This window comes from Manis pentadactyla, chromosome 1 (genome assembly GCF_030020395.1).
Source record: "Manis pentadactyla isolate mManPen7 chromosome 1, mManPen7.hap1, whole genome shotgun sequence".
Taxonomy (NCBI): domain Eukaryota; kingdom Metazoa; phylum Chordata; class Mammalia; order Pholidota; family Manidae; genus Manis; species Manis pentadactyla.
In genome coordinates this window covers 66169118-66446683 of record NC_080019.1, presented here as the reverse complement: position 1 = coordinate 66446683, position 277566 = coordinate 66169118, and the positions used below count along the sequence as shown (strand labels likewise).

Below are 277566 nucleotides of genomic sequence, written 5' to 3'. Positions count from 1 at the left end.
GAGGCCTGAATCCTCACCATCTCTCCTCCTCCTGTGACTGCTTTGCAGCCCATGCTCGGCTGAGATTGAGAGCCAGGCTGTGATTATAATCCCACTTTTCTATTTCACTATGGGAAATTAAAGAAATCTTTCTATGAGAACTTAAGGGAAGGGCTTTATTATATACTGGATACTTAAGGGAAAACTTTCTATAATCTTTATTATATATCCATCTATTACCTTTATTTTCAATAAAGTAAAAAAGGGGGACATGTGGATGGCCAGAGATGATGTCACCATGGAAGTGACATCACTGGATCCAGGCACCAGGAAGTTATATCACCAGAAGTGAGATCACTGGAAACAGAAGTGCCAATCCCAGATATTAGATCAGTCTAGAAGTGACATCATTATGAGCTTCTGTATATAATTGGTGCTCAGAAAATAAACTGCATTACTTGTCTGCTATCAGCAGGCAGTGAACCTCCTGATCCCAGCTTTGGTTTCTGTGTCTGTCTTATCTTTCTCTTTATTTTCCTTAAGCTAGTCACTCCCACTCCACTCAAATTCAGCAGGTTTGTGGAGCTGGTCTCTGCAGGAAAACTGAATAAAAAAAGATTCCCAGAGCAGCCAGTCATGTGCAATGTGATTCAGACCAAGTTAAGCCTGTCTGATCCTGAGTGTACCAGCCCAAAATGTCTAATGTCATTGGCTTACCCATGAGCTAGTAAAACGAGAGCCAATTCTGTCCTCTTGATGGCATCAAGGACTGGGCTCACCAGCTCAATTAGCTGTACTCACTGAGGCGGCATAAGGCTCTGGAGACACGAGCTATAGAGTCAGAACAGCCCAACCTCAAAACCACACCTTCTCCCAGCTGCGTTAACTTGAGCAAAGCATTTAACATTTCTGAGTCTTGGTTTAACTATCTATAGATTGATATAATAGGATAATGGAATAATACAAGTAAAGGATGTATTTAAGTGACAAACACCCAGCTTGTACAACGTTAAGACAAAATGGGCATTGGCTTATGTAACTAGGATATCTGAGGCCAGGGGTGGCTTCAGGCACAGCTGGATAAAAGGAATAGGATCAAGATTATCTTTTTCTGCCCATATTTCTGTCCTGCTTCCCTTTCTGTTGGTTTGCATCTCAGGCAGTTTGTCCCCACAGGATAGCAATGATGGCTGCTCATATTTCAAAGTTATGACATTTTTCAGCTCAGGAACCTTGCCAAAAGGAGGTATCTTTCCTGACATCTGGAGGAGAAAAAAATCCTAATAAAACTCTGGACTATCTGAGTCCTGTATCCATCCCTAAACCTCTTCCTATAGCAGAGTGGTGGTATTCAGCTTGGCCAAGTCTGGGTCCCATACACAAAACGTGGAGTTTGGTCATGTGTCACAGATACTGTAGTCTAAGTACCCAGAGTCCTTAGAAATCAGGCAAACTCATCACTTTGCCTCATTTTTTTAACCCTTTGGTTGAACCTAAACTCCAAGAAAAGCTTCAGAGGCACAACGTGTGAATCTATTTGGTCAGTTATCAAGCAGTGTAGTATTCATAGCACAGAGAGGAAGGACCTGAGAGATTACTCTGGTTCTCACAGAAAACTGATGGTTAAAACCTAAAAATGGCAAAAACTTTACATTCAATTTTAGACAAGAGGAATTATAAAACTGTTTAGTAGAAAATTGTCCTCATTACATAATTTTGAGCTATTCAAATTTAGATTTACTAAGATTAGGGGCATCTTGAAGACTCCTGTGGAAAGACAAAAATGGAGCAATCAAGTCATAATGGATGTGATCAAAATAGAGCTCACAGCTGGTACCCACTAGAGCTCCTGGGGAACCCAGGGGAGCTGGCTACTGAGCCTTTTGCTGTCATCCGCCTTGAGATCCGAAAGAAAGGGGTGTAATCGGTGTCTCTATGGGGTGCCCAATGCTTTTACCTTTCGCTTGGGTGACAGCCCCATCCCATCCTGCCATTGCACAGACTCCACCACCGCAATAGCCACAGACTTTGCCAAAGTGCCTGGCATCTCGGAGTTTATCATTCCACTGGAGGCAGCACTGGACCTGGAACCAGAAACCTAAAATTTCTGCTCCCAACTCCGGTGCCAACCAGTTGTGTGACCCTGAGGTATCAGTTGCAATGATTCACCACCACATTTTCATTATTTCATTTCTTTATTGATTCCTTGAGATCATCAGAACTGTGATTGGTGCTTTATACACTTTAATTCTCCAGCATTCCTGATCTCACCCCACTGCCCTCCATCCTGTGACCAGTCTGAGTGGGGTGAAGCTCCCAGGCAATCATCAGGAGCCACACACACACACACACACACACGCACCACACACTCACTGATACACTCAAATACCCAGGGATATTTTTGGGTCCTCAGCTGGGAAAACAATTTCTTTGATTTTTTAAATCTTAAGCACTTGCAGATGCCTCAGACCTGCTTTTAAACCATTCCATTTCTCCAGCTGAAGTCAGGCTGATTTTTCATAACCCCCAATCCACAGTTTTACAGAGAAAGAACTATTCTCTTCATAATAGCTCAAATTAATATGAAGTGAGCATAAAAGGCATTAGGAGTTGAGGATAAAGTTTCCTTTCCATTTATTATTAAATGCAAGATACTGTATTGTGGAGACAAAGTGTCACTAAAGTGCTTCACATATATTCAAATCCAATTCTGGAGCAAAACTATTCAATTTAGATACAAAAAAAGGTGCGCTGTCACAGTGATGGTTTCTAGTATGCACACCGCCACAATACCCGATACTAGAGGCAGCTACGACCTTATCAGCAAACAAGGTGAAATCTCTTAGTTGTCCTTACTACTGAGGGTTGCTAAAAGAAATTAGGGACTTCTTCCTTGGAGAACCTTCCAGGGAGAAATGGGTCCTGCTTGGAGACAAGGAACGTGGAAGTCTCTTCCATAGAAAAACATCATATTTTGTCCCATTTTTAACTGTGATTTTTTTGGGGGTAGAATGTAAAGATAGTGTTATACCTAACATGAAAGAATGCTATAAACATTTGTTCTTTATCCAGCCATTCCCCTTTTTTAAGTTTCCCTAAGGAAATAATAATAAATATTTCTCTCCAAAGATACATATCAATTGTTCTGAAGATGAAATTGGATCAACATAAAAATCCAACTACAGGAAGACTTAAATAAATAATACTTTATATGTAAATAAACTAATATACAGCTGTTATTAAGATTTTTAAAAATATTAATTCTTTTAAATAATTCATTGAAATATGCCCTGAGAAGCTGTATGTTCCAAAATATTTTTTAAAGTGGTTTCTGATTGGGGATATATTTATATGTTTTTCTTTATCTTGTACTTTTCAGTATTTTCCAAATTTTGTTTGATGAGAATATCTTTATTTTATACCCGGAGAGAAAAAATAAAACTAAAAACTCACAGAGAATCAAAAAATAGAAAATAACATCCAGGTATATGGAACAGCATGAATATACATAACACTACTTAGCTGTACAGTTAAACGTGGCTAATATTGTAAATCTTAGTTAATGTGTTCTCTGCCCCAATTAAAAAATAATAATTCATCCATACAGGAAGTTCAGAAGCCCGTTACCTGGAGACTTAACTATCTCAGGCAGCTTGGACGGAGGAAATAGATAAGTCCTGGTTGAGTAGAGAACCCTGTTTGTTCTGAACCAATAAAATAAAATGGTCATGAGTTCAGAAACTGACCTCACACTGTGTTGTTTTAGTTTTTCTTCTCGTCTGGAGACCCTCTGGCATTCACGTCTCCATTTGACCACCTCCATCACCTCTGCTGATGGGTGAGCTGAGGCCGCACACCCACTGTGGACAAGGACCAGGAAGAGCAGGAGCAGGCTCGAGGCCATGCTCAAGCGTGTCAGCCGGTCCAGAACAAGAGCTTGAGTCCACACCAGGCTTAACCGCTTACTTCCTCCCCGGGGCCACACAGACCTCATCTCCACTCCAGTCAGCCTCCCTGGTTCCCAGCTCTTTCTCTGGATGGAAGAGCCAACCTGAAGAGTGAGGATGGGCTTGCTGCAGCAAGCTGATGGCAGGTGGCCTGTGCCTCCATCACCACCCTGCCGTGTGCGGGAAGATCCAGAACAGACCCTCAGTTCCCAGACACTCAGCTCAGTACCTGGAACTCATCAGACCTGCAGCTGGTGAAGAGGGCTTGGTAAGAGCTACATCTTGTATCTAAAGAGGAAGACTTTAGGGGTCTCCATGAGTTTCTCAGGGTTTCTAAAAGATCATTTTAGCCCCAGTTGGTATGTTATCCTTATACTCTACTCAGAGATACTAGGAACCAAGCAACATTCAGTAGCTTCTTTTTTAATCAGACAAATTTGAAAGTCCAGGCTTACAAAAAAAAATCAACATAAACTCCCCCTTCCTGAATAGACATTAAAAATGAAGAAAGTATAGTGACAGAAATGAATGATGGTGAAACATCACTCTGAGCCTGTAGAAAATGCATTTATTAACATTAATATTACTGTCATTATCATCTATTGAAATCTGAGAGATCTCAGACATAGCTTCAGACCCTTTTGGTACACTAGCTCAAATCCTCAAAATAACCCATGAGACAGGTATTATTATCCCTATTTCATAGATAAAGAAACCAAGGATCAGAGAGGTTTGAGTGTCACCCAAGTAAGGTGATCAACTGCCCTGGTTTGTCCGAGATGATCCTGGCTTTAACACTGTAAGTCCTGCATTCCAGGAAACCCTTCTGCTCCCAACAAACTAGAACAGTGGTCACCCTATGCCATGGTACATTGCTAATAGAAAAGCATGTATTCCAAGCAGGTTTTGTCTGGCTCCACACCTCACTCTCAATCCACTAGATAGGCAAAATGCACACACGCATGGAGGGAGGGAGGGAGAAAATCTAAAGAAATAAGTATTTGCCTATGAAGCCAAGAATCATAATACTTAAAAGAACATACTCTAAAGTTTCAAAAAAGGTCAAACTGTCATAAGTGGTAGACAGCCCGATGGTGGGGAGGGAGAGGACGCGGGGCTAGCTGGTCCCTCCTGAGCTGACACCTTCAGCCGCAGCAAAGCGCTCAGTGCTGTGAGATGTGTGTGCACATTCAGGGCATCTGGGCTAAAGAGGACAGTAGTGTGAGGCCACCCAGGAGGGCAGAGAAAGCCCCAAGGACCCCAAAGCTCACTGTGTGCAAGTGAAACCCCCGATCTTCCCAGTAGTGGCAGCCAAAGCCACCCAAAAGTCCCTGAGAACAGGTTTGGGCCAGGGCTCCTGTCATCTCAGCACCAGTCACAGGTGGGAGCTCCCCAGCCTGCCTGGGATCTGAGTCAGCTTCCACCAGCCAGTGGAGCCTCCCATTCCTTCCTTGTCTCAAGTAGATCTGGATATGACCTGCTCACTCTGGTCTCAGGTTTTTGACCAGTCCAGGCTCTCCCTGTTATCAAAGCTGCCACCCTTAGCCCCTTGTTGATGATAAAAACCTTATTTATTTTATTCAATAGGCCAACTTGAATTTCCCCAAAGAATTTTTTGAAATGTAAAATACCAAACATATCAAGCATGTAGGACTTTGCCCCCCATACTTAATGCCGAAAGAGGATGGTTGCCATGGCAATGATTCTGGTAAGTAGATGGAATCTGGCTGGGGTGAATAAAATACCATAATGGGGCACAGGCCACTCAGCCAGCCAGCGACTTATGATGCTGGGAATGTTTGTCCAGGTCTTAGGAGTTAAGTCATAATTAAGAGAGAGTGAGAGAAACAAAAGCGTCCATCTGCAAACAAACATGTTGAAGGGGGGAGAGGGAAGGTCAGAGTATGAGTGGAGGTACTCTGAAAGCCAGCAGTGAGTGTGAATGACTGCATCTTCTCATGAAGCCTGGCAGACCCGCCCACCTGGGCTTTGTGGGAAGACCAGATGCATCTATCTGCACAGGAGCACAGCCAGAGAGAAACCAGTGAAGGATTCACCCAAGAGCTGATTTGGCAACATGCACCAAGACTCTACCTGGTTCATTCTCTGCGACCCAGGAGTCCCATTCCTGGGAATCTGCTCAGAGGAACTCATCCCAACTGTGGTTCTACAGCTAAGGCAACCGTCAGCGGAAGGATGGTGTGCAGAAAATGTGAAAAAATACTTAATGCTGTTACCACTCTAGATAGCTGTCTTTCCAAGTCCAAAGCATACCACAGGAAGTGGTAGAAGAAAGCTGAAAAGAAAAAAAAAAAAAAAGCTTTGACTTCTAAAAAAGTCTTGATCCATATGGAAAGAATAAGACTTGATCCATATGGAAAGAATAATTTCTCCACTTGCAAAATGTGTAAATTTCTGTGCACCAACTGGGTTCCCTTTACCTTCTTAAAGGGCGCCTGTGCAATGTGTGGAAAAAAGGTTTTGGATGCCCCAAATTACCAGCAAAGGTCCATCTAAACGTCTTGATGAAATTTCTGGCTTTCTACATGATTTTAATTTCTGCTTGGACTTTTCAAAATATAGCATAGATGTTCAAGTTACAAAATAACATGTTTTAAAACAAGTAAGTTTTAAACCAGGGAACTTGATGGGTATTTTATCCTTTTGCTGTCAAGGAGTTCTAAATAGCAATAACTTAACTAGTCTTCTGCTTTAAATTGTTATTTTCCTTAAAAGCGTTCTATTGAAGTGAAATGGGTGGTAGATTTAATGGGAAAAATGTTTCACAGTTTTTATGCACTTTTTAAATTTAACATTGTTCATGTAATTCTTATTATCTTCTCCCTCTACTTTATTTACATATATTGCAAAGCTGAGGAGATTATTGACATTTGGCTCTGAACTTGGCATCCAGGCTTCAAATTCTTCCCTTAGTCCCTTGTCAGTTGGCTGGTTCTTAGAATCAACAGTCCCTTAAATAATTGCAATTTCACTGAGTATTTAAATATTTGAGACTATTATTGCTGAATGCTTCCTTAAGTAATTAGCCTAGACCCAAATCAAATACAAGTTGTATTTATGATTTTTTAATTTGTTCTTGAAGCCAAAATGCCAATACTTTTCCTAGGATAACAAGAACTCAAGGATCATCCTGCATCGGTCCAAATGACACACATGTTACACATATTACCTTGAGTTCAACCTGTCGTGAAAGTCAGAAGTGTCCATCCGGCATGATGTAAATAAATTGCCATTCTTTGAGAAAGCTCTTTGAAGCAGAAACCAAATGTTTTTTTAACCTCCTCCCCTCTCTTATCAAAAAAAGAAAATAAATGGAACAAAAGGCTGTGGGCACAAAGAAGCTCAGTGCAGGGTTGTTTTTAATTCTGTAAAACTGGAAAAAGGAAAAAAACTTAATCCATTATAACAGGGATGTAGTTAAACTCTTGTGCAGTAGCATAATGAAATATAAGACAGACAATAAAATGATGTTTGGGAAATCATCATAACAGATGGAGAAATTCTCATACTTTAGTGCTATGAGAAAAGATAAAATTCATCATTGTAAATACAATATGATAAGAATTATGGGGAAAACGGACAGGAATCTGGAAGGAAATGCATCAGACTGCCAACAGTTCTTATTTAAATACTGACACGGGAGTAAATTATGTTTCTTCTATTCTGTTTTTGTAAATTTCTATAATGGGCATGTAATTTGTATGTCTGCAATAACAATAAACTTTCTGGAAGAGCCAATACTTGTTCTCTTACCTCACACCCGCTCCCAATCCTCTTTGCTTTTGCCTGCTTCATAGCAGAGGCAGGAAAACCTCAGAGTCACTTTTACAGCCACCTTTGTCCTAGCAGAAGCCACATGACACAATTCCACCCAGCGAGATGTGAGTGGAAGTCTGAGCCCTGCCCATTCCCCTTCATCCCAGAATGCAGACTGAGTGAGTGGCTGGGGCTGCATGGCAAGCATCTGGGAACCAAGCTGGAAAGGCCAAGAGAATCACAGAGATGCTGTAACACCGTCAGGTACTGAGCCAGTGCCAGCAACTGACAGTTGTTAAGACTGACAAATCAAAACTCCAAGAGACTAAGGGATCTCTAAAATAAAAGGGTTTATTGACTCTTTACAGTTGCTAGCCAAAATAATAACTGAGTTCTGGGACCAGAAGTTCTGCTTCAGCAGCAGCAAGGCCAGTCAGCACAAACAACTTGTCTGCCACACTCAAAAAACGGCACACTTATGTGGAGAAAGTTCTCCACATTTACATTGGTGAAGATAAGGAAGGTGGGCTACCTCGAAGCATTACAGGTAAGGTTTTCTTACATATGAGGGAAGTCTGGGAATAGGTTGTTAGTTCATAGAGAAGGCTTGGGGATTGGTTGTTGATGATGATCAGACACTGGCCATGCACAAGGGGGATGCAATGGTCCTGGGGACCTTTGCAATGATTTTTGAATGACTTCATCCAGGAATGTGTTTTCTGGTTAGCTATGGCCTGTGGCTACTGACTGATTACCATCCCTTGTCTCTCTCCCTCATTCTCTGGCCCTTATGTCACTTAATTTAGGACATTTCAGAATTTTTGCCTTATCCAGACCTCGATGAAGGGTATTTAGTTATTATTCAAAGTATGGTCCATGGACCAGCAGCTTTGGTATTGCCTGGAGCTTCTTAGAAATGCAGAATCGCAGTGCCCATCCCAGACCTACTGAATCAAAATCTGCACATTAACAAGATCCTCAAGTAATTTGTATGGTCTTTAAATTTTGAGAAGTTAATTATGTTTAAAGCAGTGGTTCTCCCTTTAACACAGTGCTCTTTTGGTTTCTCTTTTGCTGTTAAAAAAAAAATTGGGGATGGGGAGGGAGATAGGGCAAGACAGATGAGAGACTGCCACTCGGGCTGTGGTGAACACTGAGTAGGATGCGCCCACCTCTCTTGCCCTCTGTCCTCCCCTGCCGACCCCCCCACAGCCCCGACTTGGGCTAGGAACAGAGCCGCCTCAGCCTCAGCCCTCTCCCCAGTGGCATGCCCACCCCGGGTGAATAGGCCACCCACCAGCCTGAAGGTGGGCAGCAACAAGTGTGCCGATCCTACAGCAAATCCTTTAGGGGAGCAAAATTTCAGACAATTTCAAAGGGAAAAAACTAATCATCAATTTTTGTCTGTAGAGAGAAGACCTGGGACCTGGGGAGAAGTGAAGGGATAGGGATGGGGGAGGGGGAGATGAATGAGGGCTAGGTGGAGGCTACATACCCGCCTCGGGAATCACACACAACAGAACACGGCACCATGAGGGAGATCTGTTTGCAGGAGGCTCTGGGAGAGAGATTAAAGACATCACTGGGGATGACTCTTGAATCCTGACACACAAGTTTAAGGCTTTAGCAACAAGAGAGACTCTATTTCTAATAAGTGAATATGTGTTGGCAGAGATGGGGAGGTCCCCACATCTTCAACAAGCAGTTCTCAGAACACCAGCTGGAAGTGTGAGAATTCAACTTAGTCTGACACTATCTACCCAAAGCTATCATCCGATTCCAAAGGTTGAAGGCTCTGTCTTACAAAACTCTGACTTCAATGCCAGTTGCAAGTTCAGAATGTTACCTGTATTTCTGACCAACTGGCTATAAATCAGAGGTTCCCATGACCCCTCCTTGGGACTGATCAAGTTGCTAGAATGGTTCACAGAACTCAGTGAAACATTTTACTTACTAGATTACCAATTAATTTTAAAAGGACATAACTCAGGAATGGCCAAATGGAAGAGATATATAGGGCAAGATATGGGGAAAGGAAATGGAGCTTCCATGCCCTCCCTGGGCACACCACTCTCCCAGCACCTCCACGGGTTCACCAACTCAGAAGCAGTCTGAACCCTGTCCTTTGGGGTTTATGGTGGTTTCATTACATCAGCATTATTGATTAAATCATTGACCATTGGTGATTGACTCAACCTCTAGCACCTCACCCAACTGTGGAGGTCAGGTTTTGGGGAAGTTTCAATCATCTAGTCACATGGTTAGGCCCAATGGCAAACAGCCCTGATCCTTAGGTGCCTTCCAAAAGTCACCTCATTAACATAAAAAAGAAACTTTTATTACTCTCAACATTTAGAAAATTCCAAGGATTTAGGGAGCTGTGAGTCAGGAACTATGGACAAAGAGCAAACATACATGAGAAATATTTGGTCATCTGATTTCAGATAAATCACAGAATCACACCACTCCTTCCTCCTATGGCCCTATCCCAGTTCAAGGGATATATTCTGTCTGGCATTTATCAATCATAGTGACTCATTCCCTTTCCCAGTGGTTCAGGGATTGGAGTATATGACCCAGTTTTGACTAGTGTAGCTCTGGGTAGAGGGGGTTTCCAGCTCTGAGCAAGCTAACTATGAATTCAGTGAGACCTAATAACAACAACAGAACATCGCGGGTAAAAAGGGAGCTCATACTAAGCTTTATTCTCATGGCAGTCACCCGGCTGTCTACAAGTGGCAAGCCCATTTCCAGCTCTGCCCCCAGATCTCCACTCACGGCTCCATCTCCGCTCCCTCCTGCTACCTTCTCTAGACTCCCTTCTCTCTTCCTAGCATGGGGCTCTGCTGCTTCCCTCTGCTCCTAGCGCCAGGCAGAACTTTCTTAAAGCAGAATCCGCCATAAATACTTTCCTGCCAACGGGTAGGCCAAGAGGGAGTAATTTGCTCCAATGACAGCAAAACCAAGACTTAATTGCAGGTTCAACTTCTCCCAGGAATGTGGCCTTTGGAACAATCAATCTGAAATGTTTTCATTGGCCCTAGTGAGGTAATGTGTGTAGTAAGACCTCTGTGTTTTCTTTCCCCAAAAAGAGGATGACCTGGTCTGAAATAATTCTGTCTTTTCTTTTGCTAATAAGTTCCTTGCCCCACCCTCCTTCTGCCTATAAAATGTTCCACTTCATACAACTTCTCGGAGTGCTTATTTATTAGGAGGGAGGCTGCCTGATTCAGGCTTCACTGAATAAAGCTGATTAGATGTTCAAATTTATTTAGTTCAATTTTTGTCCTTCAAACAGTTTGAATTTATGCTCCTCACCTGCAGACATTCCATCTCTGAACTTTTTGTAATGTATGATAATTTTCTTCTTTATTGCTTAACCCAATTCCAATTGAGATTTACTAGTACTTAAAACCAAGGCATCTTAAGCAAAATAAACATGTGATTAGTGGGGCTGGGATCTGAACCACGTCTGCCTGACTCAAAGCCCACTGTGCTTCAAGGCCCCATGACATGGAAACAAATGAAAAATTCAGGAAAGTAGGAAGAGGATTCCTGGGAAATTTCAAAAGAAATTTCAAGAGTCCTGGGAGTGTTCAAAAGAAACCCAAGCCAGGCTTTCATCAGAGACCATGTGTGGGTGCAGCTCCCACAGAATGTCCATTGTGCCACCCGGGTTTGGTGGACATGCAGAGCGTGAGGACTGAAGAACGTTCTAGGCAATCCCCGCCTAAGGGAAGAGAAGGGAGAAAGAATCAGTTTACTTCAAGGGTGAGGAGGGATGATACTGGATGCCGTGTGAAAGTTGCCATTTTGATTCTTCTTCAATCTATTGTACCCAGACTTGTACCTGATTCTAGGACCAGTGCATTGCAAAAGGAAGTGAGAACTATACAGCTACTTCACTCAAATCTCCATGACGTACTGAGAGGCATTAGCAGCTTTGGTACCATGGCCTGACTGTGTCAGGAGACTAGACCGAAGCTTCCTGGCAGGCAGGAGGGGGCCTCTGAATCTTGGGTATTAAATAGGCACAAAAGCTTCCCTGTTTGGGAAAGAGACAACAAATCATGGGATCTTCAGTGCCAATTCAGACTGCTTCCAAATGCCTGTGGTTAGAACAGGACGGAGGCACGCGACACTGTGGTCAGTGAGCCGTTCCTGCCGTGGACGTGGCTAGGGGAGCAGCAGCACATGAGCGACACACGCCCTCGGCAGTCCCTTCCGAGCTGGACCTCAGCCAACCACTGCCTGCATCGCAGGGGGGTATGTGCCCTTTAACACCCCATATTATACATTCAGAAATATTGCAATTTATTTTATCTACTTTTAAGCAAGGATATGCTTACAAAATTGCACTGTCTCCAACCCATCCAGGCCCTACTGAACAATCAACCAAACCCAAGGGCCGCTCTCATCACATTTACTGTCGCGTATGCTTCAGGGTACTTGACAATCCTCAACGTTGCTATTTCGTGAACAGCAATGGCACTCCACCTAGTGAATTTCACTTCAGATCTTAGAACTATTGTTGTTTTTAGGGTTATTCTTGTCTTCCTGCTTCATCCTAAAGAGTCGGACCAGGAGCAGCTTTGACACGCCTCAGAACTTCTCTTGTTCTCTCAGGGAGCTTTTGGAGAGGGTCCAACTTCACAAATGTCCCTGTGAAACAAGGCCTTGGAGAATCCTTTGAATTTACTTCCACAAGTATTTCTTGAGTACCTACTTTGTACCAGGTGCCATGGCAAGTACAGAGATGAATAAAGAAAAAGAGAAAGTATCATCTGTGGAGATTCTGCTGTGCTATGCCATGCGCCAAGACCAACCTGGGGACTGTGAAGTGTTTCAGCTCATTTCATTCCCCTAACAACCTCCCAGAGCATCCTCATCACAATTACAGCTGAGAAAACTGAGGCTCAGGGAGGTCACATGACCTGCCCAGTCACTTAACCAGCGATTAGTGGGGCTGGGATCTGAATCGCGTCTGCCTGATACAAAGCCCACTGTGCTTCAAGGCTCCGTGACATGGACACAAATGAGAAATTCAGGAGAGTGGGAAGAGGAGTCCTGGGAAATTTCAAAAGAAATTTTAAGAGTCCTGGGAGTGTTGAAAAGAAAACCCACGGGCCCGTAACGGAGTCACTCGGAGTTAGGGCCCCCACATCAGTGAACCAGGACTGAACACGTGACCTGCCCGCCACTGCCATCCCCTCGGCACTTGAACCGCCAAACTGGAGTTTCCTTTGGGTAATTCCCTGGGCAACCCTTCCTCCTTAGCAGGACACCCTTGCCTAATGAATGCATTCTTTGCTAATTAATTCCTTTTTTTAAATGCTCTCTACCTTTTAAAATCTTCCTTTTCTGTAGTTTGAGAATTCCCCTCTACTTGGTAGAAGGGATGCTGCCTGATTCATGAACTATTTAATAAAGCCAATCAGATCTCCAAATTTACTTGGTTGAGCATTGTTTTTCAGCAGGAGTCAGAGCACCTCCTAACCTTAGCCCTCTCTTAGAGGGTAACCGCTCTCAGCCTCAGTAGCCCAGTCAACATGGGCTAACACCTATCTTGCAAGGTTGTTGTGAAGATTCAATATAATATGTATCAAATGCCTAACACATGGCAAGTCGTCTATAAAGAATAGCTGCTTATTCACAGCTGTGATCATTCACAATGCTAAGCAAGAGCCATTTTCCCACACTGAATTCTCAGAACTTGCAATGTGTACAAATTTTATGAAACCTAGGGTCTAAAGTAACAAGATTTTGCTCTATGGCTTTGAGAAGGTATATGGTTGTCACACCAGACAATCTCAGGGTGGTCTGCAGAAGAGAAATTCCCAAGTCAGAAGCAAGTCTAAAGACTTGATTTCTCTCCCAAGCCCTCACTCAGCAGAGCTACTGGCCAGGCATGACAAGAGGACTCACCACTGTTGAGCCCGCTTGTGAATGTGCACTATAGGGGACAAACGACACAACCACCATGGGTCTGCACCCTGGGATAGTCACAGCCTCTTCTGCCAGAGGAAGGCTGTTATCAGCACTGCCTGCAATCCTGCTGCAAATCTTCACAGAAAAGCACAGACTCCACTGGATCAGGAGAATGCCGACTGCATTTGTGAATGCCACGGTGTACGTGTCCCTGAATGAGAGAATTGACAAGCCACCTGTCTCCGCATTGAAACCTGATTAAAAGCAAATCCTGCCCCTTCTATTCTCTCAGGAATCCTCACAGTTTCTAAGCTGTTTAGTCCTTTGTGAGTCAGTAATTTCTCTGGCAGGACAACTCCATCCTGGCTTCTTCTATGATCATCCATCCAGAGTGCAACATGAACAGGGTGCTCAAGGAACAGGCTGCCTTCCAAACAGAGAAAGGGAGCGTGACCTACATAGAAAGGCTTGATAGGAACTAAAAACACATCCCCATGACACACAACCTCCCCTCCCCATGAAACTGGCTCCCTATCTCCTGTCACTAATTCTGGGAAATCCATTCTGGAGGCAGAGTAGCAAAGGCAGGCAGCATTTTCCAAGCTTTTTCATGAAAAATCCCCTTCAAAACAGGGCAATAATACCAATGGTTGCAGAACATTGTGAATATATTAAAAATTACTGGATTATACACTTTAAAGTGCTGAAGCTTATGAATTAAATCTCGATGATAATTTTTCAAACATTTTAAAAAAGAAAACCAACCATACACAAGGGAAACTCAGCCTTCAGAAATCTGTCCTTAGAAGCCTGGAGGGCTCAGATTCAAGTGGATGGCTTTAAGCAGGGACTCATGCTTACTGCAGTCTGCTCCACAACATATCTGTAGTTGTTATAATTTTTTGTGTGTGTGTGAGGGCATCTCTCATATTTATCGATCAAATGGTTGCTAACAACAATAAAACTCTGTATAGGGGAGTCAATGCTCAATGCACAATCACTAATCCACCCCAAGCCTAATTTTCGTCAGTCTCCAATCTTCTGAGGCATAACAAACAAGTTCTTACATGGAGAACAAATTCTTACATAGTGAATAAGTTCTTATATGGTGAACAGTACAAGGGCAGCCATCACAGAAACCTTCGGTTTTGCTCATGCATTATGAACTCTAAACAGTCAGTTCAAATATGAATACTCATTTGATTTTTATACTTGATTTATATGCGGATACCACATTTCTCTCTTTATTATTATTATTTTTAATAAAATGCTGAAGTGGTAGGTAGATACAAGATAAAGGTAGAAAACATAGTTTAGTGTTGTAAGAGAGCAAATGTAGATGATCAGGTGTGTGCCTGTAGACTATGTGTTAATCCAAGCTAGACAAGGGCAATAAAACATCCACGTATGCAGAAGATTTCTCTCAGGACAGGGGGGTGAGGTTCTAAGCCTCACCTCTGTTGATCCCCAATTTCTCACCTGATGACCCCCCTGCAACTGTGCCTGTCTTAGGTTGTTCCTCCCATGAGGAATCTTACCCATCTCTGGCTAACCAGTCATCTTCTGGGGCCATACAGGGAAATGTAAAGTTGGTTAGTGAGAGAGAAGCCTTCTTGTTTGAAATGGTTAGCTTTTTATTTCTTTGCATATTTATGCCCTGTAGCTTCTATGCCCAGCATTGGTCTTGAGGTATCTTTACCACTTGGAAGAATTATGATACTCGGTAAATTTGATATGAGGCACGAATTCTATTTAAGGGTTGTAATTAGGAAGGAAGAAGAAAAGCTATAGAAGTAGCAGGCGGAAGAAAACATGGGAAGATTGATTATTTCTTTGACATATCTTCTTGTAGAGTAACTTCAGCATATATAGGTTTTAAGCTACTACTTAAATTGTGCACACACATTAACATAATAGGAGTATAGTTACATAACCAAAGCATATCTGTAATTACCAGCCATCTCCAGTGAAACCAAGAAAACCAGTTAGGCACCTTAGGCCTTTGTGAAAACTTATCTATGATATGGTGGATATTGTCCAACTGAACTTGAACAGTCTGAGAGAAATCAGACAAATTAAAACAACCCGTTCCTGGGGAATGTTCACATCCCTTATGTTCTTTTAACAGTAAATAGTCTGTAGTTGTAAGATTTTGGAGCGCTACAATTTGCACTTCTCCTAATTCTTGCTTGAGTTCCAACAGTATAGATCCAGTCAAATTTCTTGTTTTACTGTATGCACAGGCCAGCTTAGATATCTCCTTCCTCATTCCCATGGCAAGTCCAGGAACTGGTGGGATGAGTGCATCTACAGCTGTAGCAGTGCGTGGATCTTTGTTGGGGTTTTTTGATGATCATCTTCTGGCATGAGTCTTCCAGAGAGTGCTGATGTTGGAAGTTCTTTTTCATATTGTATCTTAGTTCATTTTCGGGGTAGCCCAATTAGGCTTTGATCCTCTGTATAAACACAAAGAGACCCTTTGCCTACACTTTTATATGCCCTTTATACCCTTGTGTAGAACTCATTGGAGGTTACCACACAGGAACTGCCCTTTTTTTTTTTTGGTATCACTAATCTACACTTACATGATGAACATCATGTTTACTAGGCTCTCCCTCATACCAGGTGACCCCTATAAACACCTTTACAGTCACTGTCCATCAGCATAGCAAAATGTTGTAGAATCACTACTTGCCTTCTCTGTGTTGTACAGCCCTCCCTTTTCTCCTACCCCCCCATGCATGCTAATCTTAACACCCCCCTACTTCTCCCCCCCTTATCCCTCCCTACCCACCCATCCTCCCCAGTCCCTTTCCCTTTGGTACCTGTTAGTCCATTCTTGAGTTCTGTGATTCTGCTGCTGTTTTGTTCCTTCAGTTTTTCCTTTATTCTTATATTCCACAGATAAGTGAAATCATTTGGTATTTCTCTTTCTCCGCTTGGCTTGTTTCACTGAGCATAATACCCTCCAGCTCCATCCATGTTGCTGCAAATGGTTGGATTTGTCCTTTTCTTATGGCTGAGTAGTATTCCATTGTGTATATGTACCACATCTTCTTTATCCATTCATCTATCGATGGACATTTAGGTTGCTTCCAATTCTTGGCTACTGTAAATAGTGCTGCGATAAACATAGTGGTGCACTGATCTTTCTCATACTTGATTGCTGCATTCTTAGGGTAAATTCCTAGGAGTGCAATTCCTGGGTCAAATGGTAGGTCTGTTTGAGCATTTTCATGTACCTCCATACTGCTTTCCACAATGGTTGAACTAACTTACATTCCCACCAGCAGTGTAGGAGGGTTCCCCTTTCTCCACAGCCTCGCCAACATTTGTTGTTGTTTATCTTTTGGATGGCAGCCATCCTTACTGGTGTGAGGTGATACCTCATTGTAGTTTTAATTTGCATTTCTCTGATAATTAGCGATGTGGAGCATCTTTTCATGTGTCTGTTGGCCATCTGTATTTCTTTTTTGGAGAACCGTCTGTTCAGTTCCTTTGCCCATTTTTTAATTGGGTTATTTGTTTTTTGTTTGTTGAGGCGTGTGAGCTCTTTACATATTCTGGACGTCAAGCCTTTATCGGATGTGTCATTTTCAAATATATTCTCCCATACTGTAGGGTTCCTTTTTGTTCTATTGATGGTGTCTTTTGCTGTACAGAAGCTTTTCAGCTTAATATAGTCCCACTTGTTCAGTTTTGCTGTTGTTTTCCTTGCCCGGGGAGATATGTTCAAGAAGAGGTCACTCATGTTTATGTCTAAGAGGTTTTTTCCTATGTTTTCTTCCAAGAGTTTAATGGTTTCGTGACTTACATTCAGGTCTTTGATCCATTTTGAGTTTACTTTTGTATATGGGGTTAGACAATGGTCCAGTTTCATTCTCCTACATGTAGCTGTCCAGTTTTGCCAGCACCACCTTTTGAAGAGACTGTCATTTCGCCATTGTATGTCCATGGCTCCTTTCTCAAATATTAATTGACCATATATGTCTGGGTTAATGTCTGGATTCTCTAGTCTGTTCCATTGGTCTGTGGCTCTGCTCCTGTGCCAGTGCCAAATTGTCTTGATTACTATGGCGTTATAGTAGAGCTTGAAGTTGGGGAGTGAGATCCCCCCTACTTTATTCTTCTTTCTCAGGATTGCTTTGGCTATTCGGGGTCTTTGGTGCTTCCATATGAATTTTTGAATTATTTGTTCCAGTTCATTGAAGAATGTTGCTGGTAGTTTCATAGGGATTTCATCAAATCTGTATATTGCTTTGGGCAGGATGGCCATTTTGACGATATTAATTCTTCCTAGCCAGGAGCATGGGATGAGTTTCCATTTGTTAGTGTCCCCTTTAATTTCTCTTAAGAGTGACTTGTAGTTTGCAGAGTATAAGTCTTTGACTTCCTTGGTTAGGTTTATTCCTAGGTATTTTATTTTTTTTGATGCAATTGTGAATGGAGTTGTTTTCCTGATTTCTCTTTCTGTTGGTTCATTATTAGTGTATAGGAAAGCCACAGATTTCTGTGCGTTGATTTGTATCCTGCAACTTTGCTGTATTCCAATATCAGTTCTAGTAGTTTTGGGGTGGAGTCTTTAGGGTTTTTTATGTGCAATATCATGTCATCTGCAAATAGTGACAGTTTAGCTTCTTCTTTACCAATCTGGATTCCTTGTATTTCTTTATTTTGTCTGATTGCCGTGGCTAGGACCTCCAGTACTATGTTAAATAACAGTGGAGAGAGTGGGCATCCCTGTCTAGTTCCCGATCTCGGAGGAAATGCTTTCAGCTTCTCGCTGTTCAATATAATGTTGGCTGTGCGTTTATCATAGATGGCCTTTATTATGTTGAGGTACTTGCCCTCTATTCCCATTTTGCTGAGAGTTTTTATCATGAATGGATGTTGAACTTTGTCAAATGCTTTTTCAGCATCTATGAAGATGATCATGTGGTTTTTGTCTTTCTTTTTGTTTATGTGGTGGATGATGTTGATGGACTTTCGAATGTTGTACCATCCTTGCATCCCTGGGATGAATCCCACTTGGTCATGGGGTATGATCCTTTTGATGTATTTTTGAATTCGGTTTGCTAGTATTTTGTTGAGTATTTTTGCATCTACGTTCATCAGGGATATTGGTCTGTAGTTTTCTGTTTTGGTGGGGTCTTTGCCTGGTTTTGGTATTAGGGTGATGTTAGCTTCATAGAATGAGTTTGGGAGTATCCCCTCCTCCTCTATTTTTTGGAAAACTCTAAGGAGAAAGGGTATTATGTCTTCCCTGTATGTCTGATAAAATTCCGAGATAAATCCATCTGACCCGGGGGTTTTGTTCTTTGGTAGTTTTTTTATTACCGCTTCTATTTTGTTGCTGGTAATTGGTCTGTTTAGATTTTCTGTTTCTTTCTGGGTCAATCGTGGAAGGTTGTATTTTTCTAGGAAGTTGTCCATTTCTCCTAGGTTTCCCAGCTTGTTAGCATATAGGTTTTCACAGTATTCTCTAATAATTCTTTGTATTTCTGTGGGGTCCATCATGATTTTTCCTTTCTTGTTTCTGATACTGTTGATTTGTGTTGACTCTCTTTTCTTCTTAATAAGTGTGGTTAGAGGCTTATCTATTTTGTTTATTTTCTCGAAGAACCAGCTCTTGGTTTCATTGATTTTTGCTATTGTTTTATTCTTCTCAATTTTATTTATTTCTTCTCTGATCTTTATTATGTCCCTCCTTCTGCTGACCTTAGGCCTCATTTGTTCCTCTTTTTGCAATTTCGATAATTGTGACATTAGACCATTCATTTGGGATTGTTCTTCCTTCTTTAAGTATGCTTGGATTGCTATATACTTTCCTCTTAAGACTGCTTTTGCTGTGTCCCACAGAAGTTGGGGCTTAGTGTTGTTGTTGTCATTTGTTTCCATATATTGCTGGATCTCCATTTTGATTTGGTCATTGATCCATTGATTATTTAGGAGCGTGTTGTTAAGCCTCCATGAGTTTGTGAGCCTCTTTGCTTTCTTTGTACAGTTTATTTCTAGTTTTATGCCTTTGTGGTCTGAAAAGTTGGTTGGTAGGATTTCAATCTTTTGGAATTTTCTGAGGCTCTTTTTGTGGCCTAGTATGTGGTCTATTCTGGAGAATGTTCCATGTGCACTTGAGAAGAATGTATATCGTGTTGCTTTTGGATGTAGAGTTCTATAGATGTCTATTAGGTCCATCTGCTCTACTGTGTTGTTCAGTGCTTCCCTGTCCTTACTTATTTTCTGCCCGGTGGATCTGTCCTTTGGGTTGAGTGGTGTGTTGAAGTCTCCTAGAATGAATGCATTGGAGTCTATTTCCCCCTTTAGTTCTGTTAGTATTTGTTTCACATATGCTGGTGCTCCTGTGTTGGGTGCATATATATTTAGAATGGTTATATCCTCTTGTTGGACTGAGCCCTTTATCATTATGTAGTGTCCTTCTTTATCTCTTGTTACTTTCTTTGTTTTGAATTCTATTTTGTCTGTTATTAGTACTGCAACCCCTGCTTTCTCCTCGCTGTTGTTTGCTTGAAATATGTTTTTCCATCCCTTGACTTTTAGTCTGTACATGTCTTTGGGTTTGAGGTGAGTTTCTTGTAAGCAGCATATAGACGGATCTTGCTTTTTATCCATTCTATTACTCTATGTCTTTTGATTGGTGCATTCAGCCCATTAACATTTAGGGTGACTATTGAAAGATATGTACTTATTGCCATTGCAGGCTTTAAATTCGTGGTTACCAAAGGTTCAAGGTTAGCCTCTTTTGTATCTTACTGCCTAACTTAGCTCGCTTATTGAGCTGTTATATACACTGTCTGGAGATTCTTTTCTTCTCTCCCTTCTTATTCCTCCTCCTCGATTCTTCATATGTTGGGTGTTTTGTGCTGTGCTCTTTCTAGGAGTGCTCCCATCTAGAGCAGTCCCTGTAAGATGTTCTGTAGAGGTGTTTTGTGGGAAGCAAATTCCCTCAGCTTTTGTTTGTCTGGGAATTGTTTAGTCCCACCGTCATATTTGAATGATAGTCGTACTGGATACAGTATCCATGGTTCAAGGCCCTTCTGTTTCATTGTATTAAATATATCATGCCATTCTCTTCTGGCCTGTAGTGTTTCTGTTGAGAAGTCTGACGTTAGCCTGATGGGGTTTCCTTTATAGGTGACCTTTTTCTCTCTAGCTGCCTTTAAAACTCTTTCTTTGTCCTTGATCTTTGCCATTTTAATTATCATGTGTCTTGGTGTTGTCCTCCTTGGATCCTTTCTGTTGGGGGTTCTGTGTATTTCCGTGGTCTGTTTGATTATTTCCTCCCCCAGTTTGGGGAAGTTTTCAGCAATTATTTATTCTAAGATACTTTCTCTCTATTTTCCTCTCTCTTCTTCTTCTGGAACCCCTATAATATGGATATTGTTCCTTTTGGATTGGTCACACAGTTCTCTTAACATTGTTTCATTCCTGGAGATCCTTTTGTCTCTCTCTATGTCAGCTTCTATGCGTTCCTGTTCTCTGGTTTCAATTTCATCAATGGCCTCTTGCATCCTATCCATTCTGCTTATAAACCCTTCCAGAGTTTGTTTCATTACTGCAATCTCCTTTCTGGCATCTGTGATCTCTCTCCGGACTTCATCCCATTTCTCTTGCTTATTTCTCTGCATCTCTGTCAGCATGTTTATGATTCTTATTTTGAATTATTTGTCAGGAAGACTGGTTAGGTCTGTCTCCTTCTCTGGTGTTGTCTCTGTGATCTTTGTCTGCCTGTAGCTTTGCCTTTTCATGGTGATAGAAATAGTTTGCAGAGCTGGGACGAGTGACAGCTGGAAGAACTTCCCTTCTTGTTGGTTTTTGGCCCTCCTCTCCTGGGAGAACAGCGACCTCTAGTGGCTTGTGCTGGGCAGCTGCGTGCAGACAGGGTTTCTGCTTCCTGCCCGGCTGCTATGGAGTTTATCTCTGCTGTTGCTGTGGGCGTGGCCTGGTTCGGGCCTCTGCTCCAAAGTGGTGGTGTGGCGTTGGAGGGGGAGCTGCCGGGAGGCTATTTATCTCCGTAAGGGGCCTCCTTGCTCCCTGCAGCCCAGGGGTTAGGGTGCCCAGAGATCCCCGGATTCCCTACCTCTGGATTAAGTGTCCCGCCCTGTCCCTTTAAGACTTCCAAAAAGCACCTGCCAAAACCAAACAAAACAACGACCACACACACATATACACACACACACAGAAAGGTGGCCACTCGTTTTTCTTTATTCTCCGGCGCCAGCCTCAGGCATCTGCTCACCAGTCTTGCTGCCCTGTTTCCCTAGTATTGGGGGCCCTATCCCTTTAAGACTTCCAAAAAGCGCTCGCCAAAACAAAAAAGAAAAAAAAATGGTCGCTTGCTTTTCTGGTGTCCTCCGGCGCCAGGCCACCGGTGCCCGCTCACTGTTCTTGCTGCCCTGTTTTCCTAGTATCCAGGGCCCTGAACTCTGGCCCGGATGGCTGGGGCTGGGTGTTCGGCAGTCCTGGGCTCCGTCTCCCTCCCGCTCTGCCTATTCTTCTCCCGCCATGAGTTGGGGGGATGGGCGCTCGGCTCCCGCCGGGCGGGGGCTTGTATCTTACCCCCTTCACGAGGCGCTGAGTTCTCTCAGGTGCGGATGTGGTCTGGATATTGTCCTGTGTCCTCTGGTCTTTATTCTAGGAAGGGTTGTCTTTGTTATATTTTCATAGATATATGTGGTTTTCGGAGATTTCTGCTGCTCTACTCATGCCGCCATCTTCCGCCCTCTCTCCAGTTGTTATAATTTTTTAAGGGTGGAAGTACTTGCCAGTTAAAATGCTGAACTTTTATCCTGCCATATTCAAATAAAATGGAAACCCCAGGAAGATGCACTACTTGCTTGTGGGCTTGAGAAGCTTGAGAGAGCCAGATTTAGCAGGCTGTGACCCCAGGGTGGGGTCCCATGTGAGTGCCAGGGGTGTGACCCCTTGCTGTAGGACCCTTGTCTAGTTAGGCCACTAAAAGCATCCATTTCCTCCTCTGCCAAATCAGGAATCCAGCACCTACTGTAACAGGAAACACACCACACAATATAGATGCTTTATGTCACAGGGATTACTGGCAAAAAAAAAAAACACTAACAACCCCAACAGCCCCCAGACCTCCATGGCTCCAGATAGTCCAGAGGTGAAAAAGCTTATCTAGGCAGGAGAACTCCCCGAGGTAAGCAAAGAACAGACATTTACCGGACGGTTTCCAGAGGCAGCAAGCAAGAAAAGCTGCTCCCTCCAGTCATGGGGAGCTGGTAGAGCTAAGGTCAAGACAGATGTCTGCAGAGGGGAGAAATGTCCCTTCCCCATCATGGCTTCAGATAGCATGGTCAAGAACAAAATGAATGTTTGTCTTTAGGACAGTATTTACTTTACAGAGCAAAACAAGAAGTGATTATATCAAATGGGAGACTGAAATTGGAGGGTCCTCGTCCATCCTCGCCCATCAGGCGGGAGCTCCCCAGAGCCTCACGTCACTTCCTGTGCCAGCCTACAGCTCTGTCAGCACTGCAACTGTCCGTATGGTGGCTTTCAAGAAGGGAGGACCAACACACTGCAGAGACCTGGGCAGTAGAGAGCCACGGGGCTCTGCTCTTCTATATGCCTGCCCTGAGAGCTTCCACGTCCCCTGTCCAGGGCCTGAAACTGGCCAGGCCAGGAGTGCCAGCTGAGAGGGCTTCTCAGGTCCAGACAGGAGACAGAGCACTCAGTGCCTGCTTCTCCGCTTCTCAGTGCTCTGATGCAACCCTGAATGTGGGGTCACCCTGATGCCCGCAGGGGCTGTGGGCCTTGTGCTTGTGCACCCCCAGTCCCAGTTCCAGGACAGCAGCCAGGCGAGCACACACGGCTTACCAGCTGGGGCAGTGTTCCTCTGTGCCATCTGTGGGGCCACACAAGATCAAGCCCCTAACACAGTGCTAACATGCTGAGTTAACATGTGATCTGTGTTTCACAGAGTAAGTTCAGGGCTCTGTGTAACCAGAAGTCCATCACCACAGGCGTGGGCCCACACGTCACCTCCCACCCTTCCACCTCCTTTCCTCAGGGCCGCCTCAGGCCCACAGCATTGGATAGCAGCAGGTGCCATTTATGCTGCATGTCCGTCACTGCTGTTCTCTCTGCCTCCAGTAGATGTGGTGAGGACTGTTCTCCTGGGTCAACACTAAGCCATGGTGAAGAATGCATGGACATGCCTTGCATAATGGACATGTCTTGCTCTTCTCACTGCACCCACAGGCCCCTCGCCTATGCTCCCTGTAGGATTTGGGAGAAGCAAGGATGTCGCCAACCTTGAAAGAGATCACATTTGAGGAATGCAGTGGTTAAAGCCAAACACATTCAAAAGCAGACATGGTCAGAAGATGTCATTCTATATTTATGTTATACAATTCCAATGGTAAATTTAACAAGACCTAAAAATTACCATTCTCACCTTTCTGTACACTCTGGATAAGTTTTGTATCTGTGCTAATCAACAATGAAGCTCTGCAACAACACTGGAGAGGGTCCTTGGAAGCCAGTATTCACAGGGGGCATCATGCAAATGCAGCATGTAGGTGATGCCTGACCAGCATTAAACAACAGGTATCAGGGATGGCAGACACAAACATGTGCATTGTTTCAACACAAACTGCCACAGCACTGGGAGTAATAACTGTTGCTCCCTTTTCCTCATGATGAGGGATATGAAATCAGCCAGGATAGGGGCAATTGACAATAAGGAACATGATGAGATGCTTCCCGGATCTGCACAGGAAGAGATGGTGCCAGGACACTACAGAGTCTTCACCTACACTGATTGGGCAGTAAACAAATCCCTAAGTGCCTCTTTCACACCCAGTTCTCTTATGTTGCCATCGATAAATCACTATATCACACGTGAACCCATGGATCTTATAGTTCTTTGTTTTAATCAAATTGTCTATATAGACAGCCCCATGAAAAATATTTGCCTAGGGCTCTGCACACCCTGACCTTCCATGGACAGGTGTGCGTCTTTCTGAGGCGGAGGAGGGGGTTGTGGGGAAGAGCCGGGCAGAAGTGTTCCTGGGAAAGTGCAATAAAACCTGAGGACAGAAAATCCTGGTTATGAGTAGAGGTTCTTGTTCCCTTCAAATAGTCTTCATCAGCTCCCGCTCAAGAGCCTTCCCAAATATGAACATGAAATTGCATTGTAAAAAAAGAAAAATGAGCAGATGATATGTTTGAAAACTTTAATGTCAAAAGAAAGTATAGGAAGGTGGTTAAGAACAGTAGCTGCTAAAGCCAGTTGACCTGGGTTCCAACCCCACCTCCTATGATTTATAGTCATAAGACCTTGAACCTATCTGGAGTTTGAGTATTCCACTCTGTAAAATAGGAGAATTGGACTTTGGTACTATTTGTACAATATGTGTTCATTTGTGGAGGGAGCTAGCTAACCATATGAGAAAAAAGTCTAGATCTGCTTCTATAAAATCTAGTTAATTATCCCATTCATCTTTACATCAAGTATACTTCAATTTTTTTAAAGTATTTTAAAAAGAGATGAACTCTCCAATTTAAAAATCACACTGTATCCCAGTGAGGACAAAAACAAATCAATCCAGACTCAGAAACATGTGGTAAAATTGTAGAATTGCAGAGGTAAGAGAACACCATAAACTTAAATCAAGAAAAAAGACAGACTGACCACCAAGCAACAGCATTTGGAATGATAATAGACTTTTCCAGAACACACTGGAACCATATCTTTCATGTAATGATGAAAGCAATTTTCATCCTAGTATTCTATACCTAAATATTCTATTATTTAAGAATGAGAGCAAAGTCTTCTCAGTTTCTATTTTCACTTACTCTAATGCCATACATTCCAAGTAAACACATAGCGTGTTCCTGAAGCTCATGCAAGTTCAAGACAGGTCCCAGTCAGATTGTCACCCCAGAACCCACTCTACATGGAAACTGGCAACCACCTATGTGACTACAGAATATGTTGAGAATGCTTTGGTCCATGCTCTAAAATGAAAAAAATATACAAATTTATGGGGTATTAAACCCAAGTATATTTGCCACTTAGTCCACAGCAGGTAATGAGTAGAAACTAGGTGATCATTTATACACAGCCACATTCCAAATATGGATGCTCTAAGCCCTTATACCTTTGACTAATAGAAGTCCCATTCTTTGCAGCAATACCCTCCCAAACTCTTCAGATCTCTCAGAATTTACACATGAAACCCCACTGTACCTAGATCTACCCATCTGCGGGTCCTCGGTAAGGTCATGCTCCATCCTGGAGTGCCCAGTGCTCACACAAACAGAAATCCTGCCTGCACCCACTCCCAGCTCTCACCCTCCCTGCCAGTCCCCCAGATGCACCTCATCCCCTCCCCTCTGGAGTCCACACTCTCATTTCCTGGCCTCTTCCAGGCCACCATCAGACACTGGCCTCACCGCTGCAGACCTGCCACGCCCTGAGACCTAGTTCTCTCACACACCTACAGGGGCCCCTAGTGACATGGCTGTGAACCCCATAATTCCTAAAGGGCTTTATAAAACGTCATTTTGTTTCTGCTATACATTAACCACAAAAGAACTAATTCTAAAGGGAAAAAAAAGAAAAGACAATCATGTGAAAACAGCTAAGAACCATGAAATAGATGCTGATTATAGATACAGCCTTTAGGCATTATGAAATGAAGCAGCTCTAAATTTTCAAAGAACAAAGGGAAATCAAGAGGATATTTTAAATATCAAAAGGATTTTCAGGTTATAATTAGTAAATTGACTAACCTTTTTAAAGGTAAAAGTGATTTTCCAAAGCCTAAGGCATTCATGGGATTCCAGAATACTCTAAGTCTAGGAGGTCATCTCTGCCAACATCCCCACTTCACAAGTGAGAAAATAGAATTTTACTTGACTTTCCCAAGGCCATAGAACAGGCTATGGGTTTCAGGATTCAAACTGGGGCTCCTTCAGGTCCTTTCCATTCAGGCTACAATGGACGTGTTTTTGTGCTCACAAGTGGGCAACAATCCCCAGAATTACATGGGTGAATATATGGTGGTGGTGGTGGTGGAGGAGGTGGTGATGGTGTTGATGGTGAGGTGGAGGTGCAGGTGGCGCTTATGTACATGCGCTGGAAAGTGGAGGAGGAGGGGACAGCTCAGCAGTGGCAACAAAAGGGTAACCAGAGAAACAAGACAAGCCCTTGTTCTATACCCTGTCTTTAAAGGTTTGTGCTTTTCGGTTTGTCAATCATAGGGGAGTTGCGTGGCTGAAGAAGACCATTTGCCACATCATGTCTCCTGTCCTGGAGTGGTGGCACAACTGGAGAACCCTGGCTATCTCTTGCAGAAAGCCCCTGTGTCCTTAAAAGGTCTTTGGGGTAGCCATACACTTCGTGGGCCACAGTGCCACTGTGTGGTAGGCACCCTCAGGCTGCTGCTGTGCCAACTAAAACTGCAGCAATAGCAGCCTTTAAGCTGACATATTCACTTCTGGTCAAGGAACCCAAAGTACTTTTTCTGTATGGCCACCACACTGGATCAGTGCAAAGAAAAAGCTCTTGAATCTTAGGATGCAGTGGGCCATTAGTGACCAGCTGTCAGGCCCCAGTTCTCACCCTTCTCCTCTGCAAGAACTCTGACTTTGGTCAGAATTGTGGAATCCATGAGCAGACCACCCACTCGATCCATTGTGCTGATGGGCTTTCTTAAGTATGAAATGCAGCTACACCTTCCACAGGAGCCTAACAATGACCAGTTATTGTCAGTGGCAGAACATTCACCTTCCAGTCACCACCCTCTGTCCTTCATTTTGAGTCCTCTCCATCCTTTGGAAGTATTATTCTTTCTGTTTCCTTGCTTACGTGAACTCTTCTCTCTTGTCTTGTCATCATTGGGTGGGTAGTGTTTGAGACACTCCTGGCACAATAACGGACTTGGAATTGGCCCAGTTTGGCTAATCAGATGGTGAGGGTCTGCTCTGTGCAGACACAAATGATATAAGTGTCAGACGTCTATAGGTCTGCCTCCCTACAGATCTTAGCAAATGTTAGCACCTGGAGGCTCCCTTTCCTGTCAGTCTGAACGTTGAGCCTGCACCACTCCCTCCAGCAGGGAGCCAGGCTTGAAACAGGTGTGAGAACAGAAAATAAAGCAGGCCATGAATGTGGGATGACTGCTGCCACATCTTTTCCTCCTAAGTGTAGAGAGGACTTGACGGATCTCTTTAGATCCCCTAGGACACAGGAGGAGAAAAATGTGCAGGATCACCCTGGAGGTTCTGTTGACTTTCGAGCTTGCTTTTCTTGGATTCCCTATCAAGGTAGAGTTCAATTATGGTATGGAAAACAATTTATTATGTTATTTCACTCTAGATTTTCCAAAGCTGAAAACGGTCTTAATCTTTATCTCAGTTACACACCGCTACCAGGTTCCAGCCATGAGACCAAAACATCTCTCTCCCTAAACTGTGGGTTCAGATTTTTAGGTGGTAAAAAACCTTTTTCAAGTCATAACCATAAAGCTATTACAAATTTTCAATCAATGTCATTTTGTGTATTAAATTAAGATCATTAATTCTGAGTTACATCAAAATATACAACTAAATTTTCTCTTTTCAGATTGAATCATGCCACCATGGAATGTAAGCATTGGTGTGGTCTATAGACACAAATCAGTGCAGTGGTTCTCAAGTGCCAGTCAGTGGACCAGAGCTGGTCTATAACCAAGTTTTCATTTGTCCAAGGTAAACTGAGGAAAAGGAAGGGTGAGCATCATTGTGAGGGGCCAACTGTCTATTCTGGCAAGGTTTTGTTTTTTTAATTTCAGACGAACTTAACCTTGCTCTTCTGAAATTAAGATGTATTTTATAAAATAACAGGGCTAGCAGGTAGTGGCTGTTGCCTACTCTCTTTCTTTTATGTTCTTATTTGACAAAAGTTGGTCACCTTGGATCACCTGCAAAACTTCCTGGTAACTGTGCCGTCTGCACACTGCGAGGGATTTACACTTGCAGTTTACGAAGAACTAGCCTGCTGACAATCCAGAAGAGGAGGAGTTGTGGGGAATGGGACGTTCTACTTAGAAGCATTCAAAACCACTGCAAGTCAGGTCCAAGATAGAGCTTTGCCAAAACCCAGCTTCAAATAAGAGCTCTAATTAGGAATCAGTGAAAGCCCACGTCAGAGCCATCCATGTTTGCTTATTTTCTCATCCAAACAGGGGTATTGGAATGCCTTCATATGAATGAATATGATATGATTTCAACTTTGAAAAATAGCCAATACAAAATTCTGAAAGATGAAAGTGATCAGGACATTTGTGTCTGGCAAGATGATAAAATTTCAATGATTAAAAACACTGAAACCCTAGTGCCAAAACAGTCAGATTAATAGATAAATACAAAGTTCAGAAACAGACCCAGGCTAAGTACATGTAATAATTTATTTTTGATGATGGAGATGATTTAAAAGTGAAGAAAGGATGAATTGTCAAGCAATGATGTTGAGCCAACTGGCTAAGTGTTTGGCAAAAATAAAATAGATCCCTAAGTCACAGCTGACAACCCCAAAAAGGCCTGGATACAGTAAGTCTGAAAATTTTTAACTTTTTATAGAAGTAAAAAAACATACAGATGAACATGTAGGACTATTGGAATGAAGAAAGTCTTCCTAATTTTGACACCAAAGTCACAAATTACAGAGGAGAACATTGATTAGTTAGGCACATACAAACCTAAAAACTCCCTGGAGGAGGAAATCCATGCACAGAATTAAAAGACAACCAACTGAGGAGAGGAAAGGTAGCACATATGACAATGGGTTGATATTTTCAGTATATTTAAATAACTCATAAAAACAATATGAAGCAGAATAAATAATAAAAACAAAATCTCTAAAAATCAAAAGTAAGGTGAAGAAGTAAACCTCATTGTGTATCCAGGTAGCATCATAAGCACAGAGAGAAACTATGTGAAGTGATTTTAAAACACAGTAATTTAACTGAGTATCCCTAGTGGAATATATCCTAAGGACAAAAAATAACTCCAAAACAACAATAATAAATCTTAAACTGTCTTCAATAGTCGCATTGTGGATAATGGTGTGTAAGAACAGGAATAAGTTAGCATAAGAGTAGCCATCTTAAGGGCCTAGAAGCTGTTTTCTGAAGTTGTGACTTAAAAAGAAAAACTGGAGCTGGGTTAAGGCCTAGAAAAACAAGTTAATCAATCATGAACACCGGAATAAGGCAGCGGTGACCCTTGGTCAGCTAACCTTGGCCAGTAAATCCTGCATACCAAGCTTATCGTGAGGAACCGCCCTGATAATTGAGGGATGGTCTTATCCTGCCTAACCCCAGGATGTATATCAGCCCTGACAATTGAAGAATGGTCTTATCCTGCCTAACCCCAGGATGTATGTCTGCCCCGAGGATGTATGTCTTGCAAGAATAATGTATAGCTGTGGGAAATTACTATGAGTTAGGTGCTTTGAAAATGCTATATAAACCCTTAGTTCTAAGTGCTCGGGGTCCTTGTTGAAACCCGCTGTGTCGGGCAGACACTTGGACCCAGCTAGCTGGAATAACAATAAACCTCTTGCTTGTTGTATCGATCTGCCGTGGCCTTCGTCTCCTCACTGGGGGGGAAGCACAGACTGGAATAAGGCCATTGGGTCTTACAATTGGGTCGCTCGTCCGGGATTGCGTGCCCCGCCACCCCCCGGAGGAACAACAAGCCAAGGATCGGAGGTTTGCCCTGGCCAGGTATTACTGTGTTTGTGTCCGTGTGTCTTTTGTCAAACCTGTAAGAACGTCCTGTGTTTAATCAGAAAGTGCTTTGCCGGCTGGTGAGCGCACTCACTGTTTTTGTTCGCGAACAAACCTGAAACCTGTATAAGCCTGTAGGAGCTCCAATCTGTATCTGGGTTGGCATAGACTTAGGCGGACGCGCTGGCAGGTCGCCGACCAGGGGTCTTGGGAGATGTCCCTTGCCCCCATCTGGAGGACGAGGTCCTCATCTGTGATGAAAGTCGGCTGCTGCTACAGTCCAACAGGCCCTCAACCTGTGGGAGCTCCAATCTGTATCTGGGTCGGCATTGACTTAGGTGGACGCGCTGGCAGGTCGCCGACCAGGGGTCTTGGGAGACGTCCCTTGCCCCCATCTGGAGGACGAGGTCCTCATCTGTGAGGAAAGTCAGCTGCCGCTGCAGTCCGACAGGCCCTCAACTTACTTTCAGGTTTGTCTTCGCGGCCCCGGCAGATTCTTCTCTGTAGGCGCCTGTTTGTTGTTTGTTGTGTTTGTCTTAGTCTTATTGACTCAGTCTGTATGTTTGTTTGTCTAAGTGTGTAAATGAGAATATCTTTCTACCTCCGGATGGTATTAATGAAATTGATTTAAAGACAAGCGCTTCTGAAAACTGGGCATTCTAAAACTTCCAGAAAACCTGATAAAAAATGTTAAGCATTAATGCTAATTTGGGTTTGCCTGAGGCGGGCATGTCCTTGTGGTTATCAGCTGCCTAAGTTTACCTAAGGTCATTTTAAGTCATGTTATCTGCTAAATCTTTTAAGAATAAAATGCTTGAAGGCTTGGCTTTGTCTAATATTCAGTAAAGGTCTTGTAAGTAATCTAGCATAGTTGTTACGAATAAGTGAACTAAATGAGTGTGGCAAGTGAACACCTTTTTAATTGTGAGTTACAGTGTGTATACCTACCTACAGCCTGAGAATCTTTGTAGTAACCTAAAACCCTAAAAGTTTTGCTAAGTTAAGAAGATATACTCTGTTTAGTGAGAGATTGTGCTGTAAAGCTCATGGTTACAGAAATTATAAAATGTTCATAAATTTGTCAATCTAAAGAATGTTAGTTTAACAGTTTACAATAGCCTACTTCTCAGTGTTCACTGGAAATTAAAATTTCTAATGGTTTTAAGTTCTAATTAAAACTACTTAAAGTAATAAAAAAAACATTTCTCTATGCTAAAAGATGTATGTTTTAATAAGAGAAAGTATAAAGAATGAAAACTTGTCTGCATGCTAAAGAATGTGTTTTTTTTGATAAAAGAAAGTGGCTTTGTTCTAAAGTGCAGCTGTTTGTTTAGAGAGAGACAGAGAGACAGAGACAGAGACAGAGCAGTGTGGTGCAGCAGCGTGGTGCCTTTTGTTGTGGCGGATCCGCTCAGCCTGTTGCTTTGGGAGAGGGTCAGGATGTTTAAAGATAAGGCGAGATAAACCCAGTGAAGCCCCAGGCAAGCCCAGGCATAATTCTCACCTGCTTATGTGCTTGAGACCATGGGGCAAATGAAGAACAAGTTACTATATTCTTACAGATATAGTCGTGCTATGTGAAATTAAAGCAAGTGAGTCTTGATATCAAGTACACAGCAAAATTAGAATTTTGTTTCCAGTTTAAAAAAAAAGTTTTCTTTAACTGTTAGTCTGCTCTTAATGTGGAAAGATTGCAAAAGGTTCTCTAATTGTTTTATCAAAGCAGTTTCTCATGCTTAAAGTCTCAGAGAGTTGCCGGAATATTTTTAAAAAATGAAATCTTAATATTAAAAAGACTAAAAGCTAAAGTTTGTTAACAACTGTGTAACCTTTATTTGCCTTTGAAATATTTTGTTATTGAAAATGATTACATGGCATGAAAAATTGAATTATTTATTCCTTATATTTTTATAAGTAGAAAAATCTCTCTAAGCAACAAATGATTAAAGTTGTTACTGATTGTTTTCTTAATTTATCCTCCTAAGCAGAATGGTAACAAAGTTTTTTTTAGCTGATTAAATGCACTTAGTTAACAAACCAAAATTTATTCTTAAAAATTAAACTGTGTAGAATCTGGACAAGATTATGTTTCTCCCAGAAAAACAGGTTTCACTGTAAAGGTTTAGATAGACAAACGTGTGACCACTTTTGAGAAAGGTTGTAATAGATTTTTTTGAGAACCACTAGGTCTTCTTGTTTAATTTATATGCTGTGGATATCTTTGTATGTTTTAAAAAAAACATGGAAGACTCTCCGTATTTTTTAATGCAAATGATCTTATAAGCTGCTATGCAAATTCTATTAAAAGCTCTATCTACTATTAAAGAGTAAAACGTTCTTGAAGCTTTCAGAGAAGACCTGTAGACTTAAGCACTTTCTCTGCTTTTTTGTATCTGGTCTTGGACACTTATGCTGAGTTGTGTTCTTATTATTTTCACTGTTTGTAAGCTACTGATTGTATATAATCTTTAAACCATCCAAATATCCAGCATACATTTCCATGTCACCACAACCCACTATTGATGCCATGAATGAAATGGCTGGTTAGAAAGCCAAAGGTCATCATTTCTCAGTCCCTAAATGAAGAGGTAAAATGCCTGATCTCTTTCATCTCAAAGCATATTTCTGGTCAGATCTGAATATCTGTGTGAAAGAAAGAGACATTTAAATTTGAGATCCTGCTTAAACTTTTAAGTTGAATTTGACTATAGCCATATTCATTCTTTGTATGTATCTCTAACAGGTCTTTTGTATGCCTGGTGATATTATACTCTGCCTTGAGTTTGGACAGTTCTTTCAGCTAAATGTGAATTCTTATTGTAGCTTTTTTTCCCTTCCTGAAGATGAAAGCAGAGGAATCTATCATCTGCTACCATTCTCTTAAGAATGCTTGGTAACCTAGAATTATTTTGACTTTCTATATATTGTCTTTAAAAACTGACAGCAGCAGTCTCCCCTGCTGCCCCACCTTTTTAAGATATCTCGTTTACTGTGCTGGGTATATAGACAATAAATGTGTAATGATAGACAGTTCTAAAATAATTAAATGCAAAAAGGTGCTTTTACCTCTAGTTAACTCTGATATTTTCCAGAGGGCCCCTGGAACATGTCAGAGGAATTTTTTCTCATTAGATAAAGTATTTGACTAATTTGGCTTATATATACTTACCTGCTTAATTACCTGAAAAGCACTGTCAAAAAGAATGATGCTAAATTTTGTTACTGAATGTTTTGTATTACAGAAATATCAGAATTTCCTTATGTCAACTGTCTTACAGTAAGCTCTCATCAGATCTTTAACCATTGTCATTTGTAAGTCTTTTGTCATTTGTAGTCACTGTTTTATTATTCCTAAACTAGTAAAGAACTGGATTTCAGCAGAACAGGTATTAGTTACATAAGATTACATAAACTAAAGAGAATGAGACAAAGACCATGGCTTAGAGAGAATAAAGTGAAAGCCTCTGGAAGAGGCAGGGCAGGATATTTGCAATCAGAGCAATGTAACTACATGCTAGAACCCCCCCCTACTAAAACTATTTGAACATTAAGCTCTAGAATCATACTTCAGTGAGATCAGTTAATGTTCCCCAGATAGAGAAGAGAAGCACATGTTTTATTGAAGTGTAGACCCAACTAAAAGCAGTCTACGAGCCCGGCACTTCAGAAGCAGCCCACCCATTCCAAGTTAGAGACTTTGTGTTTGTAAGGCAACACCGAGCGCAGACCCTTGAGCCACGGTAGAAAAGACCCTACTTAGTGTTACCACCCCAACAGCAGTCAAAGTTGACAGGATTGCCGCCTGGATCCACGCATCTCATGTGAAACCCGTTGTCTCAACCGAGACAGCTGACGACCATCTCGCGTAGAAAGCCCAACCTACTGAGAATCCTCTCTGGCTTAAAATCACCAGAATACCCCTAAAGTGACCAGGTTCGCATCCAGAGACACCAACGCCGTTTAGCTGACCCACGCACCGTTCTCAAAAACTCTATTCCAAGATAACCACGTCAGCTGGACAAAGACAACCCTCAAAAGCTACGACTGCGCCGTTCATATTGTGCCTTTCCCCTATTGCACTACCAAACAGATGACCTCTAATTTCATGATTGAAATAGTTACAAGAAGAAGAGGGGAATGTAAGAATAGAAATAAGTTAGCATAAGAGTAGCCATCTTAAGGGCCTAGAAGCCGTTTTCTGAAGTTGTGACTTAAAAAGAAAAACTGGAGCTGGGTAAGGCCTAGAAAAACAAGTTAATCAATCATGAACACCGGAATAAGGCAGCGGTGACCCTTGGTCGGCTAACCTTGGCCAGTAAATCCTGCATACCAAGCTTATTGTGCGGAACCGCCCTGACAATTGAGGGATGGTCTTATCCTGCCTAAAACCAGGATGTATATCCGCCCTGACAATTGAAGAATGGTCTTATCCTGCCTAACCCCAGGATGTATGTCTGCCCTGAGGATGTATGTCTTGCAAGAATAATGTATAGCTGTGGGAAATTACTATGAGTTAAGTGCTTTGAAAATGCTATATAAACCCTTAGTTCTAAGTGCTCGGGGTCCTTGTTGAAACCCGCTGTGTCAGGCAGACACTTGAACCCCAGCTAGCTGGAATAACAATAAACCTCTTGCTTGTTGTATCGATCTGCCATGGCCTTTGTCTCCTCACTGGGGGGGAAGCGCAGACCGGAATAAGGCCATTGGGTCTTACAGGTGTTGGTGGTGTTATTCTGAGACTGTGATTATAACGTTAAGAGCCAGGACTTTGGTGTGGAAGAAAAGAGATACAGACAGATGTTACATCAATGAGGCAAAGTAAAAATCCTGAAGGCCTGAACTTGAATGGGAAATATCAGTAGGAACACATGACATATTTTCATTGTATTTCCTATCTCTGTCCCCTGAAGGGCTGAGAAATAATGACAAAACCAGTAGCAAGGAGCTCCCCTGGCACCCAGATTGTGTCTGTAAATACCAGTTTCCTCTAAAAGAAACCAGGATCCCCCAGAGAAATTACTAATTTCAGGTCTGAGGCAGGAAATGTATGATATGAGCCTGGATCATCTTTCATGCCAGATAACAAGGAAGCTATCAGACAATTCAGGTCATTCAAAAGGACCCAGGAACCAACCTGAAGAGGTACCCATTGGCCAAAGACAGGACAATCTCAGCATCAAAACAGAAAACAACTAGTCAGTTTCAACAAATCAAATATATTTAAATACATGAGTTCATCTGGTACCTATGGAGATACTAGGAAACCAACTCATTATTTTGAAAGGGGAAAGAAGCAAACCCTTAGCTTCCTTACCACATACCTGCACCTCAAGGCAACCAGACAGTTTGATACGAGGACTTTCTCTCGACAGAGGGTTTCCAGCCACTTAATGCTGAAGAAATGATAGACTTAGAGCATCAGGATGTGAATTTAGGTAACGACCCTCAGTGTATCAGCAATGCCATCACCAACACCATGAAAGGAGGGAACCAGATGTTACACGTCCCTGATGGATGTGCCCACCACCACCTGTGAAGTGTCTCGTCAAAAAAGAAACAAAACAGCTGAACCTGAGTGAGTACTTAGCTCTAACTACAAATTTACAGAGAGCTTGGGGGAAAGAAGAACATGCTCAACACCACCACAGGGATGCATCCAGCAAAGACCAAACTGGGGGGAATTTACAAGCAAATAACCCAACTTTGTCAGCAATGATAAGACTAATGAAGATTGTGAAGGAGAAAAGAAGGGAGGGAAAGAAGGAAGGAAGAGAGAGGGAAGAGGAACCTATAGATTAAGAGAGACTTGAACGTGTATAGGAAGATACAGGAAAGTGAACGCTTGAAGAGAACTCGGAGGATGCATAGGAGATACTACTGATTTTTGTGTTGATGAGATGGTGGTGGTGGGATGGCCATTTTGCAAGGAAGTATATTTTAGAGGTACATATGGAAATATTTGTAGATATAACAATATGGTTATTCAGGCAGAGGTTGGCAATAGGTTTCCAGGAAACAAGAGCTGCCCTGGGTTGATAATTGTTAAAGCAGAGTGCTGAGGACCCGGAGGCCATTGTGCATTCTCTCTCTCTTATCATATATGCTTGACATTTCCTATCACAGAAAGAGAAAACAGCAATGAGGAAAAGTTAATTACATCAACTGGAAGTAAAAGAGGACTAAGAATATGATCAGCAATTTGTAAAGAAGAAATAGAAGTAATCGATATGAAGATGAAAAGTAATCCTACAGCAAAAGAAAACTAAAAAATGTAGCTTTTTAAAAAGGTAAGGCTTCATTTTTCACTTATCACATCGTCCAAGCGTTTAAAGATGAACGACACCCCCTGGTGGCAAGGGAATGAAAATGCACACAGTGAGCAGCAAACTAAATCGGTTCCAGTTTTCTGGAGAGCATTTGGCAATATGCGGCCAAAATCCTCAGAAGCACATGGTTAGGAGCCTCGGCTCCAGGGCCTGCTGGCCCAGGTCAGATGGCCAGATCCCAGTTGTACCACTTAGTGGTGACAGGACTCAAAGCAAAGCAAGCTTCTAGTTGTAAAAGGTCTGTAACAGTGGCACCACCTCAAAGGGTTGCTGTAAGGCTCAATTAGTGAATATTCATAAGAAATTGGGCCAGTGCCAGGAATACAGTGCTGCCTTTCATTTCTATGTTGGTCCAGCAGCCTCACTTCTATTTAGCCTAAGGAAAACTTAATTAAGTGCACAAAGATGTATATACACAATTTGTTTATAATTTCATGATTTATCAGAGGCCCAAAGAGGAAATGCCTAAACAAATTTTTGTAGTCTTACCTTGTAATACTACATGGCCATTAAATATAATGATGTGGATATTCATATAATGATGTAAGGACATTTATAATCTATTTTCAAGAAGGAAAGTCAAGCTAGAGAAAAATAAACATAGTTGAACCCTAGGAAAGAGACATACGTATTTTTTAAATCAGTGCATGTATACCTAGATGTTGAATGGTAGCTGACTTTGGATTTGAGGGTTATTCTAATTTATTTTTCTTTGTGATTATCTGCTTTCTAATTTTCTTACACCAATCTTATCATCTGTGTGATTTCTAAATAATTTGTTACATATTGTGATGGTTAATTTTATGTGTCAATTTGACTGGGCTAAGGATGACCAGAAAGCTGATACAACAGTATTTCTATGTGTTTCTCTCAAGGTGTTTCTAGAACAGATTAGCATTTCAATCAGTAGAGTCAGTAAAGAAGATGCATGCTCATCAAAGTGTTAAGGTGTCATCCAATCTGCTAAAGGCCTAAATTGAACAAAAAGCAGAGGAAGAAGGAATTAGCTGTCGCTTCTTGAGCTGGGGTGTCTATCCTCTCCTGCCCATGAACATCAAAGCTCCTGGCTCTTTGACTTTGGACTCTAGGACTGACACCAGCAACTTTCCTTCTCCAGCTTGCACACAGTAAGTCATGTGACTTCTTAGCCTCCATAACCATGTGACCAATTCCCATAATAAATCCCCCCCATATCGAGATAGATAGATGATAGGTACATAGATAGATATAGATACATAGATGATAGATAGATATAGATGATTATAGATTAGATAGATAGATACATACATACATACATACATACATAGATGATAGATAAATCCTATTGCTTTTATTTCTCTGGAGAACTCTAACTAATATACATATACTCCAAAGTTCTTATAAATCTTGCCAAAAATTTTAAAAATGTATTTGGATGTGTGAAGGAGTAAACAGGATAGAAATGCAAAACTAATATGTTAGTCTCTAAAGTAGATAAACACACTTGGAAACATAAAACTTAATAATGAGCATTCAGTAACAGAGTCATTCTCATTGGTAATTATCACCAGTTTATGTGTACATGGCAGACACATGTGTACACACATCTGTTTCAATTGGGTTCCCCTTAAAAGCAGAGCCTGAGGCAAGGACTTGGGTACAGGTTAATTCATTTCAGAGATGCTCCCAAGAAGCAGAAGTGAGAAAGACGAAACAGGAGGGAGAGAGGCCAACAAAGGGCCCATTAGTAAGTAGTGATTGCTGTAGGTAACTGGGATTCACTCCCACTGGGGACTCTGAGAAACTGCCTGATAGACCTCAGAATTGTCCTACCGCAGCATGGTAGGGCCGGACTGGTTACTCACCAACGCGCATCCCACCTTGCATGTGGGCTGCCCTGGTAGTGTTGCTCTCCCACACCTCCGGGCTCCTGCAAGCAGACCGTGCCGCCTCTCAGTGTCAGAAACAAGTCTGAGGCAAACAAGTGACCTCGGGCGTGTGTTTGTGACGTGAGGGCCTGGCATGGGACGTTTGCTGTATGCTGCAGGGAACCGGGATATAGCCAGGGACATCACATCTTTTATGCCTCCCTTGCCCAAACCCAGGTGAAAAGAAAACAGGACTTTGCTGGCAGACTGCTGGGATGGGGGTGAGGACCCACCACCACTCCCTACTTGCGGCCCCTTCTCCTTCCCACACAGCCACTGGAATTGTCTGTCTGCATTCTCAGCTTTCAGAGGTATGGGATACACAAAGGGAATTGACGCCCCAGCCAGCCAGGGCTGGGCTGGCCCCAAGTCCCACACACAGCCCTTGATCTCTGTGCTCTGGCTTAACCGACACGATTGAGTGCAAGTTGTTTCACCCCTGCCTGCCCCTGCTGAGGCCCTAGGAATAATGCAGAAAACCCAAGAGTTAAAAGTCATGCTGTATTTCAATGTTTACACACAATAAGTTAATGCTTTTCACAGTTAAAAAAATACAGTGGTTATACTTATAACCTAACATCAGAAATTAAATGTGTGGTCCTTTGGTGGCTATGAGGCTTCCTTCCCACCTACCCAAGAATGGACACTGCCAGACGTCACCTCTGGGAAGCTCTCCAAGACCACTCCCGGCTGCACTGGGCAGCCCGTAATATGCACCCTAACCTCTGTCACTAGATTGCTCCCCATACTTTCTGCACCACCCACCCATGCCCGCACCCCACCTTGGCCGTGAGAGGTGGAGGACCTGGCACAGGATCAACCACGAATGACACAGGGAGGCACACAGAAGACCCATCCCCACAGCATTCCCGCAGGCTTACTGAACACTGGGGAATAGAGACCAAGTGGCTCCTTTCAGTCTGGAGCAGGTGGAGGAAGGAAACTGCTCATTACCACCCTTGCTCAAGCTGTGGGATCTGAAGACACCCGGCCAGGCACCCCGGCGCTCTGGGGCAGGGCAGGAGGCAGGAGGGGAGAAATCACATCCATCTTCTGCTCTGCGTCTCTCCTTGGGAGAAGACCTCTCCATCACTGAAGACAAGCAGCCCAGCAGCCTGTTCTGCCAGAGTGGGCCCTGAGCTGGCCGCAGCCATGCCTGGGGACAGGATCACTAGTCAAGCACCCTGGGGTGGCCAGGGCCCTGAGGGCTGGTGCCAAACTTCTCCGGGAGCTTTGAGCGAGACAGAGGTCTCGGTTTCCCAATCCGGCCCAGGTCCTGTGGGAGATCCTCCAAGGATGAGATCTCCAAGTCACTCTCATCATCCAAGAGCTGTGCAGAGGAGAGAACTCGGTTCAGCAAGGCAGATAGAAATGCGGGACGGACACGGGGACAAAACGCAGACCTGGGAGGAAAGCATTAGGAGGTGCTGCTCCTCCTGGTCCTTAGGTTGTTGCCCAAGGACCTGCTTCAGAGACTTGGGCTCAGAGAATTTCAGACAGTCCTGAGACTCCAACAAAATGAAGGCAAGCTCTCAAAAAGGCCGATGGCAAATCAGGTTGCCCTTGTTGTAACTCTAAGTTTGTGCAGATTTCTTAATGCTCCACACTGATGGGGCTGGAAGCCCAGACCCTTCACTTTTCCAAATTCCTGAGCTGAATCAGGGGCTCCAGTGCCCACCAGACCCCGTCTCAGACTGCTTCTCTCAGGCCAGGTAAACACTGAGTGAAGGAACACTAGGGTCCTCCGGAGTGCCAGGGAGCCTTCTGCCTGGACAGGGCCTGGGCTGCAGCCAACAGGCTTGCCCAGGCCACAGTCACCTTCCAGAGCTCTCAGCCCCTGCTGGCACAAGGCCCAGGCCATGTGGACCCTCATGTAAGCATCCTATGCATTTTCTCCTCGAATGTAAGGCCACCCGGTCAGAAACCACCCAGGGCCCAGGACAGCAAGCTCTGAGCAGTGCCTCAACCTGCTTCTGGGCTGTTGGTGCCTTTCTACAGTAAGGGCATTTTCATCACTAATTGAGATCTTCTGGCCCCATTACTCACAAACAACACGATAAACCAGACACATCATGTAGTAAAGGGAGAGGGGGGTGTAGGGAGTTAGTTATGCTATGAAGAACCAAAAAGTGATGGCCCTACTTCTGAATTTTATGGAGTTATTAGTGAATTAACTTCTGAATTTTAGGGCAATAGCGTTGGTTGTCCCAGGATACGCCCTTTTGATTGAAGAAGGAGAGAGAGGTATGTGAAGTGATGAGAACAGAAAGTGTTTCTGCCTAAGGAAGTAACAAGGGTGTGACGGGGGCCATCAGCAGGGTCTCCTAAGGTAATATGGTGGACAGGCTGAGCCTCCCAGCTCTAAATCTGATGGTGGCTAGAGGCTGAGAGAGGCAAGGCCATGAATATGTGGACGAAATGTAACAAACATCCCCACTGCATGTGCGCAGCCACATGCACGTGCTGCATGATGTGACTCCATAAACCGTCTTTGGAAATCAATCAGCTGTGCTCCCAGCAGGTCTCGGTGTCCCCGAGGGAGGGAAGGAAGGAGGCAGGCCCTCCGTGGGCTGAGCAGAGCCCAGAGAGAGCAGCTCCTGCAGAAGCCAGACCCAGAGCCAGGTCCGGACTCCGTCAGAGGCGGGAAATGGGAGCCTGAGTGGGCAGGAGAAGCCAGCTACTGAGCAGTTCCTTGTATAATGAACCAAAAGCCTCTTTAATGGTAACAAGGACACAAACAGCCAGCATTTGAAAGCGGCCATCTCTCCAGTAATGTCATCTACACTGTCCCATTACGTCCAAGGCTGACACTGCCTGGACCCTCCTCCTACTCCACCCCAGATGCCCAAAACTCAGAGCTGGCTCTGTGGGGAACGGCAGGGCAACCACCAAGTGTCCTACACCCTACCTGAGGCTTCCTTCCTGGCACGGTATCCCTTGGTGGTCCGGCGTTGGGCATTAAGTGAAGACTGCCCCCTCCATCTGGCTTCTTCGCTGGAGCCTCTAGCTGCTTCTCCAGGTTTCTGACCATCGACTGCACCAGTGTCCCTGGAAAGCAAGCTGAGAGAAAACGCCAGAGAATGAATGCCACGTCCTTGTGGGTTGTGTCCAGGCCCCGGTGTGGATAGAGGGAGTGTGCAGAAGGGTCAGTAGGAAGGAAGAAGGGCAACTGCAGAGGAGGAGCAAGGAGAGAGAGAAGGTCCAGGCCATCATGCATGGTGACCCGGAGGCCTGGGCCACCCTGAAGACATCACTACGCCCTTAACCACACAGCTTGTGACAGAGGCTTCAGAATCTCTTCTTCCCTCTTAATGGGAGGCAGAGGCAGAGCCTCTACTCAGTTGGAACATGAACGGCAAGGCTAACATGCTGACACACCTTCCTCAACGTCTTCACTGAGACAAGAAGTATCCTACGTGAAATTAGCACAGGAGGGCTGAGGGCCAGACAGCCATTCTCGCAACTCTGTGCAGGAGGGGGCTTCACAGGGATTGTAATGGACTCCTGGTGACCGGGTACACCAAGGTGGACGTCCAGATCTCAGGAATGGCCAAGATGCAGGAAACTAACCACAGCCTTCCAGGATTCAAAAGGCTGAGGGCCTGAGTGGACGTCTAGAGCTACAACAGTCCTTGGCTCATTGATTCATTCCAGAAATGTTTGTGAAGGGCCTATAATGTACCTGGCACTGTGTCCCTCACTAACCATCTTGTTCAGATACCTTCTCTCATTTTCAACAAAGGAATTGAAACCTTATTGCCCCACCTGGCAATACTTCATGATCACAGTCGTCATCAATACTTCTCCAAAAATCTGGTTCTTGTGGATAAAGAGCAGGTTCCCGTGGCCAGGGTTCTCACCTGGCCCTGGTCAGCTAGCTCACTACACTTGCAGGCAATATGTGGTTACTGACTCTATATAAAGAGCTCCGCCCAGTGCTCTGGGTGACACGGTGGCACAGCTGCAGGGCTGCAGGACAGCAGAGACTGGGGTGGTGGCAGCGCTGAGGACAGAGACTGAGATGGCTATCTGGGCAGAGAAGTCCCGAGGCAGAGACCGGCTTGCTGCAGGCAGACTCGCTCTGAGTGGACGGGATTCTAGTGAATGACCTGCCACCATGGGAATAAAGTTGGGTATAACCCTTTCACCCCAAGAACATTCCATTGTCATGTCTTTGGTCTCATTGAATCCATAGTGAATTTGCCCAGGGCTGAAACCCATTGGCAAGAGAGGTGGATCTGGATGGACTGGAAGCTTGGAATGTGCTGTGGACAAGATGACATTCCTCTGAACCCAGTACGAGTGTGCAGTGTGCAGACGGCGCAGACCTGGACTTACATCCCGGAACTTCCACTTACTCACTTTGGAAAAACAAAACTGTCACTTCTATATTCTTTACCTAAGCCTGTGCTAGAAAAGGCACTGGAAGCCAGATGCCACACCCATGTCCATTAACAGTTTTATAAGAAAATCTTGAAAGAATGGGAGTTGACTCAGCAGTTTTGAGAAGGAAAATGGCTCAGTCACCGTAACTTGTTAGAAAGTGACCAGTTTAATGGATATTTTCACTCCAGTTAATCACAACATTTCCCTTAAAGTTCTGTGATGCCGTTTACATCAAGTTAAATTTCTGTCTCTTTGCTGAAAAGAGCAAAGACCTTGTGAGATTAAAAAGGCTGCTGTTCCCAAAGGCATTGGGGGAGCCCTGGGCACCTACTCTGAAGGTTCCTTGTTAGGTTCTGAGGCTGTCACCCTCTGTCTCAAAGGTCAGCAGGGAAACCACGCTTTCTGCCATTCTTTTGTTTAAAAAATGATGTCTGTTAGACATGTTTCTGTTACAGAAAAGTCTGTTTGTCAAAATACTCATTGTAACTGAACCCAGTTGTACCCTAGGTTTGCCCTGGAGGCCACTTTTACTGGGATGATGGGGGAATCAGGTGACCCTGATCTGGTGCTAATGAGCTCAAGCACCAGGAAAGACTGCACTGCATATTCCTAACATTAGGAAAACAGCTAAAGGCTGTTCCTTTTGGGACAAAAAAACTTAAAGTAAAAAAAAAAAAAAGGAATCCAACACATTAATTTCAGAAACAATACAGACTTTCAGTTTTCCATGATACTTGTTCTGTGATGTTGAACAAATAATTTATGGTCTCAGAGGTTTAGTTTGGACATCGGTAAGGATGCGTGTGGCAGCCTTACCTCACACGCGGCGTCTGGGCAAACTGCCCTCCCTCCAGGCTGGGCAAGCATGGAGGACACCCTCCCAGAGTCTCCTCACACCTTCTTATTCTCTCTTACCCACAGGAGGGGGCCAAGCCCAGGGACTGGACATCCCCTGGGCCGTGTTTTGGCTGGGCGACAGTTGGCAATGCCCACTTCCGTTTTCCCTCTGCCCCTCTGCCCGCACCTGTGCCAGGGCTTCACGGCCTGCTTCAGCCCACTCAGGGTCCGCTATACGGCCCAGCCCTGTGCTCAGGTGTGGTCAGGGTCTGGGTCTGGGGAGGCTGCAAGGGTCCTCACTTCGGCCTCAGGAGGCAACCCAGCTGTAACAGAAGCCTGTGCCTTAGGCCTGGCTGGGCCTGTCACCAGCAACACAGCAGCACTTGAATCTCACTGGGTCTGCCACCGTGTTCATTCTCTACCATAATAACCTGGAGGAGGAAGGGGTGAGTGGGCTCTCCCCAGCCTCCAAGAGTTAAACAATTCAATGACAAAATAAACCTCTCTCCAATTCTGTTCTCTTCCTGATATCTCCGCTATCCCAGGAAAAGTCGGAGGGGAGTGGGCTCATTCTCTTCAAGTCAACGTGAGTTGCCAAACCATAAAACTCAAAGAAAGTCAAAGGATGTTTCCTAGAGAAATCTGGCTGGAGAAGGGCTACCCCAGTGGTCCCAGACCACTCACCTGAGGACGCCAGCCCACCTGAGCCCTCGCCAGGAGGCTGCACACGCCCCTCAGAGGTCTCAGTGTCAGACCAGTCCCCGTTGTCCTCTGGCTGGGGCCCCATCTTGGAAGGAACTTGTGGGGGTGGAAGAGACGCCTGCCGCCCGGAATCTCCCTCCGTGTCCTCTTCAGAACTGAACGGGGGCGTACTGCCATGGAGGAGAACTGAGGGTGCACGGGCCAGAAAGGAAATTTTAAAAGCCAAACTTCCCCACCTGCAAACGTGTTTGGTTTATCCAGAGCCAGCCCTGCTCCTTCCTTGGGCCCCAATAACAAGCAGCCAGGAATCACCCTGGAGTGTGGTGGCTACACCAGTTTCCCCTTAGAAGGCGAGGACCCAGCACTTTCAGTGTGGCAAGCAGGGCTTGGAGAAGAGTTGCTGAAGAGAGGGCAGGTTTGCTCTGGCCAAGAGCAGAGGACCCCAGTCTCTTCTTGGGGGCTCAGGATCCCACCTGTTCACTTCTGTCTCTGCCCCTCACCTGTCCGCAGAAGCCAGCAGGGAGCCCAGCACAGGTGCTGCCTGAGGTGGGGAGCCACCACCCAGGCCCAGTGAGGGTGCTGAGACCAGCGCTCACCTCATCCCAGGCCCTGGGGAAGCAGAGGTACCGGAAGGTCCGTGAGCTCAGGGGCGTGGAGTAGGGATGGGCACAGGGGCTGGGCCAGGGCCACGGCTGCTGCGACTCTGACCAGCCATCGTCGGTGGCTCTGCCAGCTTGGATGGCGCTGCCACATGCAGGGTCCTGGTCTGTGGCTGGGGTTCTTTGGTAACCATTCGGTTCCGCTGGCTTTTGACTAGAAACACAGGTAGGAATGAGTATCAGGGCATACCCAGCTGGGACCCCAAGTCTAAGAGGATGTAGAAAGAGGCTCCAACACAGTAGAAATGGACAAGTCATTCTGTTACAGTATACCCCCTACAATAAACACAGCAGATTTGGTCGTTGCCCTCATCCCGGGTGCCCCCTGCTGGCCAGACTCAGGGCTGGGACCCACAGTCTTTTCAGAAACCAGGAGAGCAGCTGGTGTCCCAGGAGATGCACAGAAGTCAGCAGGTCTAGACTGGGGCCCAGCAGGTCTTCAGTTCACCCCTCCACCCCCGCCAACCCTCAGCAGCACCCTAGAAGCAGACCTACCCTGTCCACCCACCCGAACGGCAGCCACTGGAGCCAGCAGCCTTGCAGGAAGGTGCCGCTGCCACCAGAGGTTGCCACGCCCTCCTCCCAGCACAGGCCTTTGGGGCAAGAGTGATAAGGCAGAAGGGCAGACACAGGCCTTTCATTTCCCAAACTTCACCAACACCCTTTGAGGGCCAGGGGAGGATCTAGAATCAGCAACTTTTTCATGGAAAGAAAAGAGGAGAGAAGTGCAATCACAGGGAGTCAGAGTAAGGACTGTTCCCTGAAACTCTTACGTGTGTGCAGTGTAAGAATTTCTTACTGCATTTCAAGATCAAAAATATTTGAAACACGCTGCTCTCACACAATGCATTTACACAGAAGAAACCTTCTCTAGAGAAAAGGGTAAACTGAAGAGAAGAGGAAGGCAGACAAACTTGCTGCAGGAAAATTACAACACTAGCTACAGTTATGTGCGCAGACACCAACTATGCACTTTGGTGCAACTTCCAGTTAGCCCCCCACTATCGTTTTCTACTTCACAGAGGCTGCAAGAGATTCAGGGACTTGCTTCAAGGTTCACGGTTCCATGGAAGTGAGCAGTAGCTACTGACAAGGCTGTGGGCCACCCCAAACACAGGGACCTGTCTCTGCCTTGCTATATCCTACAGCTTTGCCCCAAAGTATAAGAGGTACGGTCTGAGCAGAGATGGGAGGTGGGCATTTGTGTAGCACTCTCGGGACCTAGAAAGGGGATGAGCAGGCCTAGGTCTGGAGAAAGAGGTCTACCCGTGCTGTGAGGACACAGCACTTATCTCACACCTCGATAACATGCCCTGGAAGGCAGGACCACAAGGCCAGTGAAGGGGAGAGGGGCAGGGGGATCTGACTCCAGCCTTCTGACTACCGGACCTAGGGCCAGAGGGGAGGGCAGCACCTGGAAGTGCAGACAGCTCTCCTCTCTTGGAACCCTGGACTCAGAGGGTGCTTCCAGCCCTCTCCCTGGGGCTCCCATGCCCCTGCCCTTGGCTCCAGCACGTTACCTCTGCCCGGCCGGTTTACCAGCTGAGGTGGCAAGCCCTGAAACAGCCAGCCTTAGTAAATTTTTAAATGATTGGTCTGTGTGCCAACTAAAATAAGCTATGTGGCCAGAGCTATGTGGCCTATACTCTGGAAATTCCTTTGCACGAAGAGCTAGGTTGGGTGTGCCCGGACACAGAGTACCTCTGGGTATGTATGCCCATGCGTGAACAGGGCTGGGGCATCACCCTGCATGAGCAGCCCCAGACCCGCAGAAGCCCTCCCCGAAGCTTCCAGTTATAGCAGTCCAGTGGATCTCGGAAGCCTCTAGAAGTGGGGAGCTCTCCAACCCAGGAACACAAATGGTCTTGCCCCGTAAGTTCCTTGAGGACAGAGACTTGAGGATCTTCATCCACGTACTTTAATCCTCCACAAGAGCCACAGGGCTTTTCCTTGTCACAATCCCTGGGACAAAGCAGCACCTGTGCCACAGCCCAAGGAACCAACTCTGAGCTCTGAGCACTTGTTTGCATGCAGAACCCGCGCAGCCTTGCACACCCTCCCACTGCTCCAGAGCAGAGTCTTCATTTGTTTGATATTTGCCCCCTCCCGCAGCCCCAATGCTCTCAGTGGAAAAAGCCCTGGGCCTTCTCCCAGCCGACATACCTGGTGTACAGAGCCAGAAAAGGGATGGGCTGCTCTCTGTTGGAGCCAAGCAGGGAAAGCAGTGTAGAACCCAATTATGGGTGAAGCTACCTATCTGAGCTGGGGACGTTCAGGGGCAGCCACAGCACTGCCTCTGGCTCACCTCCCACTTCCCTGCATGACCTGGTGCCCACCCCACCCCACCCCCAGATTCGGTTCCCAACAGAGTATTTTTAGACTCAACACCAGTGAGGACCCTCCCACGCCACCCTTCAGAGCAATGCCTCAAAGGGGGCAGGGATAATGCCCTCCTCATATGTAAACAACTCTCCTGCATCAGAGTCCCCAAGGAAGCCTCTCCCCAGCTTACCTGGAGTCTTGCCACCTGGCTGGGAAGCCAGGGCCTCATTCCTCACTCTCTCATTCATCCTGCTGGTGACTTCCTTGATGAGTTTTTCTCTCAGACTCCGAAATTTAGGAAACCACCAAGCCTTCTCACGCTGGGCTCTCAGGATGGGCTCCAGTTGTCTGAGAACCTGAGTAGGGATTCCCTTTGTACCCTGGAAGGGACAGAAGTTCCCCTTTGGAGACAGGGCCTCCCTTTCTTCTCCTTCCTATAAGCCTCTCCAACCTGATGCCAGCCTGGAGTCCCTGATCAGGGCCAGGCGCTTTCTGGGAGAGGATGAGATGAGTGTCAGAGCAGAGTGGGCGGTGGCTTCACACACTGCTGCATGTGAGGTGGGTTAGGGGTGGAAGCCGCATCAAAGCATGCATAGCAAGATGACACAACTTTGCATTGACATCGCAGTATATGGGGCTTAGACGGGACACGCTTTTCTACCACCCAACTAAATCTGAGGTTGGGAGACCATGGCTTGCTCCTTTTTATACCTCAGGCACTCTCATTAGGCCAGACACATTGTCCTCCATGGCTAATAAGGTTTGAAAAAATCAACTGCAAAATACAAAAGCCAGGTACTTATCTAAGACCTACTGGAAGTTGCTCCAGCTTTTGACATCCAAGCAGAATCCATGAGGCTTCATTCAAGGTTAGAAAGAAATGTTTTAATTAAGTCTGAATATAGAGCCAAAGTTAGATTGAGCAGGAACTGAAAATAGTCAGATTAGTGAACACACTAAATGAAACCTAGATATCTATTTTTTTTTCTAATTTTACTCTGTACAAAGAGTATTTTCAGGGGGTTCTGGAAAAAGATGGTGGAGTAGGTAGGCAATGCAGAAACCTCCCAAAAACACATAAAAGAAGAAAATACAGCAAATACAACTAAAAAAAAGATCTAAAGACTGTGGAACAGACCACCTACATGTGAGGAAGAAGAGAAGACCACACAGAAAAGAGTAAAGTGGCAGAGCCAAGATCAAGAGCAAGACCCAAGCCCACCCCACAAACCCAGCCTACAGGTGGGATAAAGAGGAACGGAGCAGGAAGGGGGTAGGAGCCCAGGAGCACTGCACACCCAGGCCTGGAGATCTGCCCCGTGATCACGAGCCCACATTACACTTGGTTCTGGTGGTTGGCAGGGCTGGACACCAGGGACAGGGGAACACTTGAAGGCTGAGACTCCAGCCATTGTGGAGGACAGGCACGCTCTGTCAGTCCTGAGACCCAAAGCAGAGGTGGCAGTTTGAAAGACTTGTCAGTGGGAGGGGTACCAGAGGGGAGAGGGTTGGATGGAACTCTCTCCTCAGGAGAAAGGGCAGGCGGGGGATACTCCCCAAGCCCTTTCTCAGCCCAACAAATCGGGGAGTCTTGGGAGCCCCAGATGCTCCATCCCCCTTTGCTGGCAACTCAGCCCCAAGGCTCCTCCCTGCATGTGCTGCCAGGAGCCAACCCACTGAGCAGCAGCAGCAGCAGATTTTGCTGCCTGGCAGGCAGAAGGAGATTTTCCCAGTTTTCTTGGCTCTGTTTCAGCCCAACTGGGAGGTGCCTGCAAGACCCAGCCCCAAGAGCTCCATTGTCCCTGCTGGTGTCCAAACCCAGTGCTGTGCGTCCAACCCAGGCAAACCTGCACATCAGCTCACCCACCCCACTTATCCCTTCAGCCCCATCATTGCTGCAGGCCAGGCAGAGGGTGGCCCCACCCACAGCAAGCTCAACAGAGACTCCTGAGTTGATTACAAAGGTGGCAGCTGAAGGAAACTGCCAGCACAGAAAGACACTCTGCCCACAGCACTCCAGCAGCTGTGGTCCCTGCAAAATAGGACTAGGCACCAGAGAGTAAAAAATATTGGGCTTTGGGGCACCATAAAGCTCTTGCCCTCGTCATAAAGCTATTCTATAGGTCAGGAAGCATAGCAGAGTCATCTAATACAAAGGAAGAAACACAGAAACCCTGACAAAATGAGGAGGCACAGGAATATGGTCCAAATAAAACTACAGAACAGAACCCTAGAAGGAGGCCTAAATGAAATGGAGATCATCAGTCTTCTTCATAATGACTTGAAAATAAAAGTCTTAAACATGCTCAGGGATTTACAGGAAAGTATCCAAGATCTCAGGGAGGACTTCAACAAAGAGATAGAAGACCTGAAAAAGAGCCACTCAGAGCTGAAGGATAGTGTCTGAAATGAAAAATACAATGGAGGGATTTAAGAGTAGATTAGAGCATGTAGAGGAGATGGTAAATGAAATGGAAACTAGAGAACAGGAAAACAAAGAGGCTGAGAAACAGAGAAAAAAGGATGTCTAGGAATGAAAGAGTGATGACAGCTGTGTGACCAATCCAAATGAAACAATATTTGCATAATGGGGGTACCAGGAGAAGAGAAAGACAAAGGGATAGAAAGTCTCTTTAAGGAAATAATTGTTAAAAACTTCCCCAATCTGGGAAAGGAACTAGACACTCAGGTCATGGAAGCACAGAGATCTCCTAACAAAAGGAATAAGGAGACAACACCAAGACACATAATAATTAAAATGGCAAAGATCAATGATAAGGAGAGAGTGTTGAAAGCAGCCAATGAAAGAAAAATGATTACTTTTAAAGGAAATCCCATCAGGCCACCAGCAGACTTCTCAGCAGAAACTGTACAAGCCAGAAGGTGATGATATATTTAATGTAATGAAACAGAAGGGCCTCCAACCAAGAATCCTGTACCTGGAAAAATTATCATTTAAATTTGAAGCAGGTATTAAACAATTTCCAGACAAACAAAAGTAGAAGAAATTCACCACTACTAAGCCAGCCTTGCAAGATAGGTTAAAGGCACTACTATAGATGGAAATGTCCCTAAAGCTAAATAGCCTCCACCAGTGAAAATAAACCCACAGGGAAGGTAGTAGACCAACAAATTATCAAGCAAGTATGAAATTAAAACAAAACAAAAACAAAATCAACTATACACAAAATTAGTGAAGGGATTCACAAAAAGAGCAGATTATGACATCTAATATGAAAAAAGTGGAGGAGGAAGAAGGGGGAAAACGTACATTTATATTGTGCTTCAAATAGAGTGATCAGCCATTTAAAATAGACCATTATACAGTAAGTAAGCTGCCCTTAAACCTTTGGTAACCACAAAACAAAAGTCTACAGTAAACACACACACACACACACACACACATACACAAAATAAATAAATAAACAAATAAATGAGAAATCCAACTACAACACTAAAGAATACCATCAATAACAAGAGAAGAGTATAAGAAAGGAAAAAAGGAAGAAGGAGGAATGATAAAAAAACATCCAGAAAACAATTAATAAAATGGAAATAAGTACATATCTATCAATATCACCTTAAATGTAAATGGGCTGAATGTAGCAATCAGAAGACATAGAGTGGAAGAATGAATAAAGAAGCAAGACCCACCTACATGCTGCTACAAAAGACTCATTTCTGACCCAAAGACATACACAGACTAAAAGTGAAGGGATGGAAAAAGATATTCTATGTAAATAATGGGGAGAAAAAGCAGGATTAGCAGTATCTTATATCAGAAAAAATAGATTTCAAAGAAAAAAGTAACAAAGGACAAAGAAGGACATTAAATAAAGAGAAAGGGATCAGTCCAACAAGATATAACCATTATAAATATCTATACATCCAACATAGAAGCACCTAAATATGTAAAACATAAACTAAAAGAATTAAAGGGGGAAATAGATGGTAACACATTCATTCTAGACTTAACACACCACTCACATCAGTAGACATCAACCAGACAGAAAATAAACAAGGAAGCAGAGGCACTGAACAATACACTAGATCAAACAGACTTGACAGACATCTACAGAACACTCCACCCAAAAGCAGCAGGATACACATTTTTTCAAGTGTAGATGGAACATTCTCTAGAATAGATCACATACCATGCCACAAAATTCAAAAAGATTGAAATTGTATCAAGCAGTTTCTCAAACACAATAGTATACTAGAAATAAATTACATAAAGAAAACAAAAATGCTACAAACACATAGAGCTAAACAACATGCTTCTAAATAATCAATGGATCAATGAACCAATTAAAACAGAGATCAAGCAATACATGGAGACAAATGAAAACAAAAACACAACAATGCAATATCTGTGGAGGGCAGCAAAGGCAGTTATAAGAGGAGAGTACATAGCAATACAGGCCTACTGCAAGAAACAAGAACAATCCCAAATAAACAGTCTAAAATCACAATTAAAGAAACTATGAAAAGAAGAACAAATGAAGCCCAAAGTTAGAAGAAGGAGGGACATAATAAAGATCAGAGCAGAAATAAATAAAATTGAGAAGAAAACAATAGAAAAAAATCAATGAAACCAGAAGATGGTTCTTTGAGAAAATAAAATACATAAAACCCTAACCAGACTTATCAAGAAAAAAAGAGTGTATGCACATAAGAATTATTAAAGAATACTATGAAAAATTATACACCAGCAAATTGGACAACCTAGAAGACATGGACAACTGTCTAGAAAAATACAACCTGGGAAGACTGACCCAGGAAGAAACAGAAAATCTGAACAGACCCATTACCAGCAATGAAATGGAACTGGTAATCAAAACACTACCTAAGAACAAAATCTCTGGACCAGTTGGCTTCACTGCTGAATTTTATCAAACATTTACAGAAGACCTAATACCCATATTTCTTAAAGTTTTCCAAGAAGTAGAAGAGGACAGAATACTTCCAAACTCATTCTGTGAGGCCAGCATCACTCTAATACCAAAACCAGGCAAGAACACCACAAATACAGAATATTACAGATGTATATCCCTGATGAACATAGATGCAAAAACCCTCAACAAAATACTAGCAAATCAAATAAAAAAAAATACATCAAAGAGATCATCCATCATGATCAAGTAGGATTTATTCCAGGAATGCAAGGATGGTACAATATTAAAAAATCAATCAACATCATACACCACATCAACAAAAGGAAGGACAAAAATCACATGATCATCACAATAGATGCTGAAAAAGCATTTGACAAAATTCAACACTCATTAATGATTAAAAACTCTCAGCAAAATGGGTATAGAGGGCAAGTACCTCAAAATAATAAAAGCCATACACGACAAACCCACAGCCAACATCATACTTAATAGCAAAAAGCTGAAAGCTTTTCCTCTAAGATTGGGAACAAGACAAGGATGCCCACTCTTGACTTTTATTCCACATAATACGGGAGGTCCTAACCACAGCAACTGGACAAGACAAAGAGATAAAAGGCATCTCAGTAAAGAAGAAGTTAAACTGTCACTGTTTGCAGATGACATATCATAGAAAACCCTAAATAATCCACCCAAAACAACTAGAACTAATAACTGAATTTAGCAAAGTTGCAGGATACAAAATTCATACACAGAAATTTGGCATTCCTAGATACTAATGATGAACTAGCAGAAAGAGCACTCAGGAAAACAACAACACTTACAATTGCATCAAAGAGGAGAAAATACCTAGGAATAAACCTAACCAAGGAGGTGAAAGACCCATACTCTGAACACTACAAGAAGCTCAGGAGAGAAATTAAAGAAGACACCAATAAACGAAAATCTATCCCATGCTAATGGATAGGAAGAATTAATACTGTCGAAATGGCCACCCTGCCTAAGGCATTCTACAGATTCAATGCAATCCCTGCCAAGATAACAACAGCATTCTTCAATGAACTAGAACTAATAGTTCTAAAATTTGTATGAAACCACAAGACCCCAAATAGCCAAAGCAATCCTGAGAAAGAAGAACAAAGGTGTGGAGATAATGCTCCCTGATTTCAAGCTCTATTACAAAGCCACAGTAATCAAGACAATTTGGTACTGGCACAGGAAAAGACCCATAGATCAATGGAATAGATAGAGAGCACAGATGTAAATACACACATATGTGCCAATTAATGTACAATAAAGGAGCCATGGATATACAATGGGGAAATGACAGCCTTTTGAACAACTGATGTTGGAAAAACTGGACAGCTACATGTAAGAGAATGAAAGTGGATTATTCTCTAACTCCATACACAAAAGTACACTCAAAATGAACCAAAGACCTGAATGTAAGACATGAAAACATAAAACTCTTAGAAGAAAATGTAGGCAAAAATCTCTTGAATATAATCTGATGAATTTTTTCCTGGACCCATCTCCCTGGGAAAGGGAAACAAAAGCAAAAATGAACAAATGGGACTACATCAAACTAAAAAGCTTCTGTACATCAGAGGGCACCATCAGCAGAACAATAAGGCATCCTACTGTGTGGAGAATATATTCATAAATGACTCATCTGATAAAGGGTTAACATCCAAAATATATAAAGAGCTCACATGCCTCAACACCCAAAATGCAAATAACCTGATAAAACTAAAAATAATAAATAATAAATAAATAAATATGAAATGGGCAGAGGATCTGAACAGACACTGCCCCAAAGAAGAAATTCAGATGGCCAACAGGCACATGAAAAAACAATCCACATGACAAATTTATCAAGGAAATGCAAATAAAACCACAACGAGATAGCACGTCACACCAGTAAGGATGGCCAACATTCAGAAGACAAAGAACAACAAATGCTGGAGAGGATGCAGAGAAAGGGAAACACTCCTACACTGTTGGAGGGAATGTATATTAGTTCAACCATTGTGGAAAGTAATATGAAGGTGCCTCAAAAAACTAAAAATAGAATACCGTTTGATTTGACCCAGTAATTCCACTCCTAGGCATCTACCTGAAGAAAACAAGATCCCTGATTCAAGAAGTCATATGCACCCCTATGTTTATCACAGCACTATTTACAATAGCCAAGATATGGGTGCAACCTGAGTGTCCCTCAATAGATGAATGGATAAAGATGTGGTACACATATACAATGGAATGTTATTCAGCCATAAAAAGAAAAGAAATCCTTTCATTTGCAATGACATGGAGGGGCCTAGAGGGTATTATGCTTAGTGAAATAAGCCAGTGGGGAAAGACAAATGCCATATTATTTCACTTATTTGTGGAATATAAAAACAAAGCAAAATGGAATGAACAAGAGAGCAGTAGACTCATAGACAATGAGAAGTGACTAGTTGGGATGGGGTTGGGGTGGGTGCAGGGGGGAGGGGGAGGGGGATAAAGGGCACAATACTTTGCAGTCATAATATAAGATCATCATGGGGAATGTTGAACCACTGTGATGTGTGTCTGAAACCAACAAAAGATTGTATATTAACAACACTTTAATAAAAAAAGTATTTTCAGTGATGTGGTATTTGGCTTCTTTAATAACAAGGTGTATTTTTATTTAATAATAGCTTTCATAGATGCCTTTAATAATCCTGTGCATGCTCTGGTTTACCGTGAGCACGAGGGAACAGTGGCATTCCAATAAGAATTTGTACCAGACATGGCTTTCAGTGCCCACCTGACCCACAGCCACCTGCTGATGGAGCATGGCCACGTGTGCCGTGCCACCAATAACGGACATTTAATCTATCCAGGGGACCACCCATCCGAGGCCCCATCCAGAGGCAGGATTAAGCCAATTAAATTTCCTTTGTCAGAAAAAGAGACACAGAAGAAAGAATCCAATGTGCAGAGAGAATGGAGAGGTCAGGACACAGGGTGACATCTCAAGAGGCCACTGGCAGAAACAGAGAGGACAGGCCACACTGTCACTGTCAGGCAAGGAGAGCAGCTGTGCGGGTTTATATCCCCAGGTACCAGAGGCGCCTCACTTGGAACAAATGAGATGCCTAAGGCCACAATGTAAAGAGCAATCAAACATTTGTTGGTTAAGAACACCCCAGGGCTAAGTGGGAGGAGCGGCCCTTAGAACAGCGGCTCTGAGCTTACTCTCTTTATCCCCAGGCTTTCCAGTTTCTCTTCCAGGGCGTCCTCCAGGACTGGCCTGAACTGCTTCAGCAAGGTGGGGTTCTGCCTCACAGCTGCCAGCACCTTCTGCTGCCCATCTCGGGAGTCCTCCAGCTCTGCAACAGAGGACAGCCACCACAGTCAGCCTGGACGCCCGAAACCTCTGCTCCCAAAGCGCCGCCTGCACCCACCTGGTCCACACTCAGCCTGGGAGCCCAGGATTTGCAGACCCCACCCGAGTGTCCATCCCTGGGTCAAAATATGGGGTGTTTCTGTCCTGGGGTACCACTGTCTCAGGCCCCCCACCCACCTTTGGGATTCTCATCCTGTGCTCAGACACACCCCAGGCTACCTGGGGACTTTCAGGCTTTCTGACTTCACTTCAGTCCTGTTCCTGGATTCTAGGCCCAGCCTACTGCTGGCTCCAGCCTAATCCCGGCCCCACCCGATGTCCGCACCCCACTGCCATGCCAGGTTCCATCCCGTCCAGAGGCTGAAATGGTGGCAGGATAGGACAGGTCCCTGCTCCCCTCCGGTTGACTGTATGGATCAGGATTCTCCCTCAGGTGGTAGTACACCTCGGCAGCTCATGGGTTAAAAACGCATCCTCCCAGCCCCACCCTCCAGAGTCTGATTCCACAGACCTGCAGAAGGGCCAAGGTAATTACATCAGAACCTCTGTGTGGGCCCAGGCCTTAATATTTATTTTTAAAACCCCCCAGACCTTCTAACATTTTAATTTGCTCAGATGTTTCTGATGGAAGTGAGCCACAGACCATACCTTAGGAAATACCAACCCAGAGGGTAACAAAATAAGCAATTACAACAAAACTTGGTAACTGCTGCAAAGGGGGCTGTCCAGGCTCAGGGAAGGCCTCCCAGAAGGGATCTCCAGTCCACTGCAGTTACTGCTGGACCAGCTCTTTGATGCACTTAGAGACATTTTCTGACAATATGAGAGTAAGCAGGCCAGTGCTGGAAACAGAAGAAAACCCTCAAGGAGCTCACATTTAAGGGTGGTAACCTCAACTCTGGCTGCATATTTGAATCACCTGGGCCCCATCCCAAGGTAATTACATCAGAACCTCTGAGTGTGGGCCCAGGCCTTAATATTTATTTTTAAAATCCCCCAGACCTTCTAACAACCAACCAAACCTGAGAACCAATTATTCTGGAGCAGTCATTCTCAATGTGTGAGCCGCAGCATTGCTGCACCTGTTAATGTACTAGGATTGCAGATCCTAAGGTCCCACTCCAATCCTACCCAAAGTTCTGGAGGTAGAGCCCAGCAGCCTGTGTTTTAACAAGCTGCCCCACCAGGTTGATTCTCCACCAAAAAGTCTGCTCTGGGGCATGGGCCCCAACCTTGGCTGCATGTTGGAATCAGCTGGGAGTTTTAAATACTACTGATGCCTGGAATCTACCTCCTACACATTCTGATTTCGGTAGTGGGGGACTAGCATGGTCCTCCAGACAGGTACAAGCAACCTGAGTAATTCTTAACATGCACCTGGTTCTAGAGCCACTGGTCCACAGTGGTTCTCAAACTTGAGCAAGAATCAAATGCGCTGGAGGATGGGAGAAAACACAGCCTGCGAGGCCCTGCTTCCAGAATTTCTGATTCAGTCTGTGTGGGATGAGGTGGAGAATTTGAACATCTGCATTTTGAACAATTTCCCAAGTGATGCTGCTACAACTGGTCTGGGACGAGAAGAGGTGAGCGAGCATGTGAAAAGGCTGAGCACAGTGTGAGTGCGCAAGACCTCCACCCAGCAGGATGGGCTCCAGGGGCTTGCGCACCCACCCTTTTCAGCCTCCTCCTCACTAGAACTCAGCACCCCCTGCTGGAGGATTTGGTTCATCCCCTCTGGACAGCAACAGGTCCAGTAGCAGGATGTGTCATGCAAAGACAACTTCCCCCAAAATTAATGGAACTCTAGTTCTTACTACCATATCCCAAGTTTAAATGCACGGAGGGAGTGGGAGCAGGAGGGGACATTAAATAAATTTTGGTTCATCCATCCAATGGAATATTGCAAAGCCCTGAAAAAACAGCTTTACATAAAGGAATATGAGATGATTTCCCAAATAAGAAAATAAATAACTACATGCAGTACAATATGTATGCTGTGCTTGCATTTGGAGAAAAGGAAAAGAATGCATATGCATATGGGCTTATATCTGCACCAAGTATGTCTGGCAAGATAGATGAGAAACCTGTAACAGTGGGTCTCTGGGAAGAAACTAGATAGCCGGGCAGGAGGGAGACCTAGTTCTCACTGTGTGCCTTTTCCCTTGCTTGCCTTTCTTTGGCAAGACCACATATTACCATCTCAAAAGTAAAGGAAAATATTATCTACTCCATGATGGGCTATTTGGTGACACAAATAAAACCCTGTCCTGGGTGCAGGTGTTGGGTCACTTTGGAATTGTCAGGTCACAGCCTGGCGGGGGCAGGCGGGCCCTGGTCCGCAGGTAGTCTGTGGGCTCCCTCAGAGCTTCCCTGGGAGCTCCTTCTCCCGGACTGTCCTGGGAGGCTCCCATGGTCAGGGAGCATGTCTATTTGTTCACTTCCACGTTGCATCACCTAAAATCAAACGGCTGAGAGCTCTGCAAATCAAAGTCAGTCCCTGCCTGAGTGACTCACCACAGCAGGCACCAAGGGCTCTGCAGGGAGCTCTGGCGGGCCCTGCACAGAGTCAGGCCCCGCATGATTGTCTGCAGCACACTCACCCCACAGAGTACAACAGCAAGGGCTCTCTTAAGCCACGACAGTGTCCTCAACCACTGCTCTGAGCAGTACTGGATGAGAGGCGGCAGCGCAGGCGCAAGGGACTAGCTCTGTATCACACACGGCTCCAAATCCTGGGTCCCCCACCTGCTGGCTCTGTGACTATGGGCAAGGCACTGACCCTCCCTGGGCCTGGGTTTCCCCATCAGTGACCCTGAAGACTGCATGTTAGCACCTGTGGGGGACACCTCTGGCACATACACGGTGCTTAAGAAATATTTATTTCATATCCCTAGTTCCTTTCCCCCAGCTTCAGGGAGCCAGATTCAGTTGAGCAGACATGAACTGAATAATGAATAGAGCAGTAACTCTGTTTTCTGTACTGGATGCCTGGAGAAGAAAATGAGGCCCCACCTTGGTCAGAAGAGTCCTCTTCAGTGGCCACAGCCTTCGGGCCTTCGTGGATCCCTGAGGAGAGCAGGAGCAGTTAGTGGCGCCCATGCCCTGGACGCCATCCCTGACTTAGAGAAAAGTGTGGGTCACCATGGAAGGGCTGGCCAGAAAGAGCGAGCCCTCCGCTGTTTCTTCACCAGAGAGAGGCAGCGGGAGCGGTGGTCACAGGCATAGATGCTGGAGGCAGGAAGATCAGAGCAGCGTGCCGGCTCTGTCCCGCCCCAGCTGTGCCCCACGCAGTGCGTCCCACAGCCTATCTCAGCCTCGGTGCCCTCATCTGGAAAGTGAGGCCAACAACAGGCCCCGCACAGCACAGGGGCCCACGATGTAATGAGACAGCGAATCAGCAGTGCTTGGCGAAGCGCATGGCACACAGCTGCTATTAGAGGCATGCATCCCAGCCCAGCACTCAGGAAGCCTGGGGCCACGGGAACATGCCTCCAGACTGCTTGCAGGGCTGGGAAAGAAATGTCTAGCTTTAAGGCAGGGGACAGAAGAGACGTGTGGCTTTATAGGAAAAGGCAGAAGGGTAGCTAAAGGGACAGGCCAGGGGAGGTGGGATGCAGTGGGAAGCGCCAGGCCTCATAAGCAGCAGGCCAAGGTCTTCCAAGCAGGAGCAGTCCTCTATGGGTACCTGTCTCCCTTCAGATGCCAGCACCTGCTCTCTGCTGGACACACACCCACGCAGGCAACCACACAGACCACAGACAACCCAGAGGAGGACAGTATGCACTCCCACCAGGCCACGTGCTCATAGATGTGTGGTTCCCACATGCCAGGAGCAATGTAAAGGTTCATGGCCTGAACCAGAGGCACAGTGACCTACAAAGAGTTTGTTCATGAATCTGCTCCATCAATCACAGGCCCCAGGGTCCTCACCAACCCCACCCCACGTCTCCACCACCATATGGAGAAGAACAGACCTGGCAGGACACCCTGCCAGCTGTGGAGAATGCCTGCAGCACAGACACCATCTGGAGCCCTGTCCGACCCACAGCAAATGCCTTCTCACCCTCCCCGACCAAGCCAGAGGGCCTGATACCACGTGATCCACCCTCACCCTGTAAATTGACAGGTGTGAGACAGGAGAGAGAAGAAGTCAAACAACAGCCACAATTGTTATAAACCATCACATGCTGGCTTACCCTCCACCTTCCTGAGAGACAGGGTCTGGATCTGCAAAGATGGAACAGAGCAGGTTACAGCCAGCAGGGAACTCTGCTCTGAGCACTGGGTCTGCCCAGCTCCGTGAAGAAGGGACAGCCACTGTTCCCATGCCACCTGCTGGGAACTAGAGGGAGCTCAGAGCATACCACCCCAGCCCCCCAGAGCAACTCTTGCCCCCCATACAGAAGGGGACGGCACCAAAGTTGAATGGCAGCAACCAGCGTGGCTCTGAGAGCGACCCTCCCATGGTGGGCAGGCAAGAGTAGGGCTTCAGAGGGGGACTGTGACTTGAAGGGCAGGAGAGAATGGGTCAGACACACGGTCAGTACCATTGGCACGAGCGGCGGAAAACAGCCAGGGCAAGGTAGGCTGCCCTCCCTCACTGCAGGCATCTGAGCTGCGCCCCCTGGGGAGGAAGGAAGCTGACATGGACAGTCCCTGAACTGGCTGCTCAGCCCCCCTTTTCCAGGGAGTGCCGCTTCCTCCTCCTTCCACGTAGTTGCACCTGGGGCAGCCACCTGTGACCGTGTGACCCCACACACAGCCGTAGCTGACTGTCCAGGTCTGGGCACAGAACTCTAGACAGTAATGTGCAGAGCAAGAGCTACCGTCAGCCAGCTGGTTGTGGTTTTCCCTGTTTATTTACTTGTTTCCTTGTTGGTTTTGCCACATGGGACAGATATGAAGTGGAAGTTGGTCTTCAGAGTAAAAGAAACAGTTGAAGCAGACACAGAGAAAGGAAGAAAGACAGCAGAGGAAAACTTCTGACTATGTTCATGTCTCTGGTTCCAGTTTATTCCAAGAATCAACTGTTCCCCTGCCTTGAGCTCTGTGTAGACCCTGTCTACACTTATGACAATTTCCATCTTCTGCTCAAGTTTGAGTTACTTTTTATTACCTACTGATGAGTGACTCATCCAAAGTCCATTTCCAATCCGTTCCTCCTTTGCCTACTTCTACTCTAGAAACTGTCAAACTAATTATTCACTTTTTAACCTTTCTTGCAGCTATAGTTGCCCACATAACACAGGTTTGACCAATAAAATATAATCAGAAGTCTTGGGAAGGGGCCTTTTCACTAAGTTATTCCATTGAATATGGATATGATGGTTAGGGCTAAGGCAGCCATCTTGCAACCATGACAGTCGAGCATGAGAACAAAAGTCAACATGCTAAAGACAGTAAAAAGGAAAATGGAATCTAAATTTCCAATGGCATGATTTTGGTGCCAAACTAAGGCCTTCAGCTGTCAGCTCCTTTGGTATTACAATGTAAAGGGACACTATTACCCTGTTCCACTATGTTTAGCCAATGGGTTCCTAACTGAAACAGTTGCAAACAAGAGTTCTGGGTAACAGAAGAAGGAAACCTCCAGACTGGACCTGGTGAATGACTCAGAGAACGCCATATGGGACACCACAGCAGTGAAGACCTAAGCATTTGGGGTGGGGGAGAAACAGTGAAAAGAAGAGCAGCCGGGCAGTGGGTGAGATACATTGGCTGGTTGACATGGGGCTGGGAGAACAGAAAAGCACAAACAGCAAGGGGGGCAGAAACAGGAAGACAGAGACAGTGGACAGGAGCAAGTGGACAGTGACAGTGGGTGCTCAACCCACGAAAGCTGCGTGGAGGGTGGTACCAGATCCACGGCAAGGACCTGAGCCACAGGAGGGGCCCCACCAACCCAAGGCTCAGAAGGGGGAGAGCCGAGCAAGGCTGGGCACAGAATTATCAACAGCAGGTGAAGAGTCACAGGGGCTCATAGCAGAGTAGGTGCCTTTTCATCACACTAGTTTATCTGGCAACCTCATCAGGGGCTGTTAATGTTTGAAAAAAATTCTACTGGTTAAGAAGTTGCGTCTGAGAGCATGGTGAGGAGAGCATAAGCTTTGCACCCCACCTGCCCAGCTGGGGTTGAATGTCAGCCCTGTCACCTAGTGAGTGCCCTGTGGGGACTTGAGCCATATGACTTCTCCAGCCTGTTCCATCACCTGTCAGAGGAAGATGGGGAGAAAGTGAGGGCAGTGTGGGGCTTAAATGAGGTAGTAAACAAAGTCTCAACCAGGTGGTGGCACTTTGAGGGTCTCTGGTGTGAGTGTGAACCCACTAAGAGCCTCTGGGGACAGCAGGCCCATCCCACCACGGAGGGTGGCAGGCTGCAACCTCGTCACTTTGCGCCCCTCAAGCCGGAGGACTCTTCTCTGTCCTTAAAGAGCCTGACTAATGAGACTAGAGCCGGTGGGTGCAGAAGAAGCCCAGGAGAGCTTCACAGGGAAGAGGCCTAGGCCTAGCGGCACCAGGATCCGGCTAAAGAAGGGACAGACCTACCATGTCCTCCTGGGAGGCGATGAGTTGGGCTTGTTCCTGCAGCTGGGCATGGAGGGCATTGATCTGCTGCTGAGGCTGGGCAGCAGCTTTCCTCTGCTCCTGGAGCCTCTTGTTCTGCTCCTGGAGCTGGTAGGCACAGAAGGGCCTGTCAGTCAAATGTCTGCAGCAACCTCTGTGTGCCCACTGTCTGCAGCGTCTGCACCTACAGGCAAACCCTGGTCAGGGCTTCACCTGAATCACGGAAAAGGGTTTCCAGACCTGGGCAGGTGGCTTTCTAACAAGACTGACTGCCTTCCAGTGTGGGAACTTTTCCAAGCTGTGCCTGAGGAGTCAGAACTGAATGCCAGTCCCCAAGATCAGGAAAAGGCTCTCTGTCAAGTGTGGCCACCCACTGAAGGACAGTCAGGTAAGCTGAGGCCATTCAAAAGTCATCAGATAGATGTTTTTAGGAGAAAACAAAAGGTTAGGAAAATATGGTTATATATTACCTCTGTTGTAAGACCAGAGAGATAAAAGAAACTATTTATTTATATTTACATAAAGAAACTCTAGAAGAATACACAAGAAAACAATGAAAGTGGTCACCTGCGGGGTGGGTGTTGGGGACAGGTTGATGCAAACTAGGTGGAAATGCAACTTTATCAGTGTGTCTTAATATATTTTGCTTTTGCAACAATATATTTCCCATTTTAAAGTGTTTCAAATAACATAAAACCATCAGATGGGAATTATAGGAATGGGGGGTGTCTATCATGTGCCAGACTCTGACCTCGGCACGTCCATCTCAGCTTCCCGCAGGTGGAACCTGGGGCTCCTGCTAATCAGCTTCCTCCTCCCCTTTCCTCTTCCTCAAGGGCATTTTTATAGGAACTGTTCTCTCTGCCCTGAGGCCTGCAGCTCTCTGTTCACTAGTCTCATCTGAGCCCTTCCCGTTGGGCTCCCCTGAACTATGGCTGAGGTCCACAGCCACCTGGTTCTCTCCTAGGTGGAATTTCAAAGAAGCCCCACATACCAAAATAACCTGGCAATTCACCTGAGGTTTACAGCACAACCCTCCGGGAGGGCCTGGAAGGGTCACTGCAGGAGGGACCACAGAGGGAAGGACGGGTTGGGTTCCAAAGGAAAGATCTGGAGGCCCCTACTCCTGGCCAAGGAAGGTGCTTTCCACACAGTCAACCATTTCTGTGTATTGATGAGGGTCAGCAGCCAGGAACAATATCAGCAACAAAATATCTGCCAACCAGTTCAAGGCTGGGGGGGTGAACTATGGGGGTGAAGGATGAGAGGAGGTCATGGGAAAGGAAGCTCCCCCAGACCACCCAAGGACAGCTACCTTCTGCTCTGAACTGCGTGCTTCCTCTGCAGGTCCTGCATTTTTCTCTTCCATTCCGCTTCCTGGAAAAGATGAGCGGTTTATCAAACGGGCCCCCTCTGGGTATTAAAATACAGTAGAAAGCCACAAGAATGTAAAAGTACTGGCTCATGATTAAGCAGACAGAACAGTGAAAAGAATAGAAAGGCCACACAAAGATGGAGTGAGGCAGGGTGAATGAAATCTTAGGTCTGGGGGAAGATGGATTATTGACAAATGGTGTTCAAACACGTAGCTAATAACTATCTGGGGAAAAAAAATATGAACTTGGATCTTCATTTCATCTCTTAAACCAAAATAAATTCTAGGTGGGTCAAAGATTTAAACTTAAAAAACAGAAGTGGCATCAGCAAGATGGTGGACTAGGAGGTTGTCCACAGAGCTGAATACCCTACGGGAGCCCTGGCATCCGGCTGGGAGTTCCCAGCATCTCGGTGGAGCACATCTGGGAAGAGACTTGTTGAAGGGGGAAGAACAGGTTCACTTTGCCTGCATCCCCCGCCCCGTGGTGGCACAGCTCAGTGCCAAGAGAGACACTCTCAGCCCACAATTTCTCCCACGGGGTCGTGTGGGAAGGTTAGTGGGAGTGAGTGAGCACCCAACTGCTCCAACCTTGAGGGACACTGCCCAGGAGGCCCATTTCCATCTCACCCCACCCAGAACTGAGGGAAGCTGCCCGGCTGAAACCGTCTGAGACACTGGCACAAGGATCTCAACACCCAGATGCAGGTCTACCGGCTGGCCGGGGGACACCAGACAGTGTGAGAGGCGGAGAGGCACAAGTGCAGAGTATCTGTGTGCAGTCGGAGATACGCTGGTGTTAGCTTAAACCAGACTGCTGCAATTGTAAGATGCCTTGTGTAAGTCTAATACTAGCCACAAGGAAGAAAACCTATAGTAGGCATGCAAAAGGTAAAAGAATCAAAGCACACAACACACAAAAAATCATCAAATCACACAGGAAGACAGCAGGAGAATTAGGAACAAATTAGCTACAAAACAGTCTGAAAACAACACAATGGCAACAGTAAGTTCTTACTTTTCAACAAATATTGTAAATTTAAATGGATTAAATTCTCCAGTCAAAAGATGAAGAATGGCTGAATGGATAAAAGCAAAAACAGAAACCAATCTGGTTTTTGATATGCTGTCTACAAGAGACTCACTTTAACTTTAAGGACATGAAACTGAAGGGATGGACATATATATTTGATGCAAATGGAAACCAAAAGAAACAGAGGTAGGTGTACATAGACAAAATAGACTTTAAGTAAAAAACTGTTACAAGAAATAAAAGTCACTATGTAATGATAAAGGGGTCTATTCATCAAGAGGATATAACAATTTTAAATATGCAGGCAGCCAATATCAGAGGTAAATATATAAAGGAAATATTAACAGACCTAAAGGAAGAGATAGCAAAACAATAATAGTAGGAGACTTCAATGCCCCACTTTCTACAATGGATATATCATCCAGACAGAAAATCAATAAGGAAAAAGAAGACTTGAATATCACTATAGAGCAAAGGGACCAAGCAGACATACACAGAACATTCCATCCAAAAGAAGCAGAATACACATTCTTCTAAAGTGTCCAAGGAACATTCTCCTGGATAGATCATGTGTGTGCTCACAAAACAAGTCCTACCAATTTAAGCTTGAAATATATCACATTGATCTTTTCCAACCACAATCCTATGAAACTGGAAAACAGTAACACGAGGTAAATAGTAAATTCACTAATATGTGGAATTAAACAAACCCTCCTGAACAGCTAATGGTTCACAGAGGAAATCAAAAAAGAAACCAAAAACATATCTTCTGACAAACTAAAATGGAAATACAATATACCAAAACTTATAGAATCAGCAAAAGAAGTTCTAAAAGGGATGTTTATAGTGATAAACTTCTACTTTAAGAAAAAGAAAGGTCTCAAATAAACAACCTAACTTGACACTTTGAAAAACTAGAAAGTCTCAGCCCTAAGTCAGCAAAAAGAAGGGAATAATAAGGATCAGAGTTAAGTACTGTATTGTGCACTTAAAATATGCTAAGAAGATGGATCTTATGTAAGTGTTACTACCACACACACACACACACACACACACACACACACACACAAAGAGAAAATAATGATAAAGAAGGCCGGAGGATTTGGGAGATGATGGACACGTCTAAGGTCTGATGGTGGTGATGGTTTCAAGGGTGTATACTTATCCCCAAACTCGCTGAGTTATATACATTAAATATATACAGGTTTTTACATGTTAGCCATACCTTAATAAAGTGGAATGAATGAATTAATGAGGCCATAAAAGTACTACAAGAAAATATAGGAATATTTTCTTTTTAGATCTCAGAGTGACCATAAGCAAAAGATTGGTAATTTGATAATTTTGAGCATACGAACATTATTAATTTTGTATGACTAGACCATGGTAAAGTTGAAGGACCAATGTTGTGGAGAAAACAGCTACAGCAAGAACAACAAAGGGTTGGGTTCATTTCCATAATGACTGTCAACTGCTCTTCATTGCCATGAAATGATCAGTGACACAGACCATGTGTAACTGGAGTGTTTTAAGATTTACCCATTGGTGGCATACCACAGAAATAAGCAGATGCTATAAATGAAGGCTTTCTTTGTTCCAGAGATCTGGTTGTTAAATATTTACCATCACACCACCTGATCCACCCCAAATATCTTCAAATCCAGGAGACTGTCACACTTTCTAAGAGTTGTTTTCAACTGGGTTGGAATCAAAATGATGGCAAGGGTGTCCAATAAGAGACACAGCTCTGTGCACTTTGAAAAAGGTCCCAAGCAAATCTGATCCTGCACCCATGGAATCTACCAGCCTCACCTCAGAACCCTAAGAATCCTATTCCATAGTTCCCTGTATTGGCAGAAGGTCTGAAAACTTTGTCTTTCAACTTCTCTCAAACCATAGAACAAAAATGAGAAACTTTGTTGGAAGACAGCATGGTTCTTGGCTGGCTTTAGCAAGAAGCACGAGGCATCAGCTCACCTGTACTTCCATTTTCTCCATCAGGGCCTGGAGCACCTGGGCCTGCCTGAGTTGCTCCTCAGATTCCTCATCCTGCAGTGACCCAAGGTTGGACTCTCACAATGTGGGACTGCAGCGCCTGCAATTTCTGAAAAAGCCAGGGGGTAGTTTGATTTAAACGAAGATCGAATCTTGATGTTGTCTTGAGCAATGTCAGGAGGGCACAGCTTAGCCCACCTACAACCCCCCAGCCTGTCCTCCTTAGGTATATGCACACCTGCAGATACTCACAAGCCCGCACACTCCTCCACTTGGGTTCTCCTGCGCGCTCAGCCCTTGCGCAGGAGAAGCCAGTTTGCGTGTGATAACAGAATTCAAGAGTATGATTTCAATTGCATGGAATTCTGCTGTCCTCAAAACCCAGAGCTCGCCTGACAGCTGCCCCATTTCTTCCTCAGGCTCAAAAAGGGTGAAGAGAATCAGGCTGTCAGAGTGTTTGGGAGGGTCCCAGGCACCCCAGACCATTCCGAGGACTCCTTCCCCTCCTCCCACAAAAAAGTCCTAGCTGTCACCAAGAGGGCCTGGCTTTGCACAGGAGTCAGGACACCTATGCCAAGTGATTCCTGGGCTAGCCGTGTGTGACCTGAAGGGAAAGGCACAGAAAGTGGGTCAAAGAGAAGATGCCTTGCCACCCGCCTATGGTTACATTTTCAAATACATCCCTACCGCACACAGTAACAAAAGCAAATATATCCATTTCTATTCAGATACTAAACTCATAAGCCCTATTAAAGCTTTAAAGAACTCCATGTCCCTAAATTAACTTGGTGTCATTCTTGCTAATCTTTAATTCTTCTCCAGTACTGCTAAAGCCATATTGGGTCCAAATGTTAACCATTTTTAAACCCCTTGAATATTTTCATAGAGTCAAATGCTCAGATGTATGCACAACTCTCAGCTTCTGATAAGCCTGTCACTTCTGTCTTCACACTGCTGCTTAGGACACACCAGCGGGCTAGCTTTCTTGGCACTACAAACCTTCACGGCATTTTCCCTTCAACTAGGCAGTCCTTTGAAAGCTGGATTTGCCTTGTATCCAATGGAAAGTTCTTCCTTCAGTCAGGTAACTGAGCCAAAGGAAGCTCTCAGTATCATGGGGAAAGTTTTAAGGAGAAATAGTTTCAAAATATATGGAACTCTCATTGTCCCCCACTGACATGAAGGGGAACCTTTACTTGTGTTTTGAAATGTACTAGCTTACAATGTTATTCACAGTACTATAAATGGAATCTTACGTTTTCCCCTCAGGATTTAAAAAAAATTTAACAAAATAATTATCCAACTGTAGTGAGAATTTCTTACCCAGTTTGGTTCCTATGCTTTAATATAAGTAAAATAATGAAGTGTCAGGTGAGAGAAGATGGGGGAGACATACAAAAACACAATGTAAGCATCCTCTAGGGGGAAAGACAAAAATAGTAATAGTACATGAGATGCTCCAGTTGTGATCCGAGTTAAAAGGAAGCCATGGATGGTAAGAATTATGTCCTCTACTGAAACTCAGGATCTCCTAAGCAAAAGTAACCCTAGTTTCTGAACAACTCCAAATTTGAATTAATACCATTTATCCAATGTCTAGTCAGCTAGCACTGTGTGGGAGTCAAGAAAGGCTTAGATGAGCTCAGGAATGATGGGTATGGAGCTGGAGTCTGACGTCCATATGGTGGAGCTGCATCTTGCCATCCACAAGGCATCCTTTTCCATGTTAGGGGAACATGTAGTATGGGAGGGCTTGGGTCACTAGAGATCACACACACGCACACATGCATCTCATTTCAACCCCACCACCTTCCCTCCTTGGCTTTCTACCTCAGACTAAGACGGTGGTTCACCCAGACTCCAAGCATATCCTAGGACAATCCGCATCTGGAACAGTTGTCTAGGTGTTTCTTTAGGCAGAACATGGAATGATTGTGAGAAACACCATTAGTTCATTTTCAAAAACAAGAAAAGATTCTCCTTGACTTGAGGAAGACCACTAAAAGCTGAAGACATTCAGAAAATATTTCTCCTCAAAACTTTTTCCCTAGTACAGTTTTATCATACAAGTTTATATGCCTGAATAAACTTGGTAATATACCCAGAAGAGCAGGGGCTTTCAAGTTGCAGTGACTGGGTCCAAATCCCAGTTCATAATATCTGTGTGACTGTGGGCAACTTATATGGCCTCAGTGTCTTCACCAGTAAAGGAGGAATGATGTGAGCTTAAGAAAAAAGAAACTTTAAAATATAAATTAATGAACTAATGATGTACCTGCTTTGAGAATGTTTGGTTGTTTGGTTGTTGTGGGGATTAAAAGTCTGTGTACACAAAGCACACTGCATAGGGGCTGGAAAACAGTAAATACAAACAGTAAAAGTTAGCTCTTATTTGTGGCTGGCACGAAGCCTGTGCCAAGCGAATGTTTGTTGGGAGAAAAATGCATTCACTTAAAGTTTGCCTCATTTCTGGTCCAATGATGAAAGCCCTTCGTAAACTAAGGGTGATATCTAGGGAGTTCTTATTATATAACAGAGGATATTAAGTGTTGTCTATGTGCTAATTTAACCACTTGGCAACCTCTGTTACAAGAAAGAAATGGAAGCACAGAAAGGTTACACAGTCTGTATGTGAAAGTACAGGGATGAGATCCCAGGCATGGCCTTGGGTATCTGGCTTTACAGTGTATTAGGCCCAAATGGCAGATGAAATAAAACTAGTACAAACTAAGAAATGAATTTTGAGAACAAGTAAGACTTTTGACAAAACAACTTTGAAAAGCCTTTTAAATCAGGTACCTCTTCTAACATGGAATTTTCGTTGGCAAGACTTTTAAGTTTATCCCAAAGGAATTTTAGCTTGTCTATTTCCTCATGTAGATTGACCAGCTCTTTTTCTTTCCATTCATCAAACAGCTTCTCAGCTTGTGTTTTTCTCTGATGAATGCTCTTTGCTTCCTACAAAGAAAAGCAAGAATAATAGAATCATTAATTCCATATTATGGCAAATATGTACTGAGAAACTGCCAGGGACCCTTCCCCAAGCAAGTCAGTATGGAGACCTAAAGAGCATTTGTCCCATTGTTTGCACTTGGAGTGGGACAAATATTATCTGAACTTAAAGTCCCATGAGGATCATGTCTTTTCTCTTTATATTTCTCACAGTGGCTGACACAGTTGGTGTGTGATACATGCATGTTGAGGGAATGAATCATGAATGAATAACTCAAAGAATGAGTGAGGATATTTATGTATCTTCATTCTACAAATAGGTGCTGAGTACCTCCTTAGGGCTGGATTCTGGAGCTTTACCCTGTCTTTGTCCTCAAAAAGCTAATCACCAGCATCATGTAAGAAGTTCCAATTCAGGTGCAGACCCCCTCAGAGGGTGTGAAGAACACAGGAACGGCACTGCTCTGCTCTGCTTTTGGCCATACGGGTCTGGCAAACACTGAACTTTTCCTTTCTGACTGCCTAAAATCATTTGCCCTTTCCAGGAAGCTGCCGTCCGAGCTCCGACCCCGGCCCTGGAAGCCAGCAGGAACCCGGGCCCCGTGGGATGCACGTGCTTCACGGGCCGTGGGCTTGGTCCAGGACGGAGTCTCCCTGACTGTGCTTCTCCCTGCCCACCTGGAGCTGCCGCTGCCTCTCAGCGTCCATCAGTGCCTCCAGCTCTCCTTGGGTCCACTTCAGCTTGGCCCCCAGCTCTTCTAACTCCTTCTCCACTGACTGTTTTTCCTCATTTTTCTGTTTTTCTGCCGTATCTATGCAAAGAGAGGGTGACCACTTTAACAAAGTCAATCAAATGTAGCTCCGCACCTAGGCAGTGGCACCTCAATCTGGGAGCAGCTTCACCACTTACACTGTATACTGACCTTGGGCAAGCGACGTAACCTCCCTGACCCTCAGTTCCCCCGCCCTGGAGAATGGAGATAATAATAGCACCTAACTCAGAGGGTTGTTCTGAGGATGAAATGTGACCATGCAAAGCGCTAGCACAGTGCCTGGCATGACAGCTCAATAAATGTGAACTATCCTTATCATCTAAAGACCTGTTTTGACAGTACTGATACATGGAAACGTGAATGCAAAATTAGTAGGCGAACACAAGCAGAACACCCAATAGCAGGCACACACTGATTGTTAATACAAAGGCCTAATCTATGTATCCCAACAGCAATCAGAGAGGAATTTAAAGTAATGGAAATTATTGTAGTTCACTTTTTCCAATGTTAGTATGGTTTAAATGTGTGGTTTTAAATTTCAGTGCCAAAAGGCACCATGCATGATGAAGAAACCTTTTAGCTAAGGTTGCTTTAAGTGTATACTTTAAATATTTTAAGACTGAAGAAGAAAGAATTATAAATGAACATTCCAACTAAACCACATACTAATAAACCAAGAATTATGGTTCAGTGATAAAAATCAAAGATTGTACAATTGTACTTGAACATTTGTCACTTTTTAAAGTACATGTAGTGATTACTAGATAGAGCGCATTGTTATTAAAACTTTAAGACTTTCTTTGAAAACAGACATGGCTTTTCTCAAATTGGACTTTTTTGAAGCAAACAATTTTTACTTGCAGTAGAAATTAATTTAGGTTAATAAAGTGATTTGAGGTTAGTATGGAATAGGACAGCAGGGTTATTGGAGCCTGAGAATAGAAAAGTCATGAGCATTAATGTAGCAAAAGGTGCCTTAAGAACATATTTTCCTCTCCTTACAGCACTTCACATTAAGGAAATAGTAAGGAATATGCACAAAGATTTGCATACAGGAATGTTGATCATATGATTTATAATAGGTTACTATACGTTTTTTAGTAGCCATATGCCTTATGGAATAATTCAGCTGTGAAATAAATTATGATAGCTATATGGTGGGATACTATTCAGCCATTAAAAATCATGTTTTCAAAGATGATTTAATAACATTGGAAAATGTGATGTATTCTTAATTGAAAATCAGCAATAGTCAAAACTCCACATTATATGGTTATACCTATATCTATACCTACATACAGAAAAATAATGGCAGGAAATGAACCAAAATATTAACTGCAGGTGATAATGTCCATGATTTTTTATTTTCTCTTTTCTACCTTCCTGTACTTAAGTTTTATCAAAGGCCTACTTTTTTTCCCAATTTTTATATTGTGGTAGAAGACACAGAATATAAAATTTACCATCTGAGCCACTTTTAAATATACAGTTCAGTGGCATTAATACCTTGATAATGTTGTGCATCCATCACCACCGTCCATCTCCATAACTCTCTGCATCTTATAAAACAGAAACTCCACCCATGAAACAAGGGCTCCCCATTTCCCCTATGCCCAGCCCCTGGGAACCACCATTCTACTTTCTGTGCCTATTAATTTTATTACTCTAAGTATCCCATGTAAGGGAACTCATATATTTGCCTTTTTGTGGCTGACTTATTTCACTTAGCATAATATCCTCAAAGTTCATCTATGTTGTAGCATATTGCAGAATTTCCTTTCTCTTTAAGGCTGAACAATATTCACTTTTTAAAAAATGTTTTTACTACATTTTATTTATCCATTCATCTGTCAATGGACATTTGGGTTGCTTCCACATCTTAGCCACTTTGTATAACACTGCTATGAACATGAGTGTACAAACATCTCTTCAAAGACATGTGTTTTTATCATAAAAAGTTATTTAAGAAATAGAAAATCCATTTTTCTTTAGTAACCTCCAATACAGAACCAAGAAGCAGTAGATATATAATAAATGCATAGCAACTAGGCAAATACATGGTAGTATCTTGAAACTCTGTCCTTAAGAAAAGTTTTATTGAATGAGGCTACCATATTTATATTTTCATATCTATATTTATTTTAATGTTATAAGAGCTATTTTTTACTGTTCAGTAAAATTTTTACCTCAAAGTATGGATACAAAGTATGTAAATCTCTTTATGGGAAAACATACAGCACTGCTGCTCATTTTGGAAACTGAAATGTTAAAATTAAAGTGACTAAGTCATAATACACTTACATACATAAAAATAATCAAAGAACTGGTCTGACTGCTCATTAACCTCATTTAAGTTCATTCCTAGTTAGCATCAGAGAATTAGCAGATTTACAAAAGGCTGGAGGCTAAGAGCTTTTCACAGTCCCTCCATCTGACTGCCCCATTCACAGTGAAGGCCGCTGAGACCCAGTGGGGAAGGCACTCATCGTGGTCAGATAATAGAAAAGGACAAAGCTACAACTCGGACCTACCTATGTGGCTCACAGTCTTTTGTCTCTACACACATGGCCAGAAACCCTCCCAGCCCTGTGGCGGCGGGGGTTTGGATCACCTCATCCTCAACTGGACGACGAGGTTCTGAATGAAGCTTTCGTGGTATATATGCCTCCCACCCACTGAGTGCCAGGCCAGGCCCTTCCACCATCCCAGGAGGGCTACCGGGACTCACCGCCTTCTGCCGTGCCCGCATGCCTGCGCTGGATGTGGCCCCGGAGATAGGCGGCATTCATGAATGTCTTCTCACACAGGTGGCACTGTGCAGAAGGGAAGCAGTAGGGAAGCGCAGGATTAGGTCACTGGAGTCGGCTAGAGATTCTTCCTATATCAAAATTCCAGTTTCTCTGGGACCCCTGGGCTGCTTTAGAAATGAGGAGTTTGATTTCCTTAGTAAGGCAGTGATATCAACCTAAAATGTATATTCTGAGCTTTAAAACACAACCAGTGCCCTGAGGAACTGTGAACACTGACAAGTTATTTGATGATACTAAGGAATTTTTGTTAGTTTTTCAGAGTATGATTATGGTATTATGTTTATGTTGAAAGGTGAGAGTCCTTGCTTTTAGAGATACATACTGAAATATTTCCAAATAAAATCACATTGCTGATGCAGTTTAAATAATTCAAATGTGGAGAAAGTAAGTAGGGGAACAAACGCTACAACACAAACCCAGCCAAACAACAGGAGACAAGGAGAAATGCTGGCTGGGCTGCTGAGACCCGAGGAGGCCCACCATCACGCCGGCCTTGAGTCTGAAAGAATGAGATGCGCGCATTGCAGTGGCCCAATCTGCTATCAGATGGACAGAAATTTTTTGAGAGTGGAACCCACACTAAGGAACAATCGCCAAGAGCTGCAGGGAAACTAGATTCTGGTGCCATCATTGGTTCCAGGGGCAAGCGATACCTGAGTTCCACAATAACCTTGGATTTTCCCATTAAAATAACCAACAAATTCTTTATTGGCCTAAACCAGGTTAGATTGCTCTTTTGTCGTTTACTACTGAAAGGGTTCTGACCCTTTTTATCATAATTAACATTATATCAATTACCATTCAATCTATTGACATTGTATCATATGATTCGTTCTGTCCCACCCACCCGCAAACCGAATTTCCTGAAAACCCAAATCAGCATGACTTGCTCCTACATGGAACAAGTAGGAACATGGATGGTTTGGCACAGATCCTGGCCACCATGACTGAAGGGCCCCCACCAGTAAGATGGCGAACTTCCGGCTTCTCTTCCGGGTCCTCAGTTCCCGACGGCGCCACCTAAAGCCCAATCACCCCTCGCCCCCCTCCCAATCCCAGCACCTAGCCAATAGTCACCTGCCCCGTAGAAGTGACACCACAATCACCCCATGCCCCTTCCTATATAACCCAGCACCTTTCCCCAATAAAGCGGATTTCTCCGGTGAATTGCTGCTGTGTGTCGCTCCTTTCCTTTCATTGGTGCCGAAACCCGGGAGATGGGACACCCCAACTGGGCCCCGTCTTCCCCCCAATACCAGCAGCAGCTTGCCCTCGTCCTCTTTTTCCAGCGCTGGCTCATCACACTCACCGCTCCTCTCTGGCCTTTGGGTAAGTTTTCCCCCAGAGTGGGCCGCTCTTCCCCGAGCTATCGCAGTGCCATTGACTGTGATCGTCCGGCAAGGCCCTGACGCTCGGGAACGAAGATAGAACTCTCCCCGCCTCCGGCCTTCACGGCTGCAGCGGACCCTCAGGCCCCCCTCCAACAGCCATAAACGAGGTGACTCCTTTGTAGATGAGAACGCTCCCTTTTCCACTCCTTTCTTCCGTTTTACCTGCCGAAATCCGTTCCGTCCGCCGAAAACTCCTAGTACTAGGTACCTCGGACTCCGGCACTCTGCCTTCTTAGAGAAGTCTGGGTGACGACCCACACTTCCTAAGAAACCGACTCATATACGAGTTTCCGCAGACCACCAAGGATCATCGGGGACGCCCTTTGTCTCCTTGCCGTCTGCTCCCAGTCCGAGGGTCTCCGTTCGTCTTCCCCTGTTTGTCTCCTTCTCTGTCCTTTAGCCATGGGAGCCTCCTCATCCCTCCCTGGAAGCTCACCTCTTGAATGCCTGCTCAAGTATCTAGCCACCCTCTCCCTGACGCCTGATATAAAACCAAAACTTCTCCGCAAATACTGCTCCCAAAATTGGCCAACATACCCCCTAGACAATAACAACCAATGGCCCACAGGGGAAACTCTTGATCCTAACATCACTCGCAATCTCTTTAACTACTGCCAGCGCCTGAAAAAATGGAAGGAGATTCCCTATACCGAAGCTTTCCGCCTCCTCCCCCCACCTCCCCCCAAGTTCTCCTAGCCTGCAAGCCGTCTCCCCCGCAGAAGCCTCCCGTTCACTCCCTTCCCCCTCCTCTCCTACAACAGCACCCCCCTTCCTCCACCACCATCTCCTCCCCCACCTCACCCCCCTGCAGATCAAGCCTGAGCCTTTCAGCCCCCCTCTAACTAAGTTCCAAGAGCCTCCTCTGTCTTTGCCCCCATCACCTGTTTCTCCCCCACAGACTGAGCCAGAACCCTTCAGTCCTCCTCAGACTCAGTCCCGAGGGCCTCCCAAAATTATCGCCCCCCCTCCGAGAAGTAGCAAGATCCAAAGGCATCGTGCGCGTTCACGTCCCTTTCTCCTTAGGAGATTTAGCCCAACTTGAGAAACGCCTAAGTTCCTTTTCCACTGATCCCACGACATATATCAGAGAGTTTCAATAGACCCTCCAGTCATACAGCCTCACACATCATGACATTTTCATGCTCTTAGCCAATACCCTCCTTCCTGAAGAGCATAGATGAGTTTGAGACTTCGCCCAAACGCACGCCACCTAAACCCACAGGACTGACCCCACCTATCCCTCTGGCCCCACCGCTGTCCCCGAACAAGACCCACACTGAGATTATAACACCACTGTGAGTCTCTGCTCTCGAGATATCTTCGCCTGCTGCTTAACAGCAAGTCTGAAAAAAAAACAGCTCGTAAATAATCAATTTTCAAAAGCTCCCTCTGAGTTCTTAGACAGACTCACTCAAGCCCTATTACAGTATACCAGCCTAGACCCAGAAACGCCTGATGGAAGACATGTCCTTATGACATACTTCCTAGCTCAAAGCTACCCCGACATTAAAGCTAAACTCAAAAAGTTAGAACAGGGCCCCATTACCCCACAGACTGAGATCTTAACAGTGGCCTTTAAAGTCTTCCATAACCGGGAAGAGGAGAAGGACCGCCGTAAACAAAAGGCTGATCAGGCCAATTTCCAAATGTTAGCCCAGCTGATAAAACCACAACCTGGGCACTCCTCTGCAAACAAGCCCCCCCCAGGAGCTTGTTTCAAGTGCGGACAAGAAGGACATTGGTCAAGGGCATGCCCTTACCCCAGATCTCCTACCACCCCATGCCCCAGATGCCACAAAAAGGGCCACTGGAGGTCTGATTGTCCAGCCACCCGAAGGGGAGGCTGGATGAACAACCCCCATCCTAAGCCCGCCGTAGTGGGGCTGGCAGAAGAAGATTGACGGGGCCCGGGGGCTTCTCGCCCAACCATTTCCATCACCAAACAGGAGCCCAGGGTTACTTCAGTAATAGACGGTCGCCCCATCTCCTTCCTCCTAGATATAAGAGCCACCTTCTCAGTCTTGCGGGAATACCGGGGCCCTACCACACCTGCCATTACTCCTATAGTCAGGGTAGGAGGTAAACAGATTTTCCCATTAACCCCCCCTTTTATGCACAATCCAAGACAATCCCATACCTTTCTCCCACTCCTTCCTGGTTATGCCCCAGTGTCCCATTCCCTTACTAGGACGGGACATCCTTTCTCTCCTCCATGTTTCCATAACTATATCCACTCCCACAGCCCCCAGTACTCCCTTTCTAATGGTCCTCATAGCCGATGACCCCCCTCTACCCAATGAAAGCTCCAGTTCCGCCCTCATACACCCTGTAAACCCCAGAGTTTGGGACATTTCAAGCCCCTCCGTAGCTCTATGTCCTCCTGCCTCCATCAAATTACGTGACCCCTCTCAGTATATCTGTCAGGCCCAATACCCCCTAACCACTTCAGCCCTCATAGGCCTCCAACCCATCATCCAAGATCTCTTAAACAAAAATTACCTTAGACCCACTCACTCCCTGTTTAATACCCCCATATTAGCTGTTAAAAAAACCAACGGATCTTTCCGCCTCGTCCAAGACCTTCGCCTCATCAACATGGCCGTTGTCCCTATCCATCCCTTAGTCCCAAATCCACACACCATTTTATCGCTGCCCTGCCTTAGCCTCCCGAGACCCCTCCTCCCAAGATTTTTTCACCTTCACCTGGACAGACCCATACACAAGACATTCTGAATAACTCACTTAGACAGTTTTGCCACAAGTCTTCCGAGTCCACCTTATTACAATACGTGGATGATCTTCTACTCTGCAGTCCTTCGTGGGAACAGTCTAAACTAGACACTGCCTCCCTACTTAACCTTCTAGCTTCCAGAAGTTACTGGGTATCCCCTGTCAAAGCTCAAATCTCTTCCCCCTCTGTCACTTACCTCCGATTTCTTCTATCTCAACAAAGAAAGTCCATTACCTTAGACAAAAACAGCTCCTCTCTGACCTGCCTGTTCCCAAAACCAAGACAGAAATCCTTTCCTTTCTAGGCCTGGCTGGGTATTTTAGAGCATAGATCCCTAACTTCTCCCTGTTGGCAAGACCCCTATACGACCTCAGCAAGGGCCCCCCGAAGAACCATTATCCTTCTCACCCCGACACTCCTTCATTAAGCTCCGTCGAGCCCTTGTGGAAGCCCCAGCTCTCCATCTTCCTGATTTGTCGAAGCCCTTCTCATTATACATTCATGAGAAGTCCAGTCAAGCTCTAAGAGTCCTAGGCCAATATTATAGCCCATCCTTTGCCCCAGTAGCTTATCTTTCCAAGCAATTAGATCCCACAGTTCGGGGATGAGCCCCCTGCCTACGGGCATTAGCTGCTGGGCAGCTCTTGCAGAAGGAAGCTCATAAACTGACATTCGGGGCGCCCCTTACCATTCTGTCCCCACATCACCTAAAGGATCTCTTAACCTACAAAAGTTTACAGACTTTCTCTCCCTCCAGACTCCTGACCTTACTGTCCTCTTTCCTCCAAAATCCCATTCACCCCCATTGCCATCCATACCCGAATCATGACTTTTTCCTCCTTTACCGCTCTCTTGCTTTTTCTCCTCATTCGATTCAAAGTAAGACAGACTTACACACAGCATCAAACAAAAGTTACTGCCCTCATTGCCACATCAGACTGCCCTCTGAAAAGCTGCTCTGAGCCTTTATACCCCCACTTTCCTCCCTCCACTGAAGTGTTCACTAGCAGCTACCTTTATTCTCCCTACCTCTGCTTCCTCTATGACCAAAGACAAGCCTATTGCAGGCGATGGCAAGACACCTACAGGGGATGTCCCTACTGGTCTTGCACCATTCACTACATGAGTAACTCCCAGTACCCACAGTATTACTCCTCCAACCGTTTCATGAAATACCCCAACGGCTCATTCTCTTTATCAATCCCAGATCCCTGGGACTCTCAATGGGCCGCTGGGGTCACAGCCTCAGTTTACTATGGGGGGTCTTCGACCCCCCACAGTACCCTTCATATCTCTCGAGAGTATGTTCCCTCTCACTCACAGATCTCTCAAGTTGCATCAGATATCGGACATTCCGAAAAAGTCGTTATCCAAACTCGACGGCACTTCTTCATATTCTTATTCCTCCTACTCTTAGTTACAGCTTATTCAAGACACCACCATCTTTCTCAACCACACCCTCAACACCGCCAATTGTTTCTTGTGCGCATCACTACAGCGCCCATTGCTGGCCACCGTGCCCCTTAATATTTCCAACTACTTCTTCCATGCAGAAGGACAACCCCTCCGCCCCCTGGCAGACATACCCCTATGGGAACCAAAATACGCAGATAATCTCACCATCCACCACTGTGTAGGCCCAGCTCCACCCCCCTCCAGCACACTTCACTGCCTCTCTATCTACACCCCTACCTCCGGCTCTAAGACTTTCACTCAACCGGGACACTTCTTTTAGTGCAATGGCAGTCTTTTCAACTCACTGCCTCCAACTCCGATATACCCTGCATTCTCGTCACCCTAATCCCACAGCTTACACTTTACAACATGGCAGAATTCCTTGAGCTCCAACCTCCCTTGCCCTCGTGCACAAAAAGGGCTGCTTTCCTTCCCATCATGGTCGGTATCTCTTTGACCACCTCAGCCATTGGTGCAGGGTTTTCGAGAAGAGCCTTGAGTCACTCTCTATGGGCAATTAGAAATCTCAACGACAAACTTGAAAGAGCCCTGACATCCACTGCCGATTCCCTAGCCTCTCTCCAAAGACAGGTCACTTCGCTAGCTAAAGTTACCCTTCAAAACTGGCAGGCCTTAGATCTGCTTACAGCCGAGAAGGGCGGCACCTGCATCTTCCTTCGAGAAGAGTGCTGCTATTACATCAACGAATCCGGCATTGTACAAACTGACATTACCAAACTCACCGACCTTGCCTCCAGCCTCCACTCTGCTTCCAATTCCAACCCATTCTCTTCAATACTAACAAACCCCCTCCTTACCTGGCTCTGGCCCATTGCAGACCCCATAATAATCATTCTTCTCGCCTGTCTCTTCTTACCCTGTATAATGAAGTTCATCAAATCCCAAGTCAGAAAAATCTCTAATTAAACTTTCAACCAGCTTTTACTCAGGAACTATCAGCTTCTGGCCACAGAAGATCCCTCACTCTCACGTGACCTCCTCACCACATGCTGAGATGGACCCCTCTCTCTGCTAGAAACTGTTCCTAGAAACAATGGCCGCAGACGCCTGGCTTCTGGCACCCGTATCCTCCTGGCACCATTGGAATCAACAAGTCCTCGACCTATAGTTACAAGGAACCTTCATTGATTTCCAACCTGAAGAAGTCCACATCTACTCGTCCTTACTGTGGGGAGTCCTATCAACCCTTTCCCCCCAATCCTCAAGCCCTCACTCCCTTCTCCGCCACCGTTCAGCAGGAAGCAGTCAGAAAGAAAGCAACGTCCACAACCCCATAGAGGAGAAAGGGGGGAATGAAGGGCCCCCACCAGTAAGATGGCGAACTTCCGGCTTCTCTTCCGGGTCCTCAGTTCCCGACGGCGCCACCTAAAGACCAATCACCTCTCTCCCCACTCCCACTCCCAGCACCTAGCCAATAGCCACCTGCCCCGTAGAAGTAACACCACAATCACCCCATGCCCCTTCCTATATAACCCAGCACCTTTCCCCAATAAAGCAGAATTCTCCGGTGAATTGCTGCTGTGTGTCGCTCCTTTCCTTTCAATGACAATTTATTAAAGGGTAAGTGTCCCCAGTCCACATTTTCCATGGGGAGAGATGCAAATGCTCAAATTCCACCCTGAGTTATGAACTGTCACTTGGTTGAGTGAAGTTACTTTTCCAGAATGGGCCTGGTTCTTCCAGTCCCTTGCTACACACTGATTACACACATACATACACATACACAACTTTACACATCACACTCTACATACACACAAACTCTTCATACATATACACACCTTCCATAAATACACACACACCATACACCCTCATTCATTCACACACACACCATAAATATATTTCTATATGCACACAAGCACAAGTTACACATCACACACACCTACCATGCAGAGATGTACATTCCAAACATGCACATATACACATTAGACAAACATATTCACACCATTCATAAACACATGCCCTCCATACATTCACACATGCACACACTGGTCAGGCACCCTCTACATAAACATGTGCACATGCAACATTCATACACACACTGCCACATAGCAGTCTCCATACAGACATATGCACACACAATCTAGAACCCGATGAGACACCCTCAGGCCCTCTGGTCTTGAGCAGCATCTCTAAAATCTGTTCCTAACCCCAGTGAGAATGACCCACAGTGGCCTTGGGGCCCAGGGTGGATGTGCTGCTGCCTAGGAGGCCTGGTGGCCGAGCCCAGGGCTCTCCCCTCTCCTCACCCTGCAGAGATTCCTCACCGGGTGGTAGCTGTAGGCACCTGTGTGCAGAAGCAGTTGCTGCAAGGTGCCGATCAACTTGCGAGGCCGGTGGCTCTCCTGCCGCACGCCCTTGAGCTCATCAGCCTGGCGGGCCAGCTCCTGCTGGCCACGTTCCTGCTGCTCCAGGCTGGCCTGCAACCGTGCCTCCAGCTGGACCACACTGGCACTCAGGCAGTCCTGGCAGTGCAGCAGGTACTCGATGATGAGCTGTGTCAAGCACAGAACCTTGAGCAGTGCAGGGTTCACAGGCTGCCCACAGTGGTTGCACACCTCCCGGTCCAAGTTGCAGAAGGTGACACCATTGAGGAGCTCCTGCAGGATGGCCACGTCCACCTCCCGTGCCACGCGGTCCACATCCAGGGCGCTAATGCACCTCCAGTCTATGCTTTCACAGTGAGACAGGAAGTTAAAGGTAGGGAAGGTAAAAGTCCCAAAGACAGAGCCACTGAGGCCCTCGGCAGTGGTCGTGAGGGACTGCATGGGCGGGGGAAGCCCTGGGCTGACCCCCGGGGGTGGGTGCCCCCAAGGCCACGGCAGCAGGCAAAGGAGCTGAAAGGGGGCCTGGAAAATGAGAAGAGACTCCAAGTTAGGCAAGATGCATGTGGCTGGTGAGCAAGAGACTAAGTGGGTGAGGTGAGGCATCGGTGCCACAGCCTGCTATGCGTGGAAGGCGCTGCCATGGCCACAGCTGCGGAAAGCAAGAGCGTGGGCTTCCCGGTCACACACATGTGGATTCCCATCCTCAGCCTTGGGCAAGCCCCTTCCCAGTTCTAAGCCTCCTGGGTATAATTGGGATCATGGGGCCCATTTTGCAGGCTTATGGTTAAGAATGAGCCAGGTGAAGTACCCAGCCTAGTGCCTGGCACATAGTAGGTCCTCAGTATACTATAAGAATGCCTGCAAGAGGTCTTTGTTGGGGGGAGCTGTCAAACGTATGCATGGGCCTTTCGGTAACCCCGCATTATCTCAGAACAAAGTCTGTAACTCGTCATGGGAGGCAGAGCCACCTAATGTCCATCACACCTAACCCTCTCTGCCTATAATTACAAAATTATATTGGAACAGGGGTGGGCTATGTTTCCCAGTTTCCCTGGCTATCAGGCATTTTACTTGTTTCAAGAAGTAAATATCCCACGCCGTCCACCCCGGGAAGCCCAGTCCTGGGGGTTCAGCTCTGCTTTCCTCATGGGTACCTCGGTCCAGAGCAGCCCAAGGAGCTGAGGGGCAGGGCGGGGCAGGGCCGGAGCAGGGCCGGAGCGCGGGGAGGGGCGCGCTGGGGGCGAGACCGGCGCACCTCTAGCTCGCGGCTCCGGGCCGGTCCGTTGCCGGGCGTGCAGGGCACTAACGTTTAACGTCCTGCGGCCGGAGCACCGTTCCCTCGGTCTGGGGGCGCCCCCTCCCGGACCAGATTCCTGGCATAGCTTTCCCAGGAGGCCCAGCTCACCTGGGGGTCACGGCAGCTGGGGAGCAGAGAGGTCCCGCGGTGCTGGCTCGGCGTCTGGGCCCCAGCCCGCCTCCCGGTCGCTCCACCGAACCGAGGCGCCTCGGCCATTCTCGGAACCGTCGCCCCTGTGCGGGCCAGGGGTGCTTCCCTGTGGCCCGGACACCCCTGGAGGCAGGGGACAGAGCCCGCCTGGCCCAAACCGTCGCTGCCGGCCTGCGGGACCGGGGACGGGAGAGCCTCTGCAAACCGTCAGGTCGTGGCCTGGGGTCGCCGGTGCCTCTGCTCCTCAACCGCCACCCGACCGCGGCCCAGGGAGGGGTGGAGCCGTCGGGAATGGCTGTTTTTAGGTCGGTTGCGCACGTTAAATCCGTTAGGAAAAAAGGACATATAAAAGTGTAGGCAAAGGGTCTGTTTGTGTTTATACAGAGGATCAAAGCCTAATTTGGCTACCCCGAAAATGAACTAAGAAACGATATTAAAGAGAACTTCCAACATCAGCACTCTCGGGAAGACTCATGCCAGAAGATGATCATCAAAAAACCCCAACAAAGATCCACGCACTGCTACAGCTGTAGATGCACTCATCCCACCAGTTCCTGGACCTGCCATGGGAATGAGGAAGGAGATATCTAAGCTGGCCTGTGCATACAGTAAAACAACAAATTTGACTGGATCTATACTGTTGGAACTCAACCAAGAATTAGGAGAAGTGCAAATTGTAGCGCTCCAAAATCTTACAACTACAGACTATTTACTGTTAAAAGAACATATGGGATGTGAACAGTGCCCAGGAATGGGTTGTTTTAATTTGTCTGATTTTTCTCAAACTATTCAAATTCAGTTAGATAATAACCATCATATCATTGATAAGTTTTCACAAATGCCTAGGGTGCCTAACTGGTTTTCTTGGTTTCACTGGAGATGGCTGGTAATTACAGATATGCTTTGGTTATGTAACTATACTCCTATTATGTTAATGTGTGTGCACAATTTAAGTAGTAGCTTAAAATCTATACATGCTGAAGTTACTCTACAAGAAGATATGTCAAAGAAATAATCAATCTTCCCATGTTTTCTTCCGCCTGCTACTTCTATAGCTTTTCTTCTTCCTTCCTAATTACAACGAATTCTTAAATAGAATTCGTGCCTCATATCAAATTTACCGAGTATCATAACTCCTCCAAGTGGTAAAGATACCTCAAGACAAATGCTGGGCATAGAAGCCACAGGGCATAAATATGCAAAGAAATAAAAAGCTAACCATTTCAAACAATAAGGCTTCTCTCTCACTTACCAACTTTACATTTCCCTGTATGGCCCCGGAAGATGACTGGTTAGCCAGAGACGGGTAAGATTCCTCAAGGGAGGAACAACCTAAGACAGGCACAGTCGCAGGGGGGTCATCAGGTGAGAAATTGGGGATCAACAGAGGTGAGGCTTAGAACCTCACCCTCCCTGTTCTGAGAGAAATCTTCTGCATACGTGGATGTTTTATTGCCCTTGTCTAGCTTGGATTAACACATAGTCTACAGGCACACACCTGATCATCTACATTTGCTCTCTTACAACACTAAACTATGTTTTCTACCTTTATGTTGTATCTACCTACCACTTCAGCATCTTATTAAAAATAATAAAGAGAGAAATGTGGTATCCACATATAAATCAAGTATAAAAATCAAATGTGTATTCATATTTGAACTGACTGTTTATAGTTCACAATGCATGAGCAAAACCAAAAGTTTCTGTGATGACTGCCCTTGTACTGTTCACCATGTAACTTATTCACTATGTAAGAATTTTTTCTCCATGTAAGAACTTGTTCGTTATGCTTCAGAAGATTGGAGACTGACGAAAATTAGGCTTGGGGTGGATTAATGATTGTGCATTGAGCATTGACTCCCCTATACAGAATTTTATTGTTGTTAACAACCATTTGATCAATAAATATGAGAGATGCCCTAACAACAACAACCAAGAAAAAGTACACACTTCCAATTGTAAAATAAATAAGTAACCGGGATGTAATGTATAGCATAAGGAATATAGTCAAAATATTGTAACAACTTGGTATGGTGATAGCTGGTACTTAGAATTATCATGTATATAAATGTTGAATCACTGTGTTGTACACCTGAAACTAATGTAATGTAATACTGTGTGTCAACTACCCTTCAATAAAAAATAATTATCTAAAAAAAAAAAAAAAATCCGTTAGGAAATTCCAGGATCCAATTGAATGAATGGCTCCCAGCCCTTGCTGAGAGGCCAAGCAGAGCCCAGCCAGGCTGCAAGTGCTCCCGTCCTCACACACACACACACAGACCCACATACCCACCCCCACCGACCCCCACCACACAGGCACAGCAACCCCCCAGACACACATACACAGACACACACACCACACACACCACACGCACACACACACCATACACACACACTGTTTTTAGGTCGGTTGCGCACGTTAAATCCTTTAGGAAAATCCAGGATCCAATTGAATGAATGGCTCCCAGGCCTCGCTGAGAGGCCAAGCACAGCCCAGCCAGGCTGCAAGTGCTCCCGTCCTCACACACACACACACACAGACCCACAGACCCACCCCCACCCACCCCCACCACACAGGCACAGCACCCCCCCAGACACACAGACACAGACACACACACATACACACAACACACGCACACACAGCACACCCCCAGACACACACACAGGGACACACACACACATACAACACACACACAGCACACCCCCAGACACACACACACGGACACACACCACATACACACACATACCATACACTCACAACACACACACACCACACACACACACACATACACACACCACCACTCGGGTATAACCCGCTGGCCTGTTGAAAGCTGGGGCAGCTGCACCCTCCAAACCGACGCCCAGCACACCGGCCCCAAACTAAGGGGACCTTCCTGGTTTCCGATTGGGCCTCACACTCCTCCTTTGGGTGTGTCCACCTCCCAACCTTCTGGCTTGCCCCATGGGTCCACTGTGAAACTCAGAACCAAAGAGCTCTCTCTCCTTGTGTCAGTCCCTACCTGATCGCTTCCCTTTCCCATAGCCGGTGGTTGCTTTACTGACACTCAGGTTTCTGGGAATTTTTTCAATGCATTTCTCCCACCTCAGCCTCCGTCTGCCAAGCTCTGTATTTGGGGGCAACCAAAACACATGGGTATGGGAACAAGTGTTGGCAAAAATGTGGAGAAATTGGAATCCCTGTGCCTTGCTGGTGGGAATATAATGGTACAACCAATGCAGAAAACAGAATGGTGATTCCTGAAAAATTTAAACATAGAATTACTATATGATCCAGCAATTCCACTTCTGGGTATACACTCAAAAGAGCTGAAAGCAGGGACTCAAGCAGATATTTGCACATACATGTTCCTAACAGCATTATTCACAATGGCCAAAGGTAGACGTGTACACCCACATATGAATGGGGAAATAAAACGTGGTATGTAAATATAATGAAACATTATCAGGCCTTCTAAAAGCATGAAACTGATACATCCTACAACATGCATGAACCTTGAAAATACTAGGCTAAGTGAACAAAAGGACAAATATTATATGACTCCACTTCCACAAGGTACCTAGAATAGTCAAATTCATAGAGATAGTCCAGAAAGTAAAATGCTGGTTCCCAGGGCTGCGCTGGGAGCTAGGGAATAAGGAGTTATTTAATGGCCACAAAGGTTCAGTTTGGGATGGGGAAAAAGTTCTAGAGATGGATAAAGGTGTTGCTTGTGCAACAATACAAAAGTACTTAACTGAATTATAAATTGAAAATGGTGAAAATGGTAACATCCTTGGTGTGTTTATTTTACTACGATTTCTAAAACATAAAAAAAGAAGTAGTGGAGCAGGGACCACGACCCAGTGGGGAAGTTTGCAAGCTCTCTACTCTGGTGGGGAATCTTGTCCCCCCTCTCCTCTCCTGGTCAGGGCATGCTTTTCACTCGAGCGGTTCCTGCCACCCATCAGAGGGGAGAAGAGTCCAGGCTCTGGAGTCAAAGACATAGTTTCATTCCACATTCACAGGATGTGTAACCCTGAGCAAGTCATTTAACCTCTCTGTAAGATGGGAAAAATAAACTCTACCAAGCAGGGTCATTATGAGAACAAACTTAGCTGAAGCCTCTCTAGGCTCAGCCCAGGACTGGGCAGTCGGTGGTGTGTCCTCCAAAGTTCAGTTGAGTGTGAAATTTGGGGGACTTGGAGCATTTGCTTCTCAGCTCTCTTCCCACCATATCACTAAGCGTGTAGAAAGTAGCTCTAGGGTATCTGTGTGTATTTGTGGGTGCCATTTCCATCAGCCTAAATTCCCTCATGTGTAAACAGGGTGCCTGCCCTCTTCTGCAGGGCTGTTGTGAAAAACAGGTCTACCTTGTCGGTAAGGCCAAACACTGAAGACTCCGTCTTCAGCCAACCAAGGCCTCCCGTGACTGGAACCTTCACTCCCTTCCTTTAACTGGGAAGTTCAACATTCAAATTCGAGAGTTAGTGAGTGCCTGCTGTGTGCCAGGCTCGGTTCTAGGTCCCAAGGACACCGAGAGCTTATAAAGGACTAGATCATTTAGCCCCGGGAAGCTGTCACCCACCCTCTGCCACAGCACACACAGATTTGGCAGCACCAGTAGGGACAAGTGTGTGGTCCACGACATAGGAACAGGCCGAAGGAGACTGGCCCTAGATGTCTAGTCCAGGGGACAGTACTGTCACCCTTAGTGTCTGGGCCCTAACTATAGGATGGGAGGACAGGAGGGTGGGTTCTCAGGATCTGCAGTTTCCATCTTGCCCTCTAGCCCCTCACACCTGTTTCTCAGGCCAGTGCTAGACGCCTGCTCCCTGACGCAGCAGGGACACCGTCACAGCTGGTCCCCTTCCTACACTTAGGAATGTGTCAGGCAACAGCGGGACACACTGCTGCTGATGGAAGGTGGACTTTAGACTCTAGGCAGCACACGGTAGGAGTGCCCTCTGCTGTCTGCTGTTGGCATCACCCCTCGGAAGCCCGCTCCTAATTTCACTTTCCGGAAGGGCATCTGAAGTGTTACCACATAGGTCTCCTGATGCTGGGATGCTGGCCATTAATGGTCCCTGAGTTGATTTTAGATCAGAGAGGTATGGTTGGGTTTTCACAGTGTTGATGTATAGATACGCAGGCATATAGTCAGAGGGAGATTTTTCATAAAAATCTGGTTTGCTGGTTTCTCTTGAAAAATCTGAGGTTCTGGCATCAAAAGGCCTGCATGCCCACTTGCCAAGATTTGGCTGGACCTGAAGGGGAACCTCTTCCCTAAGCAGAGCCGACACTCTAGCCCATCCCCTGAAAAAAGCACTTTGAAGGAAGTCTGTGCACTTACAGAAAAAAAACTACTTTCTCAGGAAAAAGCTGTCCTCTCTTGCAAAATGAAAACATGAGGTCAGCCTGATCAGGAACCACTCTCTGGATCCAGAAACAAACCCAGAATGGTGGGCCAGGGCAGACTGGAAAAACTGCAGCAAGATAATAAAAGGTTTGCATCCTTCCTATAAATGGTTATGTTATCAATATGAAATGGAAAAGCAACCCAATAGAAATGTGGACAAGGCTACTAGGCAATTCACAACATAAGAAAATAAATACTACATGTGAAACGGTCAACCTCACCAAAATTAACAAGACAATTTGATGCTTTCGTAAAACATAGTGGCCACAATGAACTAGATTTTTGTCACCAGTGAAGGATGGGAAAGTGGGCAATTTCAATCAGCCTTTTTGAAAACAATTTGGCAGCACATACCAACATTTAAGTCCTCAAATATGTGGTAATCTTTTGCTAGAGCATTACATGTACTATTAAAATTAAAATCAATTTAAGTGGCCACTTGTTGAGTATTGATTAAATGCATGATGATGGATTCTCCACTAAAACACTGCAGCCATTATGAAGACTAAAGTATATTTTGGTATGCTAATGAAAAAGGCATCAAGGGCATGCATACTGTTAGAGTGCAAAACACCTGATAGAATAATATGTATTATATGATCCATTTATGTTTTTAAAAGACTACACATATGAGAAATTCAGGGCTGATATTAAAAATATTTAACCACAAGTTGGCTCAGGCACTAGCCTATGTGGGGAACTGGACAGCCCTCTGGGGCCAATCTTAACCCTTTAGCAGCTGCATTGCAGGGGTCCTGGGGGAAGAGAGAAGGCAGACAAGGTGGCAGGGGGGATACTTGGAAGGCTTGTGGCCAAGACTTCCTACCAATAGCATGGTTATATATACAGAGAAAAAGTGAGAGAACTTGACAGGGGCACAAGAGGCACTTCATCATTTGCCCCATACAATCTCATTATTTGAAATTCTAAGGATGAGTGTGAGATTTGAAAAAAAAACCTATAGGGGAAAATACCGGCCTGAATTCTTTTGAAAATGCATCATGACATACCGTGTGGCATAGACCACTACCAGGCCAGAAGGAATCCAGGGTCATCTGGGGTTCTAGGAATCCCACTTCCCACTGTTTACTCTTATTACTTGTTTTGGCCTAATCCCCTCCACTATCACCATGTTTTGAAATATTATTTTCTACTTAACAAACTGCAGCTAAGTAACACATTGTTAATTTATGTCCCACGTTTTATTAACCAAAAATATTTTTCTGCCAGGTAAAACTCTCTATAAACAGCTGTCTTGCCAATGGGTTTCAGCCCCGGGTAAGTTCGCTATGGATTCAATGTGACCAAAGAAATTAATAGCAAAACATTCTTTGGGGTGAAAGGGCTTATTACCCGGCTTGTTCTCTGGCAGTAGGTCGAGCACTAGCATCTCTGCCTCCGCCCATACAGTGCAATAATAGCTTATTGCCTAAAGGTGTGGAAGCGGTATCCTAGCAACAGGCCAGTTACATCATCAGGTTATCTCAGTTCAGTGAGGATCCTGGCCATAGGAACCCCAACTTCCCCACAACATCAAATTACTAATATCACCACACTGAATTCATATAATCACAGCCCAACATTAAAAAATGTGACATTCAGGCTGACCTGTTTGGTCCCATGATGAGACAATTCATACAGTTTTTGAAACAATGAAAACATTTCTAACCAAAGCATTCAAAACCGTAGTGGTTGGCAATGTTAATTGGAGAACCATATGTCATGCATTCTCCAGATGTGGGAAATGGGATCGATGTGTGTGACCCCACTCCTCCCTGAGAGGGCCCACCCTAAGAACCCTCACCTGTGGAGACAATCAGGAAAGCCGAGAACTAGCAGGGTCTCTGGAGACACAACTCAGAACACAGCCCTGGGGAATACCTGCAGGTTTCTAAGTCTTACTTTGGGGGTAATGGTGTGAGATATCTAAGAATCCAGAGCAAGTAGCTGGGAATAAATAAAGGTGGGGAAGAACACGTGACTTCTGAGTATTTTAAAATAAAATTGTCAAAGCAGTGATTCTCAAAGGGAGAAATATCAGAATGAAAGAGGATGGAGGCATGTTCTTTGAAAAAGGATCATAAATTCATAGTTGAAGAAACTATAACTATTTTTCCTATAAAGCAAACTACCAAAAGGAAAGTTCTGGAAAATCTTGTCTGATGAATATTTGTGGTAAAAATATTAATTGTCATACCCTCTGGGAAGAGGAGGTGAATTCTTATGTGACCATAAAAGGGGTAGCAGTTTTAAATTTCAAACTTGTAATTGGCTTTTATGAGCCAGGTCAGGTAGAGTGAGGAACAGCAGACACCCTGGAGAGGGGAGGGGACTGTGCCAGGGGGATATGGGGCAGTCACTGGGACGTAAGATCTAGGGACCTACAATGGACTGAATATTTAAGTCCCCCCAAAATTCATATGTGGAAATCCTAACCCCCAATGTGATGAAACTGGTCAGCAGAGCCTCAGGGAGGTAATTAGCTCATGAGGGTGAAGCCCTCACTGATGGGATTAATTCCCCTGTAAATGGGATGCCAGAGAGCTCCCTTGCCCTTCTGCCATATAAGAATTCAACAAGAAGCGTGCCATCTGCCACCTGGGAGAGGATCCTCACTAGAACCCAAACATGTTGACCTTGGACTTCCAGCCTCTGGAACTGTGAGATAGAAATTTCTGTTATTGAGAAGCCACCCAGTCTGTGGCACTTTGTTATTTCAGCCAAAATGATTAAGACAGGAACTTGTCTGCTTGATCCAGCTGTCTCTTCAGCACTTGAGTCAGTGCTCAATACACAGAAGGGGCTCAATTAATATTTATTGACTGAATGCATAAATGTGTAACAAAATCAGGTTAGAAATCAATTCTCTTTTTTTCCCAGTCCATTCTCTAAAAGACCCTGGAATTAAACTTACAGAAATAAATTTAACATGAGCAAAACTATTAGCTGCCTATCCCATTTTCTTTTCCTCCTTAAATTTCCTAGCCTCTCTTGCAGCTACAGTCTGGCCAGTGAGATGTAAGGGGAAGTGTTATATGGTACTTGCTGGAAGGCTTCATAAAATAAAAGAGGTACACGTTTCTCCTTCCTTCATCCTTTTGCTTGAAATGCAGACACGATGGGCTGATCAAAAGCCATATGGACCATGGGTGGGTTACTGGCACTAAGGATGACACTTGGAGAGATGCAAGAATCCTAGGTCCCTGATGACTGCAGTCACCATACCCACCCTGAATTGTCTGCCTTCAGACTTCATGTATATGAGAGATAATTAAATGTCTATATTTTACATACCAATGATCTTTGGGATTTTTCTATTATAGACAGACAAAGGTAATCCTAACTGATAGGTGAGCAAGCTCCACACCCCTGGGGAAGTAGAGATGAAGTGAAAGTGTGGCACTCCATGAAAGTCCAGTTCCACACCACATCAGCAACACCCCAGGGTTGGCTCTATTTGTTACCTGGCCCTGGCATCCCAGTCACCAGCCCCTCTGGGCATTGAATCAGGTATCTGTAAGTCCTGGGACAGTGCTTACGGTAGAGATTTTCCACCAGTGTGTTGCTCCCTCTGACCACGACCTTCTTGTTATGATTCATGTAGTTCCACAGGTGCAGGGCATAGGAGTAGTTGAAGCTCGGTTCTGGGTCCCAGACTTCATAGTAGCGCCTCCACTGTGGATAGGAGATGGGGTAAAATCTGTGGGGATGTAGGAAGGACAAGTTCTGACACCCGAGGTCGCTCACCTCCTGGAAGTCTCTGAGTTTGCACCACAGTTTCAACATCCTTGTCATCAAATTGGGACCCTGGTTGCCCCAAATGTCCGAATTGTAGTGTTCAACAAAGTTTTCCATGCACTCCCACAGGAAAGGGTGGCGGGGCAGGAATCCAAACACCCCATTGCTAGAGTAACGAGAAGACTGTGCAGCCAAGAAGTTCTCCTCAGGGATGGGCCTGATGGAAATGACATCGGTGTCCATGTAGATGCCGCCATACTTCCAGATGATGGCCAGGCGGCATGCATCTGAGCTGACGTGGAGCCAGTGTCTCTCGGCACTGGCATTGATCTGCAGGAGCAGGTGAAAATTAGCAGGGAAGAGGGAGGGGTGTCACAGTAGGTGGCCAGGCCCAGGTAGCTCAGCAGGAGGAAGCAAGCTAGCTTCTCAAAAATCTATTTGCCCAAAGCCCAGTTTTGCAAATTTACCAAACTTATCTCCACCCGAAAGAGTTGCCTTTAAGTAAAAACATTACTGCAATCAGTATCAACGGGAAGATTTTGGAAGCTTTTAAAGATTTCATGAAACTGTTAAAAAAGAAAAATTAAAAGCAGTGGAAAGGTAAAGAAGAAACCCAGAAGGGGTTTCAAGATGAACTGGGTGAGTCATTTAAAGCAGGGTGTACATTAGCCACAAATATGACTGTGAAGAAAGAATTCTCTCTAAGTCCTAAAAGTGCCAGAAACTGACCAAAAAAAAAAAAAAAAAGCTAGGAAACTGGAATAGATCTATACGTGTGCTCTTTGGGAATTTCGTAAAAGAATCTTATAACGCATACATGCATGCATGCCTTCATTCACTAATTAATTACACTAATAATATTAGGTGAAGGCTTACATGCAATGTGCCAAATTTTGTCACAGCTGTTAAGCACTTATCAATGAAAGACGAAAGTCTCTCCTGGGAAGAGACAGACAGTAAACAAATACAGTTTACTCTTGAACAACACAGGGGTTAGCAGTGCCAGCCCTGACACAGTAGAAAACCCATGTATAATATTTGACTCCCCAAACCTTAACTACTAATAGCCTGCTGTTGACCAGAAGCCTTACTGAAAAGATAAAAAAATTGATTAGCACATATAGTGTATGTCATATCTATCATATACTGTTTTATTACAATAAAGTAACCTAGAGAAAAGAAAATGCTATTTTTTTCAAATTGTTACAACTCTCCAAAAAATTCTCCAATATGTTTATTGAAAAATTCTGCATTTAAGTGGGTCTGTGCAGTTCAAAAACTGGTGTTATTCAAAGGTCAATTGTAAATACACAATAGGTTGGATGTTCATAAGGACTATGAAGGAAAAAAAGCTAGATGAGGAGGTTCTGAAGGGGGCAAGGGGGAACACTGCCTTATCTTGGGTTCCAGGAGAAACTTGAATGAAGTGGATGGGTGAACCATGCTGACATTTTGGAAAAGAAGGTTCTAGGCAAAGGGACAGCAAGAGCAAAGGTAGTTCTACAAGGGCTTTGCTACAAGTGCAAAGGGAAGAGCTCTATATGCATAAATAGGAAGGAGGCTTTATGGCCAAGGCAGAATAGGAAGGGAGATAGGAAGGAGATGAGATCAGAAAACACTGGGGTCGGGATGGGGGGCAGGTCACATAGACTGGGGTAGAGACTGAAATTCTTTGGAACAGTTTGGAAGAAAGGAGACATGTGATCTGAGTCAGTCTTAAAAGGGTCACACTGGCTGCTGTGTGGAAAACAGGGGCAGGAGTTTGGGGGGGCAGGGACAGAAGCACAGAGACAAGTTAGGAGGCTGTTGAAATAATACAGGCAAAAGATGAGAGTGCAGGAGGATGATAATGGAGGGAGTCGGAAAAACAGGCAGACCCTGGGCACGTGGTAAAGATAATGCCAGTCTGGGTTTTGCTGGATTGGATGTGGAGTGGGGGAGAGAGGGGTCAGGGATGACTGCAAATGCTAAAATGGGAGCAATGCAGGAAATGACTTTGAAAACATATAAAAATAAATCAAGATAAATGACAATGTTCCCACATGGAATGCTAAACTTTTGAGTACAGGAAACAAAAAAGATTTTTGTAATTGAAATATGCTGATTAGAAGATTAAAGGACAACACTTGCCTTTTAACAAAACAAATGTTCTTTAAAATTCCACCGCAAAGCCCAAGGAGAGCAGGCCAACTAATACCGGGCGAAAATCATCACACGAGTTGTCAGTGTCCCCATGATGTGTGCAACTACTGAAAACCTCATAAACAATAAGAGCTAACATTTATCGAAACTGTGTCCCAAGCTCTTTATAATCTACACAAAACCTCAAAGAGCAGTATTGTGATTATTCCCTTTTTTCAAGTGCATAACTGAAAAGACAGAAAAGTTCAGTAATCTGCCCAAGGTAAGAGGCAGAGGTTGGGTTTGAACCCAGGCAGCCTGGCTCCAGAGATCCATCCATTCAAAAGAATCAAGGTTTTGGTAAAAATAAGTAAAGTTGATTATTTGGTAAATGATGATAGTTAGTGAACAGACCCAGAGACACAAGACATCAGAAGCCACACGGAACCAGAGGAGGAAGAAGCCTGCTTTGATGTGGACACTGGACAGACACCAACCTAAAACACAAGAAACCCCTGAGAGCACCGGAAAGGGGCTTAGGCCTCTGGCTGCTCATCCCTTTCTGCCCCTACTACTCCTCCCTGGGCATCTTCAAGGCCTGCCTGCACTTGCCAGTCCACACAGCATACCCTGTGGCCACTAGCAGGCGATGGCACATTGGGTCACCCCTGCAAGCTGGCCCCCGGCAATCCTGAGATGTCTAACCAAGGCAGAGCGCACCTCAGCCAGGCATCCCAGGGGTATCTTGCCGTGACTACCATAGGCACATGGCCAGGTAGGGTGCCCTACCGGCTCATCTGGGGCTCTGCATCCCAGGCCCACCTTAGTCCTAAAACCCAATACAGGAACAGTGAGGTATACAGTTCAGACTGTGCTCCAAGAAACATGAGCTCCAAGAAAAGATCTATGTCATAACTGAAATAGGGTCCATGCCCAAATAAGTTTAGAAAATGCTGGGTTGACTCAAATAAAAGTTTCCTCAGTTCAGAACTACATCGAGCCTTTCATCTCCTCATACACAGGGATTACTCTGTGAGAAAAGGCTGTAGTATGCATTGTCATCCAAAACAATTTGAGTAAAGATTTCTTTTCAAGGAGCAAAACTTTAGGTAATGTTACTCTAGCCCTGGCGTGGGGACACTAGGCCTGGAGCTAGCAGGCCGCCTGCCCTGGTGGAGTCCTGGAGCACCCGCTGGCAGGCTAGCACTGAAAAGACGCAGGAACCTAGCTAGTGTGTCGCCCCACTGGGTCCCTCTCCTCTGCCAGTGCCTGTCTCCCTGGCCCACAGCCTGCCAGGACACTGCCCAGCTGCGCTGCCTGTCACCTGTTGGTTAGGACCTCTGAGCTGAAAACTGCAGATAAAATCTCAGTCCGGTGAGTCACTCCACCTCCGCCTGACAGGTCCCAGTCTGAGACTTTCAGGCTTTTCAGGAGAAGAGATAGGGCACGCTGGGATCTAGAAGTTACATGGGGCCAAGAGTCACACTAACCACTGCCCCTTTCACAAATACTCGGGCCTGTCCGGAAAATGTCTCCAGCTGACAGCAAGCAAGCACAAGTGTGTTCTCCACCCAGGACAGCCTGCCCAACCCCAGGTGAATGAGTCAGGACGGAACACAAGTTTTCCTTTTGTATATATAACTGTTCTTGTTGGTGGAATAATGGCCACTCAAACACATCAGTTCCTAAGTCCAGGAACCTGTAAACGTGACCTCATATGGGAAAGGAGTCTTTGCAGAAATCATTACATTAAGGATCTTAAGATGGAGAGATTATCCTGGATTTTCCTGGTGGGCTCTAAATGTGATCACAAGTGTCAGTTCCAGAGAGGGGGAGGGAGAGTTCACACACACACACACACACACACACACACACACACACACACACACACACTCACAGAGGAAAGGGGGATGGTGGATGGAGGCAGAGACTGCAGGGACTGGCTCCTAGGAGGGGATTCTCCCTGGAGCCCCCAGGAACAAGACCACCAGCACCTGCCTTGCCCATTAACACCAGTGGGATTTCTGGTCTCCGTGACTGTAAGAGAATGAATTTATCTTGTTTCAGGTCACCAGCTTTGCGGCAATCCACTACAGCAGCCATAGGCAACTGACACAGTACAACTAACACGAGGGACTCAGTGTTACCTCTGGGTCTGCAAAGCCTCAGTATTTAACATCTTGCCCTTTACAGAGAAAAAGGTTGCTCACATTTAGTTAAACCTGTGGTTGGAACTTAGATTGGACATTGTATGGTAAACAAATTATACTACTTTGATGTCAATTTTTAAATTACTTTTTTAAAAATAATTTTATTTATAAATTAACATTCTCATCACTAAATTCACTCATAACATAATCATACTTAAACACCTACTTTTACTGTGTGTTGTGTATTTTCTCCAGGTCTTTTCTTCCACATAGATATGGGGAGTTTTGAAGACCTAAAATAATTATAATGACATTATAATATAGGAATATTTAATCCTCATTGAGTTGTAGCCTTCATATGATGCCTTAGCTAAAACCTGCAGAATGGAATCATTGAGAGGTTGTACTATAATTTCCGTAAGCATTACCTGGTTGTGGGTTCTCATGAGGGAGCTGTTTAATTGAAATACTATTTTTTTATTATGCTATGTTACTGAGATGAAGATTACAAAATTCCCAAGAGCTCCAGGGCTTTCTTGATCATATCTTAATAATAATCCAATCTCACATACCATGCCACCTGATTTTTCATGAATTTTCTATTTATATCATTTTCAAGTTAAATATTGCCTAGCTTCTCCTTCTGGTGCTAAAGTTTCACATAGATGGATTTAAAACTGTCAGTAAAAAATAAGTAGTCTGTATACCTAGAGAAGATACAGAAACTCATTAGTTAAGAATAGTCTCAAAGTAACCTAGATCCTAAGAAGTAAGCCTGGAAGCAAATGACCCCAGGGGAAAGATCAGCCTTGCTTAAGTCTCCTTTTTATTTGAACCACGACTTGATGCTGATGCCAGAGGAAAAGGCCAGGCAAGGGTCAAAGGACATGGGCTCCAGTCCTATCTTTGACAGTGAGTCCTTACCCTCAGTTTACTCATCTATAAAGCGAGTAGATGGCCCCCATATTCCGTGGTCCCTCCCAACACTGACACTCTAAGATTCTCTGAACACTTACTTGAGAGTACCATGAAAGCAATGGCGTGTCTTCAAACAGCCTTTCCATATCCAGAGGGAAGAGGAAAACATTGTCTATTGCTGAGAGAAGGGAAAGGGCTCGGTAGGTGGAGTTGGTGGGCAGTTGCGTGGAATTGTTGAGACCCTTCATAAACAACACCACAGGCTGCTCTGGATAAATCTTGGCAGCAGACTCCACAGCGCAGGAGACCAGGGGCGATGGCTCCATTCTCTCTGAGGTCTCCAGGAACACGATGCTGCGCCCATGGCTCAGGAGGGCTTCCAGCCCCTGCTGGGACTTGTAGGGAGGCAGGCAGGAGAAGAGGCAGACGGACTTCAGGGTGAGCTGGTAGAAGAAGACACAAGCAAGCAGCAGGATGACCGACAGGGAGAGCTGGAGCTCCTTCAGCATGTCTACTTCTCTCTCCTGGCCTGCTCCTTAAATCAACACAATTAATGAAAAATTAGATCCACAAAACCTGATAAGAGACGGCACACAAGAAAATGGAACCTGAACACTTCTTAACTAAGATTTTTTAAAATCCTAAATAAAATCTGATCAAGTCAAGTCCAGCAATATTAAAAAGGAAAATACATTAACTAAGGCTTATGTGAGGAATTTAAGGACGATTTGAAAGAGGAAAATAATTCATTAATAGATAAACTATAAATGAAATGCAATACCTTAACAGATTAAAGAATAAAAACTATTTGATCATTTTGCTCAAAAGATGACAAGAACATGTCACATTCATTCATGATATTTAAAAAGCACATGGAAAGTTGCTTAAGCTCACAAACAATGTCTACCAGAACACAGAGCAATCATCATACTTAACCGGAAGCTTTCAAAACATCCCCATTAAGAACCAGGAATGTGATCCATTCTCACTGTTCCCATCCAATATCATTCTGTTACATCTAACCACTGCAGTAAAACAAGAGCAGAGAATGTCTAATATAGACTAAAAAGGAAGAGTAAAAGTATCATTAGTTGTAGAAAATAGGATTGCCTACCTAGAAAATCCAAGATAATTTACTGAAAAACTAAGAGAATTAAGAAGAAAATTAACCTAAGGAAGCAAACTGAAGGTTAGACTTGAATAAATTTCCAAGATCCCAATTAGCAGAGCCATGACCCTAACCTGGGTCCACCTGCCACCAAAGCCCCAGCCCTGAGCCATTCCCAGCCATGCCTCCCTCTCCATAAATATTAGCTCTAACTCTACCTAACTGCAGAAGACCAGAGATCTCAGTTCGTTGGCCGTCTAGTTTTCACATTACATATAACTCTTCTAGAAAATACAAAACCAATGAATCAGAGCTTACCTTCTAGCCAGAGACTTGCAGCCTGCCAGTATCTGAGACCTTAGCAATGACGACAAGCTTTTCCCACTACCTGATAAATCACAACCTAATCTTCCATTTCAACAACTGAGGGAAGGAAATCATTGGCAGATGGCCACAAAACACAAGAAGTTCTCAAGAAGCTCCTACCTTTACTAAGTTACCCCACAGAGACTTGGGGGAAATAAGGGATTCACATAAATTTGGAGGTGACTTACACACTAGGACTCCCTGTGGGTCCATCAGGAGGGTTCACCGGGAAAAAGCTGTGTCATGGCATAGCCCTGGGGCCAACAGGTCATGCGCCTCAGCAGTGCAGCTCCAATCCAAATCATGGGCAGAACCTTGGGAAAATGTCTTCATCAGATTATCCTGTAAATTCACCCTAACTGTGCAAAAACTGTTTGATTAAAAGAAGAGAAAATCCAAATAAGCAATGGACAAAACCTAGTCTGAGGGCCTGGCGATCTGGAACAAGAATCGGTTCCTCAATTTCAGTTACTATGGTTTCAGGAAGGGTCCTTTTGCCCTGAGGTCCTCCATAGTGGGGAATCAGCTTCCTTCCGGACTCCCGAGGTCAGCTTCATTGCCCTCCACTGAGGTGGCAGTCCCCACACCTCCCAAGATAGTGTCACTCTCCTGTGGGCCGCTCCCCATTGGCCTGCAGCTTAGTGGTCCCCCTTGGAGCCACCTTCCGCTCAGGAAGTCATACATCTCTGGTGCAGAGCCTTCTCTCAGGCATGAACAGGTATCCACTGTTCACCCTGGGTGGTCTGGTGTGAACACAGGTCCCCTCCTGAGCAGACTCTGGATGGACACACAGGTCCTACGTCATGGGAGACAGAGCTGCCCCACTCACCTTTGTACCCAAGGCTCCCATAACAGCTCCTGAATCTCTACACTCATCTCTTCCTTTTGGAGCTGAATTCCTTCTCTGGACCCCAACTCTAGGCGCAGGGAGCCCTGGCACCTTTCCAAAGTTCCCCAGCATTGTATAGATGGGTAATTCTTTCCTTGCAGAGGTGAGGGAGAGTAGAGTTCCTAGAGTCACATCCCAGGGAGGTCACACACCCTAGTGTCTTCCAACTGCTTGCAGAAACTTCCAACTGAGGCAGAGAGCAACGAAGCAGCTGGTGGGTGGTCTTTGTTACAGGGATGACAGTGAGCACTACTGATGCAGTGAAATCCTAAGCACAAAGAGCAGGACTGGTCTGACCAAGAACCAAGAAGGGGGTGTGATGGAGAAGGCACTGAGCTTGGAGCCGTGCCTGTACCCACCACAGGCTGAGGACACCAGGACAAGCCTCTACACTGCCCGGAGCCTCAGCTCCCCTGTGCTGGGTGGACAGTGACTGACCTTGGGCTTATCACGAGGAGGAAAGGCCTCTGTAAGCCACAGAAGCACCTCACACTGCCCACCGAGGAAAAGAGGGGAAAACCAGAATACTATTGTAGTGGTATTTGGGCTCCCTGATGACAAACATTCAGTTGTTGTTTTCAGATGAATGACATCTATTTCCCTACGACCCAGTAAGAAGGAAATCCTCAGCCCTGAGAGTTGAGGCGATGGTGCCGAAATCAGCAGTCAGTCACGGTTCCTGGGGCCTTTTCAGGACCTCACAGCCCCATGTCCCTCCCAGGCCTTTCTGGGGGTGCCTCCCAACATGCGAGCCCTCCACCAGGAACTCCCCAGGACCCCAGACCCGCCCTTCAGCCTTCCCTGTGTGAGAGCAGTACAGCCTGCCCTCCGCCCTGCCTGCATTTCTGCATGTGTGGGCAGGTGCCACGGCAGCAGCATCTCCCCTGGACCCCATGGATCCTTCAAGGCCCCAAGGATGGGCTTCAGGGAACCCTGCATGCTGGAGCCATGGCAGCACTACTGCCTTTATCCCAGGTGCCACTTACCCACAGATTCTACTCATCACTCACAGAACGCCCCTGCCCTTTGACCCTCTGTGACATTAACTCTGTTCAAAATCCCTCTAAATGTCTTCACCACACTATCTCAGGCCTTCTCCAACCAGCTAAGCAACCACTAGATACCCCAAGTTAGATAAATCGGAGTAGAGTTGTGCGAAGAGCTATTTATCTCTGAGCAATGGGTGGGTCTGAATACCCAGATGACAGTCCCATATGCATCCAGATATCACTACTTTCCTAGGAGTCTCTGCCTCCCGTGAGAGGGTTCTTACGTTGACCGCTATGGAGTAAGCCAGACCTGGCCAGTCCACTGGGCAGTGGGCCTGGGGGATTGCGGCTGAGTGATGAGAAGTGTGGGTTGCTGTAGCCCCAAATAAATGAACAGGGTGGGGAGAAACTGAATCCATGTTCCTTCTGTTTTATGGTGCTATTCTTTGGATGTTTGGAGGTAGTGCAAAGAAAAGGCAGTACAGGGGAGACAAACACAGCGGCAGAGCAGAGATTTCTGCAACCATGAACCGCTGATAACCACAACTGGAAATAGTTCAGGGTTGGGGACTAAACTCCCTCTGCTATAAAGGACCCACTGTATCAAGAAGGAAAAGAAAGAAATTTTTCACAATGCATGTTTGCTGAACTGAATTACACACGAAAACCGCACTGCTTAATTCTTTTGCTTCTTTGAACACTGATTTACTGCAAGAAGGAAATGTTCAAGCCAACAATACTTGTTTCATTTACCTTGGAGCCTGTAGAACCAGAGTTCCGGTTTTTAACATATTTGTTAAGCAAGTGAGACTGATAAACTTGTCAAAGCATTCAGTTACTAACAGGGAAAAACCAATACCCAGAACAATATCTTATTGACATTGCCAATTCTTCTTACCAGAGTTCTGAACAGGGACTGCCATGTGGGTTTTATGTGAATATCAAGAAACTAGCTAGAACAGAGGCTGAGTGAGAAATAATCCATAGCCTAACTTCTGGGAACCCATGGGTGAATAATTGAAGCATATTGAGGTGTGACATTATTAACACTAAGAATTGGGGGAAAAATTCTTATTAAAAATCAGCGAGTTCACATGCCAGAATAAAATCACCTTATCCCAAGGCAATACTTTAAACTGTTCTGCATTTCTAAGAAAACGGTTTTAGCCCTGTGTTTCTGGGGCCACTGCTCTTCTGTTCTCCACTCAGCCACACCATGCTCCTGCTTAGGAAACCTGGTGTAGTTGTGAAGAATGTGTCTCTGGATTTGTTCTGGAATTGTACTGACACGTGAAATTTCCCCCTTTTAAAATGTACTTGCAGATAAAAAAAGGGATGGAGGATAAGGACAGCAAGATAAGGAAAAAACAGTCCTCGGTGAAGCAGTTAGGTCCCAAACACCACTCTTTCAGCCTAAAGAACGGGGTCTGTAAAAAGTCTACAGAAAACAGTGGATCCAGTTGGAGAATGGAGATCTGGCTGAAGGTGCTTTGCTATTACTTTCTGTAAGGTAGTGTTTAGTTTCTTCTTCCTATCAGGAATGGGGAACATCTTGGAGCCATCTATGCCAAGAATCCACATGGTACAGGAACTTTGTAAAGATGAGCGGCCGTTACAATGAGCACCTCCTAATACAGCTGAAAAAAACTGTTACTACTAAATGATTGTGTCCCCATCACACACTCACCCCCACCACCAAAATTCATACAGTAATCCCTACCCCTCAGTGTGATGGTATCGGAGGTGGGGCCTCTGGGAGGTGATTGGATTTAGATGGGGTCATGAGGGTGGGATCCTTATTAGAAGAGGCAGACCGAGATCTCCCTCCATGAACACGCACCAGGGGAAGGCCATGTGAGGATACTGTCAGTGGAGCTGTCTGCAAACCAGGACGAGGGGCCTCGCCAGAAACCCACTCTGCGCTTTGACCTTGGACTTCCAGCCTCCAGAACTGTGAGCAACACTGTAGTGTTTTGTTATAGGAGCCTGAGATGACGAAGACAGAAGCCCCACGGTACGCTATGTGTCTCTGATCTCCGGCCACATGTTTTCATGAGAATCTGCCTCTGAGCCATGGGGGCAGTTGGAGCTCCTCTTAAGATGTGGGGAACTGGGACCAGGCCTTCGCTGACCACCCACCCAAGGACGACTTCATCAGCAACAGGAACCTGTACAGGCTGAACCGCTGTCCAGGCCTGGGGCCGCTGCCTGCCTGCCTTGGTCGTTCCACAGCCCTCCGTCTGTCCTCTTGTGCCTTTTCTCCCTAACAGAGGTGTCCGGTCTCCTGAACTCCGCCCCTGACAATCACCGTGCTCCCAGTACCCAGGTCCCAAATCAGGGCGTCATTCTTAGCTCTTCTCCCTCCCCACGCCCCTCACGTACAAGTTATGTTAGTTCCGCTCCTCTGAGAAGCAGACACCAGACGAGATTAACTGTGCAAGGATTTATTAGGGGAAATGCCTGTGTGAGAGAAAAGAGGAGGGGAGCTGTGTAAGGCTGGGACAGCTGTCAGCTCCCAGGGCAAGTCGGAGAGAAGCTGGGGCGTAAGAGTCCTGCGCCTGCGCCGCCCCGTCTAAGGAAGGGTCGGGGCCTCAGCGAGTCCTCAAACCAGCCTGCCACCGGGGGTCCTGGGTCTCCCAGGAGGGGCCTCAGCGTTCTCGCCACACACTCGATGCTGAGAGAAGCCTATGAGGGGCGTGGCTTCATGTATTTCACGGAGGGCCTTGGGTCAGTTGTGCTCCTTCTGGTTGGGGTTCATGAGGCACATTATCACGGCTGCTGCCGTGCACCTCGTGAGCTACAGATCTGCTTGTCTGCACGGGGTGGGGAGCAGTGCCTCCATGGTTCCCACAGGCCTTTTCCTGAGGAGAAACTAATAGGAAGGATATTAGGCAGATGAAGTACAGTCCTGGTCACTGTAGTTGATCTCAGGGCTGCAATTCATCCACTCCCTCCTCCCTTATCCATTCTGAACGCCCCTCATCCTCAGAGGTCATCTCATCCGGTGTTGGCAGCCAACGGGTTGTGCAGCTCATCACCCAGAAGTGCCTGAACCCTCCAGAGTCATGCCCTTACCCAGTTCACAGCTGCTGCCCATGTCTGCTCACAGTTGTTGGGGTAGGGGAGCCCCAGGAGGACCCCATATGCATCTCTGAGGTTCCACCCACTGCTTTTGTAAAATCAGCCTGACCTCTTGCTGCTGATCAGAGTCAATTACCTCCACCAGAGGAACTGGGCCCTTTACTTGCTGGTCCCCAGGCAAAATAAATCCAGCATGCCCTGCAGCAGTTTGCAGTTCAATGAGACCTTGCAGTGTCACTTGGCAAGAATCTGCTCTGTTTGGGATCAGAACCTCCAACACTGAACAGCTCAGAGTTGCAGGAACGGAAGCACAAAATCCTCCAATTAGGCACTAGGAGTGGTGGTCAGTGGGGCCACAGCTATTTACAAACCTTGATTCCTGGACCCCTGTTCTCTTCCTATTTGGGAACAAGCACCACGTACAGCTCTCTGAATTGATATAAATCTACTGTATCCTGAAGCATGGCACCCCTATTCTTTCCGAGTCTTCTCTAAGCTAGCATGCCAGCTGCTCCTTGAGAAGGCTGCTCCAGAAAGCTGCCTCTGGATGGGGCGGTACATGACACAACCAGCAGGTTCCATGCTCATGGGGCTGCTCCTGTACCTCTGCTCACTGTGCAGTGAGTCCCAGGCTCAAATGCTTTGCTCTGTGAGATTCTATGCCTGTGGAGCAAGCATCCGATAACCCCAGACAGTGTTGCGGCTGAGGCTTTGCAGGCAGGAAAGGCAAACTCATACCTGGAATATTCATTCCTGGGGGATGAACCAGTGGCTTTTCCAATGGAAGGGGCCTGATGTGCTCAACCAACCAGGTACCAAGTAGCCATTGGTCTCCTCAAGAAGCAGTGCCCTATCAACAACACAGCTTTGATATCTGTTGCTGACAAGTTGAATATTCAGAGGCAGCAGTATTTAGATCGGTCTTGGGACGTGAACCAAAACAATGTCCTCTCTCTTTGCCACCATAGCCATTCCACTCATGTACCTGTCATGCCAGTTCTGGGCTGGTGACCAATTGTTAGACTGTCAGAAGTACACTGACGTTCCTGTGAGGTGTTCCCCTGTTACTTTCACTTGCACTGCTCTGATAACTAATGATGTTGAGCATCTCTTCGCCTATACATAAGCTGTTCGTTTTCCTCTTCTGTAAATTGCTTTTCCATGCACATTGCTTGTTTTTCTATTGTGTTCTCTACCATCATCTTATGAATCCACAAAAACCTCATAGAATTGAGATAATAATCTCAGGCTAATTTTAATTTTTAATTTTTTTATTAAGGTATTATTGACATACACTCTTATGAAGGTTTCACATGAAAAAACAATGTGTTTACTACATTTACCCATATTATCATGTCCCCACCCATACTCCAATGCAGTTACTGTCCATCAGTGTAGTAAGATGCCACAGATTCACTGTTTGCCTTCTCTTGTGCTACACTGTTTTCCCCATGACCCCCCACACCATGAGCACTAAACATAATACCCCTTCATCCCCTTCTCCCTCCCTCCCCACCCACCCTCCCACACCCCTCCGCTTTGGTAACAACTAATCCCTTCTTGGAGTCTCTGAGTCTGCTTCTATTTTGTTCCTTCAGTTTTGCTTCATTGTTATACTCCACAAATGAGGGCAATAATTTGGCACTTGTCTTTCTCCGCCTGGCTTATTTCACTGAGCATAATATCCTCCAGCTCCATCCATGTTGTTGCAAATGGTAGGATTTGTTTCTTTCTTATGGCTGAATAGTATTCCATTGTGTATATGTACCACTTGTTCTTTATCCATTCATCTACTGATGGACACTTAGGTTGCTCCCATATCTTGGTTATTGTAAACAGTGCTGCAATAAACATACGGGTGCATATGTCTTTTTGAGTCTGAGCAGTTGTATTCTTTGGGTAAATTCCAAGGAGTGGCATTCCCAGGTCAAATGGTATTTCTATTTTTAGTTTTTTGAGGAACCCCAATATTGCTTTCCACAATGGTTGAACTAGCTTACATTCTTACCAGCTGTGTAGGAGTGTTCCCCTTTCCCTGCATCCTTGCCAGCATTTGTTGTTCTTAGTCTTTTTGATGCTGTCCATCCTTACTGGTATGAGGTGATATCTCATTGTGGTTTTAATTTGCATTTCCCTGATGATTAGTGATGTGGAACATTTTTTCGTGTGTTTGTTGGCCATCTGAATTTCTTCTTTGGAGAATTATCTGTTCATATCCTCTGCCCATTTTGAATAGGGTTATTTGCTTTTTGGGTACTGAGCTGTGTGAGTTCTTTAAATATTTTGGATGTTAACCCTTTGTCGCATATGTCATTTACAAATTTATTCTCCCATACTGTAGGATGCCTTTTTGTTCTGTTGATGGTGTTGTTTGTCATAGAGAAACTTTTTAGCTTGATGTAGTCCCATGTGTTCATTTTTGCTTCTGTTTCCCTTGCTCGAGGAGATGCGTTCAGGAAGAAGTTGCTCATGCTTATATTCAGGAGATTTTTGCCTATGCTGTCGTCTATGCATTTTATGGTTTTATGACTTACATTCAGGTCTTCGATCCATTTCGAGTTTACTTTTGTATATGGGGTTAAACAATAATCCAGTTTCATTCTCTTGCATGTAGCTGTCCAGTTTTGGCAATACTGAAGAGGCTGTCATTTCCCCATGGTATGTCCATGGCTCCTTTACCATATATTAATTGACCATATATGTTTGGGTTTATATCAGGGCTCTCTAGTCTGTTCCATTGGTCTATGATTCTGTTCTTGTCCAGTACCAAATTGTCTTGATTACTGTGGCTTTGTAGTGGTGCTTGAAGTTGGGGAGCATAATTCCCCCTAGTTTTATTCTTCCTTCTCAGAATTGCTTTGGCTACTTGGGGTCTTTGGTGGTTCCATATGAATTTTTGAACTATTTGTTCCAGTTCATTGAAGAATGCTGTTGGAATCTGATAGGGATTGCATTGAATCTGTATATTGCTTTGGGCAGGATGGCCATTTTGACAATATTAATTCTTCCTAGCCAAGAACATAGGATGAGTTTCCATTTGTTAGTGTCCTCTTTAATTTCTATTAAGAGTGTTTTGTCATTTTCAGGGTATAGGTCTTTCACTTCCTTGGTTAGGTTTATTCCTAGGTATTTTATTCTTTTTGAATTGTGAATGGAATTGTTTTCCTGATTTCTCTTTCTGCTATTTCATCATTAGTGTATAGGAATGCAACACATTTCTGGATATTAATTTTGTATCCAGCAACTTTGCTGAATTCAGATATTAGTGCTAGTAGTTTTGGAGTGGATTCTTCAGGGATTTTTATGTACAATATCATCTCATCTTCAAAGAGGGACAGTTTAACTTCTTCCTTGCCAATCTGGATGCCTTTTATTTCTTTGTGTTGTCTGATTTCCTTGGCTAGGACCTCCAGTACTATGTTGAATAGAAGTGGGCAGAGTGGGCATCCTTGTCTTGTTCCCTATCTTAAAGGAAAATCTTTCAGATTCTCACTGTGAAGTACAATGTTGGCAATGGGTTTGTCTTATATGGCCTTTATTAGGTTTAGGTACTTGCCCTCTATAACCATTTTATTGAGAGTTTTTATCATGAATGGATGTTGAATTTGTCCAATGGTTTTTCAGTATCTATGGAGATGATCATGTGGTTTTTGTCCTTCTTTTTGTTGATGTGGTGGATGATGTTGATGGATTTTAGAATGTTCTACCATCCTTGAATCCCTGGAATAAATCCTACTTGATCATGATGGATGATCTTTTTGATGTATTTTTGAATTCAGTTCACTAATATTTTGGTGAGTATTTTTGCATCTATGTTCATCAGGGATATTGGTCTGTAATTTTCTTTTTTGTGGTGTCTGCCTGGTTTTGATATTAGAGTGATGCTGGCCTCATCTAGTTTGGAAGTATTCCTTCTTCTTCTACTCTTTGTAAAACTTTAAGGAGGATGGGTATTAGGTCTTCACTAAATGTTTGATAAAATTCAGTGTTGAAGCCCTCTGGTCCAGGAGTTTTGTTCTTAGGTAGTTTTTTGATTACCAATTCAATTTGGTTGCTGGCAATTAGTCTGTTCAGATTTTCTGTTCCTTTCTGGGTCAGCCTTGGAAGGTTGTATTTTTCTAAAAATTCGTCCATTTCTTCTAGGTTATCCAGTTTGTTGGCATATAATTTTTCATAGTATTCTCTAATAATTCTTTGTATTTCTCTGGTGTCCATAGTGATTTTTCCTTTCTCATTTCTGATTCTGTTTATGTGTGTAGATTCTCTTTGTTTCTTGATAAGTCTGGCTAGGGGTTTATCTATTTTGTTTATTTTCTCAAAGAACCAGCTTTTGCTTTCATTGATTCTTTCTATTGCTTTAACTTTCTCGGTTTTATTTATTTCTGCTCTAATCTTTATTATGTCCCTCCTTCTACTGACTTTGTGCCTTTTTGTTCTTCTTTTTCTACTTTCATTAGTTGTGAGTTTAGAGTGTTCATATGGGATTGTTCTTCGTCCCTGAGGTAGGCCTGTATTGAAATATACTTTCCTCTTAGCATGGCCTTCACTATGTCCCACAGATTTTGCAGTGTTGAATTATTGTTGTCATTTGTCTCCATATATTGCTTGATCTCTGTTTTTATTTGGTCATTGAGCTATTGGTTATTTAGGAGCATGTTGTGAAGCCTCCATGTGTTTGTGGGATTTTTCATTTTCTTTGTGTAACTTATTTCTAGGTTCATACTTTTGTGGTCTCAGAAACTGGTTGGTACAATTTCAGTCTTTTTTAATTTACTGAGGCTCTTTTTGTGGCCTAGTATATGATCTATTCTTGAAAATGTTCCATGTGCACTTGAGAAGAATGTGTATCCTGCTGCTTTTGGGTGTAGAGTTCTGTAGATGACTGTTAGGTCCACCTGTTGTAATGTGTTGTTCAGTGCCTCTGTGTCCTTACATATTTTCTGTCTGCTTTATCTATCCTTCAGTGTGAGTGGAGTGTTGAAGACTCCTAGAATGAATGCATTGCATTGCATTTCCCTTTTAATTCTGTTAGTATTTGTTTCACATATGTAGGTACTGCTGTGTTGGGTGCATAAATATTTATAATGGTTATATCTTCCTTTTGAAATGACCCCATAATCATTATGTAATGTCCTTGTCTCTTGTGACTTTCTTTATTTTGAAGTCTATTTTGTCTGATACAAGTACTGCAACTCCTGCTTTTTTCTCCCTCGTAGTTGAATGAAATATCTTTTTCCATCCCTTCACTTTTAGTCTGTGGATGTCTTTAGGTTCGAGTCAGTCTCTTGTAGGCAGCATATAGATGGGTCTTGTTTTTTTATTCATTAAGTGACTCTATGTCTTTTGATTCATGCATTCAGATTATTTACATTTAGGGTGATTATCGATAGGCATGTACTTATTGCCACTGCAGGCTCCAGATTTGTGGTTACCAAAGGTTCAAGTTTAACTTTCTTACTGTCTAAAAAGTCTAACTTAACTCACTTAACATGCTATCACAAACACAATCTAAAGGTTCTTTTTTTCTCCTCTTTCTTCCTCCTCCATTCTTTATATATTAGGTATCATATTCTGCACTCTTTTCTATCACTTGACTGACTTTGGGGATAGTTGATTTAATTTTGCATTTGCTTAGTAATTAGCTGTTATACTTTCTTTACTGTGGTTTTATTACTCCTGGACAAACCTTAATTACTAAGGTTATTAAACCTTAGGAACACTTCCATCTATAGCAGACCCTCCAAAATATACTGTAGAGATCATTTGTGGGAGGTAAATTCTCTCAGGTTTTGCTTATCTGGAAATTGTTTAATCCTTCCTTCAAATTTAAATGATAATCTGGCCAGATAAAGTATTCTTGGTTCAAGGTCCTTCTGTTTCATTGCATTAAATACATCATGCCACTCCCTTCTGGACTTTTAAGGTATCTACTGAAAAGTCTAATGATACCCTGATGCGTTTTCCTTTGTATGTGATTTATTTCTCTCTCTGGCTGCCTTTAATAGTCTGTCTTTATCCTTGATCTTTGCCATTTTAATTATTATATGTCTTGGTGTTGTCCTCCTTCGGTCCTTTGTGTTGGGAGATCTGTGCACCTCCATGGCCTGAGAGACTATCTCCTTCCCCAGATTGGGGAAGTTTTCAGCAATTACTTCCTCAAAGACACTTTCTTTCTCTTTTTCCTCTCTTTTTCTTCTGGTACCCCTATAATATGAATATTGTTCTGTTTGGATTGGTCACACAATTCTCTCAGTATTCTTTCATTCTTAGAGATCCTTCTTTCTCTCTGTGCCTCAGCTGCTTTGTATTCCTCTCCCTTAATTTCTCTTTCATTTATCGTCTCCTCTACCATATCTAATCTGCTTTTAATACCCTCCATTGTGTTTTTCAATGATTGGATCTCCATCCTAAATTCATTCCTGAGTTCTTGAATATTTTTCTGTACCTTCATGAGCATGTTAATGATTTTTATTTTGAAATCTCTTTCAGGAAGACTCATGAGGTCGATTTCATTTGAATCTTTCTCAGGTGTATTCATAATTTTGCTCTGAACCAGGTTCCTTTGAAGTTTCATAATTTGTCTGTGGTGCCCTCTAGTGCCCAGAAGCTCTAGTCTCTGGAGCTGCTCAGCCCCTGAAGCAATGTTGGGGGTCACAAGGGAGCAATGTTGGTTCTTGAGGGGAGGAAAGAGCTGTTTCCTGCTTCCCAGCTCCTATGCCTGTCTCCACTGCCAGAAACAGTGGGCCAAACACAAAGGCATAAGCCTCTATGCTTTGTGTTTGTAGCTGCTGTAGGCAGGCTTCCCTCTGGCTAGCCTGACACCAGGGTCAGGGTTGCTGGTTTGTGAGCTTGAGTCAGGTACAGGCTAGCCAGGAGGAAGACACAGCAGGCTGCATATCACATTGGGGGGCCTTGGAGCTGCTAGCCAACCACAGGGATGGAGTGTCTGAAGATCGTTTAAGTTCTCAATCTGCTGGGCAGAGTGTACCTGGAAAATTTTGTCTACCTGTCCTTTCTTCTGATAAGTAAGCTCGGTGCAATCCTTGCCCATTTAGCAGCCCTCTTGCTTTTAGGAAGTCTCTCAGACAGCCCACCCAGATCAGCCAGATATGAAACCCTGTTTTCCACAAACAGCTGGAATCTCCGTCTGTCCAGGTATTCTGCCTGTCTTAGCTTTCCAACCCCAATAATCACCAGAGCACCATGTAATGTAGGTTCATGCTCCCAGAGCAGATCTCCAGGGTTAGGTATTCATCTGTCCCAGGTCTCCACTCCCTCTCTGCTCTGTTTCTTTTCCTCTCACCAGTGAGCTGGGTGGGAGAAGGGCTTGGGCCCTGCCAGGTCACAGCTTTGGTACGTTATGCTGTTCCACAAGGTCGGCTTTTTTCTCCAGGTGTGTGCAGTCTGGTGCAGCCTTCTTTCCTGTTGCTCTTTCAGGATTCATTGTATTAATTATATTTTTGTATTATATATGGTTTTAGGAGGAGGTCTCTGTCTCACCTCTCACACTGCCATCTTTAATCCTGTTAAGGAGCCTTACGTGCTTTTTGTCAAACACTTGTGGGCTTGTAATTATGGTCCCCATTGTTTCCAAAGCCAGAATTAAACCTCATTTTATATAATTAGTTGAGAGTTAGGTAGACTTCCTCCTTTCATTTTATGCTCTCATATATGATGTTAATACAAATAACCCCATATATTGCCATATCACCCTAGTTGATAAAATACATATTAGTGTTGTCATAGTTAGCTGTTCTTATGAATGGGTAACTGGAAGGCTTCCTTACAACTGTAGTTAAAAATCTATTATGAGAAATCCGGTTCCTTCCCTGTATTTGTTGACAGAACCAACAGTTCTTTCAGCCACTGGAAGTGTTTGTCCATATAATCATATTCATTCATTCAATCAATTAACAAGTATTATTTGAGGCCTATTATATGGGGAGAACTGTGCTGAGTATAAAGTAAAAAGACATGGTCTCTGCCCTCAAAATGGCACAACCAACTTGGGCAGGGAGTGGCAGGTTGTATCTGAGTGTAATGTTATCTTTGCCTGCTCATCCCACCCCAAACTTGTCTGAGATTCTAATTTGCCATGTGTAGAGTGAGGCCCTTGTATGTGGATTTTGGAAAAAACTCCAAGGATAATTCTGCTTACACCCTTGGATTATGAACCATTGATCTAGTGATCTTCCCAGAACTCTGTAGAACTGAGCTCCTTTTTGTGGGGCAGGATACCCATGAGCCCATCTTTGCCCAAGCCAGAGAGTCACCTGGAAGCTGATGTGCCAGACCTGGGCCAGCAGTAATATTAGGGTCATTGCTATAAGAATCTACCTGTTCTTGAGGGGCTGTCCCCAGTCATAGGATCAGGCCTGCTCTGGCCACCTTGTCCCATGCCAGTCCCAGACACGTGCCTCTCCGCTCTCTGGTGCCCCTCTATGCTGAACATACCTGCCTTCTGGTGTTGGCTCTGTAGTTATACCTCATGCCTGGCCAATTCCCATCTTAGTCAAGTGTAGATTCAGGTCATACACAACGGACTCCGGGGAAACAGCGCTGAGCACACGACTCTCCTATTAGCTGAGGTGTGTGGAGCTGACAAAGTGGTTGGACAAGTAGCACTTAGGACTGACTGTCAACTCCAACGGGAGGAGATGGGCCAGGGGATTCAGCCACCCAAAGAGGCTAGTCAGAGAGGGAGAACACGGCATGACACCCCAGAGAAGGAGCGGACTCTGGCAACAGAGAAGGTTCATGTTGAAGGAGGGGGGGACAAATTATTTGCATCAAGTGTCCACAGGTGTGGGAGGGGAATGACAGGACCTTAGAGACCTGCCCAGAAAACCAGCCTCAGAAAGGACGAAGCCCCACCTGTGCCTCCAGCTGCCTTCCTCGCTCGGCTCGTAGTCCAGATCCCTCTGCTCCGCCTGGTCAAGAAGTAAGTGTGACTAAGCTCTGGTGTTCTGTGTAAACATCGGCAAGATCATTGCCAGAACATTGTGCTTGAGCAACTGGTAATAGTTTGTTTCTTGCAAAGGCCATGGCCAGCTTTTAAATTCTTCTTTTTTCTTTTTCCTCTTGTCGAGTCTGATTATTTGGGGTATGATATTCTGCCTGAACATGGCTGATATTGCTGACAAGTCAGAGATGTATATGCAATATTTTACAATTATATTTTAATTTTGTACATGTAACAGCTGGCCTAACCAATCCAGATATAGGTGTCGTAAGTGCCTTTAATTCATAAATGAAGTCAATTCAAAAAATTTTCATTAAACTAATAAGCTTTATAAGTACAAATAAAACCAAGAACATGAAGTAGCTAGTTTTATTTTTTCTAGTTGTGGCTATTAACTGGTTCTTGGCTTTAAATTATAACCTCTTCTGATCCTGTGTCATATGTTTTTCACTCATTCAGCTTTCATTGAACATCTGTTATGTGGGATTACCTGTAATGCCTCACAAGCTGGCCCCAACCCTGCCTGCTGCGTCATCTCCCATGCATCCCTGACATGTCTGCCACCCCCACTGCACACACGTACTGCCTGGCACATTGCATATAAGGTAGAGAGATGTGGACCTTCTGTCTCAATTGTGCCCAGTCAAGTTTGGGCGACAGCCACTCATTAGTCTCTCCAAGGCCACAGTGGTGTTTGACCTGGGACTTGAGGGACAAAGCAGGTAATCAAGTCATTTCTGCAGAGGCAACAGGTGACAAGCCCTGGAGACCTGTGAGCAGTGTGGCCACGGGAAGTTGTGCACAGGCTGGGGAGGTATGGCCTGAATGCTCTGTGAGGGGTTATTCCTTACGGGACATTCCTGCCATTCTTCAGATGTGACCAGATTTCCAGGTCACATGTCCTCAGCCACCATCTACCCTCCCTGGCTTGCTGCCAACATAGAAGAGAAAACTCAGACGTTGTTCTTGGGAGACAGGAGGGAGTTTGGATTAGAGTGTTGGCTTCTCTTCCTTTTGACATTGAAGCAAACCACATTTAACTGGTGCCTGGATCCCGGCTCAGGTGTGCAGCAGGCCAGCAGCATGACATTCTCCTCCCTGGCGTGACCCAGCTCTGAGAGAGACCGATGTCTGAGTGCTCAGAAAGGTCTGCAGTACATTTCTAAAAATAGGTGAGCAAAGCAATGTAGACCCAGGGATAAATGCTCTGACAGGCTCCAGGAAAGTCAGCTCTGCAAGGTTCTGGCTTCCTCCTGCCAAGCAAAGGGTCGTGCCTGTCATCTTGGCCTCTGGAGCTGGGAAAGGGTAGGCGGAGATGGTGAGGCAGGGTGTGGTGGCCAGGCTGTGTGCTTCCTGCAGGCCAGAGCTCAGAGCAAAAACCCTCCTCAGGACTCACTGAATGGCACTAACCAGTTTAAAAAAACAAAAGAGTACACTCACACAGCCCCGACCAGCTCCTGCACGAGTCTCCTTCAGCGGAAACTGGGCTTTGGAATTGTTCTCGCGGTGGGTGGCCAGCTCCGTTCTCAGGATCTTCTGGGTATATACAGCCATCTGCAAAACAATGAAAACACAGTATGTACCCTGAGAAAGCTCATTGTGCCCCCGGCTTATGGTCCTGAACGGTCTCCAAAATGCAGGCAGCAGCCGATACGTGTGATGTGCGAAGAACCTGGCCAAGCCAGGTGTGAGTCCTTTTCAGACCCTTCCTGCCAGTATACCTTCCCTCTGTCCTTTTGGCAGTTGAGCCTGTCCACTAAGTGTTGGGACAGTTTTGTTACAGGGAATTTGATTCAAAAGGGTTGAAATTATAACACGTTCCAATCTGATTTAATGTGTGTGTTCTAAGATGGAGAAGACCCTTCCTTTCTGCTTCTGACCTCCTTCCAGAAGAAAAAAGAAAACAATCACACCCAGGAAGATATAACGACAACGTTACCCCTGGGTACCGGCGGAACCACTTCAGGGGGCTTCCATTAGGATGCGAATGTGCTGTTTTCCAAGTGTATTTAACACAGTATATAAGAAGAACCTTTGAGCACATTTCTGATGAGTCACACTGACTAGTTTTTAGACTATGACAGGGATTGTTACACCGCATGCAGCTATCCCCAACATTTTGGGATCCATACATTTAGAAGTATTGAAGGGCTCTATCCTCTTACTTTTTTTCAATTTACTTTAAGCAATGCACTTTATATTTTTTTCCAGCTTTAATGAGATAGAATTAACAAGGCTCTACCCTCTTAAATCCTCATACAATTTAGAGGGAAAGATCTTAAACAGATTGCCCTCTTGCTTTTTCTTTTTTTGTATTTTTTTGCAGATAATTATTTTTTATTGAAGGGTAGTTGACACACAGTATTACATTACATTAGTTTCAGGTGTACAACATAGTGATTCAACATTTATATACATGACAATTCTAGGTACCAGCTATCACCATACCAAACTGTTACAATATCTTGACTATATTCATTACATCCCGGTTACTTATTATTTTACCATTGGAAGTGTGTACTTTTTTTTTTCTTTTTTGTGAGGGCATCTCTCATATTTATTGATCAAATGGTTGTTAACAACAATAAAATTCTGTATAGGGGAGTCAATGCTCAATGCACATTCATTAATCCACCCCAAGCCTAATTTTCATCAGTCTCCAATCTTCTGAGGCATAACAAACAAGTTCTTACATGGAGAACAAATTCTTACATAGTGAATAAGTTACATAGTGAACAGTACAAGGGCAGCCATCACAGAAACCTTTGGTTTTGCACATGCATTATGAACTATAAAGAGTCAGTTCAAATATGAATACTCATTTGATTTTTATACTTGATTTATATGTGGATACCACATTTCTCTCTTTATTATTATTATTTTTAATAAAATGCTGAAGTGGTAGGTAGATACAAGATAAAGGTAGAAAACATAGTTTAGTGTTGTAAGAGAGCAAATGTAGATGATCAGGTGTGTGCCTGTAGACTATGTGTTAATCCAAGCTAGACAAGGGCAATAAAACATCCACGTATGCAGAAGATTTCTCTCAGAACAGGGGGGGTGAGGTTCTAAGCCTCACCTCTGTTGATCCCCAATTTCTCACCTGATGACCCCCCTGCGACTGTGCCTGTCTTAGGTTGTTCCTCCCTTGAGGAATCCTACCCGTCTCTGGCTAACCAGTCATCTTCTGGGGCCATACAGGGAAATGTGAAGTTGGTAAGTGAGAGGGAAGCCTTATTGTTTGAAAAGGTTAGCTTTTTACTTCTTTGCATATTTATGCCCTGTGGCTTCTATGCCCAGCATTTGTCTTGAGGTATCTTTACCACTTAGAGGAATTATGATACTCGGTAAATTTGATATGAGGCACGAATTCTATTTAAGGGTTGTAATTAGGAAGGAAGAAGAAAAGCTATAGAAGTAGCAGGCGGAAGAAAACATGGGAAGATTGATTATTTCTTTGACATATCTTCTTGTAGAGTAACTTCAGCATGTATAGATTTTAAGCTACTACTTAAATTGTGCACACACATTAACATAATAGGAGTATAGTTACATAACCAAAGCATATCTGTAATTACCAGCCATCTCCAGTGAAACCAAGAAAACCAGTTAGGCACCCTAGGCATTTGTGAAAACTTATCAATGATATGATGGTTATTATCTAACTGAATTTGAATAGTTTGAGAAAAATCAGACAAATTAAAACAACCCATTCCTGGGCACTGTTCACATCCCATATGTTCTTTTAACAGTAAATAGTCTGTAGTTGTAAGATTTTGGAGCGCTACAATTTGCACTTCTCCTAATTCTTGGTTGAGTTCCAACAGTATAGATCCAGTCAAATTTGTTGTTTTACTGTATGCACAGGCCAGCTTAGATATCTCCTTCCTCATTCCCATGGCAGGTCCAGGAACCGGTGGGATGAGTGCATCTAAAGCTCTAGCAGTGCGTGGATCTTTGTTGGGGTTTTTTGATGATCATCTTCTGGCATGAGTCTTCCAGAGAGTGCTGATGTTGGAAGTTCTTTTTCATATCGTATATTAGTTCATTTTTGGGGTAGTCCAATTAGGCTTTGATCCTCTGTATAAAGACAAAGAGAACCTTTGCCTACACTTTTATATGCCCTTTATACTCTTGTGCAGAACCCATTGGAGGTTACCACACAGGAACTGCCCTTTTTTTTTTGGTATCACTAATCTACACTTACATGATGAATATTATGTTTACTAGGCTCTCCCCTATACCAGGTCCCCCCTATAAACCCCTTTACAGTCACTGTCTATCAGCATAGCAAAATGTTGTAGAATCACTACTTGCCTTCTCTGTGTTGTACAGCCCTCCCTTTTCTCCTACCCCCTCTATGCATGCTAATCTTAATACCACCCTACTTCTCCCCCCCTTATCCCTCCCTACCCACCCATCCTCCCCAGTCCCTTTCCCTTTGGAACCTGTTAGTCCATTCTTGAGTTCTGTGATTCTGCTGCTGTTTTGTTCCTTCAGTTTTTCCTTTATTCTTATATTCCACAGATAAGTGAAATCATTTGGTATTTCTCTTTCTCCGCTTGGCTTGTTTCACTGAGCATAATACTCTCCAGCTCCATCCATGTTGCTGCAAATGGTTGGATTTGTCCTTTTCTTATGGCTGAGTAGTATTCCATTGTGTATATGTACCACATCTTCTTTATCCATTCATCCATCAATGGACATTTAGGTTGCTTCCAATTCTTGGCTATTGTAAATAGTGCTGCGATAAACATAGGGGTGCACTGATCTTTCTCATACTTGATTGCTGCATTCTTAGGGTAAATTCCTAGGAGTGCAATTCCTGGGTCAAATGGTAGGTCTGTTTTGAGCATTTTGATGTACCTCCATACTGCTTTCCACAATGGTTGAACTAACTTACATTTCCACCAGCAGTGTAAGAGGGTTCCCCTTTCTCCACAGCCTTGCCAACATTTGTTGTTGTTTGTCTTTTGGATGGCAGCCATCCTTACTGGTGTGAGGTGATACCTCATTGTAGTTTTAATTTGCATTTCTCTGATGACAAGCGATGTGGAGCATCTTTTCATGTGTCTGTTGGCCATCTGTATTTCTTTTTTGGAGAACTGTCTGTTCAGTTCCTCTGCCCATTTTTTAATTGGGTTATTTGTTTTTTCTTTGTTAAGGCGTGTGAGATCTTTATATATTCTGGACGTCAAGCCTTTATCAGATGTGTCATTTTCAAATATATTCTCCCATACTGTAGGGTTCCTTTTTGTTCTATTGATGGTGTCTTTTGCTGTACAGAAGCTTTTCAGCTTAACATAGTCCCACTTATTCATTTCTGCTGTTGTTTTCCTTGACCGGGGAGATATGTTCAAGAAGAGGTCACTCATGTTTATGTCTAAGATGTTTTTGCCTATGTTTTCTTCCAAGAGTTTAATGGTTTCATGACTTACGTTCAGGTCTTTGATCCATTTTGAGTTTACTTTTGTATATGGGGTTAGACAATGGTCCAGTTTCATTCTCCTACATGAAGCTGTCCAGTTTTGCCAGCACCATCTGTTGAAGAGACTGTCATTTCGCCATTGTATCTCCATGGCTCCTTTATCAAATATTAATTGACCATATATGTCTGGGTTAATGTCTGGATTCTCTAGTCTGTTCCATTGGTCTGCGGCTCTGCTCTTGTGCCAGTACCAAATTGTCTTGATTACTGTGGCTTTATAGTAGAGCTTGAAGTTGGGGAGTGAGATCTCCCCTGCTTTATTCTTCTTTCTCAAGATTGCTTTGGCTATTCGGGGTCTTTGGTGTTTCCATATGATTTTTGAACTATTTGTTCCAGTTCATTGAAGAATGTTGGTGGTAGTTTCATAGGGATTGCATCAAATCTGCATATTGCTTTGGGCAGGATGGCCATTTTGACGATATTAATTCTTCCTAGCCACGAGCATGGGATGCGTCTCCATCTGTTAGTGTCCCCTTTAATTTCTCTTAAGAGTGACTTGTAGTTTTCAGAGTATAAGTCTTTCACTTCTTTGGTTAGGTTTATTTCTAGGTTTTTTTTTTTATGCAATTGAGAATGGAGTTGTTTTCCTGATTTCTCTTTCTGTTGGTTCATTGTTAGTGTATAGGAAAGCCACAGATTTCTGTGTGTTGATTTTGTATCCTGCAACTTTGCTGTACTCCGATATCAGTTCTAGTAGTTTTGGGGTGGAGTCTTTAGGGTTTTTTATGTACAGTATCATGTCATCTGCAAATAGTGACAGTTTAACTTCTTCTTTACCAATCTGGATTCCTTGTATTTCTTTGTTTTGTCTGATTTCCGTGGCTAGGACCTCCAGTACTATGTTAAATAACAGTGGAGAGAGTGGGCATCCCTGTCTAGTTCCCGATCTCGGAGGAAATGCTTTCAGCTTCTCGCTGTTCAATATAATGTTGGCTGTGGGTTTATCATAGATGGCCTTTATTATGTTGAGGTACTTGCCCTCTATTCCCATTTTGCTGAGAGTTTTTATCTTGAATGGATGTTGAACTTTGTCAAATGCTTTTTCAGCATCTATGGAGATGATCATGTGGTTTTTGTCTTTCTTTTTGTTGATGTGGTGGATGATGTTGATGGACTTTCGAATGTTGTACCATCCTTGCATCCCTGGGATGAATCGCACTTGGTCATGGTGTATGATCCTTTTGATGTATTTTTGAATTCGGTTTGCTAATATTTTTTTGAGTATTTTTGCATCTGCGTTCATCAGGGATATTGGTCTGTAGTTTTCTTTTTTGGTGGGGTCTTTGCCTGGTTTTGGTATTAGGGTGATGTTAGCTTCATAGGATGAGTTTGGGAGTATCCCCTCCTCTTCTATTTTTTGGAAAACTCTAAGGAGAATGGGTATTATGTCTTCCATGTATGTCTGATAAAATTCTGAGTTAAATCCGTCTGGCCCGGGGGTTTTGTTCTTGGGTAGTTTTTTGATTACCACTTCAATTTCGTTGCTGGTAATTGGTCTGTTTAGATTTTCTGTTTCTTTCTGGGTCAGTCTTAGAAGGTTGTATTTTTCTAGGAAGTTGTCCATTTCTCCTAGGTTTCCCAGCTTGTTAGCATATAGGTTTTCATAGTATTCTCTAATAATTCTTTGTATTTCTGTGGGGCCCATCGTGATTTTTTCTTTCTCTTTTCTGATACTGTTGATTTGTGTTGACTCTCTTTTCCTCTTAATAAGTCTGGCTAGAGGCTTATCTATTTTGTTTATTTTCTCGAAGAACCAGATCTTGGTTTCATTGATTTTTGCTATTGTTTTATTCTTCTCAATTTTATTTATTTCTTCTCTGATCTTTATTATGTCTCTCCTTCTGCTGACCTTAGGCCTCATTTGTTCTTCTTTTTCCAATTTCGATAATTGTGACATTAGACCATTCATTTGGGATTGTTCTTCCTTTTTAAAATATGCTTGGATTGCTATATACTTTCCACTTAAGACTGCTTTTGCTGCGTCCCACAGAAGTTGGGGCTTAGATTTGTTGTTGTCATTTGTTTCCATATATTGCTGGATCTCCATTTTGATTTGGTCATTGATCCATTGATTATTTAGTAGCGTGTTGTTAAGCCTCCATGAGTTTGTGAGCCTCTTTGCTTTCTTTGTACAGTTTATTCTAGTTTTATGCCTTTGTGATCTGAAAAGTTGGTTGGTAGGATTTCAATCTTTTGGAATTTTCTGAGGCTCTTTTTGTGGCCTAGTATGTGGTCTATTCTGCAGAATGTTCCATGTGCACTTGAGAAGAATGTATATTCTGTTGCTTTTGGATGTAGAGTTCTATAGATGTCTATTAGGTCCATCTGCTCTACTGTGTTCTTCAGTGCTTCCGTGTCCTTACTTATTTTCTGCCCGGTGGATCTATCCTTTGGGGTGAGTGGTATGTTGAAGTCTCCTAGAATGAATGCATTGCAGTCTATTTCCCCCTTTAGTTCTGTTAGTATTTGTTTCACATATGCTGGTGCTCCTGTGTTGGGTACATATATATTTAGAATGGTTATATCCTCTTGTTGGACTAAGCCCTTTATCATTATGTAGTGTCCTTCTTTATCTCTTGTTACTTTCTTTGTTTTGAAGTCTATTTCGTCTGATATTAGTACTGCAACCCCTGCTTTCTTCTCGCTGTTGTTTGCTTGAAATATGTTTTTCCATCCCTTGACTTTTAGTCTGTACATGTCTTTGGGTTTGAGGTGAGTTTCTTGTAAGCAGCATATAGATGGATCTTGCTTTTTTATCCATTCTATTACTCTATGTCTTTTGATTGGTGCATTCAGCCCATTAACATTTAGGGTGACTATTGAAAGATATGTACTTATTGCCATTGCAGGCTTTAAATTCGTGGTTACCAAAGGTTCAAGGTTAGCCTCTTTAGTATCTTACTGCCTAACTTTGCTCGCTTATTGAGCTGTTATATACACTGTCTGGAGATTCTTTTCTTCTCTCCCTTCTTATTCCTCCTCCTCGATTCTTCATATGTTGGGTGTTTTGTGCTGTGCTCTTTCTAGGAGTGCTCCCATCTAGAGCAGTCCCTGTAAGATGTTCTGTAGAGGTGGTTTGTGGGAAGCAAATTCCCTCAGCTTTTGTTTGTCTGGGAATTGTTTAATCCCACCGTCATATTTGAATGATAGTCGTGCTGGATACAGTATCCTTGGTTCAAGGCCCTTCTGTTTCATTGTATTAAATATATCATGCCATTCTCTTCTGGCCTGTAGGGTTTCTGTCGAGAAGTCTGTTGTTAGCCTGATGGGTTTTCCTTTATAGGTGACCTTTTTCTCTCTAGCTGCCTTTAAAACTCTTTCTTTGGCCTTGATCTTTGCCATTTTAATTATTATGTGTCTTGGTGTTGTCCTCCTTGGATCCTTTCTGTTGGGGGGCTCTGTGTATTTCCGTGTTCTGTTCGATTATTTCCTCCCCCAGTTTGGGGAAGTTTTCAGCAATTATTTCTTCTAAGATACTTTCCATCTCTTTTCCTCTCTCTTCTTCTTCTGGAACCCCTATAATATGGATATTGTTCCTTTTGGATTGGTCACACAGTTCTCTTAACATTGTTTCATTCCTGAAGGTCCTTTTATCTCTCTCTATGTCAGCTTCTATGCTTTCCTGTTCTCTGGTTTCAATTCCATCAATGGCCTCTTGCATCCTATCCATTCTGCTTATAAACCCTTCCAGAGTTTGTTTCATTTCTGCAATCTCCTTTCTGGCATCTGTGATCTCCCTCAAGACTTCATCCCATTTCTCTTGCATATTTCTCTGCATCTCTGTCAGCATGTTTATGATTCTTATTTTGAATTCTTTGTCAGGAAGACTGGTTAGGTCTGTCTCCTTCTCTGGTGTTGTCTCTGTGATCTTTGTCTGCCTGTAGTTTTGACTTTTCATGGTGATAGGAATAGTTTGCAGAGCTGGGACGAGTGACGGCTGGAAGAACTTCCCTTCTTTTTGGTTTGTGGCCCTCCTCTCCTGGGATAACAGTGACCTCTAGTGGCTTGTGCTGTGCAGCTGCGCGCAGACAGGGTTTCTGCTTCCTGCCCGGCTGCTATGGAGTTTATCTCCGCTGTTGCTATGGGCGTGGCCTGGTTCAGGCCTCTGCTCCAAAGTGGTGGAGTCGCGTTGGAGGGGGAGCAGCCTGGAGGCTATTTATCTCCGTAAAGGGCCTCCCTGCTCCCTGCAGCCCAGGGGTTAGGGTGCCCAGAGATCCCCGGATTCTCTACCTCTGGATTAAGCATCCCGCCCTGCCCCTTTAATACTTCCAAAAGGAACCCGCCAAAAAGAAAACAACGACCCCCAAGAAGAAAAAAATTTTAATTAAAAGTATATATATTTTTTAATTAAAAAAAAAAAAAGGTGGCCGCCTGTTTTTCTTTATTCTCCGGCGCCAGCCTCAGGCATCTGCTCACCGGTCTTGCTGCCCTGTTTCCCTAGTATTGGGGTCCCTATCCCTTTAAGACTTCCAAAAAGCACTCGCCAAAACAAAACAGCAAAAAAAAAAAAAATGGTCGCCTGCTTTTCTTATGTCCTCTGGCGCCGAGCCTCCGGTGCCCGCTCACTGTTCTTGCTGCCCTGTTTTCCTAGTATCCAGGGCCCTGCACTCTGGCCCGGATGGCTGGGGCTGGGTGTTCAGCAGTCCTGGGCTCCGTCTCCCTCCTGCTCTGCCTAATCTTCTCCCGCCAGGAGTTGGGGGGATGGGCGCTCGGCTCCCGCGGAGCCGAGGCTTGTATCTTACCCCCTTCGCGAGGCGCTGGGTTCTCTCAGGTGCGGATGTGGTCTGGATATTGTCCTGTGTCCTCTGGTCTTTGTTCTAGGAAGGGTTGTCTTTGTTATATTTTCATAGATATATGTGGTTTTGGGAGGAGATTTCCACTGCTCTACTCATGCTGCCATCTTCCACCCCCCATCCTCCTCTTGCTTTTTCTTGAGCTTGAGAAGAGTCTTTCTTTAAAACATGTCTTCCAGAGGTGGAGCCAAGATGGTGGCGTGAGTAGGACAGTGGGAATCTCCTCCCAAAAACATATATATTTTTGAAAATACAACAAATACAACTATCCCTAAGAGAGACCAGAAGACACAGGACACCAGCCAGACTACATCCACACCTGCGAGAACACAGCGCCTGGTGAAAGGGGTAAGATAAAAGCCGCAGCCCAGCAGGACCCGAGGCCCCTCACCCTAGCTCCCGGTGGGAGGAGAGGAGTCAGAGCAGGGAGAGAGAGGGATCCCAGGATTGCTAACCACCCAGCCCTAGCCATCCGCACCAGAGCAGATGAAGAACACCCAACATATGAAGAAGGGAGGAGGAGGAATAAGAAGGGAGAGAAATAAATGTGCATGCGTGGGGTGCCGGAAACTAGGGCAGCAGGAAAGTAAGACCTGTGAGCAGGTCCCACAGCCGGCGCTCCTGGGACAAAGAAAAGCGAGTGCTTTTTGAAAGTCTTAAAGGGACAGGGACCCCACAGCCAGACGGAAGCATCCCAGGTCACAGTCCAGCAGCTGGAAATTCCAGGAAACTCTGGGCGCACTAACCCCCTGGGCAACAGCTCTGAGACCCCTCATGGATGTAAACAGCCAAACAGCCCACCATCCATTACCGCTCCATGGCCCCACAATAGCAGAGCAGTGGCCTGAGGTTGGCCACGCCCACGGCAAGGAATCTTCTTCCATACTGGCCGGGCAAGATACAGAGACCCAGTCTACACGCAATTGCCCAACACAAGCCACTAGGGGTCGCAGTTGTCCCAGTAAAGAAAGGCCAAGAGCAATTTCAAAAAGACTAGGCTCTCCCAGCTGACAGACGCGTCAATAGCTCACCACTGCACTTGTCAACATGAAAAGGCAAAAAAATTTGATCCAGACAAGACTAACCCAGACAGCTTCAACATCTTCTGCATCTTCCCCTGAGAAGGAACATGGGGAGATAGATTTAACAAGTCTTCCTGAAAAAGAATTCAAAACAAAAGTCATAACCGTGCTGATGGACTTGCAGAGAAATATGCAAGAACTAAGGAGGGAGAATACAGAAATAAAACAATCTCTGTAAGGACTTCAAAACAGAATGGACGAGATGCAAGAGACCATTAATGGACTAGAAAACAGAGAACAGGAACGCAGAGAAGCTGATGCAGAGAGAGTTAAAAGGATCTCCAGGAATGAAAGAATTTTAAGAGAACTGTGTGACCAATCGAAATGGAACAATATCCGCATTATAGGGGTACCAGAAGAATAAGAGAGATAAAAAGGGATAGAAAGTGTCTTTGAAGAAATAATTGCTGAAAACTTCCCCAAACTTGGGGAGGAAATGGCCTCTCAGACCACAGAGATACAGAGAACTCCCACGACAAGGGATCCAAGGAGGACAACACCAAAACACATAATAATTAAAATGGCAAAGATCAAAGACAAGGACAAAGTATTAAAGGCAGCCAGAGAGAAAAAAAAAAGGTCACCTACAAAGGAAAACCCATCAGGCTATCAACAGACTTCTCAACTGAAACCCTACAGGCCAGAAGAGAATGGCATGATATACTTAATGCAATGAAACAGAAGGGCCTCAAACCAAGACTACTGTATCCAGCATGATTATCATTTAAATATGAAGGAGGGATTAAGCAATTCCCAGACAAGCAACAGTTGAGGGAATTTGCCTCCCACAAACCACCTCCACAGGGCATCTTACAGGGACTGCTCTAGATGGGAGCACTCCTAAAAAGAGCACAGAACAAAACACTCAACATATGAAGAAGGGAGGAGGAGGAATAAGAAGGGAGAGAAATAAAGAATCATCAGACCGTGTTTATAACAGCTCAATAAGCAAGTTAAGTTAGACAGTAAGATAGTAAAGAAGCTAACCTTGAACCTTAGGTAACCACAAATTTAAAGCCTGCAATGGCAATAAGTACATACCTTTCAATAATCACCCTAAATGTAAATGGACTGAATGAACCAATCAAAAGACACAGAGAAATAGAATGGATAAAAAAGCAAGACCCACACATATGCTGCTTACAAGAGACTCACCTCAAACCCAAAGACATGCACAGACTTAAAGTCAAGGGATGGAAAAATATATTTCATGCAAACAACAGAGAGAAAAAAGCAGGTGTTGCAATACTGGTATCAGACAAAATAAACTTCAAAATAAAGAAGGCAACAAAAGATAAAGAAGGACATTACATAATGATAAAGGGCTCAGTCCAACCAGAGGATATAACCATTATAAATATACATGCACCCAATACAGGAGCACCAACATATGTGAACCAAATACTAAAAGAATTAAAGGAAGAAATAGAATGCAATGCATTCATTTTGGGAGACTTCAACACACCACTCACTCCAAAGGACAGATCCACCAGACAGAAAATAAGTAAGGACACAGAGGCACTGAACAACACACTAGAACAGATGGACCTAATAGACATCTATAGAACTCTACATCCAAAAGCAACAGGATACACATTCTTCTCAAGTGCACATGGAACATTCTCCAGAATAGACCACATACTAGGCCACAAAAAGAGCCTCAGTAAATTCCAAAAGATTGAAATCCTACCAACCAACTTTTCAGACCACAAAGGCATAAAACTAGAAATAAACTGTACAAAGAAAGCAAAAAGGCTCACAAACACATGGAGGCTTAACAACATGCTCCTAAATAATCAATAGATCAATGACAAAATTAAAATGGAGATTCAGCAATATAGGGAAACAAATGACAACAATAACACAAAGCCCCAACTACTGTGGGATACAGCAAAGGCAGTCTTAAGAGGAAAGTATATAGCAATCCAGGCATATTTAAAGAAGGAAGAACAATCCCAAATGAATAGTCTACTGTCACAATTATCAAAATTGGAAAAAGAAGAACAAATGAGGCCTAAGGTCAGCAGAAGGAGGGACATAATAAAGATCAGAGAAGAAATAAATAAAATTGAGAAGAATTAAACAATACCAAAATTCAATGAAACCAAGATCTGGTTCTTTGAGAAAATAAACAAAATAGATAAGCCTCTAGCCAGACTTATTAAGAGGAAAAGAGAGTCAACACACATCAACAGAATCAGAAACGAGAAGGGAAAAATCAAGAGGCACCCCACAGAAATACAAATAATTATTAGAGAATACTATGAAAACCTATATGCCAACAAGTTGGGCAACCTTGGAGAAATGGACAACTTCCTAGAAAAATACAACCTTGCAAGACTGACCCAGAAAGAAACAGAAAATCTAAACAGACCAATTACCACGAACGAAATTGAAGCAGCAATCAAAAAACTACCAAAGAACAAAACCCCCGAACCAGATGGATTTACCTTGGAATTTTATCAGACATACAGAGAAGACATAACACCCATTCTCCTTAAAGTTTTCCAAAAAACATAAGAGGGGGGAATACTCCCAAACTCATTCTATGAAGCCAACATCACCCTAATACCAAAACCAGGCAAAGACCCCACCAAAAAAGAAAACTACGGACCAATATCCCTGATGAACGCAGATGCAAAAATACTCAAAAAAATATTAGCAAACCGAATTCAAAAATACATCAAAAGGATCATACACCATGACCAAGTGGAATTCATCCCAGGGATGCAAGGATTGTACAACATTCAAAAATCCATCAACAACATCCACCACATCAACAAAAAGAAAGACAAAATCCACATGATCATCTCCATAGATGCTGAGAAAGCATTCAACAAAATTCAACATCCATTCATGATAAAAACTCTCAACAAAATGGGAATAGAGGGCAAGTACCTCAACATAATAAAGGCCATATATGATAAACCCACAGCCAACATCATACTGAACAGCGAGAAGCTGAAAGCTTTTCCTCCACGATCGGGAACACGAAAAGGATGCCCACTCTCCCCACTGTTATTCAACATAGTACTGGAGGTCCTAGCCACAGCAATTAGACAAAACAAAGAAATACAAAGAATCCAGATCAGTAAAAAAAGAAGTTAAACTGTCACTATTTGCAGATGGCATGATATTGTACATAAAAAAACCCTAAAGACTCCACTCCGAAACTACTATACCTAGTATCGGAATTCAGCCAAGTTGCAGGATACAAAATTAACACACAGAAATCTGTGGCTTTCCTATACACTAACAATAAACTAATAGAAAGAGAAATCAGGAAGACAATTCCATTCACAATAGCATCAAAAAGAATAAAATACCTAGGAATAAATCTAACCAAGGAAGTGAAAGACCTATACCCTGAAAACTATAAGACACTGTTAAGTGAAATTAAAGAGGTCACTAACAAATGGAAACTCATCCCATGCTCCTAGCTAGGAAGAATTAATATCATCAAAATGGCCATCCTGCCCAAAGCAATATACAGATTCGATGCAATCCCTATCAAATTACCAATAGCATTCTTCAATGAACTGGAACAAATAGTTCAAAAATTCATATGGATCATCAAAGACCCTGAATAGCCATAGCAATCCTGAGAAAGAAGAATAAAGTGGGGGGGATCTCACTCCCCAACTTTAAGCTCTACTACAAAGCCTCAGTAAACAAGACAATTTGGTACTGGCACAAGAACAGAGCCACAGACCGATGGAACAGAATAGAGACTCCAAACATTAACCCAAACATATATGGTCAACTAATATTCGATAAAGGGGCCATGGACATACAATGGGGAAATGACAGTCTCTTCAACAGATGGTGTTGGCAAAACTGGACAGCTACATGTAAGAGAATGAAACTGGATCACTGTCTAACCCCATACACAAAAGTAAATTCAAAATGGATCAAAGACCTGAATGTAAGTCATGAAACCATAAAACTCTTAGAAAAAAATATAGGCAAAAATCTCATGGACATAAACATGAGTGACTTTTTCATGAACATATCTCCCCAGGCAAGGGAAACAAAAGCAAAAATGAACAAGTGGGATTATATCAAGCTAAAAAGCTTCTGTACAGCAAAGGACACCATCAATAGAACAAAAAGATGTCCTACAGTATGGGAGAACATATTCATAAATGACAGATCCAATAAAGGGTTGACATCCAAACTATATAAAGAGCTCACACACCTCAACAAACAAAAAGCAAATAATCCAATTAATAAATGGGCAGAGGAGCTGAACAGACAGTTCTCCAAAGAAGAAATTCAGATGGCCAACAGACACATGAAAAGATGCTCCACATCGCTTGTCATCAGAGAAATGCAAATTAAAACCACAATGAGATATCACCTCACACCAGTAAGGATGGCCACCATCAAAAAGACAATCAGCAACAAATGTTGGTGAGGTTGTGGAGAAAGGGGAACCCGCCTACACTGCTGGTAGGAATGTAAATTAGTTCAACCATTGTGGAAAGCAGTATGGAGGTTCCTCAAAATGCTCAAAATAGAAATACCATTTGACCCAGGAATTCCACTTGTAGGAATTTACCCCAAGAATGCAGCACTCCAGTTTGAAAAAGACAGATGCACCCCTATGTTTATTGGTGCACTATTTACAATAGCCAAGATATGGAAGCAACCTAAATGTCCATCAGTAGATGAATGGATAAAGAAGATGTGGTACATATACACAATGGAATATTACTCAGCCATAAGAAAAAAACAGATCCTACCATTTGCAACAACATGGATGGAGCTAGAGGGTATTATGCTCAGTGAAATAAGCCAGGCAGAGAAAGACAATTACCAAATGATTTCACTCATATGTGGAGTGTAAGAACAAAAGAAAACTGAAGGAACAAAACAGCAGCAGAAGCCCAGAACCCAAGAATGGACTAACAGTTACCAAAGGGAAAGGGACTGGGGAGGACAGGTGGGAAGGGAGGGTTAAGGGCAGGAAAAAAGAAAGGGGGCATTACGATTAACATGTATAGTGTGGGTGGGGGCACGGGTAGGGCTGTGCAACACAGAGAAGTCAGGTAGTGATTTTACAGCATCTTACTATGTTGATGGACAGTGACTGTGACTATGAATGGGTATGTGGGGGTGACTTGGTGAAGGGGGTAACCTAGTAAACATAATGTCCTTCATGTAATTGTAGATTAATAATACCAAAATAAAATTAATTATAAAAATGAATTAAAAAGAAGACATGTCTTCCTTTACAGCTGTAAGATAGGACTAATGGAAAAAGATGGGAGAGGAAATTAGAATTTCTGGAATGACTTCCAGATTCCAGGTCAATGAATGGCCAGTGAACCAGAATTCTAACCTGGTCAGGGCTCCTCCACCATGGTAGCATAGGAAGCTTGGAGGCAGGGTAGCATGTGGTTAAGACGGTAGCCTGAAGCCACACTGCCCGAATTCATATTCTAGTTCTATTACCTCCAACCAGTGGGACTTTGGACAAGTTATTTAGTTTCTCTGCAAGGCAATTTCTTCTTCCCTAAAGTGGAGGAAATGAGTTACCTTCCCCATGGGTTTGTGTGGACTTAATGAGCTAACGTGAGCACTTGGCACAGTGTCTGGTTTAGAGTCTGTGATGGGTAAATGCCAGCCCTCTCTCCTCAAGTTCTTATCATTTCTGGAAACACCATACATTAGTTAAATACTGATTCCTTTGGAAAGATTGGCCTGGTGTTCAGCATTCATCATATCTTCTATACAAGAATATGACTTCTTTCAGTGTGTATTTTGTGGGGAAAAGCCACAAAGTGGCCAATGCAACAAACTCCTAACTTGCCTCTTGGTAGCGTTGAAGCCTGCTACTAGTCTATGCTCTCCCAGGCCTTCAGTGCTTAGAGTTAAAGCCTCCCAAGCAGAAAAAAAATCTCCATTCCCAGAAGGTAGTGAATTCACTTTCAGAGCAGGCTGTTACGTGGTGCTTCTCTCTTTTATTTCAAAGACACTTTTTGCAGTTATTCAATTTAGTTCTAAAGACCTGAAATGTTATGGAATAAATTTGCTTATGGTGATGGATGGGCATTTTGACAACCCAGGACTTTGCTTTTAAAGCATTTTTATTACCAGTCAATATCACCAAACAGTGAAATAGCACAGGACACCCATCAACGAGGTGCATATTCCTCTCAGGTTGCAGAGAGATCACATGACCTGTTTAAAACTGCCCAGCAAACTGGTGACAGGCAAATTGCCACACTGCTTTCTGCAGAGGTAAAATGAAGGAGGTGGCCATCCTTGGCTCATATGTCTTTAATTGGAAAGAAAGGAAGTCAACAGGACTTTATATCCACTTGAGAAAAACAGTGGGATTTTACTAGTTAAACTGAAAATCCCTGTCACCAAAAGTCTGTGTGATTGAACTTGTGGAGGGCCAGCCCAGTGGTCAACATTTGCCACATGGCTGTCCACTCGCTGTGGCTGTACGGTTGCTGTGGCTGCAGAGTGACAGTCATCAGAGAGTCATGAAGCAGCTATTAGAGGAAAAGGGCACAGGCCTGGCCTTCACTCAAACACAGCTATTGTCCTTTGGTCTCTTCTCCTGAGGAGAATTCGCACCATGTATTTTTCCCAGTCCAGATGCAAAACCAAAACCTTGAGTCCAAACATTCTCAGTCAGGTGTAAATGTCCCCAGGCTTAGAAGTGCTCAATCACCAAAGAACGGTTTTCCTGACTTGTAATTTGTTCAGTTATCACCCATCTTCAAAAGGTTCTGGGTGGTCCAGTTTTCTCTAAAAACTCTGTAGGTTTCATGGTTTCTGTTTCCAGAGTTTTCTGCTTGCCTTGGAGTTCCAGGGACACTGAACTTGCTGAGGAAGTGAGCTCTGGCAGTTCAGCTGTGGAAGGTAGCTAAGGGCTGCAAAAGGGAACCTAATAAGGATTCCTCCCGCTTTCTGCAAAATGGAAGGTGGCCTGAGTGCAGCCTGTGTGGTGATGGAAGCTATGAAATTTTGATTCCTAGTACACCTGCACAAGAAAGATGGTCCATTTGAATTTCAAAGCATTTTGTAATGATCTATTTTTTTTTCTAAGTGCCACTAGATCTCCTTCCGCCTCTTTGGGTCGTCAGAGCTGCTAAGCCTTAAGCATGTCCTTCCCTAAGGGCTGTGTGAGTTGGGACTGGGCTGGTGTGAGTCTCTGCTGCCCGCACAGTTTAATGTGTGCTCTAGTTTGAAGTATGCAAACTAGATTCTCTCCCTTTAGAACCATCCTGTGCAGTTGGTTGAGGAGCTGGGCACATTTGACAGCAAGAAGACAGGGGACCCTCCAAAATGGATGGAAATTGCTCAAATGAACAATTTGCATTTACTATCCTCCTGGGTGGGGGTGGGGGGAATAAAGGCAAAAACATCTGCTGTGAAAATTCAAGCAGATTCGCCATGTCCTCCAATCTTCTCAGTCCTTGCTTTATACACTGACACAGTAACCACAGGCAAGGTGGGCTTTGGAGTGCACACACAGAGTCTAACTCACAGTGCACGGCCCAGGGCCCCCTGCAAGACTGAGAACGTGGAAGCGAGGAGCAGGCCGTTGGCTTGTAGACCAAGTGGGAGGAGGGTCCTTCAGATGAAAGATCTGGCTGAGGAGTGTCACCAAGCCTACCTGTGCCACCCAGGGCTGTCCTCTGACCAGGGGCAGAATGGATAACTCACTGATAGTTAATAAGACAAACAGAATTCAACAATTTACTGTTTATCAAATAAATTGTTAACATAGGAATGCGATCACAGGAGGCCATTTTCCTGCCCTCTGGAATAACAGCCATCAGAAAGCACAGCCCAGTTCTCTGAGCAGAAATCTTTTCCAGCCCGATCAAATATTCCTCCCTCCACAAGTGGGAAGATTGCTTGTTTCTAGAGGTTAAGCAAGTAGTGACAGTTTGGGATGTCAAGTAAGAGCCACCTGTCTGAGGTTGGTAGATCCACTCTTCACTGTCTGTTTTTGGGGAGCCCATGTGGGTGTCAGCTGGGAATTTCTCCCACTACTCTAGAGCCACCATGGGCAGATGAGGCATCTGGAGCTCGGTATCCTATCAGGGAAGGTGTTTTATCATGTCACACGACAAGTTGGTTTTCTTCTTTCCCTTCACAGTTGCTTTTTCTAACTTCATTATGTCACTAAGCTTGGCATCAAGGCCAGTTAGAAGAGAATAAAGATAATGTCTGGGAGCATGTGGGGCTAAACAGACAAAAGCTGTTACTTGGGAATCACGCTGGAGCTCCCTGGCTGGAGTGACTCTCCCACATTCAAACCACCTGGAGCTTATCCTCAGGATGCTTTGGCCTTCCCAGCCCTGATAGGGTTGCTTCCGTTGGATTTGCAAAAGTACTCAAGAAGTTTTCAACTAGGATCTTGACTTGTCTCTTCAGCCAGGCCACTCCGAGTGCAGCTTGGTCCCTGGGCCAAAGATGTTGGAGCCAGGGCTGGACTCAGATTTGCCACTCAGTGCTGTGTCCTTGTCTGTTAGGCTGGAGGAATTCTGTGCAAAGATCTTTGCTGATCTTGGCACATTCTGATATCCTGCATGTGTGGGCTCCAGATGAGCCCCAGCTGTGGCCAGCTGGGTGGATGTCACCAGGGAAAACCTCTCACCCCAGCAGGACTCTTCCTTTCTCAGGCTACAGCCCCAAGAGCGGTGTTAGCTGGGGCTAGAGAAAGTGGGTTAAGCCAGACTGGCCAGAGAGGGGAATAATGCAGCATTGATCTGGAGATGTCTGTCATCCACGATGAGACAGATGCCTCATCTCTGTGGAGTATGACTTTGTAATTATCTCCATTTGCCTCCTATTTCTGAAAGTCACATACTGTGGTCCAAACCACGTATTTCACCAAAATTGGTCCAGGTGAAATGGCTTTTCAAAAACACCTACATGTCTTTTCGAAGAATCAGCCTGTTTCTACCTTGTGTCTCCAAATATTCACTACATATACCCAGGGTGTGGATAGAGTAGGGGTGACCTTGGGATTGCCTTCTGCATGAAGAGATGCTCCTTGCCTGTCCTCCTCTGCTCCCAATTAACTGCCGGAAATCCTTAAGTAGGAAACAAAATCCTTAATTCTACCATCTGAGCTCAGGGCTCTATGCTAGTATGACAGAAGATGCTCATTGAAAATTTCCCACTAAGATTTCAATGACTCATGCAGATTTTCGTGTGAGTTAAGCCCTTCAGGTAGTTGGTGGTAGGGGTGGGGAAGGGTGATAAAGAGCAGGAGATCTCTGGGTCCGTGGAAAAGGAAGAGGGCATCTGGAAATACACAAAAAGGGACATTCAGGGAAAACTAGACTACTTGCACTACTCTGCAACCTTCCTGGACATCAGCTGGTGAGTCTCTGTCATCATCAGTCCAGCAATTCTGTGTCTGAGGCCTTTTGATAGGAGGAAAGCTGCCTTTCTCTTGGACACCAACACCAATAGTACCCAAAGCTGGCTTTGTGCTCAGTTCACTCTGAGCTGTGCTGATCCCCGAGCAGAGCCAGGAGAAGCTGAGCTGGTCTGAAGTGCAAGACCAGTTGGTTAGTCACCTTGTTATAGGCACAGGGCCTCAGTGCTTGGGCTTCTAAGCCTTTGCTCGTGGTGTGTCTTCAAGTGCAGTCTGGAATCCACAGCCCCTGGCCAACCTGTGCCTCCAAACGGGTCTTCCAAACTGCTATTAGAGCAGCATCTGCTCTTGACCCAGACACCTGGACCCTCCATCATGTCTTCCAAAAGGCCCAACTAAGTATCTTCCCTTCATCATGTCTTCCAAAAGGTCCAACTAACTTTTTGAAATTGAAATACAGTTGATATGCAATATGATACAGAGCACTACACAAAGACCAAACACTCCCGCACCTCTGACCTTCGTGGTTACTTGCTTTCTTTGCCCAACTTAGCTAGACAAGCTCTTCCAACAGCCTGCTCTCTTCTTGATGCCACTGGTGGGAAGGAAACACATCCAGGACCCACATTCAACTTTTTCTTGTTATCGCTTCTTAACCATTTTGCCCAAAAGTATAAGCAGAGCACATGGTTTGTAAGTACAACAGAAACCTGACTTGCAGTGACTGGGGGTGTGCATGGTCTGGAGTACCTGGGACCATGCTGAAGAGCCTGCACAATGGTCAGCTGACCCTCCATCTTGGGAAAGCTGTAAGAGTTGCCCAAAAGCCCTCGAATCACCAGTTATATTTAAAGTGTTAAGCATATTAATATAATGAGCATGATTGGTTTCACCAACAAGGTTTGTTTCAACAAAAATAAGGCCATTTCACTCCTTTACAGAATTGGCCATCTTGTATTCATAGTTTTGATCTGAGTTCTAGAGTGCCTTTTAACGCTTTTACTATTTCATCTTTATAAGAAATCATATAACATATGAAAAGAAAATAGAAAGATTACTCACTTGACTGGAATCATGTTTGAAACCACTGTGAATATATTTCCTAGCCTTTCCCGGTTGATTACCTGGGAAATAAATAATCCCATGTGGTAGCACTATATTTATATTTCTGACTCAGGAATATTTTGCTTATAGCTTCTAAAATAAATTCCCAAGAAAGTACATGAAATGTCAAAATAATATTTTCAATATCTGTCAGACCTAAGCATTTGCATCTCAGCAAGAAGGTGTGTAACTAGTGAGTAAACTGCCTCTCTGTCAAACATAAATGTGGCAAATTCTAAAGAGGCTCCTTTTCAACTAAATTGTCTCAGCATACAGAGCAGCAGGGAGAGTGTTCACTACAGGACACCAGAATAAAAACATTCTTTATATGACTCTTCCAGGGGCAGATTATATATAAGTGCCAGAGAGAAATGATGGTTCATGGTACAATAACACATTTTCTTTCAGAATCACCTGTGCCTTTTAAATGTGTTCGATTCTTCAGGATGAGTTGAGAATGGTTCTTGGAGCTGCACACAGTCTCCCCCTGCCTCCTTCTGGCTCTTCCCAGGTGAAGGGATGGTAATGAATTCTGCAGCACGACTCCTCACTCCCAGACTTCAACCAGGCCTGACCTCCTGTAGATTTACCCTACATACATGCTTTGCAAGAGATATAATTTTGTCTTATCTGGAGCACAATATAATTAGAGAGCAATTTGGCCCCCACATGCAGCTTCCATAGTCACCTGTCATGGCATCAAACTACTTCTGGCAAGACTGGTTTTCCTCTGCATTGGCTGTCTTCTGAGATGTCTAGCAGCTTGTGGTCCTGGTCCTTGCATGCTGGGATCCCAGGCTTGCTGGACCCAGGGAGTGTCAGGTGCTGCCCACTCACAGCCTTGGGGGTTACACTGGAGGTCCACATGGCCTCAAGCATGTGCAAAGAGGCTCTGCTGCCTCACACTAGCTGCCTAACATACCCCCTCCTCCCCCTGCCGAGTGCAGAGACCATCCAATAGCACATTCAAACCCCAAATCCCCCTCATCATTTTGCTCAGAGGCTTTCCCTGTGGTCCCTAAATCCTGGTCCCCCAGCTCTCTCCATTTCTCTCAGCAGCCACTCAGTTGCCATGCCCTATAAATCTATTCTTTTCATTTCTGCTCTCAGGACCCTAATTCTGGCCTCTCACCCAAAACACTGTAACAGCCTCAGCTGTTTTTTCCACACTCAACTCCACTTCCTCCAATTCAAGTACTACCCTAAGGGCCAGATTCCTTTCCAAATACATAGCTTTAGTAATGTTACAATGCCGTCCTCCTGCTCACAGACCTCGGATGCCTTCTCAGGGCCTATAGTTTCCTTAGCCTGTTGTTCTGGCCCACAGCCTGGTCATACAAATAAAGTTTTATTGGAACACAGGTATATCCATTCATTTACATATTGTTTATGGCTAGATTTATGTTAGTGGAGTTGAGTCATCATGTGGCCTGCAAAGCCTACAATATCCATTTTTGGTCCTTTATAGAAAATGTTTGCTGAAGCCTGCACTAAGCTACAGTCCCCCATTTCCCTTCCAGCGTTGTTTCCCTGGAGCCTGGGCTTTCCTGTGTCAGTGCCTCTGCTTAGCCAGTCCGCTCTCCTCGGGGAAATTCACCCCTCCAGGTCCAAGTGGACTCTTCTCAAGGAAGCTTTCCTGGCTCCCCATGTGATCTGTCCCTGCTTTGCACTCCCGTCACACTGTGTCATGGCATTTTGCATGTTCTGACTTTTACTGTAAATATTAACTGGTGTCTCGTGTTGCTTCCCTCTCACCCTGGTGGAATCTCTCAGCAGCCAGAGGGCAGGAGGCATGTCTCAGCCATCTTCAGCTCCCCTAACCCTGCACATAGTCATTAGCTATTTGGAGACTCAAAAGCCAGGAGTCTTTTCTTCCAGCAACTTCCAGAATAAATAATCAACATTCTCCAGAGGGGAAAGACAAGATGGGAAAATCAGACACTTGCAGATACTGTTCTTCCCTAGAAAGGTAAGATTCTTAAAGGAGGTGGGTTTGGAGCATTTATTTTTGTTTAGCTGGTTGGGTAAGTGATCAGGGAAGTTCACCGCCCCATAGAAGAGACTCCTCAGGAAAGGGGTGCAGCAGGAGCGGAGCGATGCATGAAGGGCCGCCTCTGCCTCTGGGACTCGGCTGGACCGAACCATCTCTAGGTTGTCACGGCCACCGGGCTGGCCAGAGGGCGTAAGGGAGCTTCCACAGGTGGGCTTCCTGAACCCTGAGAATGGGAGAACACGGGAAAGGGGGCAAGAGGAAGTGAGTGGAAGGTCTCATGGAAAGGGCTCTTCTGACCAAAATATTGCACCCAGAAATTACCTGAGTGGGGAACATTTGATCCTCTAGCATAGACTGTAGGTTCAGTGGTGTGTTCATTTCCTGTGGCTACTGTAACAATGTACCATAAAATTACCAGGTAACTTCAAACGGCACATATTTCTTCTCCCACAGTTTTGGAGGCCAGAAGTACAAAATCAGTTTCACAGCAAAACCAAAGTGTCAGCAGGGCCGTGCCCCCTCCAGAGGTTCTTGGAGAGAGACTTTTCCATCTTCTGGGGCTGCTGGCAGTCTGTGGCTCATGGCAGCACCACTCTAGTCTCTGTGGTCGTATTACTGCCTCTTCTGTCTGTGCTACATCCCCTCTGCTCTCTCTTACAAGAAAATTTAAGGCCCACTGGGATAATCCAGAGTAATCTCCCATCTCACAATCCTTAACTTAATCCTGCCTGTAAAATCCTTGTTTTACAAGAAAGGAACACCCACAGTTCCAAGGATTAGGGCCTAGGTATCTTTCGGGGACAATATTTAGCCCACCATGGGAGGCTACTAAATAAAAGCAAGTAGCAGGAACTCAAATGCGAGGTGGGAACCTGCTCTGAGATGAAGAGTCACAGAAGTAGGAGACCCAGGCTGGCGAAATGCAGAATGAGGGCTGCACAGAGGAATGATGGTCATTAAAGGTTATGTGGGACAGGCCGACATTTTCCTAAGAAGGACCCTGAAATGCCAGAGAAGCCTAGAAAAGAGTACGAGTTTGCATGAATGAGTCATTAGAGGCCAAACATGATGCATCTGGGCAGTGGTTTTTATTACTGATAGGTTAGGAAAGTTTGATTTATCTTCTCAACTATTACTCAACCATAAGTCATACCATTAAATTTCTAGGGTTGTTGTTTCTGTAAAGTCTCTTTCAAATATGAACTGCTAAATATATTCTTTCCCTACAACTGCAGGAATTTCCATCATTTTTGTGAAATTTTCATTAAAAAAGAACAAAATGTATGGCACACTTATAATTGTATGTGCTACATTGCCAAATATGTATCTTGACAGGAGAGGCCTTCTGTTTTGGTTTCTACTTGTGATTTTACACATTTGATGTTTGGGAGAATTTATTACTGACTTGTTTATGGTTCTGTACATTTCAAACCTTTCTCTCCTGCCGGGAAGTGCAGGACCCTTCCAATTCTCCTGTGGGTTACCATGTTGGTGAGTTTCTATAGTGGGTGATAGGAGTATCCCCATATTGGGATGACTAGTAGTAATTTAGCTATGCCCCAAAGAAAGCACAGTCTGCATAAATACAGCCCTCTAAACCAACCTTAAATGTATCCCTGACTCAGCTTCCCTTCAGCCAAATTTCAAAAATGCCCAGGGCATTCTCATGCCACCCAACAGAAGGGGAATATGTAGAATGGAAGTCGAAGTGGAAACAGTCAATGGTCTTAACTGATTTTGGTTAAAATATCTTCTCAAGCAAATAGAAAATTTTTAAAAGACCATATTGTATGTAGGGGCCCTTCCCAGGGCCTTGGAAGGAGCCAGTGCAGGTGTAGGGCTCTGAGGTCAGCTTCATTAGCTCCACAGTCAATCCAGCTCTGAATCTAGGGGCCACTCAGGTGTGACCCCTTTAATGAGAGTGTCCGGAGAGAGCGCCAGGGGCTGGAGAGACATACTCTGTGCTAATGCGGCCTCCAGATTACCCCTCCCTGTAATCACTCAGCCACTTTCCGGGCATAACAAGAGCCTTCCTCTCAAGTTTGTCTTTAATCTCCATTTTAAAAAACTTGCAGGTTTTCTGTAGAAACAGTTTGGCAGATTCTCAAAAAGCTAAATGTAGAATTACTATAGGATCCAGCAATTCCACTCCTAGGTATGTACCCAAAGGAATCAAAAGCAGAAAAAGATCATTGTACACTCATGTTCACAGCAGCATTATTCACAATAGCCAAAAGGTGGAAGTAGCCATTGTCCATCAACAGATGAATGGATAAGCAAAATGTGATACACACACACACACACACACAATGGAGTGTTATGGAGCCATAAAAAGAAATGAAGTTCCTGACACTTGCAAAACATGAATGGACCTTGAAAACATATGCTAAGTAAAATAAGCCAGAAACAAAAGGACAAATATTTCATGATTCCACTCTCATGCAATATCTAGATTAGGAAAATTCATAGAGAAAGCATATAGACTAGAGGTTTCCAGGGGTTGGGGGAAGGGGAAATGGGGAGTTATTGCTAGTAGTTAGATCATTTCCATTTGGGATGAAGAAAGTAGATTTTTAAAAATAGATATTTTGAAAACAGTGACAATGGTTGCATATTGTAAATGCAATTAATGCCACAAATGGTGAATTTATGGTATATGTATTATATATAATATACATAATAATAAATAAAAAAAGCAAAAGCAAGGTAATTTCTGAGCATCAAGAATGAATTTGTTCAGGTTGGGTTATTCATGCATAAAAAACACCTGGCAGGATATTTTGACATGAAAATATTTATCTAAAATGACTGCAATCCAATCTCTGGAATAAGAATTCTTTAGCACTCCCTTCACATTGAACACATTTCTATAAAAAATCTTACAGGTTAATTACTAAGCCAATGAAAGTTAATATTGACCTGTTACACGTTCACCAAACCTCCCTACATTTGTCAACCATCAACACAGATGAATTCAATGGCAGTGACCATACAGGCTTCTCAAGATGGTGTGGATTGTATTTACCACGGTTCTCTTCTATAAAAGAAAATTTACATGGTGACGACTGGCCTCGGCTAATTTCTTTCAGATCCTGGAATCACTAAGGTCTGTTTAATATGCCCCATCGAGTATACGTATAGACACTGACAGCCAGCTGGAGGTGGGGGGCGACCAGGCAGCCTCCCGGAGATTTCATCCAGAGCATAAAAGCATTGATAAAGAAGATTATTAAGTGAGCAGCAGCTGTATGTGCTGAGCACTGTGAGTCATCTCTCTAAGTGCATTTACCATCCCTGCCTCCTCTCCCTGTCCCATTTCTAGTTACCCTCTCAGTTGCTTTATCTAGGATATATTCAGAGCCTGTATTAGGTAGGGTAAGTAATGCTTGATACTACACAAACTACAGAATGATTTAGCAGCATAAGAGTTATATTTTTCTTTAGCAAAATCTGATGTGGCTGATCCTACTAGGCAGGTGGCCTTCTGTGTAGTTATTCAGGGATCTGCGCTCCTTCCATCTCATGGCTCATCATTTCCTAGGGCTATGAAATTGTCTACTGGATCCTACATGTATGACGAAATATGGGAGAGAGGTTGTGGAGAATGGCTGAGGTGCCGAGCCCTGGACATGATGCAGGTCACGTCTGCCTACATTCCATTGGCCAGAACTCAAGTCACATGGCCTTGTCTAGCTGCAAAGGGGTCTAGGAAATAGGCTGTGATGAGTACATAGCCGTGTCTCTGCCACAGGGATTTTAGAAGCCATATGATCAAATGCCTCTTCTATCACCTACACTATTTTATCCTCACTCCACCATGAGACAGGAATAAGCTCCTCTTACAAGGGGAGGAAATGGAAACACAGCAACCTTGACCTCAAGGCTCCAGCCCAGATAAAGAAGCTTGACCTCTTGCCTATAGCTAGAGCCAACCCTTCCACCCTCTAGCTGGGTGCTTGGGTACCTTCTCTCTGTTCTGAGTTTCAGCATACTCTAGGACAGCCTCCTCTCAGAGGGAGACCCTCTTGGAACATCTGGGGTCCAGATGCTGCTAGCTTCCTTAATGCCTCTGAGTGCAATGGAAAGTATTGTCTCAAGCCCTAAAATCCTGCAAGGGCTGCTTTTTCTCTCTGAGGGGTCTTCTCTCCCCTTTCACTCTCTGAGGGCTGGATTCAATGAAGCCCTGACAGAGGACAGTTGGTTTTGGAAAAGTTCCTGCTGTCAGTCCTGCAAAGCCCAAGTCTACTGCCCTCCAGGGCACGATGACAGAGCCATGTGCTTTTGCAGTTAGTCACTTGGGGGAATTCATTGTAAAACATTTGTCTAAAGTTAAGCTGAGAGAAGGATGAGTTGATCTGGCTGTTCTTCTCTCTCTACCCTCTTTCTGGTGACTTTGTTCATAGGCTCAAGCAATGCATGTTTGCAGCACATCAAGACACACTCAGCAAGAAATGCCTTCTGCCTGCTCTCTGTGTGGATCTCCACCATTCATCTGTATTGACACTTTATTTCTCATGAAAGTGATCCCACATATGTTGTTTGCCACTATATAATTATCCCTTAATCCCTAATATGAATAGTAATATTAAGAGGTGAGTAGATTCATAAATGGACAACTCATAATGGATATTTAGGGGAAATGAAATTGTGCACAACTTTAAATTTCTAAGGTTAAGTTCAAAAACTATCATACTGTTCAACTTTTTCCCAGTGTATCTTTTAGTCACTTGTAGCCCTGAGCTAGATGGATTGTTACTGACCCCATATGTATAGGTTAGTACATAGCTCTATTACTAAAGATGCTTTACAAATAATTATGAAAAAATCACATATTTGTTATATTAACACAGAATGTAAGAGCAGTGAGACTAAAAAATACACTTGCTTTATTTAAGATTAGAGACTATAGCTGTTGAGGTGAGAGAGAGAGAGACAAGGAGAACTGTGTTCCAGTTTTTTGTCTCACTATTTCTGAACAGTTGTCTATTGAGGATTGCTTCCTCTATACTGCAATGGAGAAGGAAGGCCTGCGCTTTTGGGGGTGCTTTCAGATGCAAGGGATAGCATACCTGCCCAAAGTGTGGCTTACTTCCACAGCCAGATACCCTAGAGGTAGAATAGTGCCATGGTTGGCTAATTCAGTGGCACAAAGACATGATTATTTTGTTCTTCAGTTCTCAGGTGTACCCCCTCATACCCACAAGGTGGCTGCTGCAGCTCCAGACATCACATCCTCACATAACTATGGCCAAATGCTGCAATGTCTTCCCTCTTTTTATCAGAGACAAAGTCCTTTCTTTGAATCCCCCAGCAGACTTCACTTCTATCTCACTGACCTAAAGGGAGTCAATTCTTATCCTTAATGTACTCATTGGCAAAGATCAGAGGAATGGAATTCTCATAGTTGGTTTAGACCAGCGGTTCTCAAACTTCAGCATGAATCAGAATCCTTGGAGGTTTGTTAAAATACAGATTGTTGTGATCCACCACCAGAGTTGCATATTTAGTATAATGGGAATGAGGACTAATATTTGCATTTCTAATAAGCTTCTAGGTCTTTCTGCTGCTGCTTGTCTGGAGATCACACTTTGGGGACTGTTTGGTTTAGATCATCCTTGATTCATTTTCTGGGGCTGGGGAAATGTCATCTTCCCTAATGCAGAGCAGGGGTGGCCGTAACTACGACTGAGTCAGCAGAACAAAGCTTGATAGATAGGCACCCAGCCCTGTCCACTGCGTGGACTAGACTCTTTTGGGGCACCATTGCAGATTTGGTGATTTTACTGAAATAGTCTCATTAATTTGATTCTTATCACAGGTCTTTTTCTCTTGAAACTAACATAAATTCTAAGCCCATTGGTGTGTACTGCTTAAATTCTGTAGTGCTCAAATGATTTCTTTCAATACCTTTTGACCTTCCCTGTAAAAACATTATCAGTCTCTGTATTTGTTCAGCCATCCAGGTTTATTAGGTGTATCTTAAGTTCCTCCCAATCCTCCTCAGCTCTTACCGCTTTAGTGTCATCAGCAAATTTTTCCACACTGCCATTCATGCCATCCTCTAGGTCATTAACAAGGATATTGAGCTAAATCACTGGAGCTAAGCTGAAACTTGAGCATTAGCAGCATCTGCAACAATTCACTAAGGGTGGCAGCAGCCTTAAATCAGTGTATTGTTTTCTTATGTTTTAAAAATATATCTATACCTGATCCTACTATTTCCTGTGCAAAGTTTGCAGTATGTATGTGAGAAGTCAGTGTTTATGGCTTACCATGGAAAGGTTTGGAGACACCAAATTTGGAGATTTGTTTTGAGAGACACCCTTCAATCCCACTCTCAAAGAACTAGCTAGCATTTTGTATCAAATTCCACCTTTAGAGATTCAATGTTTGGAGTAAGTAAGCATCTCTTTGAAAATAAATGTGTCTCTTGAGAAGTGAACGGAGTCATCCCTAATTCCATGTGCCAACCTGAGTGCAAATCCATTTAGTAATCCTCATTCCTCCTACAGCGATTTACACACTGAACAGATAGAAGGATGGAAGCAAAGGATGGCCTAACTTGAGAATTCAGGGAAGCAGACATCACTAGGAGGGACCCCAGTGGCTGAGGAGCTGGTAGTGGGACTGGGTGTGGGAGTTGTAAGGAAAATGACCTCAGTGGGTGGCAGTGGGGACAGAAGAAGTGGGGCCTCAGAAGAGATGACACACTTGTCTGCACAATTTAATCCAGGACAGCCCTGTTCAGTAAAATAAAATGCATCTTAATAAAGATAAACAAAAATTCCTAGAACATTCTTATTATTAGCTCTCCTCCAGGGGAAAAAATATGTAATAACCTGAACTCCAGAACCAGTCTTTTCTTTTCTCAGTTCCTGGTGAAAACATGTTGATAGGGCCCATGTCCATTTTTAAGGCCTTATCATAGTCTTCAGCTCCACCACAAGGCAGCTCCACAGGGCAGGAACCCAAGATGAAGAAACTAAAGTACAAAGACTTTTAGGTGACTCACCAAAGGCCTTGTGGCTAACAGCAGAGCCAAGATTCTGGAGGTCAGTGCTGTTTCCATCATGCCGCATGGTCAGTAGGATCAGGGATGCTATGGATGGTTGCACAGACTGTACACTGCACAAAGGAACCCAGCTGAAGGCTGACATGGCAGCCTGAACCAGGGATGCCTTTTTGTAAGTAGCACAAAAGCTCAGAATGTGCAAGCAGAGGCCTTATTATTTATTATTTTCCCACATATTATTTTTCTAACCCTTAACAGACCTGAATTCATAAGTCTGCATTAAAGTTATTTATATAAAATTGGTGCCAGTAGGTCTGGTTCTAGATACAAGGACATTTGGATTTCTCAGCATCTTCCTGAGTGGTCTTGCTGCCTCAAGTCTTGCCTTGTCCTGTCTCAGGGCCCCCACTACATTGCTTTTGCTTTAGCAAGACCTACTATATTTTTTAACTACCTCATTGAGGCATAATGAATAAACAATATAATATATATATTTAATATCTACAATTTGATAAATGTTGAAATATGCATACACTTATGAAACCATCACCACTATCAAAATGATCAACAGGCCCATTATCCCCAAAACTTTCCAACTGTCCTTCTGTAATCAATTTCACCACTTCTTCTCTTTTCCAGGAAACCAATGTTCTGTCACGCTAAATAAGTTTACATCTTCTAGAGTTCTAAATAAATGTACTCATATAGTGTGTGCTATTTCTTGTGGGACTTCTTTCACCAATGTAATTATTTTGAGCTTTATTCATGTTGTTGCATGAATCAATAGTTCCTTCCTTTTTATTGCTAAGTAGTATTCCATTGTATGGATATGCCATTGTTTGTTTAACCATTCATCCGACGATGAACATTTGAGTTGTTTTCAATATTATTTTCTTTTGTTATTTCCTTTGTTCTTTTCTTTTTGACTATTACAAACAAACATACTATACATATTCATACACAAGTCTTTGTGTGGACATAAGCATTGATTTCACCTTAGTAAACATCTAGATGTGGAATGGCTGGATAACATGGTAAGTGTATATTTAACTAATTAAGAAAGTGTCAAACCATTTTCTAGGTAATTGCACCATTTTAGATCCCCACCAACAGTGTACTGGAGTTCTAATTCTTTCACTTCTAGCCAGCACTTAATACGCAGTCTTTTTAACTTCAGATGTTCCCATAGATGTACAATAGCATCTCATCTCTAATTAATAATGACATTGAGTATCTTTTCATGTGTTTATTTGCTACCTATATATATCTTTTGGTAAATTGTGTGTTCGAATCTTTTGTTCATTTAAAATAACAGATTTTGCTTTCTTATTACTGGGTTTTGGGAGTTATTAATATATTGTGGATATCAGTTCATCATCAGATATGGGATTTGTAAACTTTTCCTCCTACTGCATGACATGTCTTTCCATTTCCTTAACAGTGCTATTTGAAGAACTGTTCTTAATTTTGATGCAGTCCAATTTATTAATTTTGTATGTGTGCATTTTTTCTTTTGGCATTGAATATAAGAAATCTTTGCCTAATCAAAGGCCACAATGATTTTGTTCTATAAATTTTACAACTTTAGTTTTACATTTAGGTTTCTGATCTATTTTGAATTAATTTTTTTATATAAGAATTAGACTGGAATTAATTTTTTTTGCATAAGGATATTCAATTGTTCCATCTCCATTACCTTTCTTCCCTGAAATTTTTGTATGCCTGTGTAAAAATATCAATTGATTATATAGGTGTGAGTCTATTTTTAGACTCTGCACTTCTTTCTATTGATATTTTCTGTCTGAACACTAATATCATATTATCTTAATTACTCTATTCTGTTCCACTGATCTATTTATTTGTCTTTATGCCAATATCACAGTATCTTAGTTACTGAAGTTTTCTAATAAATATCAGAGTAAGATAACATGAAATCTTCATTCCTGTTTTGCAAATTTGCTTTGGTTTTCCTTACTCCATTACATTTCCACATGACTTTTAGAATTGGCTTATCAATTTCCACCAGAAAATCCTGCAAAATGGATTTAGATTAGGTATGCATTATTTTCTATAGATTAGTTTTGGGGAAATTTGACATATTAGCTACTGAGTTATCTGATCCATGCCACTGATAAATCACTTTATTTATTTAGGACTTTCATTTTTCTCAGTGCTGTTTTGTTGTTTTAAGTATACAAGTCTTATGCCATGTTCTGCCAGATTTATCACCATTTCACAAATTTTATGTGACCATAAATGGAATTTTTAAGGATTTCAATAGAAAATTGTTCACTGGTATTTAACACATAGAAATAACTAGTTTTTGTATATTGATCTTATATCCTGCCATCTTCCTAAAGCCACTTATTGGTTCTCATAGCTTTTTTGTAGATTCCATTAAGATTTTCTATGTAGATGATAATGCCATCAGTACATACAGTTTTACTTCTTTTCCAAGTAATGTATTTTATTTCTCTTGTCTTATAACTCTGGTTAGAACCTGCAATACAATACTGAATAAAAGTAATGAGTGGATTTGTCTTGTTTCTAATCTTCAGGGGAAAGTATTCAGTTCTTCATCATAAGAATAAGGTTAGCTATACATTTTTCATTGATAAACTTTATCAAGTTGAGGGAATTCCCTTCAATTCTTAGTTTGAAGTTCCTAAGACTAGGAACTCCACTTGCACATATATTAGGCCAAAGTTCTCACAGCTTACAGATAGTGTTTATTATTCTGAGTCTGTCTCCTGAATTTCATTTTGTTTAATTTATATTACCATGTCTTCAAGTTCACTAATATTTTCCTCTGCAATGTCTAATCTGTGTATTTTTCTTCTCAGGGATTGTGGTTTTCATAGAATTTCAACTTGGATCTTATATTTTCCATGTTTCTACTAATCATGCATGATCTTTTCCTTCAACTTATTGATCAGATTGAATAAAAATATAATAATTATATAATTGTCTTTGTCTACCAATTCTATCACCTATGTTCTTGTAGATCAGTTTCAATTGGTTGATTTCTTCCTCTGTTTATGTGTCAAACTTTCTGTTTCTTTGCATGTCTAGTAATTTTAAGTGGATGCCAGACATTGTGAATTTTACCTTGTCAGGTGCTATTTAGGTGAATTTTACCTTATTACACTATATGCATAGTTTTGTATTACTGTAACTACTCTTGAACTCTATTCTGGAGTGCAGTTAAATTACCTGGAAATAGCTCAATCTTTTCTGGTTTGCTTTTAAGGTTTGTTAGGCAGAACTAGAGATAATGTAGTCTAGATCTAATTTTGCCACACCATTGAGGCAGACATTTCTGGGTGTTCCACCTGGTGATCCATGAATTATGATGTTTTTTTGTTCTGGCCCTGTGTGATCTCTGGAAACTATTTACTTTTACCCTTTTGGATGGTTCTTTCCCTGGTCTTGGGAGTCCTTCATGCATGTGTGCTGATAGGCTGTTAGCTGAAGCCTCAAAGGAGACCCTCTGCATATCTGTGGAGTTCTTTCTCCAGATAACTTCCTCCTCTCTTGCTCACTCTAGCTGCCTTAGCCTCCCCAAACTTTCATCTCTGTCTCCTCAACTCAGGGAGCCCACTGGGGTCTGCCTGGATGACCCCTCACTTTCCCACTATTTGGAAACTGTCCTGCAAGGCTCAGGTAATTGTAGGGTTCAAGTGGTTTGTTTTTCATCTCCCAGTGATCTCTCTTCTTTACTGCCACATGTCCAGTGTATTTCAAACTCCTTTTTTCATATGCATTGTCTCTTTTTTCAGTTATTTCAGTGTAAATATAACCAGGGTAAATCTGCTTCTTGTTACTCCATTTTGGCTGCCCTATTTTTAAAACCTTTGTCTTCAATTAAAACTTACTACATATAGGTTCCTCTCCTTTAGGCCTTCTCTGTCAAATTTAGCTATTAATCTAAGAAAGAAGAAAGAGTTTGTGATCAAGGGTACTGATGTTGAGGCTATACAGGCTAAAGCTTGATATCACTTCATTCTCATGGTTTGAACATGACCAAGTTATTACTTTCTCTGAGTCTCAGTTTTCTCATTATAATTGGGGAAAATAATACTCTGAGGGTTAATGGTATGTGTCAACATGGCTAGGCTATGGTGCTAAGCTGTTTGGACAAATTAGTCTAGATGTTGCTGCAAATGTATTTTGTAAATATGACTGACACCTATAATGAGTTGACTTTACAGGGAGATTACTCTTGATAATGTAAGTGGACCTCATCCAATCAGTTGAAGCAAAACAGGTTTCTGGGAGAAGAAAGAATTCAACCTCAAGACTTTAACATAGAGATCCTGCCTGAGTTTCTGTCCTGTCAGCCTACCTTATGGATTTTGGACTCACAACTGCAAGTTCAACTTTGGCCTGAGTTTTCAGCCTACTGCCTGCCCTATACATTTAATTTAAGTAATGCTGGGTGTGGGAGTCTAGATGAGAAAAGAGACTTGAGAGTTTGAAAGTAATGGAAAATTTTTGAAAAAGCCATTTAAAAGAGTGACAGAAGAGATGAATTTATAGCCTAGATGAAATTATGCAGCATAAATATGTCCCAGACTCAGTTACTCTGACTCCATAACTTTATTCTGCAGCAAAAATATGATGACCCAAGATCAAGGTTGGAGACTGTATAAAGTCAAGAGGTAAGAGGATTCTGGAATAATAAGTAATCTAAGTCAGGAAAGCTTGTAATTCATATTACTTGCACAGACCTGCAATCAAAAAATTCTTAGTTTAATTGATAATAAAGGTTTTGAAATGCTTGATCATGTCCACCTAGGCCAGGCAGGAAGTCAAAGTCATCAGGGGTTTATAGATTCTAAAGTAAGAGTAATCAAATATGCAGCATCTCAGGGCAGGCATAAAGAAATAAGAGAAGAGGAAGGTAAAAAGGGTGTGGTCAAAGATAAGGGGTTTCTGTTTCTAGATCACTGAAGTTGACCAATTCCAGTGGAGGTGAGAAGTAATACAGTATAGAAGGAATTATATAGCATTGGAAGTCTGTAGGCTGAGTTGAAAATTTGGCTTCACTACCAAAGAGCATTTACTTGAGTATTTAAAAAGTATCTATAACGTAAAAAGATTGAAAAAAAAAATCAATCCCATGCCCTCATGTTTTTTCTGGTAATAAAATTAAATTTTATAATTATGCTTTTCTCCAACTATGCCACTTCAGAGACAATTGGGGAAATTAAAAATGAAAATGTCACTAACAATACAAGTTTTGTTTTGGATATCAAATCATTCTTTTCCTCACAAGTTAATATATACAAAAGGCAATTTCAGAAGAACCAATGTAGATGTATGTTATCTTAGATATACCTGATTACTAGTTAATGAATGTAGATGAAATATCTATGGGTTTCATTTGTTTTTAATTAAATGCATTTGTTTTTCAAGTTGAAATAGCAATATGCACATTAAACTCCAAAATATCAAACACTTCTTTGACAGATGGGTAAGATTTATATTTAGAAAATTAACAATATTTTCCAGGATACCTCAATTTCTTTTAAACAACACAATGAACATGTTGTATTACTACTAATATATTCATTCAAAAATGCTTCAAATATGTTACAATTAAGTAACTGGAAGATAATCAGGGACTGGAAACTGAGTAATACGCTTTTGTCTTCACGTAGTCTTCAGTAATTCTTTATTGGCTTACCACACATATTCCTGGGAAGTTTCTCATTTATAATTGCTTTTGTTTTCTTTCTTAATTGGTGTGTTTCCTGATGATAAAAATAAAACATGCTGTTGATGGTGAAAAAATGATAAAGCCTAAAATCTTTAAACATTACAGAAAAAAAAAATTAAGTGTGTCTCCTAATAATTCCAACCCCTACAATCAGATTTTCTCCTTTTTTCATTTTTATTTATATTTTTATTTTGCCATTATTAATGTACAATTACATGAACAACATTATGGTTACTAGACTCCCCCTATTATCAAACCCCACCACATATCTCATTACAGTCACTGTCCATCAGTGTAGTAAGATGCTGTAGAATCACTACTTGTCTTCTCAGTGTTATACTGCCTTCCCTGTGTCAACCGCTACATTATACGTGCTAATTGTAATGCCCCCTTTACCCCTTATCTCTCCCTTCCCACCCATACTCCCCAATCCCTTGCTCTTTGGCAACTGTTAGTCCATTCTTGGGTTCTGTGAGTCTGCTGCTGTTTTGTTCCTTCAGTTTCTTCTACATTCTTAGACTCCACAGATGAGTGAAATCATTTGACTCTTGTCTTTTTCTGCCTGTTTTATTTCACTGAGCATAATACACTCTGGCTCCATCCATGTTGTTGCAAGTGGTAGGATTTCTTTTCTTCTTATGGCTGAATAATATTCCATTGTGTATATGTACCACACCTTCTTTATCCATTCATCTACTGATGGCCACTTAGGTTGTTTCCATTTCTTGTCTATTGTAAATAGTGCTGCAATAAACATAGGGGTGCATATGTCTTTTTGAAACTGGGCTTCTGCATTCTTAGGGTAAATTCCTAGGAGTAGATTTCCTGGGTCAAATGGTATTTCTATTTTGAGTTTTTGAGGAACCTTCATACTGCTTTCCACAATGGTTGAACTATTTTACATTCCCACCAGCAGTGTAGGAGGGTTCCCCTTTCTCCACATCCTCGCCAACATTTGTCATTGTTTGTCTTTTGGATGTTGGCCATCCTAACTGGTGTGAGGTGATATCTCACTGTGGTTTTAAATTGCATTTCTCTGATGATTAGGGATGTGGAGCATCTTTTCATGTGCCTGTTGACCATCTGAATTTCTTCTTTGGAGAAGTGTCTGTTCAGCTCCTCTGCCATTTTTTAATTGGATTATTTGCTTTCTGTTTGTTGAGGTGCGTGAGCTCTTTATATAATTTGGATGTCAACCCCTTATTGGATATGTCATTTATGAATATATTCTCCCACACTGTAGGAAGTCTTTGTGTTCTACTGATGTTGTCCTTTGCTGTAAGAAGCCTTTCAGTTTGATATAGTCCCACTTGTTCATTTTTGCTTTTGTTTCCCTTCCCTGGGGAGATATGTTCATGAAGAAGTCACTCATGTTTATGTCCAAGAGATTTTTGCCTATGTCTTGGTTTTGTGGTTTCATGACTTCCATTCAGGTCTTTGATCCATTTTGAGTTTGCTTTTGTGTATGGGGTTAGACAATAATCCAGTTTCATTCTCTTACATTTAGCTGTCCAGTTTTGCCAACACCAGCTGTTGAAGAGGCTGTCATTTCCCCACTGTATGTCCATGGCTCCTTTATCATATATTAATTGGCCATATATGGTTGGGTTTATATCAGGGCTCTCTAGTCTGTTCCATTGGTCTATGGGTCTGTTCTTGTGCCAGTACCAAATTGCCTTGATTACTATGGCTTTGTAGTAGAGCTTGAAGTCAGAAAGCATAAATTCCCCTAATTTATTCTTCCTTCTCAGGATTGCTTTGGCTATTCGGAGTCTTTTGTGGTTCCATATGAATTTTAGAACAATTTCTCTAGTTCATTGAAGAATGCTGTTGGTATTTTGATACGGATTGCACTGAAACTGTATATAGGCAGGATGGCCATTTTGACAATATTAATTCTTCCTATCCATGAGCATGGGATGTGTTTCCATTTATTGGTACCTTCCTTAATTTCTCTTCCGAGTGTCTTGTAGTTTTCAGAGTACAGGTCTTTCACTTCCTTCATTAGGTTTATTCCTAGGTATTTTATTCTTTTTGACGCTATTGTGAATGGAATTGTTTTCCTGATTTCTCTTTCTGCTAATTCATCATTAGTGTATAGAAATGCAACAGATTTCTGTGTTTTAATTTTGTATCACGCAACTTTGCTGAATTCAGATATTAGATCTAGTAGTTTTTGAGTTGTTTCTTTAGTTTTTTTATATACAATATAATGTCATCTGCAAACAGGGACAGTTTGACTTCTTTCTTGACAATCTGAATGCCTTTCTTTTCTTTGTGTTGTCTGATTGCTGTGGCTAAGACCTCCAGAACAATGTTGAATAAAAGTGGGGAGAGTAGGCATTCTTGTTTTGTTCCTGATCTTAAAGGAAAAGCTTTTAGCTTCTTGCTGTGAAGTACAATATTGGCTGTGGGTTTGTCATATATGGCCCTTATTATGTTGAGGTACTTGCCCTCTATACCAATTTTAAGAGTTTTTATTATGAATGGATGTTGAATTTTGTCGAATGCTTTTCCAGCATCTATGGAGATAAACGTGTGGTGTTCATCCTTTTTTGTGTTGATGTGGTGGATGATGTTGATGGATTTTTCAATGTTGTGCCATCCTTGCATCCCTGGGGTGAATGCCACTTGACCGTGGTGTATGATCCTCTTGATGTATTTTTGAATTCGGTTTGCTAATATTTTGTTGAGTATTTTTGCATCTATGTTCATCAGGGATACTGGTCTGTAATTTTCTTTTTTGTGTGTGGTGTCTTTGCCTGGTTTTGCTATTATAGAGATTTTGGCCTCATAGAATGAGTTTGGGAGTATTCCCCCCTCTTCTACTTTTTGGAGAACTTTAAGGAGGATGAGTATTAGGTCTTCACTAAATGTTCAATAAAATTCAGCAGTGAAACCATCTGGTCCAGGGGTTTTGTTCTTAGGTAGGTTTTTGATTACCAGTTCAATTTCCTTTCTGGTAATTGATCTATACAGATTTTCTGTTTCTTCCTGGGTAAGCCTTGGAAGGTTGTATTTTTCTACAAAGTTATCCATTTCTTCTAGGTTATTCAGTTTGTTATCACTTAATTTTTCATAGTATTCTCTCATAATTCTTTGTATTTCTGTGGTGTCCATAGTGATTTTTCCTTTCTCATTTATGATTCTGTTTATGTGTGTAGACTCTTTGTTTCTTGATAAATCTGGCTAGGGGTTTATCTATTTTGTTTATGTTCTCAAACAACTAACTCCTGCTTTCATTGATTCTTTCTATTGTTTTATTCTTCTTGATTTTATTTATTTCTGCTCTAATCTTTATTATGTCCCTCCTTCTATTGACTTTGGGACTCATTTGTCCTTCCTTTTCTAGTTTCATTAATTGTGAGCTTAGACTGTTCATATGGGATTGTTCTTCTTTCCTGAGGTAGGCCTGTATTGCAATACATTTCCCTTTAAGCATGGCATTTGCTGTGTCCCACAGATACTGTGGTGTTGAATTATTGTTTACATTTGTCTCCATATGTTGCTTGATCTTTGTTTTTATTTGTTCATTGATCCACTGATTATTTAGGAGCATGTTATAAAGCCTCCATGTGTTTGTGGGCTTTTTTGTTTTCTTTGTGTAATTTATTTCTAGTTTCATACCTTTGTGATCTTAGAAGCTGATTTGTACAATTTCAATCTTTTTGTATTTACTGAGACTCTTTTTGTGGTCTAGTGTATGATCTATTCTTGAAAATGTTCCATGTGCACCTGAGAAGAATGTGTATCCTATTGCTTTTGGATGAAGTATTCTGTAGATGTCTGTTAGGTCCATCTGTTCTAATATGTTGTTCAGTACTTCTGTTTCTTTACTTATTTTCTGACAAGTTGATCTGTCCTTTGGAGTGAGTGATATGCCAAAGTCTCCTAAAATGAATGCATTGCATTGTATTTCCCCTTTTAATTCTGTTAGAATTTGTTTCACATATGTAGGTACTCCTGTGTTGGGTGCATAGATACTTATATAATAGTTATATCCTCTTGTTGGACTGACCCCTTTATCATTATGTAATGTCCTTTGTCTCTTGTGACTTTCTTTGTTTTGAAGTCTATTTTGTCTGATACAAGTACTGCAACTCCTGCTTTTTTCTTCCTATTAGTTACATGAAGTATCTATTTTCATCCCTTTACTTACAATCTGTGTATGTCTTTGGGTTTGAAGTGAGTCTCTTGTAGGCAGCATATAGATGCGTCTTGTTTTTTTTTATCCATTCAGTGACTCTGTGTCTTTTGATTGGTACATTCAGACCCTTTCCATTTAGGGTGACTATTAATAGGTATGTACTTATTGCCATTGCAGGCTTTAGATTTGTGGTTACCAAAGGTTCAAGGGTAATTCCGTTACTATCTAACAGTCTAATTTAACTCCATATGCTATTACAAACACAACCTAAAGGTTCTTTTTTTTTTCCTCCTTTTTCTTTCTCCTCCATTCTTTATACATTAGGTATCATATTCTGTACTCTTGTGTATCCCTTGATTGACTTTGGGGGTAGTTGATTTGATTTTGCCTCTGCTTAGTAATTAATTGTTCTACTTTGTTGTCACTTTATTTTCCCTGGTGACATCTATTTAGTCTTAGGAATACTTCCATCTATAGCAATCCCTCCAAAATGCAGAGTACAGGTCGTTTATGGGACGTAAATTCTCTCAGCTTTTGCTTATCTGAAAATTGTTTAATCCCTCCTTCAAATTTAAATGATAACCTTGCTGGGTAGAGTATTTTTGGTTCAAGGCCCTTCTGCTTCTTTGCAATAGAAATACCATGCCACTCCCTTCTGGTATGTGAGGTTTCTGTTGAGAAGTCTGATGATAGCCTGGTGGGTTTTCCTTTGTATGTGATCTTTTTTCTCCCTCTAGCTGCTTTTTAAAGTCTGTCTATATCCTTGATCTTTGTCATTTTAATTATTATATGTCTTGATGTTGTCTTCCTTGGGTCCCTTGTGTTGGGAGATCTATGCATCTCCATGGCTTGATAGACTATCTCCTTCCCCAAATTGGGGGTGTTTTCAGCAATTACCTCCTCAATAACACTTTCTATCCCTTTTTCTCTCTTCTTCTCCTGGTACCCCTATAATGCAGATATTGTTCTGTTTGGATAGGTCACAAAGTTCTCTCAATATTCTTTCATTTTTTTAGAGATCCTCTTTTCTCTCTGTGCCTCAGCTTCTTTGTATACCTCTTCTCTAATTTCTGTCCCATTTACCATCTCTTCTGCTACATCTAATCTGTTTTTAAATCCCTCCATTGTAGGTTTCATTTCAGATATAGAATTTCTTAATGATTGAATCTCTGTCTTAAATTCATCACTGAGTTCTTAAATATTTTTCTATACCTCTATGAGCATGTGTATGATTTTTTTTTTTATAACTCTCTTTCAGGAAGATTGGTGAATTCAGTTTCATTTGGCCCTTTTTCTGGGGTTTGTGAGATTTTGGTCTGAAACACGTTCCTTTAACGTTTCATAATTCTATGTGGTGCCCTCTAGTACCCAGAAGCTCCAGTCTCTGGAGCTGCTCAGCTCCTAGAGTGAGGCTGGGAGTCGTAGGGGAGTGGTGCTGGTGCCTGGGGGGAGGAAAGAGCAGTTTCCTGATTCTGGGCTGCAGTGCCTGTCTCCAGTGTCAGAGCCAGTGGGGCGAGCACACAGGTGTAAGCCTCTGTGCTTGGCATCTCTAGCTGTTGTAGGTGGTGCCTCCCTCTGACTGGCCTGATGTCAGCACTGTGACTGCCGGTTTGCAAGCAGGTGCCGGCAGGCCAGGAGGAAGGCACAGCAGACTGTGTGTCATAGTGGTGGGCCTTGGAGTTGAGTAGGCAGCCAGGGGGATGGAGCGCCTGAAGCTCCTCAAAGTTCCCAACCTGCTGGGCAGAGTGTACCCAGACAACCTTGTCTACCTATCCCTTTTCCTGCATTGCAAGCTCCGTGGAAACCCCGCCCCTTCAGCAGCCCTCTCACTGCTAGGAAGTCTCTCAGACCACCTACCTTTCCTTTGTCCCAAAGCAGCCAGATGTGTATCCCCATCTTCCAGAAATGGCCGGATTCTCAGTCTCTCAAGAACTCTGCCTGTCCCAGCTCCCCAACACCACCAACGTCCAGAACACCACACAATGTAGGTTTGTGCTCCAAAGCAGACCTCCAGGGCAGGGTGTTCAGCAGTCTTAGGCTTTCTCCATCCTCCCTGCTCCATTTCTCTTCCCCCCTCCAGTGAGCTGAGGTGGGGAAGGGCTTGGGGTCCCCCCGGATCAAGGCTTTCATACATTACCCTGTTTTGTGAGGTTTGCTCTGTTTGTGAGTTTTGTATGCAGTCTGGTGCAGCCTTCTTTCCTGTTGCTGTTTTAGGGCTAGGTGTATTAACTATATTTTCATGCTATGTGTGATTTTGGGAGAAATTCTCTGTCTCACCTCTCATGCTGCTATCTTGAATCCTCTATACAATCAGTTGTTTAGTACATGTAATGAAAGACTTACTTTCACATTAATATTTATTTATCTGAGGACTAAAGGTTGATAAACAGTCTTAGAAAAGTACAATAGAAAAACAGAAGAGGGGAAAATAATAGAAAGGAAGAAGAGAATTGAAATAAGTTGAGCACCTACTACTTGCTCCATACAAATTTATTATTTTTAGTTTTCCCAAAATTTTGTTTTTCTTTTCAACCTAAAAGGCATATAATGTCAATTTCATGGTTTTGATAATAAACTACTATGTGAGATCCATTTCAGGAATCTGGATTATGGGTACACCAGACCGTTCTGTACTACTTTTACAACTTCTTGTACATCTATGATTATTTCAAAATGAAAAGTTAAAATGAGTGGTTCAAATGGTGGTATACAAAGACCTTGAACTCACCTCCTTCCATGGACACACCAGATCTACAGGTATATTTATGACAATTCTCTCTGAAAAAGACCTGAAAACTAACTAAACAGTTCCTCCACAAAAAAGGGTGAAAAGGTCACATTAACTGGTAGGAGAGGCAGTGATGTGGTTCTACCCAAAACCCCATCAAAGAAGTGGGAGGGATCTCACAAATATAGAGCATATACCTGAGGTAAAAAGGGTTTGAGCCCTGCATCAGTCACCCAATCCTTGGGATTTGCTCCAGAGAGATAAAGACCCAAAAGTATCTACCTTTGAAAACCAATGGGGCTTATGCCTAAGCTGTTTGCCTAATACACAGAAACAAACAGAGAGTCAAGAAAATGAGGAAACAGGAATATGTTCAAAGGAAAAACTGGATAAAATCCCAGAAAATAATCTTAATGAAATGGAGATAAGTAATTAACTTGATAGAGTTCAAAGTAATAGTCATAAATATGCTCACTGACTCCAGGAGGAGAATGGATAAATACATAGAAAACTTCAACAGAGACAGAAAATATAAGAAAGTATCAAACTGAAGTCACAGAGCTGAAAAATACCATAGCTGAACTGAAAAATACAAGAGATATTCCACAGCAGTCTAGAAGAAGCAGAAGAAAGGATCAGTGACCTGGAAGACAGGACACTGGACTTCACACAAACAAAGCAACAAAAAGGAACATGAATTTTAAAAAGTGAAGATAGTTTAAGGGACCTATGAGATAACGTCAAGTAGAACAACTTTCACATTATAGGGATCCCAGAAGGAGAGAGGGGCAGAAAACTCATTTTAAGAAATAATGGATAAAACCTTCCCTGAGGGAAACAGACATGCAGATCCAAGAAACACAGAGACTTCCAAACAAGATAAAACCAAAGAGATCCACACCAAGACACATTACAATTAAAATGTCAAAACGTAATGATGGGGGGTGGAGCCAAGATGGCGGCGTGAGTAGAGCAGCGGAAATCTCCTCCCAAAACCACATATATCTATGAAAATATAACAAAGACAACTCTGCCAAGACTAAAGACCAGAGGACACAGGACAACATCCAGACCACATCCACACCTGCGAGAACCCAGCGCCTCACGAAGGGGGTAAGATACAAGCCCCGGCACCGCGGGAGCTGAGCGCCCCTCCCCCCAGCTCCCGGCGGGAGAAGAGCAGGCAGAGCGGGAGGGAGAAGCAGCCCAGGACTGCTGAACACCCAGCCCCAGCCATTCGGGCCAGAGCATAGACACAGTGTGTGCGCAGGGCCCTGGATACTAGGGAAATAGGGCAGCAAGAACGGAGAGAGGGTACCGGAGGTCTGGCGCCAGAGGACATAAGAAAAGCGAGCGGCCAATTTTTTTTTTTTTCTGTTTTGTTTTGGTGAGCACTTTTTGGAAGTCTTAAAGGGATAGGGACCCCAATACTAAGGAAACAGGGCACAAGACCGGTGAGCAGAAGCCTGAGACTGGCACCAGAGAATAAATAAAAACGAACAGTTCTTTTTTATTTATTTATTTTTTTAAAAATTTTTTAAATTTTTTTCTTTTTTTTTTTTTGTGGTCATTGATTTGTTTTGGCAGGTGCTTTTTGGAAGTCTTAAAGGGGCAGGGTGGGACATTTAATCCAGAGGTAGGGAATCCAGGGATCTCTGGGCACCCTAATGCCCTGGGCAGCAGGGAGCAGGGAGGCCCCTTACGGAGCTAAATGGCCTCCCGGAGGCTCCCCCTCCAACGCGACTCCACCACTTTGGAGCAGAGGCCCGAACCAGGCCACGCCCACAGCAACAGCGGAGATAAACTCCATAGCAGCCGGGCAGGAAGCAGAAACCCTGTCTGCGTGCAGCTGCCCAGCACAAGCCACTAGAGGTCGCTGTTCTCCCAGGAGAGGAAGGCCACAAACAAACAAGAAGGGAAGTTCTTCCAGCCGTCACTCATTTCAGCTCTGCAAACTATTCCTATCACCATGAAAAGCCAAAACTACAGGCAGACAAAGATAACAGAGACAACACCAGAGAAGGAGACAGACCTAACCAGTCTTCCTGAAAAAGAATTCAAAATAAAAATCATAAACATGCTGACAGAGATGCAGAGAAATATGCAAGAGATATGGGATGAAGTGCAGAGGTAGATCACAGATGCCAGAAAGGAGATTACAGAAATGAAACAAATTCTGGAAGGGTTTATAAGCAGAATGGATAGGATGCAAGAGGCCATTGATGGAATTGAAACCAGAGAACAGGAACGCATAGAAGCTGACATAGAGAGAGATAAAAGGATCTCCAGGAATGAAACAATATTAAGAGAACTGTGTGACCAATCCAAAAGGAACAATATCAATATTATAGGGGTACCAGAAGAAGAAGAGAGAGGAAAAGGGATGGAAAGTATCTGGGAAGAAATAATTGCTGAAAAATTCCCCAAACTGGGGAGGAAATAATCGAACAGACCATGGAAATACAAAGAACCCCCAACAGAAAGGATCAAAGGAGGACAACACCAAGACACATAATAATTAAAATAGCAAAGATCAAGGAAAAGGAAAGAGTTTTAAAGGCAGCTAGAGAGAAAAAGGTCACCTATAAAGGAAAACCCATCAGGCTAACATCAGACTTCTTGACAGAAACCCTACAGGCCAGAAGAGAATGGCATGATATATTTAATACAATGAAACAGAAAGGCCTTGAACCAAGGATACTGTATCCAGCAAAACTATCATTCAAATATGAGAGTGGGATTAAACAATTCCCAGACAAAAAAAAGCTGAGGGAATTTGCTTCCCACAAACCACCTCTACAGGACATTTTACAAGGACTGCTCTAGATGGGAGCACTCCTAGAAAAAGCACAGAACAAAACGCCCAACATATGAAGAATGGAGGAGGAGGAATAAGAAGGGAGAGAAGAAAAGAATCTCCAGACAGTGTATATAACAGCTCAATCAGCAAGCTAAGTTAGGCAGTAAGATACTAAAGAGGCTAACCTTGAACCTTTGGTAACCACGAATTTAAAGCCTGCAATGGCAATAAGTACATATCTTTCAATAGTCACCCTAAATGTTAAAGGGCTGAATGCACCAATCAAAAGACACAGAGCAATAGAATGGATAAAAAAGAAAGAACCATCTATATGCTGCTTACAAGAAACTCACCTCAAACCCAAAGACATGTACAGACTAAAAGTCAAGGGATGGAAAAACATATTTCAAGCAAACAACAGCGAGAAGAAAGCAGGGGTTGCAGTACTAATATCAGACAAAATAGACTTCAAAACAAAGAAATTAACAAGAGATAAAGAAGGACACTACATAATGATAAAGGGCTCAGTCCAACAAGAGGATATACCCATTCTAAATATATATGCACCCAACACAGGAGCACCAGCATATGTGAAACAAATACTAACAGAACTAAAGGGGGAAATAGACTGCAATGCATTCATTCTAGGAGACTTCAACACACCACTCACCCCAAAGGACAGATCCACCGGGCAGAAAATAAGTAAGGACACGGAACCACTGAACAACACAGTAGAGCAGATGGACCTAATAGACATCTACAGAACTCTACATCAGAAAGCAACAGGATACACATTCTTCTCAAGTGCACATGGAACATTCTCCAGAATAGACCACATACTAGGCCACAAAAAGAGCCTCAGTAAATTCAAAAACATTGAAATCCTACCAACCAACTTTTCAGATCACAAAGGCATAAAACTAGAAATAAACTGTACAAAGAAAGCAAAAAGGCTCACAAACACATGGAGGCTTAACAACATGCTCCTAAATAATCAATGGATCAATGACCAAATCAAAATGGAGATCCAGCAATATATGAAAACAAATGACAACAACAAATCTAAGCCCCAACTTCTGTGGGACACAGCAAAAGCAGTCTTAAGAGGAAAGTATATAGCAATCTAAGCATATTTAAAAAAGGAAGAACAATCCCGAATGAATGGTCTAATGTCAAGATTATCGAAACTGGTAAAAGAAGAACAAATGAGGCCTAAGGTCAGCAGAAGGAGGGACAAAATAAAGATCAGAGAAGAAATGAATAAAATTGAGAAGAATAAAACAGTAGCAAAAATCAATGAAATCAAGAGCTGGTTCTTCGAGAAAATTAACAAAATAGATAAGCCTCTAGCCAGACTTATTAAGAGGAAAAGAGAGTCAACACAAATCAACAGTATCAGAAACAAGAAAGGAAAAATCACGATGGACCCCACAGAAATACAAAGAATTATTAGAGACTACTATGAAAACCTATATGCTAACAAGCTGGGAAACCTACGAGAAATGGACAACTTCCAAGAAAAATACAACCTTCCAAAACTGACCCAGAAAGAAACAGAAAATCTAAACAGACCAATTACCAGCAATGGAATTGAAGTGGTAATCAAAAAACTACCAAAGAACAAAACCCCCGGGCCAGATGGATTTATCTCGAAATTTTATCAGACATACAGGGAAGACATAATACCCATTCTCCTTAAAGTTTTCCAAAAAATAGAGGAGGAGGGGATACTCCCAAACTCATTCTATGAAGCTAACATCACCCTAATACCAAAACCAGGCAAAGACCCCACCAAAAAAGAAAACTACAGACCAATATCTCTGATGAACGTAGATGCAAAAATAGTCAACAAAATATTAGCAAACCGAATTCAAAAATACATCAAAAGGATCATACACCATGACCAAGTGGGATTCATCCCAGGGATGCAAGGATGGTACAACATTCGAAAGTCCATCAACATCATCCACCACATCAACAAAAAGAAAGACAAAAACCACATAATCATCTCCATAGATGCTGAAAAAGCATTTGACAAAGTTCAACATCCATTCATGATAAAAACTCTCAACAAAATGGGAATAGAGGGTAAGTACCTTAACATAATAAAGGCCATCTATGATAAACCCACAGCCAACATTATATTGAACAGCGAGAAGCTGAAAACATTTCCTCTGAGATTGGGAACTAGACAGGGATGCCTACTCTCCCCACTGTTATTTAACATAGTACTGGAGGTCCTAGCCACAGCAAACAGGCAAAACAAAAAAATACAAGGAATCCAGATAGGTAAAGAAGAAGTTAACTTGTCACTATTTGCAGATAACATGATATGGAATGTAAAAATCCCTAAAGACTCCACCCCAAAACTACTAGAACTGATATCGGAATGCAGCAAAGTTGCAGGATACAAAATCAACACACAGAAATCTGTGGCTTTCCTATACACTAACAATGAACCAACAGAAAGAGAAATCAGGAAAACAACTCCATTCTCAATTGCATAAAAAAAAATAAAATACCTAGGAATAAACCTAACCAAAGAAGTGAAAGACTTATACTCTGAAAACTACAAGTCACTCTTAAGAGAAATTAAAGGGGACATGAACAGATGGAAACTCATCCCATGCTCGTGGCTAGGAAGAATTAATATCGTCAAAATGGCCATCCTGCCCAAAGCAAAATACAGATTTGATGCAATCCCTATGAAACTACCAGCAACATTCTTCAATGAACTGGAACAAATAATTCAAAAATTCATATGGAAACACCAAAGACCCCGAATAGCCAAAGCAATCCTGAGAAAGAAGAATAAAGTAGGGGGGATCTCACTCTCCAACTTCAAGCTCTACTATAAAGCCATACTAATCAAGACAATTTGGTACTGGCACAAGAACAGAGCCACAGACCAATGGAACAGACTAGAGAATCCAGACATTAACCCAGACATATATGGTCAATTAATATTTGATAAAGGAGCCATGGACATAAAATGGTGAAATGACAGTCTCTTCAACAGATGGTGCTGGCAAAACTGGACAGCTACATGTAGGAGAATGAAACTGGACCATTGTCTAACTCCATATACAAAAGTAAACTCAAAATGGATCAAAGACCTGAATGTAAGTCATGAAACCATTAAACTCTTGGAAGAAAACATAGGCAAAAACATCTTAGACATAAACATGAGTGACCTCTTCTTGAACATATCTCCCCGGGCAAGGAAAACAACAGCAAAAATGAACAAGTGGGACTATATTAAGCTGAAAAGCTTCTGTACAGCAAAAGACACCATCAATAGAACAAAAAGGAACCCTACAGTATGGGAGAATATATTTGAAAAAGACAGATCCGATAAAGGCTTGACGTCCAGAATATATAAAGAGCTCACACGCCTCAACAATCAAAAAACAAATAACCCAATTAAGAAATGGGCAGAGGAACTGGACAGTTCTCCAAAACAGAAATACACATGGCCAACAGACACATGAAAAGATGCTCCACATCGCTAATTATCAGAGAAATGCAAACTAAAACTACAGTGAGGTATCACCTCACACGAGTAAGGATGGCTACCATCCAAAAGACAAACAACAACAAATGTTGGCAAGGCTGTGGAGAAAGGGGAACCCTCCTACACTGCTGGTGGGAATGTAAATTAGTTCAACCATTGTGGAAAGCAGTATGGAGGTACATCAAAATGCTCAAAACAGACTTACCATTCGACCCAGGAATTGCACTCCTAGGAATTTACCCTAAGAATGCAGCAATCAAGTTTGAGAAAGACCAATGCACCCCTATGTTTATCACAGCACTATTTACAATAGCCAAGATTTGGAAGCAACCTAAATGTCCATCGATAGATGAATGGATAAAGAAGATGTGGTACATATACACAATGGAATACTACTCAGCCATAAGAAAAGGGCAAATCCTACCATTTGCAGCAACATGGATGGAGCTGGAGGGTATTATGCTCAGTGAAAGAAGCCAAGCGGACAAAGAGAAATACCAAATGATTTCACTCATCTGTGGAATATAAGTACAAAGGAAAAAGTGAAGGAACAAAACAGCAGCAGAATCACCGAACTCAAGAATGGACTAACAGGTACCAAAGGGAAAGGGACTGGGGAGGATGGGTGGGTAGGGAGGGATAAGCGGGGGGAAGAAGAAGGGGGATATTAAGATTAGCATGCATGGGGGGGTGGGAGAAAGGGGAGGGCTGTACAACACAGAGAAGGCAAGTAGTGATTTTACAACATTTTGCTATGCTGATGGACAGTGACTGTAAAGGGGTATATAGGGGGGACCTGGTATAGGGGAGAGCCTAGTAAACATAATATTTGTCATGTAAATGTAGATTAATGATACCAAAAAAAAAAAAGGCAGTTCCTGTGTGGTGACCTCCAATGAGTTCTACACAAGGGTATAAAGGGCATATAAAAGTGTAGGCAAAGGGCCTGTTTGTGTTTATACAGAGGATCAAAGCCTAATTGGGCTACCCCGAAAATGAACTAAGATACTATATGAAAAAGAACTTCCAACATCAGCACTCCCTGGAAGACTCATGCCAGAAGATGATCATCAAAAAATCCCAACAAAGATCCACGCACTGCTACAGGTGTAGATGCACTCATCCCACCAGTTCCTGGACTTGCCATGGGAATGAAGAAGGAGATATCTAAGCTGCCCTGTGCATACAGTAAAACAACAAATTTGACTGGATCTATACTGTTGGAACTCAACCAAGAATTAGGAGAAGTGCAAATTGTAGCACTCCAAAATCTTACAACTACAGACTATTTACTGTTAAAAGAACATATAGGATGTGAACAGTCCCCAGGAATGTGTTGTTTTAATTTGTCTGATTTCTCTCAGACTGTTCAAGTTCAGTCGGACAATATCCACCATATCATAGATAAGTTTTCACAAATGCCTAAGGTGCCTAACTGGTCTTCTTGGTTTCACTGGAGATGGATGGTAATTACAGGTAGGCTTTAGTTATGTAACTATACTCCTATTATGTTAATGTGTGTGCGCAATTTAATTAGTAGTTTAAAACCTATACATGCTGAAGTTACTCTACAAGAAGATATGTCAAAGAAATAATCAATCTTCCCATGTTTTCTTCCACCTGCTACTTCTATAGCTTTTCTTCTTCCTTCCTAATTACAACCCTTAAATAGAATTCGTGCCTCATATCGAATTTACCGAGTATCATAATTCTTCCAAGCGGTAAAGATACCTCAAGACAAATGCTGGGCATAGAAGCCACAGGGCATAAATATGCAAAGAAGTAAAAAGCTAACCTTTTCAAACAATAAGGCTTCTCTCTCACTTACCAACTTTACATCTCCCTGTATAGCCCCGGAAGATGACTGGTTAGCCAGAGATGGGTAAGATTCCTCAAGGGAGGAACAACCTAAGACAGGCACAGTCGCAGGGGGGCCATCAGGTGAGAAATTGGGGATCAACAGAGGTGAGGCTTAGAACCTCACCCCCCCCCTGTTCTGAGAGAAATCTTCTGCATATGTGGATGTTTTACTGCCCTTGTCTAGCTTTGATTAACTCATAGTCTACAGGCACACACCTGATCATCTACATTTTGCTCTCTTACAACACTAAACTATGTTTTCTATCTTACCTTATATCTACCTACCACTTCAGCATTTTATTAAAAATAATAATAATAGAGAAATGTGGTATCCACATATAAATCAAGTATAAAAATCAAATGAGTATTCATATTTGATCTGTTTATAGTTCATAATGTATGAGCAAAACTGAAAGTTTCTGTGATGACTGCCCTTGCACTGTTCACCATGTAACTTATTCACTATGTAAGAATTTGTTCTCCATGTAAGAACTTGTTCGTTATGCTTCAGAAGATTGGAGACTGATGAAAATTAGGCTTGGTGTGGATTAATGATTGTGCATTGAGCATTGAGTCCCCTATACAGAATTTTATTGTTGTTAACAACCATTTGATCAATAAATATGAGAGATGCCCTCACAAAAAAAAAAAGGGAATGATGAAGAGAGAATTTTAAAAGCAGCAAGAGAAAAGTAACTTGTTACATATAAGGGAACTCACATAAGACTATCAGCAGTGTTTTCTGCAGCAACTTTGCAAACAAAAGGGAGTGCTTTGATATATTCAAAGTGTTGAAAGCAAGAAACTTCTGACCAAGGATACATGGCAAGTTTATCATTCAGAATTGAAGGAGCAATAAAGAATTTTCCAGACAAGCTAAAACTAAAGGAGCTCACCATCAATAAACTTCCTTACAAGAAATGTTAAAGAGACTTCTTTAAGCTGAAAAGAAATGGCACTATTTAATAACAAGAAAACCTACCACTGTAAAAATCTCTGGAAAAGGTTAATATATGGTAAAGGTGGCAGATTAATCATTTGTAAAGCTGCTAAGAAGGTTAAAGACAAAAGTTTTAAGTTCTTACTTACCAATCTGGATGCCTTTTATCTCTTTATCTTGTCTGACTGCTGTGGCTAGGACTTCCAGTACTATGTTGAATAAAAGTGGTGAGAATGGACATCCTTGTCTTATTCTTAATCTTAAGGGAAAAGCCTTCAGCTTTTTTCCATTGAGTATGATGTTAGCTGTGGGTCTGTTGTATATGGCTTTTATTATGTTGAGGTACATTCACTCTACAGTCATTTTGTTGAGAGTTTTTTTAAATCATGAATGGGTGTTCAATGTCATCAAATGCTTATTCAGCATCTATTGAGATGATAACGTGGTTTTAATCCTTCTTTTTGTTAATGTGGTGTATCACTTTGATTGATTTACAAATATTGCACCATCCTTGCATCCCTGGAATAAATCCCACTTGGTCATGATGGATGATCCTTTTGATGTGTTTTTTAAATTCCGTTTGCTAATATTTTGTTGAGGACTTATGTTCATCAGCAATATAGGTCTATAATTTTCTTTTTTGTAGTGTCTTTGTCTGCTTTTAGTATTAGAGGAATACTGGCCTTGTAGAATGAGTTTGGAAGTATTCCCTCCCCTTCTACTTTTTGGAATACTTTAAAAAGGATGGGTAAAGTTTGGTAGAATTCATCTGTAAAGCTATCTGGTTCTGCACTTTTGTTTTTTCGGAGTTTTTTGATTACCAACCAATTTCATTGCTGGTAAGTGGTCTGTTAAGGTTATCTGTTTCTCCCTGCATCAACCTTGGGAGGTTGCATTTTTCAAGGAATTTGTCCATTTCCTCTAGGTTGTCCAATTTATTGGCATTTTTTTTCAAGAATTCTCTAATAATCCTATTTCTGTGGTACCCATTGTGACCATTGCTTTTTTGTGCACTCTCTTTTTTCTTGAGAAGTCTAGCTAGGGGTTTGTCTATTTTGTTTATTTTCTCAAAGAACCACCTCTTGATTTCATTGATTTTTTCCTATTGTTTTATTCTCTATTTTATTTATTTCTGCTCTGATCTTTATTATGTCCCTCCTTCTACTAACTTTGAGTTTCATTTGTTTTTTCTAGTTACTTTGTGAGTTTAGAGTATTTATTTGGGACTGTTCTTGTATCTTGAGGTAGGCCTTGGCTATGTATGTTCCTCTTAGAACTCCTTTTGTGGCATCCCACAAATTTTGGGTTGTTGTATTTTTGTTTTCATTTTCTCATGTATTGCTTGATTTGTTCACTGGTTTTTGAGAAGCATGTTGTTTAGCCTCCATGTATTTGTAGGCTTTTTTGTTTTGTTTTTTACAATTTCAGTATTTTTTTATTTTTTGTATCCTAATATGTGATTTATTCTGGAGAACATTCCATGTGCACTTGAGAAAAATGTGTATCCTGCTTCTTTTGGGCAGAATGTTTGGTAGATATTTGTTAAGGCCATCTGATCTAATGTGTTGTTCAATGCCTGTTTCCTTATTTCTTTTTTGTCTGGGTGATCTGTCCATTGATGTAAGTGGGGTGTTAATGTCCCCTAATATGATTTAACTGCTATTTCTCCCTTTATTTCTGTTAGTATTTTACGTATTTAGGTGCTCCTATATTGGATGTGTAGATATTTATACTAGTTATATCCCCTTATTGGACAGATTCCTTTATCATTATGTAATAATGTCTTTGTCTCTTGTTACTTTCTTTGTTTTGAAATCTATTTTTATCTGACATAAGCACTGATACTCCTGCTTTTTTCCTCTCTTTATTTGAACGGAATATCTTTCCATCCCTTCACTTTTAGTCTGTGTATGTCTTTGGGTGTGAAATGAGTCTCTTGTAGGCAGCATACAGATGGGTCTTATTTCTTTATCCTTTCTGCCACTCTATGTCTTTTGATTGGCACATTCAGTCCATTCACATTTAAGGTAGTTATTGATACGTATGTACTTACTGCTATTTTATTGTTTTCTGGTTGTTTTTGTAGTTCCTTTCTTACTCTCTTATACTCTTCTCATTTTATTTGATAGTTTTCTTTAGTGTTGTGAGTGGATTTCTCTTTTTTAACTTTTTTGTTTATCTATTATAGACTTTGGGTTATTGGTTACCATAATGTCCATGGGTAATTTCCTAAATATATCAGTCTATATTAAGTTGATGATCGCTTTGTTTCAAGCACAATCTAAAAGTATTTCTTTTGCTTCCTCCTCCAAACTTTATGTTAGATGTCATAATATACATTTTTTGTGTGTCCCTTGACTGATATCATGAATAGTTGGTTTTACTACATTGGTTTTGTTTTGCTTTAATTTCGTGCTTGCTTGGTAATTAATAGGTCTACTACCTTTACATTTGGCTTATTTTCAGTGGTGAAAACTTTTTCGCCTTAGCAACATTTCCATCTATAACAGTACCTTTAACATATCCTGTAATGCTGGTTTAGTGGTTATAAATTCCCTAAGCCTTTGTTTATCTGGGAATTGTTTAATATCTGCTTCAAATATTTTCTTTTATTTTGGTATCACTAATATACAATCACATGAGCAACATTGTGATTACTAGATTCCCCCCATTATCAAGTCCCCATATCTGCTTCAAATTTAAATGATAATCTTGCTGGGCAGAGGATTCTTGGTTGAAGGTCTTTCTGTTTCATTACACTAAATATTTCATGCCACTCCCCTCTGGCCTGTAAAGTTTCTATTGAGAAGTCTGCTGATAGCCTGATGGGGTTGCCCTTTTAAGTAATCTTTTCTCTCTCTGGCTGCTTTTAAAACCTCTTATCCTTAATCTTTGTCATTTTAATTATTCTATGTCTTGGTGTTATCTTCCTGTATTCATTGTGTTAGGGGCTCTCTGTGCTCCAGGACCTGGATGCCTATTTACTTTCCCAGATTGGGGAAGTTTTCAACATTTCTTCAGAGACTTTCTACCCCTTTGTCTCTCTTTTTTCTTGTACCTCTATTATTTGAATATTGTTTCATTTGGTGTTGTCACATAGCTCTTTTTTCATTCTTTCATTCCTAGTCTTTTTTTCTCTCTGTTTCTCAGCTTGTTTTCCTGTTTTCTAATTTTCATCTCATTGTCTCCTCTACTTGAAGCAATCTATTATTCATTCCCTCCATTGTCTATTTCATTTCTGTTACTGCATTCTTCAGCTCTAACTGGTTCTTGTTCAACTCTTCTCTTTGTTGATGCCCTCTAAGATCATCAACACTTTTCTGCAGATCAGTGAGCATATTTGTGACTGTTATTTTCAAATACTTATCAAGAAGATTGGTGATCTTTCATTTGGCATTCTTTACGGTGTCTTAGCCTCTTGTTTTGTTTGGAACATATTCCTCTGCTTCCTTATTTTGTCTGGGTTTCTATGTTTCTTCCTTTGTATTAGATAGACCTGCTATGCCCCCTGGTCTAGAGAGTAATGGCTTTATAAGGAAGGTGTCCTCTGGTGCCTAGTTCAAAACTCTTTACATTCCAGTGCCTATTTCTCCTTTGGGGTGGAGCCCCAGTTGCTATTGGTGGGCTATGGATGGGGCTGCCTTTCTCTCTGCTGGCAGTGGTCTATGTCAGTCCACCTTGGATGGCAGTTTGCCTCAGCAGCCCTTTGTGAGCAGAACAGTGTTGCTTCTGCTGGGATCATTGTGAGCAGCTTCAACTCTGCCTGCCCTGCAGTGATGGCTGGAATACTGGGTTAACTGGGTGGCTGGCAGGTGCATAGGCACAGCAGTAGGGTGCATGGCCAAGTACCAGTGGAGTGGCATGGTGCAGTATTGGTTGGGCCGCCTGTAAGGTGGAAGGAGCTCTTGGAGCTGATTCTTGTAGGCACTGGGAGGTTTCCCTCCCCAGCTGGGCTGAGACAGGCAAAGCCTCATTCTTTCTGCCTGGCAGTAAAGACTGATGTTCCTGAGCTGAACAGGTGGCCAGGTGTGCAGTGTGCAGGGAAGTGTGTCTGGCTTGAGCCACCAGTGAGGGGCATGGAGCATTTGGGCTCCTGTGAGTGCCCAGCCGGTTGGGCTGAGGGTGGGCTGGGGAAGTGTCCACCTGCCCTTTCTCCTGTGGAGAGAACTCCATCCTACCCTTGCCCCCTGGCACCCCTCCCACTGCATGCAAATCTTTCAAACTGTCATCTCTGTGTTGGGTCTCAGCAGGACCAGTGGACCACGCCTGTCCTCCATAAGCAGCTGGAGTTTCAGCCTCCCAAAGTGCTCAACTCTCCCTGGTGTCCAGCCCTCCAAATCACTAAAACCCACTACAATGTGGACTTGTGTTCCCACAGCCGATCTCCCATGACAGGTGTGTAGAGTTCCTGGGTGCCTATCCCCTTGCCACTCCATTATTCTTCCTTCTGCCTTTGGGCTGGGATGGGTAAGGGCTGAGGTCCCAATTGATCATGGCTCTACCACTTTACCCTTTTCTGTGTGGTATTCTCTTCTTTACCAGGTGTGGGTGGTGGTCTGCTCTGCGGTCTTCACATCACCCTAAGGGTTAGTTGTATTTGCGATATTTGCTTCCTTGGTGTGTGTGGGGGAGAATGCTTCCACCTTGTCTATCTATTCTACCATCTTTTCTCCCCACTTATTTTTATTCTTTATAAAGATTACACTAAGATCACGGGAAGAGTAGTACAGAGGAAATCTCCTCCCCAAAAAATATATATTTATGAAAATACAATAAATACAACTATTCCTAAAAGAGACACCAGTGGATGCAGTACAACAGCCAGGATACATCTACATCTGTGAGACTCAACATCACACGAAGGGAGTAAGATACAAGCCGTGGCCAAGGTGGGACCCGAACACTCCCATACCCCAGAACCCCGCAGGAAGAAAGGAGTCAGAAAGGAACAATATCCACGTTATAGGGGTAACAGAAGAAGAAGAGAGAGAAAAAGAAATAGAAAGTGTCTTTGAAGAAATAATTGCAGAGAACTTCCCAAAACTGGGGGAGGAAGTAGTTGCTCAGACTACGGAGGCACAAAGAACTCCCGAGAGATGGGACCCAAAGAGGACAACACCAAGACACATAATAATTATAATGGCAAAGATCAAGGACAAGGACAGAGTATTAAAGGCAGTCAGAGAGAGAAAAAAGGTCACCTACAAAGGAAAACCCATCAGGCTGCCATCAGACTTCTCAACAGAAACCTTACAGGCCAGAAGAGAATGGCATGATATATTTAATGCAATGAAACAGAAGGGCCTTGAACCAAGAATACTGTATCCAGCACGATTATCATTTAAATATGAAGGAGGGATTAAACAATTCCCAGACAAGCAAAAGTTGAGGGAATTTGCCTCCCACAAACCACCTCTATATGGTATCTTAGAGGGACAGCTCTAGATGGGAGCAATCCTAAAAAGAGCACAGAACAAAACACCCAACATATGAAGAAGGGAGGAGGAGGAATAAGAAGGGAGAGAAATAATCATCAAAATGTGTTTAAAATAGCTCAAAAAGTGAGTTAAGTTAGACAATAAGGTAGTAAACGAGCTAACCTTGAACCTTTGGTAACCACGAAACTAAAGACTGCAATGGCAGTAAGTACATATCTTTCAATAATCACCATAAATGAAAATGGACTGAATGCACCAATCAAAAGACACAGAGTAATGGAATGGATAAAAAAGCAAGACCCATCTATATGCTGCTTACAAGAGACTCACCTCAAACCCAAAGACTGGCATAGATTAAAAGTCAAGGGATGGAGAAAGACATTTCATGCAAACACCAGTGAGAAAAAAGCAGGAATCGCAATAATAGTATGAGACAAAACAGACTTCAAAATAAAGAAAGCAACAAGAGATAAAGAAGGACATTACATAATGATAAAGGGCTCAGTCCAACAAGAGGATATAACAATTATAAACATATATGCACCCAATACAGGAGCACCAACATATGTGAAACAAATACTAACAGAATTAAAGGAGGAAATAGAATGCAATACATTCATTTTGGGAGACATTAACACACCACTCACCCCAAAGGACAGATCCACCAGACAGAAAATAAGTAAGGACACAGAGGCACTGAACAACACGCTAGAACAGATGGACCTAATAGACATCTATACAACTCTACATCCAAAAGCAACAGGATACACATTCTTCTCAAGTGCATATGGAACATTCACCAGAATAGACCACATACAAGGCCACAAAAAGAGCCTCAGTAAATTCAAAAAGACTGAAATCCTACCAACCAACTTTTCAGACCACAAAGGTATAAAACTAGAAATAAATTGTACAAAGAAAGCTAAAAGGCTCACAAACACATGGAGGCTTAACAACATGCTCCTAAATAATCAATGGATCAATGACAAAATTAAAATGGAGATCCAGCAATATATGGAAACAAATGACCACAACAACACAAAGCCCCAACTTCTGTGGGACACAGCAAAAGCAGTCTTAAGAGGGAAGTATATACCAATCCAGGCATATTGAAAGAAGGAAGAACAATCCCAAATGAATAGTCTACTGTCACAATTATCAAAATTGGAAAAAGAAGAACAAATGAGGCCTAAGGTCAGCAGAAGGAGGGACATAATAAAGATCAGAGAAGAAATAAATAAAATTGAGAAGAATAAAACAATAGAACAAATCAATGAAACCAACAGCTGGTTCTTCGAGAAAATAAACAAAATAGATTGGCCTCTAGACAGACTTATTAAGAGAAAAAGAGAGTCAACACACATCAACAGAATCAGAAAAGAGAAAGGAAAAATCACGACTGACCCCAGAGAAATACAAAGAATTATTAGAGAATACTATGAAAATCTATATCCTAACAAGCTGGAAAACCTAAGAGAAATGGACAACTTCCTAGAAAAATACAACCTTCTAAGACTGACCCAGAAAGAAACAGAAAATCTAAACAGACCAATTACCGGCAAGGAAATTGAATCACTAATCAAAAAACTACCTAAGAACAAAACCACCAGGCCAGATGGATTTACCTCGGAATTTTCTCAGACATACAGAGAAGACATAACACCCATTCTCCTTAAAGTTTTCCAAAAAACAGAAGAGGAGGGAATACTCCCAAACTCATTCTATGAAGCCAATATCACCCTAATACCAAAACCAGGCAAACACCCCACCAAAAAAGAAAACTACAGACCAATATCTCTGATGAACGTAGATGTAAAAGATGTAAAAATACTCACCAAAATATTAGCAAACCGAATTCAAAAATACATCAAGAGGATCATACACCATGACCAAGTGGGATTCATCCCAGGGATGCAAGGATGGTACAGCATTCGAAAATCCATCAACATCATCCACCACATCAACAAAAAGAAGGACAAAAACCACATGATCTTCTCTATAGATGCTGAAAAAGCATTCGATAAAATTCAACATCCATTCATGATAAAAACTCTCAATAAAATGGGCATAGAGGGCAAGTACTTCAACATAATAAAGGCCATATATGATAAACACACAGCTAACATCATACTGAACAGCAAGAGGCTGAAAGCTTTTCCTCTGTGATCAGGAACAAGACAGGGATGCCCACTCTCCCCACTGGTATTCAACATAGGACTGGAGGTCCTAGTCACGGCAATCAGACACAACAAAGAAATACAAGGAATCCAGATTGGTAAAGAAGAAGTTAAACTGTCACTATTTGCAGATGACATGATATTGTACATAAAAAACCCGAAAGACTCCACTGCAAAACTACTAGAACTAATATTGGAATTCAGCAAAGTTGCAGGATACAAAATTAACACACAGAAATCTGTAGCTTTCCTATGCACTAACAATGAACTAATAGAAAGAGAAATCAGGAAGACAATTCCATTCACAATAGCATCAAAAAGAATAAAATACCTAGGAATAAATCTAACCAAGTAAGTGAAAGACCTATACCCTGAAAACTATAAGACACTGTTAAGTGAAATTAAAGAGGTCACTAACAAATGGAAACTCATCCCATGCTCCTGGCTAGGAAGAATTAATATTGTCAAAATGGCCATCCTGCCCAAAACAATATACAAATTCGATGCAATCCCTATCAAATTACCAACAGCATTCTTCAATGAACTGATCAAATATTTCAAAAATTCATATGGAAACACCAAAGACCCCAAATAGCGAAAGCAATCCTGAGAAGGAAGAATAAAGCAGGGGGGATCTCGCTCTCCCCAACTTCAAGCTCTACTACAAAGCCTCAGTAAACAAGACAATTTGGTACTGGCACAAGAACAGAGTCACAGACCAATGGAACAGAATAGAGACTCCAAACATTAACCCAAACATATATGGTCAACTAATACTCGATAAAGGAGCCATGGACATACAATGGGGAAATGACAGTCTCTTCAACAGATGGTGTTGGCAAAACTGGACAGCTACATGTAAGAGAATGAAACTGTATCACTGTCTAACCCCATACACAAAAGTAAATTCGAAATGGATCAAAGACTTGAAGGTAAGTCATGAAACCATGAAACTCTTAGAAAAAAACATAGGCAAAAATCTCTTAGACATAAACATGAGTGACCTCTTCTTGAACATATCTCCCCAGGCAAGGGAAACAAAAGCAAAAATGAACAACTGGGACTATATCAAGCTGAAGAGCTTCTGTACAGCAAAGGACACCATAAATAGAACAAAAAGGTATCCTACAGTATGTGAGAATATATTCATAAATGACAGATCCAATAAAGGGTTGACATCCAATATATATAAAGAGCTCACGCACCTCAACAAACAAAAAGCAAATAATCCAATTAAAAAATGGGCAGAGGAGCTGAATAGACAGTTCTCTAAAGAAGAAATTCAGATGGCTAACAGACACATGAAAAGATGCTCCACATCGTTTGTCATCAGAGAAATGCAAATTAAAACCACAATGGGATTATCACCTCACACCAGTTAGGATGGCTACCATCCAAAAGACAAACAACAACAAATGTTGGCGAGGCTGTGGAGAAAGGGGAACCCTCCTACACTGCTGGTCGGAATGAAATTAGTTCAACCATTGTGAAAAGCAGTATGGAGATCCCTCAAAATGCTCAAAATAGAAATACCATTTGACCCAGGAATTCCACTTCTAGGAATTTACCCTAAGAATGCAGAACTCCAGTTTGAAAAAGACAGATTCACCCCTATGTTTATCACTGCATTATTTACAGTAGCCAAGATATGGAAGCAACCTAAGTGTCCATCAGTAGATGAATGGATAAAGAAGATGTGGTACATATACACAATGGAATATTACTCAGCCATAAGAAAAAAACAGATCCTACAATTCGCAACAACATGGATGGAGCTAAAGGGTATTATGCTCAGTGAAATAAGCCAGGCGGAGAAAGACAAGTACCAAATGATTTCACTCATATGTGGAGTATAAGAATAAAGGAAAACTGAAGGAACAAAACAGCAGCAGAAGCCCAGAACCCAAGAATGGACTAACAGTTACCAAAGGGAAAGGGACTGGGGAGGATGGGTGGGATGGGAGAGATAAGGGAGGGGAAAAAGAAAGGGGGCATTATGATTAGCATGTATAGTGTAGGGGGACACGGGGAGGGCTGTGCAACACAGAGAAGACAAGTAGTGATTTCACAGCATCTTACTATGCAGGTGGACAGTGACTGTGAAGGGGTATGTGTGGGGGACTTGGTGAAGGGGGGTGCCTAGTAAACATAATGTCTTTCATGTAATTGTAGATTAATGATACCAAATTTTTTAAAAATTTTTTAAAAAAAGAAAAAAAAAGAAAAGATGCTCCACATCACTTATTATCAGGAACATGCAAATTAAAACCACAATGAGACATCACCTCCCACCAATTAGGATGGCCAACATACAAAAGAATTGAAACAACAAATGCTGGTGAGGATGCGGAGAAAGGGTTACCCTCCTACACTGCTGGTGGGAATGTAAACTAGTTCAACCATTGTGGAAAGCAGTATGGAGGTTCCTCAAAAAATGAAAAATAGAAATATCAATTGACCCAGGAATTCCACTCCTAGGAATTTACCCTAAGAATACAGGATCCCAGTTTGAAAAAGACATATGCACCCCTATGTTTATCGCAGCACTACTTACAATCGCCAAGAAATAGAAGCAACCTAAATGTCCACCAGTAGATGAATGGATAAAGAAGAAATGGTACATATACACAGTGGAATATTATTCAGCCATAAGAAGAAAATAAATCCTATCATTTGCAAAAACATGGATGGAGCTAGAGGACATTATGCCCAGTGAAATAAGCCAAGTGGAGAAAGACAAGGACCAAATGATTACACTCATCTTTGGAGCATAAGAACAAAGCAAAAACTGAAGGAACAAAACAGCAGCAGAATCCAAGAACCCAGGAATGGACTAACAGTTGCCAAAGGGAAAGGGATGGTGGGGGGAGAGGTGAGGAAGGGAGGGAGAAGGGGAATAAGGGGCATAACAATTAGCACACATAATGTAGCGGGGGCAGTATAGCACATGGGGAAGGCAATATAGCACAGGGAAGAAAAGTAGTGATTCTATAGCATCTTAGTACGTTGATGGACAGTGACTGTAATGGAGTATGTGGTGGGGACTTGATAATGGGGGGAATCCAGTAACCACAATGTTGCTCATGTAATTGTATATTAATGATACAAGAAAAAAATAAGAGTACGTCTGCAACTCACCTAGCATGGACCTGGCATATAGTGAGTATTCTCTGAACCTTAATTGCCTCTTCTCTCCCCTCAAACCCCTCAAAAAGACATACAAAGAGAACAGTCCCATACATATGTTTTTGCTGTTTCTTTGATTTGAAATGCTCACCATCTTTCCCCTGTTGCTCTAGATTTTATCCTTCCTTAAATATACAGAACAAGACGTATCTCTCCCAGGAAGCTTTCTCCACCCAGTAATAGGACATTCTGATATTTATCCTCTGAATGCAAAATCTCTCATGATGAGTAGCTACTTGGTACAATTTACTACTAGATCATATACCCTCTTATAGCATTTTCATGTTTTGTATAAATGAGATTCATGTATCATAGTCCCAAAAATGACCCTAAGTTCTTTTAAAGAAGAACTTACTTCAATTTTCTTGATATTTAACATAGTACTCAGCCTGTATTGAACACACAGTCATGCTTAATAAATGTTAAGCTAACTTAAAAAGGGAAGATTGTATAGAAAATATATTGGTAAATTAAATGAAGAGGCTGAAACACCTTTAAATTTGCATTCATTTACATGCTGTCAGTTACAGAAGCTTTTGCTTAACAAAATCTGATCTAAAAATATAAAATTATTTTATGATTAAAACAAGTCTATCTGAAGGCTGATATTAAGTCATAATCAAGTTTCAGAAAAGGATAAAATAACAGGTTTTTATTTTGACTAATGTCTATTACTTCTAAGAACTTGAGAAAAGGAACTTTTCGTGTGATACATTACCTGTCTTCTGCAGTGCCCAGCCCCGCTGCTGTATCCTTCCATCTGCAATGACTCTACACTCAAGGAAGGTACCCGAGCCAACTTTTCCATCATGGCCACATACAGGGCTGAGCGTTCTGCTGGGCCACCTCCAGGAATTGTGAAATCACGAAAGATTCAACCCTATGGAAGCAATTACAACAGATAATTTAAAACAAAGTAAATCTTTTCATACCAATTATCTGCTGTGTCATCATCCCCAATTGTCTATAAAAAAGATCAGGGCAACAGTTTTGCAAACCAAACCAATTCTTTGTAGAATATGCTAGAAAAACATTCATTTATGAAACATGTTTAATTTGAGTATATATGCCAAAAGAAAAATATAAGGTAAGGGTACCCCAAGATGAACTTAAAGGACAAAAAATACACTCAAGTTACATTTTATAAAAAGAAATTTTTAAATAATTTGAATTTATTGTTCTTAGTGGATTTGTATTTGGAATAGTTTTTCTCCTGTACCATCTAGACCATCTGGTTATTGCCATTACATATAGCTCTTTACTGACACCTAGAGGAAAATTTAAGAATGTCCCAATGACAGAAGCACGGCTGCAGGACAATAAAGACTAGCGAACAGGGAATCCAATTGAAACAAAGCATTCTGGACTTTAAATTATCAATCAAAATAGAAAGATGGATTATTAAAAATCAGAACACAAATTTAGTAACTACTTGTGAGCTAACATTAAGGCTAGAAATCAATTTTAAAACAATACCAAAAAATAATGTAGAGGATAAAAATTTCCTTACTATTTTCCTTAAATATAGTCTTAGTTCAATTATTGCAGTTATAAATTAGGCCAGCACTAAAAAGTTAGTAATTAGATTAAAAGGAAAAGTACATGATGGGACTTACTCCTGGCTCTGGTAATATGAAGGCAACATTTCCTGACCACACTATTTCACAGATCTCTTCATAAAACATGTCTTTGTTTTCAGCAACTTCCTGCTCACTGGCTCACTCTTGCTCATTCCTTCTCTTTCTTATGTCTCCAGGGACTCAGGCAAGTCTCTATCTTAACGCTTTAGGCATAAGCAGTTACAGGGTGCTGGGGAGGCCAGTGGGTGCTGGTAGAAGGGAAAAGTACCCACTCCTTCTGGAAGTCAAAATAGGTACTTGTTTCCAAGGCAAGGGTAGGGGGATCCTTACCGGTACTCAGGGCTGCTGTGGAGCATAGGATAACTATTGGGAAAGGAGGCAATGAGAGGCAAGCTGGTACTGAAGGAGGAGCCCAAATAAGGATGAAAAGAAAGGGTCTCTTTAACCAGGATGACCTCAGATCTATCACTCAGGACCCAAGGACACAGTGTAAGCAGAGCTGTGATGCCAACTCATCTGCATGCAGACTGTCCTTGCCCCAGACTCAGACAGTGGTGACAGATCACTTCTCAGGAGAAGAAACCATGCTTACATTGATAGCAGGGATAAAGCAGCAGCTGCTCCAAATAACTACAGCAGGGGAGTGACTAAACCCATGACCAAGGTGAGAGAAGTCAGAAGTACCAACAGATGTAGGAAGAAAATAACCATCCTGGTGCTGGGAAATGGGGGTGGAGTGGGGTTGGGTGGTGGTGAGGACAAAAGGGTAAGGGAATTACAAAGGGGATGGCAGTGTGGGAACATTGCTTTTTTCAATGCAGACGGGAAAAATGAGGGGAGTTGAAGTGAAACCCCCATGCTCCAGATCCTTGGGCTGAGAGCATCACATTACGTTCTGACATCTCCTGGTGGTATATTATCAAGAGGGGAGACAAATAGAACTGTTTGTAGGGACATGAATCTCTGGGTACAGGTGGGAATTCTTCAGCCACACCATGTTGAGGCTTAATAACAGTTACCCAACTTTTCGATCTTTAGCATCCAAGTTACTTCATGTTTCTGCGAATGTGCTTTGGGACCAAGAAAGTCAGAACTTGGTGTTTTATATTATTGTGATATTAAGCCCACCCCTCAATGGCCCTTCTCTAGTCAGCTGGGCCTGCACAGTATCTGTTATACATGATTATAATAATACCCTAAAAATGCACAGTGCTCTTAATGTTCTCCAGGAGTTTGATTTCTGTCCTCTCTCTCTTCTCTAAAAATCCATAGATATTTGTTTTCTGAAAACCGAGAGACTCATTTTATAGCAAAAATCTTTTATAATTCTAAGTTAAATATTCAGAGACTATTATAAAATATTCAAATTTCCTTTTTATCACCAAAAGATCAGAGGATTGTCATAGCAAATCTATTAAGATAATTCAGTGAGTAGATATTGTATAAAATATAAGGGGCTTTTAGGCGGCAAAAGACAAGTACCAAATGATTTCACTCATACGTGGAGTATAAGAACAAAAGAAAACTGAAGGAACAAAACAGCAGCAGAAGCACAGAACCCAAGAATGGACTAACAGTTACCAAAGGGAAAGGGACTGGGGAGGATGGGTGGGAAGGGAGGGATAAGGGCTGGGAAAAAGAAAGGGGGCATTACGATTAGCATGTATAATGTCAGGGGGTGCACAGTGTGGGCCATGCAACACAGAGATGACAAGTAGTGATTTTACAGCATCTTACTATGTTGATGGACAATGACTGTGAACGGGGATGTGGGGGAGACTTGGTGAAGGGGGGAGCCTAGTAAACATAATGTCCTTCATGTAATTGTAGATTAATGATACCAAAATAAAATTTTTTAAAAAAAGAGTAAAAATAAATAGACAACTAACAAGCAGTAGAGAAAATTAACATACTGTAGTCTCCCCTTATCCAAGGGGGATACATATGAAGACAGACCCACAGTGAAAAAAATATATATATAAGGGGCTTTTAATAATGTACAAACACTATAAATGAGTGGCACTAAAAATATTCACTGCATGACTGCATTCCTAGCCAATTGTACAGAAAAGAATAAAATCCACAAGAGAACTGGATGTTGCTCAAGATTAATAGCCTAAAGATAGCATTGGATTTCAACCTCAACTCCTTTGTAAAATAGAAAGGAATACAATTCAAGGGAAATTTTAACCTAAGAAATAAAATACATTTTCTACTATTTAATAATCTGAGATGACTTTTAAAAGCAATTTTTTTGTGTATATTAAAAGCATTTGTCTGTCAACAAAGAATTTATTGCTGCATTTGTGTAAAATACCTTATGGGCTTTAGGAAGAAGTGAACCAGGTGCCTTTTTTCTGAGTACATATGCTTGAAAGCCTTTCTGGAGATAAAAGGTTGGTGTCTTGCCAATGGGTTTCAGCCCCGGGCAAGTTTGCTATGGATTCAGTGTGACCAAAGAAAATGACAGAAAAACGTTCTTGAGGGTGAAAGGGTTATACCCAACTTTATTTCCAGGTGGCAGGTCAGTCACTAGAATCCCGTTCACTCAGAGTGAGTCTGTATGCAGCAAGCCGGTCTCTGCCTCTGGGCCCCTCTGTCCACACAGCTGTCCCACACAGCCACCCTCTGGGCCTCTGTCCTCAGCGCTGCCACCACTCCAGCCTCTGCTCTGCTCTCCTGCAGCCTTGCAGCCCTGACACCATGTCACATGCAGAGTACTGGGCAGAGCTCCTTATATAGAGTCAACAGCCACGTATTGCCCACAGGTGTGCAGTGAGCTAGTCAACCATGGCCAGGTGAGAATCCTGGCCACAGGAACTCTCATTTTATCCACACTCCACCCCTCCAGGATTCTCTCCTCTCAATCCATGTGCCCTTAGTCCTCGGCAATGGTCCCTGTGCAAGGAAGCTCGAACATTGTTCTCCAGCCTCTCCGGCAATAAGTCTTACAGACACTCAGGCTGGACTCGTGGCTCTGTCTCTGACCTCTCCCTCTTTGGTCTTAATGGCTGGAACTGCTGCTCTGGTTTCAGTTGTTGCCATAGCTCCAGTAAGATCCTATTTGGCTTCCCATCTAATTTCCTTACATCTACTCCTGCCCATATCAAATCAACCCATATCTGGGTCCTCATAACCCTCACGGGGCCCCTCAAATTCCTCCTTTAACAGGTCTCATTTCTTTCTGGGTTCTCGTTGCTTCAGCTACTGTGCGTGTCACCTCGCATTTTGTAATCGCTGCCTCAAGGTGGGCTGCACTGTCAGGGAAGACAGCTTTCTCATCTCTGATCCCGACAAAACAGTTCATCCACCCCTAAGTTCCACAGCCACGGGCTCAGTCTGAGTATAGGGGCGGAGCATAGAGGGCTCCATGACCTGGGGAGGGGGCTGCTCCTCTCCTTGGGGAACTTTCAGCTGCTGTGTCTTTATTTTCTTTACAACCACTGGGTGTGCTTTCAATACAGGAGGGCCAGTGCCTCCGGCACCACCCCTTCATCCTTCCCCAGCTCCTCCATTTCTGGGACTGATGGCACCTTTCTCTCCCCTCCCCCAAGTGCCTCCTCTGCTACAGTGCCTAGTAACAATGCCAGCTCAGTCTTCAGAAGGTCTCTTACCTTCAGCTCAATGCTTCGCAGCCGACGTTCTCATACCACCTCCACCTGAGCTTCCCTCAGGAGTTCGTCTTTTTCCTTGAGGGCCTCTTCCTCCTTCAGAACACCTGGCAGCGCTGCCATCTTGTCTCCAATGGCTCTCATGCTGCCTCCTCCTGCATCAAGGCCATCTCCTTCCTCAGGAAATCCACAAGCTTTGCAGCTCGTGTTCTCGTGCCACCTCCTCTCGCATCAATGCTATTTCCCTACTCGGGGAAACCACAGAAGTTTGCAGCTCGCGTTCTCATGCCGCCTCTTACAACAATGCCACTTCCCTCTTCAGGGAATCCACAGAATTTTGCAGCTCGCGTTCTCGTGCCGCCATTTCTTGGGTCTGCTCTGTAGACCTTTTTAAGACTGTGAGAAGAAGCCAACCCACAGTCCCTGCTGCCTCACGGGCACTCTGCTTCTCAAAGGATCTGCTTACTACATCAAGAGCCACCCCTACAGCCTCAGGTGTTACCTCCACTTGCCTCCAGTCCTGGGGTGGGCCCAGTCCTCTAGGAGGCAAGCCACCTCAGACCACATACCTATTGGGGGACGATCCACTGTCTCCCCATTCATAGGGGCAGCCCGCCGAAACACCCCTTCCATAAGGGCAGCTTGTCTTTTTCCTTGGTTAACAATGAATCCTGCCAACTATACCAATTGTCTTGCCAATGGGTTTCAGCCCCAGGCAAGTTCACTATGGATTCAGCATGACCAAAGAAAATAATAGCAAAACGTTCTTGGGGGTGAAAGGGTTATATCCGACTTTATTTCCAGGTGGCCAATCAGTCACTAGAATCCCGTTCACTCAGAGCGAGTCTGTATGCAGCAAGCCAGTCTCTGCCTCTGGGCCACTCTGTCCGCACAGCTGTCCCACACAGTCATCCCACACAGTCGTCCTCTGGGCCTCTCTGCATAGCCGTCCCACACAGCCATCCTCTGGGCCTCTCTGCACAGTTATACTGCACAGCTGTCCTCTGGGCCTCTGTCCTCGGCGCTGCCACCACTCCAGCCTCTGCTCTGCTCTCCTGCAGCCTTGCAGCCCTGCCACTGTGTGACACGCAGACCACTGAGCAGAGCTCTTTTTATAGAGTTAACAGCTATGTATTGACCACAGGTGTGCAGTAAGCTAGTCAACCATGGCCACATGAGAATCCTGGCCAAAGGAACTCTCATTTTATCCATAGTTGGATTGGACTGTCTTGATCTAGATATAAAAAAAAAAATCAATTTGACTAGCTCACTGCATACCTGTGCAAACACACACACACACAAAAAGCAGGAGCCCACCTTGGGAAGAGCATCATCAACACTGTGAACATAGTACCAGCTACTGGGACCTGGAACCACAGATGGTATCAATATGACAAGAATCACCCATGAGTCAATGGTTATAATTCCTGTTCAGGCCTTGAACAGACATCTGGTGCTGAAGGAAATATGTTGATCTATAACCAAAGAGATATCACTTTTGATTTGTCTAACCTTACTTAACAAAGATAGGATTTTTGCATTTAAGTGTGCAGTTACTAAAATTCACTTGGTTGGAGAAGACTGACGAGACAATCTAATTGTGACCTAATAGGTCACCATCATATAGAGGTATATGAAGACAGGAAATACAGTGTGCCAGCAGGGCAGTAAAGTTTCTACAGAGAAGTCCTCACCGTAATCTATGCAGCAGTCTAGGATCTACTCTATGCCCCTGTGTCCTGTTGGTGACAGCTCAAGTTTGAAGGAATGGGACAGTGGGTGAGTAGGTGCCACCCTGGCCTAGAAATCTCATCTCCACAGAAACCATTACCTTTAGTAGCAGTCATCTGGGCACAGCTTCCAGGGCACCAGCCAGGAACAGGACCAGTTGCAAGAGCTCACTACACTTAGGGAAGCCCAAAACAAGTATCCTACCAGATACTAATAACACATTTAGAGGCCTTCCAGTTCAGATGCAGTTTATCAATTAGATGTTATTTTTAGCCATATGTAATTGTTGCCTGGAAATGCAGCTGACATGCCACCATTACCACATTGCCAGAGTAACAGAGCTAGAAAGTTAATTTGTCCATAGAGAAGGAGAACAAGTTTTCTTACCCCTCTCCTCACATTATGCTAGACAAGTCCCAGACCCATGACATCATCCTTGTGGGTGGCTCTCCATCCTTGTTCTGGCATCTCCAAGCCTCAGAAATTTATAAATTCCTACAAGAATTTTGTCAACAGCAAGAAATTGAAAAAAAGCACCACTCCTGATAAGGGTGTTATTTATGTTTACAGCTATGTAGGTGATCATCTTGTTCCTGTCTGGAGATGTATTTTGAAAATATTGAAGTTTTGCTGCTCTTTGATAGCACTCCTTTTTCATTGTATTGAACCCAATGGTGAAGTCATGACTATTATGATTAAGTCATGACTACTCTGATCATACCAAGCAGACTGAGACCTTCACCTGGTAAGTAAGCACTGACAAAGGTTAACAGGTGTGGCAAGTTTGAATTCATCAGCATATCTTCTGCATCCTTTGGATTTCCAGCAAACTGAAGTAACTTTTGATACTGATGCCAATAGCATCTCAAATGTATGCTGCAGATAAAAGATCAAGAGAAGAGAAGATTCAGAAACAAATGTCATGGTGTTTGAGCATGGAAACACTGATATGTTTTAGGCCACTGATATGGTTCCAGAGGCTCATATATACACTTATACGCTCATATATCACTCTTATAAACAGTGAAAAGCTGAATATAAGAATCAAAAGGGCAAAATATCTCCTAAAGATTTGCTCTGATCCTATGTATTCAACAGTAGGCCACATGAGACATGTCAAAGTAGAATCGAAGATGAAGTCAAACAGAAGATTCTTGCCAAATACAATGGAGTCTTCAGATGTATTTTGAAAAGTGCAAATGAATCTTCAAAGCTCAGAATCGGATTACTGAGAAGGAAGAAGTTGACATCAGCAGACAGAACCAGAGAGGGTCCAAAACTCCATTACTATTATAGGCAACATGCTAGGTGCTTTGCTGAGGTCTCACTGGGAGTGGTGGCTCACCCATCTATAGGTGCCCCTCCTGGAACCATGACTGCAGAAATAGACTAAGCTGACCAAAACACAACATAGACAGTCCACACAGTCATGAAGTTTGAGGAACCCTAATTTGTAGGAAGTCAGTTTTGTGACAGTTTTAAAAAATTATATTTGAGCTGCTATTTATTAATAGACATACTTTAATATACACAGGGCAAGTGAATAATACAGTTTCACTTTATCCATATGATAAATAAATGGAAAGAGCTATTCATGTCAGAGAACAGAGCAACTCTTATACTGGCATCATTTGGAGAAAAAAAGAAAAAAGTGAGCCCACTGCATTGAGTTTAAGACTGCCCCTCCCCCGTCCCAAACACCTGCCCTTTCCTATTTCCCCTCATTTATAGCACTGCTGTCTTAAGACCACCAAGAATGGTCTCATTGTGCTCTTTATCTCTGTTTAAGTCATTAACAGAAGACAAGCCCCAGATTTCCATGTCCCAACTTGTCTACTGCATCCTAATTCCCATAGGGTCCTGCACAGTTCCTATTTTGTCTTGCTCCCTGACTCCACCCCCTACCCACAAATCCTGACAATTTTCCACTGTGCCCTGGAATTCATTGTTTTTCCATAGCATAATTAAATACTCCTTCAATCTCTTCTCTGAAAGCGCCCTTCACCTTCTTGCTCTAGCTAAAACCTCAATGACCCAGTGGGTCTGGAGATAGGGTCTGTGTCCTTGATACTCATTGTCTCTTCTAGATTCTTTGCTCTCCCTCCATCTAAACCCATCTTCTTAGCTCTGAGTCTTATGTCACTGAGACTCTACCGCCCTCTACCCTGCTGGTTGCAGTCACCTACAAACTCTTAGATCAGTCCACCTCACTGCCTAAGAATTTACCTCGATTCACTATTACTCTTATTAATACTACTCCTATTCTAATTATTAATGATTTCAAAATCCACAGAGATGTTCATGCTAACACTCAGGGCTAATAGTTTCTTTCATTCTTCTCCTCTGGTGATATTTTCCTTTATATTACCTAAGCCACTCATTCTAAGGGACATACCTTACACCTTATCAATATCACTAACTCAAGTACTGCATAATCCTACATTTTAAGCATTTCTATCTCTGACCATAATCTCCTATCTTTCCACTCACTACCACTAGTACCTCAATTCTAACAATCCTTCAATCCTGAGAAGTACCATCCATTGATCATACCATCTTTTCACAGCCTTTCAACTCCTCCCTCCCCCAACCATGTTCTTCCTTAGTTAGCTTAAATTTGATGGTCAGTTGCATAACCACTCCCTTGAATACATCTTCAATACACTTACCCTCTCTCACTTCATATTATCTGCTTGGCTTCCCCCATCCAGGCTAAATCCAACTCTACCTATATCCACGTAACTGAAATATAGCGGGACAGAGAGACACACACAGACATGATAATTGTTTTAGGTTAGGCCCCCTAGAAGCAAATCCTGAAAGAACGATTTGTGTGCTAGTGACTTATTAAGGAAATGCTTCAGAAGCCAATAGGGCATGGGGAGAAGCAGGTCAGGGAAGGGGAGAAAGTCAGTCAAGAATATGATCTGAAACAGGGTCCTTTAGAGCACAGCTCCAGACAGATCTCACTGTGGAGAGGGGACTCTTTAGTGTACATTACACCTGAGAGTTGTCTTACCTCTGAAGCAAGGAAAATGGGAATTTTATACTCTTCAATCCAACCATCAGTGAGTAAAGACAAAGGAGGTTCCAGTAGACCAAGGGCAAGGCCAAAAAAGAGCCACGGGTGCTGGCTTTGGAAGCAAAAGCCACCAAACCAAGTATATGGAAACAGTAAAAAAGGATCCAAGAGAATCTGGACAAAGTATCAATAATATCTACTAGAAGAACTATTGTTGCTTCAAATTCATGACCTTAAACCTTAAAGTGGACATTGCCTGACATCATAATATATTTCCTTAGCCTGTTCATTCTCCCATGCTCTCAGTTAACTATTTCACAGTTTCTCCTCTTGTTCAAATCTCTAACACCATCTCTCCCATCTTTACTCTCAGGTGATTACCTAGTTTCCAATGTCACTGAGAAAATAGCAATTAGATGAGAACTTCCACAAGTTTATACTACCTTATCTACTGTAAATAAACATCTGTACCCATATAACTATCCACACTGCAGTTTGTACAAGAATGATCATGTTCCTAAGGACAATCCCTTCTCTTGTGACTAGATCCCAGCTTACTCTTGTCTACACAAGGACTTTATTCCAGCTCTCTCCTGCACAAATTTTTCTTTCCGTTCTGGATCACTGCTGCTATTTTTTCTTTTAAAGACTTCTCTTGACCCCATTTCCCTCTTTATTTAAAACATTTTCCCCCTTCTTAGAAAAACTCAAGAGTTGATTACACTCCCTGCTTCAGTCCCTCTCCTATTTTCTCTTAGACCCATTTCAATCAAGCTTTAATTCCTGTCTTTCCACTCTAACTACTTTTTCAAGGTCACTAATACTGCTATGATATCAAACCATGGTTTTCTCCCACCTCTCTGGCCTCTCCTTCTGAGACTTGTGTGCAGGCTCCTCCTTAATTCTTCAACTTCTTAACATTGGGGTGCTTGGCACTAAGTCTCCAGACTTCTCTTTCTTCACGTAGATTCATTTTTTAGATAAGTTCTACATTGTAATGGCTTTACTACCTTCTCTATGTCAATGACTCCCAAATGTGTATGTTTAGTCCAGACCTCTGTCCTTATCTCCAGACTCATACATCCAAATGTTTACTGTACATACCCATTTAGATGTCTACAAGGCATCTTGAAACTTAAGATTCCAAAACTAGCTCCTGATATTCCCCCTTAAATCTGCTTCTTTATAATCAATTCTATTTCATTTCATGATAATCTGTTTTTCCAGTTACTGTCTTACCAATGGGGTCAGCCCTGGGCAAGTTTGCTATGGATTCAATGTGACCAAAGAAAATGACAGCAAACTTTCTTTGAGGTGAAAGTGTTTATTGCCCGGTTTGTTCTCCTAGCAGTAGGTCGAGCAATAGCGTTTCTGCCTCTGTGCAGAGCCCTGGGCTGAGCTCTCTATATGGCGCAATAATAGCTTATTGCCTAAAGGTGTGGAAGCGGTTGCCTAGAAACAGGCCACTTACATCATCAGGTGGTTTAAGTTCAGTGATGATCCTGGCCATAGGAACCCCAACTTCCCCACAGCTACCAAGACAAAATGGAATACTGTTTGTTTTTCCTCTTCTTTTTCTTTCATATCCCATATCTGATCAGTCAGTAAATCCTTCAAAATAAATCCAGAATATGATCACTTCACACCTATTCTACATTACTGTACCAGTCCACACCAATCTCTCTCTGCTGGATCACTGCAACACACTCCAAACTGGTCTTCTTGCTTTTGCCCTCTTCATTTAAACAAAACAGGCAAAGAGTTATGTTTAAAAAGAAAAATCATATTCCTCCATCATGTAAAAACTCCCCTCTCTCCCCATCTCAACTCAAAGTAGAAACCAAAGTCCTTATAACGGCCAACAGGGCCCCTGGTGCCCTTCCTCACACTACTCCAAATGACTTTTATTCCCCCTACACACTTAGCACACTCCCCTTCAGAGCCTTTGCTCTTGTTGTTCCCTCTGCCTAGAAAATTCTCCCAGACAGCTGCTTGGCTCACATCCTCATCCTCTTCAAGTCTTTGCTAAATGTCACCTTTTCAGTAAGGTCTTCCTGTTCCCTCCCCCTAAACATTTCTATTTTCCTTTATTTCTCTCCATAACACATATCACCTTCTCCTACACTGTACTATTTAGAAAGTGATTCTATTGTCTGTCTCCAAATAGAATGAATAGAAGGTCCAAGAAGGCAAGTTTTTTGTTATATCCCTGGTGGTTGAAGCAGTGCCAGGCACATATTAGGCACTTAGCTGCAAATCACAGGTTTTGTTGTATCAAGCTATACACAATGCTTTCATTTATTGTTTAATTCTAAATATTTTGTATTTCCAGTATGATTTCATTTTTACAAAGTCTAAGAATAAATATACCAGATAAAAAAGAATGTTTACAGAATCTGTAAAGCATAAAGAACAGTAACACAACACCCATGTTCTCACTACCCAGTTTAAGAAAGGCTATGTCTCTGAAGCCCTCTGTGTGCCCCTCCCCTCAGAGTAACTACTGTCCTGATTTTTAAAGTCATCATTCCCTTGAAGTTTATCTCCTTAAACAATATACTGATTATTTGTCCATTTAAAAAATTCTGTGTTGTTGTGTATAGTCGCAGCTCAGTTATTTTTACTGCTGTATGGTATTCTATCATACGAATATACTGCAATTCATTCATCCATTCCACTGTTGATGAACATTGCTGCTTCCTGGTTTTTTGCTATTAGAAACAGTGTAGTGAACATTTTTGTAGATTACCTCCTGATGCCCTAGTATGAGAATTTTTCAAGAAAATATACCTAAGAATAGAACTGCTATGTCACAGGCATGTATCTCTTGCCACCTCCATAAGATCATGCCACATCATTTTCAAAGATAGCTGTACTAGTATTTACACTCCCACCAATAGTGGCTATGAGTCCCTACTGCTGCATATCCTGACCAATGCTTCAGTTGCCTTTTTTCAAAAGTCAATATGGTGATGTGAAATGGTTTCTCATTTTAATTTGCATTTCCCCAGTTACTACAGTGTATTGAAGTTGAGCATCTTCAAATCTCTTGCCCATTTTTCTGTTGGGCTATTGTAGTTCTTTATATGTTCTGCATATTAATTTTTTATACATTATATACTCTGTAAATATATTCTTTTGTAATATTACTTTCTTTAAAGAGTCTTTCACTGAAAATTTATCAGTCTTTTCCTTTTTGGCGTGTGCTTTTGTCCTTTTAAAGATTTTCTTGCCTACTGCGAAGTCATAAAGATCATCTCCTATATGTTTTCCAAATGTTTATAGCTTTGCTTTTAACATTCAAGTCTGTAATATACCTAGAACTGAGTAAGGTAAAGAAAGGGTCTAATTTCAATTTTTTCAAACAGCAACAATTATCCCTGTATAATTTATTGCAAAGTCCTCCCCCTGTTCCACACATTGATTTTCAGTGCCAGCACTGTCATATATCAATGTTCTATCTGTATTCATTGGTCTAGCTCTGCATATGATCATGCCATCTTAATTCAAATTTCCCACTTTGCTCGTCTGGAGTATTTTTGCTATTTTTAGCTCTCTGCTCTTGCACATAAAATTTATTTATTTATTTTTATTTTTATTTTTTTATTAAGGCATCATTGATATACACTCTTATGAAGGTTTCACAAGAAAACCAATGTGGTTACTACATTCACCCCGACCAACAAGTCCCCCCCATACCCCATTGCAGTCACTGTCCATCAGTGTAGTAAGATTGCACATAAAATTTAGGAGTAATTTTTCAAATTAGAGGAAAAAACTAAGATTTTATTGCCATTGCAATGAATCTATAGGTCAGTGGAGGAAAAAAAATTACAATACTGAATTTTCCTATTTGTGGACGTGGTATCTCTCAATTTATTTCTTTTTAAGGTCCTAGTGAAGCTTCATAATTTTCTCTACAAAGGCTTGCACATATTTTATTAGATTAGTAGTTAGGCAATTTATATTTTTGATGCTCTTATTAATTGTATCTTTTTTTAAAACTACGTTTTAACTGTTGTTAAAGTACAATTAGATAAATTGTACACTAAAGAAATGCAGTTGACTTTTGCATATTGAACTTTGATAAACTACTATTATGTGAAGATTACTGACTCTAATTCGTGTCAGTTACTAAACATGTACTTGTTAGCTTTCTTCAGTTGATCTCTAAATTTTTGGCATTTATACTGTATTCTGAAAATGTCTTTTAAGATTGACACATTAGAATTTTTGAAACTTCCTTTTTGGACTAACATGTCTTCAAATTCCATAAATTTTTTACAAAATAAAAATAAATTTTTTCTCTGTGGCACTGTTCTATACCTATTTACTGTTTATGCCACAACTAATTCATCAAACACATTATTAACCATAATTTTGGCTTACTTAACATTCAACTTAATTCAGAATTAAGTATCTTTCAGTTAGATGATCTCCAACAACTCTATGAGATAAATGTTACTATCTCCATTTTGCCAAAGGAGGACTCAGTGCTCAAAAGGGTTAAATAACGTGTGCAGATTCCCACAGCGAACTGAATAGTTGAAATCTGAACTTTGATCTTTGTGTTAGTTTGTTTACAACACAAGGCATCGAGGCTAAAATCCTCAGCTATTTTTTATTCCACCTTCTCCTTCACCCCCCAATATCTATTGGGACATGGTGCCTTTAAATTTAATGCCCCAAACTCTCTGATCCATCTCTTTTAACACATTTTTATTTCCACTAAACTCAGTAGCCAAGAAATGTAAATACCAGTTGTAAACTATTGGTATATGGTCTTGTTACAATGTTTAAGCTCTTTCACTTATACTACTTCATTCAATTATCAGGTAACTCAGACGGTACAGGTATTTATCACTAGTCAGGAAACGAGTTCTTACAGAGTTAATACAACATATTTAAATTCCCTTCCGGTAAGGGTCAGATCTAATTTCCTAATAGTCAGGACTGTTTCTACAGCTCTGTGTTTATCAAAACACTATATTTAGAATAAAGTTTATTTTAAAACTCATTTTACTATGAAACATCAGATTAGAGTCAGATTCACGATGGAGAACATTACTCTCAGCAAGTCATCCAGTTCCATTCCTTCACTTGAAGGACTAAAGCCCAAAGTGGTGCTGCGATTTGCTAAATGGAAAAGCAAACATTAGAATATGGATCCCCCAGCTGGTGCCAGTAACAGCCTCCGAGAATATAGCCAGTTATAACTGAATTACATCTGATACTCAGGAAAAAAAAAAAAAAAAAAAAGAGCTAAGGGCTGAAGAACGAAAGTTGAAAGAAGGCCCCTTTATGTCCCACAGAGCTTCCAACCTTAATTGCCCCAGTGAATCCTGGAGACACATAATTGCACCCTTTAGCAAGGATTCTTTCTCATAGTTGGAACCCTGAATGTAATTGTGCTTCCTTGCCCTTGAATGAGAAATAACCCAGAACAGAATTCAGAGCACCCTTGATGGCAGCTCCCGCAGGCAGAGTGCGTCACTGCAGGAAAAGAAACAGGGATGGGGGCAACAGGCAACCCACCCAAGACAAACAGAAGAAAAGCACAACGTACAGATTTGTGTTTTGCTGGATACCTATACTAGGCAACGGTGAGCTTCGCCTCGCGCTCTGCCCCAAAGCTGGGCAAGTTCTGGCTTCGGTAGGCCTCCAGGGACCTGCTGTCGAACTTGTGCTGGGCAGCACTTCGACCATCTCGCGCTCATAGGAGGCACCAGCCTTCATAATTGTCTCTGCTGCTGCAGGCAACACAGACGCAGAAACCACACACGTCCCAAACTCCGACACCTGTGCTGAGGGAATTCCACTCAATACTTTGGGGGCACTGCCTGACGTGTCCCGACCGAGACCGCCCAAGAGACGCCAGCCAATGACACACTTCCTGGGCGCCGTTGCTGGGCAACAGCGTCTGGCTGAATCCGGTGGTTCAGGCTCCGGTCGAGAAATGGCAGAAAGGCTTCGTGTGGGTTCGGATTTAAAATTTCGGTTAGCTGCAGAGTTGGAGGACTCGATTTTAAAGAAAGCACAGCCAGTTTAGTCACTACGGGCAAGTAAGAACGCAGGGGCCTTTTCCATCTCCAAATTTAACGCACTGGCTGGCGGAAGACCTATTGGGTCCGGATCGGAAAAGGGCCCATCAGGACCTCGAGCCCAGGAATAAAAGATCCTGGCGCATCTGCCGGCTGCCGGTTTGGAATGGCAACATCGCTGGACATTTATGACCTCCCGCCCCGTTGCAGCCTGGTCTCTTAGGAGCCGGCGAAGAAGGGAGCCAAAAGTGGCGGGACTTTTCTGAGGGGGAACGTTGACTGCAACGCACCAGAAGCGGTACCTTGGGAGGTCCGCGAGAGTGGCGGAGACGTGTCTGTGCGTGAGGCGCTGGGACCCCTTGCCCAGGGTTCTGAGTTAGGAAGGCAGCCGCTAGGCACCCCCACCCATATCCTTTGCAGGTCCAGTAGGCCTAGCAGCGTGGGGCGGCGGCGACGGCGAAGGCCGGGGCTGGGAGCATTGGCGGCCGGGCTCCCAGCCATGGCCGAGTCTGTGGAGCGGCTGCAGCTGCGGATAGAGGAGCTGGAGCGGGAACTGGCCCGGGAGAGAAGTCGGCGGGCGCTGCGGGGCGGCGGCGGAGGCGGCGGCCGGGCTCGTATCGAGAAGATAAGCCCGGAGGTGGTGGACTCCAACCCCTACAGGTGACGTGCGTCGCGGGTAGGAGCGGCGAGGTCACGGTCTCCCAGCGGTCCGGAGTGAGGCGTTCCCCACCTGTCCAGGTCACAAGGCCTCCCATCTCCCTTTTCTTGTTCTGGAGTCCTGTTCCCAAATGGGCAGGGCCAAGTCTTCGTATTGGGCCAAAGATGTTCTTAAAAAAAAAAAAATGTGAATCTGCCATATGGCGCAGCCCCCGTACCTGCTGACACGCTAACAGTTTCCTACCCGCCCTGCCTCTATTGGTCTACCTTCGCTCTAAAACTAACAGTAGTAACTTTAAGAATATGACGTCAGATGTAAAATCCGCTAAGCATAAACTTCGAGTTTCATAAAGGCTTCTCAGTGTTTCTTAAATTGGGGGAGTGGTGGAGAGAGTTAGATTAGCCCAAAGTCTATTCGACTTTACCAGTCCTGTCTGTTCCTCTCCTTTCTTTGTTTGCTAAGGTTTGTTAATTCCAAGCTGAGTGTGGCATGGTCGTTAAGGAAAAGGACTCTAGAGAGCCAGACTAATGGTATTCAAATCCCAACTCTTCGTAGCTGAGAAACCTTGGGCGAGTTCTGAACCTATCTGACTCACTTTCTCACTTGTAAAATGGGGATAATAGTAGTATCTATCTCAGAGTTTTGAGGATTTAAAACGTCAGTATAAGTGAAGATCTTAGAATAGCACTGGTGCATGCTAAGCTTTGTACAAGACTTTATTGCTCAGGGCCTAGAGTGACAGAGCTTCGCTACCTGCCAAGCACTTGAAGTGCGTTGTCGCTTTTCCTGCTCACCACAACCCTAGGAGATTGCTACCATTATTTTATAGTTGAAAAATTGATGGACAACTGCTGTGACTTGCCTCAGGTCAGGTAGATAGTAAGGTCTGGACTTGCATTAAGTTTATCTTACTTCAAGTTCACATGAAACTGTCTCCCCAGTAAAAATAATTAAGTCATTAAGTTGTGTTGCTAAAAACTGGATAGTTTTAAAGTAGGTGAAACAGGAGAGATGCTGCTCTCACTCTTTAAAGAGCAGGAGATTTGGATTTTAAGAAAAGGTTTTGTTTGTTTATAGCATTATAAAGCATCAGTGGAAGTCTTTGGGTGCATTTTTTTCTTTTTAACAGCCTAAAATGCTGACCAGTTTTAGGCACAAAGTTATTAGTTATATATTATTTGTAATAGAAAAACCTGACAAAAATTCTTCCATAATTACAGAAGAGTTCATATTAACCCAAATCAAATGAAATAATGCCAGATTTCTTGCTTTTCCCTCATTCATCAGATCTAATAGGTTACAAGTTGTCTTAATTCTTTTTTCTTTCAGTTCTATTGAGGTATAATTGACAGAGTGCATGTATTTTTTAACTCTTGCCAAATGTGAAGGGCTAACAATCCAAAAATTTTTTAACGATCCAAGATGGCTAGAGCAATACCTTAGAAATTTTAAAGGAGAATTATTTCCAACATAGACTTCTATAACATGTTAAACTATCAAATAAAATTTTGTGTGTGTGCGTGTAGCATTCTGCAATTCCCTTTTTCTTCATAGAATAAAATTTTGATTTTTTTGAATAAAGAATAGAATTTTGATAATTTCAGACACACAAGTTCTCAAAATCTATCTTCCTTGTGTGTACCCTCTGCAAAACTACTGGGAGATGTTCTTTGAACCATAACAAGAGAATAACTTAAGAAATTCTCATAGCAGATGCTCTCAATTTTTCATTTGCATCAGAACTACTCCAAGAGCTTGAAAAACAGATTATTAGGCCCCACTTCCAAAGTTTGAGTCATTTGGTAATTATAGGGTGAGAGGTTCAAGAAATGGCGGTTCTAGCATATTTTCATGTGATGTACTGATCCATAGATCACACTTTAGAACCAGGAAGCAGGGGATTAATACAGGATAAAAAAATGGAAAGAGTGAGGGGCGGAAGATGGCGGCGTGAGTAGAGCAGCGGAAATCTCCTCCCAAAACAACATATATCTATGAAAATATAACAAAGACAACCCTTCCTAGAATAAAGACCAGAGGACACAGGACAATATCCAGACCACATCCGCACCTGAGAGAACTCAGCGCCTCGCGAAGGGGGTAAGATACAAGCCCCGGCCCCGCGGGAGCCGAGCGCCCCTCCCCCCAGCTCCCGACGGGAGAAGAGCAGGCAGAGCGGGAGGGAGACGGAGCCCAGGACTGCCGAGCACCCAGCCCCAGCCATCCGGGCCAGAGTGCAGGGCGCTCGATACTAGGAAAATAGGGCAGCAAGAACAGTGAGCGGGCACTGGAGGCTGGGCCACAGAGGACATAAGAAAAGCGCGCGACCATTTTTTTTTTGCTGTTTTGTTTTGGCGAGCGCTTTTTGGAAGTCTTAAAGGGATAGGGACCCCAATACTAGGGAAACAGGGCAGAAAGACTGACCGGTGAGCAGAGGCCTGAGGCTAGCACCGGAGAATAAAGAAAAACGAACGACCACCTTTTTTTTTAATTAAAAACCTTTTTTTTTTTTTATTTTTAATTAAAAAAAATTTTTTTTTCTTTTTTTTTGGTGGGCGTTGTTTTGTTTTGGCGGGTGCTTTTTGGAAGTCTTAAAGGGGCAGGGCGGGTCACTTAATCCAGAGGTAGGGAATCCTGGATCTCTGGGCACCCTAACCCCTGGGCCGCAGGGAGCAGGGAGGCCCCTTACGGAGATAAATAGCCTCCCAGCAGCTCCTGCTCCAACGCGACTCCACCATTTTGGAGTAGCTGCCCGAGCCAGGCCACGCCCACAGCAACAGCGGAGATTAACTCCATAGCAGCCGGGCAGGAAGCAGAAACCCTGTCTGCGCGCAGCTGCGCAGCACAAGCCACTAGAGGTCGCTGTTCTCCCAGGAGAGGAGGGCCACAAACCAACAAGAAAGGAAGTCCTTCCAGCCGTCACTCGTCCCAGTTCTGCAGTCTATTACAGAGATGCAGAGAAATACGCAAGAGAAATGGGATGAAGTCCGGAAGGAGATCACAGATGCCAGAAAGGAGATCGCAGAAATGAAACAAACTCTGGAAGGGTTTATAAGCAGAATGGATAGAATGCAAGAGGCCATTGATGGAATTGAAATCAGAGAACAGGAACGCATAGAAGCTGACATAGAGAGAGACAAAAGGATCTCCAGGAATGAAACAATATTAAGAGAACTGTGTGACCAATCCAAAAGGAACAATATCCGTATTATAGGGGTCCCAGAAGAAGAAGAGAGAGGAAAAGAGATGGAAAGTATCTTAGAAGAAATAATTGCTGAAAACTTCCCCACACTGGGGGAGGAAGTAATCGAACAGACCACGGAAATACACAGAACCCCCAACAGAAAGGATCCAAGAAGGGCAACACCAAGACACATAATAATTAAAATGGCAAAGATCAAGGACAAGGAAAGAGTGTTAAAGGCAGCTAGAGAGAAAAAGGTCACCTATAAAGGGAAACCCATCAGGCTAACGTCAGATTTCTCAACAGAAACCCTACAGGCCAGAAGAGAATGGCATGATATATTTAATACAATGAAACAGAAGGGCCTTGAACCAAGGATACTGTATCCAGCACGACTATCATTCAAATATGACGGTGGGATTAAACAATTCCCAGACAAACAAAAGCTGAGGGAATTTGCTTTCCACAAACCACCTCTACAGAACATCTTACAGGGACTGCTCTAGATGGGAGCACTCCTAGAAAGAGCACAGCACAAAACACCCAACATATGAAGAATCGAGGAGGAGGAACAAGAAGGGAGAGAAGAAAAGAATCTCCAGATAGTGTATATAACAGCTCAATAAGCGAGCTAAGTTAGGCAGTAAGATACTAAAGAGGCTAACCTTGAACCTTTGGTAACCACGAATTTAAAGCCTGCAATGGCAATAAGTACATATCTTTCAATAGTCACCCTAAATGTTAATGGATTGAATGCACCAATCAAAAGACACAGAGTAACAGAATGCATAAAAAAGCAAGACCCATCTATATGCTGCTTACAAGAAACTCACCTCAAACCCAAAGACATGTACAGACTAAAAGTCAAGGGATGGAAAAACATATTTCAAGCAAACAACAGTGAGAAGAAAGCAGGGGTTGCAGTACTAATATCAGACAAAATAGACTTCAAAACAAAGAAAGTAACAAGAGATAAAGAAGGACACTACATAATGATAAAGGGCTCAGTCAAACAAGAGGATATAACCATTCTAAATATATATGCACCCAACACAGGAGCACCAGCATATGTGAAACAAATACTAACAGAACTAAAGGGGGATATAGACTGCAATGCATTCATTCTAGGAGACTTCAACACACCACTCACCCCAAAGGATAGATCCACTGGGCAGAAAATAAGTAAGGACACGGAAGCACTGAACAACACAGTAGAGCAGATGGACCTAATAGACATCTATAGAACTCTACATCCAAAAGCAGCGGGATATACATTCTTCTCAAGTGCACATGGAACATTCTCCAGAATAGACCACATACTAGGCCACAAAAAGAGCCTCAGAAAATTCCAAAAGATTGAAATCCTACCAACCAACTTTTCAGACCACAAAGGCATAAAACTAGAAATAAACTGTACAAAGAAAGCAAAGAGGCTCACAAACACATGGAGGCTTAACAACACGCTCCTAAATAATCAATGGATCAATGAGCAAATCAAAATGGAGATCCAGCAATATATGGAAACAAATGACAACAACAACACTAAGCCCCAACTTCTGTGGGACACAGCAAAAGCAGTCTTAAGAGGAAAGTATATAGCAATCCAAGCATATTTAAAAAAGGAAGAGCAATCCCAAATGAATGGTCTAATGTCACAATTATCGAAATTGGAAAAAGAAGAACAGATGAGGCCTAAGGTCAGCAGAAGGAGGGACATAATAAAGATCAGAGAAGAAATAAATAAAATTGAGAAGAATAAAACAATAGCAAAAATCAATGAAACCAAGAGCTGGTTCTTCGAGAAAATAAACAAAATAGATAAGCCTCTAGCCAGACTTATTAAGAAGAAAAGAGAGTCAACACAAATCAACAGTATCAGAAACGAGAAAGGAAAAATCACGACGGACCCCACGGAAATGCAAAGAAATATTGGAGAATACTATGAAAACCTATATGCTAACAAGCTGGGAAACCTAGGAGAAATGGACAACTTCCTAGAAAAATATAACCTTCCAAGATTGACCCAGGAAGAAACAGAAAATCTAAACAGACCAATTACCAGCAACGAATTTGAAGCGGTAATCAAAAAACTACCAAAGAACAAAACCCCCGGGCCAGATGGATTTACCTCGGAATTTTATCAGACATACAGGGAAGACATAATACCCATTCTCCTTAAAGTTTTCCAAAAAATAGAGGAGGAGGGGATACTCCCAAACTCATTCTATGAAGCTAACATCACCCTAATACCAAAACCAGGCAAAGACCCCACCAAAAAAGAAAACTACAGACCAATATCCCTGATGAACGTAGATGCAAAAATACTCAATAAAATATTAGCAAACCGAATTCAAAAATACATCAAAAGGATCATACACCATGACCAAGTGGGATTCATCCCAGGGATGCAAGGATGGTACAACATTCGAAAGTCCATCAACATCATCCACCACATCAACAAAAAGAAAGACAAAAACCACATGATCATCTCCATAGATGCTGAAAAAGCATTTGACAAAGTTCAACATCCATTCATGTTAAAAACTCTCAGCAAAATGGGAATAGAGGGCAAGTACCTCAACATAATAAAGGACATCTATGATAAACCCACAGCCAACATTGTATTGAACAGCGAGAAGCTGAAAGCATTTCCGCTGAGATTGGGAACTAGACGGATGCCCACTCTCTCCACTGTTATTTAACATAGTACTGGAGGTCCTAGCCACGGCAATCAGACAAAATAAAGAAATACAAGGAATCCAGATTGGTAAAGAAGAAGTTAAACTGTCACTATTTGCAGATGACATGATACTGTACATAAAAAACCCTAAAGACTCCACCCCAAAACTACTAGAACTGATATCGGAATACAGCAAAGTTGCAGGATACGAAATCAACACACAGAAATCTGTGGTTTTCCTATATACTAACAATGAACCAACAGAAAGAGAAATCAGGAAAACAACTCCATTCACAATTGCATCAAAAAAAATTAAATACCTAGGAATAAACCTAACCAAAGAAGTGAAAGACTTATACTCTGAAAACTACAAGTCACTCTTAAGAGAAATTAAAGGGGACACTAACAGATGGAAACTCATCCCATGCTCGTGGCTAGGAAGAATTAATATCGTCAAAATGGCCATCCTGCCCAAAGCAATATACAGATTTGATGCAATCCCTATGAAACTACCAGCAACATTCTTCAATGAACTGGAACAAATAATTCAAAAATTCATATGGAAACACCAAAGACCCCGAATAGCCAAAGCAATCCTGAGAAAGAAGAATAAAGTAGGGGGGATCTCACTCCCCAACTTCAAGCTCTACTATAAAGCCATAGTAATCAAGACAATTTGGTACTGGCACAAGAACAGAGCCACAGACCAATGGAACAGACTAGAGAATCCAGACATTAACCCAGACATATATGGTCAATTAATATTTGATAAAGGAGCCATGGACATACAATGGCGAAATGACAGTCTCTTCAACAGGTGGTGCTGGCAAAACTGGACAGCTACATGTAGGAGAATGAAACTGGACCATTGTCTAACCCCATATACAAAAGTAAACTCAAAATGGATCAAAGACCTGAATGTAAGCCATGAAACCATTAAACTCTTGGAAGAAAACATAGGCGAAAACCTCTTAGACATAAACATGAGTGACCTCTTCTTGAACATATCTCCCCAGGCAAGGAAAACAACAGCAAAAATGAGTAAGTGGGACTATATTAAGCTGAAAAGCTTCTGTACAGCAAAAGACACCATCAATAGAACAAGAAGGATCCCTACAGTATGGGAGAATATATTTGAAAATGACACATCCGATAAAGGCTTGACGTCCAGAATATATAAGGAGCTCACACGCCTCAACAAACAAAAAACAAATAACCCAATTAAAAAATGGGCAGAGGAACTGAACAGACAGTTCTCCAAAAAAGAAATACAGATGGCCAACAGACACATGAAAAGATGCTCCACATCGCTAATTATCAGAGAAATGCAAATTAAAACCACAATGAGGTATCACCTCACACCAGTAAGGATGGCTGCCATCCAAAAGGCAAACAACAACAAATGTTGGCGAGATTGGGGAGAAAGGGGAACCCTCCTACACTGCTGGTGGGAATGTAAATTAGTTCAACCATTGTGGAAAGCATTATGGAGGTTCCTCCAAACACTCAAAATAGACTTACCATTTGACCCAGGAATTCCACTCCTAGGAATTTACCCTAAGAACACAGCAATCAAGTTTGAGAAAGACAGATGCACCCCTATGTTTATTGCAGCACTATTTACAATAGCCAAGAATTGGAAGCAACCTAAATGTCCATCAATAGATGAATGGATAAAGAAGATGTGGTACATATACACAATGGAATACTACTCAGCCATAAGAAAAGGGCAAATCCAATCATTTGCAGCAACATGGATGGAGCTGGAGGGTATTATGCTCAGTGAAACAAGCCAAGCGGAGAAAGAGAAATACCAAATGATTTCACTTATCTGTGGAATATAAGAACAAAGGAAAAACTGAAGGAACAAAACAGCACCAGAATCACAGAACTCAACAATGGACTAACAGGTACCAAAGGGAAAGGGACTGGGCAGGATGGGTGAGTAGGGAGGGATAAGGGGGGGAGAAGTAGGGGGGTATTAAGATTAACATGCATGGGGGGGTAGGAGAAAAGGGAGGGCTGTACAATACAGAGAAGGCAAGTAGTGATTCTACAACATTTTGCTATGCTGATGGACAGTGACTGTAAAGGGGTTTATAGGGGGGACCTGGTATAGGGGAGAGCCTAGTAAACATAATATTCGTCATGTAAGTGTAGATTAGTGATACCAAAAACAAAGCAAAAAAAAAAAAAAAAAAGCAGTTCCTGTGTGGTAACCTCCAACGAGTTCTACACAAGGGTATAAAGGGCATATAAAAGTGTAGGCAAAGGGTCTGTTTGTGTTTATATAGAGGATCAAAGCCTAATTGGGCTACCCCGAAAATGAACTAAGATACGATATGAAAAAGAACTTCCAACATCAGCACTCTCGGGAAGACTCATGCCAGAAGATGATCATCAAAAAACGCCAACAAAGATCCACGCACTGCTACAGCTGTAGATGCACTCATCCCACCAGTTCCTGGACTTGCCATGGGAATGAGGAAGGAGATATCTAAGCTGGCCTGTGCATACAGTAAAACAACAAATTTGACTGGATCTATACTGTTGGAACTCAACCAAGAATTTGGAGAAGTGCAAATTGTAGCGCTCCAAACTCTTACAACTACAGACTATTTACTGTTAAAATAACATATGGCATGTGAACAGTCCCCAGGAATGGGTTGTTTTAATTTGTCTGATTTCTCTCAGACTGTTCAAGTTCAGTTGGACAATATCCACCATATCATAGATAAGTTTTCACAAATGCCTAGGGTGCCTAACTGGTTTTCTTGGTTTCACTGGAGATGGCTGGTAATTACAGATATGCTTTGGTTATGTAACTATACTCCTATTATGTTAATGTGTGTGCGCAATTTAAGTAGTAGCTTAAAACCTATATATGCTGAAGTTACTCTACAAGAAGATTTGTCAAAGAAATAATCAATCTTCCCATGTTTTCTTCCGCCTGCTACTTCTATAGCTTTTCTTCTTCCTTCCTAATTACAACCCTTAAATAGAATTCGTGCCTCATATCAAATTTACCGAGTATCATAACTCCTCCAAGTGGTAAAGATACCTCAAGACAAATGCTGGGCATAGAAGCCACAGGGCATAAATATGCAAAGAAGTAAAAAGCTAACCTTTTCAAACAATAAGTCTTCCCTCTCACTTACCAACTTCACATTTCCCTGTATGGCCCCGGAAGATGACTGGTTAGCCAGAGACGGGTAAGATTCCTCAAGGGAGGGACAACCTAAGACAGGCACAGTCGCAGGGGTGCCATCAGGTGAGAAATTGGGGATCAACAGAGGTGAGGCTTAGAACCTCACCCCCCCTGTTCTGAGAGAAATCTTCTGCATATGTGGATGTTTTATTGCCCTGGTCTAGCTTGGATTAACACATAGTCTACAGGCACACACCTGATCATCTACATTTGCTCTCTTACAACACTAAACTATGTTTTCTACCTTTATCTTGCATCTACCTACCACTTCAGCATTTTATTAAAAATAATAATAATAAAGAGAGAAATGTGGTATCCACATATAAATCAAGTATAAAAACCAAATGAGTATTCATATTTGAACTGATTGTTTAGAGTTTATAATGCATGAGCAAAACCGAAAGTTTCTGTGATGACTGCCCTTGTACTGTTCACTATGTAACTTATTCATTATATAAGAATTTGTTCTACATGTAAGAACTTGTTTGTTATGCCTCAGAAGATTGGAGACTGACGAAAACTAGGCTTGGGGTGGATTAATGATTGTGCATTGAGCACTGACTCCCCTATACAGAATTTTATTGTCGTTAACAACCATTTGATCAATAAATATGAGAGGTGCCCTCACAAAAAAAAAAAAAAAAAAAAAAAAAGGACTGTCTTCCAATGGTAAAATAAATAAGCAACCGGGATGTAATGTATAGCATAAGGAATATAGTCAAGATATTGTAACAGCTTGGTAGGGGGATAGCTGGAACCTAGAATTATGTATATAAATGTTCTACCACTGTGTTGTACACTTGAAACTAATGTAATGTAATACTGTGCGTCAACTACCCTTCAATAAAAAATAATTATTTAAAAAAAAAAAAAACAAAAAAAAACAAAAAAAAACAAAAAAAAATGGAAAGAGTCTGTGATATAATGATGATGGGAGATCCCAGAATGGGAGCGGTGTGTGCAGTAAGTCTGCAGATGGGTGCATGTCAGAAGATTCTAGTAGATACATCTTTTAGAAGGTGAAATTGATAGAATACCTCATATATATGACTGTATCTTGAGGAAGTTTAGACAATCGGGGTTGAATTTGTTAAAGTACATAGGAAATTAAGCATAAAGATAAACAATTTTTAATGTCAAGGGTGGGGATTGTATGGGAAAGAGGAGGTTCTAATATACTGCATTGCCCAGTTGTAAATGGTCTTAACATCTAAGCAAACTGACCCTACAACAGTAGTAAGAGGCTGGTGGGATGAGAAGCGTTTGTGTGCTTTGGAGAGCAATGATAAGAATGAAATCTTCAGATAACACCTAAAACTGGAAATCAAGACATAAAAATGTTAGCACATTATTTAGAGATATGTTGATAATAGAATTGGAAGTGAGGAAGAACAGGAAAATGGGGTTGGGGGCCAGAAAACCGCTGAATTTCCTAGCAAGACTGGTAGAACTATTTGACTGTAGAGTGTAAATGAATGGGAATTGTATGTATAGTTGACTCTTGAAACAACCTGGGGGTTAGGGACACTGACCCCCAACTCCTATAGTCAAATCCACATGTAACTTTTGACTACAAAATAATTGCCTGTTGACTGAAAGCCTCACTACAACATAGTCAAGTAACACATATTTTGTATATGTGTTATATACTGTATTTTTATAATAGAGCTGGAGAAAAGAAAATGACTTTTCAAATTGTTGCAAATCTCAAAAAAATTTTCCAGTATATTGGAAAAAGTTCATGTATAAGAAAGAGGACCTGTGCAGTTCAAACCCATGTTGAGGCAACTGTATACGTATATAGGTTTAAACTGTATATGTTTTTAAAAAAAATCTAAAACACTGAAGATAGAACAGATTAGTAACCAGGTAAAGTACCTCTCAGTGTCCTTAGCATATAATAGGTTATTACTAAATTAGACATCATCCATTGTGGGCAGAGGCAAGTGATTGGAATTCCAGCCATGAGATTATGCTGATGTTACACATTAAATCTTAGTGTTAAACATCGAATATTTACATATACTAAGTAAGCACAGAAAAATGTTGAAATTTCACTTTTACTTATCTAGATACTTAATACTTAAATCAATAGATCTCAATCTTGGCTTCACATCAGAACATCTGAAGAGCTTTTAAAAATATCTTGTTGAGATAATTCGTAAAAGAGATACATAAGAACAGAGGTGGAATCCCTCAGCTTCTGGCTGGAGGATAGTATCCTTATTTTTTTCCTGCATGCAGATATTTCGATAAATGGCATTTCATTTTTTAAAAAAATATTGTTGCATAGGTTACACCTGGGAGGGTATTCAGTGTCAGTGTTTTCAAAGCTTCCTAGGTGATGTAGTTTCATCTGGGGAAAGCCAGCTGAAAGAGTTCTCCTCTTTTAAAGGACTAGTAATGATTGAGTTTTAGTATTTTTCTGATGATATATGGTTACTTGTATCATTATTAATTTAAAAAGATTGTGAGTTTTAAAACAGTTTTTTCTTTGTTTAAACCGACTGATGGCACTGAAACAGATGGGAATTGTAAGGGAGTATGAGGTATGATAAACCTTTAAAAGTTTCTGAAGATGATTTCAGTAAATGAAAATAGTTTATGGTGATGTTTATGATGGAGTTATTAACTAACACATATGATTTTGCATTTCACAGAAAATCCGTACCTTTGCTGTTAGCAATTGTAGGTGTTGGTGGAGTTGGCAGTGTGACTGCTGAAATGCTGACAAGATGTGGCATTGGTAAGGTAAAAACATTTCTCTTTGCTTATCATATAGGGAACCCATTCACTTCTGGAGTAAATTAGGTACAAGTTAGGATTTTTCTTCCTCATTACTAGTGGTTTATTGATTTGTGGTATATTTATTCTTTCTGCCTGAGGGAGTTGACATAATCCCACCCAAATGCAAGCTGATACTACTGCTGAATAAACAAGGACTACCTAATTGTGTTCAGGAACTTTTTTGTTTGTGGTAATAATAAACAATTTGGACTTATGTGTTTTAGATATAGAAGCCTAGGAAAGAAAGCTGTTGAATTGATAAAGTAGATGAATGAAACACTGTGAAACATCATAATTTTTAAACATATGCTTTATGAAAAGAGACTGGAAGGCATGTACCTTTCTTATTCTTAAAATTGAACTGGGGAATGCTCCAGATTTTTTAACCCACCCATTTTTTACTTTTTTTCTAAAATTTATCTAGCTTGTGGGTAGAAAGAAATAACTTTATACTAGAAATCAGTCTGCCAATCTTAGATTTATAAAGCCAGCGTCCATGATATTAGATATACAGTGGTTGAATACATAAGCTTTTCACAACTGTATACCCTTGGTCATTTTGATAAAGCAGGCATTTTCCCCACAAAGTTTACCAATGCTTTTTAATATATTGGTGTCTTGTCTGAGGGTTTCAGCCCCAGGCAAGTTCACTTTGGATTCAGTGAGACCAAGGAATGACAATGAAATGTTCTTCTGGTGACTCCGGGTGAAAGGTTTATTACCCAGCTTGTTTTCCCAGCGGTAGGTCAAGCACTAGAATCATGTCTGCATCCAGCAGTCTGCAGGTCTGTAATCCTCCTTGTCTCTCTGCCTCTGCCCAGAGCACTGGGCAGAGCTCTTTATATAGTGACTCAGTCAATGATAGCTATTGCCTATGGGTGTGGAAGCAGCAGACTAGTAGTAGACCATTTACATCAAGTAGCTTAGGGTCAGGGAAGATCCTGGCCATAGGAACTTGCATTTTCCTCACAATTGGTCCGCCCCATGCCCCAAATTTTTAAAAGAAAGTGATTTCAAAGTTGACATTTATTTATCAATATAGAACAGGCCACACCAGATCCTAAAAATATTTATTAACATTTAAGAGTCTTTCAAGAGGTTTACAGAAGCCAGCCAACAGTTGCTTTTAGCTGACCTAAGTGCTCTCCCTGATTGACCCAGGATAGTAGAGACCATGGAGGTTCCTGGCTCTCAGGTTTGAGTGTGCATTAGAATCACTCAGATGGCTTGTTAAAACACAGGTTGCCAGACCCTACCCAAAATTTAGGATTTCCTGCAACTTACTTATAAACCAGATGTGAGGCCAAAAGACCAAATTTAGTATTTGGCCTGACCTAATAAATATTGTTGAATTAGCTTAAATAAACCATATTTGGGGGACTCCAGATAGGGTTAGAACACTATCATAGAGGGTATAAGTGATAATGTTTTCTAGAAAATATATCTAGGTTGTTTTTATGGTGTGGGTTTTTTTTTTAAAGAAAAAAATCTCATTTGTGTAGGGTCCCTGCCTCCACCTCTGCCTGGCTGCTGGCCCTGCCCTGGCCATTTCCCCTATTTTTGGTTTTATTGTTAAATTTAGGATTCTGAGAATTATATTACAAAGTTACATAATTTTAGATCAAGGATGGGACCTTAGAAATCCTTGGGTGCAACTTGCTTGTACTGATAAGAAATGGGATCTTTTGGACATTTTAATGGTGTGTGTGTGTGGAAAGGAGGGAGGAAGGAGGACAAATGCTGTCAAATCTAAATGTATAGAAATGAACAGCAGTTAGCTGATGGGTTGAAAATCTATTTGGAATGATGTTTTAGCCATGCCGTGGGTATATATAGTGTCATATTCACAAAAGGAGTCATGTTATACTAATTAGTTTTAAGTTATGGCACTTGTTTTTATCTTACTTAAATATTTCATTTATCTAATTAGTTTTAGCTTGTAGCAAAAAATCTGAATGAACTAGGATTTTGGCACAATTTTTAAAAATTGGAATGAAATGGAATGAACATTACTTTCTCAGTGAATCATTCAGACAGGCAGTACCATTGTTGTTAAGGTACAGATGCTGGATTGAGAATGCCCGAATTTGAATCCCATTTTCACTGCCTATTAGCTGGGTGGCTTTTGGGCAGCTGCCCTAGTTTTCTCATTTCCAGGATCAGGAGAGTAGAGTACCTAATGTACTTACTTTTCATATGGGCAGTAAATGAGTTAGTATATGGTACCAGTATTTTAGAGTCAGCTAATATTGCTGTCAAACTGTTAAACCCATCAAATGCAAAATCTAGTTTATTTTGTATTTTTAGTTTGTGTTTTGGTAGTTTTTTATCAGAATACTATTTTTTATTTTAGTTGCTCCTCTTTGACTATGACAAGGTAGAACTGGCCAATATGAATAGACTTTTCTTCCAACCTCATCAAGCAGGATTAAGTAAAGTTCAAGCAGCAGAACATACTTTGAGGTAAATGAAACAGCAATTAAAGACTGTCTTTAGTGAAATCTTTGTACATTTGGTATGAGTTAACCTCTTATATATATATGGACCTGAGTTTTCTTTATAAAAATGCATGCTTCACTTACACAAAGAATTCTCTTATATCTTGGATCTCAGTGGCAGCCTTTTTCCGTATAGGGCTAGATAGTAACTGCTTTCGGTTTTGAGGGCCGTATGGTCTCTGTCAAAACTGCTCACCTTCGCAGTTGTAGTGTGGTAACAGCTGTAGGCATTACAAAAATGAATGAGCATAGCTGTGCTCTAATGAAACTTTCATTTATGGGCTTTGAAATTCACATTTCATATAATTTTAACAGGTCATGAAATATTGTTCTTTTGATTGTTTTGTTTTCCCTGCAACCATTTAAAAATGTAAAAACCATTCTTACCTTGAAGATTTTAGCAGAACAGATGGCAGGTCAGATTTGACCTGAGGGCCTTAGTTTGCCAACTCTTACTTTGGCAAGTTTGTAGCCCAAACATACTTGCACTGAGTTGAGTAAGGAATAAAGAAACTCTTTTGTCAGGCCGAGTGTCTTACCAGTGGGTTTCAGCCCCGGGCAAGTTCACTATGGATTCAGTGAGACCAGGGAATGACAGTGGAACGTTCTTGGGGTGAAAGGGTTTATTACCCAGCTTGTTCTCCCGGTGATAGGTCGAGCACTGAAGGTCTATAATCCTCCTTAGTCTCTGCTTCTGGGCCACTCTACCCGCGCAGCTGGCTCAGTCTTCACACTGCCACCGCTCCACTTTTGTGCAGCCCTGTTGCCCAGAGCACAGGGCAGAGCTCTTTAGAGTCAATAACAACTATTGCCTACATGAGTGTAGTGAGCTAGCCAACCAGAGCATCCTGGCCATAGGAACCTTCACTTTATACACACCAAACTGTGGCTAACTGAGGTAATAAAGGCTTAATTCCCAGCACATAGATCGTGGGAACATTTTTGTCATCATTCTGACAAGCAGCATGTTTTGAACCCAGTCCTCGAAGAGGGACCAAATAGGTAGAAGGCAACTTTGAGGTTTCTTTGCATAGCTTGAGTTCCATTTTTCTAAGCTCTGTTAAATGATCTTCAGCTATTTCAGTTCTTTTTCCTGCTTTGCCTTACTATTCCTAGCAGTTGTTTGTATAATCATTCCTTTTTCCCTCTTAGGAGCATTAATCCTGATGTTCTTTTTGAAGTACACAACTACAATATAACCACAGTAGAAAACTTTCAACATTTCATGGATAGACTAAGGTAGAATTTTATTTAGGAGTATTTATGACAATGGTCCAGCTCAATTAAACAAACATTAGAAAATCTACTGATGATTAATTCAGTTATTGGTAGATTGATACATATTTTTGTTCTTAAAAATTTTGTGTGATTTTTCTATATTAGGAGCTCAGTAAAAAGCATATATTATCCCCCCAAAATAGTAACAACAAAATAAAAAACAAGCAAAAAACAAAATTCTGTTATGATATAACGAGATCCTCAATTATAAGTTCTGTGTTCTAGATTGTATTTATATCTGAAAGTGGTTTTCTGCAGAGACTATTGTAACACTACTGAAATACTGAATTGTATTCAGTTAGCTTTTACTTTTACATTTGTAGTAAAAGCTGATAGGGAAATGGTAACTTTTGTGAACAGACTATTTCTTGTACCAATGTATGCCTTGTACAAGAAGTACTCTGGTATCATTGATATTATATTCATAATAGTTACTCAATACTCTATATATACTAGTCTTTAATATTAAATACTTGCTATGGCATAATTATATTCAAGCATTTACTGAAAGAATACATATGTGACTGAACAAATAGTCTTAGAATGTGTTTTGTGTTTTGATTTTTTCAAATAAAATTGATTTGTTTTGCCTAGTAATGGTGGATTAGAAGAGGGAAAGCCTGGTGACCTAGTTCTTAGCTGTGTGGACAGTTTTGAAGCTCGAATGACAATAAATACAGTGAGTATTTCTATTCTGTAAGGTGTTATACTCACGTTTTTATTTATTTTTCTGTATTGTCTATCAGTATATATTCCCCATCCTAAAAAAAGTTCTGCATTTAAACCCTTTTATAGTGCGTTTTATTTCAAATGTTCTTTTAGCCTACTTTGAAATATATTCTGGTCACTGTTGGACTTGTCTAGCCTTGCTGTTTTATCTTATATTTCAGTATCCTACTCTCTCATGTGCCAAATAGGGGAAACCACAAAATAGAAAACTTCTGATGTACAATTTTTTTTTTTCTCCTTTTTTTTTTTTTTTTTTTTTTATTGAAGGGTAGTTGACACACAGTATTATATTACATTAGTTTCAGGTGTACAACACAGTGATTCAACATTTATATACATGATTGATGTACAATTTTTAAAGTAATTGACTGTATATAATGTCTTTTGGTTGGCAATGGTTTTAATTTTTGTTACTTTATTTTTAAGTAAATATATATGTATAAATTGCCTACAAACATGGTTTCTCAAAAATAAAGATTTTTTTTTGAATATTTGTGTTCCAACTTTTCAAATGACATTTTGCATCTTTTTTGCTGAAATTGTTTTTGAAAAATGAAGTTTTATATTAATAAATTTAATAAACTATGGTTCATTTTAATTAATATTTATTGACTGCTTACTTGAATGCTGTCAGTTTATACACAGTGGCAGTTGCCAAGGAATTCCATTATTTACAACTTTCCTCTTTTATTCTGAACATTTTTAAAAACCCTTGGTAATCCATTTACTTTACCTCAATTTTCATGAAAAGAGCTTAGGTAAATTACTTTTTTGCTCTTTTATGTTTCTACCTATTTCTACTAAGGCTTGTAATGAACTTGGACAAACATGGATGGAATCTGGGGTCAGTGAAAATGCAGTTTCTGAGCATATACAGCTCATAATTCCTGGAGAATCTGCTTGTTTCGCAGTATGCATGACTCATTTTGGGTCTCATTTTGGGTTATTTTTCACTCTTAAATACTAGAGTTCCTGGGGCATTGAAAATGTATTACAGTTCAAAGAAAAAGCAAACTTTGAACATGATGGAATATTATTTTGAACTCCTTAACACTTTTTCCTCTTTACTTTGAAATATATTTTCTTTTGTTTTCATGCAGTGTGCTCCCCCACATGTAGTTGCTGCAAATATTGATGAAAAGAGTCTGTAACGAGAAGGTGTTGGTGCAGCCAGTCTTCCTACCACTATGGGTGTGGTTGCTGGGATCTTGGTCCAAAATGTGTTAAAGTGAGTGAGGGATAGTTATTCTGAATTGTCTTGTTTACCTGTGATAGAAATAAAAGTATTTCAAGAAGTATTTAAAATACTGGAATTACTAGCTAATTATTTTAGTTTTTTTTAATTTAGCTTTAGAAATACATATATTTTTTATTTTATATATGTATTTTTATATATGAATGTCTTAACGTGTTTAATTTAAACATAAATTAATATTACATATATATAAATTTATATATGCACCCACTCCCTGCATTTGGAATAGCCCATGTTAAGTGGTACTGTAGTACTGGTGTATTTATTTATGAAACATTAACCAAATAATTTAAATCTCTGCAGGTTTGACCAAAGGTTGGTGATTTAGGCATAAATACACTTTCTTCCATTATCTTGATATAACTGTAAATAAAATAATCTGAGTGTGATTAAACATTGAGGGTTATCTCTTTGCTATCCAAAAACAGATATCCAGCTAAACTATAGCTAAAAAGAACAAAGCCTTCTTTGCAGCTAAAATTAATGTCTAAGGGTTTTAGAACCAACTCACCCTTTACTGAAAGCGGAACCCCATTAAGTATTCCCTAATTCCGGCCATTTTTTCCTCACTTTACAACTGTAATAAGCCTAAGTTATGTTTCTTAAGCTTCCAGTATGATAAAACAAACTGCAACATGATACAGGAAGGTGTCTGATACCAGAACTGTGAAATTATAAAAAGCATACCTAAACACTCTCAAGGCAACTGTGTAGGGCTATTTCATTTAAGAGTAGATAGATTGTATAAACTTCAGTAGGCCCTATCTAAACAAAACATTTTATAGTATGATGTGAAAAAGGGAAACAAAATCATTGCTGCAAAGTATTTTCTTAAGGATGTGTCATATTTAGCCAGCCCTCTATTTATGGACTTTTAGGCTAGTTATAGATTTTTTTGCTATTTAATAATGCTGCAAACAAAATATCGCAAATGTTTTTGTACACTAGACTTTCTTAGTGTGAAATTTTAGTAGTGGAATTTGAGTTTATGCAATGTTTATTTTGACAGACATTACTAAATTTCTCCTTCAAAAGGGTTGGACATATCCATCGCAGTGTAAGAGTATCTGGTTCACCCACATCTTGGTAATGCTGGATATCATCTACTTTACTCTTTGTAAATATGATAGTGAAAATGGATGTCATTTCAGTTTTCAGTGATTTGTGGCAAGGGTTGAGCACTTACATTTTTCTGTGAATTGCTTGTATCCTTTGCTCAGTTTTGTCTTTATTTTATTTTATTATTTTTTTTTATTTTTTTATTTTATTTTGGTATCATTAATCTACAATTACATGAAGGACATTATGTTTACTAGGCTCCCCCCTTCACCAAGTCCCCCCACATCCCCGTTCACAGTCACTGTCCATCAACATAGTAAGATGCTGTAAAATCACTATTTGTCTTCTCTGTGTTGCACAACCCTCCCCGTGTCCCCCGCAAACTATACATGCTAATCGTAATGCCCCCTTTCTTTTTTTCCCGCCCTTATCCCACCCTTCCCACCCGTCCTCCCCAATCCCTTTCCCATTGGTAACTATTAGTCCATTCTTGGGTTCTGTGAGTCTGCTGCTGTTTTGTTCCTTCAGTTTTTCTTTGTTCTTATACTCCACATATGAGTGAAATCATTTGGTACTTGTCTTTCTCCGCCTGGCTTATTTCACTGAGCATAATACCCTCTAGCTCCATCCATGTTGTTGCAAATGGTAGCATATGTTTTTTTCTTATGGCTGCGTAATATTCCGTTGTGTATATATACCGTATCTTATTTATCCATTCATCTACTGATGGACATTTAGGTTGCTTCCATGTCTTGGCCATTGTAAATAGTGCACCGATAAACATGGGTGTGCATCTGTCTTTTTCAAACTGGAGTGCTGCATTCTTGGGGTAAATTCCTAGAAGTGGAATTCGTGGGTCAAATGGTATTTCTATTTTGAGCATTTTGAGGAACCTCCATACTGCTTTCCACAATGGTTGAACTAATTTACATTACCACCAGCAGTGTAGGAGGGTTCCCCATTCTCCACAACCTCGCCAACATTTGTTGTTGTTTGTCTTTTGGATGGTAGCCATCCTTACTGGTGTGAGATGATATCTCATTGTGGTTTTAATTTGCATTTCTCTGATGACAAGCGATGTGGAGCATCTTTTCATGTGTCTTTTGGCCATCTGAATTTCTTCTTTGGAGAAGTGTCTTTTCAGATTCTGTGCCCATTTTTTTATTGGGTTATTTGCTTTTTGTTTGTTGAGGTGCGTGAGCTCTTTATATATTTTGGATGTCAACCCTTTATTGGATCTGTCATTTTCAAATATATTCTCCCATACTGTAGGATACCTTTTTGTTCTATTCATGGTGTCCTTTGCTGTACAGAAGCTTTTCAGCTTGATATAATCCCATTTGTTCATTTTTGCGTTTGTTTCCCTTGCCCGGGGAGATATGTTCAAGAAGAGGTCACTCATGTTTATGTCTAAGAGATTTTTGCCTATGTTTTTTTCTAAGAGTTTCATGGTTTCATGACTTACATTCAAGTCTTTGATCCATTTCGAATTTACTTTTGTGTATAGGGTTAGACAGTGATCCAGTTTCATTCTCTTACATGTAGCTGTCCAGTTTTGCCAACACCATCTGTTGAAGAGACTGTCATTTCCCCATTGTATGTCCATGGCTCCTTTATCATATATTAGTTGACCATATATGTTTGGGTTAATGTTCAGAGTCTCTATTCTGTTCCATTGGTCTGTGGCTCTGTTCTTGTGCCAGTACCAAATTTTCTTGATTACTGAGGCTTTGTAGTAGAGCTTGAAGTTGGGGAGTGAGATCCCCCCCACTTTATTCTTCCTTCTCAGGATTGCTTTAGCTATTCGGGGTCTTTGGTGTTTCCATATGAATTTTTGAACTATTTGATCCAGTTCATTGAAGAATGCTGTTGGTAGTTTGATAGGGATTGCATCGAATCTGTATATTGCTTTGGGCAGGATGGCCATTTTGACGATATTAATTCTTCCTAGCCAGGAGCATGGGATGAGTTTCCATTTGTTAGTGACCTCTTTAATTTCTCTTAACACTGTCTTATAGTTTTCAGGGTATAGGTCTTTCACTTCCTTGGTTAGGTTTATCCCTAGGTCTTTTATTCTTTTTGATGCTATTGTGAATGGAATTGTCTTCCTGATTTCTCTTTCTATTAGTTTATTGTTAGTGTATAGGAAAGCCACAGATTTCTGCGTGTTAATTTTGTATCCTGCAGCTTCGCTGAATTCTGATATTAGCTCTAGTAGTTTTGGAGTGGAGTCTTTAGGGTTTTTTATGTTCCATATCATGTCATCTGCAAATAGTGACAGTTTAACTTCTTCTTTACCAATCTGGATTCCTTGTATTTCTTTGTTTTGTCTAATTGCCATGGCTAGGACCTCCAGTACTATGTTGAATAACAGTGGGGATAGTGGGCATCCCTGTCTTGTTCCCGATCGCAGAGGAAAAGCTTTCAGCTTCTCACTGTTCAGTATAATGTTGGCTGTGGGTTTGTCATATATGGCCTTTATTTTGTTGAGGTACTTGCCCTCTATACCCATTTTGTTGAGAGTTTTTATCATGAATGGATGTTGAATTTTATCGAATGCTTTTTCAGCATATATGGAGATGATCATGTGGTTTTTGTCTTTCTTTTTGTTGATGTGGTGGATGATGTTGATGGATTTTCGAATGTTGTAGCATCCTTGCATCCCCGGGATGAATCCCACTTGGTCATGGTGTATGATCCTCTTGATGTACTTTTGAATTCGGTTTGCTAATATTTTGTTGAGTATTTTTGCATCTATGTTCATCAGGGGTATTGGTCTGTAGTTTTCTTTTTTGGTGGGGTCTTTGCCTAGTTTTGGAATTAGGGAGATATTGGCTTCATAGAATGAGTTTGGGAGTATTCCCTCCTCTTCTATTTTTTAGAAAACTTTAAGGAGAATGGGTATTATGTCTTCTCTGTATGTCTGATAAAATTCCAAGGTAAATCCATCTCTCCCGAGGGTTTTGTTCTTTGGTAGTTTTTTGATTACCACTTCAATTTCATTGCTGGTAATTGGTCTGTTTAGATTTTCTGTTTCTTTCTGGTTCAGTCTTAGAAGGTTGTATTTTTCTAGGAAGTTGTCCATTTCTCCAAGGTTGCCCAGCTTGTTACATTATAGATTTTCATAGTACTCTCTAATAATTCTTTGTATTTCTGTGGGTCCCTCGTGATTTTTCCTTTCTCGTTTCTGATTCTGTTGATTTGTGTTGACTCTCTTTTCCTCTTAATAAGTCTGGCTAGAGGCTTGTCTATTTTGTTTATTTTCTCGAAGAACCAGCTCTTAGTTTCATTGATTTTTGCTATTGTTTTATTCTTCTCTATTTTATTTATTTCTTCTCTGATCTTTATTATGTCCCTCCTTCTGCTGACCTTAGGCCTCATTTGTTCTTCTTTTTCCAGTTTCGATAATTGTGACATTAGACCATTCATTTGGGATTGTTCTTCCTTCTTTAAGTATGCCTGGATTGCTATATACTTTCCTCTTAAGACTGCTTTTGCTGTGTCCCACAGTAGCTGGGGCTTTGTGTTGTTGTTGTCCTTTGTTTCCATATATTGCTGGATCTCCATTTTGATTTGGTCATTGATCCATTGATTATTTAGGAGCGTGTTGTTAAGCCTCCATGTGTTTGTGAGCCTTTTTGCTTTCTTTGTACAGTTTATTTCTAGTTTTATGCCTTTGTAGTCTGAAAAGTTGGTTGGTAGGATTTCAATCTTTTTGAATTTACTGAGGCTCTTTTTTTGGCCTAGTATGTGGTCTATTCTGGAGAATGTTCCATGTGCACTTGAGAAGAATGTATATCCCGCTGCTTTTGGATGTAGAGTTCTATAGATGTCTATTAGGTCCATCTGCTCTACTGTGTTGTTCAGTGCTTCTGTGTCCTTACTTATTTTCTGCCCGGTGGATCTATCATTTGGGGTGAGTGGTGTGTTGAAGTCTCCTAGAATGAATGCATTGCAGTCTATTTCCCCCTTTAGTTCTGTTAGTATTTGTTTCACATATGCTGCGGCACCTGTTTGGGTGCATATATATTTAGAATGGGTATATCCTCTTGTTGGACTGAGCCCTTTATCATTATGTAGTGTCCTTCTTTATCTCTTGTTACTTTCTTTGTTTTGAAGTCTATTTTGTCTGGTATTAGTACTGCAATCCCCGCTTTCTTCTCACTGTTGTTTGCCTGAAATATGTTTTTTCATCCCTTGACTTTTAGTCTGTACATGTCTTTGGGTTTGAGGTGAGTCCCTTGTAAGGAGCAAATGGATGGGTCTTGCTTTTTTATCCATTCTATTACTCTGTGTCTTTTGATTGGTGCATTCAGTCCATTTACATTTAGGGTGATTATTGAAAGGTATGTACTTATTGCCATTGCAGGCTTTAAGTTTGTGGTTACCTAAGGTTCAAGGTTAGCTTCTTTACTATCTTACTGTCTAACTTAACTCGCTTATTGAGCTATTATAAACACGATCTGATGATTCTTTATTTCTCTCCCTTCTTATTCCTTCTCCTCCCTTCTTCGTATTTTAGGTGTTTTTTTCTGTGCTCTTTTTAGGAGTGCTCCCATCTAGAGCAGTCCTTGTAAGATGCCCTGTAGAGGTGGTTTGTAGGAGGCAAATTCCCTCAATTTTTGATTGTCTGGGAATTGTTTAATCCCTCCTTCATATTTAAATGATAATCGTACTGGATACAGTATTCTTGATTCGAGGCCCTTCTGTTTCATTGCAGTAAGTATATCATGCCATTCTCTTCTGGCCTGTAGGGTTTCTGTTGAGAAGTCTGATGATAGCCTGATGGGTTTTCCTTTGTAGGTGACCTTTTTTTTCTCTCTGGCTGCCTTTAATACTTTGTCCTTGTCTTTGATCTTTGCCATTTTAATTATTATATGTGTTTGTGTTGCCCTCCTTGGATCCCTTGTCATGGGAGTTCTGTGTACCTCTGTGGTCTAAGAAGCCATTTCCTCCCCTAGTTTGGGGAAGTTTTCAGCAATTATTTCTTCAGAGACACTTTCTATCCATTTTTCTCTCTCTTCTTCTTCTGGTACCCCTATAATGTGGATATTGTTCCGTTTCGATTGGTCACTCAACTCTCTTAAAATTCTTTCATTCCTGGAGATCCTTTTATCTCTCTCTGCATCAGCTTCTCTGTGTTCCTGTTCTCTGTTTTCTAGTCCATTAATGGTCTCTTGCATCTCGTCCATTCTGTTTTGATGTCCTTACAGAGATTGTTTTATTTCTGTATTCTCCCTCCTTAGTTCTTGCATATTTCTCTGCAAGTCCATCAGCACGGTTATGACTTTTGTTTTGAATTCTTTTTCAGGAAGATTGGTTAAATCTATCTCCCCAGGTTCCTTCTCAGGGGAAGATGTAGAAGATGTCAAAGCTGTCTGGGTTAGTCTTGTCTGGATCAAATTTTTTTGCCTTTTCATGTTGATAGGTGCAGTGGAGTGCTATTGATGCATCTGTCAGCTGGGAGAGTCAAGACTCTTTCCACTTGGCTCCTGGCCTTTCTTTACTGGGACAACTGCGACCCCTAGTGGCTTGTGTTGGGCAATTGCATGTAGACTGGGTCTCTGTATCTTGCCCTGCCGGTATGGAGGAAGCTCCCTTGCTGTGGGCCTGGCCAGCCTCAGGCTGCTGCTCTGCTATGTTGGGGCCCCGGAGGGGTAATGGACGGGGGGCTGTTTGGCTGTTTGCCTCCGTTAGGGGTCTCAGAGCTGTTGCCCAGGGGGTTAATGTGCCCGGAGTTCCCTGGAATTTCCAGCTGCTGGACTGTGACCCAGGATGCTTCCGTCCAGCTGTGGGGTCCCTGTCCTTTTAAGACTTTCAAAAAGCACTCGCTTTTCTTTGTCCCAGGGGCACTGGCTTCAGGACCCACTCACCGGTCTTACTGCCCTGTTTCCCTAGTTTCCAGCACCCCACACACGCACTGTGTGCTCTGGTGCGGATGGCTAGGGCTGGATGTTTAGCAGTCCTGGGCTCCCTCTCCCTCCCTGCTCGGACTCCTCTCCTCCCGCCAGGAGCTGGGTTGGGGGGCCTCGGGTCCCGCCGGGTTGGGGCTTGTATCTTATCCCCTTCACGAGGTGCTGGGTTCTCCCTGTTGTGGATGTGGTCTGGCTGTTGTCCTGTATCTTCTGGTCTCTCTTTTAGGATTAGTTGTATTTGTTGTATTTTCAAAAATATATATGTGTTTGGGAGGAGATTCCCACTGTCCTACTCACACCGCGATCTTGGCTCCGCTGTCTTTATTTTATATTAACAACATGCATTTGTATATTTCTCCTTTGTTGTTTTGTCCTTCATATGTGATTTTTCCCTTTCTATATAAGCTTCTAAAAGGAATCAGATTTGACTGGGGAGTTTAATGACACAGTGGAAATGCTCTCTATATTTTGACCTGTTAGTGATTTTGTGGCTAAAGACTTCTGTAAAATTTTATGGAGTTGCACATTTAAGATTTTAAACTTTATAGTAGGTCACATATAAAAACTTAAAAGTATTAAAGTAGTTAGATTAAGTACCATATCTAAGATTTTTAAGGTATACTTCTCTCACATTTTAACCTAAAATCAGTATCTTCTTAAAGTTGTTGACATGTCATAGTTTGACAGCATTTTATCTTTATTAGAGTTTCAAAATATAGTAATAGTGTGTTCTATGGTTGAAATGGAGTAATCTCTTCTTTCTTGTATTCATTTAACAAATATCTACTATAAGCCATGCTCTGTAAACAAGATAAAAAATTTGTTTCCTGGATTGCTTGTTACAGAAATCATTACCTACTTCAAAACTATTTTTTTTAATTCAGTTACTTTGTTCTAATACATTTATGGTTTTATTTTTTTTAATTTAAGTCTACTTTGTTTTTCTAGGTTTCTGTTAAATTTGGGCACTGTTAGTTTTTACCTTGGATACAATGCAATGCAGGATTTATTTCCTACTATGTCCATGAAGCCAAATCCTCAGTGTGTTGATAGAAATTGCAGGAAGCAACAGGACGAATATAATGTATATATCAATCTGTTAGAATGTATGAGAGATATATAGGATAATTTTTTTTAAAAGGAACAATTATTTATATTTGGAATACAAGAGAAATGGATTTTGGACTTTAAAATTTTAATTTATTCACCATACTTCAAAAATGAAAAAGCTGTTCAGAGTCCTTTGTTGCTTTTGGTAAGATAAAAATCTTGTCTGAATTCTTGATTAATGCTTCAGAGAACTGAGAAATGAGTAAGAAACCTTGATACTGTTTGGTTTCTACAGAAAAAGGTAGCAGCACTGCCCAAACAGGAGGTTGTTCATGAAGAGGAAACGATAACACATGAAGACAATGAGTGGGGTAGGAATTTTTTCATTAATTGAAATGGCAGCATTAAATGAAATCATTTGTGGGAGGGAATATAATTAAGAGTATACAAATTTTAAATAATGATTGCTTATTAAGTTCTTTAAAATTGTTATAAGATCAAACTTAATTTTATAGGTATTGAGTTGGTATCTGAGGTTTCAGAAGAGGAACTGAAAAATTCTTCAGGTCCAGTTTCTGACTTACCTGAAGTAATTACAGTGGCATATACAATTCCCAAAAAGGTACATCTAAAATCTGACTTACCATCAGTAAATATCATGCAAGAGTCTTCTTTCTTCTTAATCCTATTTTATATTGCCAAGGCAGTATTTTCTATTTTAGGTATTTTACACTACAGGCATTAAGATGTGTAAAAGAGAGGTATTCAGTATTGATAGGAAAAACACATACCATGTCTATAAACTGAACATAGACAAGAAATAGTTTTGTTCACTTATTAGTGGATCAGTGGAAATAGATTTTGATTAAATGAAGGTATTTTTGTATTTGATAGTTTTAGCCACACTACTATGTAAAAATACCACTTCAGTAGAGATCTCAAGAATAAATTTACTGCCTTGTAAACCAAAAGACTAGTGGGGGAAGTAAAAGACTTTGTCTTTTCTAAAAATCAGAAGGCATATTTATTAAATAAAATTTACTTTGTAAACTTTTGAATGAGGTTAAAGCTTACTGATTATATGTTCCAAAGCATCAAGAATTTTATGTGGTTATTTATTTATTTTTACTGTGTTTCCCTCATTTGTTGATAGGAAAACGATTCTGTACCTGAGGTAACAGTGGAAGATTCTGGTGAAAGCTTGGAAGACCTCATGGCCAAGATGAAGAATATGTAGATAACAGACTAGCCTATATGTTATTTCCTGTGTTTAAGCCTATTCCCTTCAACTGAAATCATTTCAGAACTGAAAATAACTTAGGGCAACATTAAGTGATGTGTACTTTCCATGGAATTATTGTACTTTTTGAAAGTACCATGACTGTTCCTTGTTGCTTTTCAGCCTTTAGCTAAATCAACTAAGTAACTCTCCTAAAACTCATGTGTTATTCCATTAAGGAAACTTAAAGGGATTATTGTAAGCAGTTATAAATCATATTGAAAATTTAGCCATTGAAATGTTTTGGCCTTTTGGGAGGGTTGGGAAGAAAGGACCAAATTGATGCTGTACCCCTTTTATTTCCAATAATCTTTGTGGCCTATTGTCTGAGGCCATGGGCAAACAGTAGTTTGTAGTTCTCAGATACAGGGAAAAGGACTAGAGGCCCAAAGTATTGAGTAGAGCTGGCCGGCATCTACTCATGTTTGGAATTGCTCTGTACAAGAAAACTGTACACTATTAGATTGGCCAACAATGAATTTAAAATCTTTTAACTTAAAAAAATATATATCCTCTTAAATAGTTCCTAATGAAATATAAGCTGAAATGTAGTCATTGGAATAATTTGTAAACTCGTGAATTATATATTCAAAACAAGACAATGGCAAATAAAAAGAAGCTTTCTTCATGAACAGACAGATAAAGGTACTTTGAGGAAGTACTAGTTGTATTTTTCCACTAAGGAAAAGAAATTAATCTGTGGCCTATATATCTGCTCTCCTGCAGCCATGCAGCCATGTAGCCATGTAGCCCAGAGCACTAGGTGGAGCTCTTTATTATATAGCATCAATTAACAGTGTATTGTCCATATGTGTATAGTGAGCAAGCCGACCAGGGCCAGGTGAGAATCCTGGCCATAGGAACCTTCACTTTATCCACAACATGAGAGAATCTTGGGTATTAAAATTGAAGATTTTATTACATGTAAATACATAAGTGGTACAAAATATGGCAATAAGTATGAGACCTATAAAAATATTTCATTTTTTAAAAATTTAATTTTTAGTATCTGATGGCAGACTTAATTTGAGTTTGAAATAAATGAAGAGACAGATTTAGGCCATTTAAGAGAGAAAATGGAGGAGAATGTGATGTTCATATTTGAGGAAAAGCTAAAGTTTGCTATAGATCTTGACTTGTTACTGCATTAGTGATTTCAGACATGATGTAGCTACATACACAGTAAAACAGTGTACAGTGTAGAGCATGGAAAGCAGAGGGCTTGGTCCAATCTGCTTAAAGAAAAGGAAATTTTTTTTTTAATGTAGCACAGATTCCTATTACTAGTTCATTTTACAGAAGAATAATTGAAGCCTTTCATAAACATTATCCCTTTATTCCTTGAAACTTTTTTTTGAGGTAGAGAATTGGGCCAGGCTAAGAGCAAGAAAACGAATGGTGAGTGTAAAGGAGCTCTTGAGAGAGTAAAAGAATCATGGAATTCTTGAACTCTTTGTCTGCTCTGCAGCTTTTGTTGAAGAGACCAATGCACTCTTTGTGACCAACTCTTCATGTTGTCTTAGGATTCTAATGTGTCTGTATCCTTGTATTCCATACAATAGAAAAGTTAATTCTTTTAAGCAACTAAAAACAGACACAATCATGACTCAGACTTCAATGTGGCCCAATAAAATTTCATAAAAATATCGGTTAAGTCACACAAAGTAAAAATAAATTTTCTTAAAAACATTTTCAAAATAAGATTCTAATGTTCCAAACTTCTCTTAATTATCATAAGATGCAATTGTAGTGAATTTTAATTGCTGCTATTACCTTTGTCCTTGATGAAGGAAAACATTAGGAGAATGGGTTGTTTTTAAGCTAAATGTGTCTCCTCCATCTGATGACTGTAGGGAAGGAGCTTTTCCACCCAAAAGTGATGTTTCTGCTTCTTTTTATTTCCATTGCCCTTTTGTATAGTTCAGCAGCTTTTTCAAAATCCCCTTCTTCATAGCTTTGAGAGAAAAAAATTCTTAAGATGAAAATAAAACCACTTAACAATTTGCAGTGATCTTAAGAGGATACAAAAAAATCAAGTTGTGAATATTTGCTTATTTTTTCATTTTGCTTTTTCTAATGCATCCATTCAGACCAGTAAAATAGAATACCCAAACTCTTCTCCTTTCTCTATGTACTGACTGCTAAGGAACATTTCAGTGTCTCACATAGACATCATTAAGACCATGTTATAATAACGGATGCAGTGAAATTGCTAAGGAAAGTAAGGTATTCTTTGCATACTGAGATACACAAAGCAAAAGACAACATGTCCTTAGTAAATTAGCTCTGAGGACAGGAAATTCCCCATATTATACCCAGAGCCAGGTAGTTGCAAATGTAAACCATCCTTCACTACTTACCTGACACACTCCTCTACAAAACATACCATGCAACCTTCATTTCGCTTCTGGATACTAGTTTAATTTTTTTTTTTTGTATATCAACAAAAACAATTCCTCTCCCTGCAAGAAGAAACATTCAGCAACAAACATTCTTTGTTTTATGATGAGTGAAATAGCTGCTCTAAAACAGAGTTTGGCTTTATCAGTAAAGTGAGAAAATTCTTACCTAAACACAGCTAAATTTTTTAATGTTTCTCCAACTCGAGGATGCATCTGACCCAGGCTTTCATAAATCTTTAATGCTCTTTCATATAATGGCAAGGCTTCAATATTTTTTTCTTATTAAAAAAAAAGAGTGCTCACTTGAACCACTGGTTTCTGAAATTACTATTAAAGTATTCTAAACTAACTTGACCTATTTGGGTAAGCCCTTGAAAATGTTTAATATCCTCCTATGAGACATGGATAAACAGATTGATTTATGAATAATCATAATGGGAGAAGCAGTGTAATAGAAACCTAAGTTTTAGAGATGGCTTGGTACCTACTGATCTTCCTCAGTAATACAAGCAAAAATGTGTTTCTTCATTGCCCAGTGGGTGCCACACCTGTTCCTCATCCATCACAGTCAAATGCCACAGCTTAATGACAACATTAGATATGGAGATGTGGGGAGTCTCCAGATATTAAAAAACCAAGCTTATGCAATGAACTAAGTTTTACACTAAGGAGGGGACTACCTTACAAAGGTAATGTTAGTAATTTATCAAGTACCATAGGAAGCATTAGTAGAGAATCTTAAATTTCCTTTAATTATTTTTACTGTGCCACATCTAATTCATTTCTTAAAACCATTCATTTATCAGGACTTTCTTGTCCCCTCCTGGCCTGAGCCAGGAGCTCTGTACTCTTGCTTTCTCTCTTAAATAAAAACTTCTGCCTTGCTTGCTCTCCTAAAAAAAAAAAAACAAACCCATTCATTTATAAAGAGTAAGTATGGGAACTTACCATTTGGCTATAGAGAACAGCCAAGTTCACCAAGACAGTAGCTACACTAGGGTGTTTTGGGCCAAAGGATTTTTGCCGAATTTCAGCAGCCAGTTCATTCAAAGGTACAAGTTTCCCCTAAAAAACAAAAGTGAAGTCTAACAAAAATATTAGAGCAATAAGTACTATCTGATGAGAGCTTTTTTCATAACTAAAATTTTGTATTGAAAAGCAATTTTGAAGGAAAAAATTCAGAAGTGTTTCTAGTGAGGTAGAAGCATGTCAATTAAAGTATATTTGCTATGTAATTTATGTAATTTAGAGATGGCATCAAAATGAAAACTCATTTCCCACCAAATCCCTTCCAGATTTTTCAATTCTTTTTTACTTGAAGGTTGGGTGGAAATATCAACAACGCATCCTTCTAACTAAAACATCAACTTTAGTGCCAGGATGACAAGCAAGGGTCCCACAAAGGCTAAAGTCAGTCAGCACAGCTCTGTAACTGTACTGAATGAAGTGAAAGCAAACTTCTCTGGCATTTATTTTGAAGAACAGCTATAAAAATACCAAACATCACTCAGGCTAGAACCCTATGGCAAAGAATGGTTATATGTAATTGTAGGCAAAGAAAAACAATTAAAATGCTCAACTACAAAAACTACCTCCTTCAGCCCTGGCAATTGGGTGATTTGTTACGTTTTGGCTGCTTAACACAACACACAATACTGGTAGAATTTTAGAACTCCTGAAATGTAATATACAGATAAGTTTTACTTAGAATGCTGATGAAAGCATTTGTATTTGGAATGTATTTTAAAACCAAACCAGTGCCTTAATTTAGTTAAGTCTAAAATAATATTTAAATACTGCACTCACCTATTTGTTACAAAATTAGTATGATTTGAAAGCTCATAGAAAATAATCTGTCCCTCAGAAGACAAATTATTTTGTTGATAGTAATTATGGCTTAATTGGTCTATTATAAAACATAAGTAAGCATGCCATTTTTTTTTACAAGATTGCAAGGTGCTTCACTGTGTAAGCCAAAGATGGGTGATCAGGACCTAATGCTCATCTCTGAATGTCTAAAGCTCTTTCATAAAGCTCTTCAGCTTTATCATACTGTTTCTTTTCATTGCACAGAGCTGCCAGATTGTTCAAAGACTGGGCACAATCAGGGTGATCTGGTCCTAGAACTCACTCCCTCATTTTAAGGAACGCTTCAGAAACTGGTCAGCTGTTCTATGAAAAAAACCATTAAATGACTTAAATTGTTCTCTGGAAGTCAGAATCCCCATTCCTACATAATTGGAGAACTGAAGCACTTTCATTCTTCAAATCCAAGATAGTTGTTAAAATGAAGGATTCAGCTCAAAATCCTCTTTCTCACCCCTTAATAACTTTTCTTCCTTTTTCTAAAAATTAAAAATGCTTTCCTGATAGTGTGAGGGCCTAATCTGGATGATTAGCTTAGTTCTCCACTTCTCCTAAAATAAAAACCCATAAATATTTTCCAAACCAAACTTTTTATCCCTTTAAAATTATTAGACCTAACTCAAAAGATTTTGGTATTCACTCTTTCTTCCTTTGTTCTTAGTACTAAATTTTTAGTTAAGAATTGTGAAATGGGCTAGATATTTGTCACATTTTTCTGATACCCAAACTGTTAAATTTGTTACAGTTTTGACATCCAGAGAGTACAAAAATACCTCTTTTTCAGAAAGTATAAATATTAATGTCATTTTGAGTCTTTTAAGTCCAAATGAAGTGAAAATAAAACTAGCAGCTATTTACATTTTTTATTTTCCCTAAGTCCCAAGTGTCTTCTATGAAGTCATGTACAGTATCCATACAAGTTCACTTTTCATAAACACACAGGACATACTAGGGAAGCTACAGAATAACTGTTTAGATTCTAAAGAAACAATGTAACAGGAAACAGCAGAGAAAATGCCATGTCTCTGTTAAATAAGGGTTTGCCCATGGCATACATGAAATCTGGCATGCTTTCTATCAGTTTTTCCAGCTTGACTTGACAGAAATGGAAAACAGCTTTGCATTTAAGACACAAAAGAGATACTTGTTTTCATTATTAACATCATAGTACTCACTCCAGGTTATTCTGAAGATAGTAGAGAACACCCAGTTCATTGAGGGTCCGAGCACTGTCAGGCGTGTCCTTACCTAATGTGAGCTCTTCTAACTGTAGGGCAAGTCTACGTAAAAGGGCAAATCCATACTGGAGCAAATGCAAAACATTCACAACAATCATTAAGTGTAGTCTTTGAATCTGAAACAATATACTGTGGTTCCAAAAAATCCTTTCTCCTTTTGTTCCCTTTAAAGTAGATTACAATTATTTTAAATATTCCACTGAATCTAATGGTTAATGAAAATACATATACTTCCACATGGTATCACATTCTAACATTCATTAAAAATTATTTTATGAAAATGATTATGAGATATTTTAGCAAAGTGAACTGAACCCCAAAGTCCTTCAAAGAGATCAGGAAACAGAATTAACTTGAAACTTGCAGATATTTGCCAACCCCATTGCTAAACACTTAAATAGAAGGTCCTTATGACTGCACATAGCACCTACAACTAGTAGACAAGTAAGTCCTGGAGATCAAATGCACAGTACAGTGAATACAGACAATACTGTATAATAATCACCAAATCTGCTATGAGACTATATCCTAATTATTCTCAGCATGAAAAAGAAATGATTACATGATATGATTGAGGTGCTATCACCACAGTGGCAATCATATAAACGTACCAAGTAAACATGTTGGATGCAAATTTATGCAATGTTATGCCAAACATATTTCAGAACATGTCAAAAATATTTTTTAAATTGCACATAGCATTGTAAGTTAACAAACATGCTGTATTTAGATTTTATTAGCTTAGAAAGTGAACACTTTTTTAATCCTCAAGGGTAAGAATTTCTTCACATTTGAATCTAACATAAAATGTTAACTAAATTTCTTTTATTCCCTTTCCAATCCTTTACAGAAGAGAACTGAAGTAGCTTTTAAGTTCATCTTCCAGAGTTGAATCTTCAAGTGAACTTTAGTTCCACTTCAAAAATATTTTTTTTAAACTTCTCGGCTTTATTGAGATATAATTGGCATATAACATTGTATAAATTTAAGGTGTACAATGTGATGATTTGATATACATATGTATTATGAAATGATTACTACAATATATAGCTCACTTTAAAAGTCTACTAATTATACTTTTCAGTAATACTAACATTTAAATGTATTATAAATAAGAAAATGTTAATCAGTACTTTCCTAGATGTCACTTTAACATCTCCAGTTCTTAAATGTGAGGTTTATGAATCTATATTAAGATATTCAGAGATGCTGTTTTCCTTTTTGGTTTGAAACAACACAAAAGAAATCTCATTACCAAGTTGCCTTTTCTCCTTGTAGCTTTCTGACAAATTTTAAAGGATTTTTTCCTAAAATGTTCTGCTTGTTCATATCTTAAAAAAACAAAATAAAGTAAATCAAATGAAAGAAACGTATGTCCGAAGTCTCACTCTTCAGTGAAATAAAAGCACTCTTAACCTTGTATAAAGCTTTTCTTGGCTTTTAAATACAGCAAAACTTCTAGACCTGTTAGTCATGGAATTTTAAATCTTTAATAGAAACCTTCATAAAACAAAATATCACAAAACAAACCTACTCCTCCAAGTAGTTGACATTTAACAGGTATTTAACCAATGTAACTCACTTGGAATTTCTAAAGGAGAATCTAACTAAATGAATATCTAAAATTTTAGTTTGCTATACACCATCTTCTATACAGGGTCATTTTTTGGTCAAATATAAATGTGAAATTCACATAAAATTTGTATGAAACAATACATACAGAACTTAAAAAAATTCCAGAATCTATCATTTATGATGGAGCAAAAGAAGTGATTTATGTTAGAGGAAAAGATGCCATTTAGTTAGGCTGCCTAATGAATATGAGAGACTTTTTATTATACTAGAGATTGGTAAACATTTTCTGTCAAGAGCTACATAATAAATATTTTAGCCTTACTGGGCCATCTAGTCACTGTTCCAACTACAGAACACTGCTGTTACAACACTCAAGCAACCATAGATAAAATGGAAATGAAGAAATGTGGCTGTGTTCCAATATAACCTTATTTACAAAACAAAGGGCCATCTGGACTTGGCCTGTGGGCAATGGTTTGGCACTGCCTGTATTAGTAACACACTCAGTATTACAAAGCTAGTCAGTGAAGGAGCCCAGACTCAAACCCAACTATATGTATGACTCCAGAGGCCATGCTCTATTCTCCCATCTACGTTCAAACAGAGATAAATCTTGTAGTTCAAATTTTCTGTTTACCCCATGAAGACTCATCCCATGAAAATCACATTTGAACATGGTGAATTCTCAAGGAAAAGTACACAGCCACAAAACAAAAGCTACCCCATAAGGACATTAAGAACTGTAACTCCCCATCATAAAACCAGAATATTACTGATGCAAATCTTACTTATTTTGTTTCTAGTACAAAGTTGCAAGTGCCTCAAGTTCACAAGCAGTGTGTGGGTGGTCCGCATTGTAGGTGTTTTCTGAGATTTCCAAGGCCTGTTTATACAGCTGTTCTGCATTGCCAAACTTCTTCCACTGCACATACACACTTGCTAATTGGTGGAGGGACCGAGCTACTCTTGGGTGATCTGGATCCAAAGCCGTTTCTCGAATTTCTAGAGACCTCTGCAAAGGTACCACAGCCTGGGGTAAAACAAGATTTAAGGCCAATTAAGGTGAGTGAAAATGCTGTAAGATCTGCCACCTGATCAGCACAGGAAATGAAAGTGGCATTCACTCCTAGGAAGGAGAGGAGAGGAAACAAGGAAAACCCACTCCGTCTCTCACTCCCTGTTGAAGTTACCTGACTGAGCAGGCCTAGATCCTTGAGAAATCATCCCAGGATTTCATAAAGGTCAGCTAAGCAAATGATGCTCTCCTTGCCTTCACAGCTTTCCTCATGCTGCTTCAAAGAATCAAAGTATTCTGCCACCATCTAGTTTTGTCTTTGCCGACAAACTGCCAGTAACTCAGCAACTCAGCAAAGTGTCCTCTGTTGAAACAAGTAACAGGAATTTAATGAAAAACCAACTTTAAAGCTGACTATTGTGTGAAAATGCTAGGATTCCTGTGAAGCTATTGACAGTTTATCAGTCGGCAAGCACAGTGTAATCAGGTAAGACTTAGACTAGGACTGTCATCTGAGCCCACTGCTTCCTAGCTATGCGATCGCGAGCAGGTTGTCTGGCTTCTTAACACTTCATCATCCCAATCGCAGAATGGGGGACACAGACACTACCTGCCTCAGGTGTACAAGGAGATTATGGCACATAGCAAGTATGCCATAGTGCTGGCTGTAATTAATATCATTATGGCTACTTATCAATGGAAATCTATCAGAGCCCTCTGTAGACATTTCATGATATGCTGTCAACTGCTGAGTTCACCCAAAATTTATTTTAAATGATAGGACTGAGAGCAGAAGAAACTGATGAAACACAGGCAAACTGCCAGAATATCTACTTTGCATTTTCATCAATTGACTAATAAAAGTAAGCTAATTTATCTGTAAGTGATACTAAGTAGAATGGGAGAGCTGGTAAACTAAAGAATGAATCTGATTTCAAAGGAATTGTGAAAAACTGGGATGGAGAGCAGAAATAATTTATGTGGCACAATAAAGAAATTTGAGAGAGTCCACTTAGGAGCAAAACAAATTATGCAGCTATGCTGTGAGATGTATCAAAGCTTCTAGGTGAGACACAAAAACCCCCTCAAGAGGCTTAGAGGTCAGGGGCTTGGTTTATAAAAAGGTATGTGGTTGTGCTGCTGGCAAATTCACACATAGCAGAAGAGACAAACAATACATTTACGAGAGAGGGTAATCCTTTCTTTAAATTTAACACTGGTCATTTTCTGTGTAGATCCCAGTGTGTAGTTTGAAGGCTACACTTTGAGATATCTGAAGGCTTGAATGGCAGACATCATGCACACCTCTCTGGTGGTTTAGATTTAAGCCTGCTTAAATGCATGAGTAAGATATAAAGCTATGTCAAGATCGTACCAGCTTTGATTTCATGAAAACAGCAGTACTCTGTCTCTTAACTTACCTCTCGGAAAAAGAAGATCTTCTGGCAATTTGCAAATTGTCTTAAAATTTCTCCCACAGCATTTTATATTGGAATATATTGGGTACCACAAACTAGACTAATTGTTATTATTTTTTAAATTTATTTTTTATTATTTAAATTGTGCCCTGTTTAATCCCTAGCACTTGGGGGTAAAATAAATATTTGTTAAACTATTTTAATGTGCTTATTAATACAGCTCAGCATGTAGTACTTAATAAATACTACATTGTGACTAGGAGACCTCGCATAGTCTTCTCTCCAATTGTTATCTAAATTCTACAGCTAAATCCAGTTTCATCTATCTTTCTGGGCCCACTCAGATATTCCTCTTTGCCTGTAGCTTTCTTCTTTAAGTCCCATTTTTATCACAGCCTTATCTTTTCTGGGCAATTAACTAATTAAAGGTATAACTGGTATCCAACACTATACTAGTTTCAGGTGTATAGCATGATTTGATCTGTATATACAATAGCCCCCCCCCCCTTAACCATTGTTTCACTTTCCATGGTTTTAATTACCCAAGGTCAACTGTGGTCTAGAAATAGACCATCCTCTTTCTGACCTATTGTTAGAAGGTCAACAATAGCCTAATGCAATGTCACAATGCCAATGTCATTCACCTACTTTCACCTTACTTCATCTCATCACAAAGGCATTTTATCATCTCATAGTATCCATCACAAAAAGGGTGGGTACAGTACAATATTTTGAGAGAGAGAAGGACCACATTCACATAACTTTTATTACAGTATATTGTCATAATTGTTCTATTTTATTATTAATTATTGTTAATCTCTTCCTGTGCTTAATTTATAATTATGAATGATAAATTATAATTTATAATTAAATTAAACTTTATAATAAGTACGTATAGGAAAAAATGTAGCATACATATGTGTGCGTGTGTGTATATATATATATGTGTGTGCATGCATATATATACATGCACACACATATATATAGGAGGGCTATTGTATTGCAAAATGGTCACCACAATAAGTCTAGTTAATACCCATCACCATACCTAATTATTGAATTTTTCTTGTGATGAGAACTTTTAAGACCTACTCTTTTAGCAACTTTCAAATATGCAACAGAGTATTACTAACTATAGTTGCCACGCTGTACATTACATCACCATGACTTATTTTATAACTGGAAGTTTGTACCTTTTGGCTCTCTTCACCCATTTTTCCCACTCCCCTGAGCCTCCAAGAGCTTTTAGCAACCAATCTACAAGCTTTTTTTTTATTTTAGATTCCACATGTGAGATCATACAGTATTTGTCTTTCTCTGTCTGACCTGTTTCACTTCCCATAATGCCCTCAGTGTCCATCCATGTTGTCACAAATGGCAAGAGTTCAGTCTTCCTTATGGCCAGGTAGTATTCTATTGTATATATCTATATGTAATCTCCTTTATCCATTTGTCAATAGACAGTTAAGTTGTATCCATGTCTTCGATGTTGTAAATAATCTTCCAGTGAATGTTGGGGTGCATTATGTGTTTTTGAGTTATTGTTTTCATTTTATTTGGATAATGCCCAGAAGTGGAATTACTGGATCATATGGTAGTTCTATTTGTAAATTTTTGAGGAACCTACATACTCTTGTCCATAGTGGCTGCACCAATTTACATTCCTACTAACAGGGCACAAGTGTTCCCTTGTCTCCACGTCCTTGCTAGCATTTGTTTCTATTGTCTTTTTGATAATTCTAACAGGTGTAAGGTTTTGATGAGCATTACTTCTGAACCACTGCGACCTCTAACATCGTCAATTGCAATATTTATTATAGCACCTATTCTAGCACTAGCACTCACCCTAACTATGTGAGTGCCACTACCAATACCACACCCCCTAGTTAACATATATCTAGGGATATTATTTATATTAGCTATATCAAGCCTTGCTGTATACTCTATTTTATGATCAGGATGAGCTTCCAATTCTAAATACGCCCTCATTGGGGCGCCATGCGCAGTAGCCCAAACTATTTCATATGAAGTAACACTAGCAATTATCTTATTATCTTTGCTATTAATAAGTGGATCCTTTACACTCTCCACCCTGATCACTACCCAAGAGAAATCATGGTTACTAGTACCTACATGACCTTTAGCCATAACATGATTTATCTCAACCCTAGCCGAAACCAATCGAGCACCCTTCAACCTAACAGGAGAATCAGAACTTGTCTCAGGCTTTAACGTAGAATATGCATCAGGTCCATTTGCACTTTTCTTCTTAGCTGAGTATGCAAATATCATCATAATAAATATCCTCTCAGTAACACTTTTTATAGGAGCCTTTCATGATCCCTATACTCCAAGCCTTTACACAACCAACTTTGTAGTAAAAACACTCACCCTAACCGCCATATTCCTATGAATTCGAGCATCCTACCCAAGATTCCACTATGATCAACTAATATACTTATTATGAAAAAATTTTCTACCATTGACACTAGCATTATGCATGTGGTATGTATCAGTACCAATCGCCATATCAAGCATCACCCCTCAATCATAAGAAATATGTCTGATAAAAGAATTACCTTGATAGAGTAAACAATAGAGGTTTAAATCCTCTTATTTCTAGAAAAACAGGCATTGAACCCGCACCTGAGAACTCAAAAATCTCTGTGCTACCAAATTACACCATAATCTACAGTAAGGTCAGCTAAATAAGCTATCGGGCCCCTACCCCGAAAATGTTGGATTGTATCCTTCCCATACTAATAAATCCCATTATACTCATTATCCTAATAACCCTATTCCTAGGGACTATACTTGTCCTAATTAGCTCTCACTGACTAATAATTTGAATCGGCTTCGAGATAAATATACTAGCCATGATTCCCATTTTAATAAAAAAATTTAACCCACAAGCCATAGAAGCAGCTACAAAATATTTTCTAATTCAAGCCACTGCATCTATGCTATGAATATTAGCTCTTACAATTAATCTCATATCTTCTGGACAATGGGCCATCACAAAAATTTACAATACTATACCATCAATAATTATTACTGTGGCCATAGCTATAAAATTAGGAATAGCCCCATTCCAATTCTGAGTGCCAGAAGTAACACAAGGAAGCCCATTATCATCAGGCATACTACTTCTAACCTGACAAAAAATCGCACCTATCTCAGTTCTATATCAAATTATACCCACAATCAACATAAATATACTCATAACCATAGCTACACTTTCAATCCTAATTGGGGGCTGAGGAGGTCTAAATCAGACCCAACTACAAAAAATTATAGCATATTCCTCAATCGCTCACATAGGCTGAATAACAATAATTATAGCATACAACCCAGACATCGCCATCCTAAGCCTTCTAATCTACATTATAATATAATAACACTATCCATATTTACAATACTATTATACAACTCATCAACAACAACCTTATCCCTATCTCACCTGTCAAATAAAATACCACTAATCACGGTCTTTGCATTTCTAATTCTACTGTCACTTGTAGGCCTCCCCCCGTTAACCGGATTTATACCCAAATGAATTATTATCCAAGAACTTACTAAAAACAACATGGTAATACTACCAACAATAATGGCACTAACAGCACTACTAAACTTATATTTTTATGTACGCCTAGCCTACTCCACACACTAACAATATTTCCAACTACTACTAACATAAAAATAAAATGACAATTTGAAACAACAAAAATTATAAAACTAACTTCACCCCTAATCATTCTATCCACAATGATATTACCAATAACCCCTATTATATCAGTTCTAAACTAGGGACTTAGGTTACACAGACCAAGAGCCTTCGAAGCTCTAAGCAAATAAAAACTATTTAGTCCCTGAGCTAAGGACTGTAGAAATTTAATCCACATCACCTAAATGCAAGTCAGACACTTCTAAGAAGCTAAATCCTTGCTAGACTGATGGGATACGAGCCCACGAAACTTTAGTTAACAGCTAAAAACCCTAATCAACTGGCTTCAACCTACTTCTCCCGCCATAAAAAAAAAGTGACGGGAGAAGTCCCGGCAGAGTTGAAGCTGCTTCTTTCAATATGCAATTCAATATGTAAACACCTCAGGATCTGGCAAGAAGAGGATTCTACTCCTGTCTTGAGATTTACAGTCTAATGCTTACTCAGCCACCTTACCTATGTTCACTGACCGTTGATTGTTTTCAACAAATCACAAAGATATTGGTACACTATACCTCCTATTTGGTGCTTAGGCCGGAATAGTAGGTACTGCATTAAGCCTTCTAATTCGTGCTGAATTAGGCCAACCTGGGACCCTTCCAGGCGACAACCAAATTTATATTGTAATTGTCACTGCACACACGTTCATGATAATCTCTTTTATAGTAATACCAATTATAATTGGAGGCTTTGTAAATTGGCTAGTGCCCTTAATAACTGGAGCTCCTGATATAGCATTTCCTCGTATGAATAATATAAGCTTCTGGCTACTTCCCCCCTCCTTTCTACTTCTCCTGGCATCTTCCATAATCAAGGCTGGAGCTGGAACCGGCTGAACTGTATATCCTCCTTTAGTAGGTAATCTAGCACATGCTGGAGCATCAGTAGATCTGACTGTTTTTTCTCTCCACTTAGCGGGTATCTCATCAATTCTGGGAGCTATTAATTTTATTACAACTATTATTAACATAAAACCCCCTGCAATAAATCAGTACCAAACTCCACTATTTGTATGATCAGTCCTAATCACAGCCATACTTCTACTATTGTCCCTGCCTGTACTAGCCGCTGGCATTACTGAACTTTTAACAGATCGCAATCTAAATACAACTTTTTTTGACCCAGCCCGAGGAGGGGATCCTATCTTATATCAACACTTATTCTGATTCTTTGGTCATCCTGAAGTATATATTCTAAGTCTCCCTGGCTTTGGGATAATCTCCCATATTGTAACTTACTACTCAGGAAAAAAAGAACCTTTTGGATATATGGGCATAGTTTGAGCAATAATATCCATTGGTTTTCTAGACTTTATTGTATGAGCACACCATATGTTTACAGTTGGAATAGATGTCAATACATGAGCCTATTTTACATCAGCTACTATGATTATTGCAATCCCAACAGGCGTAAAAGTATTTAGCTGACTGGCAACTCTACACGGAGGAAACATAAAATGAGCCCCAGCTATGTTATGAGCTTTGGGCTTTATCTTTTTATTCACAGTAGGGGGTTTAACTAGCATTGTATTAGCCAACTCATCACTAGACATTGTCCTTCAAGATACCTACTACATAGTAGCCCACTTTCACTACGTCCTCTCTATAGGTGCAGTTTTTGCTATCATAGGAGGCTTTGTACACTGATTTCCACTAGTCTCAGGATACACTCTCAACAGCACATGAGCAAAAATTCACTTTATAATTATATTTGTAGGCGTGAATATAACCTTTTTTCCTCAACATTTCCTTGTACTCTCAAGAATACCTCGACATTACTCTACCCATATGCTTACACAATATGAAACACTGTGTCTTCCATAGGATCTTTTATTTCACTAACTGCTGTCATACTCATAGCTTTTATAGTCTGAGAAGCATTTGCCTCTAAATGAGAAGTTCTCATAGTAGAATCAACAAATACCAATCTTGAATGACTACATGGTTGTCCACCACCCTATCACACATTTGAAGAACCTACTTTTGTAAACCTAGTCAAAACAAGAGAGGAAGGAATCGCACCCCCAAACAATGGTTTCAAGCCAATATCATAACCTTTATGTCTCTCTCAATCACTGAAGTATTAGTAAAATTTATATAACTTTGTCAAAGTTAAGTTATAGGTTTAAATCCTTTATACTTCTATGGCATATCCACTCCAACTAGGCTTTCAAGGTGCCACATCCCCAATTATAGAAGAACTGCTTCATTTGCATGATCACACACTAATAATTGTCTTCTTAATTAGCTCCTTGGTCCTATATATTATTTCTCTCATACTAACAGCTAAACTTATTCATACAAACACAACAGATGCCCAAGAGGTAGAAACTATCTGAACCATCCTACCTGCAATTATCTTAATCCTTATTGCCCTACCCTCCTTACACATCCTTTACATAATAGACGAAATCAATAACCCCTCTTTAACCGTAAAAACAATGGGCCATCAGGCCCCGGAAGATGACTGGTTAGCCAGAGACGGGTAAGATTCCTCAAGGGAGGAACAACCTAAGACAGGCACAGTCGCAGGGGGGCCATCAGGTGAGAAATTGGGGATCAACAGAGGTGAGGCTTAGAACCTCACCCCCCCTGTTCTGAGAGAAATCTTCTGCATCCGTGGATGTTTTGTTGCCCTTGTCTAGCTTGGATTAATACTTAGTCTATAGGCACACACCTGATCATCTACATTTGTCCTCTTACAGCACTAAACTATGTTTTCTACCTTTATCTTGCATCTACCTACCACTTCAGCATTTTATTAAAAAAAAATAATAATAATAATAATAATAAGGGAGAAATGTGGGATTCACATATAAATCAAGTATAAAAATCAAACGAATAATCATAATTGACCTGATTGTTTATAGTTCATGATGTGTGATCAAAACCGAAAATTTCTGTGATGACTGCCGTTGCACTGTTCACCATGTAAGAACTTATTTCACTATGTAAGAACTTGTTCACCATGTAAAAACTTGTTCGTTATGCTTCAGAAGATTGGAGACTGTTGAGAATTAGGCATGGGGTTGATAAATGATTGTGCATTGAGTCCCCTATACAGAATTTTATTGTTGTTAACAACCATATGATCAATAAATATGAGAGATGCCCTCTCAAAAGAAAAAAAATGGGCCATCAATGGTACTGAAGCTATGAGTATACAGACTATGAAGACCTACGCTTTGACTCATATATAAATCCCACCCAAGACTTAAAGCCTGGTGAGCTTCGACTTTTAGAAGTGGATAATCGACTTGTATTACCCATAGAAATAACTATCCGAATACTCATTTCGTCTGAAGACAGTTCTACACTCGAGCTGTCCCATCTATAGGTCTAAAAACAGATGCTGTTCCTGGACGTCTAAATCAAACAACCCTAATATCAACCCGACCAGGCCTATTCTACGGACAATGTTCAGAAATCTGCGGCTCAAATCATAGCTTTATACCAATCGTTCTTCAACTAGTACCTCTAAAAACATTTGAAAACTGAACTACATCTATACTGTAAGTCATCAAGAAGCTAGTAGCACTAACCTTTTAAGTTAGAGATAGAGAACATGCTTCTCCTTAATGATATGCCCCAGTTAGACACCACAATATGATTTATTACAATTACATCCATAATTCTAACTCTCTTCATCCATAATTCTAACTCTCTTCATCCTACTTCAATTAAAAATCTCTAAACACCATTATCCCCATAATACAGAAACTATGATAAAATCACACTATAAAATTTATACCCCCTGAGAAAAGAAATTAATGAAAATCTATTTGCCTCTTTTATTACCCTAGTAATAATAGGAATCTCTATTGTCACAATTATTTTCATATTCCCAATAATCCTTTTCCCAACATCAAAACGATTGATTAATAATTGTGTCTATCTATTCAACAATGACTTTTACAACATCTAAACAAATAATAAGCATCCACAACTACAAAGGACAAACCTTGAACCCTAATACTAATAACACTAATTATCTTCATTGCATCCACAAATCTTCTAGGCCTAATACCCCATTCACAGCTACAACCCAATTATCAATAAACCTAGGCATAGCTGTCCCCCTATTAGCAGCCACCATAATTACAGGCTTCTGACATAAAACAAAAGCATCTCTAGCCCACTTTCTACCCCAAGGTACACCAATCCTCCTTATCCCCATGCTAGTAATTATCGAAACAATCAGTCTATTTATTCAACCAGTAGCACTCTCAGTACGACTAACTGCCAATATTACTGCAGGACATTTACTAATACATCTAATTGGAAGCGCAACTCTGGCCCTAATGTCAATTAGTCTCACTGTAGCAACAACTACTTTTATTATCTTAGTCCTACTTACAATTCTTGAATTCACGGTCGCACTCATTCAAGCATATGTATTTACTCTACTAATTAGCCTTTACTTACATGACAACACATAATGACCCACCAAACTCACTCTTTCCACATGTAAATCCAAGCCCTTGACCTTTAACCGGAGCCCTATCTGCCCTCTTAATAACGTCAGGCCTAGCAATATGATTCCACTTTAACTCCATAATCTTATTATCCTTAGGATTAACAACAAATTATTTAACAATATATCAATGATGACGTGATATTGTATGAGGCAGTACCTTTCAAGGCCACCATACACCTACAGTCCAAAAAGGACTCCAATACGGCATAATCTTATTTATCGTCTCAGAAGTACTCTTTTTCACAGGCTTTTTCTGAGCATTCTACCACTCAAGTCTAGCCCCCACTCCTGAACTAAGAGGATGTTGACCTTCTACAGATATCAAACCCCTTAGAAGTTCCCCTACTCAACACATCTGTCCTCCTGGCCTCAGGAGTCTCAATTACTTGAGCACATCATAGCTTAATAGAAGGTAATAGAAACCATATAACCCAGACCTTATTAATTACAATTCTCCTAGGTATTTACTTCACATTACTCCAAATTTCTGAATACTACAAGGCACCATTTACAATTTCCAATGGCGTATATGGCTCTACATTCTTTGTAGCAACCAGATTTCATGGATTACACGTAATCACTGGTACTTCCTTCCTAATTGTATGCCTATTACGACAACTAAAATATCACTTTACATCAAACCATCACTTCGGATTTGAAGCTACCTCTTGATACTGACACTTTGTAGATGTGGTATGACTATTCCTATATGTCTCCATTTACTGATGAGGCTCTTATTTTCTGAGTATGCGCAGTACAGTTGACTTCCAATTAACAGGCTCTGGTTAAACCCAGAAGAAAATAATAAACCTACTCTTAGTGATAATAACCAACACCATACTAGCATCCCTACTTATATTAATCGCGTTCTGACTCCCTCAGTTAAATACATATTCAGAAAAAATCACTCCCTATGAATGCGGATTTGATCCTATAGGATCAGCACGATTACCTTTCTCCATAAAATTTTTCCTAATTGCTATTACATTTTTACTGTTTGATTTAGAAATCGCATTACTCCTACCACTCCCATGGGCATCACAAACAAATCACCTAAATACTATACTTACAGTAGCCTTACTACTGATCTTATTAATGGCCATCAGTTTAGCCTATGAATGAACACAAAAAGGCTTAGAATGAACCGAATATGATAGCTAGTTCATATAAAATAAATGATTTCAACTCATTAGATTATGACCTACTCATAGCTATTAAATGTCTCTAATCTACATTAGTACAACACTGGCATTTATTATTTCCCTAACAGGAATATTAATGTATCGATCACACCTTATATCCTCATTATTATGCCTAGAAGGCATAATATTATCCCTATTCATAATAATTACTATCACAATTCTAAGTAACCACTTCACACTAGCCAACATAGCACCTATTATTCTCCTCATACTAGCAGCGTGTGAAGCTGCCCTAGGTCTCTCCTTGCTAGTGCTCGTATCTAACACATTCGGCACAGACTATGTACAAAACCTAAATCTCCTCCAATGCTAAAACTAATTATCCCCACAACCATACTAATTCCTCTAACATGACTATCAAACAAGAATATAATATGAATTAACGTTACATCATATAGCATATTGATTAGTCTGACATCTCTAAGCACCCTAAATCAATATGATGACAACAGCATTAACTTCGCAACTATCTTTTTTTCAGACCCCTTGTCAGCACCCTTGCTTGTACTAACAATATGACTTCTCCTCTTAATACTATTAGCCAGCCAAACTCACCTATCCAGCGAACCCTTAAACCAAAAAAAATTATACATTACCATACTAACCATCCTCCAAGTACTACTAATTATAACATTTACCTCCTCTGAATTTATTATATTTTACATTTTATTCAAAGCAACACTTGTACCAACCTTAATCATTATTACACGATGAGGAAACCAAGCAGAACGCTTAAATGCAGGGTCTTACTTTCTCTTCTATACAACAGTAGGCTCACTTCCCCTTTTAGTAATTCTTATATACACTCAAAATATAACAGGAACTCTTAATCTGCTGATACTACAATATTGAGCAAAACCCATAAATGACTCTTGATCAAATATATTAATCTGGCTAGCATGCATAATAGCATTTATAGTAAAAATACCCCTATGTGGCCTACACCTCTGATTACCAAAAGCCCACATAGAGGGCCCCATTGCAGGATCTATAGTACTTGCAGCAGTATTACTAAAACTAGGTGGATATGGAATATTACGCATTACTGTTATACTCGAACCAATAACATTCATAGCATATCCCTTCTTAATGCTCTCTCTATGAAGAATAATCATAACAAGCTCGATCTGCCTTTGCCAAACTGATCTAAAATCACTAATCGCTTATTCTTCCGTAAGCCGTATAGCACTTGTAATTGTCGCAATCCTAATTCAAACCCCATGAAGTTATATAGGAGCCACAGCTCTTATAATTGCTCATGGTCTAACATCATCTGTATTATTCTGCCTAGCGAACACAAACTACAAACGAATTCATAGCCGGACTATAATACTAGCACGAGACCTGCAGACTCTCCTACCCTTAATAGCTGCTTGATGACTTCTAGCGAGTTTAGCTAATGTAGCTTTACCACCTAGCATCAACTTAATCAGAGAGTTATTCATAGTAATATCATCATTCTCATGATCTAATACTACTATTATCCTAACTGGGACAAACATCATCATTACAGTTATCTACTCCCTATATATACTAATATCCACCCAACGAAGCAAATATACGCACCATATCAATAATATCAACCCTTCCTTTACTGGAGAAAATACTCTAATGGCTCTACATATACTACCCCTCCTAATACTATCAATTAACCCCAAAATTATTCTAGGACCCCTTTACTGTAAATATAGTTTAACAAAACATCAGATTATGGATCTGATAATAGAAGACCCTAACTTCTTATTTACCAAAAAAGTAAGATGTATAAGGCTGATGGGACAAAAACCTAGGCTTAAATATATTATTCTGGAATATAAAAGCAATTAAGAATAAAACTATAACAATAACTGTTAAAACCCAGGGAAGGATAGCTAAATCCTTGTTTTTATTATAGGAAGCAAATAAATAATGTCTTTTAAATCAAGAAATTAAGAAATGGCAGCAACAGTATACAACTGAAAATTTGGGGTAATTACTATACCAAAAAGTTAAAGTCATTAAAAAGTGGAAGGGGATTAATGGGCATTGTGATTGGCACACATAATGTAAGGGTGAGCACAGGGAAGGCAGTATAGCACAGAGAAGACAAGTAGTGACTCTACAGCATCTTACTATGCTGATGGACAGTGACTGCAATGGGGGGGACTTGATAATATGGGTTAATGTTGAAACCACAATACTGCTCATGGGAAACCTTCATAAGATTTAATATCAATGATACTTTAATTTTAAAAAAATAGTTAAGATGGTAAATTCTTTGCTATGTATATTTTACTAGAATAAAAAAAAAAAGTGGCTGCTCCCTCCATGCATGTGTGTGTATGTCTGTTATAAGCATAGAAACAAAGTTTTGGAGGCTACATACCAGATTGTTTGCAGTTGTAACTATTCAGGAGATAGTTTAAAGGAATAAGAGGGTAAAAATCAGTAATTATTACAAATAATTTTAATCTTCTTACCAAATAAAGAGGATTGCTTGCCTCTGGAAAGTGGGACTGGGAAATGGGGTAGAGAGATATTGTTTTTCAGTATAAATTCTTCAGTACTATTTTATTTTTACCATGTGTATGTATTACTTTGATAAAAGAGGAAAATGAATTTAGAAAGAGGAAAAAGTTCTTGGTTCACTCTAGCACATAAACAAACTCCCCAAAGTACCATACTTTCATGGCCAGATAATTCTGGCTTTGGAAATTTTTTAAGTGATCACCATGGCTAAAAGAATTAAAATAAGATTAAGTAACATTAAACACCCTCTTATCTGGCGGTTAGACCAGCTCTTCTGGGCCAGTGGTGACTCCTGGTGGTCAGGGTACTTCCTACTACGTCCTTTCTCCCTCAGATTATTGATTTGGCTTTGCTACTCACCGGTCAGTTATTCCAGTGTTGGAGGCAGTCATTTATTCCACAAGTATATATAGACTGGGCCCTTTAAATATATAACCTTACTTATTAATTCTCACAGCAAGTCTGTGAGGTAGGGATTCCCATTTTGTGGATGGGTAAACTGAGATTCAGAAGTTATAACTTTCCCAAGGTCCCCACATCTGAAGAGTGAAATGCCATGATCCTGATATAGGTCTTATTTCAAACAGATTGATGTCAGATAAAATGGAGAAAATTGTGTGCTGTGCTGAAAAGGGAGCTTCCTAATGGTTTTAACAAGTAGTGTGTATAATCTGATTTGTTATTTGCGAGAGTTGGAAAGGAAAACTCAGAGTATCTGGGGTTAAATTTATCCCTTTCTCTTCCAACTAAAATTTGAATTCAATTAAAGTCAGTAAAGTTAAGAATAGTGCTCTGTATAACAAAACAACTGAAAAAGAAAAACAGATCTCTATACTTAGAAGGGAAATGATTCATAAGAAGAAGCTTTTGACTTTTTAGGTAGAGGTAGCTCGTAGAAAGCTAAGTGCAAAGGTTTGGAATGAGGCAGATCAGAACCTAAATCCCAGCTCTCCCCTGGTAAACTTGGGTGGGTTCTTAGTCTCTCAAAGCTTCCAGCTATAAAATAGAAATCATCACTGGCATATGGGGTTGTTGTGAGGTTTTGGTAAGATGATGAACCTAAAACAACTACCGCAGTGCTGTGGCACCAACTGACATTTAAAGAAAAGACAAGGAGCTTGTTTCCTTTCGTTGTTAATACTTAATTCCTTTGACAGCTATGAGAGTGTTGAAAATTTTTTTCTCATTCTACAAGAAAAAAAAGGAAAACCCAAAATATCTAAAGGATGTGAATTATTTAAAAATTGCAAAACTTCTAATTCTTGGGTATCAATCTAGGCAGTGCATCTCTAATTAAATGCTAAATACTAATTTTTTCAAAAGCCACTTTATGTGCCTCTTATAAATCAAATGTAGTTACCACTGTAACATTCCTCCCATAAAAATGAACTACATAGAAAAGGGTTAACATAACAGGCCTTAGACTACTTTCCTTAGAAAGGCCTGCTTACATGCTTTTGCTGGCATCTGGAAACTTGAATGGTCAGTAGTTCTCTACACTGATAAAAAAAAATTGAGAGGGACTCAGCTGTGCCTAGACTACCAACAGTGTTGTTTATGTTGAATACTTTCTGAGAGTCTAGAATTTTGGTTTATGCTAGGCAGAGGGTGCCTACATGACCAGCCCTTTAAAAAAAACCTCCCAGGTACTGCATATCTAATGAGCTTCCTTGATAGAAAGCATGTGTTGTCACAATTTGATGCTAGAGAAATTGTGTTCTGGGAGACTCCACTGGTTCTCTGGAATTTTCCCCATGCACCTTTTCCCTGGCTGATACGCCTTTGTATCCTTTCACTGTAATAAATCCTATACATGAGTACAGCTAGGTGCTGAGTCCTCTGAGTCCTCCTAAAGGATCACTGAACCTGGGGGTGGCCTTGGGGATCCCTAATGCATGAGCCCTACATAAGATAATAATTCATTTTGTTAGAGAAAAGCCTTAGAGGTATAAACAAATTGTAAATATATTGGGCTTTGTACAAAAACTAAAGATGTAGATCATCCATTGTTTACTAAATATTAATTGAGCATTTACCATATTTCTAGCTCTCTCTCAAGGACTATGAGAAGCACAACAAATATGAAGGCCCATAAGGGAATTACCTCCTCTTAGTACAATTAGATCATTAGATGTGTAATCACGTGAGTAGGAGACAGTACAATTTAGTGCCTAATCAATGTGAGTGTTGTTGAAATTCTGAAGGTAGAGAGTTTATTTACAGCTGTAATGGTTACTGAAAACTCTATTAGCTTTTCAGTTGAGCATGCTGGAAGGATGCATTTTCATTGACAAGGAAGTAAGGGTGGGTGGGCAGCTTGAGTAAGTCATGAATAGGAGTTGCTGATCGATTGGCCTGATTGCAAAGAGAGTTCACATTGGACAGAAGTGGAAGATAAAGACTGAATGCCATTAAAAAGAGTTCGCTTTTCACTGCCCACAGAATGAAAATTAATTTAAGATTCTTGCACTAAGTTGTAATGTGACTAAAGTGGTATTTAAGCTGGCAGGCAGGCTGATGCTCTTTGGATTCAAATGGCAGTAGATTAGAAATGGGGAGAGAAATTAGGACTCTACTAAAATAACCCAGGCAGGAGCTAATAAGAACTTGAACTTAGAGATTTCTCATGTAAGCGACTGATGAAATGATAATGTTACAACAGATGCCTTGCTCATATGACAGTAAAGTCAAGATGAATTGTTTTATTTTGTCCTGCTATGGGGAATATAATATGTCATGGGCAGAGGGTATGAGGACGTAAACTGTATGTTTAACATACTACACTGACACAATATGTGAGCAGGTGGAGATGTATTTATTATGGATTTCTTATATTTTGGTCTACTGAAAATAAGCCTGCTTACTGAACTTTTCATCTAGAATTTCCTTACAACATTGTGCCTTTTTAAATGTTACTAGTGAAAATTAATTTATAAGGATCCAGTTTCTCCTGGGAAGATGTGTCCATTAAAGAGGTTAGAAAAAAATAAAAAGACTAAAAGGTAATCTTTGTATAGTAATATTTGAAATATTTATTAAAATGGTCAGATTTTATATACCATAGTTAATAAAACATTCAGAAAATACATTGTACCATTATAGTAATCATATAAACTGAAGTCAAATTATTGCCTAATAGTGTTTTGAAGACCTTTCCAAAAGACATTACTTAAATCTTTTCAGAGCACTCTTCCCTTGTGAAATCATTTAAATCACTTTTGAGGTTTATTAAGACTGTCAGAGCAGGTTTAACACCTGGTCTGCTTTAATAAAGGAATAGTTAAGAAAAATTTTTTTCCTGTATTTTTGAGGATTCCCAAGTTTGCCTCATTTTGTTCATTCTTTTTTGTGTTCATAGCTAAATACTTTTCTAAGTTTCACATGAGCTTATGATAAAAAAACATGTGAATTAAGGGAGTGTCCAGGAAATTAATGAGCACATCTGTGTATTGGATCTTTTACTTTGTAAACAAGCTAAAGGGATTTCTTGTCTTTGGCCAGAGTATGAAGATTTTTTTTTAACTCAAAATATTTTATTTTTTAAGTAAAATTTTGGTGCAGTAATACCCTGAGGTGTCGCCAGTGTAAGTGGGTTGTGAAATATTAAATCACAAGTGAGGAAGAGCTGATTAACACCTTTTCAGTCACAGTTACTGTATGTCTAAAAGTCTGACTTTTTGAAGTTTGTGTTGGATTCACGCCTTTTTTTTTTTTTACTTATTTTTTATTTTTATTTTTATTTTGGTAGCATTAATCTACAATTACATGTTTTGAAGATTTTACTTCACTGCACACCGTTTACTTCTTTTTAGGAATTCTTTTCTATAACTCAAAAGTAGTAAGATTCACATGGAAAACATAGAAAGTAGAAAAGAAAAAGAACAAAAAAAGCATAAAAATGAACCAACTAGAGGTAAACACTATTATTAATATTTAAAATACTGTACTTATCTGTTTTTTCACAAACCATTATTCAATTGTAAAACTATTTTTAATTGATGTCTGCCATTCCATTGTATGTTATTTCCATGATTTATTGAACTAAGCCCCTTTGAAGGTAGTCTTCTTTGCTTTCTTTTTTAAATACTTTTATAAGCACACTACACTGAGCATAATTATAGCCAAATTTTGTGTGCATCCATTATTATTTAGGATTAACACTAGAAATGGAATTATTGAATGAAAAGGCATATATATTTTTAAGGCTTAAGTAGCAAATATAAAAAATAACCAAATTAGAAAATGTTGTTTGACCACATGGCACAGAATTTTTTTTTTTGAGGTATAAGTGACATACAATATTGTATTAGTTTCAGGTGTACAACATGATGATTTAGCATTTGTATACGTTGCAAAATGATCACCACAGTAAGTCTGATTACCATCTGTCACCTTACAAATAACAATGTTAGGACTATATTCCCCATGCTGTACATTATATCCCCATGAGATTTATTTTATGACTGGGAGCTTGTACTTCTTAATCCCCTTTACCCATTTGCTGACCTCTCCAAATCCCCTCCCCTCTGGCAACCACCAGTCTGTTCTCTGTATCTGTGGGTCCAGATTTTGTTTTATTTTGTTTGTTTTATTTTTTAGGTTCCACATATAAGTGAGATCATGTGATATTTGTCATTCTTGGATTCATTTCACTTAGCATAAGGCCCTCAAGGACAATCCATTATGTTGCAAATAGCAAGATAAAATTCTTCTTCGTGGCTGAGTAGTATTCCATTGAATTTCAGAAGGAAATGATACATCTGTAGCTGTAGATTGGTGTGTCCTTGGGAAGAGGGGAGTTCAGGATCTTTCTACGCTGCCATTTTGGGCCCCTCTTCTCCTTACGGCACAGAATTCTTTATGCCCTGGCCAGAAATGGGGTCCTCTACTCACATTATTATTATAGCTATCATAATGGTAGCTGATATTTATTGAGCACTTTCCCCATGGGCCAGGAATTTTTCTAAACTTTTTTATCCTCAAAATAATCCTAGGAGAAAGGTACTATTACTGCAACTGTTATTACTGTCATTCCTGAGGAGAGAGAAAAAAATGGTACTGAAACAGCTCAAAGTGGCAGAACTGTGGAGGCAGTCTGGCTCCACAGTACATTCTTGATAACTAAACTCTGCTATGTATCAAATGTTATGTTGCATGTTCTCTCATTTTTATGTTTTAACAAAATAGTAGAAAAAATATATGTAGTATGACTTTTTCTGAATAACAGGCTGTAGCTCCATGCCAAAGTGGGTTTCAGCTCTGGATTCACTGAGACTGAATAATGACAATGGAATGTTACGGGTAAAAAGAGACTCATACCAAGCTTTATTCTCATGGTGGTAGGTCAAGTGTTGGAACCCCATCTGCACCCAGTAGTCTGCAGGTAAACAAGTCTCTGTCTCTGCCTCCGGCTTAGCCTCTGCCCTCCACTCCAGGCTCTGTCTCCACTGCTCCCAGCCTCTTCTCTCTTCTTTCCTGCTCTCTTGCTCTCTTGTTCTCCTCTCCAGGCTCTGCTCTCCTCTGCCTTAGCACCTGGCAGAGCTCTTTTTATAGCAACACTGGCAATAATGGCTTGTGGCCAATGGGTATGCAAGCATGTGCCTGTGCAATAGGAACGGGCACGATGGTGTAATAGGAACGGGCATAGAAGTGAAATGCATTGTCAAGATACATAGGATCATGTACCAAATACAGCGAACTTTAGAGCATGTATATGTAAAAAAGTGAATGGAAAGAAGAAATTAGGAACAAGATTAAAATGATTTTAAAAACCAACAAATAATGAACATAGGGAAAGACCATCCAATACAGACATAATTAAATTTCTCATAGAAGAAAAACCAATGGACAATTACTAAAAAACTATAAAAACAGGTCCCTGAAATTTAAAAAAATAATTTGAAACTAAATATTGATAAGGTTAATAACATAGCTGGGGAAAAAAATCAGACCAGAATAACCACCACTGATATACAATATGCAAAAAATCACTAGACTTCAAAGAAAAAAAAAATCTCTTGTACATTAAGGAAAAAAGACAAATAACTTATAGGAAGAAGAAAACTCAAACGTGTTCAGATATTTTACAGCAGCTTTTAGGCCAAAAGGATACACACACACACACACACACAATATATATATATATATGTATATATTGATATATATGTATTAATGTATATTGATATATATGTTGCAATTGCAGTGATTTTTTTATGCAGTTAACATCATCATTTATGAGTTATGTTGGTAGCATCGTATCCCCTGATATGATGACTTGAGAAGGGCATTTCACCTCTATTGATTTCCTTCCAAAAGCCCATAATCCAGACTGATTATGAGAAAACATACTATAAATCCAAATTGATACAAAATATATAACCAGTACTCCTCAAAACTGATAAGGTCTTGAAAAACAAAGATTGAGGAACTATCACAGACCAGAGGAGACTGAATAGACATGAAAAACACAATATGACATCCTGGATTAGATCCTGGAATAGAAAAAGGACATTACTGGGGGAAAAAAAAAGTGAAATTTGAATAAAATCTGGGGTTTGGTTATAGTAATAATCTAATATTGGTTTCTTAGTTTTAATAAGTATATTATGGATACATAAAATGTTAACAGAGGAAAATGGCTGAAATGTATATAGGATTTCTCTCTACTATCTTTGTAACTTTTCTGAAAACCTAAAATTATTTCAAATAAAAAGTTTATTGTTTAAAATGGAAAGTAGGGAGAGCACACACAAGAGTTTTTAAATTGTTTTCAATAACCACTTAAGATTTAAAAAGTCTTTGGCTCAATCCACTTAGCATTTCACACTCATCTGTCTGTATTCCTCAAAAAGTTCAACTTTCAATGAATTTCATTAATACTCTGCTAAAATATACTGGTGTAAATAAAGTTCAGTTTATTGTACAATCCACTTTTGAAACCAACATGAACTCTTAGAAGGAGTTTTTAATGGGCTTGTCTTTTATGCTTATTCATGGATTTCAGTAAATTTTATGTGCACAAATGATACCAGAGTTCACATTGCCACTAGTAATGATGCCTAAGCTGTAGAAGATGGGACACGATTTTATGTATTTTCTAGTTATCCTATTTTTATTAACTTCTAGCTTAATTCCACTGTAATCAGAGAATATTTTCTACATGGTTCCTATCATTTTAAATTTGTAAGAATTCCTTTATGACCAAGAATACTTTTTAATGTTTCATGTTTTGATTGTTCTGGGTTCAGTATACATAAACTAAATCATTTTCAATAATTATGTTGTTGAAATCTCTACTTATTAATTTTTGTCTGTTTTTCTATCAGTTACTGGAAAAAAAATGAGTTAAAAACTTCCCCTGTGGATCCTGAGCTTCAGAAAGTCCCTAAATCTCCCCATGAGATTTGGAAATTTAGTTAATAAACCAAAAAATCTATGGACAACATAATATGTGGCAAAATTTGAGCCAGAATATAAAGTATCCGCACAAACCTCCAAGCACTAATGGTGGGAACAACCCACCAACACAGCTCCAGGGCCTGTGCAACATCAGCGTGTGTGTGGGAAGAAACAGACGGAAGCAATGGGGCATTTGATAGTCTAGGAACTTACCAACAGGCATTCCCTAGAAATCTTAGTAACAAATTTGGAAAGCAGTTGAAACTGCCAGGGATTTCCATATCTTATTAGTGGGTGAGTATAAGCTATCTGCAAGCAGATCTGAAGGGGTTGGCATAGCCTTTGTCCTGCTACCCCTCAATGCTAACCAATTAAAGCCTCTTCCAAGACAGGGCTACCTACTGAAAAAACCTGCTGGAGAATCCAAATTGAGCAGGATGGGGGAAAGGAGGATGCAGATTACATGATTAGAGCAAAATGGGATATTTCACAAAAGAACAGAAGAGGGAGCTCGAGAACCATAAATAGGCTAAGTATTACATCATTGCACATAGGCAGTGAGTAGATTAGGATCAGGTGAGGATCCTGGCCATGGAACTTCCTCCCCAATGAAGGGACAGAGCAGCTCCATCACCCCCAAAACATTTCCTCTTGTTTCCCTGAGCCCCTGACACCTACTCATCTGTCTTCTATCTCTGGGAGTTTACCTTTCTTAGGATTTCATATAAGTGGAGTCATACAGTAAGCAGCCATTAAATCCTTTTCTATTTTAAACTTTTTCCACTTTTCAGGCTGTATTTCCCCTATGAAATTATATTCTTTGTTCTCCCTTGTGTCCATTCTGGTCTAGTCTTCATTTTTGAAATGATGTTTTGTTTTGTGTTTGCTGAATTACTGTCCAGGTGTTACTAATTTTTTAGGTTTTATAATTCTGGTTTATGTTGCTCTTTCACATTGCAGATCATTGTTTTAATAACTTGGATAATTTTGAAATGTCAGGATAAGCTTTCCTTTGCTTTTTCTTATGCTTATTCTTACATTTTTTCTGAGTGATACTTAACTCCATTTGTTTTCTGATGCTCATTTTTACATGAAATGAGGTGCTTTAACTTACATAGAGCATTGTAAAATTATTGGTGTTCACTGCCTTTTCAACTGTGAGTATAAAATAAAGCCATATTAGTAATTCAGTTGTCCTGATACTTTTATACTTATGTGAAGTTATATTTACATAATCGGATCCTTACTGTATATTTGGAGATAGTTGATAACAGTTGAGGCTACAACCGTGTATGTGTTTTATTGATAGTAAAATTAAGAAAGGGAGTGTTATTATAATTTCTTGTCCTTACATTCTTACCTGTAAAATCTTTTATACCAGAATCATATAGATTATAAATTATACAAATGTTACTATACTAAACTTCATTTCTCTCAAGCAATATTTGTAATCTGTAAGAACGTTTAGAATAGATTAGAGGATGGATCATTTTAAACAATACCTCCCTGTTAGCTAATTTTAGATAGAATCTACACATTGAAAGCATATATTATGGTATAATTTTGAGTATCTTTCAAGAATTGACAAACTCATTTCTTTTTGTAGGTAAAAAGGATTCACTACATCTGATAACATGCCTCCCTTTCACTTGACTTGGACCAAGAGGAGAAAAGTTGCTCTGAATCTATTAAGAAAGAAAGTTGTAGTTGCTGGCTTTATAAATTTGTAATTACTGTTAATTAACCTGTCTTATGAACTGATATTGCACTTCATTTAGTATAAATGAGTAAATTTATATGCTCAGGTTGGTTCAGTGTACTTTCTAAGGAATATACTATAAAATAATATCTTAACTCCAAAATAACACATGATTCTTTCCAAAACAAACCAACTTTCTGGAATGATCTATTTTTAATTGAAGGATCATGGCGATCTTCTTTCTATTTTTAAGGGAATTGACATTGGAGATAGTTTAACAATTCCGAATGAATTCACAGAAGATGAAAAGAAGTCCGGACAGTGGTGGCAGCAGCTTTCCGCTGGAGGCGTCGCGGGCGCCGTCTCGTGAACCAGTACCGCCCCTTTGGACCGCCTCAAAGTCATGTGCAGGTGAACTTCATGATCTTGTGTCTAAGTTTGCCCTAAACATTTTTGAGCAATAGGAAATAAGATGCTTTGAAAAAAAAATTCTTTAACTTCTCAGTAATGGGCTTTCATACCTTAAAAAAAGTCTCTACTTTGTTGGTATTACCCTAAATTCAGTCCATGTAAGTATTTCAGTGTTTTACCAAATCTTAAATTGTTGGTATATGTGTGTGATGAACTTTGAATCTTTGGTGGTCTGTGTTTAATTAGAAAAATGTTTAATTCAAATGTTTAATTAGAAAAAAGTCTTTCTAAATGGGCAACTCACCAACTATAATAGTGTTTGGAGTTAAAACTAGGGGAAGCCAATGATGAGAAGGGCCTAGACAAGAGGTGGAGTAGAGATTACGATACACAAAATGTTCTCTGTCTTTGAGCCGCCTCACAAATTGAGGGAGAGAAAAGAAAGTAATTTTCTAAGGCTGAACTTCAACTGTAGATGTATAGAAAAGAAAGGGCCAATCTACATAGTTCAAGAAGGTAAGTGTAGGTGTCTGGAAATGTTCAAAACCTGAACATCAAGTAGTTGAGACTCATTCTCTCAAATTTGCAATAAATTTGCAATTTGGAATAAACCACTGTGGTAGGCAGAATAATGGCTTCCCCGACCATGTCCATATCCTAATCCTTGGAAGTTTGAATATTTATATTACTTGGGAAAAGAGAATTAAAGTTGAGGGTGTAATTAAGGTTCCTAATCAGTTTACCTAAAATAGGGAGATTATCCTGGAATACCCGGAGGGCTTCAGTACAATCACAAGGGTCCCTAAAAGATGAAAGACAAAGCCAGAAGAATCACTGTCCGAGTGGTTAATATGAGAAAGACTAGAGCAGCCACAGGTGGCTTTGATGATGGAAAGGAGTCACAAGCCAATGAAGGCCCTTTCTAGAAACTGGAAAAGGCAAGAAAACATTCTCCCTTAGAGCCTCCAATGAGGAATGCAGCCATGCCAACACACTGATTTTAGCCCAGTGAGACCCATTTCAGACTTCTGACCTACAGAAATCTAAAATAAAAAAAAGAAACATGGTGCCTTTCCTGAGTCAAAGGTCTTAATGCAAAACGAGTACGAGCCTCTAGATCTCCAAAGAGCAGTCTAAGGTGGGTAGGGAGCTGGGTGCCAGCCACGAGAAACATGGAGATTCTGTCCCACTTTGCAGCTGGACCTTGGTGTGTGTCTGGGACGATCTTCTCTTACTCTGGCAATGACACATGTCCCTCAGGTCATTGACATGAAGTGTAAGGGAAGAACAGATCAGCTGTATGGAACAAATTATCAGGAAACTTGACCCCATGCTCTCCTAGACCATTTCTGCTGCAGCTTTTGTCACATATCTGTCTGGAATGAATCCTCTCCTGTTCTATCTCCACTCCATGTAGAACAGCTTTTAATTTCTTAGCTCAGACCTTACCTACCTCTTCCACATTGCCTTTTTTGAAACCTCACAGGAAGGATTGACAACCTGTTCTTTTTAGGTCCCCTCCAAAAGTAGTAGACTTCTCACATAGTATCAGTAGCAAGCTGCTGCTCGTACATGGCAGACACAAATCTCATTTTCTCAATGATGTGTGCAAGAGATGTCAAGCTCTTTATCTTCTGTCAAAATTTCTCATTTTAAATAAATCCACCTCTGTGTTTTCTTATGCACAGTTCCAGAATTTCTACTTTTTAAACAATTCTGTTATGTGTATGTCTTTGTATTGCTGAGCTAGTCATAGAAATGTCTAAAACTGATTCTGATATTATCTGGATTCCTATGGATCTGTTTTTATTGTCTGTCTTCCCTTTGGATTTTTATCTTGTGCTGTTAGCTCCTTGTGTGTCTGGGAATACTTTTAATTTCTCTTTGAGTGTCTGACACTGTACTTGAAAAATTAGAAAAAAATGGAGACTTTCTCTTCACTTTCATTCTGATAAATTACTGAATAGCCTTAATCCTATTATAAGGATTGAGAGTAAATTGAATGTGATTCTCAGTACTTTCAACAGTCAATTTCATTATAGGTCAGATTTATTCATACAGTTTAACCCCTCGGAGTTCCAAACCAAACACTGAGGGTGTCCAGCAGGACTTAACCTTCTTTACAAAATATGGACTTAAAGTTTTGTCTCTCTACACCCATGAGTAATCCAGAAAGAACTGCTCAGCTTCCCAATCTCTCAAAATGAGCTCAAACAGAATGAGCAGATACCTTTAGAGAAAAAACAGCAAATTCCAGAGTTTACTACTGGTTTTCTTCTTTGCCTGGACATAGGCTCTACAATTTGTCAACAATATGTTGACTCTGATGCCTTCAGGTGGATTTTACAACTATTATGGGGTGGGTGTGTGGGGCGAGTGAGGGGGCTAAAGAGACACAAAAATCTCATAATATAAGTTGGTCACGGGAATGGAAGTGCAGCATGGAGGATATAGTTGATGGTTCTGTAACATCTTTCTATGTTGATAGATAGTAACTACACTAGTTGGAGGTTTAATAATGTGTATAACTGGCAAATAACTGTATTGTATAGTTTAAACCAGCATAGACTTACGTATCATCTACACTTCAATTAGAAAATACAATTAAAAATAAATAAATAAAAATAAAAAATAAATGAAAAAAAGTGTATTGCTTTTCTAATTGCCACACAAAGATTGGTTTTATTACTTGGTTCACTGTTCATGGAAGTTGAAGCCCAATTAATTCATTAATGCATCAAAGTTATAGGCTCAGAAAAATTATATTCAGCAGGGAGTGACGCTGAAACCCTCTATTTGGGTAAAAATACCTTCCATTTACAGGTATAGTATGTGTGGTGTTAAATTGAGAATTTTATAAAGCCTACTTGAAACATATACAGATAATCCATTTTAGAAACAAAGTATCTACTAACATGAGAATTTCTAATTTTGTTTAAATAATAGCATTGAAACTACAGATATTTACTGCAGTCTTTAACATGAAATACTGATTTCTTCAACAGAGGGAGCAAATGACTGCAAATACAAGTCTTCACTGTACTTTACCCTTAAACACCTGTGTACTCTCTTCACAATATGACCTATTTACATAAGAAACTTCTTCAAATATTTGGGCATATTTGAGTCTACTATATAGCCGAGATTCTTGATTCTATTTCATATATTGAAAATGCAAATAATTTCTTGGTTATATAAATTACCATTATAGGGTCCCACATTGCACTGGCTCACCTTTTTTATTTTATCTATCTTTTCAAAAAGTTTCAATATTTTCTTTATTGCTTTGTGCATTTTATGTCTTGTCTAAGAAATCCACCTAGATGACCTAAAAATATTCTGCTATAATTATTTCTAGAAGTTATGACTTTCACTTATACAAGTTAATTCATCTGAAATTGGGTTTCATGTATAGCATGAGTCATGGGACCAATTTTTTCAATATAAATATATTAGCTCTGTATCATTCATTGAATTTTTTGTCGCTTATCTCTTATGTATACATTGTCTTAAATTTCATATACGAATGGCAATGCTTCTGTACTCTTAATTCTTTGCCATGAGTCTGTATGTCTGACCTTGAAACAATACCACACTATTTTAATTAATACAGCTTTATTTTATTTTACTATCTCAGGGACATTTCCCAACATTGTTCTTGACTACTTAACATTATCTTGACCTTGCTTAATTCTTGTCTTCCATTTAAATTTGGAACCAGACTTAAATTTCATTAAGATTGCTGAAATAATTCCGGCAATTTCATTGAAATTATAATTTTTTAAGTTATACTGACAAAGTATTATACTGAGTTATATTAGGTCTTCCAATTCATGAGCATGGCATATCTCTTCATTTAGGATTTTTTAATGTTTTTCAGTAATATTTAGTTACTTTTCCCATAGAGTTCTGTGCTAGATTTCTTTGTTAGATTTATTTCTGAATACCTTATATTTCTTGCAGCTATCAAAATGGTAGCTCTTTTTTCCTTATAAGAAAAATGCAACTGATTTTTATTACTGGTTTTAAATTAGTACATTACATCATCACAATATTATTTTTATTTTGAATTTTTATGTAAATAATCATATGAAAAAAGTGTAATTTTTTCTTTAATTTTTATTTCTTTTATTTCGTATTCTTGACTCACACTTTCTAGCTAGTACCCCCAGTGAAATGTTGAATACAAATGGTGATAGTAGGCAATCTTGCCTCATTTCTGATTTCAGAGGAAAAATTGCTATACAATATCTTCTAGGAAATAGAGAAATCTATTTACTTGCCAGGGCTGCCACTAAAGTAACATAACCTGGGTGGCTTAACCAACAGAAATTCATTGTTGCATAGTACTGAGGACAGAAATTTGAAACCATCATACCGGCAGGATTGGTTCCTGGTCAGAGCTCTGAGGGAAGAATGTTCCAGGCCTCACTCTTTGGGTTACAGATGGCTATCTTCATGTCACACAGTGTGGATCTTCACGTTCTCTTACCTCTGTGTGTATATCCCATATCCAAATATGATAAACCTGTCATATCAGCTTAGGTCCCCACCAGCCCACTTGGCCTCACTTTAACTTGATTACCTCTGTAAAAATCTTATCTCCAAATAAGGCCACATTCTGAAGTACTGTAAATTAGACCTTCAATGTATGAATTTGGGGAACACACAGTTCAACCCATAACAAGAGGGAACACTTCCAAACTCAGCTTACGCAGTCAACATTATCCTAATACAAAAACCAAAGATAATACAAAAACCTAGTAAACTAGAGACCAACAGCTCTCAGAAACATACATAAGATTTCTAAATAAAATATTATTATATGGAACTCAACAAAATATAAAAGATAATATATCTTGACAAAGCAGGTTCACTCCAAAACTATAAGCCTGGCTCAACACTAAAGATCAATATAATTCATTATATTAATGAATGATAAAGAAAAAACAGGTGATTAAATCGGTACAGAAAATTTACTTGACACAATTCAGTATCAGTTAATGATAAAAAACATTCATTAATTAAGAAGTTAAAGGGAACATCCTTATTCTGATAAAATACATCTATAAATCTATGCAGCTAACTTAGTGGTGAAAGCCCAAATGCTTTCCCTCGAAGATTGGGTACTTGGCGAAGATGCCCTCCCTCACAATTCCTATCCATCATTGTGCTTGAAGTTTTAGCCATTGCTAAGGAAGTAGATAAAAAAAATAAATAAAGGATGTCAGATTTTAAAGGAAAAAGTGAAACTGTCCCCATTCACAGATAATATCATTGTCTATGTAGAAAACTGAAAAAATATGTAAAACATTTTCTCAGAATAATAAGTGAGTTTAGTAAGAACAGAGACTACAAAGTCTACATACAAAAGTCAGCTTTCCATATTCAAGCATTAAGCAGTCAAGAGTTTGGAATTTGAAAAAGTATCATTACAATAGCAGTTAAATACTTCAGTATAAATTTAACAATGGGTTCAGGATCTATATATTGAAACTCTATGGAAGATTTTTAAACACTGATGAAAAAAATCTGAAAGTACCTAAATAAATGAAGAGATATACCATGTTTATTTACTAGAATACTTAATATTGTTAAGATGCCATTGTAGTCCCTGTAAAATCAGCAACTAGTCCCCATTCTTAAGTGATGCCACAGTCCAGAAGTTCTAAGTAATACAATAAAAACAGTAACATGCATGTACAGTTGGCTAAGGAACATTCTTAAACTAATTTTCTGTGCATGACAAGTCCTGCAGAACACTCATATATTTTTATAGTTGATATTGTAAGAAGGAATCACACTCTAATAAGCATTTCCTCCTACAAAAAGCCAGTGGATACACTTAAAATCAAATCTTATTTACATTCAAGCTGATAAAAAAATACACTATCACAAGCTAACCTAAGTGTGTGTGACTATCTGTGAGCCCAAATTGACATAAAAGTTCACAAAAAACATAGTCTCAACTCACTACATATAGATGCCTTTACAATTTTCATTTATTAACTGACAACCTTCTTGCACTCATTACCAGTTTTGTCATTTCCTGGAAAATAAAATTGCTTTACTTATTCTCTTAATAGTTGGCTTCTATTAAGAGCTATTAGGATGATGGCTCCACCAGAGTGAATTATAGTTAGGGGAAATAGACACAATTGTCTTCATTTTACAGATGCAGGATATAAGATCATAAAAATAATTTTATTTTGTTTTTAGATTCCACATATAAGTGAAATTATTTGGTATTTGTCTTTCACCACCTGGCTTATTTCACTTAACATAATACCCTTGAGGTCCATCTGTCACACATGGCAGGATTTCTTTCTTTTTTATAGCTGAAAAATATTCTATTGTGTATATTTACCACATCTTCTTTAACCATTCATATATTGATGGACACTTTGGTTGAGGATTTAATAAGGTATATAACTATTGAATCACTATATTGTATACTTGAAACTAATATAATATTTTTCTATCAGCTATAGTTCAATCAAATAATAATTAAAATAAATACTTTTCCCAAAGAATATAACAACTGTTAGAGCTCTGAGTTAAACCTAGTTTGGCCAAGATTAATTCCATAATTCTTTCCATGATACTCCAAGAAATTACAATTTAATTTTTGGGTTACAATCTACTAAATGATAAGCTATATGTACACATCATATATTTATAAATTCTTACCTAGACTAATAATGTACTTATGTCTTATTCCAGGCTTAGGTGTAAATGAAAAGGTTATCACCTTAAACATTCATAGAGCCTACCTTCTATCTGGTCTTGTGTAACCTGAACTCCCACATTTTGAAATATTTTGACAAACATAAGGTTATTTTGAAATCATATTGACAAGAGAGAATGTCAAGTTCTGTAACTGTGACTCATTGCTCAACAAGGAGGATATCCTGTGATGAGTAAGTCCTGGAGTTGAATACCTATATCTTCGAAATGTTAACTATAATCCTTCTATACTTCTCAGGAAGTGAGGTATCACAGGAAACAGATATTTTGGTTCCATAGGCATACATTGAAATTTCCAGTTGTATGGGACTATGTCTCCCTTAGCCAGTTAGTTTTAATGCCATATCGTATGTCAGAAATGGAACATCTCACCTGATTTTCTCAGTGAGATGGCACATAAGTACAAATTGTGCATTAACCAATGAAAGCTTATTTCTCAATTTTATTTTTGTATTTCAGGATCACCCTGCACCTGTAAAAGCTACAATAATGAGCCAAAGGTGACCAAAATACAAAGCTGAGAATTCCATGCCAAACAGATATGCTGTGACATAAAGTTACAAAAAGTAGTATACTCATTAATATTTTCATAATTTTGATATCCTTCATGTACATAAAAAATAACTTTAATGCTGAACTAATTTTATAGATTTTTAAACTAAAATTATGAATATATGTGTATATAATGAGGAATATTCAAAGTATACAAATTAATAATATAGTAAAATAATATGATCACAGAAGCTAAATAATAATTCCTAATATATTATCCAAATGCAAATTGAATTTCACTCAGAAAGGCTTACCTTTAGCTACTGGGAAAGGAGTCCCCACACATTTCCCTTTTATTCCCCCACTGGTCCTGCAGACTGCGGGAAGGACTCTGACATTAATCTCCAGTTTCAGGTACAGACCATCATCTCAACAACAGATTCTGGGCAAACAGATATACCTGCTGCCAGTCCAGGTAAAATGCTCAGCATCTGGAGAATGTGGGTTTGGGTCAAAGTCTCAGCACAACTGCTGTCTAATTCCAAAGGAAGGGACAAAGTGAAATCCAAGAGGCACCTCAGAAGAGGAAATGGAATCTTACCACCTCCCCAATGTTCTCCCAAAGTGGTAGGTGTTCCACAAGTTTAACTGGAAATGAGCAAAGACTAAGTTTTCTGATGGAAGATTTCTCCAGGCTCCACATCTCTCCCCAAACGTCCTCAGGTAGGTGATTTACTGAACCAAGAGGGTCCACCATCAATTTCAATTTCAGAATCTATTGAGAAGAAACTCACAGTGAATTCATAAGCTGGGAGAGGCCAAAGAGACTCCACCCACACTCTTATCAGGCAGGTGCTGCTAGATGAGAAGCGTACAAGCCCATGTGCTCAATTTCCCCCCTTGCAAAATCATACTGAATTAAAGATGATTAGGTATTTGATCTAATCCTTGTTAGTGTTGGGGAAAAATATAAGCAGACTTTTATTCTAGTAGGGATTGAAGAAAATCCCTAACTTTAAGCCAAAGGAATCTAGAAGCAGTATCAGACCACAATTATAAGAAGTTAGCAAGAAAGGACAGGATCAAGCCAAAGTACCTTTGTTCCCATTATGTTTTAGACCACTGCTGTCCCTTCCTGTGTGAAACTGAAGCCAGTTTGCTGAAGTGGTGAGAATTCCTTTTCTCTGGACATACATGCAAAGCACATTTATTTACAACTATCCCCAAACAATGCTGCCTAGTGTGCAAGGTCATCTGAGGTGGCCAAAGCTTTCAGAGTTACTTGGTAAACCATGAGTGACCACTGTTCATGTGGAAGGGCTGTAGTGAAATCTGTGTCATTTCCAGAACATGTCGTATCTGACACTCAATTAGAGAGGAAGCAATTGTGCTCTTTATAACTGGTACTACACTTAAACTCTTGTAGCATTTCAGGAAATGCTTTGTCTAAGACCAGCACTCAAAGAGAAGAACTCTAGTTGCTTATGGACAACTGAACTGTTATTTCCTCAAAAGCAGTGTTTGCATAATTTGGACAGAAAGAACAGTATGAGGATGAGTCTGCAATCATTTCATTGATTAAAAGTAGCTTTACATCTTCTGGTCAGCACAGGAAAAACATCACTTTTTTTTCCACTCACAGCAATGAAGATGGAGGATCAGTGGTAGCAATGAAGAGGTGGCAGCAACATCTTACCTGGTCAGGGTTTAATGACACGGGTACAGTTTGTGAGGCAGCTGCCTCATGGGGAGGGATGCTGACAAGAAGGTCTCCCTGCAGATGGTGAGAGTTCTAATTGCAAGCTCCCCTTAACAGTTCCAGAAAGTTTTCTTTATAACACTTTTAACCATCTCACTTATATCTGGCTCTACCCTTCCTTTCTGGGAAGCTAAATGTAGTAACTTTCTTTTCCCAAAATGACAATTTTTCCTGGCTCCATGACATTGCCTTTACCTAAATAGTCGATTATAAGATTTATGTTTTCAAAAGTAAGATGGCTTGTCAGAAAAGAAAACAAATAGACCAAAAAAATTAACATGGTAAATGCATATAACAAAGAAATAAATAAGGAAAGTTAGAAAAATAAGCAAGGGAAATTTTTTTAAATATATTTTATAAATATTAATTCCAAGTAAAGCTTTCCAGAATTATTGCATAAAGTAGTGAGTTATTTTTGTCTTCAGAGAAATCTCAAATATTTAGTTTCAGAATAAGAGTAATTTCATTAAAAAAATCACTATACTGGCAACTTTCACTTTGCCTGGAATAATTATTGCTTAGTTGAATGTTATTATCTGAAAAATAATAGATTTTATAATTCAGCTTTATTTTGTTGGAAGACTTATTCCCAATGATTTCCTTTCCTTTCCTTTTTTATTTTGTCCAATTTTGCTTTTTTAAAAAATCATTGCATTACCACACTACTGAAAAGCTCATTTTCTATTTTCACTAATACATTCCTTTCCATAAAAAAAAAGAAACTAGAAAAATGACATGTTTTCTATACTTCTTGTCATGGATGCAAAATCCCTCTTACTATTTCTGCCCAAGCTTTTTAGCATTTTTTGATATGTCATTGCACAGAGTACCCTCAAATAAGGAAACTTCAAAAAATTCTGTGGACAGTAGCAAGTCATACCACACCTATTATATATTTTTCTTTGTTACCTTGGTAAGATTTTACAGAGTATTAGAAATCATATAACCCCTCTACTTTAAAGATAAGGAAAGTGAAGTCCTCAAAGTCTTACTGTACAAATTTACACGCCCCCACACCCCTGCCGGCAGATGAGCGCCAGTTCAGGTTGCTGCTGGCAGAGGCCAGGCTGCAGCAGGTAGACCCGGACAGAAGGGGAGGAGCAGCCAAGGAGTGTGGATGAAGCTCGGGAAGCTTGGCTGGCCAGGAAAGGAAGGGGAAGGGGAAGGGCAGGCTTTTGCACTGTTTTCTGAGACTTGTTTTGGGAGGACGTAACAGTGGAGGGCAGAGAAAGAAAATAATCCAAAAGGCATGCAGCAAGTGTCTCCTGCAGAAGCCAAGTTGCTGATTTTCTTTTCACATTTGAAGTTTTCTTGTGCTCCCAAACTGCCTCTTTCCTTGTTAGAATTAACTCAAACAGTCTTGATGATCCACACACGCATAAACAGCGTTTCTGCCTCACACAGTAATAACGATCTTCCTTTTCTTTGCAACTCATTTGCAGAGCCTAATCGTGGCTCCCCCTGGAGTCTGTTAGTGTGGACAGCCGCCTTCCCAGAAGCAGCCTTTCTAACTGATCCGACTGTGGGAAGAGCAGCTGGAAGTTAAGGGCTCCGGAAGGCAGGAGTGTGAAGTCCATGAGCTGAAAATTGGGGAATAAGGGAAGAGGGTACCGGGCTGTGGGGAGGGACAGTGTTCAGTACAGTTGACTCAGAAAAAAGGTGAAGAAAAGAAACGAGTTCTGTGGCTCAAATAAGGACTAGGAAACAGCATCGTTACTTGAAATTATTAGTGTTACTATCCTCCATTTTATTAAGTGAAGTTTTTCCTCATGCCGGGTAATCGGCATGAAATTGTCACACTTGCTATATTTGCACATGATCAGAAAACTGTGAAAGGTGCCATAAAAGGGCAGAAGGGGGATCTGACACAGTGAATTTGAAGTCAGATGATTGGAAGCCAACATTTTATGGTCAAGCTTACCAGAGTTCAGATTGCTTAATAAACTGATGACTCATGTATTAAAAAAAACAAAACTCATCAATCCAGTTGGCTTTGCCTTTTGGCCTTGCTTGGTTCTCTACTCACCCACATCCTCATCTTCACCATCGTCCTTTCCATGGGAACAGCACCCATCTTCCCCAGTCAGAGCCTCATCTCTAATCTAGCACGAATGGGCCACCAACAGAAAATAGTTAGCGAATTCAAATTACCACATAAACCTTCAGAAATCTACAGGAGCCACAAAACTAAAGATCAAAATTGCAGAGCCAAGAAAGGGAGTCAAGATGCTCGGTCTTGGAAACTTTACAAAATCCTGTTTAGTTGCTGGATAATGTAGGGGAAGCTTTCAAGAACAAGGGAATCTGTGCTATCTTAAGGTTTAGATTCTGCCTGTTTTCACAAGCATCAAGTAGAAACTAAGGAAAAACAAAGTAGAAATAGTTGGCAAGAAAGCAAAAGAAGAACTGAAATGCAAGTAAATATATGATTGGCTACATAATGCAGGGAAGTAGTAGACTTCATTTTCCCCTGCAGGGGGCAAAAGGATTTACTATTTTCTTGCTTGGGGGAAAATTGCCAGTTTTCGGGGGGAAAAACATGATTTGATTCTAACCCATTCTATAAAATCAGAGCTTTGCCATTTGGAATTTAATATGAAAACTAGAATTGAACAATGTTCACACTCATCTGGCAGATGCTCAAAGTGCCAAGAAATAACCTCTCTATCCAAGGTGTGTCGATTTTCAATGGCAGCCAGTTACTCAAGAAAAAGTGTTATCATGGAATTATTGTATGGAAATCACAAATTATGCTGATCCCATTTCTCACACTAATGACAGAGATTAATTTCTAAATTAATGAATTCTCTTGGATCCCAAGGAAAACTTTCAGGAATGGGAGGTGAGGGTGGGTCACCAGGAGAGTTTCACCCCAAGGCTGACTCCTCAATTCCATAACTTTATTTTCATTTCTGAATTCATTGTCAGGATTCCAGAAACCCCTGTTAAGAGTTGAAGTGGGGGATGAAAGAGAAATGGATAAAAGAAGTTAGAGAGTTCTGGATGAAGAGAGGACTTTTTTAGAAGAAGGTTTCAAAATGCATGCAAGTCCCTGGGCTTTGGGCTGCCCCCTGAGCCCTGGGGGACCCCGGGGTGGGCATTCAATGAAGCTTTCCCCCGAGCGCTCCAGGACAACTAGCGGAGGAATGTGAGGGAACTGCCGGCCTTGCCCGGAGCCGGCCTGAGGGTTTGGGGCCTGGAGAAGTGACCTCCTTACCACTTTCCGTTCTCGGCCTTCAGCCAACACCTTCTTTTCTGCCTCCAGCTGGTCTAGGATGGTTTCCTGCAGCAACGGGGCGTTTGCTCCTCTAACCAACGCCACTAGTTCTCCTCCCTGGGATAGAGAAGACATGTGCTGCTCAGACCACAGGAGCTCCTCTCCCCAAGTATTTATCAAGAGACGGCGAGAGTGTCCCAGAGCTTTGTTTAAGAGTGTGCCCAAGGTCGCTGACCCTCAACCCCAGGCCCATGGCCTCCATTCACTTCTCTGTGCCCCTCCTTTCAAAACTTAGGGGTGGAACAGGGCACACAAGGCTGTGAGAGACTAAGTGTGGCCTCTATATGGCTCATTCATTCAACAAATACCTCCTGAACACTCAGTATGCCAAGAGCCAAGACAGCAGTAAAGAATATAGACACCTAACATGAAAAGACAGTTGCCACCCCCGATGAATGGGGAGTCAAGTGGGGAGAGGGGTGGTCCCATCAGAGAAACAGTGACAGCAGACTAAGACCATGATGCAGGGCATGGCTCAAGTCCCAGCTCTGGGCACTCAGGGGACACCTCACCCCATCGGCGGGCATGGTCTCTCAGGTGACACTGGGTTTCCTGCTTAACCTTTTCAGCGGTCTCCATGCATGTTACTCACACAAGGCCCCGTGGAGTGGGTCCTCCTGCATTCCCACCCCACCGCTCTGTGGACTGCCAGATGGGGAGAGACTGTGCCAGAGCCTGCCGGCTTTGCACACGGTCCCACACAGCCGATTATGATTGATGCTTTAATCACTATGGGCTCAGGCAGGCCCACCACTTGCTGTGGTGGTGATCCCAGTTCTGTAATGACGCTCCGATGCCCCCCCAGTTGCGGGATGTCTATCCCGGCTCCTCCCCACGTCTGCCTCCCTCCCCATACATGTTTCATCACACAGCTTTGGTCTCCCTACTAGAAGTCAAGGCTTGAGTAACATTTTACCATAAGCTTCCAATCTGTCCTCCTTGTGGTGCTGATGGCAGGAGCCCAAAGGTTTCCAAATCCAACAACCCCAGCCAGGCTGCCAGGAGACCTGGGTGAGCGTCCTGCCGTCTCCCTGACTATGTGACCAGGTGGTGGGGTCAGGATCAAACTGCCTGCAGGGCCCAGCGGGGGACCCACACCTAGGAAGCCAGGTGTGGCCGTGGCCCTAAGAGGCATGGGGCCACAGCTGGCTGTCACACCCAGAGACATCTAATTATATTTGCAAAACACTGACCCACTTGGCTCCCCTCGGTAAGTCCCTTGTATTTCTGACTTCCTGTAAACATATCTTCATGTCTTAAGATTGAGTAAAGGTGAACGCAGAGCCTGTCTACCTCAGAGGGCTGTTGAGGCTGACTGAGAGCTCCCCTCTGTGGAGCAGAGGATAGAAATCTTGAAGCTCTGCTCTGAGAGTGCACATGCAGTCAAGGGTGTTCCTGAGCCCATGGAGCGCCCGTCTGAGTAACTCCCAGGCTTTTCCGCGTCTGGCCACACAGGAAGGCACAAGCCCCATGGCTGGCAGCACTGTGGCACCCGCCCCGCTGCCTGCAAGCACGGACTCTGGCCACCAGCTCAGGCAGGGGCCTGCGTTACCATGCTCGAGGACATCTGTCCTCTACCAAAATAACTGATATGGTCACAGAGAAAACATCTCACTGGTTTGGGTCAGTGTGGCCTCTCAGTGACTCCCAGGGAGAACTGATGTCAGTGAGGTGCCTCTATGTTAACTGCAGTGATTTGCAACCATTGATTAGTTCTGATTCTGAAGATGTACTTACTGCATAAAACAGAAAGGTTGGCTCACACCTTCCTCGGTATTTTTCCAGGACATCCAGACAATCTGCTTCTGCCTGAAGAGAACAGACTGTCAGCAGGACCCTGGGCGCAGCGGACGCAGGGGCCTGATGGCAGGAGAGCTACATGGGACGGTCCCCAGCACATACCCCATATGCGCACACACCACAGCACATAATACACACCCCATACATACACACATACTCACATATACACCACACACACAGCACACACCCTAAACATACACACACACACTCATACATGTACCCCCACCACGCCCTGACTGTCCTCCCCAGGTGAAGCCCACTTGCTCTCGCTACTCCTTTTAATGTCATTTCATCAGAATCAGAACAGCTGTCCTGTCAACATACTGGTGAAAGTTGTTGACAGCATATACTTCTTCGAAGAATAAAATAGGGAGGAAACAATGGTTTCTTCTGCTCCCCACCCAGCTGCTGGTCCAGGTCAAGGGAGCCTCGCTCTCTACCCTCTGCCTGCTGCCCCAGCTGGCAGCCCCAGGAGCAAGGGGTCCCCAGACTTGGCCTGCAGTGGCTGACATGCCCTTAACAGACATGATGACTCCCCATCCCGGGGTTTCCTCCATGCTCTCTCCAGAAGTGCCAAAATGGACTCCCATCCGAGGACGTGCGAAGTCCTTGAGAGATTAGCCAGCAGGAAGATATATTTTCTCCTGCATTCAGTCTATGAACCCCAAATCCATGCAGAAAATACTGAGTGTCTCTTGCACACTTCTCTGGAAGTTCCCCATTTCCATCCATTAATCCAAGTAAATGTTTGTTAGAAGATCCCCATTATGGAGCAGAAGAAATCTTGCTACCCTGTGCCTTGAAAGTGAAACTCCAAGTTCCCAAGGTCTGTAAGCCAGGAAGGAGCCTCTGGTTGGAGGGACATGTATTCCTTCCCTGCGCACAGCCCAGAGCTGCGAGGGACTGTCAAGGAGGGAGGTGTGGGTGTGGGTGGGAAGTTCCATCTCTAGAGAAACCATAAATTAGCATCATGCCTGATCAACAACAAAACACCCACAGCTGACACCTTTTCAATACTCTGAGAAAGGCAGCTCACACTTCCTGTTTCTGTCTTCAGATTTTTAATTATTTTACAATGTTATGTGATACTCTGCTGAGAGAGGATCTTACCAATGCAAAATGCAGAAGGTCCAGGCCAACCTCCATCCTCATCTTCTGGAAAAGGCTCACCACTGGCTTGCAGGGGCCACACCAGCCCTGATAGACGTCGACAACTGTGTGGAACCAAGAAGCAGTAACGGTTCAGTGGGCACAGCACACGCCATGACAGGCAGACATGCACCTGCATGTTCTGACCCGTCCCCAGTGGACATCCATTTGCAGGGGGATCTAATAGTTAAAGGGCTTTATTATCCATCCCATCAGAGTATGAGCAGGCATGGAAACACAGCTTGCCCTCATTCTTTTGAATGTTCTGAATTACAAATGTAATGAAGTAAGTATGGTGGAAAATCATTTTCTTAACACAGACCCTTTACCTCAAAGAGTTTCCAAGCTACATTCAGGGTCAGACCTAGCACAGAGGGGGGCCCTCAATAAATATTTCAATTAGACTGAAACTACCTATTCCAAAAAGAAGAGGTCACTGTAGGTGACCTGTCAGCATACAAGCAAGTCTTAGTTACTTTGACTTTTTTCTGCTGATGAATTAAAAACCACTCGCTTTGGGTAAAGGAGAGTTTTATTGATTTTATAAAATCAGCATTGTTCTAGAGACCTAGATGGAAACTTGGGTAGGTTTTTCTTCTTTGGTCCCAGTCTATGGAGTGTACCAGGACCAGGCATGAGGCCCTGTTGCATGGGCCCACAGGCCTGCAGGAAAGCTGAGCAAGCTATACCAACACGTGCACCGGATACACGCAGGGCCCACCCAGCCTGACACGGCCAGTGCCAGATTGTGATGTACCAGGGGCCACATTTTAGAAGAGGATGTCTTCCCAAAGACGTCAGCACTCACAAGGCTCAAGCCTCATCCACACAGGTGGGCATTTCTGGCCCGGTCACAGGGAGATAGTGTAGACACTGTTTAACTGTTTATGAACTACCAAGCCTGCCAATTTTAACAGCATGCAATTTGTGCTTTTACTTTTTATTCACATTTCACAACTTTCACATGATGTGAAAACTATTAATAAAGCAAAATATAAATTACTATTAAAATTAGCAAAGATCCTGGAAGCACTGTGTGAACTTGGTACTGCACTCATCAGAGAAGGACCGCCTCCCAGTGGAAGGGCTACTTGCACTGGGTGTTGTGGAAAATGCCAGGCTTGGCTGGGCAGACAGGGAGGCTGTGGTGGGAAGCAGGGGCGGCCAGGCACAGGTGGGGATTGGGGGCCACTGGGTGGGCCGGGACCAGTCCTGCCTGTGGTTGGGCTATGGCAAGTGGTGGCGGGCAACATGCAGGAGCATGGAATGTGGGTTTGAGGCATTCCCCCCTGATTTGCTAGGCAGTGGGGATTCACAGAAAATTTTAGAAAGGCAAGGGAGCTGATATTTATTGAGCTGTAAGAGGGCATCTGCACTTTGCTTTTCTTTCAAAAAAAAATGGGATGGGAATCATTATCTTACCACAGAGATGAGGAAAATGAAGCTCAAAGAGTTGAAGTAACCAACCCAAAGTAAAACACTTAAAATTCTCAAGCAGTAGAACCAAGTTTTGAATCCAGGTGCGTCTGAAGCCAGAGCCCACGCTCTTTCAGCTGGCTGCAGGAAAGCAGCAGGAAGCACAATCCAGGAGTACTGATTGGTTCAGCCAAGCAGCGTGGTTCTGCAGAGAGAGCGTCAGAGACAAGCTGGGTATGGGGAGAGATGAGGAAGCCAGACGGGGTGACAGTGGGATGGGAGGGAAGGAACCGAAGAATCCATGAGACTCTGGAAAGGAAGGGGACAGCGCGGGGACGTGGGTGTGGAAAGGCCTCCATCGCTGAGCTTTGCAGGCGGAAAGAACTGGGTGGAGGCAGGGAGAGATCACTTGCAGGGAGGGAGAAAAGTGGACTAGATTCTAGTCATACAGGGTTTCCAGTACCAACCAGTCAACCTCAGGCACAGGGCCCAAAGGCAGCCAGATACCAACAGGGGCAGGAGGGTGTGATTCAGGCCTCCTTGGCATATGGGCGGGGGGTGCCAAGCTCTGGGCTTCCTTGAGAGCAACGGCTTCACAGTTGAGGGGTTTGGAGATTCAGTAACACCCAGTAATGGAGAAGAAGGGCACTGGGTCAGGCCAGAAGAGAGTCCTTGAGGACTTAGAGAACCCTGTCTCCCGGCCCACGGAAGAGGGCAGGTCAGAGCCCCAGTGGGAAAAAAAATGGGGCCCAATTAGCAACCAATCTCTTAAGCAGGATTTCTACAGCTAGTTCAGCCTAATCCTTTGTAATGGCTTTCACTCCTCTTGCACCCCTGGCTCTCCACGGAGTGGTGGGGACACAGGCACACTTCACAAGGCCATGCAGAGTGGGTGCCGGAGAGGAACCATAGGGAGAGTTTGACTCTGAAGGTCAGGAAGCAAACAGAGTAGACACCTAGAGGGAAAGGGTATGTACAATGCATACACCTGAATTTTTTTTTTTTTACATGTTTGAAGGTAGGTGAATATGAGCCAGCACAAGGCAAGACTTTCAAGAGAGTGGTTGACTTTGGAAGCAAATTCCTGCAGGCTCTAGGAAGAGGGAGGAGTGAGAAGGGGCAGACAAGCCCCTGCTGCCTGCAGTGAACAAACTCCCTGGCACCGCTTACAGTGGACTTGGTGAGTCCCTCCTCAACAAGATGTGAGCTTTGTTCACGTATGGTAACTGGAACGTGGCAAATTCCCCACAAATGACAAGGCAGTAATCTTCTACTGTTGTTAAAGACAGAGAAGTTGTAGCTCTTCCCTGGAGCCATGTTCTGGTTGCACAGACACAACACGTGGACAAAATATTTAAGACTTGGCACCATCAGAAAAGCTTCGTAATTCCCCAAGCAGTAGTAGAGTGTGGCAAGACTCACACTCACACTACTGGATCAGTGCAACCAGCATTTATTTAGCACCCAGTAGGGCCCATGCACAAGTCGGCTGCGGATGTGCATGAAGACAGTGCCCTGTGTTCAGAGTCTGGGGAAAGCCACAAGAGTGCACCCCACACAGGGGTCACCCAAGCTGGGTGTGCTCTGGGGTGTGACACTGAGTCCTACCCCCAAGCCCTAGAGATTCCCAGGGGGAAGCGAGCACACAGAGCTTCAGGGAAGACTGCATGCAAGGCATGGCTTTAGAGCTGAGCCCGAGAATGAGAAGGGCTGTGAGTTTTCCCAGGCAGTAGGAATGACAGGGATGACAGTGAAAAACTGGGACAACACGTGACATGTTCAGGAAGCAGGTTGGGGCTGAGGACATGTTCAGTGGGTGAAAGGGCTGGAAAGACAAATTGAGTTATGAGAGAGGGAAGGTGGAGGGGTTTGAAAGCTGAAGTCATTGCGGAAAGGTAGCGATGGAGAAAGAAAAGAGCAGAAAGCTGACTGAGCAGGACTGTTTACAGAGAGGAGGCCTGAGCAGACACAGAGAGAAACAGCCAGAGAGATCCAGAGTAAATGAAGAAGGGAAGGCAGTCCTGGGGAGTGGGGTGTGGTAGGCAGCCTCTAAGACACCACGCATGATCCCTGCCCCCGGGGCCTTAGGCCTTTGTGACCTCCTGCCCTGGCGTGCAGGCTGGACCCAGCGACTGGCTTCTAAGAAACAGAACAGGGCAAGAGTGATGGGATGTCACTTTTGGATGAGGTTACAAAAAGGTTATGGCTTTCATTTCTCTCCCTCTCTGTCCCTCCCCCTGTCTGTCTGTCTGTCTCTCAGCCCTGTTCTCGGGAGGAAAATCACCATGTTGTGAGTAGCCTATAGAGAGATAATGGCAAGAAATTGGTGTTTCTGGCCAGCAAGGACCAGAGTCCTGCCAATAGCCATATGGATGAACTTGGAAGGGACCTTCTAAGTTATGCCAAAGCCACATGACGGAGCTTGGAAACAAATCTGATGCCAGCTGAACTCTGACATTTCCTTCTGATTCCTTAACTGCAACCTGTGTGAGCCCCCGAGCCAGGACATCCAGCTAAGGGACACCTGCATTCTGGACCCATGGAAATGGGGGAATAGTAAATGCTGTTTTGAACCACTGAGTTCTGGCCTAAATTGTTGAACGGCAATAGAAAAACGATATGAGGTGGCTAGGGGCTAGGAGGCCCAGGGACGGCGGCTGTGCTGTCCTAGGGACTGTGCGGTCCCTGGTTCCAGTCCCTGGGATGCCTGGCTCTCCTCCCAGCCCCTGAGCTCCAAAAGATGCCATATTTGTTCCAGTACATTCCCCTCTGTGCCTCAGGTAACTAGAAGAGGCTTGGGCTTCTTAACACCAAACAACCCTTCAGTGTGACAATCAACTTAAACAGGGGAATCCTGTTTTAAAAACACTTCCTGGTTTCCTGAACTGAGCTTACTAACAGATGTCAAGCCACATACATATATGTGTGTTTGTATATATATGTGTTCATACACACACACACACACACACACAATGAAATTACCTGGTTCTTTATCTATGAAACTCAAGGTTAGAGGAATACAGTGCTCATTGCACCAATGTGTCATTTAGCAATTTTGAAAAGGCTGGCTGTAAAAAATGATCTTCAATTACCAGTGAGTCCTTTAGCACTGAGCATCTCCTCCCACAGTTCTTGGGTGCTGATGCTGACCTACCAGCAAAGAGAAACAAATGCTGTGTAACTGAGGGCGCCAAGGGGCCCCAAGGTCATGATTGGCTCCAGATCTCTCCCTCCCTCCAAGCACCTCAATGAAACAGTTACAAAGGTCAACCTGACCTCTTTGCCCATTTTCTTTTCTCTTTCTCTTTTTTAAAAATAATTTTTACTTGTTAAAAAGCTAACCTTTTCAAACAATAAGGCTTCTCTCTCACTTACCAACTTTACATTTCCCTGTATGGCCCCGGAAGATGACTGGTTAGCCAGAGACGGGTAAGATTCCTCAAGGGAGGAACAACCTAAGACAGGCACAGTCGCAGGGGGGCCATCAGGTGAGAAATTGGGGATCAACAGAGGTGAGGCTTAGAACCTCTCCCCCCCTGTTCTGAGAGAAATCTTCTGCATCTGTGGATGTTTTATTGCCCTTGTCTAGCTTGGATTAACACATAGTCTACAGACACACACCTGATCATCTACATTTGCTCTCTTACAACACTAAACTATGTTTTCTACCTTTATCTTGCATCTACCTACCACTTCAGCATTTTATTAAAAATAATAATAATAAAGAGAGAAATGTGGTATCACATATAAATCAAGTATAAAAATCAAACGAATAGTCATATTTGAACTGATTGTTTATAGTTCATAATGCATGAGCAAAACTGAAAGCTTCTGTGATGACTGCCCTTATACTGTTCACCATGTAACTTACTCACTATGTAAGAATTTGTTCTCCATGTAAGAACTTGTTCGTTATGCTTCAGAAGATTGGAGACTGACGAAAATTAGGCTTGGGGTGGATTAATGAATGTGCATTGAGCATTGACTCCCCTATACAGAATTTTATTGTTGTTAACAACCATTTGATCAATAAATATGAGAGATGCCCTCAAATAAATAAGTAACCAGGACGTAATGTATAGCATAAGGAATATAGTCAAAATATTGTAACAACTTTGTATGGTGATAGCTGGTAGCTAGAATTACCATGTATATAAATGTTGAATCACTGTGTTGTACACCTGAAACTAATGTAATACTGTGTGTCAACTACCCTTCAATAAAAAATAATTATCTACAAAAAAATAATAATAATAATAATTTTTACTTGTTACCCATCTGAAAACAATATATAAAATTGTCTTGTATTCAAAAATTTGTACATAAATAGTATCATCCTATAGATATCCTTCTGCATTTTTTTCACTCAATGTTGAGTTTTGACATTTATCCATATTTATGAATACAGAGAAGAATTCATCTGTTTTTGTCTTTCTATGTTTTAAGATATAATTTACATGCTGTGAAACACACAAAACTAAAGTGTTACCATTCAGTGAGTTTTGGCAAATGCATACACCCAGGTGCCCGAACCTGTATCACAATGCAGGCCATTTCCACCACCCCGGAAGTCCCTCTGGACCTCCTGCCAGCCACTCGCCAGGGCTCACTCACCCCAGGAAACACTCATCTGCTTTCCATCACAACAGATTTGTTCTGTCTTCTAAAACGTCATATAAAGGGAATAATACAGCACGTGTTACTTTGTGCTGGCTTCTTTCACTCAGCACATGTTTAGGATTCATCTGTGTTTTCATGTGTCAGTACTTTGTTCACTTTTATTCTTGAGCATATGCCACGGTAGGACTATATCATAATTTGCTTGATAGATGTTTGGGTTACTTCCAGTTTGGGAGTATGCTGAATAAAGACTTATGAACATTCTTGTTAAATCTTTGTGTGTTTGTGTTTCTATTTGTCCTTGGTAAATAAATACCTAGAAGTGGAATTGGTGGGACATAGGGTAAATGTATGTTTAGTTTAATAAGACCCTGCAAGTGCCTCTCCTAAAGTGGCTGTACTATGTTAAAATTCCATCAGCAAGGAGATTCAGTTGCTCCATATTATCACCAAACTTTGGTGATGTCAGTCTTCTGAATTTTAGCCACACTAATGGTGATGTAGTGGTATCTCATTGTGGCTTCAATTTCATTTCCTTGATGACTGATGGTGTTTAGCATTATTAATAAAATGCTTATCAGTCATTTGTATTATCTTCTTTGAGAAATACCCATTGATCTGTCCATTTTCATTAGATTGTTGGCCTTTTATTATTAGATGTGCAGTAGATATATATGTATATATATAATATTGAGGGGACGTACAAATTATTTGTCAGATATATGTACTATAACTATGTCTCATGTCTGTAGTTTGCCTATTCATTTCCTTAACAGTGTCTTTTGTGGGACAGAAGTTTTTAATATTGATGAAGTGTAATTTATTGAATTTGAGCTTCATGGTTAGTGCTTTCTATGTTCTTCTAAGAAATGTTTCCTCAAAGTCACAAGATATTCTCCTATTTTCTTCTGGAAGCTTTATAATTTAAGCTTCCACATTTAAGTCTGCAAGCCATCTCATCTGTAGTTAATTTTTATCTATATTGTGAAAGAGGAGCTGGGGTTAATTTTTTTCCATGTAGAAGTAGTGTTGTTCTGTAACATTTATTGAAAAGATTTATTTCCCCATCAAACTGCTTCGGCACCTTTGCATAAGTCTGGGCTCCTCTTGGACTCTTCTGTTTTATTGACCTTTTGGTCTCTTCTTATGACAGTACCACACTATTTTGATTACTATGGCTTTATAATAAGTCTTGGAATAAGGCAGTATGGGGCTTCCATATTTGTCCTTTTTTCAATACTGTTCAACTATTCTAGGTTCTTTGCATTTCCAAATATATTTTAGAACAGACTTGTCCATTTCTGCAAAAATTCTGCAGAGATCTTAATTGAGATTGCATTGAATATATGGTTCAATTTGGGGGAAATTTTTGAAATCTTAACAACACTGAGTCTTCCAGTCCATGAATATATTTGTCATCATTTATTAAAGCTTCCTCAATGTTTTGTAGTTTTCAGTGTATATCTTTTGCATGTCTTTTGTTAAATATATCCAAACATCCATGTCAGAAGTAATTTATTGTTATTTCTTCACATTTTTATCTTATCTACAAAGAATTCTGGCTTATATTAGAAGTGGAATTCAAAAAGAAATGCATACTGTCATACACAGTACCTTATTATTAGTGTATATTTTTACATAATGTTGTCATTTGAAATAATTTCAAACTTACAGAAAATGTGCAAGTACAGTACAAAGAACTTTTGCTTGAATTATTTGAAAATAAATTACCAACCTAATATCCCATTATACCACATAACCACAATACAACTATTAAAATCAGGAAATAAACATTGATGTATTATTACTATTTAATCCACAGACCCCATCCTGGTTTTACCAATCACCTCAATAATGTCCTGAATAGCAAAGGATCTATTCAGGATCATATGCTGGATTTATTTGCCAAGGCTCTTTAGTCTCTCTCAGTCTGAAACAGTTCTTTCCATCTTTCTTTGATTTTCATGGCCTTGACACTTCTGAAACTACAGGAGGGATATTTTGTAGACCGTCCCTTAGATCAGGTGTGACTGACATTTCCTCCTAGTTTGATGCAGGCTGTACATCTTTGGATTGGCTGGGACTGGTTGGAACTGGTTAGAGTGTCAGGTAAGTGGAAGAGCTTTCTCATTGCATCTTACCAGGCGACACAATTTCGATCTGCCCATGACTGATGAGGTTCACTTTGATCACTTGATTAAGGTGGTCTGTCAGGCTTCTGCACTGGGAAATTATTCCCTTTCGCTTTGTAATTAATACATTTTTGTGGGGAGCTACTTTGAAAATACATAAATTAAAAGACCATAACAAGTACATTCATTCTTAATACAGGATGCTAAGGTCTTTGTGCCTTTAAAAGGCTGGAAACTTATTACATCTGCAAATCCTCTATTAAAGATCTTTTTAAAGAAATCATGCTCCCGTACTTTATTGTTTTTATGGAAGAAGAAGAAGAAACAGAAAGTCTTCTTCTTGGAGCCTTAAATGAAATAAGAAAGTTGGACTGATATCATCCTGGGCCCACAACTATTGTCCTGAGGAAAGTGACAGAAGGTTCAGAAGAGTACCCCGGCCCCTCATTACAGTCACTTCCAGAGGCTCAGCTGTCCATCAGTGGCAACTCTCTAAGCTTCGCCTCTGTCGTGAAGTGAGCCACACCAGCAGTGGGGCCAGGACTCTGGAGAGGTGTAGAATCTCACTCCCAGGAGCAGGGCACGAGCAGATCAGTATGGGAAATACTTGGACTTAACTAAGACCTACATTTGGTAGGGAATAAATGGGGAATATGCGGCACCTTTTGACCAGACTATCTCTTGCTATCCTGCAATTCTGTTCCAGTCACAGAAGGAAGCCTAAATCATCCTACCCAGAGAGGGATCAGGGTTTGCAGATTGGCAGACTCTGGAGCACTGCTTCCAAGGTGCAGACTTGGCAGAGAGGCAATGCTTACGGCTGCCTCAGTGCACACTGCAACCCTTCCTCCTGCAGCTAAGGGGAACTCTTACTTGAGTACTGCATGGGACTCAGAGCTATGGGGAAACATGCATTTTTTATTGCTGAAATATATACTTTTTTTAAATTGCTGGAAAATGTTATTACGTCCAAAGGGGATATAGGGCATAGCTACACATAAAGATAATCACATGGGGCACAAATCTTACAGCCAACCCAGACAGCATCCAGACCAGCCTAGAAATGTCTAAAGGGGTCTCATCACAACTCTGCAGGTTATGCGTTATCCCTCCTGTTTACATAAAGGATATGGAGGCTCAGAGAGGTTGAGGAAATCGTTCATACAGCAACAAGTGGTAGGACCAGGTGCTTCGAATTTACAGACAGAATATAGGCATATGAAAAATTTCATGACTCTAGGATACTTAGAACATCAATGCTGGAAAGCCCTTAGGGATAATTCATCCAAAATCCTCTTTCTACAGATGGCAAGCTATGGCCAGAGAGGCTATGTGATTTATCCAAAGGCCCAGAGCTGGCTGAGAGAAGAGTCAAGAACAACAGCAGGTCCTCCGACTTCAGTCAAGCCCTTCCCTCCCTTACCCCTCCAGTACCCACCATTTTTAGAATGGCATTATTTTCTACTCTTTGTAATCACTAGACTTTTGAAATTCCCAACTAAAGTGCTGGTGCCACAGAGGACAATGAAAGATAAGTCAGGCATATCAAGACCACTGCCACTCTGCTCTCCAGGAGGTGCCTGATGGGCCGAACTGACTATGAGACATTTTAAAGTTTCCTTTTACATGGGCCCGTATTACAGATCATCCAGATGATCTCCGTATGACAATGCACTCCCAAATCCTGTTTCTACCATCACTTTATTTATTTACTTATTTTTATTGGAATATAGTTGATAGGCAACATTATATTGGTTTCAGATGTACAACATAGTGATTCAATAATTATATACATTACTGAACACTGTGGTAAGTGTAGTTACCCCGTTACCATACCAAGATATTACAATATTATTGGTTATATTCTCTACATTGTACTTCCATTCCTGTGACCAGTTTATTATATAATTTGAAGTTTGTACCTCTTTATCCCCTTCACCTATTTTACCCATTCCCTCATCCCCCTCCCTATATTAACCATTGATTTAAAAGCAACCACTACATATTGTTCAGGGCTTTGAAAAAAAAAGAGCAGACACTGGCTTATGGATTCACCTGTCCCAGGTTTAACTGAAGTAAGGCACTCTATGGAATGAATCTGCTGCAGATAAAATATCAAAACATTTGTTGAATAAGCAGGTGACTGAAAAGAGCAGCGGTGGAAGCACAGTTCCCAGGGTGCACAGTTACAGACCCATGCCCAAAGGCAAAGGAACGGATATTCTCACAGCAAGCTGCAATTATATTTCAACAAAACATATGTCACACCAGATTATACTGATTCATCTTTTCCTGTTTTTCTTCTTTCTTTTTTTATTCATGGTTGGGTTTTATAGTTGCATAAATCCTATAAGCATAAAGAGTTTATACTTAATTTTATGTTTATTTATATTAAAGTGCACAAAATATTTGTCATCACTAGGGATGCGAGGTAAGGTTTTTCCCTTTAAATCAGAAGGGTACACACTGTCTATCACGTACTGCTGACTAACAGAACAGCACTTTTATACAGCCCTTCCCGCTCCACACAGTACTCCTCGGCCCTCAACCTCAACCAAGTGCTGGAAGCAAGCGCCTCTTGAGACCTACCTGCAGGGGAATATCCTTCTTCTTGCTGCCCATGGCTCTGCTCTGCAAAGAACACAGAGGGCCTGTTCCCTCGGTTCGGGCTGTTCCCTGGCCGCAGCCTCGCAACACCCCGCTGCGCGGATCTCCTTCAAAGACCCCCGCCCCGTTAAGGTAATTATAAATGGCAGCAAATAAAGGCACTGATGCAAACTGAACAGCCCACGGGGGAAGCGGAGCCTGCAGTTCGCGGGCTCGTGATTCGCCCGGTGGTTTTCTGAGGATATGCGAAGCCCCTCCCCCACCTGGATCCGGCCGCGGGGTGCGCGCTGAGGCCCGAGAGGGGGTCGCCGGGCGACGCAGCCCGTCAGGCACCCGAGCGCCCACCAAGAAATTCGGGTGAAAAGGCCACAGAACCTTGCTCTCCCTACTGTTCCGATGTATTCCTGGGGAACTGAGTCACTGCGAACGATCTCCCGACAGGTACAGGGTCCTCAGTGCAGCGAACGTCTCCAACCGAGCCTGGGGCGACCCAGCCACGGTTGTCTGGGCAACACAGAGCCGGGTGGACGCCCCAGGCAGTAAACAGGCAGGCGCGTGAGCCACGCCCATTCTGGGCCCAGCCGAAAGGCAGGAGGGAGCTCCGCCCCTTGCCTGCAGAAACGGACTGTAGGAACGCTCTCATTGGCTGGAACGTTTGTCAGCGTCCGGGGATTTGGATCCACCATGCAAAGACCCAGGGCATCCACGTACTGTTTCATCCTTCCCTGCGTCCCTCTTGCCTCACCAGAGCTGCTCTGCAGCTTCCGGTCCTTAATGTATGGGGGTGGGGGCTGGGAAGTGGGGAGTGGGGGGTGGGGATGGGGCTTCGGGTCAGAGGGATTTGAAGGTTTCACTTAAACACAAAGTATACAATATTACAAATTCCACAGTTAGGTATGAAAGTCAAGTGGAACAAATAGAAAACAGTTACAAACATGGTGTGAATTAGTCTACATCAATTAAAATACAGAGGTTGTCAGTGGGTAAACAAAGCCCAACTGTGTGTTATCATAAGGAATTCAAGAAATTTACCTATGAAGACACAAGTTAAAAGTAAAACGTTGAAGAAAACTATGCCATGCTAACACTAATCAAAAGAAATAGAGCGTATCTAAATTTCAGGCAAAGCAGACTTCAGAACAAGGAAATTTATCAGGGATAAAGAGAGGGCATTACATAATGTTGAAGGGGTTAAATCCCCTAGAAAGACAAAACAATACTTAATGTGTATACATCTAACAACACAGCATCAAAATATATGAGGCAAAAACTTCTAGAACTGCAAGGAAAAAAATAGAAAACCCACTACTATAATTG

At 41.5% G+C, this 277566-nt stretch overlaps 4 protein-coding genes and 1 pseudogene across 8 annotated transcripts; 2 read left to right on the top strand and 3 right to left on the bottom strand.

Moving 5' to 3' along the window:
• Positions 1–38108: 38108 nt before the first annotated feature.
• On the bottom strand, positions 38109–82284 carry LOC118908223 (cilium assembly protein DZIP1L). The gene is given in 16 exon segments (XM_057498022.1): positions 38109–39954; positions 41533–41672; positions 44550–44719; positions 45146–45362; positions 47721–47910; positions 55651–55784; positions 58814–58867; positions 59998–60028; positions 62348–62492; positions 63681–63742; positions 66751–66847; positions 66849–66877; positions 69568–69726; positions 70399–70532; positions 73222–73306; positions 81166–82284. Coding segments are annotated over 16 exon segments (2469 nt in total). The 5' UTR covers positions 81829–82284; the 3' UTR covers positions 38109–39795.
• Positions 82285–89218: 6934 nt separating this feature from the next.
• LOC118908248 (alpha-1,4-N-acetylglucosaminyltransferase-like) lies at positions 89219–176692 on the bottom strand. Its single transcript, XM_057498013.1, has 5 exons — positions 176472–176692; positions 113855–113968; positions 98682–98863; positions 97118–97554; positions 89219–92160 (listed from the first exon to the last, which is right to left on the bottom strand). Exons 4-5 carry the CDS (start codon positions 97526–97528, stop codon positions 91546–91548), a joined length of 1026 nt encoding a protein of 341 aa, XP_057353996.1. The 5' UTR covers positions 97529–97554; positions 98682–98863; positions 113855–113968; positions 176472–176692; the 3' UTR covers positions 89219–91545.
• A 15321-nt stretch (positions 176693–192013) lies between these two features.
• On the top strand, positions 192014–221416 carry LOC118908166 (ubiquitin-like modifier-activating enzyme 5). The gene is given in 11 exon segments (XM_057497961.1): positions 192014–192398; positions 204129–204219; positions 206609–206718; positions 207906–207992; positions 208626–208710; positions 209566–209670; positions 209861–209988; positions 217938–218073; positions 218335–218410; positions 218555–218661; positions 219193–221416. Coding segments are annotated over 11 exon segments (1170 nt in total). The 5' UTR covers positions 192014–192237; the 3' UTR covers positions 219277–221416.
• An 11598-nt stretch (positions 221417–233014) lies between these two features.
• On the top strand, positions 233015–234631 carry LOC118908230 (cytochrome c oxidase subunit 1-like; annotated as a pseudogene).
• A 15075-nt stretch (positions 234632–249706) lies between these two features.
• LOC118908227 (thioredoxin domain-containing protein 6-like) lies at positions 249707–276977 on the bottom strand. 5 transcript variants are annotated; one of them, XR_008996276.1, is made up of 9 exons: positions 276639–276977; positions 276232–276268; positions 269983–270040; positions 265436–265539; positions 264263–264334; positions 262466–262582; positions 261275–261350; positions 258091–258264; positions 249707–250282 (listed from the first exon to the last, which is right to left on the bottom strand). XR_008996276.1 is itself a non-coding variant. In XM_036877342.2 (8 exons), the coding sequence occupies exons 1-8, from the start codon at positions 276890–276892 to the stop codon at positions 250272–250274; spliced, it is 729 nt and encodes a 242-aa protein (XP_036733237.2). In that variant the 5' UTR covers positions 276893–276974; the 3' UTR covers positions 249707–250271. The 5 variants fall into 5 exon arrangements, 4 of the variants coding, with proteins under 4 accessions (XP_036733237.2, XP_057353947.1, XP_057353962.1 ...); XM_036877342.2 differs by lacking the exon at positions 258091–258264 and having other exon boundaries at positions 276639–276974; XM_057497964.1 differs by lacking the exon at positions 249707–250282 and having other exon boundaries at positions 257250–258264.
• Between the last annotated feature and the right edge of the window lie 589 nt (positions 276978–277566).

Coding starts and splice junctions, on each gene's coding strand:
- LOC118908248 (XM_057498013.1), bottom strand. CDS start 97,528: ATGCTGAAGGAGCTCCAGCTCTCCCTGTCGGTCATCCTGCTGCTTGCT. Junction 92,161..97,117: donor TGCTTTCATGGTACTCTCAA/GTAAGTGTTCAG, acceptor CTGCTCCTGCAG/ATCAATGCCAGTGCCGAGAG.
- LOC118908227 (XM_057497964.1), bottom strand. CDS start 276,892: ATGAGAGCGTTCCTACAGTCCGTTTCTGCAGGCAAGGGGCGGAGCTCC. Junction 264,335..265,435: donor ACCTTCTGCATTTTGCATTG/GTAAGATCCTCT, acceptor TGTTCTCTTCAG/GCAGAAGCAGATTGTCTGGA. Junction 261,351..262,465: donor AAGGCCGAGAACGGAAAGTG/GTAAGGAGGTCA, acceptor CATTCGTGCTAG/ATTAGAGATGAGGCTCTGAC.